This window comes from Canis lupus, chromosome 35, assembly GCF_048164855.1.
Source record: "Canis lupus baileyi chromosome 35, mCanLup2.hap1, whole genome shotgun sequence".
NCBI classification, from domain to species: domain Eukaryota; kingdom Metazoa; phylum Chordata; class Mammalia; order Carnivora; family Canidae; genus Canis; species Canis lupus.
The window spans coordinates 23,090,162-23,335,461 of NC_132872.1; the positions used below are offsets into that span (position 1 = coordinate 23,090,162).

At 39.9% G+C, this 245,300-nt stretch overlaps 2 protein-coding genes, 2 long non-coding RNA genes and 1 other non-coding gene across 18 annotated transcripts; 2 read left to right on the forward strand and 3 right to left on the reverse strand.

Moving 5' to 3' along the window:
- Positions 1-66,520: 66,520 nt before the first annotated feature.
- Positions 66,521-135,797, reverse strand: LOC140624847 (uncharacterized). Of its 10 annotated transcripts, none has more exons than XR_012024292.1 (9): positions 135,501-135,797; positions 125,480-125,584; positions 124,302-124,503; positions 123,351-123,508; positions 118,202-118,247; positions 108,652-108,889; positions 105,615-105,723; positions 100,665-100,810; positions 82,820-83,275 (listed from the first exon to the last, which is right to left on the reverse strand). It is a non-coding gene; the product is annotated as an uncharacterized lncRNA (long non-coding RNA). The 10 variants fall into 10 exon arrangements; XR_012024286.1 differs by having other exon boundaries at positions 118,202-118,250; positions 135,501-135,794; XR_012024288.1 differs by lacking the exons at positions 82,820-83,275; positions 100,665-100,810 and adding an exon at positions 66,521-67,357 and having other exon boundaries at positions 118,202-118,250; positions 135,501-135,786.
- LOC140624848 (uncharacterized) lies at positions 135,605-143,101 on the forward strand. The gene is made up of 3 exons (XR_012024295.1): positions 135,605-135,799; positions 141,803-141,971; positions 142,057-143,101. It is a non-coding gene; the product is annotated as an uncharacterized lncRNA (long non-coding RNA).
- A 4,700-nt stretch (positions 143,102-147,801) lies between these two features.
- Positions 147,802-147,909, forward strand: LOC140625265 (U6 spliceosomal RNA). The gene has a single exon (XR_012024622.1). It is a non-coding gene; the product is annotated as a U6 spliceosomal RNA (small nuclear RNA).
- A 7,530-nt stretch (positions 147,910-155,439) lies between these two features.
- NFKBIZ (NFKB inhibitor zeta) lies at positions 155,440-185,955 on the reverse strand. Of its 3 annotated transcripts, XM_072812484.1 has the most exons (13): positions 185,825-185,955; positions 184,318-184,459; positions 163,890-164,032; positions 163,344-163,374; positions 163,122-163,225; positions 162,244-163,025; positions 161,452-161,557; positions 160,935-161,081; positions 160,678-160,741; positions 160,209-160,378; positions 159,221-159,331; positions 158,923-159,090; positions 155,440-156,845 (listed from the first exon to the last, which is right to left on the reverse strand). In XM_072812484.1, the coding sequence occupies exons 3-13, from the start codon at positions 164,019-164,021 to the stop codon at positions 156,792-156,794; spliced, it is 1,869 nt and encodes a 622-aa protein (XP_072668585.1). In that variant the 5' UTR covers positions 164,022-164,032; positions 184,318-184,459; positions 185,825-185,955; the 3' UTR covers positions 155,440-156,791. The 3 variants fall into 3 exon arrangements, with proteins under 3 accessions (XP_072668585.1, XP_072668586.1, XP_072668584.1); XM_072812485.1 differs by lacking the exon at positions 184,318-184,459 and having other exon boundaries at positions 185,825-185,923; XM_072812483.1 differs by lacking the exons at positions 184,318-184,459; positions 185,825-185,955 and adding an exon at positions 166,184-166,447.
- Positions 185,956-190,909: 4,954 nt separating this feature from the next.
- NXPE3 (neurexophilin and PC-esterase domain family member 3) lies at positions 190,910-237,807 on the reverse strand. Of its 3 annotated transcripts, XM_072811831.1 has the most exons (9): positions 237,647-237,807; positions 237,222-237,327; positions 234,548-234,735; positions 231,050-231,355; positions 213,891-214,026; positions 211,066-211,820; positions 203,743-203,816; positions 194,763-194,969; positions 190,910-192,465 (listed from the first exon to the last, which is right to left on the reverse strand). In XM_072811831.1, exons 6-9 carry the CDS (start codon positions 211,752-211,754, stop codon positions 191,915-191,917), a joined length of 1,521 nt encoding a protein of 506 aa, XP_072667932.1. In that variant the 5' UTR covers positions 211,755-211,820; positions 213,891-214,026; positions 231,050-231,355; positions 234,548-234,735; positions 237,222-237,327; positions 237,647-237,807; the 3' UTR covers positions 190,910-191,914. The 3 variants fall into 3 exon arrangements, with proteins under 3 accessions (XP_072667932.1, XP_072667930.1, XP_072667931.1); XM_072811829.1 differs by lacking the exon at positions 213,891-214,026; XM_072811830.1 differs by lacking the exon at positions 213,891-214,026 and having other exon boundaries at positions 237,606-237,671.
- Between the last annotated feature and the right edge of the window lie 7,493 nt (positions 237,808-245,300).

Consider the following 245,300-nt stretch of genomic DNA (forward strand, 5'->3'; position numbering starts at 1 on the left):
CACACACATACACACACCCCTATGTATTTATGGGTAGTCCCCAGCACTATATTCTAAGGTCCATGAGGGCATAGACTTTGCCTATTTTATTCACTGCCATATCCCCCATAACTTCCAAAAATGGCCAATTGCCACATGGCAGACACCAAACATGTGATTTTTTTTTTTTTTTTTTTTTTTTTTTTTTTTTTTTTTACAAATTAGTATAGGCTTTGCACAACGTTAGGCACTAAGGGGATACAAAAATCCACATGAACAACCCCGATCCTCAAGAAACTCTTGGCTTAGCTGGGGAGTCTGACAATTGCTCATACCTCATCAGTCAGATTCCCAAGGCTATCACCTCAGCAAGTGCTTAGTTCCTGCTGGATACTGAGACTCCTCCTAGGGGGAAGATGCTTTCAGGAGGAGGGTAGTTTATGGGCTGGGGTTTTTGCAGCAGAAGTACTTGGTTTCACACAAACTTCATAAGTTTGGATAAAGATTTTTAGCTTTTCTTTTTTTTTTTTTTTACTCAATTGTGCTTTTTTAACGAACATTGGTTTACTCATTAAAATAGCAGAGGATAATAATTGTCAATCTTGTATTATATGTAACCCTTGAGTCAGAGAGGCCCATAGCACAAAATATCTAATCTTCTAGAGTTTCTCTTGATTCAAAACCACACCTAGCACACCCATTAGGATGACTACTATTTCAAAAACAAACAAATACAGAAAATAACAACTGTTGGAGAGGACGTGGAGTAATTGGAACCCTCATGCACTATTGGTAAGAATGGAAGGTGGTGTGGCCACTATGGAAAATAGTATGGCAGTTCCTCAAAAAAACTGAAATGGGCTTACAATATGATTCAGGATTTCTGCTTCTGGGTATATGCCCAAAAGAACTGAAAGCAGGATCTCAAAGAGATTTGCACTCCTATCTGGATAGCAGTAGTTCTCACAGTAGCCAAAAGGTAAAAGCAAGTGTCCAAGTGTCCATGGACAGATGAGTGAATAAACTAAATGTGGCTTACATATACAATGGAGTATTATTTGGCCTTGAAAAGGAAGGAAACTCTGAAATATGCTATAATGTGAATAAGCCTTGAGGACACAAGGCTAAGTGAAATATGCCAGTCACAGAAAGACAAATACTGTATGATTCCACTTATATGACATACCTAGAGTAGTCAAACCCACAGAAACTGAAAGTAGAATAGTGGCTGTCATGCCTGGCATGGGGTGCAGGGTGGCAGTAGATGGGGGAACAGAGAGTCAATGGATAGAGTTTCGATTTTGCAAGATATAAAAGTTTTGAAGATTGATTGCACAACAATGTGAATATGATCAACACTCCTGAACTGTATGCTTAAAAAAGACAGTAAATCTTACATTATTTTCATTTTACCACAATCAATTTTTTTCATAAAAAAATAGCTAGAACATAAGAGCAATCTCTCCTTTGGATGTTTGAATACACAAGTACCAATTTCTTCTTGTGCAAGCACGTTGGTCTCAATACAGCAAAAATACTTTTTTTTTTTTTTAAAGAAGGAAAACCTTAGTTGTTTTTTTTTTTAATTTAAAAAAATAAAAAATAGGGGAACCTGGGTGGTGCAATTGATTAAGCATCTGCCTTAGGCTCAGGTTGTGATCCCTGGGATCAAGTGCCCCCCATCCCAACCTTCCACAATCAGGCTCCTTGCTCAGCAGGAAGGTTGCTTCTCCCTCGCCCTCTGCCCCTCCCCCCACTGATGGGCTCTCTCTTTCTCTCAAATAAATAAAATCTTTAAAATAAATAATATAAAAATAGATAAATTAAAGAAGGACAGCATCAGCAGGTTTCAGATGATCTATAATGGGAATACCACAGTAAGTTAAAGTTCCTCTATATTCTTCTCTTCTTCAGTTTCCTGAAACAACTGTCTTCTTATGGAATTAACAGTCCCTTGGTGAGGCATGAGGTATGGGACCCTTTTCATACCTAGGATTGACCATCTGGCCATGTGACTTGTCCACAGGGGGTTTCCAGTTCACAAGAGAGGGCATATCTAACTGTACCCCAAGAGACAAAACGGTGAAACAGAGAAAGGAACTGGTGGTCTGGATCTTGATGCTTAATTAAAGATTGATCGGGGAATGAGATTTGTCCACATTACAGGCAGTGGACCTGGCATGAGGAAGGAAAAGAGGCCTGACAGGTTATTACAATGACTACTCAGTGTTGGTCTCGGTGAAGACTGCAGTATTTGGGGTACACACAGGCGCCGAAGGAATGATGGAAGGAATTATGCTCTTCATTAACTGCAGGAAAAGTAATCTAAGCCCCACTTTTAAACATTTTAGCAAGTGGAGCTCAAACTACTAACCTCACAGAGTTGTTGTAAAGGTGAAACGATGAGTGAGAGGTCCTATCGTACTTACTGGCACATAAGACACATAATAATTGTTAACAACCAGCATCCTGCTGGAAATCATTAAAGATCCTTTGATCAGAGACCAAGAATTTGAATACCCTCTAAAAATGCAAAGCCAATACAGAATCTTTTTAAATCTTGACATTTTTAAGAGCAATAGGATCAGATATCCATTTTAGAGAAAAGAATACTTCAGTGACACTTTAGAAGTGGGCAGATCAAGGAGCAGTACAGCACAGGGGGCCACTCTGGAGGCTGGCGCCTTTGTTCCAGGTGACAAATGAGGCCCCTGCGAGCCCAGGGAGGAGTAGTCACACTGTAACTGGCCACAACATCCAAACTGATCGTGTCAGCAGGGATGGGAATACTCAAGTGAGCATGGGAAAGGCTTCTTTTTGTTTAATTCCCTCTGTGTCTCCCAAAAGGAAAAGAGATAGCAGTAAAATAATCAAGCTTTTCTGCCCAAGCCCTGTAAGCCAGCAGCCAAGGTTCCATGGGGCTGGGCGGGGAGAAGGGCGGGAGAGGAAAGGGCTACAGGCCTTTCGAATTAAACCTCTCAGAGCCTGAAACACGCAGGCACAGACATGAGGACTCAGGAGATTCCATCACTGAATTAGAAGATTCTCGTTGAATAGTTCACTCCCAGCTGAAAGCAGAAGCTGGTTCTGGTTAAGCAGTGATTGATTACGAGTGAAGCAGATGACTAACTGGAACTAGCTGTTTGAAAAACCTTTTATATAATCCTATTTAGAGACAAGAATTTTTCAAAACATGTTTGCTAACAGCACTCCTTACTTCAATCCCACATGGATCCATAACATATAAAAGACCTAAAAAGCTGAACTAATTATGGATGTGATGTCCTTAAGGCTGGCACAAGGGAAGTGTGAAGAAATTCTCTCTCAATGGCCTCCTCTGCTCCTTCCTAAAACCACTTTGAAAACCACTTATGTAAGGAGAAGGAAAACTTCTACTTTCGCACAGGAGGCAGCTTTTTCAGCTTGGAATTTGAGTGATGCTAACTGGGAGTACACATGCAGATTAGAATGAACTTCCAACATGCTGACTCGGTACTCACCAACCCCACCCCACCACCCCCCTTACCTCCTGTCTAGCCTTCATCCCCGAGTCAGAGAACATTTAAGTCCTCAGAGTCAGAACCAAAACAATCACAGCCAGACAGCAAAGAAGTCTAGTTACGAATGTTCTAATTATACATATCTCAAGCCTCAAAGTATACTTTTGTAAAGCCATGTCATATGCAATAGCCTGGTGAGTGTGACTTTTTAAATATCAAGAACTGATAAGTTTAGAAAAATTCTAGCAGAGACACGTGAAGAGGAAAATAAATGTAATTAATAGCCTTTCTGGAACCAGAGAAGACGTGGGCCTCTCAACTGTTTGCCTCCATTCCTACCCTTTAAGAGTAGGGAGGAAAGAATAACCAAAGTTATTGGCCCCACTAGGCCTGGGGCCTTATTTCGCATGCAGAGGCCAAGAAGACAACAAACTTTATGCAGATTTCAGTGCACTTACCCCACATCAATATGCTCTGGCAACCGTAGGGCTAAAACAGTGTAGACAGAGAGGGAATCAAGACCCAGGGGCCAAAGGCCACAGAGAAATATCTGAAAGCTCCAAAGGAGCACAGAAAGTGGCCAAATGCGGGCCCTGTGACAGGAGCAGGGATTTCTGGCTTATCTCCCTCAATTGACCAATTCAAACTTTAAAGGACTCAGGAATTACTAATTTAACAGAATTTACCTGATGTTTTCTGCAGGTGAAGGGGCTTGAGGTGAAAACTAAGTTTACAGAAAACAAAGATGGCACATTTTTGTGCAACTGAATTTATCATTTTTGGAAATTTGTACCTAAAAAACTAAAAAAGAATATTTTTGTTATCAAAAAACCCAGTCTATGCTAGAAGTTAGTTTTATTAAAGCACGTTCAGATAGATCATAAAATTTGAAAACCGAGATATACAGTGATTTTTCCATAAGGATAATAACAGAGCTACAATCTCTTGGCCAAAACCCCTGGAGGCAGATGAGTTTCTGAACTTTGTTCAGATTTTAGCCAGATAACACTATATATTATATAATAGCCCCAGAAGGGTCTAGGATAGCACAGCACAATCAAACAGAATATGAATATATACACTACGTGAAATTAAAACTACAGATAAATAAAGACAAGTCAGTTCAAGTTCTGTCTCCAAATTTCTTCAGATCAATCTAGGCTTTGCTGCCAAAAGAGTTATTTAAAAGCTTTCAGTTTTCAGAGTATCTTGGATTTTAGAAGATAAGGATTGTGAATCTGTAGAAAGTTTAATATGGTTCAGAGAAGGTTTCAAGACAAAGTGAAACTTTGAGTTGCGCCCTGAAGACGAGGTAGGATTTGAAAAGGAAGGAAGACATTTCGACAGAAGTAATGATATGACTAAAAGAGTCGGCAGCCATACCACCCTGAAGGTGCCCCATCTCATCCGATACGAATGAAAGATCCAGAGGAAGACAGACATGTCCAGCAAGCCCAAGTAAATCAGTTTGGAAGAGTTGGGCTAAGACCTAAGTTTTGACGGGGAAGTTGGGATCAGACCAGAAAGTCAGGCAAAAATTTGAGACTTTTTGTAGAAAGCACTCAGAGGCTCCAGGTGACTTTTCATCAAGAGACAGTTGAGGGCACCTGGGCGGCTCAGTGGTTGAGCGTCTGCCTTTGGCTCAGGTCATGATCCTGGGGTCCTGGGATTGAGTCCCACATCGGGCTCCCCGCAGGGATCCTGCTTCTCTCTCTGCCTGTGTCTCTGCCTCTCTCTCTGAGTCTCTCATGAATAAATAAATAAAATCTTTAAAAAGAGCGAGAGAGGGAGAGTTGAGATTCTTGGCACCCACAATTGAGTGCTAAGAGCCGGAAGCTTCTTCATGACAAGGGCAGAAAGGGGAGGAGCAGGAGCCTAGCACCAGTTCTGCTCGTTCGACCAGCATCGGCCAAGACTGCCATTCAGGAAAAGGTACAGTGCCAAGGGGTTTGGACATCTTCAGTCTCAGTTCAGAAAACACTCAGGACCAGGACTTCAAGATGAGATAGCAGGACGTCTCAACTGGCCGTCAACAAAAAGGCAGTTATTCTCCACAGCACAGAAAACCACTGGAGGAGGAGAAGGGAATTCATATTTTGTTTGTTCCAGTACGGTTGCCAGAGAACCTAATCTTGGTACTGACTGTTTCACCTCTGTATTGGTTAGGAGGGGCTAGGTTATATGGGGTAGCTAGTTACCCCTCAAATCATGAAAAGGTTATTTCTTGCTCAAGTTCCAGGTCCAGCACTGGTTTGTCAAATGCTCTTCTGCACACAGCATCCCAGGAACCCAGGCTGAGAGAGGTCCTGCCATTCTATACCTGCGCCATCTGGAACATGTGGCCTCCCAGTTTGCTCTAGCCTAAAAGAAACATGTGTCTCTTCTACCTATTGTCCACTGGCCAGAATTAGTCACATGTCCCCAACTTAATGGCAAAGGAGATTAGGAAATGAAAGGAAAGCGGGACACATGGTGAGCACTAGCTCTCTACATCACAACTGAATAGATTTTATAATAATTTGTTTTAAAGAAATAGTTCTCTCTTTCAGGATAACATTAAGGAATGTTTAAGAAAATACAGGTTTTAAAAAGAAAACAAAAGAAAAGAAAAGAAAATACAGGTTTACTTCGCATTAGTGGTACATATATATTCTTGTTTTGATTGAGTCCACACATCGTGGATTATACCGAAAATTCTTTCTAGGCCAAAATTCAGCACATAAGTGGAAATAAATTCAACAAATGTCCACTCAGTGAGATTTGAAATTACCTTGTGAACTGAGTACGTATTTGGATATCTCCCACCCCAAGACTTATTGTAAAGGCAACTGATTTATTTACCAAGAAATATTTATCTGTAAACCTTTCTCCAGTCAAGAAGATTTTCAATGATTATAAAGTGGGCATATGACTTTTTTTCTTCACCTTTCCAGAAAGGAAGCAAATATAATCAGGGTAAGAGTTGAGGGATGTCTCCACCTGGATAGTAAGAACCATAGTTTGGGAAGAGTCACCTGATGACAATACGCTGAATGGGTTGAAGATTGTAGGCAAAGAAAGGAGCTAAGCAGGTAATACCAAAGTTGTGAAGTAATGACTGGGCACCATTTCACAAAAGAAATATTTCACGAAACTAACACCGCACTATACGTTAACTAAAATTTAAATAAAAACTTGAAATTAAAGAAAGAAGTATTTCATGAACAGGAAACTTCTTTCAGGCTGAAGCCAGGGGGATAATCCAGCCTTTAGTTTCTAAGCTTCATTAGGACAGAGATGACCGTGCAGAGATGATGTCTCAGGGCCACTGGTTCTTCCACGTTCCCTTCCAGTCTATTGGTGTGTTCCCTTGAGTCAGAGGAGATAAAACTGCTGTGGAGCTGACTTTGTCACGACCACAAATTCTGACTCACACTATTGGTAAACAGAGCAGAAGTAATGTCACAAGTCATGGGGCTCACTTAGCAGAAAGCCTGAAATAGCAAATCCCGGGACTTAAATTAGAAGAATCCTTGTAATGTCAAGCATATGAAATAGCATTTAGCCACCATTTAAAAAAAAAAAAAAGGAACATGGTGGTATTTTCAAAAATATAAACTATGTGGCCTTTTTTGTTCATATCTCACTTAAAGAGGAAATTTTTAACTTGGGAAAAAAGCCATCTTGTTAGCTACTGAGCCTCATGACAGTCTGGGTTTTTGGCAGAGGCATCCTCAGTTGTAAAGATTTGGGTCAAAAACAATGGTTTTAAGCATTTAAGCTTTTATTTACCGTCCCTGTGGCCTGAAATAGCTGTTTGTTGTTTTTTGAGACTGCCTATTTATAGTCTAATTTGTTTCTGTTTGAATTTGTTTCGAAGTCAACAGGCTCTAGGATTTGCACTTTGAAAGGAATTCTGTAAAGGCAGCAGATTCTTTATTTTTTCCTTCTTTAAGACTCCCCCATTAAAAGTGTATATTCGACCCAGTAATTATCAGATATAGGGGAAAAGTAACAAGTAAACTCAACACAGTAAAATTCTAATTCAGTATAATCCATTGATGGAGCTTTGTTCCCCTGCCACTCTCCTAGGCCACAGACACCCAAAGGAAACTAGAGGAAAGCCACTGGCCCCCTCCCTGCCCTAATTTCCTCCCCTAACCTCTTCTCCACAGACACTAACACGTATGCACTAATTCATTCTTTTGGAAATAGCAGCTCAATCAGAAACATGCAAGCTTTTTTAAAAAAATGTTCTTTAAGCTTACTGCTAATTCACCTATGCCTTCCTTGATCTGTTTTTTATTTTGAAAGAATGGGAAGGGAAAGGACTTCACGAATTTTTAAGGGAATATAAAGGAAGGGAGAAGAAGTGTGTGGGAAATATCAGAAAGGGAGACAGAACATGAAAGACTCCTCACTCTGGGAAACAAACTAGGGGTGGTGGAAGGGGAGGAGGGCGGGGGGTGGGGGTGAATGGGTGACGGGCACTGAGGGGGGCACTTGACGGGATGAGCACTGGGTGTTATTCTGTATGTTGGCAAATTGAACACCAATAAAAAATAGTTATTATAAAAAAAAAAAAAGGAAATGCAGGGAGGGAGCTGTGCCGGACAAGTGTAGAAAAGCAACTTACAGTTCTCATTTTCAAAAAAGGAATGAAGTGAGAAGCCACAAACTTTAGATAAATAGTGAAAATATTATCAAAGACATAAATAAACACAAAGTCTGTAAACTTATGGAGGGAAGACGACGGATTACCAGAAGGCATCATGTGATCCACTATGAACAGGACATCGAGACCATGCATTTCCATTTTTGAAAATTCAACTAGTGAAAGAGCTAAAGAACTCCACAAATATTGTGCATCTAGATTTCATAAGGCATTCTGTCTCTCAAAATCTCCATGAATACTGAGGCCGAAGGTGGGCTGGACGCCATACAGCTGAACGACTTAGCTTAGAGCTGCCCGGCTGACACCCCCAGGTGCAGGAGCCATGCCCATTTGGAATGGGGACCATGATCTCACGGATATCAAATCTGCACAACTTGAAATTATAAGGCTAGTTGATAATTAGCTCCAAAAAAAATCTCAGCAATATGAAAAAATGAGCCATATCTTAAAATGTATTTATACCAGAAGAAATAAAACCTTGCTTTAGTATTTCTTTCACAAAAGTTGTGGCACCTTTAACTTTTCACCTCTCCCCCCATCATATTTGTCTCTTACATCTTCCCAATGTGTTATTTACCCTTTAATTTCCTTCCTGATTGGTTATATCTTAAACTTATGTATATCGTGAATTCTTTTTTTTTTCCTAAAGATTTTATTTATTTATTCATGAGAGACACAGAGAGAGGCAGAGACACAGGCAGAGGGAGAAGCAGGCTCCATGCAGGGCACCCGACATGGGACTCGATCCCGGGACTCCAGGATCACACCCTGGGCCAAAGAGAGACACTAAACTGCTGGGCCACTCAGGCGTCCCAAGTATATAGTGAATTCTAAATAATTTTCCTTTGCAACTTTTTCAGTGCTTTTATATTTAGAAAGACTTTTGTCAGCTAAAATACAGGTAGAAATTTACTGATACTTTCACTATCTTTTTATAGTTTTAAATTTTTACTTAATTTTTTAAGATATTTCTTATTTATTCTTGTATATAGTGCATGGTTAGGCTTCAGATACATTTTGTTTTAAATAACCAAGTCTCTCATTTATTTACCTATTCCCTACCCTTTAATTCGTCATGCTTTCTTTATCATCTATTTTGTTCTTGTTTTTCCTACGGTCTTTTTATTGTCTTGCTAAAATATTTTTTTAAGACTTTATTTATTTGATAGAGAGAGAGAGAGAATGAGTGGTGGAGACAGGCAGAGGGAGAGGGAGAAGCAGGGTCTCCGCTGAGCAGGGAGCCTGATGTGGGGCTTGATCCCAGGACCCTTGAGACCATGACCCAAGTTGGAAGCAGACGCACTAAAAGTATTTTAAAGATTTAATTTCAAAACAGGAGAAAGAGGGATGGCCTGAGGTGAGTAGTAGGAGGGAAAGTGTGACAAAAATTTACTGTCCAGTTCTACCAAATTCTAACCTCTGTGTTAAGATCAGCAAAGAAGTCCTTCCTTTCCAACTGGGGGGCCCAGCAGAATGGCTCCCACTAAGAAAGGTGGTGAGAAGAAGGGCCAGTCTGCCACCAGTGAGGTAGTGACCAGGGAACACACCATCCACATTCACCAGCTCATCCATGGAGTGGGTTCCAAGAAGCATGCCCCTTGGGCACTCAAGGAGATCATGGAAGTTGACCATGATGGAGATGGTAATTCCAGACGTGCATACTGACACCAGGCCTTACAAAGCTGTCGGGGCTGAAGGACTAAAGAATGTCCCATACCTATCTGTGTGTGGCTGCCCAGAAAACACAATGAGGGCAAAGATTCACCAAACAAACTATTCATTGGTCACTTGTGACCACTTTCAAAAATCTACAGTTCATATAGATGAGAACGAACCACTGTTTGTCAAATAAAGGTTTATAAAACCACTGAAAAGAAAAAAAAAAAATCAGCAAAGGAAACTATCCTCCCTTTTCTGCACTTCCCCTAATCGTCCTTGGGCATGAAAACCTTACTTCTAAAGCAAGTGGAGAACAGAGAGGCAGCTATCACCACGTGGCTGGAGGGATGTCCAGGGGCCAGCAGGAGCTCCTAGTCCTGCCGAGGTGTTATTCTATTTTCAGAACACACCCCTAGAGTACTCATAGGGCTACCACTGTCATCAGCGTTGCTCATAGCTGACTTAAAGCCTGGTCCTGTCACCTCCTGGCTGTGTTTTTTGGGTGTGGCTCTAAATATCTATTTCCTCACCATAAAATGAGACAATACAATACCCGTATCCCTGGACTTCTCTGAAAATTAGATGAAATAATGAACAGATGGCATTTGACTGTGCTGAAAGCACATTAGGCATTCAAGAAAAGATAGCTCCCCGCCCCTCTTCTGACTGCCTCTTTCCAGAGACAGCCCAGTGAACATGAGCAGCCACCGTTCAGGACCTTCAGCAGGTGACTAGAACAAAACAGGACTCTTGCTATAGGCATGGTGGCCTCACACGTTATCCAGTCACCTTCCCCACTGATTTTTGCCCAAAGTTAGTGTCTGTAGAAACTACTGACAATTTTCAAGAAAACAATTACTGACCCAAGACCTTCTTTCCACATAATCTTTTTCATTGATTCCTTTCCATCCATTCTTTCTCTTGAGGCCAAGCAGATGATTGGTTCAAGTGATTATAGAACACCCCACCCCACCCCCCGCCAGAGAAGGGGCAGTGGATGGTCAGAGTATATTTAGATTACAGAGCTACTGTAGTGGAGTCATCTGAACCACCTCTCATCCCCTTCCTGCTCCTAAGGATTGGGGTGAACCTAAGAACTAAAGGGAAATGACTGGAAGCAGACATCACTTATTATCAGCCGGTGTGAGATCACAGTATAATGTAACTCAGGGCCACAGAATCAGTGAACAGTATTAACCAGACTTAGTTGTTCAAAGGAATATAATGAATATGAAGTCAATGTTAAGCACTGACAATCAGTAATGCCTGAGGCTGCAAAATTTGCAATTCACAAGAAAGGACAGACTAGAAACCTGATTATTATTGTAAGGCCCTAGGGAAAAAATGTGTAGGTGGATCAAAATTACCAACAAGGAAGAGATCAAAGAAAAAGAAATGTTGGGGGACGCCTGGGTGGCTCAGTGGTTGAGCATCTGCCTTCCACTCACAGCGTGATCCCAGGGTCCTGGAATCGAGTCCTGTATGGGGCTCTTTGCGGGGAGCCTGTTTCTCCCTCTGCCTGTGTCTCTGCCTCTCTCTCTCTGTATCTCTCATGAATAAATAAATAAAATCTTTAAAATTAAAAAAAGGAAGAAAAGAAAAGAAAAAGAAATGTTGGAAATAAAAAAAAGGGACTGGCATTAAGAAAGGGGTTGTCCCTGTGGGACAGTCCTTGTCCCCAAACCTAAGCAGAGAGCCTTTGTCCTTGTGGAAGGAAAATACCAAGGGAGCTCTGGAGCTGTTTCATGGGCAAGGCACCCAACTTCCACCACCACCCCCCCACCCACAGACTTATAGAACTTTAAGAAAACTACCTAAACTCTCCAGTAAAAAAAAAACCACTTGAGGTTCAGTGTGGTTTCAGCTGAGGGAAAGTGAGTCACTAACTCCCTCCTCATGACCGTGAGAGGGTATCACTAGCCCCACCCTGTGGACTGCTGAGTGGGAAGGAAAACCCACCTGCAGATGATGTCCTGGCTGAAGACACACTAAGACAACCCCTGCTGAATAGTCAAGGAACAAAGCTGCCGCCCTGCCAAGAGTTGCTCAGGCATTTTGGTAATGGCCATTCCCTAGGGAGACCACCATTCTCCCTCTCCCCTCCCTCAGAGCTAGAATGTTCTTTTCCCCATCCTTACATATCTGGAATGCCAGCTCTCTCTGTCTGGTCCATGCTTACCTACCACTCTCGGTTTAGACCTTGTCTCGGAAACTTCTCCTCACCCTTCTCCTCACCCTGGGGTCCAGCACCTACTTCCTGACTCAAGGCCCTGAAGCAGGGTCCACCACCCCCCACCATCTTCATCAGCATCTCCTGCCCCCTCTTCCCCCTAGCTCTGACATTCCATTTCTTATTTGTCCTTATCTGGCCACAATATTTGGGCTCTTCTAGACAGCTGTTGCCCAGTTCTAATAGAATAATTCACCCTACACTGTTTTTTTTTTTTTCCTCCACAAATTAAGCGGCCAACTGATTTAAATATAAGCTCCAAGATGTTTTGGTCTGTTATGCTCACTACTATACCTTGAGCATCTGGAATAGTGCCTGGCAGCTAGTAAGCTGTTAGTAAATGTTTGTTGGGTTCCTTAATGAATCTCACTACAAAGTAACCCTTTCTTTCCACAACTTCTCCTCTACTATGAGCAGCCATCCTTCAGCCAGAAGGTTTCCATCTCCCTGCACAGCAAACCCAGAGCCACCTCAAGAACTTGAAGGTCTTATTTACATTTTAAAGAGGGGATCCCTGGGTGGTGCAGCGGTTTGGCGCCTGCCTTTGGCCCAGGGCGCGATCCTGGAGACCCGGGATTGAATCCCACATCGGGCTCCCGGTGCATGGAGCCTGCTTCTCCCTCTGCCTGTGTCTCTGCCTCTCTCTCTCTCACTGTGTGCCTATCATAAAAAAAAAAAAAAAGAGAACACTCAGAAGAGTTGTTTTGTTTTCTTACACATTTTTAAATACCTACGACCCCATATTTACATACCCTACAATCTTATATCATCAACTCTTTTAATCTTTTGAGCATTTCTCTTAGTTTCCAAATCAGGATCGAGTCCCACGTTGGGCTCCCTGCATGGGGCCTGCTTCTCCCTCTGCCTGTGTCTCTGCCTCTCTCTCTCTCTCTCTCTCTCTGTATCTTTCATGAATAAATAATAAATAAAATCTCTAAAAAAAAAATCTGGTGTATAGCAGGTGTTTGATAAATCATAGCTACTAAATTTAATATTTATATTATTACTCAAGAGGTTATTTACATCCTAAAGCACTGTGCCTGCATTTAAGGTAAGAAGCCACAAGATGAAGTTGATGTCTTTATGGGCCGAGTAATAAAAATCAGCTTATCTCATTTTTTTGTTTGTTTTACCAAACAAAAGAATGTTTTCGCTCAGTCTCCCTGTCAGGCCTCTTGGTTTTCATTCTATTAACCATACTTCAGGTATAGTTTACCTAAAATGGAAATAACTATGTTTTTCTTATTTGGTACAATAAAGCTGAGCTCTATTTTTAAATCTGTGGGTAATTAATATACAGAACACACATTTAAAGCTAACGATCTAAAAAGAAAATAAATACCATAGGGCGACACTTTGGTAGCTTTTTTATTAATACTTAACTGATAGTGTCTATTTCAACACCAAATCTTGATAACTCTCTCAATTTCCATTAATTTAGGTTCCTTCCTTAAAATTATAAACCAATCAAGGATGTAGTCCTCTTAGTATCTTTTTTTATGGCGCTTCCTCCCATCAGCATCTAGTTTCCCTCCTCTAGTTAAGAGAGTAGCCTTTAGTTGCCCTTTCTCCCCTCTCTGTTCTACAGTCTCAGAAGCATGACACCCCACATCCTTGCACTAGGCACAAATGACCAAGGTCGTAGGTGCTACTGAGGATCCCTGCAAAAGTGTTGCCTCTGCCACTAACTAGTAGAGCTATGAAGCCCCAAGTCAGTTGTGTCACCTATGGGATTTTCAGTGCCATACTCTCTAGAACTACATGGGCTCCAGAATCTATGGAAGCTCTGAGAATCTATGACTTCATCATTTCTTGCCATGCCAAGTGTCATATATAAATGAAGGTAAAGGGGATCCCTGGGTGGCACAGCGGTTTAGCGCCTGCCTTCGGCCCAGGGCGTGATCCTGGAGACCCGATCAGGATCAAGTCCCACATCGGGCTCCCTGCATGGAGCCTGCTTTTCCCTCTGCCTGTGTCTCTGCCTCTCTCTCTCTCTCTCTCTCTGTCTCTCATGAATAAATAAAATCTTTTGAAAAATAAATAAATGAAGGTAAAAATAGTCAACTCTAAAGTTAACAACAAATAATAATATGGGAAAGTAAATTCAGTAAAACTAGGCCTCCAATAGAAACGATCAAAATGATATATTTGATCTCTCAAAAACTCTATTTCTTGAACTCAGTGAGTAAACAAACCAATGTATTAGGAGTCCCTAATAAGTGTCTTTTCCTCAATTTTTGATTTGTGTGTGTCTGTGTCCCTCTTAGATTATAAATTCCTCCAGGAATGAAATGGGCCTTTTTCTAGCTCAACGTCTATCACAAAATAATCCAACAGGAATCACTTGATGGCTGATAGCTGACTTACTGATTAACAAACTCCGCCTTTTGCTGACAAAGTTATATGGATTCTATTTGACAGTATTGTAAAAAATGTATATGTGAAATGCATGGACCAGTTGACCTTTATTTGGTATATGCAGGGAGAGGCTCCATGGTTTACTCTTTTACTGGGAAAGCTATCGAATAACCTTATCTTGCTCCAGCACATATGCCAAATCATGTTTACCTGTGATTTCCACAATCTTTTTCTACTTACATATTCTTTTCATGGTTCCACATTTTAAGAAATAGTATTTGGTGACATAAAGCAGACTTTACGACCTAATAAATTTTAAATGCTCATATTTTATAATCCATTCAAACCAGCAATCTAAATTTCTTTTAAATAGAAAAAGTTACTAATTCACAACCCTTGTTAAACTCCTGCATCTAATCTCCCTATTCTTGTTCCTAGGCTGCATAGCACTGCTGGAAATTTTTATGAGGCCATGCTTGAAAGCATCCTGGCATAAAAGAATAAAGGACAAATATAAAGAGGGACGCAGCCTGCAATTCAAACATCGATAGATAATATATGTGCTTAAAGGTAAACCCAGGGTAAAAATTAACAACTGTTCAAAAATTCATTTTCCTTACCTTATTATTTCTGGCTTTTGGTTGCTATAATTAAAAGGACTAGTTTCCCATGAACATCAAAGACGGCAGACTGATGCCATAAAGTGGTTAAGAAAACCTTACTTTCAGTTTGACTATTGCCAATACTGCACCGATACTTTAATGGGAGAAACAGAGACAAAGCTTGAGAGTTCTAGACTCATCTATGTTAATCATATCTTGAGATTTGAGTTTCTTATCATCATCATGTCCCTTGCTTATGGTCTTCTCCTTTCCCAGATTCAACACTGACTTTCTTTGTCATTCTGGCCAACTCATTCAGCCTGTATGGCAGATTCTGTTAAAATTGTTCTGGACTCCTCAAGCTCACAGGAAGGCATTGAAAATTTGGGACACTGAAGACTGACGACCATGGAATGAAGAGGGAATCTAATGGTGATGTAAGGTGCTGTAAAGACAGAAATTGGAGATGGAGATAGGCTCCCAGAGCCAGCCAGCTTTGTAAACCAATGCTCAGTGTTGTATCCTGGGGAATCCAATGGATTGTGAACTAGCTCACATGCATCCTAAGTCTTCATTTGGATTGTTCCTTCCCTGACTTTGACCTGACAGCAAGTCACAAGTCTCCAGCAGTATCTTCTCCTGTCATTCCTCAGAATTACCATAATTTAGGAAGCAACACGCTCTCACTTCCTCTCAGCCACTCACATAGCGTCATTCTAACATGGTTCTCAGCAGTGCCTGGCCTTTTGAAACACCCTTCCCTGACTCCCAGCTCCCTCCTTATTGCTGTTTGATAGCAAACCTGTGAATCCTTCAACATTGCTCTTGATGGTCTAGCCTGTGGCTTCTATCTTCTCCTGATTCATTCATGGCAATGTCTTGCTAATCTCAGTATCCATATGGATGGCCCTTGCCAACTCCACCCTACACATTCTTACACTATCTCTGCACCTCCACTGAAGTACCCACACTTTCCCTGGGTCTGTTATTCTGCAGAACTGCTCCCTCACAAGATTCTTAAATCTCAATTTCCCTTCTTCACCCACAACCTTTCCTTCCTCTCCTTTCACATCTACCGGGATAGCTGCTCAGTCACCCTCTTCCCACTTTCAGCATGTTCATTCCTCTATTTCCTCCCTTACTTGCCTCTTTATTCACTGCTGGTTCTCATAATGAACAATTTTAATATTATTCCCATCAATACTCCAGAATCCCTTGTGCCTTCCTTCCTCAATGGCACTTGCCTTGGCAAGCTCTGGCTCTGAGCAGATTCTCTCATTCCCCCTCTCTGCTCATATATCAGGCTGCTGAATATTACTTGAAGAAAATCTTGAACTTAGTTTTCACTCTGAAACCATGCTGTCTGGCCTCAGTGGAACCCTCACTGATGTTCACAATTTTGGAGTTAATTTCTGAATGAGACTCTATCACTTTTGCCATATCAAATTGTTATCACTATCCTCAAAGTCTACTCTCCTCTTCATATTCTATTTTCTTAATAGTGCTCTATATGATGTGAATTTAATACCATGTCCTTCTGTGAGCTTCAGATTTTCAACATATATAGTCCATTCTCTCCTTCTGTGCTCTTTTTTCAGAGATGGGCATTCCTGCTAGCTATGTGTCTATTCCTTCCCCACCCCTCCAAGACCGTATTCATATCCATCATCATGCCCATCTCTTCCTTTCTGGCATTCTTCCTCAACCTACGATTACATACAGGTCTCCCACACTCATGCAAGGCTCCCCCAGAATCCTACCTCCATGATGTACCACCCTTCCTGTATCACTTTACAACCACCCAACTTCTTGGAAAATTATTTATGTTTCATGCCTCCACTTCAACTTTCATTTATTCTTCACTTATGTGTATCTGGCCAATATGGTCAGCCTCTTCAAGGTCATCAATGACCAACTAGTCATATAATCATTTTTTAAGAATTAAGAATTAAGAATCAAATTCTCAAAAACATTGAAGGATATGGGAAAATTCCCATAATATAATGTTAAATTTTTTAGAGTAATGAAATTACAGCATCATCCCAACTTATATTATTTAAAGTGTTGATGTTAATGTGTGTGTGTTCAGAAAGTGAATGGGAAAAAAACCCCACCAATATGTTAAGTTATCAGATTAAGGGTGACAGGTAAAGAAATAAAATTATGAATATTTTTATACATCTTTATACTTTTCCAAATATTCTTTAATGAGTGTGCTTTCAAAATCAGAGGGGTAAAAAGGATCTAAATATGTTTTCATTTCTCTTCCTTAGTCTCCCTGATGTATTTGACCCTATTGATTGCTAGTCTCCAAAACTCTTCCCAGGATTGGCCCAATAGATGTGCAATCTGTGCAACCACCTGAGATCTTACACTTAGAAAGATTTGGCTCAGCTTACGGTTCTTCTATCTTCACTTTGAAATTCTTAACAATTTGGGATGCCTGGGTGGCTCAGTGGTTGAGCGTCTGCCTTTAGCTCAGGGCATGATCTTGGAGTTCTGGGATGGAGTCCTGCATCAGGCTCCCAGTAGAGAGCCTCCTTCTCCCTCTGTGTCTCCCTCTCTCTCTGTGTCTCTCATGAAAAAATAAATAAAATCTTTAAAAAGAGAAAGAAAAAGAAAGAGAAAGAAGAAAGAAAGAAGAAAGGAAAGAAAGAAAGAAAGAAAGAAAGAAAGAAAGAAAGAAAGAAAGAAAGAAAGAAAAAAGAAAAAGAAAAAGAAAAAAAAGGAAGGAAGGAAGGAAGGAAGGAAGGAAGGAAGGAAGGAAGGAAGGAAGGAAGAAAGAAAGATTCTTCACAATTTGTTAACAGGGTCTCATATTCATTTTGCACTGAGCCCTGCAAAATATGTCACTAGTCTTGACTCTTTCCTTAATTTCTGACACTGTACTTTCTTTTTTCTACATCTCTAATCCTCTTTTCTATATCATCATTCCACTCACTGAGTTCAGTTCATCACAATAGTTAACATCACCCACATCACCTCTCTCCAATGATATTCTCACCAATGTCTTCAGCTTTCATTTCACCAAAAGTCACCCAAATGTTATCTGAATCCTGAACTTCAAATTCACATTTCTGACCATAATCTAACTATTTCCATAAGAGTGTTAGGTAAGCACTTTACATTTAACATGCCCAAAAAGGAACTCAGCCTTTAATGTATTCTAATCTTCTATAACCACCTCAATTTGGAGACTTCTGTTGCTGCATGTGGCTATAGTTCACTTACGTTCATTGCTCTATAATATTCCATTATATGAACACACTTCCATTTATTCCTCCCTTTTACTTGAGATGAGAATTTGGGTTGTTTTGGGAGTTTTGTTACTCATTAGATCAATTTTACTTGGCAATATACAGTATTTTCAAAGTGGTTGTATTACTTTACATACATTCCCACCCACAGGATACAAAAGTTCTTATGGCCTATATCCTCACTCACACTTGAGATTATCAGATTAAAATTTGCCAACATCATGGTATTTTGTTATGATTTTGATTTTCATTTCCCTGATTATTAATGGGAATGAGCATCTTTCATGTGTTAGTTATATATGAAATGTATCCTATTCTTACACAGGTTTTCTAAACAGAAAATATCTTTTTTAATTAAAATCTATAGCACAGCCAGCTGTTGTCAGTATAAGCAAAGTTTTCAGTCAACCCTGATAACACTAAAGATTTATAGTCCTATCTCACTTAGATTTGACCAGTTTCAAACAATTGTACTTTGGAATTCGATTAAGTAATATATTTCAAGACAATAATGTTCTGTAAAACTAGTTCTGTATGGAATCAGCTGTGGCTGTTAAGCCTTTCCACGCAACTAGCATGAAATTACTCAGAGCCAATGTTCAAAGAAAGATTAACTTCAGGGGCAGGCACAATGTGGAAGAAAGAATTCTCATTACATACAACAGTACCCAGCTCCTAATCCAGCAAGAATAAGAACTAAAAAGAAGACACAAACGTATATTGTTTGGTGAAGAGTCTTCTACACTCACTAAAGACCATGTGAAAATCATGGGGTATAGAAGTGCCCTGCCAACCCCAGGCCAAACCAACCTCACCTCTCCTAGGCACTTCCCCCATTACTTTCTGGAGTTCCCCAGGCATGTACTTCTCATAAGTCACTGCTTCCTGTCTATCATTACCTAAATCGTTTGCATCAGAGAAGAAAGACTAAGTATCTTGAGGCAAGGAATCCCCAAAATTGAGTTGAGCTTAATTAACTTACAAAGTATACTTGGCCATGAATTTCAGATTCCTGAAGGAGAGAAATGAAATGATTATTTCAGTTCAATCTGACAAATACTTGTTAAGCAGATTCTATGTCCAAAAAAATATGATAGAACCCAGCCACTTAGTAAGCAAGCTTATATACCAAGAACAAGAAAGGATTTCACACCTCTTACTCTAAAATAGGAAGACCACTGCCAAGCCACACCCTGATTGTATCATACCTTTGTGCAGTATATTTTAGTGTTTTATTTAATAAATCTGTTCCTCATTTTCTCACCCAGTATCTCCTGTGAAAAAATTAAATGACATTTCTTTCCAAAGATCCTTGGTATTTCACAATCCTTGCTCTAACACTGCCTCCGCTAAACTAAATAATAATAATGATAGCAGAATTGATTGGGTTCTTACTGCATGCCAGGAGTTACAGTATTATATGCAAAGCATCTCACTTAGCTTTCAAAACCATACTGCCTGAAGTATATACTCTTTTATTTATTTATTTTTTGGCTGCTCCTGTTGTTGTTTTAGGTATAATTCCCATATAACAAAGAACAAATGCTTAAGTATACAATTTGATAAATGTTAATGATGTAAATGAATAAAGGATGTAAGGAAATCATCACCATAATCAAGATAACAAACATAACCATAACCCCCAGAAGTTTCTTCATAACCTTTTACAATGCTTCCCATTCTCTCCTCCCTGTTCTCTCCCTCCTCACCATCTCAAGCAAATACTAATCTGTCCCTGTAGATGAGTTTCCATTTTCTAGAATTTTACAAAATGGAATCCTACAGTATGTACTCTCTTTTTGTGGCTTCTTTATTCAGCATAATTATTCTGAGATTCATGTTGTTGTCATCATCAATCATTATTCTTTTTTATTACTTTGTTCTAGGTTCCATTGCCTGGATATACCGTGATTTCTTTATCCATTCACCTGTCACTCTTGCCTTGTTTCTAGGTTTTGGCTATTACACATAAAGCTGCTTCAACCTCCATATACAAGTTTTCGGATGAGCATATGCTTTCATTTCTCTTGCATAAATATCTAGGAGTGGAAGGACTAGGTTACATTTGCAGATGTACGTTTAACGTTTTAAGAATCTGCCATTCCTATTGCTGCTGTAACAAATTACCAAAACTTGAGTGGCTTAAAATAACACAACTTTATCTCTTACAGTTCTAGAGGTCAAAAGTAAGTCTAAAATCAAGGTGTTGGCCAGGCTATGTTTCTTCTGGAAGGATCAGGGGAAAATCCATTTGTTTTCCTTTTCTACCCACTAGTCTGCCTGCATTCCATAGCTCACGGCCTCTTTCTCAGAACACTCTAATTTCCTGCTTCTGTGATTACACTTCCTGCTACGGACCAATCTGCCTGCCTCCCTCTCATAAGGACCTTTGTGATTATACTGTACCCATCTGGATAATCTAAAATAATCTCCTGGATCTCCAAGAACTTTCACTTAATCACATCTACAAAGCCCCTTAACCGTGAAAAGAAACATTCACAGGTTCCCAGGATTAAGATACGAACATCTTTGAGGGGCCATTATTCGATGTCTTCCATAGAGGTTACATTGGGAAGCCTGGGTGGCTCAGTGGTTGAGCAACTGCCTTTGGCTCAGAGTGTGATCCCAGAGTCCTGGGATCGAGTCCCACATCAGGCTCCCCACAGGAAGCCTGCTTCTCCCTCTGCCTAGGCCTCTGCCTCTCTCTCTCTCTCTGTCTCTCGTGAATAAATACATTCAAATCTTTAAAAAAAAATACCCAAAGAGGTTATATCATGTTACATTCTCATTAGGAGTATGATTTCTAGTTCCTCCACACCCTTACCAACACTGGGTATGGTCAGTCGTTTAACATTAGCCATTTGAATATTTGAAATATTGTCATTTTAATTAGCACTTCTTGAATAAAAAATGATGTTGAACATCTTTTCATATAGTTATTTCTATCTGTAAATCTTAGGTAAAATGCCTGTTGAATTTTTTTTCTCATTTTTATTGGAGTTTATGGGTTTTTACTGTTGGATTTTGAGAGTTCTTTACATATTCTGAATATCACTGTTATCAGATTGATTTGTAAATATTGCATGCCAATCTGGGGCTTTTGATTTGTTCTTTTAACAGCATTTTTCAAAAAACAAAAATTTTTAATTTTAAGTCCAATTTATGAATTTTTTCTTTTACAGATTGAACTTTTGATGCTATACAAAAACTAAAAAACTTCTGCCTAACCTAAGGTCAAAAAGATTTTCTCTTATGTTTTCTTCTAGACATTCTATACTTTTAACCCTTTTAGGTCTGTGGTCCACTTTGAATCAAGCTTTGCTTATGGTGTATATTGAAGCCCTTTATATTGCATATAAATATCCACTTGTTTCAGCACCACTGGGTGAAAAGCCCATCCTTTCTCCATTGAATTGTTTTGCATCTCTAGTTGTCCAGGCATGTGTGGGTCTATTTTTGGATTCTCTGATCTATTACATTCATCTATTTGTCTATCTTTTTTTTTTTGTCTATCTTTATACCATTAGCACACTGTCTTGATTAGTATAACTTATAAGACTTGAAATCAGATCATGTTCGTTCTCCAAAATTGTTCTTTTCTGAGTTGTTGGTTATTTTAGGTCTTATTCCTTTTTATTTTGAATTTTATGATCATCTTGCAATTTATATATAGAAGCCTATGGGAATTTTTATTGGGATTGTATTAAATCTTTAGATAATTCTGAAGAGAACTGACATCATAGCAACCTTGATTCTCCCAACCTATGAACATTATATATCCCTCCATTACTCAGTTGTTATCAACAGTGTTTTGTAGATTTTAGTATGTAGGACTTGCTTATATTTTGTCAAATATAACTCTAAGAATTTTCATATTTTTGATGCTATTTTTAATATTATCTTTTTCAATTTCTGAGTGTTCATTGCTAGTATATACTAATACAATTGATTTTTTGTATTGATGTTGTATAAGTCATTAGATCAAGTAGCTTTTTAGATTCCATTGGATTCTCTGCATAAAGATCATGTTGTCTATGAATAAAGACCATTTTATTCTTTTCCAAACTGAATGCCTTTTTCTTTGATTAGTGCTATAAAATTCCTTATAATTACTAATTTAGTAGCATCCTACAGATTTTCATGTTGTGTTTTCATTTTCATTCAGTTCACAGTACTTTATGATTTCTCTTTTGATTTCTTCTTTGATCCATGAGTAATTCAGAAATGTGCTTTTTGGTTTCCAAATATCTGATGACCTTCCAGAGATCCTTCTGTTATTGATTTAATCCCCCCATGGCAGAGAACATATTTTGTATGACTTCTGTCCTTTTAAAACTATTGAGACTTGTTTTATGGCCCAGAATATGATCTTTGTAAATGTTCTATACACACATGAAAACAAATGTCAGCACTTGAAAATAAACTACCATTGTTAAGTGAATTGTATAAGTGTCAATTAGGTAAGGCTGATTGATTGTTTTATTTGAGTCATTTATCTTAACTGGCTTACTGTTTACTTGTTCTATCAACTATTGAGATAATCATATTGAGAGAGAATTATTGAGAGAATTATATTGAAATATCTTATTGTAATTGTGGATTTGTCTATTTCTTCTTGCAATTCTATAAGTTTTTGATTAACGTGTTTAGGAACTTTGCTATTCAGAACATGAACATTTAGGAATGTTATTTCCTCCTGATAAAATGACACATTTATTATGAGATCAACTTCTTAATCCCATGTAATAACCTTTGCTCTGAAATTGATTTGGTCTATTATTAATATAACCACTCCAGCTTTCTTTTGACTAATGTTAGCATAATTTATCTTTTTTCAAACTTTATTTTTAATCTTTTTATGTCTTTATATTTAAAGTGCATTCTTGCAAATAGCATATAGTTAGGTCTTCCTTTCTATCCAATGTGAATTTCTACCTTCTAATTGGGGTGTTTAGTCCATTTACAATTTATATGACTATTGATATGGTTAGATCTAAACCAATCATCTTGGTGCATTTTGCCTATTTGTCTCATATCTTTCTTATCTTTTTTATTTTCTGCCTTTCTCGCATTACTTGAATATTTTTTATGATTGCATTTTATCTCCTTTGTTGAAAGTATTAACTATAACACGTTTCAACAATGCACTTTCATTTACCCCTTCTAGCCTGTTATTTTTATCATACATTTTACTGCTACAAGTGTATATTAGTTTCCTAATTCATTTTCTGCATAACAAATTACCATAAACTTAGAAGCTTAACACAAGACCCATTCATTATCTCACAGTTCTATAAGTCAGAAGTCTGGAATAATGTGGCTGGGTTTTCTGTTTGGGCTCTCACAGACTGAAATCAAAATATTAGCCAACTGTGTTCACACCTGGAACATGGGATTTTCTTCCAAACTCTTTCTTATTACTAACAAAATCTAATTGCTGTGTTTTTAACTTTGAGGTTTCCATTTCCTGGTTGATTGTCAACAAGGAATCACTCTCAACTACTTGTGGCCACTCTCCGATCTTTGCACATGAACCCCTCCATTTCCAAAGCCAGCACCAAAATATCAAATACTCCTGTGCTTTCATCTCTCTGCTTTCCCCTTCTGCTACCAGGTAGAGAAAAAGCTCTTCTTTTTAAAGGATTTGTATGATTAGTTAGGTCTAACTGGATAATCTGTCTTAAGGTCAACTGTGTAGAACATGTGTAAGATACCGTATCAATAGTGATATCACCATATTCAATGGTGCAGGAGATTAGAAAATGGAATCTGGGGTAACCATTCTTAGAATTCTGCCTATGACAAGATGTTATAAACTTCACACTACCTTGTCTTTATCTTTTTAATATTTAATTTTCTTTAAAAATATTTAAATAAGAAAAACATCTTATACTCTACCCCTGTAGTTACCAAATCCATCGTTCTTCATTTCTTTGTGTAGATTCAGATCTCCAGCTGCTTCCTTTCTCCTGATTGAACAAGTTGCTTTAACATTTCTTGTTAGGCAGCTCTGGTTATGATGGATTCTTTAAGCTTTTGCCTATCTAAAAATCTTTATTTCACCTTGTTTCTCAATGGTATTTTACTAGGTATGTACTTCTAGATAACAATTTTTATTTTTGTACTTTAAGATGTTGAGTCATGATCTTCTTGTTGCTTTGTGTTGCTGCAGTGCATTGTCTCTGATAAAGATCTGCTATGATCATTATCTTTGCTCCTCCATACATACCATGTGTACCTTTCTTTCACTACATGTAAGATTTTTCTCTTTATCAACTTTATTTATGAATTTGTTAATGAGGTACCTCGGTGTAGTTATCTGCAAATTGCTTATGTTTGAGTTTCATTGTACTTCTTGATCTGTGTGTTCGTAATTTTCACTACATTTGGAAAACTTTCAACCATTCCTTCTTCAAATACTTTTCTGTGTTTCCCTTTCTCAGAAACTCCTATTACATCTATATTACACTGCTTGAAGTTGTCCTACAGCTCATGACTCTCCAATTATTTTTTTATTCCCTTTGACTATGTGTTTCCTTTTGAACTGCTTCTATTGCTATGTTATCAAGTTCATTAGTTTTTCTACAATGTCTAACTGCCATTAATTCCATCCAGTATATTTGTTAGCTCAGACATTGAAATTTTCATCTAGAGACGCTGATCTGGGACTTTTTTATGACTTCTGTGTCTTTACTTACCATTTTGAACATATTAAAATACTTATAATAATTGCTTAAAGACTGTGGCACCTGGGTGCCTCAGTTGGTTAACTGTCTACCTTCAGCTCAGGTCATGATCCCAGTCCCACGTCAGGCTCCCTGCTCAGGAGGGAGTCTGCTTCTCCCTCTGTCCCTCCCCCCTGCTTGTGTGCACTCTCTCTCTCTCTCTCTCTAATGCTCTCTATATATAATAAATAAATGAAATATTTTTAAAAAATTGTTTAAATACCTATCTGCTAATTCTAACATCTGTGCCGGTTACAAAGTGGTTTTATTTTTCTTCTCATTATGAGTCATGTTTCCCGATTTTTTCATGCTGGGTAATTCTTGATGGCTTGCCAGACATGAATTTTATTTCATAGACTGCTGCATATTTTGCTATTTTTTAAATACTCTTAACCTTTCTTCTAGGATGCACTTAAGTTACTTGGGAATAGTTCAACCATTTTGGGTCTTGCTTTTAAAATTTGTGAGGCAGTTTACACATTATTGTAGGTCTAAGTATTTCCCACTATGGAAGCAAGAATCTTTGGGTGCTCTACCTATGAATTATGACATTTTCATATCTACTTAGTGGGAACATGCTATTCCTGGCCCTGCGTGAATACTGAACACATTTCCATCTACTCTTTTTAAATGATTTTTTTTCCCCAACCTTGAATAACTTCCTCAAGTGCAAGTGCTGGTCAGAACCCAGATCAATACTAGAGCAAGACCCTCTGCAGCTTTGTAGCATTCAAATATCTGAAAATAGCTTCTACTTTCATGCCAAGGAACCCAAGAATTTTCTTATTCCTGTCAAATGCCTCAGCCCTGTATTGTTGCTAAGCCATTAAGCTACTTACAGCAGTGTGTATATTAATTAAAATTAGAGTGTTCTGAGTAGGTGATGTTCTAAAAATTGCTGTAGAACTTAAGGATTTTAGTTTTTATCTCATATAGCACTTTCTGCAGGAAAATGCAGCCTTTGAGTGCATCATTAATTTTCTCGAAGATGATATGCATTCAGAACTTCCTAGAGTAATAAGTATCTCCTTGCCACATTCCAGCATACTCAGGTGGTTCACATGACTTTTCTGATGGGGTTTCCCACGAGGCACAAAACAATTAGCTAGACACATTCAGGGTCCCAAGAATCTTATATTGACCAGACGAGTGACTTAGCTTCCTTTTTTGTACAGTAAATAATATTAAACCAGAAATGTAACTATCCCCTTTTTATCTTTAATAAAGGTTGTTTTATCTTAATTTCTGGTGATACTTAATCAGACGTTGGTTGAAATTAGTTTCTAGTTGTTTACACTGTTGAGCATTTAATGACCTATAAAGAAACACTTGAGAAATTAGCACCTAAAATAATCCAACAATCCTTTTGTAATCTTATAAAGTGAGTGATTTCAGCTTCTAATTTGCCTTTTTTACAAATATGATGTTCAGGTACTATTATTATGTGTTCTATGTAATACTAAAAGACTTGCTATCATGATGCTTTGTTTTATTTTGGTGATGGATAGCCATAGAAATATTCTCTATGAGGCAACCTCTTGAAAAGCATTCTGTTCAATTTATCCTTTTGTTTCTTCATCTTCAGTTAAGCCTGGAATAGTCTCTTCATTCTCAAAAGAAAACTATCACCACAACAAAAAAGGTAGGGGGTACTTGTATGTCTCTGAGATGTTGCTTGTATGTCTCTCCTTCCCTTCAGCATCAAACTCTTTCAAATACTTATAACCTCCATTCTCTTCATTCTCTACTCAATCCTAATTCCTGGTAATCTGGCTTTTGCCCTCTATTACTTTATTATACACTACAGTCTGGTGTGAAACTAGACTGTCAGAGGCCATTATCTGATCATATAGTAACAAACCAAATGCTTTTTAACCTCTACAATTCTGTATAACATTAACACGACAGATCATCCTTTCTGGAAAGCCTCCTCCTGTGTTGGCATTTGTGGTAACACTCTTTCAGTATTCCTCTTACATCTGCAACCCAGTCTTCTCTGTCCACTTAATCAGGCTCCTTTTTCTACCCTTAGCCTCTAAATCAGGCTTACCCAAGGATAAACCTTTGGAGCTCTTGCCTGTTCTTGCTTATACTCCCAAAACATTCTCAATGAATATCATGGCTTCAACTGGGACTTCTAGAAATATGGCTCCTGACTATCTGCAGCCCTGCAGTCTCTGCTACATTTAGGCTCAGCATTTCCAATTGATAAGAGAGACATCGCCATCTAGATTTCTGTATAAAACACCTCACACTAATTATGTCAATGACTACACTTAAGACCCTTATTTCCAAATATATCCTGTTATATTCTACAGTTTAATTTATAATATAGTCAATTACCCAGTCACCCAGAATCAAGCCTCCTTATTCTCTTTGACTCTGATGTCACCCTCACAACCTGACAATCAATGGCCCAGTTTGTCTGATCATATCTGAGTCTTCTGTTTAAAACTGTCCTCCCCTCCTCATTCCCACTGCCACTACCATGCTCCCATTACTTCTACATAGACTAAAGCAATCCACTCATCCTTCAGTCTCTCCCTTTCTACAAAGCACAGTCCCATTAATGCTAGTCTAATTGGAAGTACAGCTCTGATCAAATGACTCCTCTTGTACATGCCTCTGATTACCAAAAAGTCTTAATTTCTTAGTATGTATGATATCACAGACTGTCTTTCTACCTTTATTTGCCAAGACACCAAGACCTAAACCCAATTGAAATACTCCATTCCCAAAAAATCAGTGCTTCCCTATCCCAGCTCCCCAGTTAGTTTACACCATTCCTTTTCTCTGATATGTCCTGCTCCATGCCTTAATCTTACCCTTTGTTCAAAACCAAGTAAAATTCACCTTTTTAAATAAATTTTCCTGTAATGTCAAAACATGGAAGTATGTTATCAACACTTTTAAACCCACAATTTTTTATGTTTTTTTTTTACATTTTACATTGTTTTGCAACTGTTTTTATATATCCTGTCTCCCTCAGTAGACTTTAAACTTCTTAACATTTAAAGTACCACTGGCATTCTTCATGATGTCTACATGGTAAATGATAAGATTAATCAATTAGTACTTTATGCTAAATAAATCTGTCAGTCAATTCACCAAATTTCAATGCTTCGTGAAGGGAAAAAAATAATGTGTAATATGGATTCTTTGTTCTCTAAAATAACTACAATGCAAAGGAGTATATAATCAATGTTATGTGGTCAAAGAGATAATAGGTGGTCTAAGGCAGTCTTACTTAGAATGAGGATAACCAGGGGATCTTCTTGAAATAGTGGTGTTTGAGATAGACTTGAAAGAATAGGTAGGATTTTGTAAACAAATACGCAGAGGAATACATTACATGTTTAATGTGAGGAAAGGCATAGAGAAGCAAGAGAGTATGAAATATTCAGAGAATAATGAGTAGAACAGTTTATCCAAAGGAGAGAGTTCATGTAGTAGATATGAAGGATACAGGTGGAAGTGCAGATTAGGGTTAGATTACATAATCTTTGCCCCACTGGTGAGTGGGGTCAGTGGCAACTGCCAGGGAACAATGAAGACTGGGTCTTGCCAACATCAAAATTATCAGGCACTCACTTGACCATGATGACTAGGGCACTTTTCCCACTTCTCTACAGAACTCTGGCAACATGCTATCACATAATAGTTAGTTCTAGATTTTCTTTGTTTCCAGTTTATTCATCTATGTGTTTAGTTAACCATTCATTAAAAAACGTAACTATATTCCAAACATTGTGTAAGACCCTAAGGATTCCAAGATGAATAGCCATGCTTCTAACCCCAGTAGCTTCACATTTCAGTAAAATGCCAGCTTTAAGTTTTTTCCTCGCTAAAATTGTTATTAAACATGAAGTCTTATTTGGGGTACAATCTGCATATGTTTTGTAAATCATCTGTTTTGTTTTGCTTTACTTTAGTTGCTTATTGGGTTTGCCAGTTAATATGCATTATTTTATAAAAGAGAAGGGAACTAGTCATTTTTATTTTTACTTTAACAGGAAGGACTACATCAGAAAAAAACTCTCCCCCACAGAAAGATATTTATGATTCAAATATTCATTTACCATCTTCTCCATGAAGGAAAATACTAGAATTGCTTTACTCATAGTTTTATTTTTCAATTTGTGGCTAGAATAATGCCCTGAAACAGTAAGACTTTATTTTAACCTAAAAATTCTCCCAGTTTTGGAGGCAGCTTCACTGTATAGAATTTTTTTCTCAACACACTTCCAGTAAATGATAACTAAGATCCCCCCTCACAACTTCCAACCTAACCCACAAACTATGAAGTAATGCTCCCAGATTATTTTTTTGTCCTGCTGGGGAAGAGGAACAAGAATGGATAAGGGATTTTCTCTCTTGGATTCTTTGTGACCTCAAAGCTTAAAACATTAATTAGACTAGTCTCACTTGAAACTGCTGACAGTACTCTTTTGATGCCCATCAGCTTCCTCTTTCCCTTCATCATTTCCTCTTTAGAAGTTGTTTCCTATTAGTGTCAATACTTTCTTTCATATAATAGTTACATTTTTAAAAGCCAGCAGATAAGCCTGCCTGAAGAGCTGACCTAGCTATCAAGTGGAAAATCAAATGTAGCAGCAATGTAGCATGGGAAGTTTCATATTCAATATCCTCTTTCCCCCTAAAAGAACAAATAAATATTTTCTCAACAGCAACCTCATTGGTTTCGATGACTGCCGAGAGGGAGGTATTTAATGGGGGAACTTTATATACAGGCCCATGTTCTGCATCCTACTGGATTTTTCAGGTGGCACAAGGTAATTCTTTGGGGAATAGAGTCAGCAAGCAGACCGGAATACTAATCATCAGAGAAATACAAATCAAAATCACAAATCAATATCATCTCACATCTGCTAGAATGGCTAGCATCAAAAAAGATAAATAGTAAGTGTAGGTGAGGATGTGGAGAAAGGGGAACCCTTGCACTGTTGGTCAGAATGTAAATGGGTGGGGCTACACGAGAAACAGTATAGTTTCCTCAGACAATTACAAATAAAAATACCATAGATCCAGTAACTTCTGCCACAGGGTATTTACCCAAGGAAAATGAAAACACTAATCCAGAATGATATATGAACCCCTATGTTTACTGCAGTACTATTTACAATAGCCAAGATATGGGAGCAACTAAAGTGTCCATTGATAGGTGAATGGATAAAGAAGATGTGATTGATTTATATACATATATACATATACAAAAAGAGTTTATTCAGCCATAAAAAAGAATGAGATCTTGCCATTTGGGACAACATGGATCAATCTAAAGGGTACTAATGCTAAGTGTAATAAGTCAGACAAAGAAACACAATAACCATATGATTTCACTGATATATAGAATCTAAAACACAAAACAAAAAATAAACAAAAAGCAGAAATAAACTCACAAATACAGAGAACAAACTGGTAACTGCCAGAAAGTAGGGAGGTGGATAAATAATCAAAATGGGTGAAGGAAAGTGGGAGATATAGGTGTCCAATTGTGAAATGAACAAGTTACAGAGATAAAAGTTACAGCATAGGAAATATAGTCAATAGTATTGTCATAGCATTGTATGGGGACAGAAGGTAACTACACTTATGACAAGCATAGCGTAATGTAAAGACTTGTTGAATCACTACATTGTACACCTGAAATTAACATAACATTGTGTGTCAATTATACTTTAATTATAAAAACACCAAAAATGATAAATATATTGGAAAATATGTAAGATCTTTCAAAAATTATTCATATGTATATTTTTAAATCTCTTTAAAAGGCTATCAATTGTTAAAAGTAAAAAAAAAGGAGGGGAGAGAGATCAGAAAATGGCAGAGTAGGAGGATCCTGGCCTCACCTCCTCCCACACACATACACCAAACAAAACTACACATAAAGCAACTCACACTAAAAACAACCTGAAAACTATCCGAACAGATATTCCACAGCTAAAGAAATAAAGAGAAGACCACATCAGAGGGCCAAATGGATAGAAACACAGTAGGGAACAAAACCCCCAGTGAGGCAACCCACAAGAGGGTAATACATGGCTGGAGAAGCAAGACGATTAAGCCCATACCAGGCATCCCAACCCTGGGGATTTACAGTAGGAAGACAAGCCTCTATAACATCTGACTTTGAAAGTTGGCAGGTCTTAACTCCAGGAGTTTTGGAGACCTACAGGAAACTGAGTCTTCATGCTTCAACAGCCAGCACACTATATAACTCAGCCCAAGACCCAACACAGAAGCAATAGTTTAAAAAGCACTTGGGTTATATGTGAAGAAGATTTATTGATTAATTTTAGAACATATGCCAGAGGGACAAGGATCTGCAGGAGCTTTCTCTAGGAATGGAAGCACAGGCAGGCACCATTAGTCTTGTCCTCCTCAGTCTTGTTCTCCAGACACTGCAAAAATCAGTTCCAACACCCTACATTTACCTTGCTAACACCACCTGCTGCACCTCAGCATTCCCCAACAGATTCACCACACCTACCCTATCAGGCACCCATCCAAAGCAGCTCCCTACCCACCACACCCAGTGAGCAGCTTCAGTAGGGACCAGTGCCCCCTGCCAACCTCCAACCTCTGGAGAGCAACTACCACCCTGACACACCCAGTGGGTAGCCCTGGTCAGGATAGTGCCCTTCCAGAAAGACTCCTGCCCCAGGGAAGGGCAAAGCTAACCCCACCCATCAGCATGTCAGCAGTAGCTCCAGTGGGGCCTCTAAGCCAGCCACTGGTATAAGCTCTGCCCACCAGTGCACCTGTAGCAGTCACAGCTAGTCATTGCAGACAGCCAGGCTGAGAGCTAGTCCCACCCACCAGCATGCCACAGTAGTCATGGCCCAGCAACAAAAGAACAGTGTAAGAGCCCACATCATTCTGGTGGCCAGGGAGGATTGTACTACTGGGAACCACAAAGTGCTCTCTATATAAGGCCACTAATTTCACAACAAGGAAGGAGGCAAGGCTAACTTACATAATACATAGAAACAAACACAGAGAGTCAGAGAAAATGAAAAGATAGAGGAATACATTTCAAATGAAAGAATAAGACAAAACCAGACAAAAAAAAAAACTAAATGAAATAGAGACAAGCAATTAACCTGATAAAGAGTTTAAAATAATGTTTGTAAAGATACTCACTGAACTTGAGTAAAAAGCAGTTAAATTCAATGAGAACTTCAACAGGAATAGAAAATGTAAAAATGCATCAGTCAGATCTGAAGAATACAATAACTGAAATGGGAATAACTAGAGGGAATCATCAATAGAGTAAAGAAAGCAGAGGAAAAGATCAGTGATCCAGAAGACAGGATAGTGGAAAGCAACCCAGATGAACCACAAAAAGTAAAAAGACTTGTTAGGGGCACCTGAGTGTCTTAGTAGTTAAGTGTCTGCCTTTGGCTCAAGTTATGATATAAGGGTCCTGGGATTGAGCTCCCACATCAGGTTCCCTGCTCAGTATGAAGTCTGCTTCTCTTTCTTTCTCTGCCCCTCTCCCAGCTTATTATCTCTCCTTCTTTCAAATAAATAAAATCTTCTTAAGAAAATAAAAGAAAAAAAATTTTTAATGAGAATAGGTTAATGGATTTCTGCAACATCATCAAGCATAATGACCTTTGCATTATAAGGGTCCCAAAAAGAAAAGAGAAAGAGAAAGGAGCAGAAAATTTATTTGAAGAAATAATAGCTGAAGACTCTCCAACCTGGGAAAGGAAACAAACAACCAGTTCCAAGAAGTACAAGAGGCCCCAATCAAGATGAATCCAAGGAGGTCCACAAAAAACACATAATAATTAAGATAACAATTAAAGATACAGGGTCTTAAAAGCAGCAAGAAAAAAAGCAAACAGTTAGATACAAAGGAAATTCCATAAGGCTATCACCTGATTTTTCAGCAAAAATTTTGGTCTTGGAAATATTTTTCTGCCAGGAGACAGTGGCATGATATAGTCAAAGTGCTTAAAGGAAAAAAAAAAAAAAACCTACAACCAAAAATACTTTACCTAGCAAGGTTATTACTCAGAATTGAAAGAGAGATAAAGGGTTTCTCAGACAAACAAAAGTTAAAGGAGCTCATCATTGCTAAAATGTCCTTGCAAGAGGTAAGGGGACTTTAAGTAGAGAAAAAAAGGCTGTAACTAAAAGAAAACTATGAAAAGAAAAAATTTCACAGGTAAAAGTGAACATACAGTAAAGGTAGTAGATGGTTTATAAAGCTAATGTAAATGTTAAAAGACAAAAATAGTAAAATCAATTTATATCTTAAAAATTAAAGGATATATAACATTAAAAAGTGTAAAATATGATATAAGAAATGCAAGATGTACAGAGTTAAGTAATGTAGTACTTTTAAGAATTTTAAACTTAAGCTACTATCAGTTTAATATAGACTACTATGTACATAAAACATTATATATGAATTTCATGGTAACCCCAAACCAAAAACCTATAATAAATACACAAAAAATAAACTGAAAGGAATCCAAGCATAACACTAAAGAAAATCATCAAATCAAAAGGGAAAAGAGCAAGAGAAGAGGAAAGGAATACATAATAACTATAAAAACGACCAGAAACAATTTATAAAATGGCAATAAGTACATATCTATCAACAATTATTTTAAATGTAAATAGACTAAATGCTCAAATCAAAAAACATAGGGTGATTGAATGAATTTTCTTTTTAATTTATTTACTCATGAGAGAAACAGAGGGAGAGACAGAGACATAGACAGAGGGAGAAGTAGGCTCCTCACAGGGAGCCCGATTCGGGACTTGATCCCAGACCCTGGGATCATGCCCTGAGCCGAAGGCAGACATTCAACCACTGAGCCACCCAGGCGTCCTTGATTGAATGGATTTTTTTAAATGACCCAAATATATGCTGCCTACAAGAGACTCACTTCGGAACCAAATACATACAGATTAAAAATGAAGGAATGAACAAAGATATTACCCATAAATAGAAGGGGGGGATAGTTAGTGTAGTCATATCAGACCAAAAAAAAAAAAAAAAAAGACTTAATGAAAAACAAAAAGGGGCATTATATAATGATAAAGGGATCAATCCAACAAAAGCACATAATAATTATAAATATTTATGTACCCAACCATAGGAACACCTAAATATATAATGCAAATATAAACAAACACAAAGGAGAAATTCACAATAATATGATAATAGTGGAGACTTTAATTCCACATTTACATAAATGAGTAGATCATCCAGATGGAAAATCAGTCAGGAAACAGCGGCTATGAATGACACATTAGACCAGATGGACTTAATATATATACACAGAACATCCCACCCAAAACAACAGAATAAAAACTCTTTTCAAGTGCACATAGAACATTCTCCAGAATAGATCACACATTAAGCTACAAAACAAGTCTAAATAAATTTAAGAAGATTGAAATAATCATGTCAGATATCTTTTCCAGCCACACCAGGATGAAACTAGAAATAAATTACAAGAAGAAAAAAAAAAGAAAAAACACAAACACATGGAGGCTAAAAAACATGCTACCAGACAACCAATGAGTCAATGAAGAAATCAAAGAGGAAATCAAATACTACAGGGAGACAAATAAAAATTGAAACTTAACAGTTCAAAATCTTTGGAATATAGCAAAAGCAGGCTAAGAGGGGTGTTTATAATGATACAGACCTACCTCAAGATTTAAGAAAAATTTGTAATAAAAATCTAACCTTACACATAAAGGAACTGAAAATAGAGGAACAAAGGAAGCCTGAAATTAGTAGAAGGAAGGAAATAATAAAGATCAGAGTGAAAATAAATGAAATAGAGACTTTTAAAAATAGAAAGAAAATCAATGAATTTAAGAGTTTGTTCTTTGAAAAAGTAAGCAAAATTGATAAACCTTTAGCAAGAATCATCAAGGGAAAAAGAGAAAGGACTCAAAAAAATAAAATTAAGGGCAGCCCAGGTGGCCCAGTGGTTTAGCACCACCTTCAGCCCCAGGTGTGATCCTGGGGGCGGGGATCCAGTCCCATGTCGGGCTCCCTGAATGGAGCCTGCTTCTCCCTCTGCCTGTGTCTCTGCCTCTCTCTCACTCTCTCTCTCTCTCTCTCTGTGTCTCTCATGAATAAATAAATAAAATATTTTTAAAAATAAAATAAAATAAAATTAGATATGAAAGAGAAGTTACAACCAACACTACAGAAATATAAAGGGTTATAAGGAACTACCATAAAAAATTACATGCCAACCAATTGGACGACCTAGGAGAAATGGATAAATACCTAAAAACATACAAACTTCCAAGACTGACTCCAGAAAAATAGAAGATCTAAACAGACTGATTACTAGCAACAAAATTGAATTGGTAATCAAAAAACTCCAAACAAAAATCCAGGACCAAATGGCTTCACAGGTGAATCCTACCAAATATGTAAAGAAGAGTTCATACCTATCCTTCTCAAACTATTGCAAACAGTCTAGGAGAAAGGAATCCTTCCAAATGCATTCTTCATTAACCTGTTACCAAAACCAAAGACACTATCAAAATTTTAAAAATTATAGACCAATATCCCTCATGAACATAAATGCAAATATCCTCAACAAATAGTAGCAAATTGAATTTAAAAAGTACATTAAAAGGTCATTCAATCATGATTAAATGAGATTTATTCCAAACAGGGATAGATCCATATATGCGAGGCAATCAATGTGGTACACCATATTAACAAAATAAATGATAAAAATCATATGATTATCTCAGTAGATGCAGAAAAAGCATTTTAAAAAACTCAACATCCATTCATAATAAAAAAAAAAACTTTCAACAATATGGATTTAGAGGGAACATACCTCAACATAACAAAGGCATATAAAAAAAAAAAAACCGGTTAACAATACTCAATGGGGAAAAGCTAAAAGCTTTTGCTCCGAAATGAGGAACATGACAAGAATGCCCACTCTCACCACTTTTATTCAATATAGTACTGGAAACTCTAGCCAAAGCAATCAGACAAGAAAAAGAACTAAAAGGCATCAAAATTAGTAAGGAAGAAGTAAAATTGTCACTATTTGCAGATGAAAAACTATATATAAAAAACCCTAAAGAAAGACTCCACCAAAATAACATTAGAAACAATAATTTAGTAAAGTAACATGATGCAAAATCAATATATAGAAATCTGTTGTGTTTTCTGTGGTAATAATGAAGGAGGAGAAAAAGAAATTAAGAAAACTATTCCATCTACAATTGCACCAAAAAAGAATAAAATACCTAGGAATAAATGTAACCGAGGAGGTGAAAGATCTGTACTCTGAAAACTATAAGACATTGATGAAAGAAATTGAAAATGACACAAATAAATGGAAAAATATACCTTGCTTATGGATTGGGAGAATTACTATTGTTAAAATATCCATACTACCCAAAGGAATCTATAGACCCAATACAATTCCTATCAATATACTAATAGTATTTTCTACAGAATTAGAACTAAAAATTTAAAAACTTGTCAGGAACCACAAAAAAACCCAAATAGTCAATCCCAATATTTAAACTATACTACAAAGCTATAGTAATCAAACCAATATGGTACTCACACAAAAATAGACATATAGATCAATAAAACAGATTAGAGATCCCAGAAATAAATGCAAGATCTGAAACCATAAAACACCTTAAAGAAGTCATAGACAATAATTCACTCAGACATTGGTCTTGAAAATATTTTTCTGAATCTTGTCTGTGAAGCGAGGAAAACAAAAGCAAAAATAAACTTTTGGGACTACATCAAACTAAAAAGCTTTTGTATAGCAAAAGTGATGATCAATGAAATGAACAGGCAACCTACTGAATAAGAAAAGATATTTGCAAATTTTACATCTGATAAGAAGTTAAACATAAAATATAACTCATATAATTTAAAACCAAAAATGCAAATAATCCAGTTAAAAAATAGGCAGAAGAATGGAGTAACCATTTTTCAAAAAAAAGACACGCAAATGGCCAAAAGACGTATGAAAAGATGTTACACATCACTCGAGAAATGCAAATCAAAACCACAATGAGATAGTAGTACCTCACATCTATCATAATGGCTAGTATCAAAAAGACAAGAAATAACAAGTGTTGGTGATGATGTAGAGAAATAGGAACCCTTGTGCACTGTTGGTGGAAATGTAAATTTTCCATTGTGGAAAACAGTATGAATATTCCTCAAAAATTAAAAAAAAGAAATACCATATAATCTAATAATTCCACTTCTGAGTATTAACCCAAAATAAAAAATAGTAATTTGGAAAGATATAAGCACCCTCATGTTTATTGCAGCATTATTTACAGTAGAGCATTATTTTCAAAGATATGGAAGCAACTCAGGTGTCCATCAATAGATGAATGGATAAAAATATGATATATACACAATGGAATACTACATATATATATCATACAAAATAAGATTTTTTAACTCAGCTATAAAATAAGAATGAGATCTTGCCATTTGTGACAACATATATGGACATAGAAGGTACAATGCTAGGTCAAATAAGTCAGACAGAGAAAGACAAGTATTGTAGGATTTCACTTATATGTGATATATAAAAAATAAAACAAATGAACAAGAACAAAGAAAAAGGACAGAAACAGACTCAGAGTTCTGTTTCCCATAATTCTTTCTTCCCACAAAGAATGGATTGGTGGTTGCCAGAGGGAGAGAGGTGGGGTAATGGGTGAAATAGGTAAAGTTGATTAAGAGGTACAAACTTACACACACACACACACACACACACACACACACAAATAAGAGGCACAAACTTCCAGTTATAAAATAAATAAATCACAGGGATGAAAATACAGTGTAATGACATTTTATGGTACCAGAGGGTAACTATACTTACCATGGCAAGCATTTCATAGCATACAAAATTTTTGAATCACTGTCTACCTAAAATTCATTTAATATTGTATGTCAACTATACTTAAATTTTTAAAAATTCAGTAAGAAGGGATCCCTGGGTGGCGCAGCGGTTTGGCGCCTGCCTTTGGCCCAGGGCGCGATCCTGGAGACACGGGATCGAATCCCACGTCAGGCTCCCGGTGCATGGAGCCTGTTTTTAAAAAAAAAAAAAAAAAAAAGAAAAGAAAAAAAAAAAATTCAGTAAGAAAACCACAAGACTGACAAATCCGAACATTAGCAAGGACATAGAGCAATTAGCACTCTCATATGTTATAGGTGCCTGTGTAAAATGGAAACTGCTTCTAAAAAAGTTAAACATACATTCACCCTATGACTCAGCAGTTCTATTCCTAGGTATGAAAACTTATGTTTACAAAAACACTTGTACAAAATTCACTATGGCTTTATTATAGCCAAAAACTAAACACAGCCCAGGTGTCCATCAACCAGAAGATCTATAAACCATGATATATTCATACGATGACATGCTTGCTACTCAGCCACAAAAGGGTATAAACTACTGACACACACAACAGCAAGAATGAATCTCAAAAACATTATGCTAAGTGAAAGGAAGCCACACACACACACACACACACACACACACACACAAACACCATACTATTTGCTTCTAATTATACAAACTTCCAGAACATGCAAAAGTAATTTATGGTGATAGAAACCAGAATAGTTGCTTCTGGGAGTAAGGATGGACTGGAAAGAAATATGATCGTCTCTCTGGGGTGACAAAAACATTCTCTATTTTGACAGGGTTGTGGGTTACATAGGTGTATGCATTTGTCAGATTTTATGGAACTGTAAATTTAATATCTGTGCATTTCATGATATGATAATCACGCCTCAAATTTGTCTTTGATGTTGGAAATCAGAGCAGTGGTTAACTTTCATGAAGAGGGAGGGACTAAAAAAAAAAAGAGGAAGGGACTGTTGCTAGAGAGGGGACATGAGGTGGGTTCATAGCTATTGGTAAAGTTACTAGATAGATTTACTTTGCCACAATCCATTTGTCTATGCACCCTTCTTGTGAGCTCTTCTGTGTGTCTTTTATTCTACCGTAATGTCTCCATGAAGGCCTCAGCCCACCCTGAGGAAGTCTTAAGCCAGGATTGTCCCACACTGGGGTGAGAGGACATTTACACTCCCAGGCCTTTACATTAGAATGTGGGCTTCCCTGGGAAGGAGGAAGAGGTGACCCATCAGCAGAGACATTTCCCACAGAGTGGGCTGACTACTGAGGGCTGCTTTCTGACTGCATTTCCAGAAGCTAATGAGAATTCACTTCTGAAAGGGTATTTAAGCAACTCAACACAATGTCCACTTTGTGGACTGGATCTCCTATTGGATCTGTCTGAGCCATTATAATCAATTATAGAATGAAAAAACAAATACTCAGAAACGGTGCATTAAGAGAAAACCTAAATAGAAATTGTGGAAATTTACTCTGTGGCTCATGAAAAAACTTCCCATCAGAAGAAAAAAGTCTGGCTGCTGAATTTTAGGATATTTATTTAAACATGAGGTTTTACCTGTTTGTTTCTATCAAAATTTACCAGTGCATCTATGACTCAAACTTCCTCTAACCCCTTTCACATTTACGCATTACTATTCTCTCAGAGTCATGTGTTCAACAGCAATAACTACAAATTTAGTTGAATCCCAACAAAAATTCCACGATGGCTTTCTTCTATGGAACATCACAGACTAACCTGAAAATGTTTTTGGAAAGGTAATTTGCAAACATTTAAAATATATATATATAAATAGTGTAGGAAAACGTGTCTTACCAGATATCAAAGCATACAATAATGTTAGCTAAACTAAGGACGTGTGGCGCTGACTCAAATAGAGACTAGATCTATAGACCAGAGATTCCCATCAGACTCAGGCCTGTATGAAGTGACATTTTTAATAAGTAGCAAAATTAAGAAATATCCCATAAATATTAGAACAATTAGTCTGGTAAATGCATTATTTTTCAATCCTACCAGAAAAGGGAATCAGAAACAGTTTGCATTCACTTAGGATGGATAACAGATACTAACCATATACATTTGCCTGGACTACCTGGGCATCTCTCAGAACATAACAGGGTGAGAGATAAATCCTATTAGTATTCAGGGGCCTGACCATTGCACCAGTTCATATATGCATGAGCACATAGCAGTTACTTTAGGCCTAGCTCACTGTGATGGTTCATTATACGTATCAACTTGACTGGGCAAACATTATCCTGGATGTCTCTGGGAGGGTATTTTTGGATAAAATTAACATTTAATTTGGTAGACCGAGTAAGGCAGATTACCTGACAATAATGTAAGTGGGCCTTATCCAATCATTGAAGGCCTTGACTAGAACAAAAGGCTGACTGTCCTCTGGATCAGAGAATTCTCTTGCCTGGAAGTTTTCAAACCCAAATATCAGCTCTTGTTGCTACTTACCTTCAAACTGGAACATCTTCTCTTCCTATATCTTTAGCAACTTCTAGCTTTCAGATCCAAAACAAAACATTGGTTGCACTGATGTTGGAGTTGCTGGCCTCCACAATCGCATGATCAAATTCCTTATAATAAATCTCTTTATACATATCCTATTGGTCCTGTTTCTCTAAAGAAAACTAACTAATTAAAAAAGAAAAAAAAAAAGAAAGAAAACTAACTAATATACTCACAAAGGGGGAAAATGCCTAAGCTTGCTCCATAGATGAGTTGGCTCAGTATGTGGGTATAAGCCAAAATAGACACCCCTACTGAAAGGGGGCCCCAAAAGAGAGTGATGAGAGAAAGTCTCCATGTTACACAGAGCTTTGGGTGGCACATATGGTCATATGCTTGAGGTGGGAAAAGGAGTGACCTATGGAGAACAGCTTAGCTCAAAGTCCCAGAAGGAAAAAGATTAAAAGATTGGGGTCAGGGGATCCCTGGGTGGCTCAGCGGTTTAGTGCCTGCCTTCAGTCCAGGGCATGACCCTGGAGTCCCGGGATCGAGTCCCACGTCGGGCTCCCTGCATGGAGCCTGCTTCTCCCTCTGCCTGTGTCTCTGCCTCTGCCTCTCTCTCTCTCTGTGTGTCTCTCATGAAAAAATAAATAAAATCTTAAAAAAAAAAAAAAAAGATTGGGGTCAAGGAAATCTGTAGGGAGCATGTTATGGATAGAAGAAAATGGATTCAAAATCTGAAGGTATTATATTACATATGATCCCCAAGCAAAATGACAGAAAACGTGCACTGGTAGACAAAATTATTTGACCAGGTGACATTGGTCAGCTTCTGCGTTGGCCACCCCTTGCAATGGGCACATGAACAAAATAGCCACAGAAGTAGAAATGGAAGCTAAACGGACTCCCACTTAGGAACTCCGAAGTTCATCCAGCTACTGCTACTGCCAGCTCTCCTACCTGCCACAACAGAGATCAACCCCAAATACCAGTTACTGCACTTTCAATAAGACTGTCTGTGGTAGTTTATCTTCAATGTGGCCACCACCGATTCCTTCCTTCCCCATATGCCATTCCCCTATCAACAGGTAAAATCTATTCCTCCTTTCCTGTAAATCCAGGTGGAGCCTTAGTGACATAATCAACCACAAGAAATATAGACATTCTGTGACCCCCCAAAGCTATGTCGTAGGAAGACTGGCAACTGTCACCCTTTGGAAAGCTCTTGGAACTCTTCTTTGAGAGGAGCCAGCCACCAAATAAGAAGGTGAACTCCCTTGAGAGCACCGTGTTGTGAGAAGGCAGTCCTCCAGAGGGGCCTTGAGGAACGGGACTTCATGTGCAGAGAGAGAGAAGCCAACGTACACAAAGACACCAGACATATGAGGAAGAAACCACATTAGAAGTGAGTCCTCTAGGGATCCCTGGGTGGCGCAGCGGTTTGGCGCCTGCCTTTGGCCCAGGGCGTGATCCTGGAGACCCGGGATCGAGTCCCACGTCGGGCTCTCGGTGCATGGAGCCTGCTTCTCCCTCTGCCTGTGTCTCTGCCTCTCTCTCTCTCTCTGTGACTATCATAAATAAATAAAAATGTTAAAAAAAAAAAGATTAAAAAAAAAGTGACAAGCTCTTTAAAAAAAAAAAAAAAAGAAGTGAGTCCTCTAGCTTCAGGCACCCCAGCTGATGCCACATGGATGAGAAACATACTTGCCAGCTGAATCCTTCCTGGATTTCTAAACTAAGAAGTCTTTAGAAAAATAGAACTGTTATTTTAAGTCACTATTAATTTTTATTTATTTTATTGTATTTATTATTGTATTATTTTAGGGCCACCTGGGTGGCTCAGTGGGTTAAGCGTCTGCCTTCCACTCAGGTCATGATCCCAGGGTCCTGGAATCCAGCCCTACATTGGGCTCCTTGCTCAGCCAGGTGTCTGCTTTTCCCTCTCCTTCTGCCCCTCCCCATCATTCATGCTTGCTCTCTCTCTCTCTCTCAAAAAATGAATAAAACAAAATAAAGAACTGTTATTTTAAGTTACGGTGAGATTTATTACACAACAATGAAAACCAACCAAGCAGTTGGTGACAAGCTGACGACACTAGATCCTTTCCACCTTAGAGAAGGCAACAATTCTTACTGAGAATATTATGCAAATATTCCAGGTAGCGGTTAACTTTGAGAGTATTTGACTTACTGTCCCATTACAACACCTCATATCAAGGGAATAACAATAGGAGGTGCAGAAACCAGTGTATGACTGTGGAATCTACCTGTCATATCACATACTGTCTCAAGCAAAATCAGCTAAAATGTCAGATCAGTGACAGTACCTTACAAGGATAGGCATCCCATCCATTAAGATGTGGTACTTTAAACTGTTGTTCTTGATATGGTTCCTAATAGGTCTCTGATAGTATGTACACAGGGGTCCAAAAACTAAGAAGTTGAAGCTCCACTTATCATCCCTCCTGGTGATCTACTTGGGGAGTTTTTGCAAGCTATTGAAGCTTCTCATTATCACTATTCAGGGCTCTTCAGGTTTAGAGGTCTCAGTTCCCAAATGGAGAACACACCCACCGGTAGACCCAGGAAAAGCCCCATTAATCTACACAGTACCTCTGACTCCTGAGTCCTTCGACCTTCTGGTCCAAGATACCAGAAGGCAATAAGAGAAGCCATTTGGCATGGGCTGCCCCAGCAGGGAGATGTGACTTTGGGTGAATTGCCTCTCTTCAGCAGTCCCAGAGAGGACTGGCAGCTAAGGGCTGAATGTTGACAGTATTCCCAGCAGCTAAAAAATAAGACTTCCTGTCTTTGTAGGAGAATCTTGGCAGTACCTCATACTAGTTTCTATCTACTTCACACTGTATTTGGAGAAGGTACGGGTGGGGGGTTTATACAGACATCGGTACTTGATCTCAGTAAAATTCCTGGTAGTTATTAAATTAGGTCCAAGAGGTCTTATTTGAACCTTCATAACAGAGTTTGAAAACCTTAATGAAAAACAAAGGTTTTCAACTGACCAATTAAACAGATTAAAGTACCCAGATATAAAGTCAACTGATGATTCACAAAGACAATACTGTGGTTTAGCAGAGAAAGGTTAATTACTTTAATAAATAATGCACAGTTCAATAGATTTCCATTCAAAAAACAATGCATTTTGTTTACTTACCTCACATCATACTAAAAAAAATAACTGCAGATAGATTATAGATCCAATTGTAAGGGATAAGCTTTTATAGAAAAACAAGTTGTTAAACATTTACCAGAACACAAATATCCCACTCTCTCACTCACTCATTTTTCATCTTTACCCCTTCCTGCTCCTTCCTCAACTGACACTTCTCCTCACTGCCCCTTCCTCAGAAAACTGACACCATTAAAGGGGAAAATTCTTATCTTCTGTAAAACAATAAACCTTCTTGAACTTATGCCTATATGCCTACTTTCCTTTGTATTAAAATAGAAACTCTATTAACAAATAGAATAGGACAAAAGCCAAATGCAGATAAAATTCAACATCCATATATTATAAAAACTCTCAACAAAATCGCTTTAAGGGGAACAAACTTCAACATAACAAAGGTCTACGTGAAAAGCCCACAGCTAACATCACACTCAGTGGGGGAAAGATCTCAAGGGTCAAGAACAAGACAAGGATATCCTTTCTTACAACTTTTATTCAACATAGCACTGGAAATCCTAGCCTCGGCAATCAGACAAGAAAATTAAATAAAAACATTTAAGTTGGTAAAGAAGAAGTAAAACTCTCACTACCTGAAGATTATATAATACTATATACAGGGGATCCCTGGGTGGCGCAGCGGTTTGGCGCCTGCCTTTGGCCCAGGGCGCGATCCTGGAGACCCGGGATCGAATCCCACATCGGGCTCCCGGTGCATGGAGCCTGCTTCTCCCTCTGCCTGTGTCTCTGCCTCTCTCTCTCTCACTGTGTGCCTATCATAAAAAAAAAAAAAAAAAAAAATACTATATACAGAAAACCCTAAGACCCCACCAAAAAACTACTAAAATTGAAAAATGAATTCAGTAAGGTCACAGGATACAAAATTAACATACAGAATTACATTTCTTTACACTAATAATGAACTAGCAGAAGAAGTTAAGAAAACAATACCATTTACAATCATACCAAAAAGAATAAAATACCTAGGAATAAATTTAACCAGAAAGGCTAAAGACTTGTACTCTAAAAACTATGAACTTTGATGAAAGAAATTGAATATGACTCAAATAAATGAGATTTACCATGTTTGTGGATTAGAAGAATTAATACTGTCAAAATGTCCATACCACCCAAAGCAATCTATAGATCCAATGGAGTTCCTATAAAAATATCAAAGTATTTTGCAGAGAACTAGAACAAATAATTCTAAAAATTTTAAGGAACCACAAAGACCCCAAGTCACCAAAGCAATCTTAAGAAAGATGAATGAAGCTGGAGGTACCACAATCCCAGATTTTAAGATATACTGTAAAGTTACATAATCAAAACAGTATAGCGCTGGGACAAAAATAGACACAGTGATCAATAAAACAAGATATAGTCCAGAAACAAACCCACAATTATATAATCAATTCATCTACGACAAAGGAGGCAAAAATACAGAATAGGAAAAAGTCTCCTCCTTTAAATGGGGTTGGGAAACTGGACATCTGCATGCCAAAGAATGAAACTGGATGGCTTTCTTATACCATCCACAAAAACAAACTCAAAATGGATTAAAGACCTAAATGTAAGACCTGAAACCATAAAATTCCTTAAAAAACCCATAGGCAGTAATTACTTGAACATCAGCCTTAGCAACATATTTATAGATATGTCTCCTCAGAAGATGAAAACAAAGGCAAAATTAAATGATTGGGACTACAACAAAATAAAAAGCTTTTGCACAATGAAGGAAACCATCAACAAAACAAAAAGGCAACCTGCTGAATGGGAGAAGATGTTTGCAAATGATATATCTGGTAAGGGGTTAACATCTAAAATATATAAAGAATTCATACAACTCAAAACAAAAAAAATCCAATTTAAAACTGGGCAGAGGATCTGAATAGACATTCCTTCAAATAAGATGGCCTCTAGGCACATGAAGAGATGCTCAATATCACTAATGACCAGGAAAATACAAATTAAAACCACAGTGAGATATGACCTCACGCCTGTTAGAATGATTAACATCAAAAAGACAAGAAATAACAAGTGTTAGCAAGGATGTAGGGAAAAGGAGACTCTCATGTCCTGTGGTACAAATAGAAATTAGTGCAACCACTGTGATAAATAGTATGGACATTCTTCAAAAAATTAAAAGTAGAAATACCATATGTTCCAGTAACTCTACTACTGGGTGTTTACTCAAAAAAAAAAAAAAAGAAAGAAAGAAAGCACTAATTCAAAAAGATACATGCATACATATGTTTATTGCAGCATTATTTATGATCAGCAAGATATGGAAGCAACCCAAGTATCCATCAACATATAAATGGGTAAAGAAGATGTGGTATATGTATAAAATGGAATATTAGTCAACCATAAAAAAGAATGATATCTTGCCATTTGTGACAACGTGGATGAACTTAGAGGGTACTATGCCAACTGAAATAAGTTAGAGAAAAATAAATACCATATGGCTTCACCTATATGTGGAATCTAAAAAATAAACAAAAAAAAAAAACAGAAACAGAACCATAAATACAGGGGTGCCTGGTGGCTCAGTTGGTTAAGAGTCTGACTTGATTTGGCTCAGATCATGATCTCAGGGTCATGGGATCAAGCCCCTTGTTGGGCTCTGTGCTCAGTGTGGAGGCTACTTGAGATTCTCTCCCTCCTGTCTGCCCCTCCTCCCCTTGTGCACTCTCTGTCTAAAATTAATTGATTAATAAATTTTTAAAAAATCTTTTAAAAGCAGGAGGGCACCAGGGTAACTCAATCAGCTAAGCAACTGCTTTCGGCTCAGTTCATGGTCCCAAGATCCTGGGATCAAGACCCACATCAGGCCTCTCACTCAGCAGGGACCATGTTTCTCCTTCTCCCTTGCTTGTGCTCTCTCTCTCTCTCTCTCAAATAAATAAATAAAAGTTTAAGAAGAAAGAAGAAAGAAAGAAAGAAAGAAAGAAGAAAGAAAGAAAGAAAGAAAGAAAGAAAGAAAGAAAGAAAGAAAGAAAGAAAGAAAGAAAAGAAAAGAAAGAAAGAAAGAAAGAAAGAAAGAAAGAAAGAAAACCGAGAGCAAAGTCACCAGACGGAGAGGGTTGTGGTGATGGGTGATGTAGGTGAAGGTGATTAAGATGTACAAACTTCTAGTTATAAAATAAGTAAGACACAGGGATGAAAAGTACAACATGGGGACTATAATCAATTATATCATAGTAACATTGTATGGTGACAAATGCTTACTATACAACATAGCTTAATGTGTAGAATTATCACAAATTACCCCTGAAACTAATTAATAATAAAGTATATTAACTATACTTCAATTAAAAATAAATAATAATAATAGTAGTATAATTAAACCTTCCAAGCCTTTTAAAAAATAATTTATGTTCAAAGACATATACCTCAATAAATGCATTAACTAAACATAAATAAATATTTTGATCAAAAAATAAATTAGAAGCTCTACCTTTATCCTACCAAAGAAAAAGACAAACACGCAAGTAAAAACAGTGTAAAAACATTTCACTTTTAGTCTAGGTCCTCTCTCTGTGCCTCAGTTCCCTCATATGCAAGAAAAGTAAGGCTAATAATAGCTTCTACATCATTAGGTTATTATAAATAATAAATTAATGATGTGCGAAAATAGTTAAAAATACTGCTGGGCTCATGGCAAGCACTAAACAAGTGTTATTTACTACCCTATCCAGTATGTATCTCAAAGAAGCTGAGTACATTTGTGGTCTCCTCACCTCTCAAATACTCTTTAAAACAAAAATCAAATAACATTACAACTCATGCAAAACCCTCTCAAAAGTCTTCCCATCACAGGTGGAAATCTTAATCCCTTTCCCTGTGGTCTGCAACACTCGTTGTGATCTGGCCCTTCATTGTCTCATATTTTCTCTTAATTTTTCCATTTTGGTCGGCCACTATGCCTCAGATGAAATGACTTCTTTTCTCTCCCTCCAACTTTCCAAAGTCATTTCTGCCTTTGTAAATTGTTATTTTCCATTTGCCCCTCCACCAAGACACCATAAAAGTCATGATCATGTCCAGTTTTTCACTAATGAATCCCAACACCCAAAATAATGTCCAGTTCATACTAAGTACTCAAAAGATTTTGCGCAGACATCAAGAATTAGTTAATGAAAATTTCATCCTAATCTGGCTTCCTTCCATATCATGCTAATAAAGTTGGTCCATGTGTGCAAATCCAGTAGCCACGTCTCCCCACACATTATTCTGTTTTCCCTATTCGCCCACAAATCAATCCATAAAACTCGCCTCCCTTGCCTTTTGTGAGGCCACTCTTTCCTGACTTTTCTCCAATCCTAATCCCATGGTGTTTTCTCATGTTAGATATTCTTTGCAGGGTCATCATCTTCAGGATATCTAAATTTTAAGTGTGCCAGGGCTGGATCCTGGGAATTGTGTCTCTCTATGTGACCCACGTAATCTATGCCAAACCTGACATGTTGCTTCAGTCTAAAAATTGCCATGCGCAAATCAGTTAGAAGGTGAAGAAGAATTCTGGTTTTGTCCATCCCAAATGGAACTCCAGGTTAGACACTAGACCCTTCAGAATAGGTGAGATGATTTCTTCATGTGCAACATGGAAGACGGAGAAATCCCATATCAGTTCATGCCCTTGCCTTTGGGGCTCTGTGGTATTCTCAGGCTCTGGTTGTCTGCCCTTCTAGCCTGAATATTGCTTCTTTTCTCTGCCCAGGCTTGTCAGCAGCTCTTCCCCTGATCTGTCACTCGTCCACTCCCAGTGCCTTTGTTCTCACACTACACACCCTCTCCATACCTCCTGTGTGTAACATCTGTCATGTGCTCTCTGCAGGCACACACAGGCTGGGTAGGCCAGCAAGGCAATCATGCGTGAGAAGAGGAAGAACAATTAACATCTGCACATTTTATCACATGGCCACAAATCACCTCCCTGAATCACCTCGACACATTTTCTCGGTCATTCGTCTGCCACTTCTGCATGCTACCCTCCAGTGGTCACTGCACCCTTCTGGCAGAAGTTAGTCAAAGATACTAGACTTGCCACAGAGCCTTACCGTGTCAAAAATCAGAAGGAAAGACCAACAGAAACGAACTACAGTACATTCATATCTCATGGTCTTTTTCTGGCCAGTTCAACCACTATTTAATCCATGTAAGTCAAGGCCATGTTTTGAAAAGGCCATCACCTCAAAACGCAGGAAGGGAATTAAAGACCAGCTCCCCAGACAAAAATATTTGACTAGATATTTATAGGCAGAGAGCTCTACAGCTTTAAATCCCCCAAATATTTTCACTTGGTAATAGATGTCTTTTTCCCTTTGACTGATATCGCCCCCTTTGTTAGCACAGCCAACAAATAAAGGGGGTTGTGGGGGCCAATCCAGTTATTCTTGGTTCCGGTACTTGCCTGAGCAGATGTATCTCTCATAATTAGGAAGCTGATCACTGAGGAGAGAAGATATGCATTCCCCACAAGAATCTAATCTGTCAACACCCTTAGAAGTTACAATTCTAGAAAATAATGGGTAGCAATTATAAAAAATTATGGCCTAAATTATTTTATTTTCTATAGTATTCCTGTGCATCATTTGTTCCGACTCATTCTGAACCACCTGAGAAGGAAACGCTAAATTATTTTGCAAGTTCTGTCTGCACCTAGCTCACATCCTGGAATCAAGGCTGTATAGCTCAAGAAGTTGACTTATTTCCTTCCTCCTTCTTCAGCACAGAGCATAGGGAAGGGCTGTTTTATGGCTTATTTTTCCAGAGGTATCATACAGGGTCAGACCTGGTTCCTAAGATAAAACCAAGATCAATAACACACAGGAGATAAGCCACATTACCCCTTTGGAACAAATAAAAAGAAAAGGGAAGTGGCAACAGACCAGAGATTTGGACACATTTATGGAAGATGTAAACTGGATGAAAGAGCGGTAACTGGCTTAGTGCCACAGAGGAAGATGAGCTCTAAATACCTGTAGTGAGGACAGCAGAGAGGCAAGCTGCTTCACTCCACACATTGAAAATGATGGCTTTTGTCAGTATTCCCCAACAAGCTTATAAGCTTCTCCTCAAGGGCAGGATGGCATCTGTCTTCATTCAGCTTTTAATCCTAGAACCTGATAAAATAATGGCTGATAAGACGGGCTCAACAAGTATTTGTGAATATAAATTAAATATATACTATATTTATTTATTTATATTATTTATATTTATAAATATAATTATTATTTATATTTATTTATACTTTATTTATTATAGTATATATAAATATATACTATATTTAATTAAATATATACTATATACTATATATACTACTTAAATATATTAAGTAGTGTGTTACTGTATCTACTGATAAACCTATTTACTTAATTCAGCATTTAAAATCATGTTCTATGTTCAAGATTTTCCTCAGGGAGCTAGCCTAACATTACAGCTTTATTATTATTTTTTATTTAGACAGAATTAATAAAATAAACAAGCGAGAGACAACATAGTACAATATTGTATTCATCTTATTTTGCTGCTAAAATAAATTACCAAGAACTTAGTGGCTTAAAATAAATGTACTATCCTCTAGTCCCGGAGGTCAGAAGTTCAAACCGTGTCACACTGATTTAAAACTGAGTGATGTATAGAATTGTTGGATCACCATGTTGTATTCCTGAAACTAATATGACATGGTATGTTAACTATATTTCAATAACAACAACGAAAAATTCTTAAAGAAAAATCAAGTTGTCAATAAGCTGTGTTCCTTCCTGGAGGCTCTAAGAGAGAATTCATTTCCTTGCCTTTTCCAGCTTCTCCAGGCCACCCAATTTTTAGCAAATAACCTCTTTCCTCTATCTTCAAAGCCAGCAACAGTGGGATGGGTCCCTCTTACAGTGCATCTATCTGACCCTTGGTCTATCACCTCTCTCTCTGACCCCAGTATGATGGTTTCTCAGCCTTTGAAAACATGTGATTAGAATGGACCTGCCTGGATAATCCGGAATAACCTGCTCATGTCAAGATCCTTACCTTACATCTGCAAAGCCCTTTTTCATATATGAACTAACATCATTTGCAGTTCCCAGATTAGGTGATGGACATCTTTGAGAAGTTATTATTTTGCCCACCACAAATGTCCTCCACTCAAATGCCATTAGACTGTCAGACAAATGCCCTCATCACCTCTTTGAAGGTCCTCCTCCCCTGCAGCAAACTCAGTAGCAGCCATGCTCAGCCCGGGAGGGGAATCCCTCCATTAACTAAATTGTAAAACATCAACTCAGGGCAAGCCCCCGAATGCCCCCTGTCCTAACAAGGCTTGACCTGGCTTTAGTCATGGCTCTCACAAAGGTCACATGACTGACTGCTTCCATCCAGGTGTGTCAAGCTGACTCGTTTTTATTTTTCAGGGAGGCAAAGATGCTAACCATGCAGAACCATGCATCTACTGAAATACGTTAAAGATTGAAAAAGAAAAAAATGTAAATCAGCCTTCAGAAGAAATCCTTTCAGTTCATGTTTCATCAGAATGGTATCTTTCCATGCTAAAGGTCATTCAGCAATCTAGTTTTTGTTAGATGAGGGTTTTCTTTTCAGTTTGGTTGTGGTTCTCTCTCTACTTTCCCAGTCTGCTTGTCTCTTCTCCTGCCATGCAGAATGGGCTCGTGGCCTTTCTTTTCTGTCTTCCATAGCTATTAGATAGTATTTCTCCCAATCCAAACATTCCTGAGAGTGAATTCATCTTCCCTCACAACCTGGTCTTCCTGTGTCTTCCTTGGCTTCTGAATTTCACAGCACCTGCTCTCATTAAATTGTGTTCAGACAAGCACTAATTGGCTGAGTTATTACCATTCCAACACCATGACACCAGCAGACAAGAGAGGGCCCCAGACATTTACCAGCATGAACCTCTGAAGAAAGGACAGCAGAGTGTTTTTCAAATGGCCACAGGCTTCACTGGAGTTTTAACTGTTTCATATAAACTAAGAGGTTATTTTTCTGACTCTCCGAGGATTTGAAGGTAGGAGGACTGAAAGAACCCACATTAGATTTCTCTAAAATATATTGTTCATCTACCAACTATGCTGGGGCCCAACCTTCTGTAAAACTGATCCTCAGTTGCCATAAACAAGTAAACCGACATGTCTGGAGGAGGAAAGCGAGATGCGTGATTCGAGAATAGGCTAAAGCGCTGTCTTCGTTGTACTAATTCCCCCAGGTAATCAGAATTATGACATGCTGCCAGTTGGAAATTTCCATTTTTCAGCACTGGGGAAACATTTGAAATATGAGATAAATCCTCCTACCAGGAAGTTTTGTTAGGGAAGTTTATTAAGTTATTTCATTAGAATTCCAAACTATCACAGAAATCTGACATTAAGTGATTTAGTCTGCACGTCGATGCTTACACTTCCTCGCTCACCTTAGTGCATAAGCCTATCCTCCTTAGCTACAGCTGGAGATTCACTCTTCCTTCCCCCCGCAGACACACAAGACCTGGGTACTCCAGCGTTCAGCCTCCCAGCTTTCCTGGGTCATCGCTGCAAATTAATCTTCAATCCCCTTCCACATCTGTGTTAGCCACATCTTCACCAGGTAGCTGACACACTCTTTCCACTAAGCATTGGAGGTGGCCAGGAATAACCCTCTCCAAGCCCCACAGCTACGACAACATCCCTCCTTTCTACTAATACTGCTTGGCTTTGATTGCTCAGGTCTCCCGCTCTTTCCTCCCCAGGAACTGGAAGGGTACAGGTCAACTTTTGTTTGCCATGCTTCCGCTCCATAGAGGCCCTCATTACCTACATTCCTTTCACCGTCACCATCAGAAAGGTAACATTCACGGTTCCTTTCCCTGAAGGTCACAATTTTGTTTCTCCTCCTCCAACATCTCACCCAATAATGTGTACTTGTCCTATGGTTTTGTCAGTGACTTTCTATATTATCTCAAGGCTTCTTTGATCCACAGTCTCCTTTTTCTATCACATTTCGTGTATTTGTGCCTGTGAGTATACAAATGGCACAGTAGCACTACACAGCAAATAATAATAGGCACGAAATCTATACCAAAAAATATAAGGGTTCAATTGCTATAAGTGCTTCTAGTTATACAAAAAGATAAGCACATAGAGGCTATTACTTTTACTTCTGAGCAACAAGTAGGGCATTTCTGGAGTAAGTCAGTATCTTCTTACATATCATTGGTGCACAATAACAAAACAATATCCCTACTAGTAAATAAGGCAATGCCTTTATAAGTCTACTGAAATACAGATCTAAAACCCTGTAAAACTTATCACAAATATCACCACCTTCTTTATTCATTCAAGGATTCCTGTCTTGAAGCCTTTAGCATAAGTCATAAAACTAAAATAAATTTTAAAGTAAAAAAAAAAAAAAAGCCAAATAGTTCCCTACTATAAAATTTCTAGGAAACAAGTGGTTGGTAACCAGCAGTGCTATATATACTGCACATAGCGAGCTCTCATTAAATGACTCAAATCGATGGATGTATTAATGAACTTGTGGTGTGGGAAAAGAATAATGAGACTTCTATACATTGCAGCTGAAAATTCATCAGTTACTTCAAAGTCAGAACATATATGCTGTTTCTTGAATAAGTGCCTAGCACTTTGAAAAAAAAAAATATGTAACTCAATGTAGATCAAGGTAAAACCCAGCAGTGATGACACATCTCCATGCTGTTTGGCTTCATTCTTCTCCTGCCTGTCATAGCTCCCAATCTTCCTGTCAGAACTCATTCTGTCTTCCTTTTTGAAACTATTGTTCGTAGTCAAGGTATCTGCAAGGATAAACAAGCAGCAGGGGAGGCTAACACAGTGTATTCATTCCTCTTGAAGACAGCTTACAGCCAGTTCTTTCACTTCTGGGAACTCTTTACCAAGTACCATCTCCCCCCCCAGCTGCCTTCAGAAAACTTCGTCTGCCTCAGGGAAAAAGAGAACCCCATAATGAATGGCACGCCAAGGAGTAATATAAGTACAACTTCATTTATTCTGGGGTAACACAGTCTGTTTTTCAACTTTATAAATTCTCTCAACCTCAGAGAAGCAGCAGAGCAAAGCTGGGATTCACAGATTTGAGATTCTATAGCTTAACTCAGAGATTGGCCCTAATCTAAAGAGGCAATTCTAAATTTGGTAAATTCTGGATCATTTTCATCCCTGGTAAAACAAAGCAATCTGTTCAGCAAGGCCGTCCATGGACTTAAACCTGCTCTTTGGAAAAAATAGCAAATATTTGAAAAATATAGCAAATATTCTGGGTCAATACAGCTTGACCCAGAATCCCGGACTTAAACTTTTAGATTCAAAAACTTTTCTGCTCATGAGAATGAGAAGGGATGGTGGGGGTAAATGACAATATAGCATTAGATGATTCTAATCTTTTTGCTCCAAACTGTGTCCAGGTCAGACCTAGATTCACATCAGACACTCAGTACATGTTACAGAGCACTAGTTTTTATAATATTGATTATAATTCTTATTAATATTTTTTGCTTCACCATGCACCTTAAGGATAAGAACACAATGGGAGAATTTGACACCAGCGTGCTTCTTCCTCAGTCAGTAAGGCTGCACTGCTATGGCTATGGCCCCATCTTGTCTCCCAGTTCAGCCACTTACTCTAATAATGCGGGAAAGATAGACATGGTCTCTAAGATGGCAGTTTGTTTCATTCTAGCTAGATAGTCACCATCAGTCCTAGATCATCCAAGAAATAAAAACTATAATGCTTCCAGAGTCTTTGAGCTTCCACAAAGACCAATGGGTCTGAAAAGACACAATTCACAGACTGCTAATTACAGTTTCACATAATCTAGTTGCACCCTTAGAGGATTACAGTAGGGAAAGATAATTGGTCCTGTGATCAAAGTGAAACGGCCAGGATTTAATTTGAAGGGGACCAAGGCTCAAGGACTCCTGCTGATCCCATAATGGGAGGTGAGACGCTCAATGTACAAAGCATCTGCTTCTCCTCCTCATCTCACCACATCACTAAAGCTCCCAGGATTGTGCGTTGGCCTCTTTGGCCATGAGCAATTCACCAGCCCAAGTTCTGCCAGTTTCTCTCCACCTGGAAAGAAAAAAACTACCCACAGAGTCTGGCACATAGTACATTTAAGATCTAAAAGGATGGAGTTTGCCCCAGAAGGCTTATCCTCATGCCAAGCCAGGAACACCCACATATAATTATGTTTCCAAACCAGCACTTTGCCCCAGTATCTCCACGTCCTCTGATTTCTATCCTTCAAATCTGGCACAGCCACATGTGAACATGAGTGATAGATTTTTCTGTCTCTGCCACAACTGGAGCCTCTCAGATCATTAGAACAAATCTGGCCTAGTGTATTATTGTTCATGGAAAGCAACCAGACATCTCTAAAGACAAAAATCATAAACTATTTCTAATAACTGAATAAAGGGAGGAAGAACATCGACCTACCCTAGATCAATGTGAGATTAATCTTCTTAATGGTTTTGGGAAATCCTCCATCTCTATGTAGAAGTCAATCCTTACTTGTCACACATTTTGTACTGGCCATGGGAAAGAAGTAAAAATAATACTACAGCTCTCTAGCTTGCAAGTGGCTCCCCAAAATTCTCTTTCACACACTACTCCCAGGTCTCTGTGGTCAACTAATAATTTTTTAACCCCACTCTTTAATGTAAGGACATAGAGCTCCCAGTAATGCTTTATATATAAATCTTTATTTGCAAATATATTTAGTTCTCCAATGGTTTTCTCCTTACAAGACCCCATCAGAGAAGTTCTACTAGAATTAAATGCATTTAGAGATGTACCATAACTCACCCAACAATCAAATTAGTGTTTACAATGGGGATATTTACTTCCAAACCCTTTCCTTAAATTGTACTTTGGAAGAAATCCTGCCCCTCTCATATATCTACTGGCACACCACCTGGAATTTCAGAGATATATGGAGTGAGAGCTCAGCCCCTGAGAATGAAGTTCCCACATCCAGAAGGGAGACTGAGAATGCAAATCAACATTACCAAGATTCTTATGGGTACTACTGTGGTGATCTCATGGTGCCCCAAAAGGGGGCAGACAGCTGTGTCCCTGAGGCTCCAATTTCTCAGTTCCTAAAGCAGCTACTAACTAAACAGAGTCAAAGAGGATGAGGCAGGAGATGGGAGCCAGTGAGGAACAGCCAGGAATAGCCAAGGTAGGGTCTCCAGAATGTTTCTAAATACCTCAAAAAATGGTCCTGGCAGTAATTGCTGGGTTACTACCAGAGGCTGCAGTGTCACACATGTGATCATAAACAAATGTCTAAAAAAAAAAAAAGAATTGTCTATTTCATGTGATATATTTTTTCCCAGATAATCCTTTATATGCTCTAACCAAAAAAAGCATTAAATATTAAATACTTTCATATTGGATATTTCATTTTATTGATATCAGCCCTCCAGAATTTCTATCAGTATTTTTAACACAATTATTTTTATATAAATCAATATTGTTTTCTCTACCATCCTCCTGACAATGATACAGTGATACAGTTTGACCTGAAAGTCAAGGATCCAGGTTTCTCTCAGCCCAGATCTGCCACTAGTTAATTATATGACATTATTGAACCACTCTTTTTGTGTCCCCATCCATAAAATGAGGTAATTGGATTAGAATAGTCTAGATTCCTGTCAGGGCTAAAGTTTTACAGTTTCATAATTTGGTTTATTGATTGAGCTCATGTAGTATCTAACATTATTTGAGGAATGATGGAGACACATACAGGAAATTTTTTTTAATGTCTTATCTTCAAGAAGTGTAAAATCTAACTAGTTTAAACTCTACTAGACTATTATTTCTTTAAAAGCTTGTACTGGGCCTAGTTCATTTCTAAACCCTATCGTGTAATACCCAACAAGTGTTAGATGACTATGTGTTGAATGAATCAATAATGCATGAGTGAGCAAAATGCACACAACTGAAGCCAATACCTTTTAACAGCTAAGGAGCATAATATGGATAGTAAAGAAGATGAAGTTCAGAAAGACAGAAACCAGGGGAAACCTGGGTGTCTCAATGGTTAAGTGTCTGCCTTTGGCTTAGGTCATGATCCCAGGGTCCTGGGATCCAGTCCAGCATCAGGCTCCCCACAAGGAGCCTGCTTCTCCCTCTACCCGTGTCTCTGCCTCTCTGTGTGTGTCTCTCATGAATAAATAAATAAAATCTTAAAAAAAAAAAAAAAAGACAGAAACCAGAATTCAAGGGAGGCATTGAACAGCAAGGCACAGCAGCATCTGAGTTTGTGATAATTTCAAAGTCGAATGATACACACAGTAAGAGCTTCTGGAAAACTAAGACACAGGGGGATCCCTGGGTGGCTCAGAGTTTAGCGCCTGCCTTTGGCCCAGGGTGCAATCCTGGAGTCCCGGGATCGAGTCCCGCATCGGGCTCCCGGCGTGGAGCCTGCTTCTCCCTCCTCCTGTGTCTCTGCCTCTCTCTCTCCTCTCTATGTCTATCGTAAATAAATAAATAAATAAATAAATAAATAAATAAATAAATAAATAAATCTTAAAAAAAAAAAAAAAAAAAAACTAAGAGAAAGGAATTACATGGCCTGGGATGCTAGAGAAAGTTTCCCTACAGTGTTGCAACTGACCAGAACCAAAATGGGGGTGGAATTTGGCTAGGTGAAGATGAAGGTAGAAAGTCCCAGTCAGGTGAATAGCATAAAGAATTATTGAAAAGAAATTAATTTAACATGCTTAAGGGCAGAAATGCTCAGACTTACCAATAAATAAGATTTTATACTAGAAAGTCTATCTAATCAATCAATATATATTCGACACATATCTTGTACCAGTTACAGTTCTAAGAACTAGAGAGACAGCAGTGAACTAAATAGGCAAAATTTCCTGCCCTCGTGGAGCTTACATTCTTGTTGGGGCAGACATATAATGATCAAATAAAATATAGAATCTGTCAGACAGGAATAACTGCTATGGATTAAATACATCAGGAAAGGAGGATGAATAATCTGTCAGGAAAGGCCTCAGTGCTGATTTAAGGAATGGGAAAAATAACTTCTATTGGCCCTATAGCCCTATATCTCCTTAAATTTCTCTTTGGTCTAACTCAAATCCAACTTGCCCTAGCATAACCCCATTTCTGTCTTCCACTCTCCCATTTTATTTGGCACCAGCTCAACAGAGACCGAGTATTTATCTGAAATTTGTACCAAGCAATTTAACTGAAGTTAAATTCCTAGATTCCTAGATTCAACTTTGGTGGAACAGTGACCCAGCCCAATATGAAATTTGAGAAACCAACACTGGTGTGGTGACAGCGGCCTTTATAATGTGCACCATCTCCTCCTTGTCCAGCCTGCTTTTGTATGGGCCACCAAGGATCCAGGTTCTTCCCAACTTGCTACAAAAAATAAGGTCAAGTTTGTAGATTATACCAGAGCAGACTGGGCTGGGAGGCTCTGCTCTGTCTGGCAGGCTATGGAGAGCAACAAAAGGTTTCATACTTGAGATGATGTTTGGAGGGGCTAGAGCTAGCAGTAGGAAGATAAGTTAGGAGGCTATTATTTAAGAACAGGAGGTTTGGGGAGTTAGCAGCGAAACTGAAAGGAAAGGAAAACAAAGTAAAGAACTATTTAAAAGAAAACTAAATAAGAGAAGGTAATGAATGTGTATTACTGAAAAGAACTATCTCAGAATTAGAAATATAAAACAGAGTAAATCAGTAAGTTTTAAAGGAAAATAAGTTTGGCCTGGGAAGTGATGATTTCTGAATGATTTCATAATGATGAAGGCATCTACATAGGCAGTTATAAATGAGTCTCAGAGCTCGGGTGAAAATCTGGGGCTGGACAAATGGAGGCATCTGTTATCTACAGGAAGTTGGAATCAAAATAAACCCATTCTCAAAAAAATAAAAAAAATAAACCCATTCTCGATGGTTGTGGGGGTTGGGGGCTTAAATAGGTGGCGGGGACTAAGGAGTGCACATGTCCTGATGAGCACTGGGTGATGAATGGAATTGTTGAAAGACTGTGTTGTACAGGGCCTGAGTGGCTCAGTTGATTAAGCGACCAACTCATGGTTTCAGCTCAGGTCATGATCCTGGGATCCTGGGTTGGAGCTCCCCTGCCAGCCCGGTGCCAGGCTCTATGCTCAGTGGGGGGGTCTGCTTCAGGATTCTCTCTCCCTCTGCCCCCTAACTCTGTCAGATAGATAGATAGATGATGATGATGATAGATGATAGATAGATAGACGATAGATGATAGATCTTTTTTTAAAAAGACCATGCTAATATAACACTGTATGTTAACTACCTGGAATTTTAAAAAAAACTTAAAAATAAATAGATAAATAAATTTATGGATTCCTATTTTCAATAAACAAACAAACTCTCCAGGAAAGAAAGAGTGTATGGAAAGATAATAGGGCTTGGTTTTAGGAAACACTAATAGATAAGAGACAAAAGATGGTGTAGAGGGCACAGATTCCCACAGAGGAGTTTAGAGGACAGTTAAACACACACCACTGGATTTGGCAAAAGGGCTACTGATTATCAGTCAGTATGGTCAAAGCCCCGTCTCTCCTCATTCTCCTATATTAAAAATAGACACAGTAGCAAATCCTTGAACCCAAAGCAAGTACCAATATTTTGTAAGGCAACCCTCAGACATCTTCTAAATGTCTATTTAGAGGCATAATCAGGTTACTTCAAAAGCTGGCCCTAGCAGGTGTCAGAGGCCAGCTCAGCATTTGTGAGGCAGCTTGCTGGCTCCACCTGCACTTTGTCACCCATAGCTGAAAGGAGGCTAGTGGCTCCAACCTGGAAACTCCTCCAATGGGTATTTGCCTTGGGAATCCAGGTGGTTTGCCCTAAAGTCACTGTAGTCACTATACTCGTAGATCTTTGGGGATTTGGGTGGGTGAACTGGTTAATTAGTTTTATTTTATTTTTATGGTTTTTTCATAGAAAATCTTCTCAATAATAGGCCCAGTGGGGCAATAAATAGATACTAGACACTAGTGTCCTGGGACACGGGCAGCTCAGATCCAGGAAACTTCTAACCCATGGATGAGATTCATGATGTCAGGAGACAGTTTTTACAGGCAGGATTGTATGAGGTTGCCAGGTAAGAACCCTAATAGGCCAAAACTTACTCCCAGTGGACCTAAGCAAGGTGAGGCAGCCGAGCAGGCCCAGGGACTTTTCAAGCAGTCCTCAAAGCTTTAGGCATAGGCATCTTAGTATGGTTAAAGATTTTTTTTTTAAAAGTATGGTTAAAGATCCCACTTCACAGCATATACTTTCTCCTGTGTGCAGTTTAAAAAATAAAAGAAAGAAAAGCCTGTGTTACTCAGTTTCCTCCATATGTTCCTCGTACTTTACATTTCCTTTCTTTTCTTGCCCATCCCCCAGCACTTCAAAATGTGATGCTCCCCCCTTCTTTTGAAGTTTGCCCCGTTTCTGAAACTTCCCCAATACTGTTCATCCTTCCACCCCTGACAGTGTTCAGACTCCTACAAGCCTTAGGTTAATGGCTAAGAGCTGTTCTTGGCTCACGTCTTCCTGTGATGAAACTGAAACCAGGCAGTTACCAATGACAAGCAGCTGACTATCAATCAATACCACCAAAAAGCGACAGAGACACTCATCACTGGGTCAGCCATGATCTTTGCAAGAGCAGATGTGAGGAAATGATACCCGGTCATAAGCATCAGGGTCACCACTTCAACAATACAGACAGACGGCGCACCCCTATTAGAATGCCAGCCCTTGAGAAAGGACCCACTTTGGTACCTATATCACCACAGCAAGACTAACTATCTGGGTCAAAAAGCAGACTCTGACCTAAGTCACTAGTCAGACAACAGCCTAAGCCCCTGGAAACCACAACATCATACACAATAAATCATCTTTTTCTTTACAGAACCCATTTCATGTTTCTGGTTTGTTTGTTTGCCAACTTAAGAAATCTTTGAATTTTCTCAACTCAGAGCCTGAGTTGTGTAGGTATATTGTTTCATCTGGTTTATGGTTTACCTCTGCCTGTCTCAGCATATGAACTATACTCAAGTAATGTTCTGGAACATTATTCCCTCCTTTAGAACATAAACAGTCTCGGACACAGGGAACGTCAACACAGACCCAAGTGTTCAATAACTGGCCAGTGTATACAGTACTCCAAAAGTACTCAAGGGGTGCGTGGGTGGCTCAGTGAATTAAGTGGCGGACTCCTGGTCTCAGCTCATGTCTTGACCTCAGCCCCAAGATTTAAGCCCCACATTGAGCCCCACACTGAGCATGGAGCCTACTTTAAAAAAAAAAAAAAAAAAAAAAGGACTCAAAAATAGTCTTAAATGATGCTGAGAATTAAAAATAAATAGCATTCACTGAGCACACGCTTTCGCATTTCAGATCCAGAATTAGAGTGCGGCTTGCTCAGCTCACTGCTGCCTTCTCATGAACAGGAAAATCTAGACAGAAGTCATGACTGCATAAGTGTTCTGTGGTTAACTGGCTTTACAAGAAAAGTCAATGGCTATACAACCACAGGCCTCATCTGTTTGCTCAGTACAGTGTGCCATAAATAAAAGTTTCTACAGTAGTTTAATTAGCAAAATTTAACTAATTTTAATTTGTTAAGTTAGTTTACAAAATTAACAAAGCTGAATTATGGGCAGCCCGGGGGGCTCAGCGGTTTAGCGCCGCCTTCAGCCCAAGGCGTGATCCTAGAGACCTGGAATCAGGTCCCACGTCGGGCTCCCCGCGGGGAGCCTGCTTCTCCCTCTGCCTGTGTCTCTGCCTTTCTCTCTCTCTCTCTCTCTCTCTCTCTGTGTGTCTCATGAATAAATAAATTAAAAAATCTTTTTAAAAAATAAAGGATGAATAGTTATTTATTTAAAAAAAAAAGCTGAATTAACATTATCCAAATAGATGGTGTAAACATCTGATCAGTCTTTGACAATCTGTTTATAATACACAAACAAATCATGAAATGAGAAACTTTGTGAGCATGAGCGCCCTTGAAGCTTATTCATAGAAACAGAAAGACCATGAGCCACATAGCCAGGCCCAGCAAAAAGCAATGTGACCCATCCTGAACTGTGGATGCTTCGGAAGATGATACATACATTCTCCTCCCCTCAACCCTCCAATTGTACCCTCCCTTTACTTATTTTTAGTGAATGACCTTACTTCTTATTATATCAAGATGGTTAGAGTCATCCTAAGATTTCTCATCTACCATTTAATTTCCACAGCTTGGTCCTACATACATCCTCACATTTAAATCATAAAGAGTCTTCCTGCCTCTACTTCTCTCCACCTCCACTATTCCAATTTTCTATTCCCACCTGCTCCACCTTTCTAAATCCCAATTTCCATCATGGCACTCCTCTGCTCAAAAGCCTTCAAAGAACCCACATGTCTCTCAGCATAGACCTTTAATATTTGACCCTGGCTATTTCCAACATAAATGGTCTCAGCCAAGGGCAGCCCTGGTGGCCCAGCAGTTTAGTGCCACCTTCAGCCCAGGGCCTGATCCTGAAGACCCAGGATCAAGTCCCACGTCGGAGTCCCTGCATGAACCCTGCTTCTCCCTCTGCCTGTGTCTCTGCCTCTCTCTGTGTGTCTCTCATGAATAAATAAATAAAATCTTAAAAAAAAAAAAGAGTACGCTATCTTCATAAAATAAAAATGGTCTCAACCTGGATCATTCCTTTGCATATTCTATACTCTACAAAGATTTTCCTCTCTTCTGTCTTACTCCAAGACTTCTAGAAGATGAAAACTGAAGAAAAGATTATTTAAGGAGGTGCAATCCCAAGGCAAGAGTGGAGGAGAGGAAAACTGAGACAGGAAAATGTGGCAAGCAATGTGAGCATCATACTGGCCTCTACTTTACAATAAGCTTAAAGAATCTTAGTCTGTCGCTTGGCAAGTCACCTGCTCAGCCACCCAGGATGTCTTCAGACAAGATGGTCAGAGAAATTATGTTTCAGATGAGTCTGTTAAAGGAAGAAACAGAAAGAATACTTTTCTGCCCAAATTCTTTCCAGCTCTTTCCAGCTCTCCCACACTTCTGGATCCTTTGGTGGCTGCTTAGGAAGCCAGAGGCGATACTCAACATGATATGAGATTTCATACAAGTCTCAAAGTGGTGAGAGAAGCCAGAGACTCCAGGGATGGAACTGGCCAGTCTCAGGTGGTGGAACCTCATGGACCACAGAATCTGTCATTAGCAGTAGCTGAAGGTCAGCAGCCAGGTGGAAGCAGTGAAGGTGCTAGGAACACATGAAACCAAGGAAATTTGCAGAGTTGTGTAAATTCAATATGCCGTCTCCCATCTAGCCAAAGCCAGTTCTTCCATAAACTCTACCCAGTACCCATTCAGCTTCTCAAATTCCTTGTTTGGATGCTTGATTACATAGTGTTAGGTTATGAAGGTTATCTAAGGTTGTCTGTGTACGTCTGTGTGTGTATGTGTGTAGTCTCTGATTAAATTTTCAGCTCACTAATTGCAGATACCAAGCCTGTATTTCCATGTGTCCCCATCTCAACTGGCACAGTGTGGGTATATAACCGGTATCCCATCAGCACTTGGTTAATGACAGAAAGAGCAGAACAGACAGGAGATCAGCAGATCTGGGGGTCACTTACAGCTACATGAACAGCCTCTTTTCTTTTGACTTCACCAACATCAAGTCCGAAGTTTGGAAGAAACCCTAACGGACACCTAAATCATTTCCTCATTGCCCCCTGGGCTCACACATCATTTCCTGCATAGTAAAAGGTGAAAATTCTATAGCTTCAAAAACTACTTAGAAGCAATTGGATCTTATTAAAAATTTTTTAAAACGGAAAATGAATTCTTTACCCCTCCAACTGGAAATCAGCTCAAAATTAGATCTTGCATTAGCTGCTCAAATATTTTTCTTTTTTTGTGACAAATACTGAAATTCAAAAACTCAACATGCTAAAATGGTTAAGACCATGAGCTCTGGAGCCAGGGTTCTTGGTTCAAATCTTAGCTCTGCCGCTTCCTAGCTACATGACTTTGGGAGAGCTACTTAACTTCTCTGCAGCAATTTCCTCATATATAAAAATGAAGGCAATAATAGCGCCTCCCCCAATGGGTCTTTATGAACATTAAAAGAATGGAAAAAAAAAAAAAAAGAATGGGCATCTGTAAGACTGGAAAAATGATGCCCAGGACAGGCCAAGCTATATTTGTGTTTGCTTAATAAGAAAGTAAGGTCATGGGACTTGGAAAGGAAAGAGAGAAACAAACTACACTGAGAGAGTATACTGGCTATTGTGTATAAAACTATATACTGCTAAGAAATGGACGGAATTTTTGGAACCAGTTATTCCAACTTTCTCTTTTCATACCTTCCTCGATAGCCCTGACCGTAAGCGTTATTACTAATTCCCTCCCGTACAATACCACAGCACTCGATTTGTATACAAATCATCTGGTTTGGTTGGTTGACTATGTGATTGTAAACTCTCTAAGGTCAGAAACTATAACAGTAATTAGCACATTGCTGATGAGGTGCAAATGTACAGTTTTTTTTAAAGATTTTATTTATTTATTCATGAGACACACAGAGAGAGGCAGAGACACAGGCAAAGGGAGAAGCAGGCTCCATGCAGGGAACCCGATGTGGGACTCGATCCCAGGACCCTGGGATCGTGACCTGCGCCGAAGGCAGACGCTCAACCGTTGAGCCACCCAGGCAGGTGCCCCTAAATATAGTTTTTAGTAAGTAAAGGAGAAGAAGTATGAGGAAGAAGGTTGAGAAAGCCTACCTTGAAGTTAAAAGGTGACTAACTAGATCACATCTAGCCTATACTCCATGGAACGCATTTGTTTAGTTGATAGAAAAATATGTGGGTCCCACCCAACATGCTGTGATTTTACTTCCTCATTCTTCTCCCACTTCAGTAGGTGTGGCTTATCATTCAGGACTCATCTCACCTGGCCTATTTGCCCTATTACCTCTGTTCTTCATTCTCCCTGTCCCTCAGACACCTAACTGGATCCTTACCACCCCTTCTTTTCTAGGTCCGAGACTGCTCTAGAGAGAGGATAAAATACCAAACCAAACACATCCCAGCTTTCACAGCAACTCTCCCACCCAAAGACCCAGAGATTTCTCTTCCAAAGGAAGGGTTATACCTTGGGGTCACGTCCTTGCCCCATTACTACTCTCTGCAGTTCCTCTTCCCATAGCCCCTCCACTGTAGCCCCGACTCAGTTAGCCATTTACAGATCCAAACATAACATTAGAAATGTAAGATGATGATGTTTTGATGTTCTACTTTTATAGAAAGAGATCATTCATTCAGCTCAGTTTGGGTTAACTTGATATTTGTAGCCACTGGACCACATCAGCCCCAGAAAAAAAGTCCCTTGACCCAAGTTTCACATAGAGGCATTTTACTTTAAGCCTCCCCAAGATTTTTTTCTGGGACTTGAACTCCATCAGATTCTGTAGCTTCCCCTCAGTGAAGAATTTCAATTGCATGGGGATTCGTAGAGTGGATTAGAAAAGGAAAGAAATTTTCTGTCTCCCAACATGATGGCTTACAAGAGGGTGTCCTCCAGAGAAAAGCTTTGATTCTCATGTACATCAAGTCCATGTATCCCACGTATGTGCATGTGTGTGTGTGTGTGTGTGTGTGTGTAGTAATACAATTATATAAATAAAAACTAACAAGCTAAGTTCTTCCCCATAGAACTCTGATTGCTATTTGTTTGGAGCAATAATGTACTTTGCCAATTGTGGTGATCTCATTCCTTCCTCCATGTAGATACTTTCCTAGTCTCCCTCACTACAAAAGTGATCATATGACTCTATTCTAGCTAATAGGATATAAGGAGAATTCTTCCTCAAGCTTTTGAAAAAGGTTTTGCTTTCTGATAAAAGAGCCACGTATTCAAAAAGAGCTTGCTGGTGACATAGTCTTTCCTTGCCACCTAGGATGATGTTTGGAGCTATAACTGCCATTCTGAAACCATGATGAGAATGTACAAATGCTAAAAACTACTTGTGAATCAGACTTGAACAGGGATGGATGGGAGCAAGTAAGAGCTCCCCAAGCTGAGAAAGCCGGAAGGAAAACAGAAAGCATCTCTATTTTATGTGTTAATCATAAAATTTGACCACACTGAATAGGTCATTCAAAATGGAACCACCAGCCAATAAGAACATATAATATCTGCAGGAACAGATGTCACAGGCACCCTTTGTAGATTTTACTCTTAAAGACTTCAAAAGGAAATACACAATCAACATGAGCCAGTGAAATATATGCATGGTAGTAATAAAGTACAAACACTTGTCTTTAGAGTCCTAAGAAAGGCTTATGATCAATATAGCTACAGGAGCACAGTTTTCAGGTAAGGTGTAATGTCTACAATTCTAAACTATGCTACATAGGAAATCCCCAAACTGCCTTATTGAAACAGTACAGCTTCTACAAGATAATAAGGCCCTCATCATGCTATTGATGCTGTTTATTAACTGAAACTCTGAAACTACTGTTTTGCTGGTGGGAAGTTGGTTTTCAAAAGTTTTCAAAAGTCCCACAAATGTATTGCCTTGTCAGCTGAAGTGAGGCAGAGCAGTAAGAAATATTTTAAGGACATGTGTTTGCGGGGGGTGCCTAGGTGGCTGAGTCAGTTAAGCATCTGCCTTCGGCTCAGCTCATTATCCCAGGACCAAGCAGCACATTGGGCTCCCTGCTCAGTGGGGAGTCTGCTTCTCCCTCTCCCTCTGCCCCTCCCCATTCTTCTTCTCCTCCTCCTCTTCCTCCTCCTTCTTCTTCTTTTCTTCTTCTTCTTCTCTTCTTCTTCTTCTTCTTCTTCTTCTTCTTCTTCTTCTTCTTCTTCTTCTTCTCCTTCTTCTTCTTCTTCTTCTCTCTCTCTCTCTAGCTCGCTCTCTCTTTCTCTCACTGTCTCAAATAAATAAAATCTTAAAAAAGAAGAAAGACATATGTTTAGGCTATTCAGATCTCTTGCAACAAAGCATGCCTTTCTTCTTGACTTGTGTTTGCCTCAAAACAGATCTAATTCCTTTCAGTATATGAATAGTATAATGAAAATCATAGTTTGGGAAAATATTAAACCATGTGTATCTTTTGCATTTTCTCAACTGTGACCCCCTGTCAAAGACTCAATGACATTCATCTAACCGGAAAGAATTTAGATAACTACAACACAGTGGGGTGATGGGGGAAGAGATTAGCAAAACTGATGGTATGTTTTCTTCTAGAGGGGGTCATACATACTGATGATGCTACATTGAATATAGATTAAGTATACATTTACATATGTTTGTTTAAATGTGAAGCATATCTGCTGGAAATATAGATAATAGTTCTCAAATGTAACTATCGGAGACAATTTATGAAATTCCCAAGTACCATCATCAGAGATTCTGACTGAGTACAGTCAAGATGGTCTTTGACTTTACAATCCTTCGTAATTGATTCCAGCAATGAATCAGGTTTGAGAACCACTGCCCTCCGGGCACAAAGCAACTATATTGTCCTATGATGTGGAATTGCCATAAATCTCTGAAAACATCTTCCACAAGGTTTTGAGGACAAAAGTCTTCTAGGGGATGGAGACAATTTAGCAGATTAACACAGATGCTATGAGGGAAAACCTCATGAGGGTCACAAATTCTGAGCTTCCAGCAAAACTTCTACTTTCTCAGAAGCAATAAGAAAGAGGTTTCTTCATATCTCATCACCTCTGAAGGGTCCTAGGAAGGCAGGAAAAAGGAAGAAAAAAGAAAAAAAGGAGACAGAGAAAACGAGAGAAACAAAAAGAATTATTTTCACTATTATCATCACTATTTCTATTCACCATTCAACCAAAGATTCAGTACAATGAAAAAAAAAAGAAAAGGAAGAGGATTGAAAAGAAACTAAACCACTGTTATTATCTCTATATATGTTATCACTTAGAAAATTCAATAGAATCACTTAATAAACAATTAGAACTCGGAAAATTCAGTAAAAATCACCCGATAAGCTAACAATACAGAAAAATTCATTCATTTCTGCCAGATGAACCATAAGTAGTTGAAAACATCCAAAAAACTATTCTCTTCACAGTAGTGATAAAACTATAAAAGGTCTAGGAGTAAAGTTAAAAAAAATGTGTAAGACCTAAACAAAGAAAAATGAAAGGCATTTTAAAAAGAAACTGAAAAGATGAAATGAATTATCACCTACCTGGATAGGAGGACACATAATACATAGATATAAATTTTCTCCAGTGAAATTAAATGAAATGGGAAAATAAAAAACTTATGGTATTAGCTATACTATGGAATTCAACATTTAAAAGAAATTTAAAGCATTAGAAGGAATTATGAAAGGACACAGCTATAATACTGGAGTATAAAGGCTTTCACAAAACCCAAAATCCACAGAAGACTAGATTGACTGTTGATGCAACCCTATAAAAATGTAAACTTTCTGTGTTATATTTTAAAAATCATGAAAACAAGCAGCAAAAAAAGGGGAAAGTATTGCCAATATGGATATCAAAAGAAAAAGTGCTTAGTAACCAGAATATGAGAGTATATATGAATCAACAAGTGACAAACCATTTCCTTTAAATTGGCAAAGGATATACATTGGTAATTCCCAGAAGAGGAAAGAAAAATGATTATATTAAGAACAATAATTAGAGCTAATATTCAGTAGGGAGTTAATATAAGCACCTTGCAGATATTTTCTCATGAAATCCTCAGAACATCCCTCTGGGGCACAGAAAGATGAAGTAACCCCCGCCTCCGTTGGTTACTTATCAAGAGTCATCAAGTGAGAGCAGTGGGAGCTGCATCCACACAATCTTACTCCAGACTTTGCTCTTAATGACTACCCTTTTCAGGCCATAAGTACATGAAATATTTTCAACATTACCAGGATCAGAGAAATATAAATGTAATCCCTGCTTTAATTTTCAGCTATCAAAGTGGGAAAATTAAATGAATTTTGGTGAGAATGTGTGGAAACCTGTTATGCATTGGTGGGGTGTGATTTGCTTCAGCCTCTTCATGGAGAAATGTGGCATCATCTGTCAGAATAGGACATGTGCATATCCTTTAAAGCAGCTATTTCTCTTTCAGGAATTTCCTACAGGGATGCTCATAAACTGGTACAAGAATGCTCAGTGCAGCCTAGTTTGTAATACTAGAAAATTGGAAGTAAAGTCCATCAATAAGGGATTACTTAAATTGTGGGGCAGCCATTCCGTGGAAGACCAAAAAGGCATGATGAAGAACATAGCAAAATTTCTACGTACAGTCTTGGGAAGGTAAGTGGCTCTCATATATTGCTAGATACAACCTCCAAGCAGGGCAATTTAGTGATATCTGTCTCGATTACCAATGCACACAGCTGACCCAGAAATGCCACTTCCAGGAATTTATTCTACAAATGTTCTAATATATGTGAAATACTCTATATACAGAGTTATGTATTGCAACAATTTTCAAATAGGGAAATATTGAAAACAAACTAAATCAGTAGGTGACAGGTTAAATAAATTATGAGAAAGCCGTGTAATGCTACACTCTCCATACAATGCAGTATTATAGAACTATACTACATACTATACTGCTGCAACCATTAAAAGAAAGGCAGATTTTGTCTGCTAATTTGGAATGATCTCCAGGAAATATTAAGTTTTTTAAAAAGTAAGGTACAAATAAACATGATGATATGCTATAATTTGGGAGGGTTTTTTTAAAGGAGGATAAAGACTTCTATGAGCAAAGAATCTCTGGTAATCACAAGAAACTGGTAAGTAATGCTGGTTGCCTCCAGGGAAAACTGCATGATTGAGATCCAGAGGTAGGTGAGAAACTTTTCGCTTCTTTTTAATCCTTGGAATTTTTTAATATGCATATATCACGCAGAAAAAAATACAAATGCTTAAAATAAAATGAAGCAAGTGGCAAGAACACATGAAATGAGAGAAACTAGGGACACCTGGGTGGCTCAGCAGTTAAGCGTCTGCCTTCAGCTCAGGGTGTGATCCTGGAGTCCCAGGATCGAGTCCCACGTCGGGCTCCCTGCATGGAGCCTGCTCTCCCTCTGCCCATGTCTATGCCTCTCTATCTCTCTGTGTCTCTCATGAATAAATAAATAAAATATTTTTAAAAATATTTTAAAAACTAGATTTCATTATTTCCTTATGTATATACCCATGTATGTATGTGCATAGAAAAGGGTCCAATGCTATTGACACAGAAGAATGGAAGAGGAGAAAAAGGATTTTAATCTTTTTAGCCTTCATGCTCTGATATTCTTTACATTTTTATGGAGAAAATGGACACATATGTATATGTATATACGCATATATATATTCATATTCTTTGCAAGAAGTAAAAAAAATGGCTTTCAGAAGAGTGGATGGGAATAAAACATTCTGATTTCTCATTCCTGTTCTCCTAATTAATATTAAGAATCATTTCACCTCTGAGGACTTCAACGCCCTCATCTATAAAGTGAAAGTAGGACTCAGTGATACCGAAGGTCATTCCTGCTTGACAGTCTAAGAATCGATAACCCAAAAAATATAGTAAATGAATGATTAGTCAATCATTGAGATTTTAAAATGGTAAATACTATTTAAAAATAGTAAATGATTCATTAGTCAATCATTGCGATTTTAAGCAACAGTAGGACATGTTCTTACTTTGAAGGGTAACTATATATTAAGACGACTCTTGAAAAAGCTCTAGGACTCAAAAGGATGAAACTGTAATGGTAAGATTTCAGGTGTAAAGTTTTCTTCGGAAACCCTTTCTGAAGCCTCTCCAATCACTGGTTGATATAAAGCTGGTCTCAGCTACACCCCAAGATATAGCTGTGTGACCAAATAAAATAAGGCACAAAACCTTCACAGCTCTGAACATATAAATCAAATAGTCTACCAGCTTTCCAGAACACTGCACAAGTCCAGTGTCCTTTTACTAGCTTCCTCCTACAGCTCTCCACTTAATTTTTATTTTTGTCATCACTGACCAATGTTTTATTGATTTTTTTCAGTAATGTCAGGGAATATGTACAATTTTAGATCTTTTAACCATGGATTTTTAAACTTTGCCCTATATAAAAATTAGCTTAGCTCATTCTGTAGGTATATTGTTATTGAAATATGGAAAGACTGTGAACCTGCGTGATTTGAAAAGTAAGCTGAGCTTTATTTAAAAAAAATATATATATACACACACACACACACACACACACACACATATCAAGTAGTTCATGGGTCAGAACTGAAGAATAGTAGAAAAGAGGGTAAGAAGTCACATCAAAAGGGACTTAGAAATCCTTCTGGCTCACAGTCTCAAAAGAGCTTTTTTCTGGCACAACCATCAGCTAACTTTAGGAGGAAGATATCCCAAGTCACAAAGAAATACAATGAAACCTTGACCCTAAAAGTTGTGTAAGATGTTTGTTTAGGTTCTAGTTCTGCAGGAGCTAACTCTTCTATGTATAAATGCCAAAATCTGTCTAGAAGGATTGTAGAAGAAAGAGCACTGGTTCCAATGTTAAAGTACTGTGTTCAGGGGGGCACCTAGCTGGCTTAGTCAGTAGAGCTTGTGACTCTTGATCTCAGGGCTGTGGGTCTGAGCCCCACAGTGGATGTAGAGATCACTTAAAAATAAAAATTTTAAAAGAAAAAAAAGTCATGCATTCAAGTTTTAGGTCTTACTTGCTAGCCATGTGACCTTGGCCAAGGCACTCTTTCCAGACCTTAGTTTTTTATCCTCCAGTTTTTATCCTCCAGGGTTTAAGCTCAGGGTCTCTTCTTTCCCCAAAAGGAACCTCACACACTGTTCAGCACTCTGCAGGAATTCAGCAAGTAACTCACTGAGCAGTCCAATCCCATGTACCTCACATGTTCTCCTGATTAGGACTTCTGTGGGGGAGACCTAAGGGATTCAGGTGAATCCAGGTTCACAGTCCAACTCTGTTCTGACTGTGACACCAACTCCTGGGTTCAAATTCTGGCTCACCACTTTCTAGTTCTCTGACATTAGGCTAGTTATTACTTAATCTCTCTGCTTGGATATAGCTTCTGTTTCTTCACTGGAATCTATAAGGTTTCTTATGTGAGATTAAGTAACAGGATATCTGTAACATACTCAAAGTGCAGGACATGATAAATGCTAAAAAAAAAAAAAGATATTAATAATATTGTTACTGCCCTTGGACTAACCTTTACAGGCATACCCATCTTTTTTTCTGGCTACAGGGACGGCAGTGCTTGCCAGTAGCCTTCTCAATAATGGTGTGTTACTTAAACAGTCTCTGAGCCAAGTCCTAAACATTCCTGGCGAGCTGTTCGACATGAAACCTAAGTTCCAACTTGTACTGCCTACTTCTTCCAGAAGCATTTGCGATACAGTTTCGTTAAGTTAACTTTATTAATTAGTACTTGAGTAGAAGCATGAAATAAACATCTTTTTTATTCCAATTGTTGTTCTTCTTCAAATCCCAACTTAGATGTCACCTCCTCTGTAGAGCCTACCCCCATCTCTTTGCCTTGATGCTTCAGGCCCTGACGTTACTCACTCCATCTTCTCTGCTCATTATCTTAGATGTACTCTGTTTATCAACTCGGAAACTGTTCTGTGTATATTTATGTTTGTGGGTTTTTTCCTCTTCTAGAGTGTAAGTGCCTCAAGGTTAGACTGTGTTCCTTCTTATCTTTTATCCACCTCCCCCAATAGCACCACAACGCTTAGAATACATTCATAAAGTGTTTGTGGAATAGATGAGAGATAAAATCAATTGAATTATGAGATTCAACCTCAGAAATATTTGGAAACATTCCCAAAACATTTAGAAAATAGCCTAGAGAGAAAGCTAGAAGAAAGAAATATAAGGGCCAGATTGGGGAGTTGCTACATAAATAACATAGCATAGCAGAAGGTTCTGAGTTCATAAATCAGTGCATGTTCTATTTCTTTTGGTTTCCACTTTTTTGGCCACATAGTTACTTGTGAGACGTCAAAGTAAAATGTAAAGAATCCTAGACTAGGAATTTAGAGACCTGGATTTAGTCCCAACTCTGCCATGAATTTCTATGTCACTTCCTGTCTCTAAGTCCTTTCAAATTCCTTTCCCACACAGGCACATCTGGATCCATTGTCATTAACCTCATCCTTCAGTTAAAATTTTGAGGCAAATACTACAACCAATTCATTCCAGAATTTTACAGCAACTGGCTGTCACAGTTAAGAGTGGAACATAGAGCCCAGCCCTGCAGAGGCATCCCACACCTACAGAGAGAGTCAAAGCTTCTCTGTCTTTTGCCAAGAACAGGACGTTCCTGCACCTATGGGAGCCAACTGAGTGTGTAGTGTTGGCGGTCAGCACAACCACAGCTCCTAGTTCCAAAGAGAAATTCAGGAATGTCTTAATCAATGTCCCTGCCAGGCACCTGGAGACAGCAATTGCTCAAACTCCACTTATGAAAACAGGAGTCTTGTCTAGGTCATCCTGTTTGCTATAATCATCAGGGCATCATCTGAGTCTGACAACTAGATCCAGAACTAAGTCCAGAGTTAAGAATTTGGCCATTTGGTTCAGATACCCACATCCAAATAGATTGCTTTGAAATCTTGAAAAAGAATACTCTAAAAGCATGGATTGTATGTACACATTTTAGACTAAGAAATCTATTGAGCTTCTCAGAAGAAATGGTAAGAATCATGAATCATAATTTAGTTTAACATTAAATATTTCTAATGTGAAAAGTTTCATCTTACTCAATTGTTTGAGTTTTTGAAGAGTCTGGGAGCATTTCTGTGCTACATATACATGTAATTGTTATTGATATAATTCACATATCATAAAAATTTGGCCTTTTGAAGTATATACACAATTCAGTGGGTTTTTAGTATATTCAAAGGGTTTGTGACTATCACTACCATCTAATTACAGAACATTTTTATTACCCAAAAAAGAAACCTCACATCCATTACCAGTTACTCCCTAAGTCCTCCTCTCAGCCCTGGCAACCATTAATCCACTTTCCATCTATGGATTTGCCTATTCTGGACATTACATATAAATAGAATCATCTAACATGAGGTCTTTTGTGTCTAGCTTCTTTGATACTTTCTTACTCCACAACTCTAGACCACAGAATCTAATAAGAAAGGAGAAATCCATCTTAAAGTCATCACTTTTCTTTCCCCTAAAGATGCCATATAAAATGCTTATAACTGATAACCCATGGACAAGATTCTGAACTAGCCTATCTCTAGCCCTTAGGAAGCGACACTGCTCAAACCTCCCAGGTTGACTAAGACCTGGCCTAAACTGAAAGATCGCCCCTAAGACTGAGCATGAGAGCAAGGGAAATCCAGGGCATCAGAGCCCCCTGAATCCAAACCCTGGCTTGGTCACTCACTAAATCTAGGGTGACCTTGAGTAATCTATTTAATCTCTCTGCTTTCATTTTCCTCATCTACAAAATTAGCATAATAACATTACCTCCTTTGTGAGGTTATTATAAGAATGAGAAAATATATACATATGGAAAGTACCGAATGTCTGGCATAAGGAGGACTTCAAACTATTATTATTGCTACTTCTACTATTTTCAGAAGTGTTTTTCTTGATCACCTATGACAGACATTCTGAAAACTAAACAAAGAATTATATTGGCCATGGTCTCTGCCCTCAAGGAAATAACATACTATGGGACATATACACCTTTTTTTAAATCTAAGATTGCATTATAAATACAATGGAACATTGCCCAGACATAAAAAATGAAATCTTGCCATTTGCAACAACATGGATGGATCTAGAGGGTAAAATGCTAAGTAAAATAAGTCAGCCAGAGAAAGACATATGATTTCACTTACATGTGGAATTTAAGAAACAAAGCAAATGAACAAAGGGAAAAAGAGACAAACCCAAAAGCAGACTCTTTACTATAGAGAACAAACTGGGGGTTACCAGAGGGGAGATGGCTAGGGAGATGGGTAAAGTAAGTGAAGGGGATGGTGAGTACACTTACCATGATGAGCACTGAGTACTGTCTAGAATTGTTATATCACTACATTGTACACCTGAAACTAATAGAACACTGTACAATAACTACACTAGAATTAAAATCTTAAAAAGTGAAATATTATATGTCCCTATAATACTTTAATCCAACCACTTAGGGTTGAAGATGAATGGAATGAAGAGTATTCTGTGTTATTTGTTTGTGTTTCCTCTGCATTACTAGACTAAGAACTTGTGTCAGCTCAACTCTTCCAAGAAACAGATGCCAAGACAAAATGAGTCATGGAGGAGTTTTCTTAGGAGAAATGCCCATGAAGAATTAAAGGGAGAAGCTACCAGCATAAATGGGGAGAGTCTTCAGACCATGATGCAGACTTGACCCTTGGGAAAGAAAAGGAGGAAAGAAAGAGTGCTGGGTGATAAGAGGGTGAGACTGAAGTGCAGCTTTGAAAAAATCCTAAGCCAGGCTGCCTGGGAGTCTCCCTAAGCAAAGATAATGTATTAGAGGAGTCCCACGTTGGGTAGAAATGACCTGGCTCTAGTGAGAAAAGAAAAGGGAGAATGAGGCTTGGCAATGTGGAAGCAGGTGCTAGTCCAAGGATGCTGCAGCTGGAGACTGCACCAACTCTACTGCTTATATAGCAGGTTCTCATGAAAGTCAGTTTGAGCAGCATGCCCTACCACCTCCACAGAACTCCTGAAGATCATAATTATTCATATCATTACTTATGTTTAGTAAGTTCTCAATGATTGTTTGGTGTAAGCTGAATCAGTGAGGGTTTTCAGCCACCATCAGGAAGAGTAAGCCATTTACTCAATGCAAGTGGATTCAATTTCATAATTCCTCAAGAAGGGAAATGTTTTCCACCATTTGAACTAAATGATGAGGCCCAGAAAATATTCCTGTGGCATAGAAGATCCCAACCCACAAATAAAAATGGGGTGGGGTGCTGAGGCAGTGAACTGACAGCAACAGGAAGAATCTGGCAAAAGTGATTCTGAGGCCTGGAATAAACCTACCATTGATTTGATTAGCCACTTAATTTCACTTGTATAGACACAGCCACAGGATGAAGCAATCTGCAGAGGGTGTGGCCTCTAAGGTACAAACAAGATGGCAGATAAAGCGTTTCTGAAACACACAACAAAGCAGAGAAAGCCTCAGGAGCTCAGGGTGGTGGGGAGATTTTAATCATGGAGGTACACTTGCTCAAAGCACCCAGCAACTGGAAAGCAGGTCACCCACAGCACCCACAGGAGTCTTGAAAAGGATAACTCCAGTTTTCAAAGAATCAAAATAGATAGGGGTGAGGCAAAAGGAAGAAATGAGTCATAAATCTGTAGGTAAAATGAGATCTCTGAGCTAATGATCACAAAAAAAGAAAGGCAGAGAGAGGAACAGTGTTCTGGGGGGTTCATTTCTCACTTTCATAAAGGGCAGAAATTTCCTTCCATTTAAAGATTATATATTGATGAATCACTACATTGTACACCTGAAAATAATATAACAGTGTGTGTTAAATAACTGGAATTAAAATAAAAACTTTAAAAAATAAGATCTCCATAAATAAATTTTAAAAATAATAAAGATTATATATTGAGCACCCTCTATGCACAGATTGAGAGAAACAACGTTTCAAGAGTGCTCACACGTCCAACAAACATTTATAAGCACCTCCCTTGTGCTAAGTATGTGTTAGACTTTGGGGAAGCACAGAAAATCATTTTCAATTACTGCCCTCAGTTCTGCCAAAGAGCCAGACCTACAAAACAATGAAAAATGAAACATCATTGTGAACCATGCAATGATAGAGCCAGGTCTGTGTGCTATGAGAACTCTAAGTAGGGCAACCATGTAACTCATCATCCAAAACCAGGATGCCTTAGCAATAATTACATTGGTACAACAGGCCTAAACCAGGATGTTCCTGGGCAGACAGGATGAATGCCATCCCAGTCACAAGGAATTAAAATTGGAAGAAAAACACTGGAAGGACAATGGGTGAGAAAAAAGAAATGCTAGATTGAAGAGGCTAAGTTGTTAAACAGGAAAGGGATGAGAGCAATGGGTAAAGCAAAAGAAACAATTTCAAAGAAGCTGTTAGAACTTTGAAGCTTAAAGGATCCTGAAGATAAACTCACTTAATTTTCTTGTGGAGAAAGTAAGAGAACAGTTAGAAGAAAACCAATATTGCTTAAGCACCTATAGTGAACTAAGCACTATGCCAAGGATTTAAAATGCATTTTCTTACTTTTCCCGACCTGAAGGATGGTATAATTATTCTCAATTAATAAATGAAGGTAAGGAGGCTTAGAAAGGTTAAGTGACAGAGCTGAGATTGAAACCCCTGTTTGTGAACTCCAAAGTCTGTCCCACAAAATTGGTAGCACAAGCAGAATGAGCATCTGTCTCTAAATGTGAGACAAGATTCCATCAAAATCCTAGAGGAGAACACAGGCAACACCCTTTTTGAACTTGGCCACAGTAACTTCTTGCAAGATACATCCATGAAGGCAAGAGAAACAAAAGCAAAAATGAACTATTGGGACTTCATCAAGATAAGAAGCTTCTGCACAGCAAAAGAAACAGTCAATAAAACTAAAAGACAACCTACAGAATGGGAGAAGATATTTGCAAATGATCTATCAGATAAAGGGCTAGTTTCCAAGATCTATAAAGAACTTCTTAAACTCAACACCAAAGAAACAAACAATCCAATCATGAAATGGTCAAAAGCCATGAAGAGAAATCTCACAGAGGAAGACATAGACATGGCCAACATGCACATGAGAAAATGCTCCGCATCACTTGCCATCAGGGAAATACAAATCAAAACCACAATGAGATACCACCTCACACCAGTGAGAATGGGGAAAATTAACAAGACAGGAAACCACAAATGTTGGAGAGGATGCGGAGAAAAGGGAACCCTCTTACACTGTTGGTGGGAATGTGAACAGGTGCAGCCACTCTGGAAAACTGTGTGGAAGTTCCTCAAAGAGTTAAAAATAGACCTGCCCTACCACCCAGCAATTGCACTGTTGGGGATTTACCCCAAAGATACAGATGCAATGAAACGCCGGGACACCTGCACCCCGATGTTTATAGCAGCAATGGCCACAGTAGCCAAACTGTGGAAGGAGACTCGGTGTCCAACGAAAGATGATGGATAAAGAAGATGTGGTTTATGTATACAATGGAATAGTCCTCAGCTATTAGAAATGACAAATACCCACCATTTGCTTCAAGGTGGATGGAACTGGAGGGTATTATGCTGAGTGAAGTAAGTCAGTCGGAGAAGGACAAACAGTGTATGTTCTCATTCATTTGGGGAATGTAAATAATAGTGAAAGGGAATATAAGGGAAGGGAGAAGAAATGTGTGGGAAATATCAGAAAGAGAGACAGAACATAAAGACTCCTAACTATGGGAAACGAACTAGGGGTGATGGAAGGGGAGGAGGGCGGGGGGTGGGGGTGAATGGGTGACGGGCACTGAGGGGGCACTTGACGGGATGAGCACTGGGTGTTATTCTGTATGTTGGCAAATTGAACACCAATAAAAAATAAATTTAGGGATCCCTGGGTGGCGCAGCGGTTTGGCGCCTGCCTTTGGCTCAGGGCGCGATCCTGGAGACCCGGGATCGAATCCCACGTCGGGCTCCCGACGCATGGAGCCTGCTTCTCCCTCTGCCTATGTCTCTGCCTCTCTCTCTCTCTCTCTGTGTGACTATCATAAATAAATAAATAATTAAAATAAATAAATAAATAAATAAATAAATAAATAAATAAATAAATTTATTATTAAAAAAAGAAGAAGAATGAGCATCTCTCACTTCTAACTCCTGGGCCAGTGCTACTTTTACTGTGCTATAACAAGGCAAGTTTTTACTGGGTTTGGATAATGTTCCCCCCAAATTCATGTCCACCTGGAACCTAAGAATGTGACCTTATTTGGCTATAGGGTCTTTGCCGATCTAATCAAATTAAGATGAGATCATACTGGATTAGGGCCTAGGGTAGGCCCTAACCAATGACTAGTGTCCTTAGAAGAAGAGGGAAATTTGAGCAGAGATACAGGAGAGTGGAATGCCATGTGAAGACACAGAGACACACAGAGAAGAGCATCATATAAACACAAAGGCAGAGATTGCAGTGATGTGTCTACAAACCAAGGAATACCAAGAATTGCTGGCAAGCATCAGACACTAGAAAGAGGGAAGGAAGTATTCTTTCCCAGAGCCCTCGGAGGAAACATGGCCTTGCCATGACACCTTGATTTTAGACTTCTGGCCTCCAGAACTGTGAGACACCAAATTTATTTTAAGCCACCAAGTTTGTGGTACACTTTATGACAGGAGACCCAGTAAACTAATACAGTTAGAAAGAGACACAGCAGAAGACAGAAGAGGAAGGGTGGAGATGGAAAAAAGCTTATAGAAGGTCAGAGGCAAAGAACCAGAGACTGATAAATTCCAGAAGAAATATAACTGGAGCAAAGGAGAAGGTGATGTCACCAAAACCTCAAAAACCAAAAATAACTTATTTGGTTCCATGATGATACCCCTTGATCTCCAACCTCACTATTCTGACCATTACTCCCTCCTGCCTTTAAAGTCTTAAAAGATCATTGGCAGCTCTGCCCAAGTAAAAAGAAAAGAGTAATAAAAGCTAAGAATGAATTGATACGAGCTGCTGATAGGAATGAAACCCGCACCACTGTGAATGCCAGCTATAAACACAGGTTCAATTAGTAAAGTTGATTTATGATAAGTTGAAGATGGACAGGGTAATCTCTAACCACCAAAATAATAAGAGTGTGCAAATATCAAGCTAATAGAGGGGGAAATGAAATAACGAAAAACATTAAACAACCTAAAACAAAAAAGTGAAGAAGGAAAAGGAAAATGCAGTACGAAACAAAAAGGGAAACAGAAGGCAAAGGATGATATTTATACCCAAATATACCAGTAATTACATGGAAGTGAACTAAATAACCCAATTAAAAACAAATATTATTTATTTATTAATACTTACAAATATTTATTATTAAATAAAGGAAGAAAAAAACGCTATAACCTACCTCCTAGAAATAAACCTGAAATAAAAGGGTACAGAAAAGCTGGAAGTTAAAAGAAAAGAAAAATGCCATGCAAACACTAAAATATATAAAACTCTTGGGGGTTGGGTTCCCTCTGAAACAGACCTAAAACAAATATTTAAGAACACATAGAGTTTCCTGGGATCACTTCCCAAATAAACTAACAGGAGCATTGGGAAGGATGAAGAGTAATTTTTTTAAAAAAAGAAGGAAAGCAATACTGGATGCATTAATTATCAGGTTACTACTGTAGGTACCTGAGACACAATCCCACTGAGTACCTCTAACAATTGTACAAAATCCTTCAGAGCTGTTCCATCCATGAGGGGATAAAGCTGAGGTACTTATTCTCCAGTTCCCATTTGCCACTACGCACATGCGCCAAGCTTACCAGAGAAAGCCCTCAGGTGGAGAATCATAGGTGACTGCAATAGGAAACAATCACACAATTCTGTGTGTGCACAGAAATGATGAGAGCCAAGGAAATATGAGCAGGATATTAACAGGATATGATACATAGTTAAAATAAACTTTAAGGCAAAAGGCCCTTCCAGAGGCAAAGAAAAACACTCTATAAAGATAAAAACTTCAATTCACAAGAAATATAACAAATTGATACACCACTAATAATATAGCATCAAAATACAATTTAAGGCAAAAAATGGACAATATTAAAAAGGAAAGTAGGCAATTCCACAAACTTGACAGGTTTTAATCTACTTTTCTCAGTAACAGATAGAAATACAAATAAAAATATTAATAACAGGGCGGCCTGGGTGGCTCAGCGGTTTAGCGCCTGCCTTGGCCCAGGGCAGGATCTTGGAGACCCAGGATCGAGACCCGCATCAGACTCCCTGCCTGCAGCCTGCTTCTCTCTCTGCCTGCGTCTCTGCCTCATTCTCTTTCTCTCTCTCTCTCTCTCTCTCATGAATAAATAAAATCTTTTAAAAATATATTAATAACAATATTGAAGATCTAAACAACACAAATAATTTAATTAACACAGAGGAAGTCAAACAACTTCAGAATGCACTCTTTTTAAGTATAAACAGACATTTGTATAAAGTGACCAATAAGTAAATCTTTTTTTTTTTTACAATATGAAAATCTTAACACATTTCAAAATTTAACTTTATATAGAACTGTTCTCCAACCACAGTCCTAGTAAGCGAGAGTTAATACCTAACAGATAACTGAAAGTCCCACATGTTTGGAAATTAAAAGTAGAGCTCTAAATAGCATATGTACCAATGAAAAAAAGTTATAAGAGAAATTAGAAAATAATGATAATGAAAATATGGCACATTAAAATTTATCATATATATTTAAAACTATATTTAAATGAAAATTTATAACCTTAAATTTATATGAGGAAAAAAGAAAGTATGAAAATCAATGACCATCCCAAGAATGTAAAAAGCAGAAAAATAAAGCCAAGGAAAATAGAAGAAAGGAAATAAGAACAGAAACAACAAGGATAAGAGCAAAAATTGATAAAATAAAAGACACACCTTTAATTAAAAGGCTTGGTGTTATAAAATGATTAGTAATTAGTGAAATCTTTGAAAGACTTTTCAAGAAATAAAGAGAGAACACCTAATAAAAATTAGCAAATAAATAGGGTGCACAATGCAGATCATTGTTACTAAGAATATCACTAGGCAATATTAGAAATTAACTCATACATTTTTTAATTTACACAAAATATGCAAATTCCTAGCAACCTACATTTGCCAAAACTGATAAATTAAGAACTAGAAAATCTGAAGAGTCCTATAATTATTAAAAGAATTGAATATGTCATTATTGAGACAGTGTGATATTGGCATAAAGATGGGAAATGAAACAATGAAATAGAATGCCAAGTCTAAAAGCAGACCCAGACATAAAAGAACACTTGATTTGGGACAAAAATGCCCTGCAGAGCAGTTAGGAAAGGATATTCTTTTTAAATAATGCTTGAACAATGGATATTCAAACAGAAAAAAACTTACACATAACCCCTAATTCACACCATACAGAAAAATCAACTCCTGGGAGATTGTAGATCTAAATGCGAAAAGCAGAATAAAGTTTCTAGATATCTAAAAGATATTCTCTTTTAGGAAGTGGGAAGTTGGAAAGATTTCTTAAATCAGACACAAAAAGTTAAAAAAAAATCAGACACAAAAAGCTGTAATTAAAAGGAGATAAAATTAAATTATAACTTTAAAATCAAGAACTTTTATTCCATGATGAATATTAAGAGAGTGAAAAAGAAAACCACAGAGTAAGAAATATTATTTGTAACCCATAACCAACAAAGAAATCATATACAGAATATTATATAAAGAATTTTACATGATCAACAAAGATCTGTTTCTTGATATGATGCAGTGAGAAGGACGGAAAAACACTTCTGTGGTATTCCTACCAAAAATGTATAACCTGAATTGAATCATAAAGAGACAAAATTGAATAAACCCAAATTGAGGACAATTCTACAAAACAAATAGCTTCTAATTTAAAAAAAAAAAATCAAGGCCATGAAAGACAAAGGAAAACTGAAAACCAATTCCAGATTAAAGGAAACAAAAAACCTTAGCCACTAAATGCTACATTCTTAATTGGATCCTAGACAAGAAAATAACAATTTTTCTTCTTTTACTGTAAATGACATTAACTAGCAAGACAATTTGAGAAATTTGAATAAGATAGTTCATTTTTATACCATATTGGTGATCATATAAATGATTATATATAAGATTATTGATTATTGATTTCTATTGATTATTGGTTGCCTTGCCGCACTTCCCTCCTCTCTATCTTCCCCATAGACCTTTCAGCTGCAAGGCCTATTATAGGACTATGGTGTCCCCTGTTGCTTTCCTCGGCCCTTATTGTTCTATTGCCATGTCCATCTTACTTGATTTCATTTGATGGAATAGGGAAGGGAGATTAAAATCCCCTTAAGTACAATTAATCCTATCCATATATAGGATAGGATTAATTGTACTTAAGGGGATTTATGAATTGAATCTCAGAAAAGCCAACCGACTTGGCCCTGCCTTTGGCAGAATGGGGTCTAGAATCCAGTTCCTACGTCATTACTCTTCCCTATAGTACATACTGCCTCTCTAGGACCTCTGGCCTCTGAATTATTTCATCTTCTACAGAGAATCGAATTCCTTCTTAATAAATGTCTTTGAACCATGGTGTGTTTGATTTCTATGGTTGCTGTAACAAATTACTGTCAACTTAGTGCCTTAAAACAACACAAATTTATTCTCTTACAGTTCTGGAGGCCAGAGGCCTGAAATCAATTTCTCTACAAAAGAATCAAGGCATCAGCAGAGCTATAGTTCCTCTAAAGGCTCTAGAGGAGAATGCTTTCCCTTGCCTTTTCTGGTTTCTGGTAAACGTCTACATTACTTGGCTTGTAGTCCCTTCCTTCATCTCCAAAGCCAAAGATGTAGCATCTTCTCTCTGCGATTCTGCTTCCTTCTGCTTTCATCACATGGCCTTCTCATCTGTGTCAAATTTCCTTCTGTCAAAAAAAAAAAAAAAAAAAATTCCTTCTGTCTTGTTATAATGACACTTTGGACAGAATTTAGTGCCCACCTGATAATCCAGGATACTCGCCTTATTGAGAGATTCCTAACTTAATCACATTAGCAAAGTATCTTTTGCCACAGAAGGTAACACGCACAGGTCCCAAAGATTGAGACCTGATGACCACTGGGGCCATTATTCAGCCTGCCACATGTGGTAACAAATTTAGTGACATGGATATAAACAGCTTCCAAAACTGTGACCTACATGAAAACATTCAAATGCAAACTGAAAAAGGTAGGGATAAGGACACTGTCAGAAAAAAAAAAAAAACCTAACATCTAGAGTACAATGAAATGTTTATAAAATATCTTTGCTTTTACTTGACTCTTAGTACAATAATCTGACTATAAAAAGACATTTTAAAGACAATAGGGGAGGGGATCCCTGGGTGGCTCAGCGGTTTGGTGCCTGCCTTTGGCCCAGGGCGCGATCCTGGAGTCCCGGGATTGAGTCCCACATCAGGCTCCCGGCATGGAGCCTGCTTCTCCCTCCTCCTGTGTCTCTGCCTCTCTCTCTCTCTCTCTCTCTCTCTCACTATGTCTATCATAAATAAATAAATAAATCTTTAAAAAATAAATAAATAAAAATAAAGACAATAGGGGACATTTGAATGTAAACTGGGTATTAAAGGATTCCAAGGAATTCTTGTTAATATCATTAAATGTGAAAAATGGAATTGAGTTATGTAAGAAAATATTCATATTTTTAAGAGGTGCCTAATGAATTATGTAGGGGTAAAGTGACATAAGAACTAGAATTATCTTTAAGATGTTCACCAAAGGATAAGTTTAGTAATAAAGTAAAGATGGCATAAGAGTCCTAATTATTGAATATGGGTGACAGGAATGTGGGTGGGGAGTCATGACACTATTATCTCTGTTGTTGTGTATATTTGAAATTTTCCAAGAGGAAATAAGAAATGTATAGCCTCCACTTCAGAATACAAATTGCCTCTCCCAATCCCCAGGCTCAGCCTCTGACCAGTTGCTCTAGAGGGCAGAGAAGCAAATGGAAGCAAAGAAACCTGCCTGATAGAAATAAAGAGTGAAGCGGTAATGATGGTGAGCGTATGTGTTTAGCATTTGAGAGGCTGTCTGCTTGGTAACTATTACCAAAAAAATCTCAAGGTTTTAATGATAGAAACTCATAGGAACTTTTTGTGTTTGGGTGTTGGTTGTGTTTTTCCTTTGCAAACCATTTTCTCCCTATTTGTGGGATTGTGATAACCAATATAAGGTTCTTTCCCCAATGAGGTTGGAATATGAAAGGAGTAAAACCATCAACCCCATCCCACCTGCTTCCAGGCTCTTTTCCATAATACTCCCAGAGTCAGCCTTCTAACAAACCAAAATGACCCTGTCTTCTCGGTGGTTTCCCTGTCTATGCCAGATAAAGTCCACAGATCTTGACAAGACCCTTCATGATCTGGCCTCTCCCAAAGCTGAGGATCCAAAAGTTATAAGAAGAAAAAAAATAAGTTCCCAAAAAATAAAAGATAAAGATAAAGGGATTCAGTTCTAATAGTGGTCCAACAAAAAAATTATAAAACAAACAAAAAGTGAAAATCAAGCTTCAGATATTAGGGCAGCATTAATATTCAGTTTGTAGTTCTTTTTTTTTAAGATTTTATTTATTTATTCATGATAATCATACAGAGAGAGAGAGAGAGAGAGAGAGGCAGAGACACAGGCAGAGAGGGAGAAGCAGGCTCCATGCACCGGGAGCTCGACGTGGGATTCGATCCCAGGCCTCCAGGATCGCACCCCAGGCCAAAGGCAGGCGCCAAACCGCTGCACCACCCAGGGATCCCTTCTTTTTTTTTTTAATTTAAATTTGATTAGCCCACATATGGTATCATTAGTTTCAGATGTAGAGTTCAATAATCCGTAACACCTGGTGCTCATCACATCACATGCCCTCCTTAATGCCCATCACCCAATTACCCCATCCCCCACTAGCAATCCTCAGTTTGTTTCCTATAGTTAAGATCTCTCATGGTTTGTCTCCCTCTCTGATTTCTTTCTATACTGTTTTCCCTCCCTTCTCCCCTGATCCTCTGTGCTATTTCTTATATTCCACATATGAGTGAAACCATATAACTGTCTTTCTCCAATTGACTTCTTTTGCTCGCCATAATACCCTCCAGTTCCATCCGTGTTGATGTAAATGGGAAGTATTCATCCTTTCTGATGGCTGAGTAATATTCCATTGCATACATATACCACATCTTCCTTATCCATTTGCAGCTGACATGATCCTTTATGTGGAAAATCCAAAGACTCCACCCCAAAATTGCTAGAACTCATACAGGAATTCAGCAACACGGCAGGATATAAAAATCAATGCACAGAAATCAGTTGCATTTCTAAGCACTAACAATGAGACAGAAGAAAGAGAAATTAGAGAGTCGATCGCATTTGCAATCGCACCAAAAACCATAAGGTACCCAGGAATAAACCTAACCAAAGAGGTAAAGGATCTATACTCTAAAAACTACAGAACACATGGGAAAGAAATTCAGGAAGACACAAAGAAATGGAAAAACATTCCATGCTCCTGGATTGGAAGAATAAATATTGTGAAAATTTCTATGCTACCCAGAGCAATCTACACATTCAGTGCAATCCCTATCAAAATACCATTAACATTTTTCACAGATCTGGAATAAATATTCCTAAAGTTTGTATGGAACAAGGAAAGACCCTAAATGGCAGAATATTGAAAAAGAAAACAACACTGGGGCATCACAATCCTGGACTTCAAGCCCTATTACAAAGCTGTAATCGTCAAGACAGTATGATACTGGCACAAAAACAGACACATAGATCAATGGAACAGAATAGAGAACTCAGAAATAGAATAGAGAACCCCACTAATTTCCAACAAAGCAGGAAGAATATCCAATGGAAAAAGGACAGTTTCTTGAACAAATGGTGCTGGGAAAATTGGACAGCAACGTGCAAAAGAATGAAACTGGACTATTTCCTTACACCACACACAAAAATAGACTCTAAATGAATGAAAGATCTTCATGTGGGACAGGAATCCATAATATCCTAGAGGAGAACACAGGCAGCAAGCTCTTTGACCTCAGCCATGGCAACTTCTTGCTAAAAATGTCTCCAAAGACAAGGGAAACAAAAGCAAAAATGAACTATTGGGACTTCATCAAGATAAAAAGCTTCTGCACAGTAAAGGAAACAGTCAACCAAACTAAAAGGCAACCTATGCAATGGGAGAAGATATTTACAAATGACATATCATAAAGGACTAGTATCCAAGATCTATAAAGAATTTACTGAACTCAAGACCCAAAGAACAAATAATCCAGTCAATAAATAGGCAGAAGACATGAATAGACATTTCTCCAAAGAAGACATACAAATGGCCAATAGAGTGGGCACCTGGATGCCTCAGTAGCTGAGCGTCTGCCTTTGGCTCAGGGCGTGATTCAGGGTCCTGAGATCAAGTCCCACATCAAGCTCCCTGCATGGAGCCTGCTTCTCCCTCTGCCTGTATCTCTGCCTCTCTCTGTGTGTCTCTCAGGAATAAATAAATAAAATCTTAAAAAAAAAAAAAAAAAAAAGGCCAACAGACACATGAAAAAATGTTCCACATCACTGGTATCAGGGAAATACAAATCATAACCACAGTTCAGAGTTCTTAACAGACCTAGACCATTCCAAGGGAGTACTTAGTATTTAATTTCAAATTCACATTCTGACTTGAAAGTAATTGCTAAGGTAATTAACATGGCATTGTAAAAATATTATCTAGATATGTTGGAAATCCTTCCTTTCTAAACCAAAAATCAAGTTGTCTAGTCTTAACAGGACAAAATGAACTGAAGTTGAAAGTGCCCTGGAAACTTCAGGATACAGGAATGCCATAACAATTTCTTTTCATCAATGAAATAAAACGATACAAACATATTTTCAGTGAAAAGTGAAAAGTCTCCTGGATTGCAAAATCAGATCTCCTTGCTTGCAAAAATTGCTTAACTGCTCATGCCTATCTGCCATCAATCCACTGCCTCACAACGAGATTTCTCCTTTTCTTAAAAGCCTAATTGGATTTGGGAGATAAAACATATGCAATAGATAAATATATACAAAGTTCTATGTTAATGCAAATTATTTCTTTGAAACGATTACCCAATAGTGACTTATCCCAAGTATTTAGCGTACTTACTCTTCTTTGCTTGGGCAACACTGTGTCTTCTGTGTTTCTAGTTAGTCTCTCTTTGCAGAAAGTAAATTGATAAGAAGTTGGATTTCATTCAGGTACTTGAATTTTCTCTCTCTTCTCTGAACAACTGTATATTTCTTATATGTCTTCTTTGTTTAGAAATGATTATACATTGACCTCAATTATTCTCTATTTCCCTTAAGGCTTTTCTTTATCAAAAACTGTATGTTTTCTCATGAGAGAAAACCTTCATGACATTGGATTTGCAATGATCTCTTGGATATGGCACTAAAAGCACAAGTAACAAAAGAAAATATATATAATATGGACTTCATAAATGTAAAACTTTTATACATCAAAGAACACTGTCAAGAAAGTGAAAAGAAAACCCACAAAATGGGAGAAACTATTTGCAAGTCATTTATCTGATTAGAAATCAATATCCAGAACAATGGAATAATTCCTACAACTCAACAATGAAAATACAAACAACCCAATTCAAAACTGGGCAAAAGATCTGATTAGACATTCCTCCAAAGAAGATATACAAATGGTCCGTAAGCACATGAAAAGATGTCACCATCACTAGTTATTAGGGAAATACAAATCACAATCACAGTGAGACACCTCTTTAACCAATGTGGACGGCTATTTTTTTCTTAATGGAAAATAACAAGTGTTGGCAAAGATATGCAGAAACTGGAACTCTTGTGCATTTCTGGTGGGAATGTAACATGGTATAGCCACTGTAGAAATGAGTGTGGCAATACCTCAAAAAGTTAAAAATAGAATTATCATATGATCCAACAATTCCATTCCACGTATATACCAAAAAAAATTGAAAATCAGGGATTTGGGTACTTATAGACCTACGTTCATAGCATCATTACTCAAAATAGTCAAAAGGTGAAAACAACACAAATCCATCAAGAGATGATTGGCTAAACAAAGTGAGATATATACATACAACCGAATATTATTCAGCCTCTCAGTGTTCTTCAGACTGAATGACTCCATTTTCTTTGAGTATTACCCATGGGTCAACTTAAAATAAAAACAAAAGCATTGCAAAGAGACCCAAGGTACTTGAGGTCAAACCCCAACTCTACAGCTTAAAAGGATATGATCTCAGCAAGTAATTTCATCTCTTTAGGACTCAATTTCATCATCTATAAAATGGCAGCTTGCTAGAGCCAGTGAAGCCATAGTTCTAGAAGCAGCCCGCCCAGAAACAAGTACTGGCTTTTCAACCTGTTAGCTGTGGGTCCTCAGGCAACCTCTTTACTTTCTCTGTGCCTTGGTTTCCTAAGCTAGGAGATAAGGATAATATCAAACTAATGTGTTTAATGATGATTAAATGAGTTAATGCTTATAAAGCCTGTGGAACTGTATCTAGTACATAGTACAAGCTGAATTAAAAATTAACTTTTACTATTATTATATATGCTCAACTTTCTCTTTTAAAAAACAGCTGCAGATATTTTAAAATATTTCCTTCTATAAAAGAACTAATTTCCTTCCATAAAACTTGTTACCAGAGGGGACTGAATCTTTTAAACACAAACAATGCACCACAGTTTTGATTTTGATGGCTGGATCTATTTAGTTGTAAAATGTAAATATTTGATGTAAATTCTCTTAACAGGAGCTTTAAATAAATTTAAAATATAAAGGATTTTCCATGGAGTTGATTGTCCAGAATTTCTTAGAACATTCTCACTGCCAAGTTGAAAAATAATAATAGTAATAAAAGCTTTTCAAACATTCAACTTAAATGCCTTAATTCTTTGGAACTGTTCTTTTTCATTTCCGAGCTCCAAATAATGAAGAGCTATTGCTTCAGGAAAGAACAGAGAAGCCACACGGTTATTATCTGTTGATATGTTTGTCAAAGTAGGATACAACGTCTGAGATAAAGTGCTGCAGGCCTGACTGGTTCTATTGTCTAGAATAAAATCATGAGGAATGGGATCCAATGCCACAAGGAGGCCAAGGACTGAGCAAAGAAGGGGAGCTTTATTTTCAATCAGAAGTTTTTCTTCTTTCTACTCTGCAACCCTTACCTGTCCCTACCCCTGCCATGTTTTCCAAAACTACAATCTCAATAAAAGCTTAGGTAAAATAAAAGAAAGAACTAAAATAACATGTGAATTAGGTAAGTTGGCTATTCATTCCTCGTGTGTTCCTTCAGCTAGCAAACCACCACTGACTTGCATTCACCGATAGATTCAAGGATTTCTATTTGTGGCCACAAAGCAAAATAAATGGCAAATCCACGGATCTGGTGAGGCTCCTAAGGCTGTTTTGCATGCAGATAAACCCTAAAAAATATATGAGAAGTCCAGAAACAATCTTGGGGGAAAATCTCAAAGATTACTTTTTGGTTGAGGGGTTGCTTGTTGAACCCTCCTGTTCTGCTCAGGAATGGGACATCTCTCAATAAGCATTAATGCAGAACTGATTCCAACTTAGATTACTAAATCACTGTCTTGAAATGGGAAGTTCAAGTTCAAATTTAAAGGAACAGAAGTTAAATGTCTATATTCACCCACTTGGATTCTCACTTCATTGACATTTCCTTTAACCCATGACACCCATTTCCTTTAACCACCCTCACCGGATCTTTTGCTTCCAGCATAAACTCAGACAAAACCATTTATTGGGATCCCTGGGTGGCGCGGTGGTTTGGCGCCTGCCTTTGGCCCAGGGCGCGATCCTGGAGACCCGGGATCGAGTCCCACGTCGGGCTCCTGGTGCATGGGGCCTGCTTCTCCATCTGCCTATGTCTCTGCCTCTCTCTCTCTCTGTGACTATCATAAATAAATAAATTTTTTTTTAAAAAAAGTAAAAAAAAAAAAAATTTATTAACAGAGTAAAAACAGTTAGAATCCCTAAGGCAGGAAGAAGTGGGGAGTCCAGGGCTAAGAGTGGATGGTTGATCAACACAAGTGAACATACTTAAGTCCTTGCTAAATTTTCTCATGATTTATCCCATACAGAGTTCCAAGGAATCTTTGAATTTTAAATTATTGAGATGGTCACTTGAACTTGCAGAGCATAAAAGGAATAAAATGGGAATGGGAAGCCACATAAATGTTAAATGACTAGTTCATTGGCGAAATCAATTAACTTCAAACTGACTCGTACTGCACCAACAATATTTAACAAAATATCAGAGAATCAGGTGCTTTTTAAAAGTCAGTTAGCTGATTTAAAATGCTGAGTTGACTCAGGTCTTGTCCTCGGCTATACTAAGCCCTTCTCCAATATCCTCTAAATATCACACTTTTCAGATATCGCTCTATTACTCTACCTAAAACTGTTCCTTTCTAATCAGAATTCCTAGCACTTTAGGGAGGCCTGGGTCACTCAGTGGTTGAGCGTCTACCTTCAGCCCCAGGGCATGATCCTGGAGACCCAGGATCGAGTCCCACATCGGGGGGTCTCTCTGCAGGGAGCCTGCTTCTCCCTCTGCCTATGTCTCTGCCTCTCTCTGTGTGTGTCTCTCATGAATAGATAGATAAAATCTTTAAAAGAGAGAGAACTCCTAACACTTTATTAGAAACACTAATGTTGCCCTCTTCTTACTTTGTTTTAGAGTTATTTGTTTCTTTTCCTGCAGGCAGGAGTAATGTGTTTTTAATTTTTCACAATGCCTTATGTAAAGTACCCAAAATATTAATTGAATGAATGTCTTCAATTTTCCTGTCAGGTACCATTATGCGGAAAGATCTCTAACCATTCTAATGCAGATGAAGGACTGACAAGAATCCAAGTTTCTCTTAAATTTTACTTTTCATGAACTTGCCTTCCTGCTTGTATCATACTTACACTGATTATCAAAAAGCTTGATTTCCTAGAGTGCACAACTGTCAGGAGGAGGGAGACAGACCAGAATGCTGAATGAGTGACAAGAAGAAATCAGTTTAAAATTAAAACTCTATCTTAGCTATGATAAGTCATGTTCCCTGAGGAAAAGACTGTAGGGGAGATTTGCATTCAGACTTTCTTCCTCCCCCCAATTGCAGATTGAACATCTGTAATAGGGTAAAGAATGAAGGATTAGGAGGAAGGCGAGATTGAACTGTGATATAGAAACAACAGATGTTTCACCAAATGCCATTGGGAGGGCAGAGATGGGATAACACCTCAGAGTTGTTCCAAATTGAGGTAAGAGAGCCTGGGACATTTTGCATATCCCCTAGTCATTGGACGCAGGCAGCTTCCAAACACAGCATAGTCTTGGGAAAGGACAATTTCCAGAGAGGGACTTGGGTGAAAGCTGTCAGCAGCCAATATTTTAGGGAACTGAAGGAAGGAGCATCCCAGTCTTGAAGCAGGGACTCTGAGTAGTAGACCACAGTATCCCCTACAAAGTTAATTTACAAAGCAATCTACATATATGGCCAATGAAGTGAATACATATATACAAACAAATCAGCACTGCTATTTAACCAAGAAAATCAAGTCACTAAGTCACAAGGTATTTTTTTATATTATTTTAAGAGGTTATTGAGAAAATGAGGCATCTAAAATAATTTCTGTCATTGCCTTGGCCAGACATCTAGTGATAGCACAAGTATCACCTGCAAAGTATATTTACTTAAATGAAATCAGGAAAATAATGCTTGGGTCCATTGCTTTCCCAAAAGACACTGATGGGAACAGATTCTCTCTCTACTCAGTTTTATGACATTATTGCTAATACTGCATTGAGGTGAAATAGTATTATAGTTAAGAATATAGATCCTAGCTGTGCCTGGCATACTGTTAATTCCCTTTAATGGTAGTATGAACATTTAATATCATAAAAGATCCAGTAATATTTAGAACATTTATCAGTTTATCACCATTCTTGAGTACAAATCCTCACTCCCCACTCCAAAAAGAAATGCTGCTGTCTGGGTTTGGTGTGGAATTATTACTTACACAAAACAGTTTACATGAGTAAATGAGTTTGGATAGATTGATGAGAAATCAACAGGGCTTCCCCAATATTAGACACCCATATGTCCTTGAATAGACTCAAATTGACACAGTAACCATTATTCTAAAAGTCAGAGTGGCCTACCATAAGAACTCAGCCTAAGACTCAAGACACTAAAAATAATAATCCTATATTCAGAGGAATATTATACAAATGGAAATAATCAGTTGGAAGGTAGGCAGGAATAATATCATGGATATGTTATAAAAAAAGTAGTTGAGAGGGACGTCTGGGTGGCTCAGCAGTTGAGCATCTGCCTTCAGCTCAGGGAGTGATCCTGGGGTCCCAGATGGAGTCCCACATTGGACTCCCTGCAGGGAGCCTGCTTCTCCCTCTGCCTGTGTCTCTGCCTCTCTCTGTGTCTCTCGTGAATAAATAAATAAAATCTTTTTTAAAAAAAGAAAAGAAAAGTAGTTAAGAATAGGAGCCCTAAGTCAAACTGAAAAAAAAAAATTCTCATATTGCTTTTCTGCTATGTACATTCTTAGGACAAGTTAATAACTTTTCTGAGCCTTACTTTTCTCAACGCAATTAGTAATAATTCCAGTCTCATTAAGATTACGGTGCTATCAAGGGTGACATCAGCAAGATGGGAGGCTAGAAGGACCTAGTACTCATCCCCTAAAAAAAACCAGCAATTTTAAAACTACCCACAAAAAAAAAAAAAAAAAAAAAAAGGCCAGCTCTGGGTGAGCTCCAGAGTATAACAAGAAAGCTGCAACAACCCAGTGGAACACAAAAACTGATGATAGCTACATAGAAAAGCAAAGAAAGCATTTTACCTACATCACCCTATCCCCCAGCCTGGTGTGTTTGGGCAAGAAGAAGGCCCCAAATTCGCCCATGGGTATATGGGGAGCAGGAGAACCCCAGAAGCTCTAACTACCCAGGCCTACAGCAGCCCTCACTGCTGCCATGGATACACACAGCTTGTCCCACCAAGGACCCCCACAGTCTTTGCTGACTAGTAGAGCTGCCCGGAGTCCACACTGCTTCACTGCTTCACCTCCCACCTCCAGCTGCAGCACCCTAGCCCAATGGCACTCACAAGTGAAGCTAGTCCACAAAGTCTAGAATAAAGGACTGCTCCTTCAAATGCACAAGTGTTCTTAACACAAGTGTTCATTAATTAGATGGGAGGAATCTTTTCACAATGTAAACATATGTCAAATCATCATGACGTACACTCTAAGTATCTTATAATTATGTCAGTTATACCTCAATAAAGCTAAAAAAGGAAGACTCAAATACATAAAGTCAGAAAATAAAGGAGATATTACAATGGGTATCTCAAATATTAAAAGAATCATAAGAGACTCTTATGAACCATTATACTCCAACAAAGGAGACAACCTACAAGAAATGGTTACATTCTTGGAAACATACAACCTATCAAAACTAAATTAAGAGGAAATAGAAATCCTAAATAGACTGATAACAAATAAGGAGATTGGATCAGTAATCAAAAATCTTCCAGGGTGCCTGGCTGGCTCAGCTGGTTAAGTGTCTGCCTTGCCTTTGGCTCAGATCATGATCCCAGTGTCCTGGGATCAAGCCCCGCATCGGGCTCCCTGCTCTGCAGGAAGTCTGCTGCTCCATCTCCCTCTGCCTGATGCTCCCCCTGCTTGTGCACTCTCTCTCTCTCTCTCTCTCTCTCTCTCTCTGTCAAATATATAAATAAAAACCTTTAAAAAAATCTTCCAACAAATAAAAGCCCAGGATCAGATGATTTCATAGGTAAGTTCTACCAAACATTCAAAAAAGAATTATTACTAATCTTTCTTAAACTCATCCCCAAAAAAAGAAGAGGGAACATTTCCTAACTCATTATATGAAGCCAGCATCACCCTAAAACCAAAACCAACGATACTAAAAGAAGAGAAAATTAATGCCAATATCTCTGATGAACATAGATGCAAAAATCCTCAGTAAAATACTAGCAAACTAAATGCAACAGCACATTAAAAGCATCATAAATCAGGACTATGTGGGATTTAATCCTGGGAAGCAAAAATGGCTCAACAAATGCTAATCAATCAGTGTAATACACCACAGTAACCAAATGAAAGGGGAAAAAAATACATGATCATTTTAATAGACACAGAAAAAGCATTTGACAAAATTCAATACATATTCATGATTAAAACTTTGAAAAAAATAGTAATAAAAGGAACTTACCTCAACACAATAAATACCATCTATGAAAAGCCCACAGCTAATATTATAATCAATAGGAAAACACTGAAAGCTTTTCCTCTAAGATCTGTTACCAGCATGGATGCCCACTCTCATAATTTCTTTTTAACATAATAGTAGATAGTAGAAGTCCTAGCCAGAGCAATTAGACAAGAAAAAGAAATAAGCCATCCAACTCAGAAAGGAAAAAGTAAAAGTATCTTTTATCTGCAGATGACAAGATCACATGTGTAAAAACTCTAAAAGCTTAACCAAAAAAAATGGTTAGAACTAATAAACAATTCAGTAAAATTATAGGATACAAAACCAATAGACGAAGATCAGTTATATTTCTGTATACAAACATCAATCCAAAAAGTAAATTGAAAAAGCAATCTCTTTCACAGTGCAACAAAAAGAACAAAATACTTAGGGATAAACTTAACCAAAGAGGTAAAAGTCTTATACATTTGAAAGTATAAAACATCAGTGAAGTAAATTTTAAAAGACACAAATGGAAAGACATTTCGTGCATATGGTAAGAAATAGTATTGTTCGTATGTTAATATGTCCATCCTATTCAGAGTGATCTACAGATTCAATGCAATCACCATCAAAATACTACTTCTTGGGCAGCCCGGGTGGCGCAGCAGTTTAGCCCTGCCTTCAGCCCAAGACGTGATCCTGGACACCCGGGATCAAGTCCCACGTCGGGCTCCCTGCATGGAGCCTGCTTCTCCCTCTGCCTGTGTCTCTGCCTCTCTGTCTCTCTGTTTCTCTCATGAATAAATAAATAAAATCTTTTAAAATAAATAAATAAATAAATAAATAAATAAATAAATAAATAAATAAAATAGAAGTAGAAAAACAATCTAAAATTCATGTAGAATTACAAAAGATCCTGAATAGTCAAAACCATCTTGAGTAAGAAGAACAAGCTCAAGACATCACACTCACTGATTTCCAAACATATTACAAAGCTATAGTAACCAAAATAGTATGGTACTGACATAAAAACAGATATATACACCAATGGAACAGAACAGAATGCCCAGAAATAAGTCCACTTATCTATGATCAACGGATCCTCAACAAAGGTATCAAGAGAACACAGTGAGGGAAGGATAGTCTCTTCAGTAAACCATGGTGGGAAAACTAAATATCCAAATGCAGAAGACAGAAAATGGACTCTTATCTCATCCTATCTACAAATATCAACTTAAATGGATTATTAGACTTAAGCATAAGACTTGAAACTTTTAAAATATTAGAAGAAAGCATAAGGAAAAAACTCCTTAACATTGTTATAGGCAATAATATTTTAAACGTGACACAAGAAGCAGGCAACAAAAGCAAAAGACATGTGGGATTACATCAAGCTGAAAGCTTCTGCATGGCAAAGGAACCCATGAACAAAATGAAAGGCAATCTACGGAGGCAATCTACGGAGAAAATATTTACAAACCACATATCTGACAAGGAGTTAAAATTCAAAATATATAAGTAATTCATATACCTCAATAGAAAAAAAGGTTTAAAAATGGGCAAAGGACGTCAATAGACCTTTCTCAAAAATAAAAATAAAAGACACATAAAGGGCCAGAGGTATATGATAAAACTTCTCAATATCACTAATCACCAAGGAAATGCAAATCAAAACCACAATGTTTTTATTTATTTATAATGAAAACAGGTGAGAATTTTCACACCGGCTAGAATGACTATCAGACAGGAGATAACAAATGTTGGTGAAAATGTGCAGAAAAGGAAACCATTGCACAATTTGGTGAGAATGTAAATTAGCATAGCCATTATGAAAAACAGTAAGGATATTCTTCAAAAAATTAAAAACAGGCTATCCCTGGGTGGCCCAGTGGTTTAGCACCTGCCTACGGCCCAGAGCATGATCCTGGAGACCCGGGATCAAGTCCCACATCAGGCTTCCGGCATGGAGCCTGCTTGTCCCTCTGCCTGTGTCTCTGCCTCTCTCTCTCTCTCTCTCTCACTCTGTGTCTCTCACGAATAAATAAAATCTTAAAAAAAAAATTAAAAATAGAACTGCCTCATGATCCAGCAATCCCACTGCTGCATATATTTATCCAAGGGAAATGAAATCAATATCTCAGAGATATCTATTCTCCTACGTACATTGTAGCATTATTCACAACAGCCAAGATATACAAACAAACTAAATGTCCGTTGATGGATGAATAGATAAAGCAAAAGTGGTGAGTGTATATACAATGGAATATTTGTTCAGCCTTGAAAAAGAAGGAAATCCTAACATTTATGACAACATAAGTGAGCCTGGAGGACATTTATACTAAGTGAAATAAGCCAGACACAGAGAAACAAATAATTCATGATCTCACATATATGTGGAATCTAAAATAGCCACATTTGAATGTGAACTGGTGCCGCCACTCTGGAAAACTGGGTGGAGGTTCCTCAAAGAGTGAAAAATAGAGCTGCCCTATGACCCAGCAATTGCCCTGCTGGGGATTTACCCCAAAGATACAGATGCAGTGAAACGCAGGGACACCTGCACCCCGATGTTTCTAGCAGCAGTGTCCACAATAGCCACACTGTGGAAGGAGCCTCGGTGTCCATCGAAAGATGAATGGATAAAGAAGCTGTGGTCTATGTATACAATGGAATATTCCTCAGCCATTAGAAACGACAAATACCCACCATTTGCTTCGACGTGGATGGAACTGGAGGGTATTATGCTGAGTGAAATAAGTCAATCGGAGAAGGACAAACATTATATGGTCTCATTCATTTGGGGAACATAAAAAATAGTGAAAGGGAATAAAGGGGAAAGGAGAAAAAATGAGTGGGAAATATCAGAAAGGGAGACAGAACATGAGAGACTCCTAACTCTGGGAAATGAACAAGGGGTGGTGGAAAGGGAGGTGGGCACGGGGTGGGGGTGAATGGGTGACGGGCACTGAGGGGGGCACCTGATGGGATGAGCACTGGGTGTTATTCTGTATGTTGGCAACTTGAACACCAATAAAAAATAAATTTATAAAAAAATAAAATAAATAAAATAGCCACATTTGTTAAAATAGAGAGTATAATGGTGGTTTCCAGGGACTCAGGGGAGGGGGAAATGGGAAGATGTTGTTCCAAAGGTACATTTCAATTAGACAAGATGAATGAGTTCTGAAGATCTAATGTACGGTAGTGTCAATGTGGTTAACAGCACTGTATTGTATACTTGAAATTTGCTAAGAGGGTAGATCTTAAGTATTCTCACCACAAGAAAGAAAGGAAGGAAAGGAGGGGGCACCTGGCTGGCTTAGTCAGTGGAGCATGCAACTCTTGATCTCCAGGATTGCGAGTTCAAGCCCCAGTTGAGTGTAGAGATTACTTAAAAATAAAACCAAAAAAAAAAAGAAGGAAGGAAATGGTGACTACATGAAATGATAGATATGTTCATTAGCTTGACTGTTGCAATTATTTCTATATATGCATATGTCTCGAAAGAGGTTGTACAACTTAGACATACACCGTTTTTGCCAATTCCTTCCCTCAGTGAAGACAGGAGGGAGATCATGGTGCCGTTACATAGGATTTTATGTGAAAAGTGCTTAGCAGAATGTTTAATATATTCATACATTCAAGTAAATAGTAAATACCAAATAGTAACAGTATGTTTGAAGATATTACAGATTTGAAGAACTATATTCAACCTTCATTGAAATATGTTCTATGGAACAGCTATGAGAAAATCATCTTTTGAAAATTTAAGTTATAAAATATTCCAAAGCCCCATGATATTGTGAAACAATGGTCAGCCCCAATTGTGTTAGTGCCACATATTCTTGCATCATGGTTTCAGACTTTTTTAGTTCACAATCCCTCTAAAAGATTTTTGAAAAACTATGTACTTCTTCAGATATTTAACTTTACTTTTCTTTAAAAAAAAAAAAAGATTTTATTTACTTATTTGAGAGAGAGAGAGAGCAAAAGTGAGCATGAGCAGGGGGAGGGGCACAGGGGGAGGGAGAGGCAGGCTCCTCACGGAGTGGGGAGCCCAACGCAGGGCTCAATCCCAGGACCCAGAGATCATGACCTGAGCCCAAGTCAGACACTTAACTGACTGAGCCACCCAGGTGCCCCTAACTTTACTTTTTTCATGAGTTTTTACATTTTATTTTTTATTATCAGGAAAGAGAAATATGTACATTTCGTGAAATAAAATAAATGAGGTCTGACTAATCAGAATAAACCCTTCATAATATACTTTGATGAAATAGGTATTATCTCTCTTATGGAATTAAGCACTAGCTGACCTGCAGACACATCTTAGAAACAGCCTCTGTAAGAAGCACCTCTGTAGAAACTAAAGTTAGTTTCCTGGCTCTACAAGACTGGGTTGGAAATTTAGTATGGTACATTTGACTAGTTCTTCATACTTTTCAAAGAAATTTCGTACTCTTCTTTCTCGTTATGGGCTGTATCTCTGAACTATCACTTGGTCGGAGAACCACTTCTCTTGACTCTCTGTGGCCTTTATAGAGACAGCAAAAGGAAAATGGCTAAAAATAAGCTGTCCTAAAATTGACTCTCTCATTTCTCAACATATTCCCATATATTTTGACTTTCTATGCTTAATTCAGCCCACCACTTTAGTTCCAGCCCTCTTCTTTCTGAGAAATATATTTTCAATTCTTGGGAAAATGGAAGGATGATCATTTCCCACAAGGTCAATGAAGAGAGAGCAATGCCAATACATCTATAGCCTGTTTCAAAAGAAGAGAGGAAAAAAAGGCAAAGAGTTGGCAATATTTTTTTTTTTTAAGTGCTGCAACTGCTCTATAAGATCACTGGCTCTTGAGTTGTAAAGGAAATATTGACAGAATCTGAAACTTAATTTATTGTTATCTAAAGATCATGCAGATAACTTAAAAACTGTTAGGCATCATTTACAACCACCAAGTCTCCTAAACCAATATCCCAGAAAGAGGTGAAGTTTACCAGCTTTGCATTATCAGTGAGGGAAAGGTCATGGAATTCCTGAGCTGGAAGCATTTTGAAAATATCTAGTTCACTAGCTTCATTTTCAGGTGCCAAGAAAATGTGAAAATATTAGAAGTATGTTTTAACATATCCTTTAAAATCCATTATCATTTTTTTTTTTAAAGAAAACAAATGACACAGTGAAGAACAGTCGTCCTCTGTCAGAGAAGGTTATCCTCTTCAACCAAGTACACAGCTTCAGGAGGGATTCAGTAGAGCAGGGAAAAAAAAAGAGAGAGAAAGGAAAAAAGCCAGGCAGATTAACCTGGCCATCAATAGGGTGACAAACGTTGCAGCCAGAAACCCTGACATCTGGTGAATGCACTATTTCTAAGTTATCCAGACATTGCAATGAAATGTCATGCAGTCCTATCCAAGAAGGAGCATGGGTTCTTGTAAAAAGAATCTGGGTTTAAGTCCTAGTTTAACCATTTATTGGATAAGTTGGGCAAATACCTTCACATCTCTGACCCTGACCTTCATCTTTAAGAAAGGAAAAATAATGAACTACTCCGCCCACCTTACATAGCTATAAGGACCAAATGAGATAGATGATGATACGTGGTAAAGGTCAGAGTAAACTATAAAGGGCTAGGACAGCAAAACCCAAATATAATTCATGTTCCATGTGCCCCCGTTTATGTAAAGTAACAGAAACAGTCCAGCAAAAAAATGCAAACATACATGCACTCACACATATGCACATGTACAAGCTTGTTATTGTCTGGGTTTTTTTAATTCGATTTTAGCCATCCTCCTGGATGAGAAGTGGTATCTCATTGTGGGTTTGATTTGCATATTCCTAATGACTAATAATATTGAGCATCTTTTCTATGCTTATATCTTTCACACATGTCCTCCCGTTCCATTGGCTGTCCTTTTATTTTCCTGGTAGTGTCATTTGAAGCACAAGAGTTTTTAACTTTGATGAAATCCCATTTACCTGTTTTTTCTTCTTCCATAGTTTGTGCTTTTAGCATCTTCTTTTCTTTAATTTCACCCTCATTCAAACATATAGACTACTTTAAAACTAGTCCAGGAACCGGGGGCTACCTGCGCCAAAGCTGTCCTAGCCACAGTGGATCTTGGCTGGAAATAAGAGACACATTAGAACTCTGTACCACATGAATTCGTTGATTTCTACTCTTTCATCATCCCACCCTTCCACACCCACCATACCCCACCCTTAGTTTCTGCCGAAGTTCCTTTTGGAAAACTCCAACGTCATCACAGGTGAACAAAAGGAAAAAGGTTACATCTCTGCCAGGGTATGTTGGAAAATAGGTATGTTCTCAATGATCAGATGTCTCTGTGCTACACTTTCAACTAAAAAGTTCAGAAGGACCAGTATAGAAAGTATGGACCCAGAAGGCACAGAACTGGATAGAATCATGATTATCCTCACCAAATTTGCAAGAAGAATTGACAAACAAAAGCCTGAAAGAAGAGTCAGAAGAGTATAAAATAAAAACAAACCATGAAAATACATAATGGCCTGTATTCGCTTTTCAAGGAGGAGAATGTTCTCCATACCTCAGGGGGTATTAATGGGTATCGTTGGCCAGTACTTCTTTTCTAAAGTAACTGCAGGTTAGTACTATGTCCACCTAAGGGGAGATTGGCGTTCTCGTAGAAATTTGACTATAAGAAAATGGATCCGGCTTAAACCAGAAAGTTTCAATCCCAATTCCCTAATTATGGAAAAGAGTATTTGGTTGGTCTAAGCTGATCGAGTTACCATCACTTCTCCAATCAAAGTGGCCAACATCATGTAGTACAAACAGGACTCCTTCAGGAAGGAAAGCTGAAAACATATCTAATGTGAAAATGGCTTAAGGTAGTGTCATTATCTGGTAGAAAGAACAGCAATAGTCTAGGCAAGTCCATAGTCTTTACACTCGATGCATTCTTTAAATGAGTCTGTCCCATTAAGAATCAGTGGAGTTTTTCTAACTTTCGTATACACACACACACACACACACACACACACACACAATTCCCATGAGCACTGCAATTATAAGATTAAAATATCTTTTACAAATACATATCTATGTTTAGTTCTTTCTCTAAACAGCAAATTCTCCCATAACACAAAATAACCCCAAATTCTGAGGTCTTTTTGTGTTGTAAAGTTATACTACATTTAACTTTCTCAAGTGAATAGTTTCAAACTGTATATTCAACTGGGAGCATGGATCAGTGGTTAAAAACAGGAAATTTGATGAGCAAACTTGAAACCAGTGAAAATGCAGACGATAATAAGGGAAATTCAGAAAAACCTGAAATTGTCCACAGATGTGACATCTATGGAGCGGTTCCTAAGTTTTCCCACACGAAGCTAATAGTAGAAAGCCTGATTGCAATATCCTGTCAAATGAGCAGTAAATCAACAGAAAGCAATCATCGTCTGTTCTCACATTCTAACTTAAAGTATTTTCCTTAGTATTTTGGAGATTTAGTTAAGTTTTGTGACCTCTGTTCATGAAATCCTGGAATAATAATTGTCAGAGACCATGATGCTGGCAGAAGTATTTAAAACCCAATCATGCAAAGTTTAAAGAAGAGCACCAAATTCAATGAAAAGCACAGCCAAAAAGGCTAAATAGAAATTGCTTCAAGTTTTCCTCAAAGGCAATCTTAGACTCCCCCTCAGAGAATGAAGCCTCTATACTACCAGACAAGAGTGAAACAGAAAAGCAAGTGAAAAGCATCTCAAATAACTCATTTGTGTGGCTCTGAAAGTGTGAAGAACCATTAGGGAGAATTAAGTTAATCATTTGAATTAAAACATCAGTATTAATAATTTGGCCATTTCCTTGGTCTTTGCTTGCTGTATTTATGATAGTATGTTTGATGGTAAATGATGGGTATATTTCTCCTGAGTTATTAGCAGGTTTCCAAATCTAAGACACACAAATCTGTAGGAGGGGTGACAGTCACGGCCAGAGCCCTCACTAACCCTGAACGCCCAAGCAATTTCTGCGGAATTCTCCAAAAGCACACTCTGTCAACGATTTCTTCTGATTTTCCAAATGTGCTCAATGAAACTATTGACATTCCATATTATGCCTTAAAATATGTATTAAGTATTCCTTTTCCAACAAATTCATGATGACATGGAACTTTTCAAACACATAGATGTAAGGTGTCTGAACTAGAAGAAAGGCCTCGTCAGGGATAAACTGCTACTTCTGATCTTAAAGAACTTCCTAATTACTTTTTCAAAGATTTCTATTTATTTATTTTAGAGGGAGCAGGAGGAAACAGAGGGAGAGGGAAAAGCACACTCCACGCTGGGCTCAGAACCTGACCTGGGGCTCGATCTCACGACCCTGAGATCATGACCTGAGCTGAAACCAAGAGCCAAACACCTCACTGACTGAGCCACCCAGGCGCCCCTCAGAGAATTCCTTAAATTCATACTTAATTTGTCTGCTTAAAGATCTTCCTGGAAGACATCAAGTTCTCATTTATGATTTAAAGTTATGAAACAAACAGCCCCTGGAAGCATAAAATATGCCTCTGGTCATATCTTAGCCAAGGCAGGCCTATTTGTCCCGATGTTACTGAGCAATCTGGCACACCTAAGCAGCTTTTGAAGTGCTTCCCCTACTTACTCTTGGATCTCACCCTAGAGAAGCCCTGTCACAAACTGCAGCCCATCAATAACAGGCTTTTATTGAGCACCACCATGTACTCAGCACTTAGACCCTTCCAAGTATTTAGACTGATTTATCATTGCTTGTGTCAAAGTGACAAGTGGCTCTTCCCCAGTGACATGAATGGTATCAGGATCACATCAGCCTGCCTGACACATGCTGGGATTTAGGGTCCCCCTGTGATGACTTATAGCTAGCCTTTCCAGTACGTTGTCACTTCCTCTCTTTACCGCATCTCATTCTTTCCAGGGCGTTTCCTCTGTTTTTAAATACAGGGCAGTTTGCCACCATATCTTCTGTCTTGGAATGTTAATCATTATTGTAAGCCAAGATTACAATGAGATTAGAACAGAGACTGCTTTCAAAGCCCCCTCACCCTGTTCGCATAATCCTAGTTCTTGCTACTTTTCCTGGGACTCATACTTCTCTGCATTCCCTACTTTTCTGACCCAAAGAAAAAAGAAATACCTCATTCCCTAAATGAACTCCATTTCTTTTTTTCTTCTTCTTATTCCTCTTCAATCTTTCTTCTCTCACAAATAGTGGTTCTGTTGTCTATAAGACATTCACTTTCACAAATGGCTCTGTACGTCAGTTTTACTATTTTAATTAAGCCAAACGGATTGAGGGTCGGCTAGACTAGGTATTTCAAAAACAGATATATTAAATAGACACAGTCTCGAAAAGCTCTAGTCTTATGCATCATGTTAGAAATGGATTTGGCAGATGGAGACTGTTTAGATATCATTCCAGACCCAGGAGGAAAGGCAAGAGAACAAAAACATCAGGACATGTTGAAAGAAAGAGTGGTACCACTTGGCCAAAACAGACGCCATGTGTAGGAAAATCATGACACATATGTCTCTGAATGTGACTTAAACTATAGGTTTTGCTACTTCATTTTCTGGGAAATAATGAAGCAGTGGAGATTTCTGAGTAGGAAAGTGGTCTACCCAGAGCATGCCTCAGGAAGGTGAATCAGCCAGCAGTGTGCAAGGTAAATCCCAATGTCCAGGGCAGGAGCCACATCAATTGTCCAGACAAGAAGCAATGTGAGTCTGAACTGAGGAGACAATATAACAAAAGGAAGGAAGGAGAAAAAACATGTGAATAACAACTATGTGTGGGGAACTACGTGAAGTACCTTGATAAGAATTAGTCCATTAATAGAAAAAAGGTGAGTATGAACCCCCTTATAACTAGGATCAGGGAAAAGAATAGGATTACTATTTATTGAGTAGTAAGTATAAAATGTGCAGCTTTTATCTAATCCTCTCAACTAGCTATCTAGGGAGATGTTATGATCCACATTTTATAGATAAGGATGCCATGAACTTAAATAATTTTCTCAAGGCCAAAAGGGTAGTAAGTAGCAAAACCATGATCTGAACCCAGATTTACCTGACTCCAAAATAGAAAGAATATAGAATCGAATGTATTATGCATGGAGCATGAGAAGTAAGAATAAAAATTTTCTTGAGTTGTGAAGAATGACTCATTAGTACTATTGTCACTAATAAAAACAAAATGAAGACAGAGGTTGGAGTTTTTTCAAGTGCTAAGTTAATGAGCTTAGTTTTAAATATGCTGAGTTTGAAATTCTGACTGATTGTTTAAGAAAACCCTAACTAACAACAGTTGGAAATTGTTAGGTTTGGGAATCATCAGGAAAGAGATTTTGAGATGAAGGGCAAAGAGATCGAGGAAATTCTTGTGCAAAGCAATGTGAGTGGATGAGCAGAAGGAGCAGAGGAAAGCAACTAGTGAAGGAGGTAGAAGTTCTCAGAAAGATTAAAGAACCAGCAGACCATGGTATCAAGGAGGCCATAGCAGGAGAAAGTTCCAAGAAGTGAAATTTCCACAAATTACCTGGTGACCTTGTAGTTTCATAGAGGGGTGCAAGGTAGAGGTGGAAGTCATAGTACAAGAGGTTAAGAAATGAATGCACGAGCAAGAAGTGAAAGCAGAATTTGTACTCTGAGAAGTTTGGTGGTAACAGAAGATAAGTACTAGCTGCTCGAGTAGCAGGGTCAGAGGAGGATATTTCAGGATAGGAAGGGCCCTCACCATATTTGTGGGCAGAGGAGGAAAGATTAAAGTTGGAGGAAAGGTAGGACCTAGAGAATGGAGCAAAACCAAGAGGAAATGAGCAGTAACAGAATCTAGAACAATGTTCTTGACAAGGAAAAAAAAAAAAGGCTACCTTATAAAGTAGAAAAAAAGGCCAGACTTACCCTTCAGGAGACACTCAGAATTCACATGGAACTCAATAATCCTAAGGCAAATGGCTAACCAAGACAGAGAAAAAGAGGCTCTCCCCAACAAAGGTTTGGAGTTCATAGTCTAAAAGAAAGGGAAATGTTCATGTAGGTCAGAAAATGGAAATTCAGTTTTGAAAAGTTACCAAACTTCAACAATTTCTCCAGGTCCTCTCTATAGCACTTATTCCAATTCTTCCAGAATCCCAAACTTATTCTCTAATAAGTACAGATGGAAAGTACATATATCTCTCTTGGACTGTGTGGTTATAATTTGGACAATAGTCTTTTTTGGTCATCAGAAATGAAGCAGCTCTCTGTACTCTGATGTGTATTCTTTTAAGAGCAAGGTTCAAGATATTTACTTCAGTAAAGTTTTCAGCATGAAGTTCTGATTTCCATGTTTATTTTCAGTGACTATCAATTACATAGTGATTTGGATTGGTCTAGAGCACAAATGCCAACCCACAAGAAAACATTATATTTTACATGAATTTGCAACAGAAACTTTAAAATGAACTCAGTTACTCGAACTATTTTCTAGCCCTTTCCATTCTCACATTTAATCATTATTGATCTGCTGCTCAGTGTTGGGTGCACAACATATATGAATGATATTATTTAATTCTCATAAAAACCGTCTAGTGCATTGTTATTATCATTCCCATTTTGCACATAAGTAATTGTAGTCTCAGAGCTCAACGGTGGTGGTAGAACCAGTCTCAGTCCTGGACTGACTTAAAAGTTTATGTCTCTAAAGACTAAATAGTACCACTTCAAAATTCAGTTACATATTTTATCACATAGAGTGTTTTCTTCCTCTCTAGTTTCTTTGTTACTCAAAACACCTTTTTCCTCCCTCCTCATCACAAGAATATAAATTCCTTGAAATCAGACACCAAGACTAGTATCCTTAGAACAGAGTCTGAGACATCATACATCTTCCAAGAATTTGGAGGTAAATTGAAATAATTTAAAATTAACCTTAAAATAATCTCCCCTCAACTAAAAAATAATGTAAAATAATTAATCTTACTCCATTTTTCATTCTCTTTGTTTCTACTATCCTTTCTCCATTCCCCACACCTCCTTCCCCATGGGTTTCAAGAGAATATCCAGGTTTGGGAATGTGAGTATTACTGTGAAAATAATACTGTAAAATAGCTTCTATAAACAAGATTGTGCTTAAGTCCAGTGTGTAAATGCACTGAAGATGAAAAGAGTCTCTTCATCGACAATTACGCAGTAAGATTTGAGCTAAGGATTTCACTCCCATAAAACTCATGTTGACTTGTTCATTGAGCACCTTCTATTTGCTTGACCCAGTTCCTGCTCTTTGTGAGTTCTCAGACAAGTTGGAGGGACAGACAGATGATTACAGAACAACCTGGTAATGCCAGAACAGAGGTGAGAAGAATGGCCAGACAACAGCTTGACACTTTTTCATCATTAATTATATGTATTTCAACCTAACTTCCCAATATGGGCTCATTTCCTTTTTGCATCAACACAAAGCCTCAAATGAAACCACACAGTGTATTTCATTTCAAAATGAAACTCATGACACAGCTAAGCAGTGAGTCATCCGCAGAGGCCATGAAATTTCAATCCCAGTGGTTTCAAGACTGAGTCTTCAATCATTAAGCTGCATTGTGTATTTCTTGATCTGAACTTTTTGTATCACCCATTTTAATTTAGATGATGATTGCCAAAATGGTTAATCTTTGTGTCACAATGAGAAAACCTGCAACTCTACAAATCTCTAGAAACTGAGTTTGGAACAAAGAGGAAACAAAGTGGGGAAACTATTTTCCTTACTGACCTAGATAATGGAGAAAATTAGAAACTTGATCATAGTTTTTCCACGGTGACTATCCTCGCAGCCTAAACCTGTATTATTATTTTACTTTATTGTGTGCCCTACAGAATTTTTGTTAACAAAAGGATGTATCTTTTGGCTTTGGAAAGTTATTAAATGCAAAGAAAAAAAAAAAAACAGAGCTAAGAAATCCTACAGTGAAAAGTGGACCCGGGTCAAGAACACATTTCGATATTCATGAGGATGCCCTGTATGTAATAGCTTCCTACACCATGAGTAATTTCATAGCTATTTATCTATTTCCTATTGGGAAAAAAAAAAAAAAAAAAACCTTCAGGAATTTCTCAAGGTTAGAACACAGGTCAGTGTGAACCAATGACCCAATTAAGTCCATTGGATCTCATTGTTCTTACTCTTACACACCAAAACAAATCCATATAACACAAAAGGAAAGGAAGATTAAACATGTATCTCACTAATTAAAAAGAAAAAATTACCTTTACCTTAGCTTTTAGCATAAGCATTCCCACTTCAGGCCTGCCATGCTAAGGTTATGTGAAGAATGCATAGACAAATGAGTCAGACATATTAAAACCTTCTCAGAGGGCAACCTCAATGCTGCAGGTCACATGAAGACTTCCCATAGCACTGACATGCATGAAAACAAGAAGTTAATTTATGTAATTCTCTCTGGAAAATCCTAATGAATCACCAGCTATATGACAAGAAAAAAACTGACAGCTCACAGCCAACCTCTTTATTCCAACTAATGGAGAGGTACAACTGGAAAGAGGTGCTTGGATTTCACAACTCCTGATAGCTTGGTTTTGGTCAAAATCAAGATTCTTCCTAAATACTCACAGTTAGAAGGATGGGTAAGACACAGAACTACTTCCATTGTGGAACATCTTCCTCTATCAACACTGCCAATTTTAGTGTGCACCCAGAACAAATCCTAGTCTTTTCTTCTTTCTTTACAATAGAGCCACATCTTACTCCAGGGGTAGGTGAGTCACCCCACGAAGTAAAAATTTCATGTGATTTCAAATTACCTCTGAAAACTCCTGGGATGCCCCCATGGAGTTCAGTGTCTTCTTGTGATCTTATCAGTTCTCCTCTGTTTCTCCAGGACCTTTGATTATTTTTTTCAATTCCTGCCTTGAGCATGTCAACAAAATCTCCTTACCCACTTACCAAGTTCCTTGAAAATCCGCTTCACATCTTTATTGCTGGTCAGGGAAACCCTTAAAATTAATCATGCGGGATCCCTGGGTGGCTCAGAGGTTTAGCGCCTGCCTTTGGCCCAGGGCGTGATCCTGGAGACCCAGGATCGAATCCCACGTCGGGCTCCCGCTCCCGGTGCATGGAGCCTGCTTCTCCCTCTGCCTGTGTCTCTGCCTCTCTCTCTCTCCCTCTCTCTCTCTGTGTGTGACTATCATAAATAAATAAAAAATTTAAAAAAAAATAAAATTAATCATGCAATCTTTCCATGGATTTCCACCAAAGACACTGACTGTTTCAGGCTTAACTGAATCTTCTGTCTCAGGACAGTTGACAAATAACTATACTACTTTTCATCTTGATCTTTACTCCATTTTTTGTCTCCCCACCTCTATACCATCTCTGCTCCCCATTCTTTCCTTCCCTCCATCTTTTTATTCCTGCCAAGTCCAATTCAGATAAATCAATCACTCATATCATGAAAATCTGTATTGGGGATATATTCTCAAGAAACACCTATAAACTCATTTGCCCAACTTTCTTTGACCGTAACTATTATTTTGTATTGCTCTCATTTGTTCATTCATTCATCCATCTCACAAATACTTATTATACACCAAATATATATCAGACACCATTCCAGACACTAGGAATACATCCATCCGTGTTCACAACAGGCAAAATCTCTAATGTCACGTAACTCATTTTCCAGCGGGGTAGACAGTAGATAGATGTTCCCATAACAGATTGCCAAGCAGGCATGAATGCTAGAAAAAAGGGAATAGAATAGTCACACAAGGTCCCTGAAAAAAAATATATTTGAGCAAAGATCTAAGTAAGCAAGGAGACAAGCCATGGATATATAAGAGGGTATGTATGGATATGTAGTTAAAGATAGAGGAAACAATGAGTATAAAGACCTTAAAAAGAGTATGGGATTGGAGTTTTCCAGAAACAACAAGGAAATTTCCACCATGAATAAACCTGAAAGTTCATGGGAAAGAGTGGTATGAGATGAGTTTGTGAGTTGGCCAGAATCCAGAGGACTTTTAGCTCTTATTCATGAATGTTATGCAAAGCCCTGAGCCATGGATCATTTTAAGTGGGGAGGTCATATGATCTGACTGACTTGTTTTTAAAAGGATTTCTCCAGCTATTTTGTGAGAGTGGTGGGGGAAGTTGCACATGGAGTATAGAGGAGGCTTCTCCAATCTCCTATCACTGCTTAGGGTCTCAAATCAGTGTTTGCCAATACAGATGGTTCCTGACTTAAGATGGTTCAACTTAAAATTTTCAGCTTCACAATGGTACAAAAGCAACATGCATTCAGTGGAAATTGTACTCTGAATTGTGATTGTAGATCTTTTCCCTGGGCTGGCAATATTCAATGAGATACTCTCTTACGATGCCAGCCAGAGGCAGCCAGCCTCAGCTCCCAATCAGCCACGTGATCATGAAAGTGAACAACCAATACACTTGCAACCATTCTGTACCCCTATAACCATTCTGTTTCTCACCTTCAGTATAGTCTTCAATAAATCACATGAGATATTCAACACTTCATCATGAAACAGGCTTTGTGTTAGAAGATTTTGTCCAACTATAGGCTACAGTTCTGAGCATGTTTGAGATAAACGAGGCTAAGATAGGATGTTCAACAGGTTGGGCATATTAAATGGATTTTTCAATTATGGTATCTTAAACTTACTATGGGTTTATCAGGATATAACCCTAAGTCCAGGAAGATCAGTATTTGACTTTTCTGTGAGAGAATAATTGAGAAGATATTTCCAGTTAAGTGGTTTATTACCAAACTATGCAATTTTCATGCACTGCTTCCCTCCCTCACCTCTCTAGGTCTGATGCACTATCATGAAATCGTTTTTGATCCTGGCCCTGACAGTAAGGCTCCCTGGTGCATAGGTTCCTTCAGGCCCTGGAAGCCACTTGGATTCACTGACTGTTGGTCTTCTACTAATTTTAGGATTCCACCTCTTTACTTCCATTTACATGCAAAGATTTGGCAGCTTTATCTTAAAACACACACACACACACACACACACACACACACACACACATAATGGCTTGAAATCTAAAAACTCAATATTAGTTTCTTGAAAAAAAAAATAAATGTTTCTAATAATATGCATTTCCTATGGACAGTAAATTTACCTCTAAAGCACTGAATATGTATATAACCGTTCTCAAATACCTGGAGGAAAAAATTACCTTTGAAAATTCACCTTCTTGAGCTTGAAAAGTCTTCAGAAAAACTGTAAGCAATCTCTCTTATTTTTCTTAAATCTGCTTGTTTTTACCATTCATAGGAAATAAATCCTTCCCTTCATATTCTCATTATATATTTGTACATCAGCTATGCACCAGGCACTATGCTAGGCAACGGAGACACAACAACAAGGAAGACAAAGCCTGTGGCCCCACAGATGGACATGACTGCCACATGGAAGGGGGCTGGTGGGGAGCCGAGTCTGAGGGCAAAAGGCAGCAGCCACCTTTTGTAATGATCTAACTCTGGGAAATGAACAAGGGGTGGTGGAAAAGGAGGTGGGAGGGGGGTTGGGGTGACTGGGTGACGGGCACTGAGGGGGGGGCACTTGATGGGATGAGCACTGGGTGTTATGCTATATGTTGGCAAATTGAATCCCAATAAAAAAATATATACAAAAAAAGGCAAAAAATTGGAAACAAAAATAGAAGTCTTATATCATGTTCTTAGGCAAAAGAAGAAAGAAAAGAAGAAAGAAAAAGAGGAAAGAAGAAAGAAAGAAAGAAAGAAAGAAAGAAAGAAAGAAAGAAAGAAAGAAAGAAAGAAAGAAAGAAAGAAAAAGAAATGAAGCTAAAGGAAACCCAAGAGACATGGCAGATAGAATTAACCAGACAAAGCCCAGTTCCTTTCCTTGCCAACTCTTGGTTAATTTTCTCCAGGACTTTCCCTATGGATGTTTACAACAGTTCAGAACTCTGTAAGTGATCCAAGGTTAGAGAGTGACAGCAGAGTACTCTGCTTTATTTGCCTAGAAAAAAGAATAATACTCTGGTTTCTCTTCAGGTCGATACATCTTTCACCTTTTACTAAAAAAAAAAAAAAAAAAAAAAAAAAAAAAAATTAAATTAAATTTTAAAAAATTAGTAGAATAAATGTTGCCAATAAGTTTAGTCAAGGATTTGAGCACCTGGTCTTATGATAATAAAGAAGAGGAAACACATTTGGAAAGGTTTGGAAAATAAAGCCCTGTTTTATAAAGCAATGAGGATAAAATAGAAGTGCTAAAGTTCTTATTAAATAGATATCATTCATCACCCTCAATAAAGTACTACAATGCTTTCCAGTACTTCAATGGAAAAAGAAAAGGCTAAAGTTTTGGCACAGTCTGAAACCTGGCAAGTGTGACATTTAGCCAGCCTGTAAGGCCGCCTTTCTCCTAGGATCTCCTCAAAAGAAAATGCAGACTGCCTCAGAGAAACATTTTAAAATTAACAGTCCATGTCAAGAGGAATAAACCTGGAAGTGCTATTTTGTTTGCTTTTCAGAAGCAAATGAATAGAGCAGGATTAAACTAAAGACACCAAATTTCCCCAGATTATCATCTGATATGTTTAGCCACACAAAGAGGAAAGCTAGTTGTGATGGATGAGCCCATCCATGGGGAGCAATCATCTTCCAAGTGAAAAGCCTGGACACATTTCATGCTTTAAAATGAATGATTCTGCTCAGCCTGACAGCTAGTTTACAAAGGTCCCGAGCCAAGCTCAAGTCAAAGCGAAAGCAGCGGTTACTGTGTACACATTTCTAGATCCAGCCAAATAATCCTGATTTCCTGACCTTTGCAGATTAATGGCTCTGAATAGAGAGAGAAATGGTGATAGACTGGGGAAAGCGAGCTCCCAACTGCCTGGGTGTAGGCATTATTGGTTCAGTCATCTGTCTGCATTGCAAACCACCCCAAAATACAGTGAGGGGCATAAAACAACAAACATGCTATTACATTCCTCCGTCTGGTGGCCGGGAATTTTAACAGAAAACATAGAGATGACTTGTCTGTGCTCACTGTTGTCCAGGCCCTCAGCTATCATGACTCCAAAGGCTATGAGGTGACTCAGGAGGAGGAGTTGAAATAGCAGGGACAAGAGGGTGCACTTTCAGGATGGATTCTTTTTTTTTTTTTTTTTTTTTAAGATTTTATTTATTTATTCATGAGAGACCCGGGGGTGGGGAGGGGTGGAGGCAGAGACATAGGCAGAAGGAGAAGCAGGCTCCATGCAGGGAGCCTGACGTGGGACTCGATCCCGGGACTCCAGGATCAGGCCCTGGGCTGAAGGTGGTGCTAAACCGCTGAGCCACCCAGGCTGCCCCAGTATGGATTCTAATCACATACCTAGTACTTGGCCTGGGATGCGTGAAGGGCAAGTTCAGCTGGGGCTCAGCTGCGCTCAGCTCAGCCTGGAGTTTGCTTCAGGTTCTCTCTCCCTCTCTCTCCCCGTCTGCCCCTCCTCCCACTTGCATGCTCTCTCTCCCTCTCTCCCTCTCTCCCTCTCTCTCTCTCTAATAAAAACAAGAAAATCTTTTTTTAAAAGGTGTCACTTCATAATAACAAAAGGTACATTTTATATGAAAGAAATAATTTTAAATTTTTGTGCAAATTTTGACACTTCAAAATATTTAAAGCAAAAGCTAGCAGAAGAAATAGATAAATGCAATATCATATTGGGATAGTTTAACAAATCTCTCTGTATTTGATAGATTAAGAATATTAAAAAAAATCAGGGACGCCTCAATGGCTCAGCAGTTGAGCGTCTGCCTTCTGCTCAGGTTGTGATCCAGGGATCCCGCATCAAGTCCCACATCAGGCTCCTTGCAGAGATCCTGCTTCTCCCTCAGCCTATATCTCTGCCTCTCTCTTTCTGTGTCTTTCGTGAATAAATAAATAAAATCTTTTTTAAAAAAAGAATATTAAAAAATCAGCAAAAACACAAGATATTTAATTACATATAACTAACAAACATAATTAAGATTAAGATAAATATGTATTTGAAAGAGAAAGAACAATGCAGTCTGAACTGCAGAACTTTCTTTTCAAACGCACTTTTCAAGCACATCACCCTCATCCTTACAGCAAGTTTCAAAAAACCCCAGAATATTGTTTTCATTCAAAACATTGTTTCTTAACAACACCACAATGTTGTTAAACTTGACACCACTAACAGAAAAATAACTAGAAAATCCCGTATGTTTCCAAATCAAAAAACTAAGTAGTTCATAGGTCAAAGAAGAAATTAAATTGCAAACCAGGAAAAATACAAAACTGAATAATAAGAGTACCACAAACAAAATTGGGTAAATCCAGCTATAGCAGAACTTAGAGGGAAATTGGTAGCCCTAAAAGCCTATATTAGAAAAGAAGAAAGCCTGAAAATTAAAGTGCTAAACATCAACCTCGAGAAGCTAAAAAAAAAAAGTGAGGGGGGGGGGGCAAGGGAAGGACAGGTTAATGAAGCCAAAAAACATATTTAGAAAAAAAATAAAAATAAGTTGGCAGGTTAATCAACAAATAATAGAGACAATTAACAAAGCTGAAAATTGTTGAATTAAAAATTAACACAATTTACCCACCTCTAGTTGGTTTAAGAAAATAAAAGCACAAGTAATACCAGAAATTTAAAAAGGAAATGGCCAGAGGAACTGAATAGACATTTTTCCAAAGACATCCAAATGGCCAATAGGTACATGAAAAGGTGCTCAACTTCACTCATCATCAAGGAAATGCACATCAAAATATAACGAGATACTACATCCTACCTGTGAGGATGACTATTATCAAAAAGACACGAAATAACAAGTGTTGGAGATGATGTGCAGAAACTGGCCCTGGCACACAGAAGGTAAGGGGAGGCCGAAGAAAGAAGAGCAGGCCACTGCCAGTTGGCAGGTGGCAGGTTTAATAAACAAGACAATTTATGTAGAGCCTTGTTTCCAGTGGCCATAAGACAAGTAGAGGGCTACACCGCCCACCAGAATCTTAAACGTGTGCCTAGAGATCTTAACTGGGTTTAGTCACTAACGTGGAGTGGATGGTCTTGGCAACACGTTGCTCTCCCAAGGCTGCATCCTTGAAAACAGCTCTGGCTGTGGGGACAGAGGGCAGAAATACATTCCAAGAACAGGGCAGGGGTGAGGAACCTCCAATTGCCCGAACCCAGCTCCATGGTCACCCAGAAGTCATGTCCTCTCTATGACCTCCTCCAACAACCGGTTAGAACATCTATCATCAAGAAGATAAGAAATAACAAGTGTTGGCTAAGATGTAGAGAAAAGGGAGCCCTCATGTGCTGTTGGAAGGAATGGAAATTGAAACAGCATGGTAGTTCCTCAAAAAAACTAAAAATACAACTACCATATAATCCAGCAATCCTACTTCTGGACATTGATCCCAAGGAAACGAAAACAGGATATCAAAGGGATCTCAGCACTCCCATGTTTGTCACAGCATTGGTCACAATGGCCAGGATACGGAAACAACCTAAGTGTCTGTCAGTGGATGAATAAAGAAGTTGTAAGATACACACAGACGAATATTATTCAGCCATTAAAAAAAAAGAAAGAAAGAAAGAAATCCTACTATTTGCAACAACATGAATGGAACTTGAGGGCATTGTATTTAGTGAGATAACCAGACAGGCAATGAAGGAAATACTGTATGATATCACTTATATGTGGAATCTAAGAAGACAAAAGCATAGAAAGAGTTGAATGGTGGTTATCAGGGCTGCCATGGGGCAGGGGTGGGGGGCAGTGGCGGTGGGAGGTGGGGGTAGTAATGTTATTAAAGGGTAAAAACTCACCACTGGAAACTGAATAATTTCTGGAGTTTTTTTTTTAAAGATTTATCTATTTTAGAGAAAGCATGAGCAGGGGGAGGGACAGAGGGAGAGAGAGAAGCAGACTCTCTGCTAAGTGGGGAGCACAACAGGGGCTCAATCCCATGATCTGAAGACCATGACCCCAGCTGAAATCTACACCACTTGGGTACCTCATCTCTGGAGATTTAATTCACAGCATAATGATTGTATGATAATAACAATTATTATACACTTCAAAACTGCTACAAGACTAGATCTTAAATATTCTCAACTCAACTCAACTCAAAAACTCAAAAGAGAAGTGGTCATTTATGTGACATGATGGAGGTGTTAGCTAAAGCTACAGAGGTAATCATATTGCAATACATAAACGTATCAAATCAATATATTTTATGCCTTAAACTTACACAAAGCTGTATGTCCCTTATAGCTCAATTTCTAAAAGAAAATTGAAGGGGCAGCATTAACTCTTGGCTTCTATTCAGGTCGTGATCTCAGGGTGGTGAAATGGATCCCTGTGGTCAGGCTCCTGAGCTCAGGCTCTCTCCTCTCTCTAAAACAAATAAATAAATCTTGAAAAAGAAAACAACAAAGAAATGTAAAAAAGCAAAAACAGATTTGAAAACTTTGGGGGAAATAGAAAAATATTAGAAATACATCCCTTACAAAACCAGATTCAAAAAGGAACTTTAAAAGTTTTGTAATTATGAAAGATACGGAATCAGCAGTCAGGTCACTTGTGTTGGCCTCCATGACATATCTCGCTTCATATGGTGTGAGGATATTTGGCTATTGAATGCATATAAATTGATTTTTAAGTATAATAGAATTGCACTTAAACTATTCCAGAGTACAGAAAAGAGAAAAAAACTACTCCTCAACTCTGATTGTGAGCTCTGCACAACGTTGATTCCAAAAACTGACAAAAGCAATTCAAAAGAGGAAAATTACTAGCCGACCTCAATCACGAATTATTTTTTAGCTACTAAAAAAATAAACAAAATATTAGCTAACCACATCACCCCAAGGGTACTCTAATGTCCTGGAATGTTCCAAGTCCTGATCTGGTTGGTGGGTATATTGGGCTTTTTAAAACATTATCCCTTAAACTGGGCAGATATATATTTGTTGAAATACATCCTGTACACTCCTCTGTTCATAGGATATATTTAATTTTTAAAGCAAAAACAGTCCCTGTGAGCTGCTGACACACTCATTCTTTCAAACTCAAGTCTTCTGCTGTTCATCTGAACCTCTCAAAATTCACCACTTGGGGGGCGCCTGGGTGGCTCAGGCGGGCTCCCTGCTCAACCGGAAGTCTGTTTCTCCCTCTCCCTCTGCCTCTCCCCATGTTGGTCTGTTTCTCCCTCTCTCAAATAAATAAATAAAATCTTTTTTAAAAATTCACCACTTGGTGCTTCACAAAGTGTGGGCCTCACACTCAGCAGCAGCAGCATCACCTAGGAACTGGTTAAAAAGGAAAATTCTGAGCCCTTTGCCACACCTACTAAATCAGAATCTTTAGAGGAGGGATTCGGGGATCTCCAGGTTATTTGGAGGCCCCCTGAAGTCCTTGAGGCACTGCTCACTAGCATTAGAGGGGTTATAAGCAAGAGGTGGGACTGCAGTCCAAGGGAACTCAAGCCAAAGGCAACTTTATGTCCCCAGTGACACCTGCCATCTTACCTGCAATACCTATTGCACCATGTTGGGTTTTCCTTCTTTGAAGGACCAGCCTCACCTGGACCAGGCTCATGTCACAGGAAGAATGATCATTTGTCAATGACTCACACCTGAACATCTGCATCAATGACAGGGCCATGATTCTCTCATTCTGTTACAAGAGTCCTTCTCCACACTGGGCACTGTGCTGCGTAAGCCACCCAGAGTCAACTTGCTGCTCTAGCTCTGAGTGGAGGGGAAGTGTGTTCATTCTGAATTATCCAGGGCCAAGGATTCACCCTATTCATTAGCAGATCATCCAATTGTAGGAACTTCTGAAAGTCCTCCTTCTTTTCCTGTTCCCTCTCTTTGGTCCTCTTTGCTATTGCCCAGAACCCGAGCGTGGAGAAACAGTGGAAATCACTTACAAATAAGATCCTTGGGATGCCTACAAAGGATTCCCCAAGAACAGAGAACAGAACAACTGGCAAAAATAGGATGTATTTTAATTATGGATTGAAATGCTCGTTTTCATAGATAAATAAACCTTAAGAAAGTTAAGGAGCCATCGGTTGGTTGGTATAATTATAATAAAATTCATTCTAATTTTTTATTTTGATCAGTTATATACTTTCACATAGTTTGAAGATACATGTAGTTATTTTACAAGACCTAACTTAAAAAATAGCTACCCCCTCCCCCCCAGAGGCAGCCTCTTTCATCTCCTTCAGAGGTTTCTTTTGGAATTTATCACTAAATAAGACACATATTTTGTAATTTTGTTGGCTCTTCAGTTATTGTCCTTGTCTATTGATTTTCTACCAGGGAATATTAGGCTTAGCTTTTTTTAACACTCATCCAAACACACACTTTTCCCATAACCACCTCCACCCCTGCATTCATTCAATAGAGTTGTAATTTAAATTTGGGTTAGATCAACAGTCATTGTTCGCACTATGGTGACTATGCACAGGCCACTCACCTCTGAGACATGCGGTCTACTTGATTCCTTTCCTGGACAAGTTTTTCTTCTTTTTGGAGTGGGGGGTGACCCAGGGCAGGGGGAGGAGATAGGAGAACAGTTAATAACTGCTGCTTTTTTCCCTATTTACTCATATACTCAGTTTTCTATTTACTCATCACAATTCAATCCCGAACTGTCCGCCAGATGTCTGAAATTCCCATCAACTTATTGTGAACACAGTGTCAGCCTATAATTTCATCTTCTTGATAAAATCCCCTTCTGATTTACTTACTTCTGGACATTAGTGCCTAGCTGTTGTCTACCACCAATGCCTGGCTATTAGGACCTCCCTTCATTCGTTCTGAAGCATCCTTTCTATTAACAATTTGAGTACTGAATTCCTCCTTTCTATTTTCCCTCTTTCTCTCTTTTTGGAACTCCTATTTATAAAGGATTAGACCCCATGATCTGGTCCTCCAATTTTGTTATATTTTCTCTTCTCTTTTCCAACTCTTTTCTGTTTAGCTCAACTTGTAGATTTCTTCAGTTTTATCTTCACGCTGTTCTGTTGAGGTTTTGGGGTGGGGGTTGCTTTGAGAGAGAGAGAGCGTACAAGTGTGCCCACACACATGAGTGAGGATGGGGTGGGGAAAGGGATAGAGAGAATCTTAAGAAGGCTCTACACCCAGCGCAGAGCCTGATTCAGGGTTCCATCTCACGACCCTGAGATTACAACCTGAGCTGAAATCAAGAGTCAGACGCTTAACTGACTGAGCCACCCTGGTGTCCCTGTTGAGCTTGTTAGGTCTGTAATCATATTTTTAATTTCTAAGTGTCCCTAATTGTTCTTTTTTAAAGCAACCTGTTCTTATTTCATGAGTGAAATACCAACTTATCTCTCTCTGAGAACATTAATAACGACTTTTTTGAATACTCTTTCCCCTGAAAAGTCTTTTCTTCCAGGTTGCTTTTTTCCTGTGTGTTTGTTTTGGTCTCTATGTTTTATGCTGAAATCTTAATCTAGCTATATGGTGACCTTGCTTGCCTACTCATATATGAGTTGGGTCCTAAAAGAGCTGGTAGGAAGTTCTGAGCTCATGGTTGGTATTTGACTACCGTGGGTTCACTGTACTTATTGATCTAGCTGGACAATTTCCTTGGAGATCCTCGTCCCCAAATATCAGTACTATTACTTCTTTTTGGTCTAGTAGAGCTCCTAGAGAAGGACCTTCCAGTCTCCTACCTAGAATATAGTTGCCTTCCTATCAACATTTGGAAGCTGAGTGTAAAAGAGGCCAGGGAGGGGGGGGTCCCAGTATTCAGGATATAATTTGCTTAATCCCTAAGTTTTCACCATCATACTCCTACCCTCAACTGTGTCTGACGAATCCTAGTGCAGGGACCCTCTGTTTTATACTCTCCAGGGATCATTTTCCTCAGACTTCCTCCATGTAGATTGGAATAGAAAACAATTCTGAATCTGTGGGTTGGAGGAGAGGATCTAACTGCTTTTTAAATAGACTAAATCAGTAATGTCCCTTTTAACACTACCTCCCCTCTTCCAGAAGCACTTGTGTGCCAATTCCTCAAGCTTTTAGGGATTATATTCTATAAATCAGGTTACCAACTATCTGCTGGTGTAGGATTCAGCTTTCTTAAATATCCCAAATTGTGTTATTATTTCCTCTCTCATTTTCTTTATCCTTTTAGGTTTATACCTTTCTCAAAAAAAAAATCTACTTATTGTCATTTTATGAGGTTCTGAAGGAAGGAAAATAAATGTGTGTGCTCAATCCACCATCCTGATCCAAAAGTCACAGCAATAAAATTCATCATAGCTCTTCATGCAGTAAAGGTAAAATAGAATTTTAATGATTACCTAGGAAAATTAATCAACATTAAAAATGTTTTAAAAGATGAAGGAATTAATTAATACAACTGTTTTGAAAGAATGTTTGGCTAGCAGTATCTACAATAACTGAATATATCAAAAATCAGAAGTACTCTATTTCTAATACATATCCCAAAGAAATATGTACATATGTTTACCAAAAACAATATACAAGAAGTCCATAGTGGCACTATTTCATAGTGGCCAAAAACTGGAATCAACTCTCATGCTAATCAGCAGTGAAATGTATGATAAATTGTGGTATGTTCATGGAATACACACAATAAACACAATGAAATACTATAAAGTGAAAATGAGCAAGTTACTACTATATTCAGGAACACAAAATTAATACAGAGTAAGAAAAGGCATACACTAGAGAAGATATATTATAAAATTCTACTTCTATCAAGGTCAAAACTGACCCTGAAGAAGAGAGTAATGACTAGGAGTGGGTATGAGATAGGTATCTACAGAGCTAGTTCCATGAGTATGTTCCCACCGTAAAGAATAGTCAGTTATATGCTTACATTTGGGCCATTCTTCTGTTATACTTTAATTTTTAAAAGTTCCTTCAAAAAAATTTACCAAAGAAGGAGAAGAAGGGGGAGAAGGAAAAAGGGAAAGAAAGTCAAACCATCAAAGTAGATTCATTTGGTACCAAATTTTGACATAAGTGGTTTCTTGGGTTCAAATGCCAGCTTTCCCCCTTATTAGACTGTGACTTTGGTTTAAGCATTATTCAAATTCCTCTGTAAAATTAAAATGCAATCATTCATTCATCCAACAAAAATTTATTGAGCGCCTACTATTATAGGTACTTGGGATATAGTGATGAGCAAATTTTTACCATCTTAAAGCCAATATTCTCATGGGGAAAGAGAAAAAAAATGCCAGCTATATCTACCTCACAGAATTTCTGTGAATCGCAAGAGAAGTCATGGTAAGAGCCTTCTCCACGAAATAAGGTTTGTGGACCTGCAATAGGAGCACCACCTGTGAATTTGTTAAAAACAGCAAGTCATGCCCCATTGCAGACCTACTCCATTAGTATCCTCGTCTTAGCGAGATCCCCAGGTAATTTATACACACATTAAAGTTTGAGAAGCACTGTTATAGTACTTTGTGAATCATAAAATGTTGTCAAATGTAGGCTATTATTACTAGTCATGCTCACCAGGAAATTGCCACAATCCTGCTCTGTAGATACATCCCTATTCCAGAAAATGAAGGTTATAAGGGTGACAAAAGCAAGTTTACTCCCATCTAAAAAGCTGTTTCCGGATATGTTGTTTTGGAGTGTTTCTTTCCTGTTAGGTCTTTAGGTCAGCCTCAGTTCTCTAGGTCAATAGCCCCCTACTAATGAAGATGTTATTGATGAATTTTATTGCCGGGTTTTTCAATTAGTTGAACACCATTTTCTGGTCATTCAACAGTGAGGCCAGGAAAAGTGCTTTGATACAGTAATAAAATGCTGAACAATGCAGACTTCAGATTTATGGAGTTTTATTGGCGTGTTGGTATGTCCCAGATTCATTTTGTGTCTTTCATCTCCTGGCTGGGGAAACGAGCAAAACTTTTTCCTGCTGGCTGTTTGGAGGATCTTTAATCAGACTTGTCCTGACAGTGCTTTTGTGAAGAGAGAGCCTGGGAAGCAACTGATTGTTTGGTAGGAGAGGATATTCTGGGAATAGAGACTAATCAATGCTTCAACAACTATCTTATAAGAGAAAAAATACTTTGTCCAGTTGTCCCTATAGTAGTGTTACTCAATATTTTTTTTTAGAGAGAGGAAGTGGGGAAAGGAGCAGAGGGAGAGAGGAGAGTGGGATTATCTTAAGCAGGCTCCATACTCATCACGAAGCCCAATGCAGGCCTTAATCTCACAACCCTGAGGTCATGACCTGAGCTGAAATCTAGAGTTGGATATTTAACCCATTGGGACTTGCAAGCCCCTCAAAACATGATGTTCATACAAATCACCCAGAAATCATATTAAAATGCCGTTGGGATTAACTAGATCTGAAGTGGAACCAAAAACTATTCATTTCTATTATGCTTCCAGATAATATTGATGCTACTGGTTCCCAGACTATACTCTGGGTAGTAAGATCCTATCCCACAATAATTCAAGAGGAACCAACAGTAATTTTGAACCACTAGGCTCCTCCCACATTCATAGCAAGGTCTTCTGAAGAAAGAACAATGCCCAGGAAACCCAAGTATGTTGACTAGGTAAATACTGGGTAAAAAGTTCGTGACTTTTCCATAAATGTCACAGAGTGTAACATCAATTCAGTTTCTCTCTGCTTCTTTTCTCCAACTTCCTACCATAGGGAGAGCTCTGAGGGCTGCAAAAGTTGTAATGGACTCCAAACTTACCCAACATTACATTTTCTAAGGGAAAGAACTGCTTTTTTGGTTTTGCCATCTTAGTGGTGAAAATGTATATGGCTTCATTAATAGTAAATAACTGCTACTCTCTAAGAGCCTTTTATGATGAAAAGGTCTTCTTTAGAAAACTCTGGACTTCCCAGAAGCACTTCATGAATGCCTACTTTGATAAATTCATGATTATTTTAAAGCAATTCAAAGACAAAAAACGTTTATTTTCAAACTCTTGAGACAAAAAGTGTATTTAAATAGAGGTTGTTGTTGATGATCTGTTCCTACAAGCAAGTAGAAAAAAGCCACAAGAGTGGCAAGGCAGTCTGACCAGGGCTTGTTTCCTTAACCACGGCCTTACACTACTTCTAATAATGCCTAACATTTCTTGAGTGTCTATTATGCACCAGGGACTGTGTTAAATCCATCCGATGGGTTTCCTCATTTAATACAACAACCTTCTTTCCCTATTTTATAGATGCAAAAGTAACAGTAAAGAGGTTAAGTAACTTGCCTGAGGGCACACAGTGGGGAGGGGGGGGCTGACAAAGCAGGAAGTGACTGGGTCCAGGCACTATGGGTCTCACAGATACTTTGGAGAAATCAACGAGCCTACCAAAACCAGAATATGTATCAAATCATCTCAGATTTGTTTTCTGACTTCCTCAGCTCATAATTAAACCCCAATTTATTCATTAGCTGCTTTGACTATGCTCATCCATTTACTATTTGGTAGCCACTAATTAACTGTAACTTGTGCAACCAGGAACTTCAGAGAAAGACTTTAATTTTCCTAAATTGACTTTCTATGTGAATTCTTAGGATTTTCTTATTTTAAAATAAAAATTGAGTAGATATGTTCATAGCATGATTGTAGCTGCTCCTCCTTACCATCATCATCATCATCCTCATTATCATCATTATCATCATTCCATGTGTTATCTGGTTTTTTATCTTATTTTGTTTTAATTTTTCTCATTGGTGTTGCCCTTAAAGTTGTAAGTTCCTTCTGGGCGGCAACCATGTCTTTTCACTTGAGAACATCAGTGCTACAGAATAAAAGACCAAAAGGAAAAAAACAAAAACAAAAAACCTGTTAGCGATGGTTGCTTCTGGGTTGATGGGATTATAATTTTCTTTTCTTTTCTGTGCTTTCCAAACATCCCACAAAGTGCTTACACTTAGGGAAAATTATTATTTTAAATCACTTAAAGCTTTCCTTGTCTAGGACACTATATGTTGATTTCTACAAAACATCTCATCAATACTAAAAAATATCTAGAGGTGACACCAGCAATAAACAGAAGTAAAATGTTCATGTTACCTCCAAGATAAGAGCTGTATATGTGATAGGACTAGTGAGAGGGAGCCTCTCCGATGGGGAGAAAGTAGAAGAGTTGGAGGCATTTTAGTGACTTCACCATTGTCCCCCCGAATCCACGCAGCTCAGGTATGTAACCTACAGAGTGCTTTCCACAGGTTCACAAAATAAAACCTCGCTGCATTCCACATGAGAGAAGGGCAGGCTCTAGGGTAAAAACAAGACTTGTCACCTGCCTCAGAACAAGTCCCAGAACTACATTTTCTAGGCAGTGCTTCTAAAATTTTGTCTGTGATGCTTTAAAGCATGCTGATCCAAAAGCTACTGAAAGGTCTGGCAAGGTCTTTTTCCTTCCATGTCAAGGAAGGAAAGGGAGCTAGAAAGGCTTAGGTTTTTTTTAACATGTGTTTATGTGGCATCGCTGATATTTTGGAATAAGTAGAAGCCATTGCTGTCTGCTTTCTAATGCTCTACTTATTGTTGTGCCCCTGACGTCATCAGTTGTGAGTGAGTAACATCACCTCAGCGTGCACTGTTTGAGTTGTCCTGTATTCATCACCCAAGTGCTGCTAATAGGTGGATGGTTGACTGAACGACAGACAAAATGTTGGAATCTCCTCCTATGCATGAGTCAGAGAGGAAGTTGCTACCATCTTCATGGTCCACTGAAGGCATTGCTGGAAGTACCAGGGGAGATCCCCAACTGTCCTTGTCAGAGCAACCCTGAAATGAAGATCAGCGTGGCTGTTTCAAGGGATTGGGCCAGGCCCCAAAGCAGAAATTACAGGTGACAGGTACGAAAGAGAAGGAGAGTTGGGGCATACGAATGAGGTTCCCTAAGGAATACTAAATGCTCCTGGGAGGTGGGATGGAGACACAATTTGACAGAAGTTCTTCCTTAATTCCTTCCGGAGATACAGGTTTCCCTCTGGGCCAGTATCCAAACAAGGTAGCTCAGTGAAACCTTGAAAGACAATCATTTAAAATCTGATATCAGGGGATCCCTGGGTGGCTCAGCGGTTTGGCACCTGCCTTCGGCCCGGGCTGTCATCCTGGAGTGCTGGGATCAAGTCCCACATCAGGCTCCCTGCATGGAGCCTGCTTCTCCCTCTGCCTGTGTCTCTACCTGTCTCTTTCTCTCTCTCTCTCTTTGTGTCTCTCATGAATGAATAAATAAAATCTTTAAAAAAAAACTGATATCATGATTCACAGACTAATTGACTGGGTTCAAATCCCACTTTTTTTCAAGATTTTGTTTATTCATGAGAGACACAGAGAGAGGCAGAGACATAGGAAGCATCCTGGTTTGGGTTCTGGATTTTTTGGAGGTGATTAATAGTATGTGAAATGTTTTAGGTTGTCAGACCTTCAACAATGAGTCCAAACAGTAGTGTACCGTGATAAAGCTATCCTGTCTTCTTAGTTAATGGCTTTCCAAACACATGGAGAGTCAGTTTAGGTAAAATACTGTGCAAGTTTCTATACATCAAGGAAAAGTTACATGGAACAGAATTTAACAGGCAAATAAGAAGACATAATTCCGGTCTATCACAAAAGGGGACAGTGAATTTAACTTCCCTAGAACAAAAAAGCAGGAGGGTTTTTAAGGGCTGAGGGGGGCTAGTAGAAACAGTGCTGGAGGATGTTAGGGGAGTCTGGTCCATGACTGGGCCATCTGTGTTTGCTAATTGACACTTACCAGTTCAGGCTCCTTCCCTCCTACAGAAACTGGGAGACCTTGATGTTCTCTTTCTTGATGATAGCATTTCAAAGATGGCTTCTTAGATCCTTAAAACAGATGGTTCTGGGTCATAAAAGAGGCAAGAGTCAGGAAAAGATTTACATCTCAAATGGCCAAATGGAAAATTTACAATTATAAGTTTTCTGAAGTAAATATTTGCTCTAAGACAAGGGAGGTGAGTGACCCCTTGTCAGTAGGAACCCAGTTTAAAGTTTAGTCAAGCGGAGGGGGAAAAGGCCATCTTGGTCATGTTCCTCACTTAGCAGGATCAGTCGATGTATCTGTGAAAGACAGAGCCATCTAAGGCATATTTTGTCTGATACCACCAGGATCCACCTGTCCCATACTAGTTCCCCACCCCCATCTGTAATAACCTGTCTCCTTTCTTACATGTCTGGACATTCCCACCATTTGAGTCATTCCTCTGAGTCAGAGAACAAAGGCGAGAGCACAGCTTGTAGAGGCCATTGTTACAGTGCTGGTGAGATTTGGGGGCCAGTAGTGAAAGACCTATCTGCACCTTGCTGTCAGGGCAAGGCCCTCAGCAAAATTTTGAGGTACACAAAGGCTCTCCCGACTGTTCCCCCCTACTGTGGCCCCTCCTTGCTGTTTCTGACAACTTGTGCTCCCAGAATCTCTCCTCCCCCCTTTTCTTTTTTCCTCCCAAGAAACTTGTTCTCGAGTCTCACACTAAAATGTCAAAAACTGGCTAAAAGCTGAGAGAAAGCCAGAGTGTTTGTAACCTAACTAAATCTTAAAGGGGAATTCCTGGTTCTGATCAATAGTGGGTCAGAATTGTAAAAGATCTCCCCCTTGATGCTGAAACTGCCCCTTTCCAGCAAATGGCTGCTGCACCGATGGGGACCCAGCCTGCCATGGACAAACCCCGGGTGGCCCTCGAGTGGCCCAGAGCCAGGCTCCTGAAGTGGGTGCCTGGAAATGGAAGTAGATGGGGATTCTGGAGGTGCTGGAGAAAGAATATGTCTAACCAAAGCAAGGTGAGGAAAACCAGTGCTTCCTACCTGCTGCTTTTACTAAAATGAGTGTTAGAGCGGAAAAATTTATGGAGCCCAAAAAAGGACCATGCTCTTCCACTTTATCCCTCAAGCAGTGTCTTGAGCCTTCCCTTCTATTTTATGAGAGGAAGTTTATCATACTCCAAACTAACTAAATGGCTTCCATACCTACTTCCTCCAACAATGCCTGCTTTGATATATGCCTCCAGGGCACAGCTAAGAGTTAATACATATAAGGCAAGAAAAGAGTGTCTGGTGTATAATGAATGCTGTATCCCTATCAGCTATTGCATTATTATTATTGTTGATGATGATAGGCCACGGTCTTGATTGTGAGTGATCTCCGGCAAAGCCAGAGTAGAAAAGTACCCCCGGTTATAGCTGCTAAGTCAGCACCATGAAACAGAGGAACTCAGTAAATTTCCACAAAAGAAGATATAATCATCCTGCTCTTTGCAAAGACTTAAGATAGTGAAATGGATGGTATTTTTTTAGGAATAGACTTCCCCAAGAATGCTGGTTTTGCAACGCTGTATTAGTGAAGCCAGAAGTCAACTGAACCTGTCTTTATTTGGGGTTACCTCTAGCCATACATGTGGGATCTGGATGGGGAAGGCTCCCAACTCTAGCGATATCTCCAAAGGTACCTCTTGTGCAAAATTCATCAATATAGCAAATATAAAGAAAAGCTCTGTGATATTTGAAGGATGGTGTGTCTTGACTCCTGTTAGCATCCCTGAAAGTGACCCCCTAGATTTATTACATAACACCAAGAATTAGCAACAGCAGTTCTGCTTCCTGGAGAAAGCCAGCTTCCAAAAATTGCAGTAGATCTGTTGGTATAGGGTAATTCAGAGCTAAACTGACCCAGCAGGGTGGATTTTTTTTTCTTTTTTTTTTTTTTTACTTAAAAGGGAACAATACAGTAAAGATAGTTTGTGTTTATGCCTGACCTAAATCTTTCACTTCCTCTCACAGAAGAGAAGCAGATGTTCAGTAGAGAGTTGGGGAGGGAATGGGGGAGATGAAGGAAACGAAATAACATTATGGTTCAAGTTATTCTTTTAAACATCAACCAGCTGTTCATTATCTAATGTAAGTGCTTAAAATTTCAACACAGAAGAATCTCTTCATCTTCATTCATACATTAATTCTTTATGCCCTACTTACTTCACCTTTCTTTTAAAGGCAGAAATGCAATAAAAGCAGAGTTAACAATTACACAAGCAACTTTTCAACATATGCTGCTGAGGCAACTAGATACCCACAAGGAAAAGGACTAATTTAGACACTTACTTCATGCCATACAAAAAATTAACTCCAAATGAATCATAGACCTAACATTCCTTACTAAAAGTAAAACTACACAACTTTTAGAGTGCCTGGGTGGATAGGCAGTTAAGTGTCTGATTCTTGAGCTCAGCTCAGCTCTTGATCGCAGTCATGAGTTTGAGCCCTGCATTGGACTCCAGCCTAGGCATGGAGCTTACTTAAAAAATAAAATAAAATAATAAAAATAAAAGTATACAATTCTTAGAAGAAAACATTGGAGAAAATCTTTGTGACCTGAGTTAGACAAAGATTTCCTAGAGATGATATCAAAAGCACTTCCCATAAAACAAAATATTGATTAATTAGACTTCATAAAAACTTAAGAGTTTTGCAGTTCACAAGACACCATTAAGAAAATAAAAAGACAAGCCACAAACTGGAAGACAATATTTGCAAATTATATATCTCATAAAAGACTTATGGCCAGAATATACAAAGAATGCTTATAATTCAATGATAAGAAAATGAACGACCCAATTTAAAAATAGAAAAAAGATTTGAATAAACGTTTCACTAAAAAAGATACGTGAATAGTCAATAAACACATGAAAAGATACATGTCATTTGTCACTAGGGAAATTCAAATTAAAGTTGTAATAACATAGCACCTCCCATCCACTAAAAGGACTGTGATTCAAAAGGCAGACAATAGCAAGTATTGGTGAGGACATGGAGAAACTAGAATGTTCACACATTGTTGGTGGAAATGTAAAATGGCATCCCTACCTTGGAAACAGTTGGGCAATTTCTTAAAAAGTTAACATTAATTAACCGTAAGGCTCGGCAATTCTACTCTTAGTTATCTACTCAAGAGAAGTAAAGACGTATATCTACAACAAAGACTAGTTCACGAACATTCGTGGCAGCATTAATCATAATAGTCAAAATCTGAAAACAATCCAAATGCCCATCAACTGGTGAATGAATAAACAAAACGTGGTATATCCATACAATGGAATGTTATTTAATAATAAAAAGAAATGAAAAACTGATGAATGCTACCAAATGGATGAACCTTGAAAACACTATGCTCAGTGAAAGAAGCAACTCACAAAGGCCAATAATATATGATTCCATTTATATGTAATGTCCAGAATAGACAAATCTACAGGGGCAGAAAGTAGGTTAATGGTTGTCTGGTGCTAGGGGAGGGGATCCTTTGGGATGAGAAAATATTCTGAAATTGAGTTATGACGATAGCTGCACAACTCTATCAATTTACTAAAATCCATTGAATTGTACAGTTTAAATGGCTGATTTATATGGTAAATGATACCTCAATGGAGCTGTTAAAAAAGAATACACAAACCATAAAAACCAAAGTCTGCAAATATTGACACAGAAAATCAGATTAAAAGGAATAATTGAGGGGGTCCCTGGGTAGCACAGTCGGTTAAGCATTGGACTCTTGGTTTTGGCTCAGGTGGAGATTTCAGGGTCGCAAGATCGAGCCCCGTGTCAGGCTCCAAGCTCAGCACAGAGTCTGCCTACGACTGTCTCCCTCTCCCTCTCCCTGTGGCCCCCCCCCCACTCATGCTCTTGCTCTCTCTCTCAAATAAATAAATAAATCTTAAAAAAGAATTGAGTTTTAAACTGATCTTCCTGACAGCAAAGGTAAAAGCAAAGAAAACCATAGAATATATAACTTTAATAAAATACATAACCTTATTCTCATTTTTTTTTAAGTAAGCAAGTAAATCTACTTTTGGAAAAGTCTTTTTTCCTCCAAAAATGATTTACAAGGTATAACTTTATATATATGGTAACAGTGTAATGCTTATTGAAGTGTCATCAGTTTTGTTAAAGATTTTATTTATTTATTCATGAGAGACACAAAGAGAGGGGCAGAGACACAGGCAGAGGAAGAAGCAGGCTCCATGCGGGGGAGCCCAATGTGGGACTTGATCCCAGGACCTGGGAATCATGCCCTGAGCCGAAGGCAGATGCTCAACCACTGAGTCACCCAGGTGCCCCCTCATCAATTTTTTTTTTAAGAAAAAAGAAAAACTCAAAGTGTTCCATACATGCCATTGCTTATAGAGAGCCTCAATAAGAGTTGAGGAATGTTATTAGGCCTTAGTTTGGGCACAGGACTTTCCATGTGGATCCAGAACATATACCACAGAACCAAGTTCAGGGAACTGCAACTCAACACAAACTGGTTGCTGAGAGAAGCTAAACGAATGAATGCTTAGCCTCCCTGTTTGGGTGTATTTCTCACACATCATTTTACTCGTTGGGGCTTTCACAGGTTTCTACCTAAGACAATCCAAATTTGAGTTTACTGGTGAGCTCATAATTTTCCTACCTGTTTTCTGTGGCTGATTGAAAGGAGAGTCTCATGCTCAGACTACAGATGTGTAGACACTGAGGAAATGAGAGTCTGATTTATGCTCTTGCTCAGTAGTGTGACCTTAACAGAGTGGGCAAAGGACAGCAATAGGTAAATAAGACTTTTCTCAAGAAGAGCAGCTTTGGATCTGTTCCCAAGGCACTAAAAAGTAGAGGAAAGCCCTGAACTTCTGTACCTACAGTACTTAAGAGATATCCTTGACCTGAAAGATTTTTAGGGGAGAAGCTGGGGAGGACCTGCCACTTATGAACTCCAATGCAGCTCCTCTGGAGTCATTAATTTGCACCAGCATTGAGTCCCCATGACTCCAATGGGTGCTGTTGGCCCCAACAACACACCACCACCCTAGAACACCTGAAGCATGACTACACTTAGCTATTCAATAGACCCGTGTAGCTCTACTTCATAGGAACACATTGTAAAACTGGCATACTTGACACCGAGCTTTTTCTCCCGATAAAATCCAAACATTCCTGCAGGATCATGTCATCAGCACAGAGAATAAAGAATACCTTTGGGGCAGCCCGGGTGGCTCAGCAGTTTAGCGCTGCCCTCAGCCCAGGGTGTGATCCTGGAGACCTGGGATCGAGTCCCACGTCGGCCTCCCTGCATGGAGCCTGCTTCTCCCTCTGCCTGTGTCTCTGCCTGCCTCTCTCTTTAATGAATAAATAAATTAAATCTTTTTTTAAAAAAAAGTATACCTTTGTATTGGATATGTCAAGAGACATAGCATCTGGTTTATCTAAAAAAAGTGGATTCAAATTATCATAAATTAAAATTAAAACTGGGCACAGTCACATTTAATGCTACCTAAAATTGGGATTCATCTCAAGGAGCTCACTGTGTTTCACAACAGGAACTGTGATAGAGTCACTGGAGAAAAATAAAAGGCCTTGGAGTTCAATAGATCATACTATGTCATTCTAGATATATGTCATAAAAATCTCAAAATATTCTTAATCTCAACAACAACAACAAAACCCTGATTAAATAATGGACACAGGACTCAAAGAGGTAATTTTCCAAAGAAGATATACAAATGACCAATAAACACATGAAAAAATATTCAACATCATTAATCATTAGGGAAATGCATATCAGAACCACCTCACATGTAAGCTACTAATGAAAACACAAAAGGGGCGCCTGGGTGGCTCAGTCAATTAAGCATCTGCCTTTGGCTCAAGTCATGATCTCAAGGTCCTGGGATCAAGCCCTACATTCAGCTCCCTGCTCACTCAGGGGGAAGTCTCTCTCTCTCTCTCTCTCTCTCTCTCTCTCTCTCTCTCTCCCCCAGATAAATAAATAAATAAATAAAATCTTTAAAAAAAAAAAAACAAATGTTTGTGTAGATGCAGAGAAATTGAAATCCATGTTCACTCTTATGTAGGAATGTAATGCTGCAGTCTCTATGGAAAGTAGTATAGCAGGTCCTTAAAAATTAAAATTAGAGTTACCATATGATTCAACAATTCCACTTCTAGGTATATACCCAAATTCAAATTGAATTGAGAGTAGAAACTCCAACAGGTATTTGTACGTTCATGTTCACAGCAACATTAGTCACAGTAGGCAAAGACAGAAGCAATCCAAGTGTCCATCAGTAGATGAATAAAGTGTGGCAAAAAATAATAAAATAAAATAAAATAAAATAAAATAAAATAAAATAAAATAAAATAAAATAAAATAAAATAAAATAATAAAATAAATAAAATAAAATAAAAATAAAGTGTGGCACACACGTGCAATGAAATATCAGTCAACCTTACATAGGAAGGGAATTGCAACACATGCTACAACATGGATGAACCTTGAGGACATTATGCTAAGTGAAATAAGGCAGCCACAAAAAGACAAACATTGCATGATTTCACTCATATGAGGTACCTAGGATAGTTAAAATTCATAAAGACAAAAAATAGAACCGTGGTGGCCAGGGGCCAGCCAGTAGGGAGAATGGGGAGTTGTTATTTAATGAGCATAGAGTTTCACTTTTGCAAGATGAAAAGGTTCTGGAGATTGGTTACACAACACTGTGAATATACCTAACACCACTGCACATTTCTCTTAAAAGTGGTTAAGATGGCAAATTTTATGTTATGTGTACCTTACCACAATTTAAAAATTCCTTTAATGTTCTTAATCAATTTCTCCAGTAGGTGAGTCATCTTGCCAGTTGTGGAACAGAGTCCAAAGGCTCCCTGATTCAAGCAGGATGTTAGACGTACTGAACCAAACCTGTGGTTTCATTAAGAAGAAAGCTGAATTTGAGCTGCCTTTTGGCAGCTGTTGCAGACCATATTTTGAGCCCTTCTTTCAGGGCCTTCACCACATCTTTCCCAGGCTTCCTAGTTGAGAAGTGAAGACAGAAACAGTAAGATGAAGATGAAAGCTCACCATTTCCAAAAATCTGGCTCTGTTTCCACTTGCCATATAATCTGGGCCTCCGTTTTTGAGAAGGCCAGAACCACGTCCGACAGTTATCACAGCCTCCCACACGCTGTATCGACCAGCTCGCCTCGTAGAAGGAAAAGTACCAGAGATATCGATGAACTGTCAGACTTTCAGCATTCATAACTAAATTAGGAACAGAAACTTAATGAGAGTGGTGGTGGCGGCCAAGGGAAGGCTGATATTCTGACAAAGGAAAGAAAGAAAGAACCTGAGAAAATGGAAGACAGAATGGGCCTGGAGAAAGCAGGTGAGGTGGAGGTGAGGGGTGAGGAGGCATGGGAAGAGACAGCCCCAGACAGAGACTAGGGGCTCCCACACCGCCTCCAGCTCAGGGCTCTCCAGACACAGTGTGCATGTGCACGCACACACACACACACACACACACACGCTCTTCCATGTGTCTGGAGAAAGTGAGGGGGGTAAGAAATGAGGATGTGCTCACATCCAACTGTCTCTATGTCAACAGTTCCAGAGGCCTCAGAGGGGAATAGCTGACTTTCTTCCATGTCACAGTGAATGAGACACCACAGGGAAACATCCCGCATTCCCACTCGTGCCTGTGCCCTTTTATCTGCACCCACTGCAGTGAGTCCATCCTCTCCTCCACCACAGTGACAGCAGAGTCTCTTCTCTCTTCTCCAATCACTCTGACCCACACTCTGGATCCCACCCCTTCTGCTTTCTGAAAGAACCATGTGTCCTCCATTATTCCTTCTCACCCCTATATCTTCATCCACTCCCCTCCCCTTAACATGCACATGCACTCTGATGTCACCTATTTAATTAAAAAAAAAACTCAAAATGCAAGAGAGAGAGAGAGAGAGAGAGAGAGAGATACACAAAGGAATATTATTCAGCCATAAAAAAAGAAGAAAATCCTAAAGAAGGAGGAGGAGCCAGGGGTTGGGGGGGCGGGGAGGAGGAGAAAATCCTGCCATTTACTACCACATGGGTGAATCCCGAGGGCACTATGCCAAGTGAAATAAGTCACAGAGAGAAAAACAAATGCTGTATGATCTCATATACGTGTGGAATAAAAAATAAAAAATAAAAAAATAAAAAAAAAAAAACACCAAACTCCTAGAAAAAGAGACAGGGTTGGGTTTTGTCAAGGGTAAGGGGTAGAGGTAGGGGAAATGGGTGAAAGAGGTCAAAAAGACACAAACTTCCAGATCCAAGATAAATAAGCTGCGGGGAGATAATGTACAGTACGGTGCCTACGGTTAACGATACTGTATTATGTACTGGAAAGTGGCCGAGAGACTAGATCCTCCAAGTCCCCTTCACAAGAAAAACAAAACAAGACAGCAAGGTGAGGGATGTTGAGCCTACGGCAGTGATCGTCGGCAATACACACACTATCAGATCACTACACTGCGCATCGCAAGCCAATATGAGGCCATGTGTCGGTCGTATCACAATAAAACTGGAAGGAAAAGAAAACAAAACTCCTAGACCCTGCATCCCCTTTTCAGCCTGTCACTTCACAGCCAAGATTCATAGGATTTCAGTCCACACTGGTTTTCCTTCTCTCCTGGGCCAGGTGAGCTGGCCCTGCAGCTGGCCCCTTCAGTCCTCCTGCCCCCCCAGCAGGAGACACATTTGAAATCATGGCCTTATGGGGCCACTGGGCAGCACCCGACCCTGTGGGCCAGATGAAACTCCTTAAAGCATCATCCTCCTGGATGTTCCTGGACGTCGTTCTGTCCTCCTTTTCCTGGTCCTCAGACTGAGCCCCCCCTCCAGCTAACAGCCCCCACGCCACCTCTTCATGTCTAATCCCACATTGTAGGACAGCGCTAACATCGAATAAACCTCTGGAAATACTTGATAGCGGGGTTCAAATAATGCAGTGGTTTTCCGCCCTGGCTCCCCCTTAAATTCAGCGGGAACCTTTACAGAGGTATCGATACCTGCCCCCCAACAACTCGTGATTCTGATTGAACGGGCCTTGGATGAGCCCCAATTAACCGTATCTTCTAAGAGCTTCTCAGGTGCTCACCACTAACCCTGTCACCCCCAGGGGGGACTCTAAGGACAGGAAATTTGCAAAATGCATAACTATCATTTTAGAACTTAACCCTTTAGTTAGAGTTCAGGTGGAGCTTTAGAATTCTGAGGCAGTGAGTCTTAAGGGTCTCGTTGCAAGTTTACACTGAAGGTTGCTCACAAGTCGGCTCATCCATCGTCGCGCAGTCCCAGATTTCTCCTACCCTTGCTCAACCTGAAGCCCAAGAAACCCACGAAGTCACACATTTTGTCAGACGCACAAGTGGCCTGATGGCTGCAAACCTGGGAGGTTTTTCTCTCTCTCTCCCTTTTGAGTCTGCCAGGATTCTTGGGAGTGCCTTTGCCCCACCTTCCCCCGGGGTTTCCAAGTACCAACAGGCCCAGACCTTTCCAGAAGCTCTGGCCCTTCCTCTCCCTCCTGCCTTAAGGGTGCAGAGTCTGCTGTGTGCCTGTTAACTGTTTACCAGGGAAGCGTCTCTCACAGGGTTGGCGTGACCAGAGAGGCATATTCACACAGAGGCAGTTTTATTTGTTTCGTGTACTTTATTATTTGACTATAGTTGTGGTTTCTGGGGGTTCAGGGTGAAGAGGTGGGGAAGGAGTTGGTCAAAAGAGGACTGGAAGTGTAGAAACAAAACAACCAGAAAGAGCTGTGAGACCCAACCACACTGAGAAACAATTCCATCCACCTGGTCCCCCCAACCCCCCACCGGTTTCCTTCCAGATTTTGCTACAGCCATCCACCCACCCACTTCTTTATGTCAGACAGGGAGAGAGGTAATGATTCAAAACTGCGTCTTGAATTGGGACCAACCTGCTGTGTCCAGGTGGCTTGGACAGTCATCTTAGGAGCAAGAGGACAGTGTCATAAAGGTCTGAAAAGTGACTGTAAAAGATTCTGGGAATGGCATGTTGCCAGGAAATTCAGGAGGTCTGGATGTTGCCCCCCACCCCCGATCCTTCTCAGCCAAAATACAAACAAACAAAAAAAAGCCTCCAAAATTCAATTCATGGAAGTTCAGTCCTGAACGCAAAACTCGAGGTCAGATTGTGTAGGGGGCTTCATACCGGGAAGGGCTTAAGGACCTACCATTTCTGCCACTGTTGATAAAGGTCAGACCCTACCTATTGACCATATTGGGCAGACGAGCCAAAGGAGGGTAAAGGGGGGGCAGGGAGGCAGCACAACCCCATTTGCCAAGGGCAGCAAAGCACACCAGGGTGTGATGACGGCGCCACAGAAGGCACTGGTCCAGCATTTGCCAGAGGCAAGGGTTGCTGCGCTTGGATTCCAGCCCTAGTTTGTCCCCGTTCTCCCCCGTGAGAAAAGGGTAAAGTTGTCCACAGACTCAGGCTGCCTGAGGGGGGGGCACCTGGGGGGGCCCAGCTACAGCCACGGAGGCCCTAAGATGCCTTTTGGGCCAGAGTCAGGGACAGCAGCCACATAGATTGTTTTCCTACCTCCAGAGATCAATCGATCTATTCCATCTACATCTTACTTGTTCATTCCGATTCAACCTTTTAAGATAAAAATACACTTAAATACTAAAATATGAAGTTCACTGGCAAATTTTGAGGCTCTGTTAAGTATGCAGCTCAGGGATAGGTTTTCTGAAGGGCGATATTTACTATGAGGGGGAACTAAATTTGAGAGAAAGCTAAAGAGTGGAGTCATCTAGATAGGAAATATAAATTGGGAAAAAAATAGAAAAATCAGAACATTCTGGGACCCTCTGGAGGTCTTCCTTTCTCCCCAGTGATGACCATGGAGCCTCCTTCTTTGTATAGAACCAGACCTTCCCAGCACTGTCTGGGTACTCCCTGGCTTGACTCATTTTCACCCAAGGGTAGGGAGGGCAAAAGGAGAGTGAGGTATTTGTGGAGGTTCAGCCACACTTTTAAATGTGCCCAGCTCACATTCGGACCAGTGTGGGGTGTGGGTTTTATAGCCGGCTGCCTCTCCTCGGTGATTAATGGAGCTCCCCTGAGACCTCCTGCTCCCGGCTCCTCCTCCATCTGGGCTAAGAACCAATGGTTCTCAGGCTCCAGCTGAGAAGCTGGTACAAAGAAAGTTCCTATGTAGTCAAAGATGACAGGGTGATGAAGACCTGACACCCTGCTAACCGTGGACCCCCTGAGTTGTTTTCCGGGACCCAGACAGCCGTATGATGCCAACACCCTTACCAGATCCCTATGCTCTTGCTGGGCAAACAGGAAATTCAAATCTTACCCTCCCTGGGCTTGCTGTGGACCATGACCCACCCTCCGCAGCCTTCAAAGCTTTCTAAGTTACAACCTGACCCTGATTCTTCCCTGACTGACTTATGTCTGGGGTCCCTCTCTCCCACATAGCAGCTTTTTTGAACAGAATTCAAGACCCTCCGAGATCCAGCTCTTGCCTCTTTCCCCCATCTCATTTCCCACCACTCCCGGTCTCAAACTCTGCCTTTTGTTGGTATCTTTCTCTCTTTCCAATGTTTGACACCCCCACCTCCACCCCCCGCCCGGTGAACCCGTACTATCCAAAGGTGTGGTCAGTCCTGGAGTTTTCCTAAGCTAGAGCAAGGAGGGGCCAATTTTCCAATATGTGCATTGAAGCCATGAGGAAATGGCAGGTTCTCACTTACTATGTTGCCAGATGCAAGCAACTCACTCTAGGCCCCTCCAGATCGCACTTTTTTGTGGGAAATTAGCCATGCAACACCTATTTTGAAGCCATTGTGATTGGCCCTCTTCGGCCTAAAAGGAACATTATGGAGGAAGACTTCAGGCAGTGCTTTTCCTGAATGACCCCCACCCCAGGAGGGGAGGAAAGGCTGCCCTCCTCCCCCGGTTCCAGGGAGCAAAGGCGCACTCTCAGTGGAAGACAACTGCAGAGCATAGCGCATGGATCTGTGAAAGTCCTACACTAATAGTACCCCCTTTTTCTCAGGCTTTCCTCACCTCTTCTCCATCTCGCTGACACCATGTCTGCCAAGTTTAGTATTTCATGGTCACTGGGCCTGGATATAAGATTTAACAGAAAATAATCAAATTTGTTTGAATTTCCATTTCTTTAAATCTTTCTATTAAAATCACATATTTTTTTTCTTGATCCACTGGAGAAAATAGAGGTCTTTCTCTGGCAGACATTGCTGATGCATTTTCTATTAGGTAATATGTAAGCTTTATATTACAGATCCCATCACCAGTCACTTGGAAATTCCTCATCTTTGTCAAGTGCATCATATTTTATTCTAGAGTATGTATTATTACATTTGGCCTTTCCATCAGTCCCCACTACTCCAGATGTTTCTAAATTACAACCCAATCCTGTTACCTCTGTGATTTAGTTACTTTCCCTTTCAACCACACAAAGTCCAGGCTCCTTTGCATAGCACACATGGCTCTCCAAAATCTGCCTTTTGCTTCTCATTTCTTACCCTCCAGATTTCATACTGTTGCGGTTGACTGAAGATATAATACTTTCTTATACATTGATGCCTTCATATATTTTTCCCTCTCTGGGATTGCCCTTTTGATCTTTGTCTACTTGGTGACACTATTTGTCCCTTGAGAACCAGATCTAGTGTCTTCTGTTCCATGGAACTGTCCCTGGCCACCCAATGGCAGAATTGATTACTCTCTCCTCTGAGTCACAACTTCAATCCCCATACTTATTTCTACTATGGCACTTGTTGCACTGATTTGCAATAACTTCAGTAGGTCACCGGCTCCTCTAGTAAGCTGTGAATGCCACAGGAACAAGATACTCATCGTATTAATTTCTATATGCTCATTGCTTGCACAACAGCATTGCCGTCGATCTGTAAATTATTTTTTAGACTATTTTTTTTAAGATTTTATTTATTTATTCATGAGAGACAGAGAGAGAGGCAGAGACACAGGCAGAGGGAGAAGCAGGCTCCATGAAGGAGGCCGACATGGGACTCAATCCTGGGTCTCCAGGATCAGGCCCTGGGCCGAAGGCAGGCACTAAACCGCTGAGCCACCCAGGCTGCCCTGTAAATTATTTTTAAATAAATGAGTAAGAATGAATTGCACAGGGCCAGTAAGAAGAAAGAAGACTATTGGTCTGTTATTATAATTCCCATTTAACAGAAGAAGAAACTGGGCTAGAGGCTAGACCTACAAAACTGAAGGGACTTAAACCAAAAGCTTAGAATCTAATAGCTATACTACAAAACAGAGGCAACACAATACTAGGGAAGCTCAGAGAGATTAGTTTCCAATTGGGAGGATATGGGAACTGCCATTCTATAGATCCTTAAAGAGGAATAAGAATTAAACAGTAATGATGAGGGCCATATTCAAACTTTTCTGAGGGGCACCCGGCTGGCTGAGTCGGTAAGTGTCCGCCTTCAGCGGACACTCAGGTCATGATCCCAGCGTCCTGGGATGGAGCCCAGCGTCCAGCTCCCCACTCAGCAAGGAGTCTGCCTCTCTCTATGCTGCCCTCACCCCGCTGCTTATACTCTCCGTCTCTTTCTCTCTCTCTCTCTCTCAAGTGAATAAACAAATAAAATCTTGAGAACAATGGACCTTGAAAAAATTTTAAATAAAACTTTTCTGAAATGCAGGAGTAACAAATACAAATCAATGAAAATAAAGAGGAAAGCCTACTTCATAAGAAACAACATGAGCAAAGGCACAGAGCTGGGAGTCTTGAGGGAAGGTCATTGAGTTCACATGACTACAGTTAGTGGCAGTGTCGTGGGAAACGAGTCTGGAAGGTCAGGTCAAGTTCCATCAGGCAGATCCTTGACATTTTGACTCTGCAAAAGGGAGGCTTTGAGATCAGAAAATCATTTTCCTTTATAAAAAGCTCTTGATAAAAAATATATATATATTATAACAACCAGAAATTGGAACTCCTCAGGCAGGATTGCCCATGTTTTACCACAATTTATGTTATTCAGCATGATCATCTACCTCACCTAGCTTCAAATGACATTCCACTCCTTCCAAAATCAACTCTACTCTAAGGAGCAAAAATTAACTCCCTTGAAGGCATTAAAAAAAAAAAAAATCAAAAGGCTCCAAAATAATGAAATTCCAAAAGCTTAACAAATGGCAATAATGTAGAAATACGCTTTCATTTTGAAGGAGATGGGCTGCATGTGGATATACAAATCCAGGTGTGTTTGTCAAAAAAGAAAATCAAAAAAAAAAAAAAAAAGCAAGAAAATCACATTACTCTAGAGTCAGTAATGGGGATGTTTAAAGCATGTACAGATCTGTGTGGGTAGGGAAGGTATATAGATGTCAGAGATGTGAAAACAAAGAGTAGAAAAATAACACATTGAGTGCCAGAGTTTTCATATCTCTCCATTGGCAACCACAGCCTCTTACTCTTCAGATAAAAGGGTGTCCCATTCAGTCACCAGCCAAAGCCAGAGTAATGATTTAACTTGCAGCATAATCATGAAGCACAACAGGGCCTGCCTCTTCCTTCACTACCTCCCCAGGCCAATTCTATTAAACTAAAAATAAAAAAATAAAAAAAAGAATTTCAATTATAATAAATACTATGGGGAAGAAGTAAACAACTTTCTAAAGTACCATATTTATTACTCTTACTATCCATATATGAGCTTCTCCCATGACAGAAAAAAGAAAAATATTTACTAATCTTTCAAGAATGGGGTGAAATTTAAATAATTGATGTGACTAAAAGCTACAGCTCCATAAGGGTCAACCCATGTTCAATGTTCTTTTGTTACAATTAATGAAATCAGCTGCAGAAAACTACAGCTCATACTTTAAATAGCACTTTATTACCAAATCTGTCTCATAACCACAACAGGGAACCAGCAAAATGGTCTTTGTTTTTTTAAACAATTTTGTTGCAGTGGTTGCTCAGCAAGGTTTTAGAATAGCCTTCAGGGAATCTCACTGGCAAGACCATCAACTCATGTGGATGATAGAGTCATAATTATTCAAATCGGGTTTTGTTTTAGTATCTCAAATGTTCTCTCTTTTTTGTGTGTGTGTGTAATAAATAATGTATTTCCTTCTCCTTTTTTTTGATACTCAGCAGTTTCTCCAGTTTCTTACCAAGATGATTTCCCTTTTCTGACCATCCTAACATAGACCTACATAGAACGATCCCAGAGACTTCGTAAAATGACTGTCCTTGTTTAAACAATGCCCAGACTCAGGACTTCTGAAATGCAAATTACAGGGCTGGCTGGTCAAGAAAAGAGGAGTTGGAGTGGGTGAGGAAGGCCTTGGCCACTACTTTCATCCCAATGAAAGTTCAGGAGCCAAAGTGTCTCGATTAGAGTCAAGACCAATGCTCAGGACCAATTTCTCAGATCAATAATAGCCCCCCATGCGACAGTGTGAAGGAAACAAAGCAAATGAGACAATACATACTAAAACTTAATTTGCAGAAAACACACAAATTTATGTCTGCATATTTTAAAGGACGTTGCCCTTTAGAGAGCGTTTGCCAGACACGCAAGCATGGTCACAGGAGCTCGGCCTTTTTAGGACAATGTCAAATAAGATATTTGCCCACACATGTTTTTGCCAAAGTACAGACAAGCAGGACAGGAATCCATCTACCAAGAGAAATGCCTCAGGTTGTTTGCTCTTGACAGGCTCAACTTTACCTACTCTTCCAAATGAGATTTGTTTTCCTTCTCAGTGTCACCCGGTAGATCTACCCTCCTGTCTGCCCTACTCTGGGAGAGCGCAGTCAGTCACCAAGAGTAACTCTAAGGCCCTTCTGAAAGGGTTTTCTCTCCAAGGAAAGTATACAATATATTGGGTCTGTTGTCCACCTGCTGCTTTACATATGTATTACTCAACCCGTGCAAGTTATGGGTGATAACATTTTAAGGGGAGAACACGAAGGCTTGGTAGACCAGATGGCATGCTCCAAGTCAGACATCCAGAAAGGTCTCACCCTGCTGTGAATGGCTCCAATGCCACTGCCATTTAGCAGACAAGAGAGACTGTAAGACTATGTCTTACCCAAGTGATCCCTTAGCAAAATCCTTGAGTAATATTGTCTGGGCTTGGCAATAGCAGGTATTGGGGTACTGTACTCTAGAGGGACGAGGGGCAGGTCAGAGGTCTTCACCCACCCCATTTACATTTGAAATTCAGGGATGCTTGTGGGGAAAAGTAGCCCTGGATTATCCTGGGCTGGCAACACATAACCAGAGAAGCTCTTGAAAGAGTGGGACAAACGTGATTTCCAGGGATCGAACGCAATACCTCGAAGTTACCTTCCTTCTTGTATTGGGCACACTGTTCGAATTTTCCAAACCTCGAGGTAATTATGCCTTATTATTTAAAAAACAGTGCAATTTCTACTAATTGTCTCAGCCCCAGAAATGATGCAAAATTGCTCTTTTCAGTTTCAGGAAATCTTTTCTTCAAAAACAAACCACGGCGATCCACCACTCCTGGGACAGCTAACCCTCAGGTTTCTAAAATGTGCTGAGGCATTTCTGCAGTCTGCCACCGGGCCTGGGTGTGTAGCTCTCACCCTCAAAAGTCCCAAGATCAAAATAGTACCTGGAAAATGGATGCCTTAAAGGTCTCTCTGAAAATTCCATGTGTCTCAGCCATCTGGTGTAAGTTATTTATTATTCAATGAAAGTTCAGTGAAAGCCCTCAGCTACCACCATTCTCCACCCTACCACTAGACACCCCTAATTCCAGAGCTCATCCAGCAGAAAAGGCTACGGACATGGAAACCAAGCCTACCTTCTGGAGACCCGAACCAAACCTGGAGAACTGAACCAACCTTCGGAATTCAACTCACAGCAGAAAGCAGGTTAAGAGACAGCATTCCACATATCTGTCCACCCCTTCAGCCCCTGTGCATCTTTTATCTCTGCTCAGCCTCCATCCTATTTGTACAACCACACATCAAATATGTCCAAACTTTAGGTTGGCTGGGGTGAAAGTCTATAAAGCCAGGACATAAGTCATAGCAGGAGGGTGCAATGATGCAAGCTCAATGTTCTCCCCAGTGCGTCTGTGGTACTCCACAAACTCAGTTCAGTGGAATCTTCACCCCAGCAGAATTTAATAGTACATCTTCCAGCACACTCCTCATGCTTTTCTTCAGCCTGACTCCTTCTTGGGTGCCACCTATGCTTTCTGCTCGTGAGTGATTCCCACAAGATCAAACGGACATCCAGACATCAAAAATAGATAAGGTTTGGGACAGATGGTCCCAGTGTTTTGAACCCATTTTTATGGAACTGTTTTGGTCCATCAACAACCTCGGAATGCCAAGGACGTCTTCCAGAATGATCCCATTGTCCTTTCCTGCTCCAACAATCCAAGGAAAAAGAGTTTTCCTTCTTTGTGTATCAGAATCACCCCAAGAGATGGTTATGCATTCATCTTCCCAGGGTCCATCCCAAACCTACTGAACCAGAGTATCCAGGAGTAGAAATCAGGGCTGTCTGTTTTAACAAGCTTCCTTATTGATCCTAGTGAAAATGAAAATTTGAGAGAAATATCACTGCAACCTAAATTAGTAATATGAAAATTTGAAATCAGGGTGCCAAACACTTTCTTTACAACTTAGATCTTTCCTAGAATATATAACTGTCCTAAGAGAGGACAGTTTCCTTTCCAGAGAGCTCCAAGATTATACTTGGAGGCATTCAACGGGGAGTCCTACCCAGCCCCAAATCCTGGTCATAAGGAGATGAAGACACAAACTATTACCTCCCATCTCCCACCTTCCCTCATTCCTGACCAAGAGCTGACTGATCACAAATATGATTACTTTGTTAGTAAGAATCCTTTCCTACACTAGTGTTTGCTTTTTTATGATGAAAAGATGTGATGAGTTGGACAGAATATTTTTAGAGGATTTGTTGTCTTTGTTTTCCCATAGAAGGACTGTATCTCCACTTTAATGGTAAATACGTTGCACCCAAACACCTTTCACCTCAAGGACTAAGATCCTTGAGGTGAAAGTCCATAAAGTTAATAGGGCACTGAATACAACTAATAAATAGCTGACTAACAGCATGACCTGAGCACATAATGAGAGCTTTGACTTTACTCTGAGCCTCAATGGAGAGGAAGCTCAAAGTCAGTTAGCCACGAATGGGAAACTCATGTTCACTTTCGACATCTCCTATTTTCCCCTTTTTCACTTCCATAGTTGCAAGTTGAGTTTCTATACGCAAACAGCCCTGGGTAAGCCCAGCTGAAATAATGCCAACTAACCAGGTCACACAGATATAGAAGCATAGCGACTAATAGAAGGTTAGAACTTCAAGTGACCACACAAAATAGGATCATTAGCTTCTCATGAAAATGGGAGAGTAGTTGATAGAAATTTTCCAAAATATCAAGAGAAGATAAATGTAAAACAGGTCTGTATAAACCATTAAAATGCTCAGGTTTATATACAATATAAACCTTTCCATTGATGCATTCAGCAAATGTTTGTTGAGCACCTACTGTATGGCAGGCACTGTGCTAGGCACTGAGGATTCAAAGATGAGTAAGAAACAGATTGGGCCTCAAAGAGCTGTGTTTCTAGTGAGTGGAGACAAATATGTGAATGCAGGTGTGCATAAGGAACTATGGGTGTTAGGCAGATGGTTGGACAGGTTACTACCAGGACAAAAGAGGGAATAGTCAACAGGTCTTTGGGAAGGCAGGAGATAGCCTGTATAGTCTTCAATCATTAGTAGGCATTCACTGAACAGATAAAGCCACAAAAGGCTTTCAAGGCAGCATGAACAGAAGCTTTTAAAAAGCCATAAAATGCATGGCACATTTATAAAATATCAAATAATCTGGAACATCTGGAACACCACAGAGTGCAAGAAACAAGACCCTTAAAAATGATGACCCTGAAGAAGTAAGCAGGGGCCTCATGAAGAGCTCTGAGTAGCATGCCTGGGTACTGAGGCTCCAGAGGTTACTACCAAAGAGCTCTCAGTCTTCAAGTCTGAGTTCACCCTGGGTGAAATGTAGAGATGAAGTGTAAGCAAGGAAGTATCAGAGGCAAGGAATCAGGGCGGAGGCCATGGCAATGACCTAGACAAGATCATGAAACTGAATTAAAGCAGGGGTAATAGAGGTGCATACAGATGTTAAGAGCTACTAAGAGAGTAAAAACAATAGGCCAGGGATCCCTGGGTGGCGCAGCGGTTTGGCGCCTGCCTTTGGCCCAGGGCATGATCCTGGAGACCCGGGATCGAATCCCACATCAGGCTCCCGGTGCATGGAGCCTGCTTCTCCCTCTGCCTGTGTCTTTGCCTCTCTCTCTCTCTCTGTGACTACCATAAATAAATAAAAATTAAAAAAAAAAAAAAAAAACAATAGGCCATAAACAAAAACCCAGGTGACCTAGTGTCTCTCTTCTTATTCCTAAAGTAGTCAAGTACAGTTTATTTACTGAAATGATTCCGTGTGGAGCATAAATTTGGTGTGAGGCAACTATCTGCATTAATTTCATTTCTCTGATAAAATGTACAAGAGTACTATTGAGTGGTAAGACAGCTGAAATACACACAAGGCAGGATGGAAAGAAAAGAAGAGCTCAGGGTAATATAAAATAAGCAATTCTCAGGAGTTGCCAGAGGTCAAAAGTTGAGGGTAAAATTTGGTCACAAAGGGTTACTAAAAGGGAATTTGGGGGGGTGCCCACAGGGAACAGATAAAATTACTCTATATCTGGACTCTTATGGTAGCTACATGACTTTTTGTTTAAGTAAAAACTCATAGACCTATACACCAAAAAGAATGAATTTCTCAGAATAGGACTCTGAGAAAGGAAACCTACTTACTCTTGGATATTCATTCATTCATTCAACAAATACACATATTCAACAAATAGTACATACTCCATGCCAGAAACTGGGAAATGGGCCCCATGGAGCCTGCAGTACATTTGAAAAGATATTCACTAAAGATATATCTCTGTAAATTCAATTACAATTGTGATAGAAAAAACTAAAGAGCAACAAAATATGAAAGCATGCAACAAGCTTCCCTGAAGTAGTGATGTCAAAGCTGAACCATGGGGGGGACTGGGTGGCTCAGTCGGTTGAGCACCTGACTTGATTTCGGCTCAGGTCACAATCTCAGGGTCATGAGATGGAGCCCGGTGTTGGGCTCCACTCTCATCATGGATTCTGCTTGAAAGTCTCTCTCTCCCTCTGCCTCTCTCTCTCTCTCTCTCTCTCTCTGTGTCTCTCATGAATAAATAAATAAAATATTTTTTTAAAAAACCTATTAAAAAAAAAAAAGATTCTCACTCTCCCTCTGCCCCTCCTCCCACCAAAAAAGCTAAACCCTAAGGATAAGTCAGGTTGACTAAAAGTGAAGAGGATGGTCAAGGGAGAGTGCCACATCTGGGAAGATCCTGAGGTGTGAGCTCTCGCATATTCTGCACTCTTGCATACACATATACACACTCACAAATACCCTCACAAACTTCCCTTCTCATGTACACAGTAATAAATTTTCTGTTTCTTTCTAAGACCCTTTCTGCTGTGTACATTTCCATAATGGAAATTCTTAAGGACTTCCTATAGACCTCCTAGAACTGCCACTTAGCAGATATGACACCCCAATAACATTATTTTACCTATATGTTCCCCAATTTGGGGCCCCCTACTCAGCAGGGAGTCTTCTTGAGATTCTCTCCCTTTCTTTCTGTCCTTCCCCCACCGAAATAAATAAATAAATCTAAAAAAAAAAAAAAAGACTAGCACTTTAAGAAAAAACCAACAATACCAAGTATTAAGGAAGGTGGACAGTAGCTGGGTCTCCTCCACATTGCCAATGAAATTGAAAAATCACACAACCGCTTTGGAAAACAGTTTGACAGTTTCTTTTAAAGTTAAACAGACACTCATCATCTGCACCAGCTACTCCATGCCTCGGCATTTACCGAAATGAAACAAAAATCATAGCTCCACACAAAGACTGTCCTTGCAACTTTATTCCTAATAGCCAAAAACTGGAATAATCCAAATGTCCACCAAGAGGTGAATGGCTGAAAAAAAAAAAAATAGGTGAATGGCTAACAAATTGTGTTATTGATACTACCCAGCAATAAAAATATCCTACTATTAAATGCAACCACGTAGACGAATCAAAACGTCATGCTGAGTGAAAGAGACTGAACACCAGAGTACATTCTGTATGGTTCCATTTCTATGCTGTGCCAGAGAGGCAAAACTAATCTATAATCTAATCTATAGAAATCAGATCAATGGTTACCTGGAGCAGTGAATGGAGAGAGGGATCGAGTGCAAGGGGTGTGTACAAGGGAACTGCCTGGTTGATGAAAATGTGCTGTCTCTTGACTGTGGTGATGGTTGTGTGGGTGTATGCAGTTGATGAACTATACATTTAAAAATACCTCTTACTGTATGCAAACTATACCTCACAAAGTCAATTTTTAAAAGGATAGTTGCCTAACTCTTTAAATTAGAAGCTGTAGCTTCATCATCATCCTGCAAGGAGTCATTCAGCAGTATACTCTATAAGGAACAAGTTCTTTATGAACCATACGCAGGCACCCCAAATAAATGTCTAACCGTGTGTTTGTGTAATATGTGCAGGGCTGCAGACACAGCTGCCCATTAAACGGTCTCCTGCCCATCGTCTCGGATTCTGAGCCGCAGAAGAAACTGTAATTTCAGTTCCCATCTACCTACATATCCTCATTAACTATTTGTTGACCAATTCCCGAAGCAAGTGAGTCTCTGTGTTTATTTTTTAAGCAAGTTCTATCATCAGAAATCTTGGCTGCCTGCCGAGCTTAGGGGTACATACCCTACAAAACCTGCCCAGTCTCAGATCAGAGGTAATGATTAGTCCGACCATATAACAAACCAACACTAATACCGGCCACATAAGCTGCTCTAATTACCTCCCGCTCCTCAAGGACCCTCCTAAAGACTTAAAAAAAAAAAAAAAAAAAAAAAAAGGAAAGCTAGACCTTATTCTCCTTCAAGTTTTCCTATCTATAGTCAGAAATTGATGGACCAAAGCAAAGCATCATAAACTAAGGGCACCACTAGCCTGCGCAATGACCACACATGTTGAGTGCCTCCATCTGTTGGAAAACCTCCCTTATGGATTTGGAGCCCTAATAAGGTAGCAGGATGCTCACTTCAGCGGCACATGTACTAAAACTGGAGTGATACAGAGGACATTAGCATGACCTCTGCACAAGGATGACACACAAAATCCTAAAAAAAAAAAAAAAATAGAAAAAGAGAAGAGACTTGTGGTTACCAGAGGAAGGGAGTGGGGGTGGGGAAATTGGGTGCAGGTGGTCAAAAGGTACAAACTTGCACTTACAAGATAAGTAAGCACTGACGATGCATTGTACCTGATGACTGTAGTTAACATTGCTGTGTGGTACATCTGAAAGTTACTAAGAGAGCAGATCTTAAGAGTTCTCATCATGAGGAAAAACAAAAAATGTTAACTATATGAGGTGACAGATGGTAACTCAATTTCCTGTGGCAGTCACTTCAGATGCATGGATGTCAAGTCATTATGCAGCATATCTTAAACTTACCTACAGTGCTGTATGTCAGTTATAGCTCAGTAAAACTGAGGGGAAGACAAACAGCAGAAAATGCATAAAACTTACCATGAGTTCAAATCCTGTGTTATCTACTTTATTCGTTTTCCATGGCTGCATAGCAAATTACCACTAACGCAGCAGCTTAAAACACCAGCCATTTATTATCTGGCAGTTCGGCAGGACCGAAAACTGAATGGTCCTGGTGGTACTCCCCTCTCTGCGTGGAGTATCACAAGGCCAAACCACAGGAGTCAGCTGGGCAGGGCTCTTATCTGAAGGTTCTAGAGAAGAGTCTACTTCCAAGCTTATTCAGCCTGTTGGTAGGATTCAGTTCCTTGGGCATGTAGGACGGAGATCCCATTTTCCTTCTGGCTATCTGGGAACTACCTGCATTCCTTGGCTCATGGCCCCCCCTTCCTTCACCTTCAAAGCCAATAATTGTAGGTGTAATCCTTCTCAGGCTTAGAATCTCTCTTCCTCTTCTGTGACCAGCCAGAGTCCTTTAAAGGACTCCCTTCCTTTAAAGGGCTCGTGTGATTAGACCAGGTGCACCTGGATAGTCTCCCTACCTTAAGGTCGACTGATTACTAACCTTAATCACATCTGGAAAATCACTTTGGTCATGTAATATAGCGTAATCACAGGAGTAACACCGGGGGTAGACACTACGAATCCAATCCTAGAATTCCACGTATCATACTGATGCTAGATTTTGTGCAGCACCACTGACCTTTCTTGTAACCCTAGAGATACCATTCACCCAAACATCTTAAAGTTGTCTTTAAAAACAAATACTGCCAGTCAGTGACTCAGAACCTACTTCCCAGATTACAGTAATTAAGACTAGAATATATATATATATTCTAGATATATATACTATATATATATATATACACTAGAATATATATATATATATATATATATATATATATACACACACACACACACACACACACACACACCAGACTTTAAGGAACTATGCTTAAATTCCAAGTGTTCAGGGCAGAAAGAAGTCAGTATGAGCTGGGAAAATCTTCATAGAAGTGACACCACCCAAGCAGAGCTTTCTAGGATGCAGAGAATTTGGGTAGGCAAGAGCAAGACCAGAGACGGGAAAAATCAAGGCAACAGCTGAGTAGTGAGGAGACCCACCTGACAGCCTATTTGGGAATAATGGATAACCAAACAGATGGGGGAAACTAAAGAAAAGATGGCTTTGTAAATCAGGACGAGAGTTTGCATTTGATTCAATAAGCAATCCTGAGCCTTTGAAACCTTCTTAGGTTTCATAAAAGTATGCCAAATAGTTAGAAATTGTTGGATTGGTGAGAAAAATAAGATTAGAGAAAGAATAATTCGAAAGCTATGGGAGACACAAATTGCTTATCAACTAGAAATACACACTGACATTCTGTGATGAGTGGGGCGGGCTTTCACATCTTTAAGAGAAAACGAAGGGGGAAGAAACAAAAATAATAAAATGATTATAACTGATGAAGCTTCCTGATAGGCACATGGGGTGCCAAACACTATTCTGTCTACTTCTGCATGTTTGAATGTTTCCATAATAAAATGGGTTTTTTTAAGCCTATTGTGGTAATCAAGGAATGAAGTCCTAAAAACCTAGACATAAGTGGTGGCAAGGAAAATAGAAAAAAAAAGATTAATTCAACAAATATTTTTACCTTGATAACAGATTTGATATAACAATGACACCCGAGGGAAGAAAAGAAAAAACTGATTCATTTGGAAATAAAATGTCTTAAAATGGAACCTGTCAACTTTCAATGAAGTTCCTCATTAGTCTGTATGATTGAGATGTGTATAGAAATTAATAATCTGTAGAAGTTAAGTTTCTGTCTATAGATCTTTGTCTACTGCACCACATGAAAAAAATGGACAGATTTTTGTTAAGTTTAGAAGGTCTGTTTGGGAAGAGCAGCCTATTAAAATTATAGCTTTGTCCGGCCTATAGAAAAAATAATTTTGTAAGCCCCTGGAAGTGTCTCATTCATTTATTTTTCTTTTAGACACAGCAATGTGGTTTGTTAATTTTAAAGTTTCCTACCATTGAGTCCAGAGTTTGATCTCTTTGAAAAATTATCCAGGAATTTCCTGGGAACAAGAATCCAAAAGGCCAAATGCTTTCCTTTTTTCCCAAGTAATATATTTTTAGTTTTCTACAAAACTGCCATCCTGAGGATGAACAAATCTTTTTTTTTTTTTTTTTTTTTTTTTGAGGATGAACAATTCTTATTTCCATGTCTGCGAGAGCCTACAGAGGAGAATTTTTTGAAAATGTTAATGTAATTTTAGAAGGAATACATCCTAGGGCAAAAAGGGAGAGAAAGGTTTTTAAAAGATGAATGAAAGTGATATCCTGGGCAAAACAAACATTTGGAGCCATTTCAGAAAGACAGGCCCTCAATGAGCAGACTCCCACTGAGACAAATAAGTGCTCACACTCAAACCCCAAGTCCCCAAAAGACAGGGGCAGTTCACCCCCAGAGCAGCCGACACCTGAGCTTCCACGAGAGACGCCTGAGTGAAGTAGCCCACACTCTTCCACAGGGGCTTGACGCTGAGGGTCTGCTGGAGAGACGTTTGGCTGCAAACACAGAGAAAAGGCCAAGGCATTAAGACACCATGAGGTTGAGAAAATAAACAATGATTTCAAACGTATGCTCCAAATCACTTCAGCTAAGGCGTCTAATATTGTTTCATAATCTTACAATGTGTCCCTATTATCAGAACCCAAAGGTACTAAGCCGTTCCTACAGGAAACATACTGGATTCAGGTACCAAGTACCCAGAACTATTTAAATCTCTACTTTTGAATAAATAGCCAGAATCCTGTCACTTGAAAAAAGAAAAATTAACATCTAGACCTAAAGTGTGATATTTCAATGGATTTTGGCAAAGTGGTTCAGTATTTATTGTCTGAAACCACAGATTTCCTGGAGTTGATCTTTCACTTTCAAATGTCTCTGGTTTCCAGGAAGTGCCTACCCTGCTTTTATCATTACAAGGTCAGATGGTCAAAAATGAAAGCATGTCATTTATGATTATGGTGCTTTTTAGGTAGTGTGGTCAAGGTGAAGAGAAGCAAGTTCATTCACATGCATACCAGAGAATGAAATGGTTGATGATGATCAAAGACGCTTTCCTGTAAGTTTCGAATAATTAAAGTTTGTTTGACCATTATAATAATTTCTAAATTATTATACAGCCCAATAATTATTTTATTGTTTCTACTAAAGTTTGTCAACGTGAAATGAGTCTCCTGGTCAATGCCAGTTATTACATCTAAAAAAATGAAATGGAAAAAAAAATAAATAAATAAAAAATGAAATGGAGACGACAGATCACACCTTAAACCAAATATGTACAAAAAATGCTCATAGATTCTGAAGACAGGACTACAGTGTTGCTCAAAAAGAAGTATTTATTCATCTTAACCATTTTGTAAAAGGAATAACAGTAGAAGAAAAGATTGTAAGGCCCCTTTCCCTGGTGTAGTGGTTTAAATGGTGGCCCCCAAGAAGGCAGGTCCATATCCTCAGAACCTGTGAACCTTACCCCATTTGGAAAAAGGGTCTTTGCACACGTAGTTAAGAATCTCAAGCTGAAGTCCTCCCTGGATTATTCGGTGGGGCCTCCATGCCATGACAAGGTGCTGTTAGAGGCCCACAGAGGAGAGACCCGGGCGTGGAGGGGAAAGCTACGTGAGGTGGAGGCCGAGACCTGAGCGACAGGGCCACGGGCCCAGGAACACCTGCCTGCAGCTGCCGGAAACTGAAACAGGTGAGGAGGGATCCTCCTCTAGGGCCTTTGGAGGAAGCATGGTTCTGCTGACCCCTTCGTGTCAGGGCTCTGGCCTCCACAACTGTAAGAGGGCACATTTCTCTTGCTGTCAGCCCCCGGCTTTGTGGTAACTTGTTACATAGTCCTAGGAAACTGATACACCTGAGGATTAAAAACCAAAATGACCTCAGAAAAAGAAAAACAAAAAACAGATTTGGTGACTCCTGATCTGTCAACGCTGCTTCCTCTAACATGCACGCCTGGCACGTAGCAGGCATTCCTCAGTTCGCTACCTTAGCCCCCCGGGTGTTCCAGAAACTCATTCTGTTCCCACCACGTGGCCACTGTCCAGCCACACGTACTCTCTCCAAAGTCTGCATTTCCTAAATAATTTAGATTAAAGCTGCACTAAAATCATCTTCATATATACCTGCCCGGAGCTCTGAAAACCCTGGGAAATTCTGACTCAGGAAGTCTGAGGTGGGGCCGAGGCGCTTGCACGTTTCAGAAGCTTCCGGAAAGGTGCTGATGTCTACCAGATGCCGAGACCTTGGCCCTAGCGCATTCAGCCGCTGGACTAGCTGTCTGACTCCCCCTCGATCCCAAACCCAGTTGGGCTGGGAGGCCAAGGGAATGGGGAGCCTGGACTAGAGGACACAGCCTATACCTAAGAAAGCTGGACATGCTTCCAGAACAATTTCCGGTCGCACTGCGCCTGCAGGTAAGGATTCGGGATCTAGCAGCGTCCGGAGGGGACCAGAAAACAGATGAAAACCAGGGCTGGTGTAACCCTGGAGTATGAATGTATTTCTGCACTAAAAATTGTAATCCCACGTGGGGGATAAAATAGTGACACATCAAAGTATGAAATATGCTGCGAAAAGAGAAAAATAAAAAATAATAATAAAAAAATAAAAGAAATAAAAAATTTAAAAAAAGAAAGAAAAAATAAAAGGGCTGTAAAGGTAAACTCAAGTGTTTACTGACTCCTATGCGTCAGATACTGTGCTATTCTGACAATACTAAGTAAGATGGTCCTTCCCTCCTCTCAGGAGCAGGGCCAGGGCACCACCAGGACAGACAGAAACCTAGCAGTCGGGCCGTAGCCCCTGCGGACCCCCGTACCCCCGCCTGATCTCAGAGGAACCAGGAAGGCCGGGGCCGGGGTGACGGCTCCCCGAGGTCACACTCACCACACAACTGATGCTATCAGGACGTGCATGTCAGTGGTGCTGAGTTTAAGAAGTTGACATTTATTAAAGGTTAGAGGAGTCGGCGGAAATTCTCCTCTCCTCATTATGTAAAAACGTAGAAAGGATATTAAATGTTACTGATTTGATTAACAAATAGAACTAGAAGCTTTGGTCTCTGGCCTTTGAGGGGATTCCTTACTGAAATACCAAACTATGGTCCTCGGGTTAGTCCTTTGCCAAAGGAACCACCTGATTTTAAAAAGAGCACAGCCAGGGACACCCGGGGTGGGGGTGGGGGGCTCAGTCGGTTAAGGATCCAGCTCTTGATTTCGGTTCAGGTTGTGGCCTGGGGGTCGTGGGGCTCAGCGTGAAGTCTGCTTGAAATTCTCTCTCCCTCTCCCTCTGCCCCTTCCCCGGTCCTTCCCTCCTGCTCAAATAAATACATTTTTAAAAATAAATAAACAGGGGTGCCTGGGTGGCTCAGTTGGTTGGGCAGCTGGCACTTGGCTGTGGATGGCTCAGGTCATGGTCTCGGGGTCCCAGGGCCCCACTCCACGCTCAGTGGGGAGTCTGCTTCAGGATTCTCTCTTCCCCTCTGCCCCTCTCCCTGCTTGCTCACTCTCTAAAATAAACAAATAAATCTTTTAAATAAATAAGGAGTACAACTACGCCCATTTTCATTAACGTACCATTGATTTCACGATTAGATTACATGGCTGAGTCAAGTTCAAAACTCTGCTATTAGCTCATTATTGCTTAATAATAGAACTTTGGCTCAAACCTGACTCCTGCCCAGAATCGGTGATCCCAACCGGCATCGGCACACACTCATACCTTCATACACTCATTTACCCCATTGTTTTATGAGCTCCTTGTACGTGCCAGGCGCTGTAGCAGGCACTAGGTTGCGGTCGAGCACGTGGTCTTGCTTTCGCGGGGCTCATTCCTTAAAGCAATACCAAGAGCCACTCCGCATACCTCGGCAGCAGATCCTGCTCATCAATCACAGCGCCCTCTCCGGCCAAGCCCCGGGCTGCTTGAGCATGTTCCTCAACATGCCTCTCATGAGAATGCTACCGTCAGGGCAGGAACCCAAGATGAAACTAATTGGCCATCCACATGCTAACGAAACTACACTGAATCACTGGTGGTTCCCCCAAAATACTATGGTCTTGGTTCACATCATTTTCTGTTTCTGTCCCTTTCGCCAGCCCCTCCTCCCCCTCTAGGAATGTCCAAATCAACTAGGAATGTCCAAATCAACTCTTCTGTAGCTCACACGCTCTACCTTGAAGTCTCCCTACTTACTTCTCTCTCAAAGATATTCTCCTTCTGAATCTCTAGATTTCTCCCCACCTTTTATGCTACCTAGCAGAGTGCATGCCTTGTTTCCCACATACACATCTTAAGAAATAGGCCTTTTGTCTTTGAACGCCTCATATTATCCATTATACAGCTTTGCACACCCACACCCACACAAATCCTATGCCTGCCAAGCACTGGTTCGATTAATTATGACAGACCTTGAGAGGCAAGCTCGCTTGAAAAAAGCTCACTGTGTAGCTATGTTCCACAGGGGCCTCTGCTTTCTACTGTTCTGGTTATCAGGTTGCAGTGCAACGCAATGGGAGATACTGTATACAGAATTTGCATATATATATGCATAGGTACACTTTTCCAGAGAAAAGATTCATGACTTTTACCAGATTCTCAAGAGCTTTTAAGAATACAATGTATGTGCAGTAACTGATGCTAACAGATGTCGGGATGTTAGTTCTCACACGTCAAAATGGCATGTCGGGAAGGAGAAGGACCCCGTTTACTGCCCTTCCCAGGTTGACATCTCTCGGGATGATCCCGGTCATCTCCTAACTGTTTTTCCTGTGCTCACTGCTCCCACAGAATAAAGAATGAAAAATAAAGTCACAAACATAAAGGCTTTTCTGGCACATAAACTTCTAAATGATCAACAGTACCTATTAAGGCTTCATGATATTCTCAGAACCTAATAAACCTCTATGAACTTGGCAAAGAATTTTTTTATGTTAAACTTTATATACCTTTAGGAATCATGTCGTTAAAAAAAACCCAAATTAAAATATATTAACTAATTTAAAGGTATTCAGATTAGTAATTAATAGCACTTTTTCAACCTAGGGAAATATAAATAAGGGACTGGGAAAAGAAATGCACATCCTTAAAATGAAGAGTATTATTGAATTAATGTTTATTTAAATCCATGCATGAGTTTTTCCATGAGTTCTCATCACAGCCGTATTTACAGATACCAAATAACTATAACTTTTGTCCACAAGACATACTGGGTCAAACAATGTGATCGATCCAAAGGTAAACTTTTTTAGTAGGATTTAGCTACGAAGACAATAAATCAGCCAAGCTGCTTGTGGGACTTCTCATTTAAGAAAAAAAAAAAAAAAAAGCTTTTTAATGAATCAAATTTATTACAGTGAATTAGTGTGCAATCAAAACCAAATACATTCCTTGGGGTATGCCAGAGGTAAGCAAAATAATATTAATAGAATCAAGGTTACTAAAAAATAAGGCATTTTTTTCTGAATGGTAATATAAAACATCATGCTGTGTTATCACTACTTGACAATAAAAAAAAACCAGTAAGACATGTTTCAGTATTGACTTTTTGATGTTCCCATAAAGGTAAAACAAAATTCCACCAAGTAAATTATAAATTCTAGAAAGAGAGCACAAAGAGGTATTCTCTTTAAGAGCATGCAATTCCTTACAAATACCATGCCTCACCTCCATGCATGAGTAAAAGCATATGTACAATTCAAACAGAGCTCGATCAGCCACTAGGGGAACGATTCTCCATCTGTTTCTTCTACAGAGATGGTAGATGGGTGATTACACAGCTCTTCTGAATGTGCAGAATTTTTTTTTTAAATAGTGACAGTTCACTTGTTCTTCTCTGTTTTACTGATTTGCATTTCAAATGTGGCCATGTTAATGACCAAATATGTACAAACAAAAGACAAAAACAATTACATACAATTTGTGAAAATCGAATTTTAACCATGGTACACTTCATCTAGTCCAACGCCTAGACGCTTTCCAACACCAGTAACGACTATCAGGTACTTCACCAGGCCAAATGAAGCCTCACGACTACATCCAGATTGATTTTTTTCCCTTTCAAATGCATTCCTTTTTCATAAAAACAATGTTTACAGTTTACTTGCTTTTCAACTGGCAATAGCTACACGAGCAATGCCCTTTGCTACAAATCAAAGCCTTGTCCTACCCAAAAGCTACTGTTAATTGAAGTCGATTTTACCATTCAAGATTAAATTCAGATGTGTAGATCCCAGATACCTGGGTATGAAATATTAAAATCTGCCAAGAGGAATTAGGTATTTTTCTCCTTTTCCTTTAATATAACCCACTATATAATAGTGAACTAAATATGTTTGTTTCATAGAAACAACTTACATTTGCCAATACAGGGCAAATGGTCTATGTACAGATACATTAGGACTGCCTAACTGACAGTGAGTGTTGCCGACCAGGCTCCAAGCCAGTGGAGCTAATACGGTGGAGCTCTCTGCTGAATGGACTTTCCCTTCAGGATACGTCGGATCTGGAAGAGAAATACATAGATTTGTGAGGTTTCTTTCTTATGCTCAAGGTACCGTATTTCCTTCAGAGTTTGATCCCTTTTTTATACACTCTACACCACTCCTATCAACTTGGAAGTAAACAGATGAAGAAGTACGCAACAATACCTGTCCAGATTTTAGGGTGACTTTAAAAACTACTACTGTTACTCCTTTCAAGCTTATTAGAGCTCTTCTATAATGATCTCAGAGTACAAGAAAGTACAGCATCTCCATTAAGAATTATCTAAAGTTGAAAATCTCCAATGATGTCATCCTCTCCTAATCTCTACTCGTACTATTTGTGAGAACATTTCACGTAAGGCCGTGATTATGGCATATTGTGGTATCTCACCCATATCAATGTCTGCTTCAACTAACAAGAACCCAGAATCCACTTCATAAATATACAGGTTAATCTTCAATATACTTTAAAAGTGAGAACAGCTGTCATGAGATCCAATTAAAGCATCTGCACAAAGGGACGCCTGGGTGGCTCAGTCAGCTAAGTGCCTGACTCTTGATTTCAGCTCAGGTCATGATCTCAGGGTCGTGACAGCGAGCCCCGCAGTGGGCTTGGGATTCTCTCTCTCCCTCTCCTTATCCCTCTACCCCCACCCCTGCTCACTCACAGGCACTGTCTCTAAAGTAAATTTTAAAAGCTTTAAAAAATAAATAAATAAAGCATCTGTGCATAAATGTTCGAATCACAGGAGAGCCCCTCGGTTCACTCAGAATCTAGTGACTGATTTTATACCCCAGTCTGACAAATGTCATTAGCTATCTCCTGGCCCACAGCAGATTAAAAGCAACCAACTGGAGGAAAGAAGATTAGGGCAGGGGACGCCACTGATAGCTGCTGGGATGGGAAACACGATGACCAGAGCCTGACCACAGAAGCAAAGGAGAAAACCCTCCCCCCAACACACAAGACACAAAAACACAAAAGCAGAAAGGAAGAGTAACAGAAAAACAGGGAAGAGCCAAGCGGCTGCCCAACTCTCATCCCTGAGAACACCGCTGGATGGCTGCACACCACAGTGAAGCAGGAGCAAACACTGGGGGCAGGGTGGGGGGGCTGCCATTTACTATTATTCGATGATGATTCCTATCTGTGCAACCTCTCCAGTTCCATTTTCTCAGCTGAACCTTCACACTGTGATGTTTTTGGTACTATTAAATGGTGTAACAAACAGGAGAACTCTAGAAATTATCAAGAGATTCACTTGAAGTTATAAAGAGCCCCACAAATAGGGTAACAGCCTGGTCACAGTGAGGGCTGTGACTCAAAGAAAAGGCTAAACTGTGTTCTGTGTAATTTTGTGATTATCAAAGTTTGTAACGGCCTGCCCACAGCCGCAGTCAACCTCATTTACCTCAAGGAAAGATTTCCATCAAAAAATCTTACGTTCTGAAAAGACTCAGTTCTCGTTATCAGTTAAAGTTGAGTCATGTGAAGCTTCAATCCCCAAAAGCAATATATCACCGTATGATGAGTAAAGCCTAACTTTGTTTCAAATATCTGTAGGTTCTAAATTATATAACCAACCTTCCATTTTCGGTTTAGTATCAGTTAATAGACAGAAACAACTAGAACAGGGAATGTTTACTGAGCACTCACTACATCCTCAGGACTATCCAGGACTATCCTGAACGCTCTACGGAGACGGAATGATAGAACTTCACCCACGATCTGAAGACCCATCACTTGTAGACCTAAGAATCTCTTTTCTTGATGTCTGCAGGAACCTTGGTGCCTCCTCTTTCATCGGCTTCCAAAACTCAAACTATTCTGACTTCACTCTAAACCCAACTTTGTGTTAGGAAAGACTGACCTTTGACCATTCTGGGTCCCTAGATAACACTCAAATTTCTTACTGTTTCTTTAGAATCAGAGCAATTGACTCCACAGTTGCTACAAAGACACTGTGAGACGCAGACGCTGAGAGGGCCCGCCTCCAGAGCACCCGCTGGCCTCTGCCCTACACAACCTCGTCTGTCTCCCTTTATGTTTCAGGCCAAGTGCCTGAAACAATTTCCTCTCCCTTCTGTCATCCTCACCTGTTCTCCCACGGGACCATCAGGAACCAAATGCACTGGCTGTTCATTCTCCAAGTTCCGAGTACTTGGGTCTGCTCCCTTCCTCATCAACAGCCTAACCGCATCCAACTGTGTCACCCGATACTGAAGGCTGGCAGCAACATGGAGGGCAGTGTTTCCATTGTAAGCCTGAGGACAAAGAGATAAAACGACACCTCTCAGAGAGGGAGATTGCCAGGCAAGCAGCTCAAAAGCTCGAAGACGGTATAAAAGAGGTCATTCCAAGTCTAATGCAGTCACCAAAGCTTTCTAGACGTACCTTTGCATTCACAAAAGACAGGCAACTGGGCAGCTCCAAAAACAGGCGAATGAGTTCCAGATTTGCTTCTTCTGCTGCCAAATGCAAGGCTGTGCGACCACTTTTACGATCCTTAAAAGAGGCAAGAGGAGAGAACAATGAACATCCAGACACCACATCTGGATACGCTTTCTACCCAGGCTCACAAGTGTCTGACTCACTCTTGGAGACGCACCACGAATGCTCCCAACCCCACAAAGCCTTTCTTCATCCCAGACTAAACAAAATCTCTTATCCCTCCTAAATTCCCCATCAATGTCCTATAAATCACCTATCATCATCTGCTTTTATATACAGGGTGGCCACAAAACGTAGAAGCACAGCCGATACTATTTTACCAAGTACTATAATGCAATACAATAAAACATTTATTATGTATTCGCCTGTGTTTCCAGACTTGATGGCTACCCTGTATACACATATAATTAGCTGCATCTCTCACCTCTTTTGCTTCCCAAGGTCTAAAGTAGCTTCTGATTCAAGCATTCTTCCCCCAGAGCTCCCAACTCAGTGCCTTGTACATAAGAGACACTGAGTAAATAAACCTCAAATTTGAGAATAAAATATTTTCCAGTTTAAAAACCAGAAGTAAGTCCAGATGGAACAATGATGATGGAACAACTCTTACAAGAAATCACTACTCTTGTGCTTAGTATGTGAAAATGGAAGCCAAAATAACAGTGTCAATTTCAGGCATTTTCTTTTCCTTTTCTAAACAAAGACAAATTTATTTCACAGCTCAATGATCTTTTGAATAACCATCCACAAATTAAAAGCAAATTCAGAAAGCTGATGATTTTAAAATCTAAGCTTAATTATCCATGCATTGCTACTCACTCCATTAATTTAAAAAGAGGGAAAATAGTTTTATTTTATACTCGGGAACAAGGTCTTTGGCTACAACCTCCTTTCTTCCCTATCCTATCTCCAACCTCTTCTGAGAACGTACCTTAGCTTCCACTGCTGCTCCCATCTGAATCAGACATTTGATGGTGTCAACCAGACTCTTGTTCTTCAGTAAAAGCTCCTGAACTTCAGGTGAATGGGGCTGTTGGTTTCTCTGAAGCTCATGCACCACAGCATTGTGTGCCACAACCGCACAATGTAGAGGAGTCAGGCCTTAAAAAAAAAAGTGTAATAAAGCAATAAAGCAGTGGTCAAGTACCCGCCAGGTCTTTCTGTTGTTCCACAATTACACACCCTGAGGACGGTCTCTACCATGACCTACAAATGGGCTCTCCGAGAACTGGTAAGGCAATCTGAATATTCCCTCCGTGGCGTCTCAGTGCTAATTTTATCTGTAGACTATTTCAGCTTTAATGGCCTCCCTTCCTTCTTGGTATGAAACTTAATACCCTTAGAACTGATGGGTCCCACTCTCTAAATGGTTTTTCATCCAATAAAATTTCTGTTCTTACCATCATAGTTAGTTGCCTCAAGATCCAAAAACTGATTGCTCTTCACTGCTCCCTTCTGAATTGCCTGCGAAATTTTAAAAAATAGACACATGTTAGCAAAAGACAAGTTACACAAATACGTACTTATTGGTATTGCCAAGAAATGAGTAAGCCGACTCAAAACAGGTTACTGCAACAGGCTACCTACATCTGGCTTCTCCTATCCGAGCCCTATCTCTTCAGCCCTGTGATAGCAGAAGCTGGCTCGAGGCTCTTACCTGAAGCACCTGGGAGTGACCTTTCTCGGCACAGACGTGCAGGGGGGTTCTTCCCCAGCAGTCAGTGGTGTTCACCTGGGCCCCAAGGTTCACCAGATCCTGCACGATGAGATGCTGATTGGCAGCCACTGCCACCTGAAAGGCACTCTGTGGACATTCAGATGGAAAAAAAAAGATTTTGTTTAAATATGTAACACTACCCTCATGAGCAATATGAACCAAAACTAAGAACGGAAAATAAATCCTATTAATAAGCTCAAAGATACTGTAACACAAGGAAACTAACATAAGCCTAGGGTGTGGCTTTATTACACCCAGTTAGTCTTTGGTCAAATAACTACAAAGTTAACATTAATAACTTCAAGCTTGATGATGGCAAAGAATCAACATCTCAAAGTTAATATTAACTCAACTCCCTCGGTTGGGAGCTCTAAAATGACCCGTACATAAATATGAAACTTCTCAGTGTCCTCTTCCCCATGACATTTCTGCCATTTCACTCGGATGAGATCCTCACCTGTCCGTTGTGCTCTTTAATATCCAACATGTGAAGCGCATTCATTTTTCTTGCAAGGACGTAGGAAAGTGCCCTTCTCCCCTGGGCAACAGCAATATGGAGGAACCTGGGAAACAAGGAAAGAAAGAGGTGATTACTTCTGACTTCACAACGTTCATCTTTAAAAAAAAAAAAAAAAAATCTACTTTAGCCCCTTTCTTGATACGTTGGTGCATTCAAAAGAAACAGTACAGACAGTAATTTATCTTTTCTGTTGGGTTAATAATACATCTGAGTTGCAACAGATGTGTTAAGTTACCAGAAATAGTAAGAAGAATGCCAAGCACCACACCGATGGCCTTAAGTCTATTATATCTAATATTCCTAAAAACCCTATGAGGGAGGTCTTTCCACTTTACGTGTCAAGAAATTGAGACCTAGAAAGGTTAAATAACTTGCCCACGACCACAAAGATGTCATGACAGATTAAGATTTAGTCTACAAGTCACCTCACAGGTGATGGCTGACCAACTAATGACGATCTGTTTTTGCTCTATAGACACAATCCACGCTGGTCTTTCAAAACCAGCTATTCAAAGACACGTATGTTTTCATTAATTGAGAAGAGATCATCGGTTCAGACAGAAAAGAAGAAGAAAACTCCTGAAATATTAGCAACAGCAATTTCTACCTACGCTCGTCATCCCGATTAGCCACTTACTAAGGTCAGCCTGGTAGACCCTAGAGAAATTCTGTGCCCACTGTATCCAGGGATTATGGTTTATCAAATTAGGTTCAGAAAGGGATACTCACGTGTCACCATCTGCATCCTTTGAAAGAAACTGGTCTTGGGAGATATTTGCCAACTTGCTTTCTTCTTGCTCTACTTGCCACTGAAAAAAGGACTTCCCTAACTGTGTGGTGTTCACTGGATTTCCGATGATGTTCTGGAACGGCGCTGAAGTGCTTAGCGTGGTAGCGCCCGCATCATGCCCCACCATGGCCTCACAGGCACCGTGTGGCATCATGTTGAAGTTCTGCAGGGGGGACTCATTTTGTTGCTGAACACTGGGGGGATTCTGAATGGGAACAGCGATATTCTCCGATTCCCGACTATTTAGAAGGGATGCAAAACATTGATCTGGGCAGAACTGTGGTTCTTGACCCTCAAAGAGGTTCGATTCATAGCTGGGGGACTGGGAAGTTCTGGAATAAGGACCGTACTCCAGAGCTGGGCTGGGGGTGTAGTGCTGTGGTGGCAGCGGCTGCTGCAAGTGCTGGCTCTGTGGAGAATACTGGTACAGGGAGGCCTGATCCATCATGTGTGGAGAGCTGCTGACTTGGAATGGTTGGTATTTCTGAGGCGGAGAGAAGATCTGCCCTCCGTGGAAGTCCTGACACTGTTCCCGGGGGGAGCCCTGAGGGACCACCACTGGGCTCATCCAGCTAACTTGGACAGTATTTAAGGACACCGGGCTGCATTCATTCTTAATGTTGATTATGTTCTGAAGCAGATCGGCGCTGCTGTCCTGTTTGGATTCACTGTGATGAACATCTTCCATGCTCTCTGCAGGTGTTGGCGTTTGAGGTGGTGTCTGGAAAAGGAGAAAAAGTAGGTTGCGTGCTCTCTTTCAAAATCATTCCAGGAAAAATTTCCAAGCACATTCAGGGGAAAATAGTGAGATACTTACCAAAAACTGGGTATGTAACACAGCTGGCCTTTTGCAAGCTGGTCCATCAGACAACGAATCGGGTCCTTTCCTTTTCCCACTATATGGTACTGTGTTCTTCAATTCTATACCGGAAAAAGGAATGTGGAATCTGTGATCACCTTATTTTCTAAATTTTCCCCATAATCCCACTACGCTATTTAACCCTAAAGCCCCCATACTATGAATAGAAGGAATGCTTACCTGTGAATTGCTCTCTGTTCACGCTTTGTGTCTATAAGGGAAAAAAGTTTCCAACTTAGTGCACATCAAAATGGTTTCCTACTTAATAAACATCAATAAAACAGACTTATCTCTATCACTCTTCACAGCTCATCAAACATCTTTGATAGTTATCCCAGCAATATTCATTTTCTATCTTAATTTTCATTCTATCTTGCAACTTTCCCCGTTTTCACTTTCATCTTGTTCAAGTCAAGACCAAATCGATAAGCCATTTGAGTTTTCCCTTTCTAGTCAAGGTTTCCCATCTCAATCGAACCCCCATGAATCTGCTGCCTCCAATTTGCCTTCGTTTATTCCTTCATTCATTCATTAAAATTTCTCTTGTGTGCCTAGTACCGGGGGCTAAGTGATAGGAATACAGCAGACAGAGACCAATACGCCCGCCATCCTATGATGCTGTGGTGTTGTCTACAAAGACCTACTGGATGGCGGTCAGCCGAGAACAATAAATAGCCCAACAGAATAACCTCCCTGCCCTGACCCAGAACAAACAATAGGTGGCACCTTAAAATCATCCAAAGCTTGGCCAGAAGCCTTCTGTTTATGACTTCGGATATGCAGCAGGAGTTCCTTCACCGAGTTCTTCACACGAACGCCTTGAAAGGGTCCTCTCTGTTGCCTTCCAATAACCCCCATATGGGGTTCAACTGTTCAAAAGAAAACGAAACACATCCCGATTTAATCTCATCACAAGCACAAATCTTGATAATCTCAAAAGCACAGCCATCTAACGTCTGAAGTCCCCAACCCACAAGACTGCAAAGCCCTTCCGACTCTCTCCGGTCAAAGGCCTTGCAGGTCAGTCCCCAGCCCTGCTTAAGGATTCTTCATTTGCTAACACCTTTCTCCACCAGGCACCTAAGAAAATAAAGCTCATAAAGCTGTGGTTTCGGGGGGGGGGGGGGGGCCCAGAGCCAACAGATAAACCCAAATTAAACCTCTTTGTCTTTGAGTCCTAGCCATCCAAAAGACACAGTCGCAGGTTTTGCCACCCTCTCACAAATCTTGACTGTTTTAAAAACCTTAAGGGAGCAAGCAATAAGTGATGGATTTTTAGCTTTTTCAAAACAAAGGCTTTATGTCCACACAGAAATTTAAAGTCTATTCATTCCACTCACCTAGGAAAGCACAAAACTTCTTCCAAAGACCTCAAGGTGCCAAAGCCTAACAATTAACAATGTCTTAGATTTATTATTTCCCTCAGTTCAGCTCCGCCAAGAAAGCTGCTTAAATTCACTAAGCTTAAACATACACACACAGGATTTCCCCTCACCAGTGGTTTTTGGAATTGCTCACCTAGGCCTTCTAAGTAGAAAGCAAACAATCTCATCTCAGTTTAACTTCTAAAAGACACTTGAAAATGCAGCCTAGGAGTACAGCATTCCACTCCTGATGGCTACTATGTCACAACCTCTTGGGATGAGCTGAGCACAAGGTAAACATGCAGAAAGTCAGGAAATGAATAATTGAGCCACTCTGCGGAGAGTGGGAAAAAGAAGATGAGGCAGGAAACGCCTAATTTGAATATGCAGAGATACAGATATATCATGAGCAGATGAGAGGAAACATCTCTAGGATGGAGCAAATTAAACGATCAGTTGATCTGATGTTTAAGTTTAGGAAAATCCTGCCAGCATCTAACACAGCATTTCTCTGGAATGACAGCAGTTAATTCGACGTCACGGGGAGAAAAATTCGGTTTCAGAAATCCCCTGCGTCTATGTGGTAAACCAAGGAACCAGCATTAACAGTTTCAGCCGGAGGAAGAGCAAACGTGAGAGAAAAGGTTCCAATACACATGTACACACGCACGCACACAGTTTTCACATCTGCTATACATTTAACACGCGGGGAGCACCTTGTAAAACTGAGTGGCTTGAATTACTTTTTAGGTGACGATGAAGAATCACTTTTTAAAATGAAAGAAAGCCGAAACCCAAGTGGCTAGCAGGAGGGAACACCTGAGCAAGAACGTTCTTTAAAATCACGCTGAGCACTTTCCAAGACTTGCCATGACCTAGGCGTCCCCGGACCTACCCACAGCGCCTGCCTGTTTTCCTTCAAGTTATGCAACTACGTTTGATAAGAAAAGAAACTAACCGATTCACAACAGAAGAAAGGAACCCTTATGGTTTGCTTTAAGATTTGCTCTAACCATTCTAAAGCTCAAAGAAGAGAAACAAGACCACAGAAATTCGGGGCCGACTTCTGAAATCCGAAAACGTCAGAAACAAAAGGCCTAAGCCGAGCTGGCTTTCCGTCCAGGGTCATCTAACAGCTTGTTAACAGCAGTTTCTTTTCTTTATTAGCATAAAGTCTTAGCATTTTCATAAATACTTTAAAAAAAAAAAAAGTTGAACTTAAAGTCCTCAAACCTCACTGGTGACCACAAGAAAAGTTATGCCTACATCAGATGCAAAAACTCGCCACAAGTATACGATCTATGGCTTAATAAAGCTTTTTTTTTTTTTTCTTTAAAAAAAAAAAAAGAAAAAAGAGGAACGGGGAGAGGAATCCACTGTGATTCACCCCCAGCCCTAGACGTCGGCGCTCTGCTCTCGGGCCGTCGGCGCTGCCAGGCCGGGCAAAGGGCATCGGTTCCAGCAAACGCCCTGCCCAGGGCAAGTCCAACTCCCCGGTGCGGGCCGGGCCGGTGCGGGGCCTGCGCGGGGGGCGCGGGGGGGGCGCCGAGGCTCTGGGCCCGGGACTTGGCACCTGGACCGGGGGGGACCGGGATGCGGGGGTGCCCCAGGGGTGTCGGGGGGTGCGGGGGGTGCCGGGGAGGGTGCGGGGGGTACCTGGCGGCCGGTCCGCGCGCGCGCAGCCCCTGGGCCGGGCGTCGACGGCGCCGCAGGAGGAGGCGGAGGCGGAGGAGAGGTCGGAGGAGTCGGAGGCGGGCGAGCCTGGCGCGGAGGCCCCGGGCGGCGAGGCGCCGTAGAAGCAGGCCAGGCTGAGCGGGCTGCTCATGAGGCCGCCGTCCCCGCCGCGCCGCTCGTCCAGCGCCTTGTCCACGATCATGCTCCCGGGCCTCGGGCTCGCACGGGCGGCGGCGGCGGCGGCGGCGAGAGGCGCGGGCTGGGGCGGGCTGGGGCGCGGGCACCGGGCGGCGCGGCTTTTCTAGGGGCGCGCGGGGGCGGGGACTGGGCCGCCGCCTCCCGCCGCCCGCCGCCCGCCTCCCGCCGCCCTCCCGGGCCCGCCTCCGGATGCGTCCCGTTTCCAGTAAAATGTACAGGATGAGGCAACGTCCCCCGCCCGCCCCGCCCCGCCCGCCGCTCCCTCCCGCAGCCCCGACCCCGCCCCGCCCTGGTCCCCGACGGAGGCCGGCCCCGGGGGGGGGGGGGGAGAGGGGGAGGGGGTGGGAGCGCGAGGAGGGGGGAGGGGAGGGGGAGGGCTGGCGAGGGGGAGGGCAGGGGGCCCGCGGGGAGGGGGGAGGGGAGGGGGGAGGGCAGGGGGCCCGCGGGGAGGGGGAGGGGCGGGGGCGGCCGTCCGGGTTCCCGGGGCTGGGCAGCCCGCCCCCCTGCAGCCCCTGCAGCCCCTGCAGCCCCTCCAGCCGGGCTCGGGCTCCGGGTCCGGGTCAGGGTCCGGGCGTCGCGGGAAGGCCCCGAGGGCCCGGCACCCCAGCGCCCCCCGGGGCTGCCCGTTGCCCACGCGCCCGCCGGCAGCGCCCACCAGGTGCCGAGCCGCGCTCCCGTCCCCAGCTACGACCTGACACCTCGGTACTTTGGGGGCACGGCCTGGGAATAAAAAACCGTGCCCTACCTCATTCCGTAGCGAACTGAAACACACACGTGCGTGTATTTCAATACACCCGATTTGTCTGTGTTTCTACATTTTATCCGGCAAACAGAAATTTCCAGCTTTCCTATCTTAAGTCCGCTTGACCGATGGAGTGACCCAATTCTTTATTGATGTCCTAAATCTTGTTAAACCCGTGGCCAGGAGTTTGCAGCAGGAGAAAATGATGAATGATTATGTCCCTCAAGTACACTCTAATCTCGTGGAAATGATAAGGGAAGCACGTACACGCTACATTAGAAGAAACCAGCTATGATCAAACATCATGAGGGATACAAAGTCCAAAGAGTGTCCTAAAAAGAAAGACAAGAAGTGGTGGAGGAAAAGAGGACACGAGGAAAAAAAATCTTTGCAAAGGAGGCGGCATTCCCTACAGGCTGGGTGGGATTTAAACCAAAAGCACTTACAGGAAGAAGGATCAGCTTGGGCAAAAAAAAAAAAAAAAAAAGACTTGGAAGAGTCAGATAAAAGCTTACAGTCCCTTCCAGGGTAGTCAAAGCAAAGATGGTAACACAAACGGTATAGGCAACCTTTGGGTGGAGCACCTCCAGTGGCCGACTGACACACTGGGTCTTTAATTAACACTGAGCGAACCTGCAAGAATTTGGGGCAGGCAAAATTAACCTGGAAGCTGCTTAGATGGGGTAAGACTGAGGGGCCAGAGGCCATTAGGAATCACTGCAATGGTCCAGGCGGGGAGAACGGACTCGACCCTGGTACAGAGGCAAAGAGGAAAGGAAATGGAAAGAAAGGGCTGGACAGCATTGCTAAGACCGAATCTACAGGGTGGGACCAGGCGGATGTGGGCAGCAATGGAAGGGGGGGGGGGGGCCCAGCCAGGATGGGGTGGGGGGCCCGCCTGATGACCAGGTGAACAGGGATGCCAGCTTCAGCTCAGAAGTAAATCAACAGAAGCAAAATGCCAGGGTTCCAGAAGGGAAGGAGGGGGACAGGAAGATGAGGAGCTTGAAATTGTTACTCAGCATTAATAGGTGATAGAGGACCCTGCTGGGCAGGCCAAAGGAAATATTTACTTGTTCCCCACAAGTACTGTACTGCCTGCCCCCAAAAACTTCTTGCTGCCTTTCCCTTCCCCCAGTTTTTGGATCTGGGTAACTTCAAAAAAAAATAAAAATAAAAAGGAAACAACTCCTTTGTATCTGCAGGAAATACAAGACGCCAGTAATTGCAGTTCTTCGGAAACCAAAATCACTTAAAGGACACTCCAAATGAGATGTTGGGCTTTCTCAGTAAAATTTATTCAGATCTTTTTTTTCCTCCCCACTAACATTTTATGTATAAAAAGGCCTTAAATGTCTATCCAAACAAGTTCATGCACAAATATTTTTTACAAAATTAATTCCCCCCCCCCCCAAATTGTTTCTGGTTTCACCTGATATATAAAAACCCAAGCTCAAAAGCATAGCTTCTGGAGAACTCATCCATCTACAAATACTACATAAATAAATATGGTCAGCAAAAGACTGATGTTTCAGAATAAACATTCAAAGTTTTCCATAAAATCACAGATTCAAAGCAATCATACTGTTTGAGGAGACCACAAGCCCCAATGCCCAGAAGCCCTCCCACCGCAGTCAAGAATCCTCGTTTGATAACATTACTGCAAAAAGATCTAAATATACTTTGCCTTATTTTACATGTTGAAACATAAACTCAATTTGGTCTATTAGGCTGAATGATATGACACTACCATTGTCCTAATCAAATATGATAGAACATTCACTCTGTGAGAGACAGCTACCATGGTTATGAGGTCTCTCTGGAAAAGTACACTGAGGCCAACTGTCAGCACCAACCAGACAGCCATATAAGAAAGCCATTCTGCAAGCTGATCCTCCAGCATGTCAGGCCTTCAGGTGACTGCACTGACCAACATCTTGATTATAGTCTTAGGAGCAACCTTGAGCCAGGATTCCCCCAAAGCCACTTCTAGGTTCCTGACCCCAGGAGCTATATTTAAAAAATGAAGCCTTGAGGGATCCCTGGGTGGCGCAGCGGTTGGGCGCCTGCCTTTGGCCCAGGGTGTGATCCTGGAGACCCAGGATCAAATCCCACATCAGGCTCCCGGTGCATGGAGCCTGCTTCTCCCTCTGCCTATGTCTCTGCCTCTCTCTCTCTCTCTCTCTCTCTCTGTGACTATCTTAAATAAATTAAAAAAAAAAAAAATGAAGCCTTGAGCATTTGTGCAAGGTCACACTGTTCATCACTGGGGGAAGAGATTAAAATCCTCATGTGTCTGACTCTAGAGCCTGATCTTTTACTTTAAAAGGAAAATCAGAAGACTCATTTCCTCAAGGCTCAGATACTCCATCTACATATAAAGATAAGAAAAAATATGAAAATGACATATCAGAGAGGTTCCCTGACTCATAGAAGGAGAAATCTGCCCCAAAGCAACTGGAAGACACTGTAAATAAGAAATAAAAAATATGATGATGGCTACCTTTCCCTTAATTCTATAGATGTTAACAATTTATTGTCTATAAAAAAATTACCTTATTGTATCTTACAGGATAGAACATTTCTGAATAGTATGGTGCCAATTAAGTTGTAACACCATTTTGAGGTCAATCACTCAAAGTTTTTAAAAAGGTACTGAATTTCTGAACATAGATGTAATAAAATTTTCAAAAGCCAAAACTTATTTGGTGCAACTTTCCAGATTGGAGATGAAAAAGCCAGTGAAGTATCTCATGGGGCAAGTAATTAGAGTGCATTGGCTGAAGCAGTAGAAGAATTTATTTTGCTAAATGCCTTTTAGACTTTGAAAAAACCGCAAAAGAAATAATGGCCCTGCCCTTTCCAATGATACAGCAACTCATCAAATTAAGATTCGACTGCAAACATGAAAGCTGATCTTGTCTGCAGTACTGCACTTTTTTGCCTTAGAAATGGATAGATCTACAGACTGTCTGGACTTGCTATTTTGGTTGTATTAATCAGGTATTAGCACTGGCTAATCACCAAAGATCTTGGGATCCCTGGGTGGCGCAGCGGTTTGGCGCCTGCCTTTGGCCCAGGGCGCGATCCTGGAGACCCGGGATCGAATCCCACGTCGGGCTCCCGGTGCATGGAGCCTGCTTCTCCCTCTGCCTGTGTCTCTGCCTCTCTCTCTCTCTCTGTGACTATCATAAATAAATAAAAATTAAAAAATAAAAATAAAAAAATCACCAAAGATCTTTTTTTTAATTTTATTTAAATTCAATTAATTAACATGTGATGTAGTATTGGTTTCAGAGCTAGGGGTCAGTGATTTATCAGTCATATAACACCCAGTGCTCATTACAAAGATCTTTTATATGAACACTTGAAAACAAACAGAAGAGATGCTGAAACATTCAAAGTGTACAATAATCTTTTTGAATCTCATCTTTTATCCCGCAATAATTGTATTGACATTTGCACTGATGGTACAAAAGCAATGGGGGGGTGGTAAACTCCTGGTGCCTTAACAACAAATCAAGGCAGTGGCAACAAAATGAAATAGTAGTCATTGTATTCATCACCACTGGCAGAAAGGGAAAAAATTTAAAAAGCTAGTTTTACTTAAAGTCCCACACAAAATAGTTACAGTAATTAATTGTATTAAGTATTGAGCCTTGAAATACACATATTTTTAATATTCTATGATGATTGGAAAAGCACTTGGTCCATTAGACTGAAAGAATTAAATGAGAATATACTGCATTTGTTCTACTCCAATCCCATTTGAGTTGTGAGTTGAACTAGTCACGATTTTTCATGGAACACCAATTTACTTGACTGACAAATTGTGGTTATTCTGACTTGGATGTTTATAAGTTTTTTTGTTTTCTTTTTTCTAATGAACAAAGTAAGCCTGTCATGTTAAGAAATAACTGACAGTATTTATTGCCAATGATAAAAGCCAATCCTTCAAATGAAAATTCTAATTAGGGAACTTTCTGACATCCTGAGCTTGGTATCTTCCCAGTATTTATTTTTTAGTTTTTTGGTGTGTGTGTGTGTGTGTGTGTGTGTGTGTGTTTCAAGATTTTATTTGAGAGAAAGGGAGAGAGAGTGCACACAAACAGGGGGAGGGGCAGAGGGAGAGGGAAAAGCAGACTTCCTGCTGAGGACTTGGGGCTCCCCGGCCTGGACTTGGGGCTCCTCTGGGTCCCAGGACTCTGAGATCATGACCTGAGCCAAAGGCAGACACTTATTTTAGTATATGTGCTGCCGAAGCGAGCACCAAAGGCAGACACTTAACCAACTGAGCCACCCAGGCGCCCCTTTAAGGTTCTATTTTTTTAAGTAATCTTTGCACCCAACGTGGAGCTTGAACTCACAATCCAGAGATGGAGTTGCATGCTCCACCACCTGAGCCAGCCAGGCTCCCAGATACCTTCCCAGTATTTTTTTCTTAAGATTTTATTAATTTATTCATGAGAGACACACAGAGAGAGAAAGAGGCAGAGACACAGGCAGAGGGAGAAGCAGGCTCCATGCAGGGAGCCTGACGTGGGACTCGATCCCGGGACTCCAGGATCACGTCCTGGGCTGAAGGTTGCCCTAAACTGCTTAGCCACCGGGGCTGCCCACCTTCCCAGTATTTGAAGATGTTTTTGTTGAGGTCAAAGGTATTATGTTATTAACAAATGTGATTTTTTAATATTATATAGCAAAATGTGGTAATATTTGGAAAATTTGCATAACTCAATATTTTCCAACTGAAGAATGTAAGACATTACAAAACCACACATGGTTAAAAGATTCATTCAAGGTGAGACAGAAATCAGTAGATATTAATGTACTAAGAGTATAAAAACATTCACTGATACGGTTTCAGGCTCCATATCTCATTTATCCTTTGATGAACTACCAATTATCTGGTATAATATTAAAGAATAAGGAGGCCTGGGTGGCTCAGTGGTTGAGCATCTGCCTTCAACTCAGAGCGTGATCCCGGGGTCCTGGGATCGAGTCCCACATCAGGCTCCCTGAGAGGGGCCTGCCTCTCCCTCTGCCTATGTCTCTGCCTCTCTCGCTGTGTCCCTCATGAATACGTAAATAAAACCTTTAAAAAAAAAAAAAGAATAACCACAATTATCTGAAAAAGACTACTAATAGATTTCAACCAAAACAATATATTGCAACAACTTAAATGCAGAAACATATAAGAATCTATCTTCTTTGAAGTCAGACATTAAGAGACTTGCAAAAATGTAAAATAATACTGTTCTTCTCACTAATTTTTTTACTTTTTTACATTTGCTTTTGAAGTCTAATTGATATACAACATTACATTAGTTTCAGATGTACAACATATTGAGCCAACAATTCTATACGTTACTCAATGCGATCCATAAGTACAGTCACTGTCACAATACATTGTTACTTAATATTATTGACTGTATTCCCTATGCTGTACTTTTCATCCCTTATTTTATAACTGGAAGCTTGTATCTCTTAATTCCTTTCATATATTTTGCCCATCCCCCTACTCACCTCCCCTCTGGCAGCCACCAATTTGTTCTCTGTAGTTAAGAGTCTGGTTATTTGTCTGGTTTGTTCATTTCTCCTATTTTTTAGATTCCAGACCTAAATGAAGTCATATGGTATTTGTCTTTCTCTGTCTGATTTATTCCATTTAGCATAATGTCCTCTAGCTCTATCCATGTTGTTGCAAATGACAAGATTTCATTCACTTTTGTGGCTGAGTAGTAGTCCATCACACACACACGTACACGCACACACTAGATCTTCTTTATCCATTCATCCTAGGTGGACACTTGGTCTGCTTCCAAATGTTGGCTATTGCAAATAATGCTGCAATAAATACAGAGGTGCGTGTATCTTTTTGAATTAGTGTTTTCATATTCTTTAGGTCAATACCCAATAGTTGAATGACTGAATCATATGGTATGCTTATAATACTTTCAGGAAACCTCCAAACTGTTCTCCACAGCAGCTGCCCTAATTTACATTCCTACTAACAGTGCAGGAGGGTTCCCTTTTCTCCACGTCCTCCCCAACATTTGTTATTTCTTGTCTTTTTGATTCTAGCCATTCTGACTGGGATAAGATGATACCTCATTGTGGTTTTGAGGTGCATGTTCCTGATGATGAGTGATGTGAGCATCTTTTCATATGTCTCCTAGTCATCTGTATGTCTGCTTTGGAAACATGTCTACTCAGGTCCTCTATCCATTTTTTGTCATTGATTGTATTTTCAGTGTTGAGTTGTGTAAGCTTCTTTATATTTTTTCATATTAACCCCTTATGGGATATATGATTTGCAAATATCTTCTCCCATTCACTTGGTTGCTTTTTTGTTTTGTTGATGGTTTTCTTTTTGCTGTGTGAAAACTTTTTATTTTGGTGTAGTCCCAATCATTTATTTTTGCTTCTGTTTCCCTTGCCAGAGGAGACATATCCATAAATATGTTGCTAAGGCCAATGTCTAAGAGATTATGACCTATGTTTTCTTTTTTTTTTTTTCTACCTATGTTTTCTTTTAGGAGTTTTATGGTTTTAGGTCTTACCTTAAGGTCTTTAATTCATTTTGAGGGTTTTTTGTATGGTATAAGAAAGTGGTCCAATTTCATTCTTTTGCATGTAGTTGTCCAGCTTTCCCAACACGCACCATTTATTGAAAAGACTGTATTTTCCCTATTGCATACTCTGGCTTCCTTTATCCTAGATTAACTGACCACATAAGCCTGGGCTGTATTTCTGGGCTCTCTATTCTTTTTTGTTGATCTTTGCATCTGTTTTTGTGCCAGTATCCTACTGTTTTGATCACTAGAGCTTTGTAGTGTATCTTAAAATCTAGGATTGTGATAACCCCCAGTTCTGTTCTTCTTTCTCAAGATTGCTTTAGTTATTCGAGCCATCAATTTTTTTCTGGTTTAGAAAATACAGTTTTTCAAATAGGTAAGTAAGCATCTTTTTAAAATTTTATTGAAAGACATATTGTTTCACTCAAAAGTGGAATATAAGAAATAGTGAAAGGGATTATAAGGGAAAGGAGGGGAACTGAGTGGGAAAAACTGGAGAGGAAGACAAACAATGAGAGACTCCTAACTCTGGGAAACAAACAGAAAGTTGCAGGAGGGGAGGAGGGTGGAGGGATAGGGTAATTGGGTGATGGACAATGAGGAGGGCACTTGATGCGATGAGTACTGTGTGTTATACTACATGTTGGCAAAATGACTTTAAATTAAAATAAGCATTATTTTTTAAAAAATTTATTGAAAGAATGCAGGTAGTATCATGATTCAAACTAAAATTCCAGATTGTATTCATAATTGTTGAACACCTGGTTCTGGAACTTTCCTCTCCTCTCCATTTCTATTTAAACTCTCCAAGACAGGCCTTTATCTCTCACCTGAGCCAAATAACTACCCATCAACCTTCCCCACTTAAAACCTATCCCCCAGACTGCCATGAGCATGTCATACCTATGACCAAATCTATTAATTGCCCTACCTTATTTATGGATCCTTCGATGGCTCCCTGTCATCTTCAGTAGCAGGTTCAGTCTTCTTGGAATGGCAAGTGTCCAAGCCCTGCCTTCCTCACAAGCCTCAATTTCCTCATTAGCTGCAGTCATACAAAACTGAATAGAGTTTTTGCCATAGATCTGACTGTTGTTCCCTCTATGTGAAATAATTACCCTTCCTCACCTGGCCAATTCATGCTCATCTTTCCCAAGACTCAAGATTAACATCCACCACCCCTGGAGCCTTCCCTGACCCTCCACCTCCCCACGCTCACTCTCACCCTCAGTCTGGCTTAAAGCTCCTTTTCTGTGTTTCCACAAAGACTCCCATCAGAACTCTCAAGTTGTGTTGAAATTACCCATTTAGGAGTCCATCTACTCTACTCTATCATAAACTCCCTTTAAGTAGCCAACCACCTGTTACTTAGTACATATTTAATTGAATAGTGCATTTTTAAATAGTTACACTTTCAATAGTTATAGAAGTGCCTACAAAATATCTTCTATCTTGTCTCTTAGTACACAAAATCTAAAACATTCTTCGAGGTGGATGGAACTGGAGGGTATTATGCTGAGAGAAAGGTAAGTCAGTCGGAGAAGAACAAACATTATATGATTTCACTCATACAGGAATATAAAAAATAGTGAAAGAGATTATAGGGGAAAGGAGGGGAAATGAGTGAGAAAAATTAGAGAGGGTGACAAAGCATGAGAGACTCCCAACTCTGGGAAACGAACAAGGGTGGTGGAAGGGGAGGTGGGCGGGGAGATGGGGTGACTGGGTGACAGGCACTGAGGGGGGCACTTGATGGGATGAGCAGTGGGTTTTACATGTTAGCAAATCGAACTTCAATTAAAAAATAGAGAGAGATAAAATAAATAAAAATGAGGTATTTAATATGCAAAAAAATAAAAAATAAAATATTTACTATCGGGTGCATTACAGAAAAGTTTGCCAACCCCTGCTTTAAGCAACGGTGCTCAGAGGCACAAGAGTGTCATGGCTTTGAAACCTGCAGATCCGGCTCTAGCACTGACCAGCTGTGCGACCTGTTCCTTAATTTCTGAGCCTCAAGTCACTGACTGGGTGGCCTAAACAATGAAGATTTATTTTCTCACAGTTCTGGAGGCTTAGAATCCAAGATTAAAGTGTCAGCATGGTTGGTTTCTCCTAAAGCCTTTCTCACCAAGTTCATGGGTGACCTTTTCTATGGCACTCATCCCTGGTGTCTCTTCCTCTTCTAATAGGGACACCAGTCAGATTGGATTAGGGCATGTCTTAATGGCCTCACTTTATTACTTCTTTAAAAGCCCTGCACCAAACACAGTCACATTCTGAGGTACCAGGGGTTAGAGTTTCAACATATGAATTTGGGGTGGGGGGTGGGGACACAATTCAGTCCATAACACATAGGTTTGATGTAGCTGGATTTTAGAGGTGAAAACCAAGCACAGGACTTTAGTTATGATATGGGCAGTCATGGGGTCCAACTGTGGTCGAGCAGGGAAAAATATGGGTGTCGTGGTGTTCCTAAACAAACTTCAAGCTGCTCTTGGTTTTGTTTTGTTTTTTTGTGTGTGTGGTTTTTTAAGATTTATTTACTTATTTGAGAGAGCATAAGCAGAGAAGCAGAGGGAGAGAGAGAGAGAATCTCAAGCAGACTCCACGCTGAGTGTGGAGCCCCACACAGGGCTCGATCTCACAACCCCGAGATCACAACCTGAGCCAGTGAGCAGAAACCAAGAGTTGGATGCTAAACTAACTGCACCACCCAGGCACCCCTCCAGCTGCCCTTAAATGTGATGGTACTGAGAAGGAGGACCTGCGGGGTAGGTGGGAAGCATTTTGGACAAGGAACTATTAGGACTTTTCTACAGTGGAATAAAGGTGCTGAAAGAGTTCAATCTTTAAGTCCTCTAGAGATTTCTAGAAAAATGAAGATAATGTTTTAGGTGGGGGTGGAGAAGAAAAGGGGGAATATGGCAAGTTTGGTTTTGGATCCCTTGATTATACACATGGCAACATGGAATTAGGACTCAGAGAAACGGTCAGAGCTGGAGATAGGAATCTAGAGTCTTCAGACAGGTCAGAGTTCAATCTGTGGGAGTTGGGGAGCTTGCTCAGAGTTCAAAAACATCGGAGACAAAAACTCTCAGTTCTCAAACTGCTTTGCTGTCTCATAGGTTTGGGAAATAGTTTCACATGACCTCTCCGGCTAATGTAGCCTATCTGGTTCTCTCCCTTTGCCTTCTTTGTCTTCATAGCCCATTATTATCCCCCTGGCATTATATTTATATAGCTATTTGGGTGTTGTCTGTCTCTTCCAGGTGAGCGTAAGCTCCGTGAGGACACAGACCTGTCTTTCTGTTCAGTACTCTGGAAGAAAGCCCAGAACCATGTACGTGCTCAATAAATATTTACTGAGTTAAACTATAAATAGATTAATTTTCATAATCAATAGAATTAAATTTAATAATAGATTGCTGAATACTGTCTTTTTATCTTTTCTTAAAATAAAATCTTGCTCTTTAACAAATACCTTTGGATAAATGAACACATAGACGCATATATTTGAGAATCTTGAAACATACAACCTAAAAACTTAGTTTTGTTTGTGTTTTCCCTTAAGTCGTGCTTTCCCCAAATCAAGAGCACCTAACCCCTGCTCTGCAACAGTATTTATTTATGAGAAAGTAAATGTGACTTTCTTTAAAACTCCAGGCATTTTGCAATCTGGTTGCTCTTATCAGACAATCTGCTTGCATCTACTTTTCTTCCTTTTTAAATTTTCATAGCAGGTTATTCGTGGTGTTATTGGTTTCTATCAAGTCTCTGTTCCTTTTACTCACTGGACCTGTACTTTAAGATTCCTGGATCATTGTACTTATGTGGGTGCCAACAGTCCATATAAACATACTTTATCACTTTTCTTTATAATTTTCTCCAGGGGGCTGCTGGCTGTGGTACGGCGTCTCATGACATACAGCTATAGGTAAAATAGGCATTTAAACCAAGTCCGCCCTCCTCCTTTTTTCTAAGGAATCATAATGAAAGAAAAATCTCAATCAGTCTGTATTTCATACAGGTGAAGATTTTTGTAAAATTCCAGCCTCTTTTTCAGGTAGTATGAGTGGCATAATTGGCACTAGAATTGTAGGATAAAGTAATTTAAAGCAGTTCTCCGACAAATGGGGAATCCCTCCTTACAGGATTAGCAGAAACACTGAGGAAGGGACGCCTGGGTGGGTCAGCGGTTGAGCGTCTGCCTTTGGCTCAGGATCGGGCGTGATCCCGGGGTCCTGGAATCGAGTTCTGCATCAGGCTCCCTGCATGGAGCCTGCTTATCCCTCTGCCTATGTCTCTGCCTCTCTCTGTGTGTCTCTCATGAATAAAATCTTTAAATAAAAAAAAAAAAAAAGATAAACACTGAGGAAGTGTGTTTTCAAGGGCCACATGACCCCATTTTGATGACAGTGGTAGCCAGAGAGAACCTTACTGATGGGAGTATACCATTATCTCTCAGGTGTGCTGGGGGAAATAAAGGGCTGAGAATCACTGGTCAGGCCTGCATTCGGAGAGTTAAAGTAAACGGAACACATGAGAAACATGACTGGTTTCTATCTATCCTCTACTCTTTAGAGGATTGGGATTTTTGGGGGGGTTTTGGGTTTTTTTTTTTTTTTTTTTTTAGTTTTTTGGGTTTTGGTTTGGTTTTGTTTGTTTTTGTTCCTCCAGACCGTGCTTGCTAGAATTTTATGGAACTTTTAAACTGTAAAGGAAAATATAGGCTGATGGGAACGGGACAAGTCCGTAAAACCCAGAATGAGGTCAAGAGATGAAATTTGAGCACGCTTGTTAGAAACAGAGAAAAATGAAGAGACGTTAACAGGAGAACCTGTTTACTAAATCTCATGGCCAATTTAGTGAATCTTTATCATTGTTTATTATAGTATAGTCAGTTTTCTGACTTCCAAATTCTATCATGATTTTTAAAGCTCATTTATTTTTAAGTAATCTCTACACCCAACGTGGGGTTCGAACTCACAATCCCGATATTGAGTCTCCTGCTCTCCCAACTGAGCCAGATAAGCACCCCACACAGTTGTGATTTTATTTTAATACGTTGGGCTCCTTCCTAACCAGTCCGCATAAATGTGAAAGTGCTCTGGGGGGGGCATGCTGTGGAGATACACATTATAACTAGACAGGTTTTTGTCCAATATGTAATCTATCCCTCCCTGGTCCTCCCAACCACATACACACAAATAGGTGGTATATGACCACTCAAAGGTCATAATAATTACAGGAGCAAGAAAGGAACTAAAACGTATTACATGTCGAGGATGTGTCCAATACTTTACCTATATGGTACATTATCTTGTGTGATTTTAGCAATTTGATTTAGATACTAATATGCCAGTTTATGTGTGTCTGTGACATCGTGTTATGGCAGCCCTAGCAAACCAATGCGCTCTCCCATCATACTTCCATTTACTACTTCATATGCAGTCTTTATGAGTGATCCTGGAAAACAGCACACTAATTCTTGTTCCTACCTCTTTTTTTGAGGGCAGGGGAGGGACAGAGGGGGAGGGAGAGACAATCTTAAGCAGGCTCCACACTGGCTCCACCCAGTGGGGCTCCATCTCACAACCCTGAGATCATGACCTGAGCCGAAATCAAGAGCTGGATGCTTAACTGAGTGAGCCACCGAGGTGCCCCTCTTGTCCCCAACTTTTATCCAAGCTAGAATTACTGCCTGATTTTCTTCATCCCTTGCTTAAAAGCATAGGGTTTTGAAGTCCAACAAACCTGGATTCAAATCCCAGCTGCATTCACTTAACTAACAGCTTTAATTAACTTCTCTGAGACTGTTTTCTCATCCATAAATGGAAATATTAACTATATCCAATCAGTATGTACGTTATAATATGCGTAGCACAACTCCCAGCACACAGTGTACAGTACACATTCAACGATGATAGTTGCAATTACTATCCATTTTTCAAAGCCCCATTTAGTACTTGATTGTTAAGCATTTTGGCTTCTCTGGACCACCAGCCAAACTTGAAGAGAATATAGAAGGAGGGAATCATGGAGCCAAGTTTGGACTGGACTACAGTCTTGATGCCACTGAAAATGTTGGAGTTCATGTGATAAGCCATGGGGAACCATTCAGGATTTCTAAACTGGGAAAAACATGACCAAAGCCGTGCTTTAGGAAAGACAAAGCAGCAGGTGAGACAGGTGATCAGGAGAGACAGTCCACAGCGGGGACAGGTACTAAAGGATGGAAGGAGCGTAGTGCCTATGGGAATAGGAAGTGAGGAATTGTTTAAAAAAACATTTCAGACAAATAATCTATAGGGCTGGCAACAGACTGAACACAGAAAGATAGGAGAGAGTCAGGAGTACCCAACACCTTAAGACTGATACAGTGGTAGCACCATGAACAAAAATACGAGCCAGGTGACGGAGAGTTGTGGGAGTTTGATTTTAACCTCCACACGGCACTTCCCGTGCTGCTCCTACTACCGCATCTCGCCCCATATCTGCAGTCCTATCAGGGCAGTCTGCATGCCCTTCCCTTCCAGTAAAACTTCAAGAAGGCATTTCAAAATTAAATCACACTGAGACATAAACAGTCATCTGACTATTTGCATTTTAAAAGAGACCTCCCCAAACGAACCACCATGAAATGTGGATAACTGACAAACACAAGAGAGGTACGAGATGCAGAGGGCATGTCCTTTCAACATTACTATCACCAGACAGTTCCCTTCCAACTTGCTACAAACACTTCGGTTGGCTGCAACCTATCTAGCACCATCTCTGGATTTACACATTAGTGTTGTATCTAAGACTCCTTTTCTCGTCTTAATGCCGGATGATGTTCAGGACCACAGATAAACAGAACTGTTTTCATTGCCTGTTTAAAAGATATGAAACATCAGCACAGAGCAGCAGGCCTGGGAAGGTCCGTGATGCATCAGTGTCTGCCCCGTTCAGATAGTTTCAGTTCATGTTACTAGAGATGCTAAGGGGACACTCAGCAGCCTTGCCCAGGGATCATTTTCCATTTCCTCCAACCCTTGACTTCCCTATTTAAACCCACCTCCTTTACCCTCAACAAAGGTATGAAATAGAAACTTCTTACAATCTTCAAAATACTTTTTCACAGATTAAAAAATGATTTAAAATTCACTATTTTTTTTTCATTCTGGGTTATTCCGATTTTTTTTCCACATTCTGTGTCCAACTAAAACTCATGGAGTGACCACTGCTTACACTGTGGAGGAGAGAGAAGGAGGCGGATGAGAGGAAAGTGAAAATCTGAAGTCACACAATTCCCTTCCTCAAGGTGTTCTTGGTTTAGTTCATCTTCATCCACATCTGTGGATCACCTCTGTAGCTCTCATCCTTGAGCCTCCCACCAGCCTCTTGAAGTTTCTTTTAAATGTGGGAATCCATAGCAAGGGGCACACATTTTCAAGAGGATCTGACCCAGATGGAATCTAAGTGCCTTCCCTCCATGATTCTCATGGGAGTTATTCACAGCCACGCATTTGTTTGTGTGTTCACTGTAGTATGTGGACAGGTGAGGGTGAGGCTGATTTGTTTTAATAGCCGTAGTGCTGAGTCATTCAGATTATTTATTCTCAATTTCCTATCATTTTCTGTCATATATTCATCGTACAAACACTTTGTCACTGCACTCCACCAAACACGGCACAAAATGAGTTAAAAAGCAAGCACCACGGTGCTATAGAAAACAGTACAGCAGTTCCTCAAAATATTAAACATAGAATTACCATATGATCTAGCAATTCCACTTCTAGGCATCACCCAAAAGAATTGAAAGCAGGAACTCACAGATTCTTATACACCCATGTTCATCGCAACATTATTCACAATGACCAAAAGGTAGAAGCAAGCCAACTACCTGGCTATTGAGGGATGGGTGGATAAACAAAATGGGGAATGTATAATGGGATATTATTCAGCCTTATAAAAGAAGGAATTTGCAACACTTGCCGTAACACGGATGTACCTTGAAGACATGATGCTAAGTGAAACAAGCCAGTCACAAAAGGACAAACACCCTACGATTCCATGTCCATGAAGCACCTAGAATGGTCAACTTCATAGAGACAGAAAGGAGAATGGTGGTTGCCAAGGGTTGGAGGAGGGGGAAACGGGGAGATATTGTTCAGTAGATGTGGATCTTCAGTTTAAGACAACGAAAAATTTCTGAAGATGAATAGTAGTGATGGTGGCACAACAATGTGAATGTACTTAATGCCCCCTACTATACACTGACAAATAGTTAAGATGGTAAATTTTATGTCACATTTCTCACAATTTATTAAAGTATTAAAAACACTTAAGGATATAATAGAAGAAAATATTCCTGAAGTAAAGAAATATGGGGGAAAAATCAGAAATCATCCCTCTTCTGGAGGCAGATACTTTAAACAATTGTGGCAAGGATGCAGACACAAAGCAAGACACAAAGAGAGAACAAGCTAGGGAAAAATCTTTTTGACTTCAACTGAATAAGTATATGTAGTGCATTTACAGTTGTTTGTTCAACCTTGTTCTCCTTAGCACACCCCCTAAGGAGATTGTTCAGACATTTCTTCCCTAGCCGTCCCCTGATGAAAGTTTAAAACCAGAGATATACTCTGTATCTGTTTACGTGCTATTAGGGTCCTTTACAAGGGCACAGACTACTGTAATATAGAAGATATTTCCTTCCCCCAGAACCAATTTTCCCCACTTGGAGACAATAGAACCCTCTGGGAGAAGGCATGGTTTACTGCATTTGCCACTCTAAAAAATAAGTGCTATGACAAATAGCAAATTTGACTGAAATAATCACAGGACTGGGGATGCACACATACTAACCAACGCTAAGATGCGTCGAAAAGTCTTACGCCAATATTAAAAGTTTATGCACACTACTAAACTTCTGAACGAAAAGCGAGAAATTCATTTTTAGTGTCTTCCTACATCTGGAAGTTGCAATTATATAGGTGCAACATTTAGGTGGTTGACAACATTTTGAAAAGCTTAATACAGATATTCGGTATCATGTGAATAATACAGCATCACCAGTGCTGTTTAACATAATCAAGCAGAATTTACTTCTCTACGTGGTACAATGACATACACAGATTTTAAAGAAAAGCTCCATAATTGTTCTTATTAACTAGAACTGCGGGAGCCTTAAAATTCTGCTACTCAAAGTGTGGACGTTGGGCAAGCCTATGATCACATGGGAACTTATTAAATATGCAGAATGATAAGCTCCGCCTTAGACCTACTGACACAGAATCTGTAGTTCAACCAGATCTCCAGATAACTCTCATGCATATTAAGGTTTGAGACGAACCGCCTGTAAAAGACAACAATTGAAATGCTTTCCTAACTCATCAGAGCATTTTGTTTTTTAACCAAGTAGATTAATTACTCCACTCATAGTACCATAGGGCCTACAGGAAAGGTAAACTAGAAAATAAGCATATGAAATTGTTAAAAAATATAAATATATCGATAGGCACCCACAGTTCCTCTTCAGAAGCAGTAGCAGTGGGCCCTTCACCAGAGCTTTGACTAGTGATGCTCTTCCAAGCCTTAGCTTTCTAGCACAGAAGGAAACATCCTTCGAGGAGCAAGGGTGACGAAGGGTGGGATTCCCCTTTCTTTGTAACCCCAAGTGTGGTGTCCAAAAATGGCTTCTCCCATCCACTAGCCCAACCATCCTCACCGTTCCACCAGATGGCTTCACTCTTGGAGGTATGAAAGATTTTCCTATGGTCTTCTTAAAACACCAAGGCTTATATGGTTATCAACTAAAACTTTACCAGTTAAATCTGAACCGGAAGCAGTGGGACCCAGCGGGGAGCCAGAGAAAGGGAGGGACCCTGGAAAGAGGTTGATCTCTCCCCTTAGTACTGAGCTAATAGCCCAGTGGCGCGGAGGCAAGGGTACTTACTAGCTACAGAGATCAAATCCAACCTCTGCCACTCACCACCTAGGCGATCTTGAACCGATTGCTCAATATCTCTGAGCCTCAATTTCCTCACCTATAAAATTAGCCTTATTACGTCTACCTCAGATGCCATTATGAAGGCTAAATGAGATCTTGCTGGTCAACTCCCAAAACAAGCGTTTAATACATTTCATTCCCTCCTGCTAACCAACCCCTCCGCCCAGGGAGCAATAACTTATTTTCATCTACCAAATTTGAAAGGAAAGTGTTTTACCTCACAGTCCCAAATTAAAGGAACAGGAAGTGCTTTAATCAGAAACCACATATGCTAGCTTTAATGAGCGGCTTCACCAAAACCAGAGGGGGCCACGATGCTCTCTGGGCCTGTGAAAGATTACATAACTCTGAAACCGCCCGTCAGCAGAGAGCTGAATTCCCCTCTTAGACATATTCATGTGTCCTCCTCTCACAGAAAGAGTGGAAATTCAAGTTAGTGAAAAGCAAACTAAGCCACCAAAATATCTTAGTTCACAAGAAATCGCAGTACAATGCCTATGCGTAAAATTCACAGTAACTCTGAGGCAACTTCAAAAATTGATTTAAGAGATCCAAGAGTCTTAGAATTAAAAAAAAAAAAAAAAAAAGAAAATCCCCCTACCGATTTTGCCTCCATCAGCCAAGGCCGAAGTAACATCTACCTCCCACTTGGGTATCCGGGCCTTTCTCACCGCCAGGTTGCCTCTGGCACCCTCGGGCAGTGCATCAAACGTGAAATTCAGCCTCCAGGTCTTCCTGTTAACCTGGGGGGGGGGGGGGGGGGATGGAGAAGCCACCAGATCAGTCAGGTATAAGCCAAAGGGAAATGGTTTGCTCAGGAGCCATTCATTGTAGGTCAGTCAGAAAATCTTCCCCCTCATTAGTGCTCTCCAGGGCTCCCTAACTTCAGAGTTTCTTTTGTTTTCTGAGAGCAGGACTTCCTTCAGGCCAAAGTAGAATGAGAACGGTTTGCCTCCTTTCCTCAAGAAGGAAAAGTCTGCGTCTGGGCAACTAAATTATGCTGACCCTGGTCGTCACCTCCATGGGGGGGGGGGGGGGGGGGGGGAGAAGGGCCACTGATTTCTTATGCTCCTCATCCCAGACTGACACTCCTGTGGTCCCCGGGCTCTTCCCCTGTACCCTGCCCCACTGTGACTCGAGCGTAAGCCAACTGGAGATCGCACGTTGTATTCTGACTCCAAATAAAAAGACTTCAGGATGATGTTCATGTGTAGATGCTCTGTTTGGTTGATGGATGCACTCCTCAGAGATTCCTGAGGGCAGCGGATAAACCTTGTGGGTGTTTGGGGCGTGGGGGTGACTGGGTGACGGGCACTGAGGGGGGCACTTGACGGGATGAGCACTGGGTGTTATGCTCTATGTTGGCAAATTGAACTCCAAGAAAAATAAATAAATTTCAAAGAAAACCTTGCAAATGCTCCTCTCCTTTTACCGTCCAAACCACCTACTGTCCAAGGAAAACATATCTCACCTACCCAGACAATGTATTTCTTTAGATGGCAGATTTCTAGTGGGGAAATCCACAGGCACCAAGGGCTTAAAGCGTACGTGCGTAGGGAATGTCCTCCTCTCTGGGACACCCCCACCCCTTGACAGCCGGCCTCCAAATCCCTGCGGAGCGGGGGTCGAATCCACCCTACCTACAAGTCACGAAGCTCCTCCAAATACTTTATGCAGACTGCCATGAACCTGGGGGTCCGGCCAAGCCATCCCATTTTAGGGCTTCCCGCGTTCGAGAAATCGTCTCGCAGCACTTGTCTTTACCTTCACTGGGGCGCCGTAGGGCTCGGAGAGGGCGCTGCGGGAGTGGGGAAGGCACCGTGCCTCGGCTCCCCCCGCACGCCCGGCCCGCGAGCGCCGCGAGCGCCGGGTCTGGGGTGTCCGCGCTGTCCCGGCCCCGCAGCCCCTCGGGCCCCGACCCTCCGCGGCCAGCCCGAGCCAAGCCCCCCAGACTGGCTTTCCCCCGGGGGAGCCCCGCTCCGCAACGCTCTGCCCAACAGGTCTGGCGACCCACGTATCAGGAAGGGGCTTCCAAGGAAAGAATCCCGGGGGGGGGGGGGGCGCTGGAGGGACTGTTTCGTACTAAACATCGAAGAGCGACAATATACCTGTGGGTGCGAGGAGCGCGCGGCGGCCGCTCCGTGGTTTCCAGCGGTCCCGGCGGCGGGAAGCCCAGGCGCGCGGGGGCCTCGGGCGGCTCCGTCCCGCGCTGCTCGGGGCCCGCGGCCCGCCTCGGCCCTTTATAGCGCGGCGCGCGGGTGGGCACCGGGGCCCGGGCCGGGGGTGCAGGGAGAAGGGCGGAGGGAGGGGAGGGGAGGGGAGGGGAGGGGAGGGGAGGGGAGGGGAGGGGGGGCGGGGCGGGGCGGGGGGCGCGGGCCCGGCGGCCGGCCCTAGGTCTGCGGATTTTTCTCTGTTCGCTGGAAATTCCCGAGCCCGAAAGGTAGCGAGCCGCGTCCCGGACATTCCCCTGGGGGGCGGGGGGCGGCTCCAAGACCCGGCCTGGAATCCCGCCGAGGACCGGAACTTGCCCCTTGGGGATGCCCCTGCGCGAATCCCAAGGAATCCACCCCGGGCGTTAGCGCCGCCCCCTGCTCCCTGGATTCACCTCCTCTGCTAATTGAGCGCTTTCTGCAGGGGCAGGGGCGGGGGCGGGGGCGGGGGCGGGGGGGCTTCCAGAAAGGGGGAGGTGCGGGGTGGGGGGCAGACACCTCGGGCAGCACAGCTTTTCTGAACGAGCGGCCCTCGCTAAGCAGCGTCGCTGCCGTGGCAGATAACGGGCCACCCATCGAGATGCCAAGGAAGCTGGGGTGCTTCGCGGTTCCGGGGGGCAGGAGGTACAGCCGGGTCAGTTGAAAGAGTGAACTATTGCACAACATTTAAAGGATTTTGCCTGTGATATTTGGTTTCACTGTGACTCCTTTTCCTTTCGGGACGCTTGTAATCCCTGTCCTGCTTCCTGCCCCGCCCCCCCCCCCCCCCCAGGACCCCGGGTGCCACAATCCAGCTTGATGATGAGATCGGAAATGTCTGATCCTCCAATAGCACCAGGCATCTAGAGCTCAACACCAGAAGGTCCTTAAACCTTTAACAGTGTAACAGTAGGATCTTCGTCCTGACTTCCTCTCGTTGGCTGGAGACTATTATTAAAGCAAAATATGAGGGCGCCTGGGCGGCTGGGGTGGAGATCCTGGTGAGTGTGGGGAGATGGGCCCTGCCTGGGGCTCCCTGCAAGGTGCGGGAATGCTTGACAGATCCTCTCCCTCCCCTTCCTTTCCCTCCACTCCCACTTGGCATGCCCACCTGGCTCGCTCAATCTCTCTCTCTCACAAACGAATGGAAAAGATCTTTTAAAAGAAGTGAGATATACTTAAATTCACACTTTTCACAAAAGTTAAGATGCAAATGCACTTAAGAGACTGGTTAGAAGGTATGTGGTGGAGTGCGTGCACTGTGGCCTTCTGCCTTCTGTATCTATCAACTTCTGCCTTCAGCCACCCTCTTCTCTTCCACCACTCCCCAGGCACCCGATTTCCTAGGTGCTCCCAGTACTCAGGAACAGTGGTCTCACTCTTAGAAAAAGAACACCTTCGGAATCCTTTTTTATTGCACACTGGGCAGTCATGCATTCTAAGGGCACTGAGACCACACTGCAGACATAAAGCCTGAAGAGAATAATGCTTACTACAAGAGAATGGATACACTTAAAGTGGAATTTTCTAGCATAAGCAACTAGCTAATGCTAATAAACTGAATTTACCCCAAAGATAACGCTGAGCATCCTTGGAGGTGGGAGTATTAATGTCCCCATACCACTCTCAGTAACTGCTATTTCCTTTAATAGGTAGGGCCCAGAAAAACACCCACCTCTGGCATGTAATATGGGTATGTAACCGTTTGCTATATATATTCTTGTTACACCCCCAGTGTATCAATCTGAAACTCAATACCTGAAGCCAGGAAGTGTCAGTCAATTGGTATTTAATAAAATGATGGTGCTGAGTGAAATAAGTCAATCAGAGAAGGACAAACATTATATGATCTCATTCATTTGGGGAATATAAAAATTAGTGAAAGGGAATAAAGCGAAAGGAGAGAAAATGAGTGAAAGTATCAGTGAGGGTGACAAAACATGAGAGACACCTAACTCTGGGAAATGAACAAGGGGTAGTGGAAGGGGAAGTTGGTGGGGGGTTGGGTGACTGGGTGATGGACACTGAGGGGGGGCACTTGGTGGGATGAGTACTGGGTGTTATGCTATATGTTGGCAAATTGAACTCCAACAAAAATTTTTTTAAATAAATAAAATGATGGTTGTTCAGAATGGTAAAGTGGATCATATTGAAACACCAAAGGTCTGTTTTATATGGCTAATGAAAGGTTACCCTTAATAACACTTTCAGAAAACATAATTTGCATAGAAGGGCCTTATTATGGATTCTCCCTTTCATAAGTAGCATCAAGTCAATCATCAGAGCTCTAGAATATGAGATCCACTAAGTGAAAGTAATGCTGTCATTCCCAAATAAAAATCCATGGTTTAACCCAATGAAATTGTGTATAAACCACTGTTTCAATATTTTATTATAAACCTAAATGTCCAACTGTAATGACCAACTTAGTTAAGTAATAATAATAGCATTAACTGAACTGCTAGTGGGCAAACTTTTCTAATTCAGTTATGAAGACTAACTTGAAAAATGTATGTTAAATAAAGAACCACAGAACAAATTATATATTATCTGTGATTATAGCTATTCAGTTTTTAAAACATCCTGGAAGAAAACATATCAAGATGCTAATGCTTACCACATTCAGATGATAGAATTATGGATTCTATCCATAGATTTTCTCTGTCTAGATTTTACAGTTTTTAAAAATAATGATGCCCTTGGGCACCTGAGTGGCTCAGTGGGTTAAGTATCTGCCTTCAGCTCATGTTATGAGGGAATCTAACCCCAGGCTCCAAGCTCAGTAGGAACTCTGTTTCTCTCTCCCTCTGTCCCTCCCTCTGCTTGTGCTTTCTCTCTCTCGCTCTCTCTCAAATAAAAAAATAAGTAAATAAAATCTTAAAAAATAATAATAATGCTCTTTATAATGGAAAATATATACAACAAAGTATATTATTTGGCTGGCACACTAATATTCAAAACTATGTGATACTGGCCTAACATAACCTTTTCAGAAGAAATTAAAACACTGTATCTTATTATTCTGAGAAAGATTTAGGTAATATTCCAAATTCTACACTTAAAGGCATTTTGGGGGGATGCCTGGGTGACTCAGCTGGTTAAACATGGGACTCTTGATTTCCACTCAAGTCATGATCTCACGGTTGTGAGATCAAGCCCTGTGCTGGGCTCCACACTCAGCACAGTCTGCTTGAGATTCTCTTTCTCCCTCTCCCCTATTCATGCTCTCTAAATAAATCTTTAAAAAATAATAATAAAGGCATTTTTTTTTAAAGTTCCACACCAGAGAATAGAAAGACAAGTTAGAGGGATGCCTAGGTGGCAGAGTCAGTTAAAGTATCTGACTCCTTTTTTCTTTTAAGATATGTTTATTAAGTTTAGAGAGAGAGTGCACGAGTGGGGAGATGGGCAGAGGGAGAGGACAGAGAATCTCAAGCAGACTCCTCTCTGAGTGTGGAACTTGAGGCTGGGCTCTATCCCACAAAGAGTCAGACAGTTAAGCAACTGAGACACCTAAGCACTGCATAAGTATTTGACTTTTGATTTTGGCTCAGGTCATGATCTCAGAGTCATGAGATTGAGCCCCACATCAGGGTCTGCACTTGGCATGGAGCCTGGTTAAGAGTCTCTCTTCCTTTCTCTGCTCCTCCCCCGATTCACACGCTTCTCTCTCTCAGAAAGAAAAGAAAGAAAGAAAGAAAGAAAGAAAGAAAGAAAGAAAGAAAGAAAGAAAGAAAGAAAGAAAGAAAGAAAGAAAGAAAAAGAAAAAGAAAAAAAGGCAAATTAGAAAAGGGACAAAGTGAAATAGAGTACTTCAAGAAACTATGTCATCAAATCTTTAGGGCCTTATGTAACTGCATCAAAAAGTAACAGCAACTGGATACGATCACAAAAAATCATCTGTGCAAACAAGAAGCATCAGTCCAAAGCCCTGGAAAGGTAGTGGAAACTGAAATTCTCCTGAGAAGATGATGCCCCAGCCTCCTCTAGCAATCTTTGAGAAAATGCTCAGAAAGTCCTTTCATGAAAAAGAAAATCTCTCTTTACAAAAGTCTAACAAGTTGTAGTTATAAAGGGCTATGTACTCTCACATACCTAGGTTCAAATTCAAACTTGATTTCTTCATCTATAAAATGTAGCTAATATTACCTACATTAGATCGTGATCAGAATTAAATATTAGGGATTAAGCCCCGGAAATAAAAGACAAGCATTACTATTTTCTTAGTTCTATCCTCCTTCTTCCCTTAGTTGTATTTCTCAAAGTATAGAACACTACCATTGCATCAGAATCACTGGATACTTGTAATGAAGGTTGATTTCACAATTCGTGGAGGCATGACCCCTAATTCTGTATTTTTATCAAGTATTCTAGGTGATTCTCAGACACTAAAGCTTAAAGACCATTAAAATGAGGCTATCTTAATATTTTAACTACTTGTTCCTCTTTAAACTCAGAAAATAATAAAAAATCTTGTACCCCTTATATGTATTTTATACATTTGAAGATGGCCCAAAGCTAAGAAAGGAAGATCTTACACTCTGTTCTAAGTTAAAACTCCAAATTCTTTGGCCCACTCTCCTAAGACTGTATGTTTTCATGCTCTAAGTATCCCATCTTCATCTCTAAAACCTTCCCAGTCTCTTTATTTGTCCATTTAGGGGAAACTAAAACTAGACTGTTAACCTTGTGGCTCAAAAAGAGAAGAGTACTTATACTTCTAAATGGCCCCAAGTTAACCTAAACTCATTTAAAATTAGTAAGGTAGGGATCCCTGGGTGGCGCAGCGGTTTGGTGCCTGCCTTTGGCCCAGGGCACGATCCTGGAGACCCGGGATCAGATCCCACGTCAGGCTCCCGGTGCATGGAGCCTGCTTCTCCCTCTGCCTATGTCTCTGCCTCTCTCTCTCTTTGTGTGACTATCATAAATAAATAAATAATTTTAAAAAAATAAAATAAAATAAAATTAGTAAGGTAAAGATAGTCAAGTAAAATTGATCATTCATTTTAAGATAGCCAGTAGGAATAGTTTTTTTATTTCCAAGCATGAGAGAATGTGTGTATCTTAATAAATACCTGTTCTAGATCTCAATATATAACTTTAATTTCTAATTAGATTTAGATTTCAATTTCTAATGTTGGTATGCAATTCAAAATAACAACCAAAAAAGAAACACTTGAAACTGATGTACGTAAATATCAGTATTGTTTACATAACAGTCAGTTCTTAAAACCCTCAAACTTCAAAACACAAAAATAAATTTCCATTTATAGATTCCCCCTTCCAGCTCCAAAAGTGGTTATTCTAAAGTATTCATCATGTAAAATGTAGGTGAAATAAGTAACAATCACCCAGGGCAGGTATCAATTCAACACACAGATTTTATGTACTGCTTTCATATTTTCCTTTTGCTTCTCTTCTAGATAAAAGCAGGATGTCGTAAATATATTCTTACAAGAAAATTCTAATCAAGGATACTGGCCTTTTTGAGCACTTCAGAAAAGGTGAATCTCAAGAGAAACTCCTGAGACACAGCAATTTTCAGCGTGCTACAGGAGCCACCAACCATAAGCCTCAGGAGTTCATCCCACTCAAGATGGACCTACTGTGCTCTTCATACAGATAAGCTCAATCTCCTTGACCAGATAAGCTGCAAACACTCCACTACCCACCATTTAGTTCAAACATTTTTCAGTTTTTAGCATAGTAATCTCCCCTCTCAGGAGAGGCTAATTCAAACCCACTCATTAGCATCTTTGGTTACCAGGGCAATACAGTGAGTAGATGTTGTTCATAATGGTTCTCCCATGGCTATGTAAAGATTGGAAGAAATCCTATAGGTAGATATAAGTGCAACCTGCATTTTCCAAGCTCTTTGTAAGTCTTACATAAAGTCCAGTTCTTTTTGAAATTTTGTACATGTCCATAGCAGCCATCTCTCCATGGAACCAGCCATTAACTTCCTGTAATGCAGGTCATATGATTCCTCCAGTCCCCCTCCAGGGCAGGCTAGGTCTCCAAGGGGCACACAAAGGACAAGAACATGTCCAGCTGGTTCTTCACAATAACTTCATCTGGATGTAGCTTGTGGGGTAAATAATGAGCCAAGGTCATCTCCCAGGCATCAACAAGATACACTCCAACCCCTGAGAACATCTTCCGAAGGATAGTGTCCAGCTGAAAGTTGTACCAGTCACTATTGAAAAGGCTCACCTCAGGCCCCAGCTCTTGGGGATTAGCTGTTCGGATGACTACCACGGTCTTAGGGCTTCGATCCAGGAGCTGGACCACTGCTCGACGGATATTCCTAAGCCGCCGGATATACACTTCCAAGGGGAAGGTGCTGAAATGAGACCATATAGCTATGGCAACCACCGTGTTCTTCCCTCCCACGATGCCATTCAGCTCATTTGCCACGTAACGGAGCTCACTGCTAAAGACAGTTGTAAAACGGATGGGTGGACCATGGCAGCGATATTTGAGCAGGATGTTGTGCTTCTGGTCCACCGCAAGGAAAGGACCCACATTCTTGGGACTACCCAAGTTAAACTCCACTAAATCTGAAACAAGGAAAACGCAAATGCATAAAAATGTTCAAACCAAACACATGTATTATGATCATTCTTAGTAGCTTAAAAGAACTTTTTTTAAAAATAAAAGTATAACAAAAAGGTACAAGTATAAAGGAAATACCTATTTCACTGGCCTCAATGGACCTTTATTCTAACATATTATTTAAACCATCAATGATAGATTCTATACCTATGTCCATATACCTCAGAAGTAAAATAACCTGTTGACCTCTACCATTAGGCCAAGAAATCTTCCTATTTGCACTGACTGCTGAATATTTAAAAAAAAAAAAAATTCAATGTGGCATTTACACACGATTGTTCTAATAGGCAAATACTATTTCTTCCAAGACCAGGGCTATAACGTCTGCTTTTTTAAGAATACGTAATAGTAACCAAATACTTCTTTTTGCAATAGATGAAAGAGCAACTCTGTATCTTTTGGCTTTTGATTTCACCCTAGGGATGGAAAATCATATTAATGTTTTAGAGAATGCCGCTCTGTCACAAGAATAACAAAGCGGCAGAAGTTAGAACTCCCTTCTTCCTCCTCATTATCTAGTTGGTGTTTCAAAGTCTAGTCCCCCTGAGATCTTCTGAAGGTCCCAGGAATCAGTGATTATTTCTCTTCTGTTAACCTCTAAAAAACTCTTATCTATACAATTCATCACTTAACATATGCCCCATAAGAAAAGAGGGCCTGTCTCATATCCTTTAAAGTTCCTACAAGTACTTTACAGAGCAGGGACTAAATAACTTCTGGCAACCCAAGTCAATTAACACTTCCTAAGCACCTATTCAGCACCAGCTGCGTATTGCCATGAGCCAACAATGCTCAGACTGGTAAGTCACAGTTCTTGCTCTCAAGAGGTTTCCAGTCCATTCTGAAGAAGTCACATCACACTATAATTGGCCTACAGTCTTCTTAAGGGTTAAAGTTTCACTCTTCTCTTCATGCAGTCCCAGGTTCCTCTTCTAGATTTTCCCACCTAATTCATAACTATTTAGCATTTGGCCCCACTTAAACTGAATAAACTCAAGTTATCATTTTTTTTCTTTTGATTAAGATCAAGCACTGACACAAGGCTTTATCAGGTGAAAATCTGTCTGGAAAGGATACGGTGGAAAGCAATCAAGACACTCAATGTGATCACCGCTGTGAAAGGAAATAATGAGCCACATCATTAGAACTTAAGAAACAAACAACTACAGACTCATGGAGGGCCCTGCCTTGTCAGCACCAAACATCAAAACATGTTTAGCATTAGGCCATACAAATTATATCTCTTTTGCTAGTTCTTAACTTATGCTTTATCAACTACACTCAGCTATGTCTGTTTCAGAAAATCAAGCAAAACAGAAGCAGGAATTAACTTTCTACTTTTGGGGATATCTACTTCTTCCTTTCCTTCTAAAAATTAAATCTGAAACTACACTGGTGTAAAAAAATAAAAGAGGAAAATAAAAACAACTCACAATAAACTATGGGAATGTGCTTTATGGAAAGTCCTGCCAATACACAGCCCTCAAAAATAGTTCCCACAGAATTATTTTTCAGCTCTCTACACTATAAGCTGGGTCTTTAGGAAGGTTACCTGAGATTCATCCCTCCTCTCCTTGTCCATACATCTTCCACAAAGAGGAAAAGGCCTTGAATAAAGGATGGCCCTCCAGTGAGTGGGGCTTTATTCCAAGTCTGGATAGTACCCCCAGAGCTCAGGAGTGAAATCAGGAAGCTAAGAATGCTGGGACTTACCAAGACTCCCTCCATAGGAGCCAGCTCATCTCAGAATCATACCAATGGAATGCCCAACAGATGACACTGGGAAGGCTTTGGTGAATAGATGAATTAAAATGGACCACAGTTTGGCTGCTTCCTTCCAGTTAAATCTATTACAAACTTGGAGTCTGACCAAACAGAACTAGGAGAGAATTGATTTCCAATATGTCCACCTCTATTTTAGAGCCCAGATAGCAGAAGTAAAAGACTGCTGTAAGGTGATACTGTCCAGCTGCCTCATTGCACACATGGAGAAATGAAGACCCAAGAAGTAAATAGCTAATCAGTGGTAGGAAACTTCAACAAGAACCCAGCACGTCCATCCAATACATCAACCCCACCGTGGATCGGAAACCATCACACATCTCTCCAGGGTTAGGATACCTCTTTAGTCCCACAGAGATATAACTACTTCCTCACCTGATGCCCTTCTTCAGGAACTGGAGTGAAGAAAGCTGATTTTGTGCATGTGGAAAAGTTATAAAATAAAATGCAAAGTACCAACCTGGAACAAAGGCAGTAAGGTATTCAAACCACTGCCTGATTGTTGAGTCACCAAATAAATACACCACTTTTCTTTGTAAGCATTCTGTAATGTTGTCAGGGTCATTAAACTGGCGCATCTTAAACTTTCTGGGCCTCCATTGATCTTTATAATAATACCCAGAAGGAAAAATTCCTGAGCCTTGAGATAGTTCTGAATTCTTCATTTCTGAAAAGAAAGGGGAAAAAGTAAGACATTCTGAAAGTGTCCTCCAACAAACCATAAATGGAAAATGCTCCATGAAACAAAATTATGCTCCTATATTTATTAGTTTGCTGGTATATGGGTCACATTTCCTTCCATCACACTTCAAAGAAATCCCAAATTTTCCCCTTGCTACAAATGGTTCTCCTTTGCACAAAAATAGGAAGATGGGACACGTGTGTGAGGGTACTGGTGGACAGAGGGGGAAAAGAGGACTTTGACCATTCTCCTCTGATTATACGTGATTTTATCAAAGCCAAAAATAAAAGCAAGCAAATACCACGGAAATGTGTAGATAAAAGAATTGTCCAGTTTTATCCCAGAGTAAGTTTTCATACAAAGGCTTATGAGGTAAGTAATATCTTAGTTCATATTTTACATATGTATAATAAAATCAGTCCACTGCTGCTCAGCCTATTAAAAGGGAAGTTTTAACCTACAGGTTCTGATAATCAAATATGAATTCAGAAGACCACCGCTTAACACAGAGAACAAACCAAATATACTCACTCTCAAGAATTATTCCCCACAATGCAAAAGACTTAGAAGGTCTTTCTGCACAATGAACAGGATTTAAAATGCAGCCTAGCTACAACCATGAGTACACAAGCACCAGGACACGTTTCAGAGGGAGAGTCAACATCCTTCTGCCCTAACACCTCCCTTGGAAAATGCTTCTGTAGAAACAACACACTTTACATGCTTCAAAATAAACAGACAGGGATGACTAATATTTCTTGTGAGTTTACTTTGCAATTAAACGTATTATCTCATTTGATGCTCATGATAACCCTTTAAGGTAGATCCTATTGTTACCTCTACCTTTCAGAACAGTTAAGCAACTTGACCTAGACCTAGAGCTAGTAAGTAGCAAAGCCAAGACCTGACCTAAGCAGGTGATCCCCAAAGCCCATGCCCTAACCACTGTGCTACTTCACCTCAAAAACAGATGGTTGTAAATGTAGATTTTCTTTTCGGCTTTTTTCCTGAAGGGGTACACTTACTCATTTCCAACACTTATTCAAATCTACATTCTTCAAAAACCACCAATTATTTTACATCACTCCTTATATGCCCCAAGGGTCAAACTTTGATCATAATCCAGTAATTCTATAGTCTCCTCGGTTAATCCACAATTCGAAATCCAAATGTTTACATGACTCAGCAATTTAAGAGTCCTGTATTTGTGACTATTTTCAGCTTATCATCTTGATATTATTCATATTACTCAAAATTACTTTGATTTTATTCTCTACAAAGAAGATGCTCTATTTGACAGTGCATGTTTCATTTCTTAACTTAGCCATCTGCTAATTCTTTGAAGGCTCAGGGCCTAAGTAGAAAAGTAAATAGCATTTTTTAAAAACTTTACTTGGAAAAAAGAAAGAAAACTAACAACTTTACTTGGAAAACGTGATTATCAAAGAAAAAATTAGGGTGGAGGGGTAAATATTTATCTGGCCTATTCAAAAACAATTTCTCCACATGTTACCAAGTGTGGCTTTACTATGTTGCCACATCTTACCCAAAGCTCCCTCATTACATCAGCATCTCAAGGTTACACAGGCTGAGAGCTCTAGAGCAGATATCTGGGACCCAAAGAAAACATTTACTAGATTGGGAATTAAAAGTGATTTTGAAGTTACAGTTTTTACCATGGTTAATTCAGGAGACTTTGCTATTCTGTGTCAAATACATGTTATAAAGAAAAATATGTATCACACAGGAAACAATTACCACTTCTATTCAAATGTTAATTATATTTACTACCAGAGTTAAGTCAAGCAAAGCAAATCAATTACTGAACCTGACAGTAATTCTGTACACGTGCAGCACTAGATATGAGTAGTTTTAAAGTGAAATGCATGTACCTACATTGCCCTCTTATGGTCAGCTAAGACAAATACATTTCCTATTTTAATAAGACTAATAATAAGCAGGCTGAGGTTGTTTCAAAAGTCAGCATTTCTTTTAATTCCCAACCTAGTAAATGCATTTTATGGAGAAAAACTAAGTATAAGTATAGATAGAAATACCTATAGATTCAAAGAATGTTGAAAGGAACCTCAGGCAATGGCTACTCCAAATCTCTTTTTAAAAAGGTGAAGAATGTCACAGAGTGACTTGCCAAAGTTTCTCAGAGAGTTGTAGAGACACTTAGTGGTAAAGGGAGTACTGTTTACAAAGGCATACATTATTTCATTACTGGTAAGAGATCTGGGAGTGGTCTTCGTACCCCCAAATGATATCAGTTAGTTGGACTTTATATGTAGGATATGAGCCCTTTGATTTTCTAAGTTAACCAAGTAAAATGTATTATGTACTCCGTATTTTTTCCAACAATGGGAAAGTAGTTGTCTTTAAAACAGCTTTGTCTAATTTGTTATGCTATCACATCAACATCAGAACGACGTCTCATCCAAAAAGGCACTACTAGTTTGGTTTTCACCAAGCAGCATCAAACACTATTTTATCATTCACACCATCGTTTGGATGCACTAGGTAGTAGAGAGTTGATAAATTAGACAAACTTAAACATCAAGGTGTCTTTCACACCTCCCAAGCATGTAAAGAGGTAGCAGAAAATGGGGTGAACTTGAGTGAGAGGCTCTGGTTAATGTCTGACTCCACCTCTCCAACATGAAACCTCAGGATCACTTAAACTCATATCTTATACATCCCCTGCATTCTCAGAGTCTGGTCTAACATCAGGCACAGAGCAGATATCAAAACGATGACTGAGTCTCTGGAACTTGGTTTCATTATCTACAAAACAGGTAAATGACTAGTTATTTTGAAGGTTTGTTGTGAAAGTTCAATGCTAGAGTAGTAGTAATAGTTTTTAATATAAACGGCAACACTGGAATGCTGGAAATATTCTATATGTTCTAAACATTCTATATCTTTATGTGGGTGGTAGTTACCCGTTTAGTTTTAGTTGCTGTGTGACCACTGACCACAAACTTAGTAGTTTAAAAACAAGGGACATTTATTATCACAGAGCTCCGTCTGTCAAGAGTCCAGGGCATGGCACAGCAAGGTTCTCTGCTCAGAGTCTCACAGGTTGAAATCAGGTTGTCAGCAGGGCTGTATTCCTTTCTGAAGACAAGGAAAGTCTGCTTCCAAGCTTATTCAAGTGGTTGGCCAAATTCACTTCCTTGTGGTTATAAGATCATGTTTCCTTGGTGGGTGGTTGTTTGTTTTTGTTGTTTTTTGGTCTATAAACAACACAGATTTATTTCCTACAGTTCTAGAGGCTGGAAGGCTGAGATCAAGATGCCAGAATTATAAGACATTCAAATCAAGACATGTCAAGTGAAGACATCAAGCATGGCTGTGTTCTGATGAGAGTTCTCTTCCTGTTCAGAATGGCACCTTCTTGTTTGGTAGAAGGACAAGGGATTTTTCTGGAAGTTCTTTTATAAGGATACTAATCACACCCATGAGAGCTCCAACCACAAGACCTAACTAATCACCTCCCAAAAGCTCTACTTCCTTTTATTTTTCTTTTAAAAGTTTATTTATTTGAGAGAGAGAGAGAGAGAAAGTGAGTGAGAGAGAAAGAAAGCACAAGTTGGCGGAGAGGGACAGAGGGAGAAGCAGACTCCTTCCTCGATGTGGGGCTCCGGTCCCAGGAGGATTGTCAGCCTTCAGTTCCTGGAACCTGTCTATATTTTTTTGCCAAATGGCTTCCTCCACCTTTAAAGCCAGCAACAAAGAATCTCCTTTACTTGGAAGCCTTCACATGCTTTGAAGCTCTTCAAGAAGAACCTGGTCCCTGTTGAGGGCTTATCCAATTAGGTCAGGTCTACCCAGGATAGTATCTTTTTTAAACATCAACTTTGTTACATAATCAAAACATGAGAGTGATCCCATCATATCTTAGGTCCTTCTCACACTCAAGAGGGAAAAAAAAATTATATAAGGGCATGGGTCACTGGGAGTCATCTTAGAATTCACCTACCACACCTACAAAGACAGAAATGTAAAATTCCATTGTACTATACATTTACCACCCATGTGTTCTATTGTGTATAAGATACACCTCAAAAAGTAAAGAATATAGCAAAGGGCTACAAAGATGTTACTGTTTATTCTACTTGCTATTAAATCTAGTTTCATCCCAGACTCTCAGTAAACTCGCCCAAAAATATGAGCTCTAGTTTAGTTGTTAATGAGGTCAGAACCCATCAAGGCTTTGTTAGGCTATGATGATCTAGGGACCACAGTTACATGTACTAAGAAAAAGTCAACAGCAATTCTGACACTGAGAAAGCCTATCAGAAACCAGATGCTTGTCCCGATGATTCTTTGCTTCCAACTGCAATTATACCCATGCGTGGGGATTCAAACAATTCAGCAGATTAAACATGCATCTTAGAATAATTTTAACTTATAGGAAAATCAGTTAAAACTAACACAAAAAAAAAAAAAGAGAGAAGGGGGAGGAAACCCTTCAAAATAAAGGATTCATAAGCAAAATAACACAAGTCAAAAGAACCTTCCAAGGCCAGGGCAAAGAAAACATAAGATGGGCCTGAAACATCTTTTGGTGCCAGAAAGTAAGGAAATACTTATGGGGGGGATGACAGGATGTCAAAGGGTATAGGAGCCAAACTGAAAAAGTTCCCAATTGCCAAAACTGGAGCAATTAGAGCAACAAAATAAATAACAATTGAATTAGGTAATAACTGAAATGATCACAAGTCTATACTGACATAAACAAATGGGAAAGAAGGGACAACACTTTCTTACAGAAAAATTCCAATTAATAAGTGTGTTAGGAATGAGTGATTAAAAAATCAGAATTACAAGACGCCTGGGTGGCTCAGTGATTCAGAATCTGCCTTGGGCTCAGGGCATGATTCCAGGATCGGGGATTGAGTCCCACATCAGGCTCCCCATGCAGAGCCTGCTTCTTCCTCTGCCTGTGTCTCTGCCTCTCTCTCTGTGTGTCTCTCATGAAAATGAAAGAAAGAAAAGAAAAAAGAAAAGAAAAGAAAAGAAAAGAAAAGAAAGAAAAGAAGAGAAGAGAGGAGAGGAGAGGAGAGGAGAGGAGAGGAGAGGAGAGGAGAGGAGAGGAGAGGAGAGAAGAGAAAAAGGAAAAAAGAAAAAAGAAAAAAGAAAAGAGAAAAAAGAAAAGACAGAGAAAGAAAGAAAAAGAAAAAAGAAAAAAGAAAGAAAATAAATAAATAAATAATAAATAATAAATAAATAAGAATTACATACCAGAGAAATAATTGCTGCTGGCAAGATCTCCTAATGAATGCAAAGATTAGTGGGTGAAAGTATAAGCAGGAACAGGATATTTACATCCTGATGTAAGACAGAGACATCTGGAGAGTAGCTTCCTGTGGCTACTGTAACAAATTGCCACATATCTGGTGGCTTAAAACAATACAAATTTATTCTCTTAACCATTTTGGAAGACAGAAGTCCAAATTTAGTATCACTGGGCCAAAACCTAGGTATCAGCAAGGCCATGCATGCTCTCTCTGGAGGAGCTAGGGAACAATGTGTCTCCTTGCCTCTCCTAGAGCAGTATTCTCTGGCTCATGGTCCCTCTCTCCATCTGTTAAGCCAGCGGCATGACATCTTCAAGTCTCTCTCTGCTTCCACTGTGACACTGCCTTCTGCTTCTATACGAAATCTCCTTCTGCCTCCCTCTTAAGAGGACACTAGTGGTTGTGTTTAGGGCCCACTCAGTATATCCAGATAATCTCTCCCCATCTCTAGAACTATTAATTTAACATACATGCAAAGTTTCCTCTGCCATCCGTACACAGCAACATTCATAAATTTGAGGGATTAAGATCTGGGTATCTTGGGTGGGGGGGGGACGGGGGGGGGGAATTATTCAGCCCGCCACAGTCTCAAAGTATCTCCCCAGAATACAGAGTCAACATAAAGAGAAGAGGCTAGCCCCAGTGGCCCAGCGGTTTAGCGCCACCTTCGGCCCGGGGTGTGATCCTGGAGACCTGGGATCGAGTCCCACATCGGGCTCCCTGTATGGAGACTGCTTCTCCCTCTGCCTGTGTCTCTGCCTCTCTCTCTCTCTCTCTCTCTCTGTGTCTGTCATGAATAAATAAATAAAATCTTTAAAAAAAAAAAACATAAAGAGAAGAGAGCCCTGATGGACACCACGTGAACCAAGTGATCTAAGTTAACATCATTAACAATACTACTAACATCACGTACTCCCTTAAAAGGATACGGCATCATTTCTGTGCTATTCTTCCAAAAATGTGTAATCTCATGCTAATCATTAGAAAACATTAGACAAATCCAAAGGTAGAAACATTCTAAAAATATCTGACCAGTGCTCTTCAAAGTGCAAAGGTCATGGAAGATAATGTCATAGAGGGAAGACTAAGGAAACACAGTGATTAAATGCAGTGTGGGATCCTACACTGGATTCTGGAACAGAGAAAGGACATTAGTGGAAAAACTGATGAAATCCAAATAAACTCTACAGTGTCGTGATGTTAAAACCATAGTTTTGAAAGTATTAGGTGGTTATGTAAGGGGAAGGGTGTAGGCTATGCAGGAACCTTGTACTATTTCTGTAACTCATATTTAGGTTTAAATTATCTGAAAACAAGTTAAAAAGGAGGAAGAAAGGAAGGAAGAGAGGAAGACAGGGAGGGAGAGAGGGAGGGATGTAAGCCCATGGTTTAGGGTCTTTGATTCCAGCCTGCTGGTCACAAGAGTTCTCCTAAACTGTGTGTCTTTGATATTATGTAAGCAATTGCTCTTCTCTTTTCTTTCCAACTATATACCTGCTCTGAGACAGTCTTCTCAAACCAGGCTATTCTGCTCCTATTGATTCACGGTTCCTTTCTACCTCTAAAAATCCATCAAGGGAAGCCTGGGTGGCTCAATCAGTTAAGCATCTGACTTTGGCTTGGGTAATAATCTCAAGGTCCTGGAATCGAGTCTAGCAAAAAGGCTCCTCGCTCAATAGAGAGTCCGCTTGTCTCTCTCCCTCTGCCCCTCCCATACTAATTCATTCTTTCTCTCTCTCTCAAATAAATAAAATCTTTATGATAAATAAAAAATAAAAGTCCATCAAAAGTCTCACTGGTTACTAAATCTGTCTTCTCTCTAACCAGAACAGTATATCACAAACCTACAACCACTTCTTGGCTGAACACCAAGACCTGTCATGTACAGGTCAACCATCCAAAGTTCCACCCACTGGCTATTGCACTAGACACGTAGGGACAGGGCAGGCAAGCCAGAAGGCTGGGACTGTAGCAAAGAAGAGTAGCTGTGATATACCAGAATAGGGCCTCCTGAGGGGTCAGACATTAAAGAGTATGAGGAGTGAGGACTATGGAGGATAGATATGGAAGGTGAGGCCCAGGCAAATAAAAGATTTCCATTAATGATGTTTCATATATAAATTTTTTCAAATTAGTAACTCCCTGGCTTTAAGTAAATCAAATACAGTCTTTCGCTAGGAAAAGATTGGGATTTCTTGTGGTACATGATGGTGGAGACCAGAGATATAGACTGGCAGCGTCCTGGCTGCATCTGGGCCACAGACAAATGTTACTTAGCCCACAAAGTATTTTAAAGTTTTCAGCCGGATGCTGATGTTTAAAGATTGAAGATTAAGACTTCTGATGTTTCTCGTAGGAAAAAAAACCCTATAGATCTGGCCACACTGTGTCTACATTTCTGCACAGCAGCAAAGCAGATGGAACTGCAGAGAAGCTGTCCTTGCTCTTTGGGTACTTCACCACTCACACAAGGCATGTATATGACTAGTACCCACCGTTACTAGATTCATATATTATATACACAGGCTCTATGGTATCTGTGTTTGCAGTATCTGTGTGGGAGACTACACATAGATGCTTTCAACAACTATAAGGACCTTGCCTGCCATCTGCATAAGCTTTCTAAATAATATTCATCTGTTCTTTCTAAAAATCACCATGGCTATTTATTTCTGTTCTGCAAAAACAGAACACATACATTTACTCTTCTGAATTCTGTTGTCTTCCTTTTAATAATATCCTATACCAATGGATCAAAATCATGAAGAAGGTTTGTTAAAACACAAACTGCTGGGCCCTACACCCCAGTTTCTGATTCAGTAGCCTAAGACCTGAGAATCTGCAATTCTAGCAAGTCTCCGCTAAGGCCGATGTTGCTAATGCAGACATCACACTTTGAGAAAATGGACATTCAATAACCCAATGCTTTTGATTTCAAAAAATTCCCTGACAATTTTACACACATTTCTTGAATATCTCTAGAACACCACTATTCTCCCACAGAACCTCTGCAATAATGGATACATTCTATATAAAATGCTGTCCAACATGGCAGTCACTAGCTACACGTGGCTCTGAAAGATGTGTGACTTAAGAACTAAATTTTAGACTTTACTTAATTTTAATCAACTTAAATTTGAAGAGCCACATGAGGCTAGTAGCTACCATATTGAACAGTATAGCACTAACAGCTCCTAAGAAGCCAACCAGAGAGGAAAGAGGGCGAAGAAGATAAATTTTACATGCATATACATAGCAGAGCCCAAGATTATGCACATGAGGTCTGATTTATTTTAATCAAAAGGTTCTTTTAGTATTTTCAATTGTGCCCAGAGGTATGGCCATGGCATATTAAAAGGAGGAAAAAAGTTTTCATGACATAAGTGAAACCACAAAGCCTCAATCCATTTAGCAAGAAAAACAATAAATCATCAAAGTTCACTCCTTTTTACCTTTGATGCTTGTGGGAATCACAGTCACCCAATCAGGTCCACTGGAGTTGATTGGCATTTTGATATTGACACCACTTTAAAGGGAATAGAAAGAGTACAAGCTTAGATTAAAGAACACTTATTTTCTAATATGTATCTTCATTTGTAAATTAAAACACTGGTGTGATTTGATAGAACCTTAAGATGAAATATTCTTATAAATGTTAACACAATTAATAAACTATGTCTCATAATAAGCAGTTTATATAGACATATAAAGTAAATACAAATTAAATAGGTTTTTAATTTTTCACTGCTTAGCAGTGAGAGTCTAAGCTCCAAAATGACAAATTCCGGTCTGAATTATTTATTCCCCTTGGGACTCAGGAAATGGCTCACACTGATGAGAATGTCCCTTCTGTTGCTAATTTTCAGGCTACAAATTGAGGCAGCATTAAGTCACATGTTGGATTACTCAGACCTTGGCCAGAACAAAGAGAAGTCTTACTGGAGACACTCATCACCAGATACACGCTCTTGCAGTACTTTGCTCACTTCTGCTACGGCTCTATTGTGCCTCTTTCTAAAACATACACTCCTCAAAGGCACAGTTTGTGTTTCACTACCCTTTTGTCTTCAGTACTTAGCATAAGCCCTGAACTAGAGTCCACGTTGGGAAAATAACTGATGGAGAGCTGTGTGGAAAAGTGGGGGCGAGTGAAGTCCAGGGGAAAAGTACTGAAAACTTGGTATAACTATGCCAGAAACTGATCACAATAACTAACCTCCTACACTTAGATAGAAAACAAATAACATAAAATGATAACTTTCCAAATTCCTGATACAGGAACTGAGTCATATTTTGTTTCATCAAAAGACAATTCAAAAGAGAGGGGCGCCTAGGTGGCTCCATCAGTTAAGTGTCCGACTCTTGACTTCAGCAAGGCATGGAGTCTGCTGATGAGTGTCTCTCTCCCTCTCCCTTTGCCCTTCCCATGCCACTCACCTTCTATTTCTCTCTCTCAAGAGAAAAAAAAAATTGTCCTTCAGTAATTCTTACACTTCAAATGAACAACGGGGGAAAAAAGAGACAAACCAAAAAACAGACTCTTACCTATACAGAACAAACAGATGGTCTCCAGATGGGAGGTGGGTTGAGGGATGGGTGAAATAGGAAATGAGGATTTAAGAGTACATTTATCTTGGTTAGCACTGAATAATATATGGAATTGCTGAATCACAATCAATATTGTACCCCTAAAACAAATATAACACTGAATGCCACTCACACTGGAATTACAATTTTTAAAAATATAATAAAAAAATAATTCGTGGGCACCTGGGTAGAACAGTCAGTTCAGTGTCTGACTCTTGGTTTCAGCTAGGTCATGATCTCAGGGTCATGAGATCAAACCCCACAATGGGCTCCCTGCTCAGTGTGGGGTCTGCTTACGATTCTCTCTCTCCCTCTGCCCCTCCTATCCTACATGCTCGCTCTCTTCCTCTCCTACTCCCTTCAATAAATAAATAAATCTTTAAAAATAACAACAATAATAATTTTGAAGCTTCTACTATGTGCCTGGCATTGACCTAGATGTCAGGGATCTAACAGTACACAAAACACACATCTCCTTCTTCACTAGAATGGACATTCTAGTGGGGGAGAGAAACAACAAAGAGGAAGGCAGTACAGCTGACCCTTGCACAACGTGGGTATGGACATCTATTTATGCGTGGATTTTTTTCAATAAATACAGTACAGTACTGTAAATGTATTTTCTGTTCCTTGTGATTTTCTTTTCTTATTATAAGAATACAGTATATAATATATATAGCATACAAAATATGTGTTAATCAGCTATAAGAGTTCTGGCCAACAGAAGGATATTAGTAGTTCATTTTGGGGGGATTCAGAAGTTAGAGGTTTCAGATGGACTCTGCGGGTGGCTGGCATCCCCCCCATGACAGTGGTTTTCAAGGCTCAACTATATCAGGAAAAAACAGATTAAGTGACATTTAAGAGAAGATACAACTTCTAAAACAACACAAATAAACTACTTTCATGAGAGAACTTTGAGGTAAGGAAAAGAAGAAAATTTCCCTTTTGTAATTTTCCTGTAAAAATGTTTTAACCCCAATTTGGTCATTGAGAAACAATAAAGCAGCAAATCCAAACTAAGGGACATCCTACAAAACGGTGACTTCAAAATTCTTTTTTAAAACACTTAAAGATTCTATTTATTTATGAGAGAGATTGAGAGAGAGAGAACGTGAGCAGGGTGGAGGCAGAGGGGGAAGGAGAGGGAGAAACACTCTCCTGAGCGCAGAGCCCAAAACAGGGCTCAATCTCAGGACCCTGAGATCATGACCTGAGCCAAAATCAAGAGTCGGATGCTTAACGGACTGAGCAGCCCAGGTGCCCCCAAATTCTTAATATTGTAAAAAAAACAAACTATAGGAGTGATAAGTCCACTGTGGCCACCAAGTTCTCGCTGGGCTTCCTGACCCTGCTTCCGCTGCTGCTGGACTGGCCACTGGCAGCACGCAGTAGAGAGTTTGTGGGCACCACGCACACTGGGTGAGAGACTGATGCTTCCTCTCTTCACTATAATTTCTTCATGACACCCAAGCCCAGTTCTGGACAACCACAGTATGAGACTCAAGGAAATATCAATGAAGACATGTTTCTTTCCTATGCCTGGTGGTGAAAAGGTCAAACTCTTTGGTCCTCTGGGGATGAAAGTGAAGAACATAGAGTTCTTGGAGAGACAGATGGAAACTCTGAAAGACCTGCCGGAAGAGCTCAAAAACAAACTTCTTGACATCAAAGCAGAGACTTTCACTAACAGCAATTCTCTCACCAAGGAGGATAGGATGATGTGTGAGTTTGGGGCCATCAGACACACCAGTGGATCCTGGCAGTTTGGCTTCAATGGGTGGATAACCTACCTCTTTGATTCAGAGAACAGAAAGTGGACAGTGGTTCATCCTGGAGACAGATCATGAAAGGCTACTGTTGGACAGTGACAGAGATGTGACCAACTTCCTCATGAAGATCTCAAAGAGAGGTTCTAAAAGCTGGCTCAAGCCAAGTACTGGTGCACTGGGATGAAACGCCAGGGACAGTAGTACCACTAACCGCGCCTCAAGGCATGGCCCAGTCCAGGGCCTCAGCCATCAGACCTGGCACCCGGGTCTTCCCCCTCTTCCTCAGCTGTGCAATCATAATTGGCATCCAGGTCAGAGTCCTTTAGGGGGACAGACTGGAGAAGCTATCAAGCAGCCCCTGAGAGTGGGGGCCAGCTCAGCAACTCCACCTTTTAGTAGGCTGCCTTTGGATGAGCTGTTTATTTTTTAGACCACCAGAACTTTTGACCTTGCAAAGTCAGAAACATCAGTCAGGTGTTCCTGTGCTACACCACACAGTACAGCACAGGAAACATCCCATGTCCCTTCTTACATATGGTGGCTCTCCTGTTTAGCATTTTTCCTTGGCTTATTATATGCTTTTTTCTGTTGGTGCTAAGTGATGGGATTCTTGCACTGAAATGTTTAAATGCTTGATCAAGAAATCTCAACAAAGGGCAGCCCAGGTGACTTAGTGGTTTAGCACTGTCTTCAGCCCAGAGCCTGATCCTAGTGTCCCGGGATCGAGTCCCACTTCAGACTCCCTGCGTGGACCTGACTGTGTCTCTGCCTTTCTCTGTGTGTCTCTCGTGAATGGATAAATAAATTTTTTAAAGATTAAAAAAAAAGAAATCTCAACAAAGAGAACATTTTTTATCTTCTCCTTTTGTTGTGGAATATCAGGTTCTTCTCTGTAGATGACCTTGTCCTTACAGACAATATTGCCAAAAAGATATTGTTTGAAGCTACAGAACCTCGGGTTTTTTCTCTGTCCTGAGAAGCAACTCACTTTTTTTTTCTTTTTTAACTTTATTGGGCTATATCTTACATATCATAAAATCAATCCATTACCTCATTGACTTTTAAACAGAATATTTTATAATGTGATTGCTTTCTTCAGTAATTTATTTCCATCTACATATATTTAAATAAACATATCTCTTATAAAAAGTTTTTAAAAAACAAGCTAGAGACCTCTTCCAAATTAAAAGAGGTTAGAGATAACTAAACACAATGTGATCATAGTTAGATTAAAATCAACTAAAATAAATAATTAAATCTTCTTAAAAATAAAAAGAGGTGGGGATCCCTGGGTGGCGCAGCAGTTTGGCGCCTGCCTTTGGCCCAGGGCTCGATCCTGGAGACCCGGGATCGAATCCCACGTCGGGCTCTCGGTGCATGGAGCCTGCTTCTCCCTCTGCCTGTGTCTCTGTCTCTCTCTCTCTCTGTTGTGTGACTATCATAAATAAATAAAAATTTAAAAAAAATAAAAATAAAAATAAAAATAAATAATAATAATAAAATAAAAAGAGGTGCCTGGGTGTCACAGTTAACTGAGCATCCACCTCTTGGTTCTCACTCAGGTTGTGATCTCAGGGTCGTGGGATTGAGCCCCTCCATGAGTGTGGAGTCTGCTTAAGATTCTCTCTCCCTCAGGGCAGCCCAGGTGGTTCAGCAGTTTAGTGCTGCCTTCAGCCCAGGGTGTGATCCTGGAGACCCGGGATCGAGTCCCACGTTGGGCTCCCTGCATAGAGCTTGCTTCTCCCTCCGCCTGTGTCTCTGCCTCTCAAGCTCTCTCTCTCTCTCTTTCTTGTGAATAAATAAAATCTTTAAAAAAAAAAAAAAGATTCTTTCTCCCTCTCCATCTGCCTCATGTTTGCCCTCTCTAAAATAAATAAATACATCTTTATAAAACTTTAAAAAAAGACAGCTCTAATGGACATTACAGGGACAACTAGAGAGAATTGTATCAAAGATAAATGTCTCAAGTGCAGTAACTATGCTCTGGTTACATACTGAAGAGTGTCCATGTCCTAGGAGTTACATACTCACTGCAACATCATGATGTCTGCAACTTACTCTCAGATGCCCAGGGTAAAAGAATTATACATAGGTATACACATATATAAACACACAGAGAGAAAGCGAGAGAAAAAAATGTAGCAGAACAATAACAATGGTGAATCTAAGTAAAAGACATATGGATGTTCACTTTTATTATTCTTGCGGTGTTTCTAATGATCTGAAAAGTTTTTTTAGACAGAGTTAGAAAGAAAAAAAGAAATTATGCTACAAATATATGGAATGGAATACTACTCAAAAGGTCAATTTCAATCTTTTTCTTTCTAGTTAGGAGGCACAAAACTTCAGAATTTTAACAGAGAAAACAATACAAAAAAAATCAGTATCAGGACTATCAAATGTTTGGTTTCTAAAGTTCACCTCAAACTCTATTTTCCCAGCAAACTTCCAGGTAAGGAAAAATTCTTATGATTCTACTACAAAGTCTGTTTCTACTACAAAGTGCCATCAGCCAGCCTTATCCAGGACATACAAGTAAGGACAGGGACATACATTATTTCATCCTTCACAATTCATAGGTGTCTTCTAGTTTTTTGTTTGTTTGTTTTTTGTCTTCTAGTTTTAATGGTAGGATTTGATGTCAGGAATATTCTTAAATTTTACAAATCCTCTAGCCTTTTTCCCATTTTTTCCCACATGGAATTGCCATAAATTACAAGCCATGATGGGCAGCCCGGGTGGCTCAGTGGTTTAGTGTAGCCTTCAGCCCAGGGCCCGATCCTGGAGATCGAGTCCCATGTCAGGCTCCCTGCATGGAGCCTGATCTTCCCTCTGCCCGTGTCTCTGCCTCTCTCTCTCTTTGTGTCTCTCTCGTGAAATAAATAAATAAAATCTCAAAAAAAAAAAAATTACAAGCCATGCTTCCTCTTTTTTGCTAAGCCACAAATGCACTGACAAGACAGCTCCAAAAGGGGGAGTAACTGAGCAGTCTTCACACATTAGCAGAAAGTACACAGAACTGAAATAATTTGCTCACCGTCACTGATAAACAGCTTGTCTGAGATCAAACCCGGGATAAAATTAAAGCTGAAGTCCTGGTGTACTTACTGAGCCACACAAAAAACTAGTCTTCTGAACAGTACAGTAAACACATTGAGTAGTGCTCCCCCTGCTGGCCTTCCAACAGCATGGCAGGAGTCCACCAAATGTGTGTTTAAAACTGGTAGGACCAAAAGCTGACTCCAGGAAAAGTGGAAAAATCAGAGGGCTTTATTTTAGAATCTCCCATAGACTGCAGACCTTATGATAAGTACTTCTCCCCCACTAAGGAATGAATGTATGTAAAACACGAAATTTTTTAGGGTTGCCCAGATGTACTTAACAAAAACTACCTCTCTACCAGAGAATATTTTTTTAAGTACTTATTTCACTAAAAAAAAAAAAAAAAAAAAAAAAAACATTTTTACATTCTTTCAAATAACTGGACTTTGTGATAATATGGCTTTCTAACTTTTTTTTTCCCCCTGAGGCATTGCTATTTTACTTCACAACTATATGGAATGTTGAAGAAATCATTTTTAGTCATACTGATCCCATACATTCTATTATTTTTTTTCCATACATTCTATTATTATTCCATATATTGATCACCATGCTGAAAAAGTTTTACACTTAGGTTCAAAAACAGAAATTTGTGCACAATAATGCAGAAATTTCAATGATTATTAATTCAAAAAATATAGTTTGCTGTGGTATTCCTCTGCCCATGTTTATCATTAAATCAACCCAGCAATGTTGTCACATTCATAGTTCTTTTCCTATCAATACATGTTTAATACATCACTTAAAATTTTTTCATTTTATTAGACATGAAGCTAAGACACTGGCCTGACTACAATACCTCTAGTTCTTGGGTGATTTTTTGATCCGTTCTGTGAATAAGCAATTTTTCTTATATAACTATAGATATGCTATGTGGTTCTGAAGTAAAACATAGATATAAGGGTAAAAAAACAAAACCTCAAGGGTAAAAAGTCTTTAATTTAAACTGGAATAAGATCTAAGCTTCACTTTCTAAGAACTATTCACAAGAAGGCATCTGGCTTAGTCAGCGGAGTATGCAGCTTGATCTCAGGGTTGTGGGTCTGAGCCTGACACTGGGTGTAGAGATTACTTAAAAATGAAAAGAATCTTTAAAAAAATTTTTTAATAAATAAATAAAAATAAAAACTATTCAAAAAATATAAATATTTATTTTCTTTTCACTACCTCTCCCAAATTAGGCCAACTTCAGAGAGATATATGAAGCAAATAACGAAAACAAGAGTGTCTCCTAAATGGGATAGTGTCTCCTAACTGGGACAAAAACAATGGAAAAGGACCCTTAAATCACCTCCCAGAACAAGAAGCCCATACCTCTGGAAGAAAGCATTCTCTGCAGTAGTCAGAAGGCCCTTCAGGTATCCTCCTTTGAAATGGTTAATTCTGCTGCTGCAAGGGAGCTTCTTTGGTTTGAAGCAGAACCAGGGTTCTCCAGTGTAGAGATCTGTAAAGTTACACAAGGGCAGACTCCCAGGAAGACACACATTGCACTCCGTGGTTTCAGAAATTCTTCCTGAACGGAAGAGACTCTTGAAATATACCCTGTGTGGCTTCTCTTCCTGTAGGTGCTGAAGAACTCTGATCCCTTCAGTCGGGTGGACCAGAGATATGGACACTTTAACTTTGCCTGGCCAGAGCAAAGTAAAAAAGACCTTGTAAAACCCATTCTGGTAGTCTACCACTCTGCCCACAGCCCCTGCCTGCAGCTTAGGGGAGTGGATTCTGGCCTGCAGGTAGTCTCCACCATATTTCTTGGGCTTTCTTTGAAAATCCTGTACATGAACCAGCACTTCTAGTTGGCTTCCCACCTTGAAGAAGGCTGCAGAGTTCAAGATAACAAAGTAGCTGGAAGAAGGGTCAGTGCTCTTCAAAAAGGGGACTGGACCCACATCAGGCACCTGCCACTGTAAGGCGGCCAGCAAGGAGTCCTCCTCCATGCGCTCCCGGCTGGACAGAGTCTGATGCTCGTAGCCACAGTAAGGATTCCGGCTAATTCCTGTCATCTGGGAGGAAACAAACTGTCCACTACTATCGATGAATGTGGCTGCAACAGTCTCATGGTCCAAGTACTGAAGAGAAAAACACAAAAACAGAAACCACAGCTACAATAAATGTCCTTCTATCAGCCAAATATATCTCTGCTATAGCTTAATTTTAATAAAACTACTTGGAATGATATTGTTTCAAAAACCAAAGCTCACTAGTTTTACAGGGCTATCTTACTGTAACACAGAGAAATCAATATGAGAAATAACACAGAGAGATCTCCAACCTTCTGTGAATTTTACCTCCAGGAGCTCAATCAGGTTCCCAAAATCAGTATCAGAAGAAAAACAAAACAAAACAAAACAAAAAACAAAAAAAAAAAAAAAGAAAAAAAGAAAAAAGAAGAAAAAAAAAAAACCTTCAAAGCTTCCAGCAGAGTAAGAAAAAGAACCATCTGGAAATATAACAAAGCATTCTGTTCTTCTTAACAAGGCCTGATTTCAAGAGAAACTATTTTACCAGAGCCTAACCTATTGGGATTTTATCAGAACTGAACCAAACTGGGGTAAGAGGCATACCCAGCTCCAGCCCATTCTAATCATCTATCCAACTTGAGTATGGGGAGAGGACTGAAAAGCAATTCTGAAGTTCACAGCCCAGTAGCAAAAGCTCACTAAAGGACTGAGACTTACTCATGGGACTATAAAACGCTTCACCTCACCACCTTACAACTAATCAGTTCCTTTTACCCAGTACATAACATTCAGCTTTCAAAAAAAAAAAAAAAAAAACTACAAGACTACTAATAGGCAAAAAACATAGTTTGAAAGCACAAATCAAACATCAGAACTAGAATTAGGTATGGCAGGGTTGTTGGAACAATCAGACCAGTAATTTAAAGCAACTATGATTAACATGCCCCTAATAGAAAAAGCAGACAACATGAAAGAACAGATGGGCACTGTAAGGGGAGAGATGGAAATTCAAAGAAAGTATGAAAAGAAAAAAAATGCCAAGAATAGAGAACCTAGAAATGGACTCTCAACTCTATGGTCAACTAATCCTCGAAAAAGCAGGAAAGAATATCCAAAGGAAAAAAGATGGTCTCTTCAACAGATGGTGTTGAGAAAACTGGACAGCCATTTGCAGAAGAATGAAACTGAACCATTTTCTTACACCATACACTAAAATAAACTCAAAATGGATAAAAGACCTAAATGTGAGACAGGAATCCATCAAAATTCTACAGAAGAACACAGGTAGCAACCTCTTTGACCTCATCCATACCAACTTCCTGCTAGACACCTCTTCAAAGACAAGGGAAATAAAACCAAAAATGAACTACTGGGACTTCATTAAGGTAACAGGCTTTTGCAAAGCAAAGGAAATAGTCAACAAAACCAAAAGATAGGGATCCCTGGGTGGCGCAGCGGTTTGGCGCCTGCCTTTGGCCCAGGGCGCGATCCTGGAGACCCAGGATCGAATCCCACATCAGGCTCCCGGTGCATGGAGCCTGCTTCTCCCTCTGCCTATGTCTCTGCCTCTCTCTCTCTCTCTGTGACTATCATAAATAAAAAAAAAAAAAAAAAAAACCAAAAGATAACCTACTGAATGGGAGAAGATATCTGCAAATGTCTTATCAGATAAAGGTCTAGTACCCAAAATCTACAGAGTACCAAACTCGGGGCACCTGGGTGGCTCAGTCGGTTAAGTGTCTGCCTTCAGCTCAGGTCATGATCTCAGGGTCCTAGGACGGAGCCCTGATTTAGGATCCCCACTCACCGGGAAGTCTGCTTCTCCCTCTGGCCCTCTCCCTGCTCATGCTCACACACTCTCTCTTTCCCTCAAATAAATAAATAAAATCTTTAAAAAGATAAAAATAAAAAAAGAACTTATCAAACTCAACACCCCAAAAACAAATAATCTTTAGGTCAAAAAATGGTAGAAGACAAGAACAGACATTTCTCCACAGAAGACATACAAATGGCCAAAAGACACATGAAAAAATGCTCAACATTACTCAGCATGAGGGAAATACAAATCAAAACCACAATGAGATATCACCTCACACCAGTCAGAATGGGTAAAATTATCAAGTTAGGAAACAACAGATGTTGGAGAGGATGCAGAGAAAGGGGAACCCTCTTTCTTACACTGCTTGTGGGAATGCAAGCTGGTGCAGCCACTCCGGAAAACAATATGGAGGTTCCTCAAGAAGTTAAAAATAGAGCTACCATGACCCAGCAACTGTACTACCAGGTATTTATCCAAAGGATCTGACACAGAGATCTGAAGGGGAAGGAAAAAAAAAAAGAGGGAGGCAAATCATAAGAGACCCTTAACTATGGAGAACAAACTGAGGCTTGATGGAGGGGAGGTTGGCAGGGGGAGGGGTTAAACAGGTGATGGGTATTAAGGTGGGCACTTGTAATGAGCACTGGGTGTTATATGCAACTGATGAAACATTAAACTCTACCTGTGAAACTAATAATACACCGTATATTTATTGAATTTAAGTTAAATTAAATTTTAAAAGCCTACCAGAAAAAAAGAAAGAAAGAAAGAAAGAAAGAAAGAAAGAAAGAAAGAAAGAAAGAAAGAAAGAAAGAAAGAAAGGAGAAAAGAAAGAAAAGAAAAAAAAGAAGAAAAGAAAAGAAAAGAAAGAAAAGAAAAGAAAAGAAAGAAAGAAAAGAAAAAAAGAAAAAAGAAAAGAAAAGAAAAGAAAAGAAAAGAAAAGAAAAGAAAAGAAAAGAAAAGAAAAGAAAAAAGAAAGCCAGACAAAGCAGAGAGGACTTTTAGGGCTGGGAAATGGGAAATCTCCATAATCTTCCTATAGTGTAAACTCTGACAGTTGTTTTGGAGTTGTTTTGGTAATTAAAGTGCCTGACCTCAATTTTGATTGCCAAGGCATGAATTTTCAAAGAGGTATCCACTTAAAAGACTGCTATCTCGGAAAAACACAATGCCAGCCACAAGACTAGATAAAGAGCCAGGCCACCACCTGCCTCAATAAGCTCCTTTGCTTTAGAGATCTTGGTAGATTTAGATAAATGACCATTTCCTGTGCTTTAAATTTCCACTCTTATGTTTCAAATTCACTAATAAAAACTGAACCTGTGAAACCCCAGGCCCCTATTCTTAGATTCCCCCCTTAGTAACCCTAGACCTGTACTCTTTCTTTCTCTACCCATGATTTCACTGTGTGGCCTCCAGTGTGCTGTATACCCTCCAGGACCCATGAATAATAAAACTTGTTATTGTTTTTCAAAGATCCCTGCTTGCAGTCATAGTAAGAACCACAAGAACCAGTCCAGCAACAACAGTGGTGATCAAGAGGCTGAGACCAGCGCAAAACATTTCCTGTCAATTTTGCTTTAAGCCTACAAGAGACTCATTTTATTTTTTTTTTTAATTTTTTTTTTTAAATTTATTTATGATAGTCACAGAGAGAGAGAGAGAGAGAGAGAGAGGCAGAGACACAGGCAGAGGGAGAAGCAGGCTCCATGCACCGGGAGCCTGATGTGGGATTCGATCCCGGGTCTCCAGGATCGCGCCCTGGGCCAAAGGCAGGCGCCAAACCGCTGCGCCACCCAGGGATCCCAAGAGACTCATTTTAGACCTAAAGACACGTGCAGATTGAAAGTAAGGGAGTAGAGAAACATTTATCATGCAAATAGGTCCGAGTAGCAAAACTTATATTGGACAAATTAAACTCATATTGGACAAATTAGATTTTTTTGTTCTTGTATTGTTTGTTGTCGTCACTATTTTGTAAGAAGGCTCCACACCCAGCATAGAGTTCAATACGGTGCTTGAACTCACGATCTTGCGATCGAGACCTGAGCTGAAACCAAGAGTCAGACACCAAACCAACTGAGCCACCCAACAGCATCCCTGTTCTTGTATCGTTTTTATCTGCTTTGGTATCAGAGTAGTACTGGCCTCATGGAATGATTTTGAATGTGTTCCCTCTATTCCATTATTTGTAAGATTGTGACAAAGATTGTCATTAATTTTTTTTTTAATGTTTGGTAGAATTCACCAATGAAACCATGAGGTCTTGGCCTTTTCTGTGCTGGGAGATTTCTGATTCCTAATTCAACTTTCATTCTTGTTATTGGTCTAAGAAGATTTTCTACCTCTTGAATTCAAGATTCATGATTCAATCTTAGTGAATTGTGTGTTTTAGGAATTTTTTCCTCTAAGTTATCTGAATTTTTAGTATATAATTGTTTACAGTAATCTGTTATCACACTATGTATTTCTGTGCTTCTCTGTTGTGTTGTTTTCTCTTCCATTTCTCCTTTTGGTTTTTGAGTCTTTTTTTTTTCTTTTTAAAGATTTTTTTTTTTAATTTTATTTGAAAGAAAGAAACAAAGACAGAGAGAGCACAAGCACAGAGAGACACAGAGAGAGAGGGAGAAGTAGACTCCCTGCTGAGCTGGGAGCCCAATGTGGGGCTCGATCCCAGGACCTGAAGATCATGACCTGAGCCAAAGGCAGACAGTTACCATCTGAGCCACCCAAGTGCCCCTTTTTTTTCTTACTGTAGTTAAACTGTTGCTAATTAAAAAAAAAAAAAAAAAATTGGTCATTACTTTCAATGTAAAGTTATTATTTATTCTGGTCTCTATTTGTTTCTGATTTTTCTTTGTTATTGCCTTCTCTACTAAATTTCAGCTAAGTTTCTTCTTTTTCTAGTTCCTTGTGGTGTAAAGTTGCTTATTTCAACTTTTTTTCTTAATACAAGCACTCATAACATAAATTTCACGCTAACATCTGCTTTTTTTTTTAAATATTTTATTCATTTATTCATGAGAGACACAGAGAGAGAGCAAGGCAGAGACACAGTCAGAGGGAGAAGCAGGCTCCACGCAGGGAGCCCGATGTGGGACTCGATCCCAGGACTCCAGGATCATGCCCTGTGCCGAAGGCAGACGCTAAACCACTGAGCCACCCGGGCTGCCCCCTAACATCTGCTTTTACTGCATTCTATAGGTTTTGGAATATTATTTTTTCCTTTTCTTTTGTTTGTGACACATTTTGATTTGCCATTTGCTTTCTTATTGGGCCAATTGCTTATACAGTAGTGTGCTGCTTAATATTTACATATTAAATATTTAACATTTACATAGATTTTCCAGCTTTGTTTTATTCTTGATCTTTAGTTTTGTACCACTGTGGTTGGAAAATATATTTGGTATGATTTCAGTCTTCTTAAATTTTAATATTTGTTATGTCTCTTTTTATGTGATTTAACCAGGGGATTCTTCTGGGTGTACTTGAAGAAAATGTATATTCTATTTATCTGAGATGCAATGTTCTGTATATACCTTTTAGAACCATGTATTCTGAAGTATGCTTCAAGTTCTTGCTGAAAAAAAAAAAACCATAACTTTAACAGAAGGTATGCATTTAAAATAAAGCATATCAGGGATGCCTGAGTGGCTCAGGGAGCCCGACGTGGGACTCGATCCCGGGTCTCTAGGATCAGGTCCTGGACTGAAGGCGGCGCTAAACCACTGAGCCACCTGGGCTGCCCAAAGATCTTTTTAAAAAATAGTCATCAAAAAATAAAAATCAAAAATCAAAAATAAATGACCAAAAGCAATGTAACAGAAATGGAGAGTGCTTTTGAAAGTCTCATTAGTAGACCAGACACAACTGAGCAAATAATCTCTGAGCTTGAAGATATGTCAATGGAAACTTCCAAAACTAAAAATCAAAGAGAAAAAAGGATGAAAAAAATGAGAACAGAGTATTTAAGAGCTGTGAAAATACTTTAAAAAGGTGTAACATGCCCCAACAGGAAAACCAAAAGGATGAGAAAGATAGAAAGGAACAGAAAAAATATTAAGACAACAATGACCAGAAATATCCCTAAATTAATGTCAGATTCCAAATTACCAATCCAGAAAGCCAAGAGAATACCAAGTAGAATAAACACCAAAGAAAACACACAAAAAAACTACATCCAGATATACCATATTCAAACTGCAGAAAGTCAAAATAAAATATCTTGAAAGAAATCAAAGCAGATTTTAAAAACACTTATTTTGGGAGAAGCAAATATAAGAATTATATCTAACTGCCGAGAAATTATGAGAAGTGGAGAGAAGTGGAGTGCAATGCTAAAGGTAATGAGAAAAAAAAACCCTACAATTCTGTACATTGCAAAATTATCCTTCAAAAGTGAAAAACTAAAGACTTTATCCAAAGAAATTGAGAGAATCTGTTGTCAGCAGACCTGTGTAACAAAAAATGTTAAAAGTTCTTCACAGAAAAGCAAAAGATATAGATCAGAAACACTGATTTGCATAAAAAAGGGAGAGCATCAGAGAATAAATAAGGTGAAATAAAAGCTTTTACTTTTCAGATTTTTTTTGCCTCAACTAACAATTTATTCTTCAAGAGTAATTACTGATCCATTTTTGTGAATATTTTCCTATTCATAATTTATCTAACAGATAACAATTTGCCCAAAATAATAATAGCAACAATGTATTCAATTGCATATGCATGTGTACATATATGTTTATGTATAAGTGAAATAAATGACAATGATTACTGTCATTATACAAAAAACAAGAGGAAGAAATTAGGAACACGTTGTCATTACAAGGTATCTGTACTACCAAAGCAGCAGTATGGTGTTGATAGCAGATCTGGATTGGTTGTAAGTGCACACTGCAAACTCTTAGGAAATCACTTAAAGAAGTAAAATAACAAATATAATTGATATAGTAATAAAAGAGAGTAAATGGAATATGTAAAATGCCCAATTAAAACCACAAAAGGCAAAAAAAAAGAGAAGATAATAAAAACAAGGACACTGAATAGAAAACAATAACAAATATGATAGGCATTAATCTAACTGCATCAATAATCACTCTAAACGTTAATGAGCTAAATGCATCAATTAAAAGAGAAATCATCAGAGTGGATCAAAAAACAAGAGTCAATTATATGTTGCCTACAAGACACTTGCTTTACCTTTTTTATTATTAAAGTATAACTGACATACAGTGTTGTATTAGTTTCAGATATACAACATATTGATTCAACAATTCTATATATTACTCAATGCTCACCATGGTTAAGTGTACCTACCATCTGCCATCCTACATTATTACAATATTATTGACTACATTCCCTATGTTATATTTTTTGTCTCTGTGACATACATATTTTATAACTGGAAACTTGTACCTCTTAATCCCCTTAATTCATTTTGCCCATTCTCATCCTCCCACTCCCCTCTGGCAACTACCAGTTTGTTCTCTGTTAAATCTTTTTGTTTGCTCACTTCTTTTGATTATAAATTCCACATATAAGTGAAGTCATATGGTATCCATCTTTCTCTGACTTTCTTCACCAAAATAATACCTTCTAGCTCTATCCATGTTGTGGCAAATGGCAAGACTTCATTCTTTTTTATGGCTAAGAAATAGTCCATTGTGTGTGTGTGTGTGTATACACAAACACTACATCTTCTTTATCCGTTCATCCATCACCAGACATGTGGGTTGCTTCCATATCTTGGGTATTGTAAATAATGCTGCAATAAACATAGAGGTGCATGTATCTTTTTGATTTACTGTGTTCATTTTCTTTGGGCAAATACCCAGTAGTGGAATTACTGGATCGTATGGTATTTCTATTTTTTTAATTTTTTGAGGAAGCTTCCATACTGTTTTCTACAGTAGCTGCACCAATTTATATTCCCACCAACAGTGCACAAGAATTCCCTTTTCTCTGCATCTTTGCCAATACTTGTTATTTCTTATCTTTTTGATACTAGCCATTCCAAATGGTGTAAGGTTATATCTTAGTGTGGTTTTGATGTGCATTTCCCTGATGAATAGCAATGCTGAGTATCTCCAATGTGTCTGTTGGCCATCTGTATGTCTCTTTTGGAAAATGTCTATTCAGGTCTTCTGCAAAATTTTTAATTGGATTTGTTTTTGTTTTTGTTTTTAATATTTTGGATATGAACCCATTATCAGATATATCATTTGCAAATATCTTCCCTCACTTAGTAGATTCCCTTTTTGTTTTGATGGTTCCTTTGTTGTGCAAAAAATTATTCTGGTGTAGTCCCAAAAGTTTACTTTGCTTTGGCTTCCCTTGCTTTAGAATATCTATGCATAAATATGTGGCTAAGGTTGATGTCCAAGAGATTATTGTGTGTTTTCTTTTGGGAATGTTATGATTTCAGGTCTCACATTTAGGTCTTTAATACATTTTGAGTTTAGTATGGTTTAAGATAGTGGTCTAGTTGCACTCTTTCGCATGTAGCCATCCAGGTTTCCCAAGAACATTTATTGAAGAGACTTTTTTCCATTGTATACTCCTGCCTCTTTCATCATAGATTAATTGACCCTAAAGACATGGGCGTATTTCTGGGATCTCTATGCTGTTTCACTGATTTATGTGGGGTTTTACGGTTATGAAATTTGGCTTCTTGTCATCAGTTCCTGAAAACACGTCAGAGCCATAAAGGTGAAATAGGTGTCTTATTCAAAACAAGCCTCTTTTGGAAAGCATTAAGAATGGCAGCTGGCTGCCAGGGGAACCAACCATGATTAGAGGATTGGACCTTTCGGTCCCACCACCTAACCATCTGGGAAGGGAAGAGTGGCTAGAAGTAGAATCAATTGCCAATGGCTAACAACTTACTCAATCATACCTATGGAAGGAAACCTCCATAAAAACCCAATAGGATGAGGTCTAGAAAGCTTCCAGGTTGCTGAACACATGGAGATTCAGGGAGAGTGGCACACACAAAGAATATGGAAGTTCCATGCTCTTGCCACATACATTGCCCTATGTATCTCTTCCATCTGGTTGTTCTTAAGTTATATCCTTTTATAATAAACCAGTAATCTAGTAAGTAAAATGTATCTCTGAATTCTGTTGAACCACTCTAACAAATTAAACCCAAGATGGGGGGTCTTTGGAACCTCTAAACTATACCCAATTGGTAAGAAGCATAGGTGACAACCCAAACTTACAAATTGCATCTAAAGTTGGGGGGTAAGGAAAGAGTCTTGTAGAACTGAGCCTTAATATGTGGGACACAATGCAATTTCCAGGTTGATAGTGTCAGAATTAGGTTGAGTTGTAGACTACCCAGATGTCTAAGAATTACATTGTGGTGTGGAAAAATCCCCCACATACACACTGGAAATTGTATGCAGAATCTTTTTAGTACTTAACACAGAAAACTGCATCTAATATTATACAGTGAGGCAAACTGCAAGGGGGAAAAAAGAAGCAATAACAACAACAAAGCAAAACCAAAAATTATTCTCAATAGCTAGTATTACCTGTTACAAACCACTTAAACAAATGCCTCAGGCTCCCCACCTATGCCAAAACACTTCAAAATCCTATATAAAGTAAATATAAACCCCACACAAAATAAAAAATAACCCCACAATATATAAAGGATTTGTAATGATCTTCTTGGAATTTATATTATTTTCCCTTTCATTTTACACTTACAGACATTTTCAATTAAAAGGATCTCATTAGGAGCCTTCATTTTAAAGGAGAACATGGTATTATTTGTTAATTTTAAAAAGTAATAGAGTAGGGCAGCCCGAGGGTGTGATCCTGGAGACCCGGGATCAAGTCTCATGTCGGGCTCCCTATAAGGAGCCTGCTTCTCCCTCTGCCTGTGTCTCTGACTCTCTCTCTCTCTCTCTGTGACTCTCATGAATAAATAAATAAAATCTTTAAAAAAATAAAATAAAACGTAATAGAGGAAAACAAAAATGACTGAAAATGTCCTATTAGCAGAATTGACGTCAGCATAACAGCCTAAGATATTCCTCCTTTTCGTCCCCCTTTCAACAATTACTTAGGCATCTGTCCACAAACAAAAGTGCCTTTATGGGAGTTATGAGAAACAGAACCATATGCTAAGGGACCCAGGAGTCTCACCCACATGTGCATCTGGTAATAGGCAGACAGACCTCAGCACAGGCTGCAGAAGAGCCAGTGGACCTGCCCCAACTCCTCACGACCACAGTTGGGGAAAACCTGATAAGTACTGACCTGGGCAGATCCCAGTGAATGAAAACGAATCTGTGGAAATCCAGTCTTCCTCACAGGGAGAGGTTCTGGCCCGCCACTGGTGACGCAGTGCAGCCCCTCCCTCAACACAACACAGTATGGCTGAACTATCTGGGGGCATCCTCTCCCAAAAGGGAAACGGGAGAATAGTTGAGTTCATGCTCAGTCCCCCATGCTGTGGAGGGTGCTGCTGGAGAAACCCTATCTCTCCAGCAGCACCCAGAGTACTGAGGCTGGGCCTTCATGACTGACGGGAGGGAGGAGATCAGGAAAAAGACAAATGAGAATATCAAAAGGCACTGAAGGGACTCAGTTCCTGCTAACTGCACTCAAAACTTTAGCAGGAAGTCGATCCACAAGCCTATAGGATCATCACCTGACAATCTCCCCACTGGGCCCAAGAGCTAAGTGATAAACTCACACCTCCCCCACTCTGCAACCAGCTCCTCTCATAGGTTTCCAACTGAGGTGGCAACTCTAAGTCTGATAGGTGAGTGCTATCAGAAAAACAGATTGTTATCTATTGGCAAAGAAGAAACCAGAAACTTGAGTTACAGTGCCACTTTCTGGAAAACAAAAAAAGTTAACAGCAGCTAGCCTGGTGGTTCGTAAGAATCAGAGAAAAGATAAAAGCTTAAGAATTGTGCCACATGAAGAAGCAAAAAGGTGAAGAAGATGCTATCCATATAAGGAGACAACCCAGATACAAAAGGACTAAGAAACAGTTTACCCCGTCTAGAGACAACTAGTATAGATTTGAGGAAGTGTTTGCTACCTTAAATGCAAAAGCAGCAGTTCAAATCTACATGAAAAACCAAGGAAATACATCGTCACCAAAAGATAACAATAATGGCACAATAACCTAACTCAATGGCACAGAATTTAACAAGCAATCTGATAAAGAATTCAAAATAGCTGCTTAAGAAAATTCAACAAAGAAAACACAATCAACAAAGTACATCAATAAATTGAGAAATCTACAAAGACAGAGAAATCATAAAAAAGAAAACAAATGTAACGAATGCAATGAAAAATGCCATACAGAGCATCTACAATAGAGTAGATCAAATGGAAGACATAATAAGTGAGGTGGAAAAAAGAAATTTTGAAATAACCCAATCAGAAATGAATAAAGATCGCTTCTCGGCCTTTTGGCTAAGATCAAGTGTAGAAATGAATAAAGAGAAAAGAATGAAAAAGAATACAGCAAGTCTACATGACCTATAGGATGACAGTAAATGTACAAATATTAAAATAATCAGGATTTGAGAAAGAGCAGAGAATGAAAAGGGGTCAGAAAGTTTATTTAAAAAGATAATAGCGGGGATCCCTGGGTGGCTCAGCAGTTTAGCGCCTGCCTTTGGCCCAGGGCGTGATCCTGGAGACCCAGGATCGAGTCCCACATCAGGCTCCCTGCATGGAGCCTGCTTCTACCTCTGCCTGTGTCTCTGCCTCCCCCCCCACCCTCTGTGTGTGTGTATGTCTTTCATGAATAAATAAATAAAATCTTAAAAAAATAAAAATAAAAATAAAAAATAAAAAGATAATAGCTGCCAACTTTCCAAATCTGGAGATATAATTGGATGACCAAGTCCAGGAATCTAATAGATCACCCAATTATCTAAATGCAAAAAAACTCTGACTAAGACATAATATGACACTGTCAAAAACAAACACAAAGAATGCTAAAAGTAGCCAGAAAAAAAGACTGTAATTTCAAAGGGACACCCATTTGGCTATCAGCAACTTTCTCAGCAGAAACTCTTAGGGCCAGGACAGAGTGGAATGACATATTCAAAGTGTTGAAAGAAAATAAGTGTTGGCCAAAAATACTGCATCCAGCAAAGTTAGCTTTCAGGTATGAAGGAGAAATAAAGACTGTCTCAGACAAACAAAAGCTGAGAGAGTGCATCATCACTAGATCTGCCTTGCAAAAATGCTGAAAAGAGTCCTTTAAGCTGAAATGAAGATACTAATTGGTGACACGAGAACATATGAAGGTATGTAACACACACACCAAAAGTATATAACACAATAGTAAAGAGAAATATATGGTCAGATTTAGAAAACTAATTCTATAATAGATTCTACAAAACTCTAATTCTATAATAGTGTGTTAACCACTTAACTACAGCATAAAAGTTAAACAGAAAAGCATCAAAAGTAACTATAGCTACTACAGTTTAATGAATACACAATATAAAAAGAAGTAAATTGTGACATCAAATATATAAATATAAAAGAGAGAGAGTAAAAGAGTGGAACTTTGTATGCTACCGAGGTTAAGTTGCCATAGGGTTAAAATGGACTGCTTTATCTAAGAGATATTTTATATAAGTCCCATAGTAACTACAACACAACACAAAAACAGAATAGATTCACAAGAGAAAGGAAAAAACAGAGCATACCACCATGGAAAAACACCAATTTACAAAAGAAGGCAGAAACAGAGGGGAAAAGAAACTATGAAAATACAAAACAATCAGAAAGCAATTAATAAGATGGCATAAGTAAGTCCCTATATACCAATAAATACACTAAATATATGTGGATTGAATTCACCAAGCAAAAGGCAAATAGTGGCTGAATGGGAAAAAAAAAAAAAAAAAAAAAAAAAAAACACCAGACCCAACTATAGGCAGCCTCCAAAATACTTCAGATTTAAGGATACACATAGGCTGAAAGCAAAGAGATGACAAATGATATTCTATACAAGTAGAAACCAAAAGAAAGAGGGGTGGCTACTATATTTACATGAGACAAAATAAACTTTAAGCCACGAACAGTAACAAGAGACAAAAAAGGTCATTATATAATGATAAAGAGATCAATTCATCAAGAGGATATAATAATTGTAAACATATACCAACCCAACATCAGAACACCTAAATATATTTTATTTATACACACATGTAAATAAAACATTAACAGAACCGAAAGGAGAAATAGACAACAATAAAAGAATAGCAAGGGACTTCAATACTCCACTGTCAGCAGTGAACATCATCCAGACAATATCGACAAGGAAACACTGGATTTGAACCACACATATATTAGATCAAATGGACCTAACAGACATTTATAAGGCAATCCCTATCAAAATTCCAATGGCATTTCTAATAAAAAAAAATAGAAAAAACAAAATTTGTATGGAACCATAAAAGACCCCAAATAGCAAGAGCAATCCTAAGAAACAAGGATAAAGTTAAAGGTATCATACTTTCTGATTTCAAACTTCACTACAAAGCTATACTACTCAAAACAGTGTAGTACTGGCATAAATACAGGAGAGAATTAAGACCCCAGAAATAAAGCTCCACATATATGATCAACTAATTTTTTTAAGTAATCTATATGCCCAATGTGGGGCTCAAACACATGACCCCAAGATCAAGAGTCATATAACTGAGCCAGCCAGGGACCCCTAGGATCAACTAATATTTGACAAGGGAGCCACAAATATTCAATGGGGAAAGCATAGTCTCCTCAATAAATGGTGTTGGAAAAACTGGACAACAAGTAGATAAATGAGTATACCTATTTCTTAAACCATTCAAAATGGATTAAAGAGTATGTTACAAGGTCTGATATTGTAAAATCCTATGGTGATAATCAAATTGCAATATATAAATATAAAATCAACACTGCTGCACAACTTAAACCTACATGTTATATGTCAATTGTATCTCAATGAAAAGAAAGAAAAGAAAATTTTTCCTTATCTACTGATTACCTATTAGGAAATATTCCAGCCTCCCTCTCTTCTTTAATTGTTGTAAGGATATGACAAACTATTAAGGAACAAACCATGCATGCTCACAACATACCCCCTTCCTACCTATTTCCTCTCTTCCTCTCCTACTCTTAATCTTGTTCCTTGGGTAGCCATCCCAGCTACTCAAGATCAACCAATTTCAGGATACAAAATCCATATGCAGAAATTCTTTGCACTTCTATACACTAACAATGAAACGGCAGAAAGAGAAAATAAGAAAACAATCCTATTCACAGTTGCACCAAAAATAATACAATACTTAGGAATAGGCCTAACCAAGGCGGTGAGAGACCAGTATTCTGAAAACTACAAAACACAATGAAAGAAACTAAAAGATATTCCATGCTCATGGATTAGGAGAATAAATACTGTTAAAATGTCCACATTATCCAAAGCAATCCACAAATTTGATCTAATCTCTATCAAAATACCAACAGCATTTTTCACAGAACTAGAACAAACAATCCTAAAATTTGTATGGAACCAGAAAAGACCCCAAACAGCCAAAGCAATCTTGAAGAACAAAACTGGAGGTATCACAGGGTCCTGGGTGGCTCAGTCATTTAGGTGTCTGCCTTTGGCTCAGGTCATGGTCTCAGGGTCCCAGGCTCAAGCTCTGCATCAATGGGCTCCCTGCTCAGTGGGAAGTCTGTCTCTCCCTCTCCCTCTGCCCCCACCCCCACTCATGCTCTCTCGCCTCTCTCTCTAATAAATGAATTAAAAAAAAAAAAAAACTGGAGGTATCACAATCCCAGATTTCAAGATATACTACAAACTGTAGTAATCAAAACAGTATGGTAATGGCACAAAAACAGACATATTGATTAACAGAACAGAGAGCCAGAAATAAACCCATGATTATTTGGTCAATTAATCTTTGACAGAGGAGGCAAGAATATGCAATAAGAAAAAGTTTCTTCAACAAATGGTGTTGGGAAAACTAGACAGCTACCTGCAAGAGAATTAAAACAGACCACTTCCTTATATCATACACAAAAATAAATTCAAAATGGATTAAAGACCTAAATAGGATACCTGACCATAAAAAATCCTAGAAGAGAGCACAGGCAGTAATTTCTCTGATTCGAAAAAATATATACCTCCTTCTGTTTACTGCAACATTATTTATAATAGCCAAGATATAGAAGCAACCCAAGTATCCATCCATAGATGAATAGATAAAAAAGATGTGGTACATATATACAATGGAATATTACTCACCCATAAATAGAATGAAATCTTGCCATTTGCAATAACATGGATAGATGTAGAACACATAATGCTAAGTGAAATATGTCAGAGAAAGACAAATACCATATGATTTCACTTATATGTGAAATTTTTTTTTCATATGTGAAATTTAAGAAACAAAACAAAGAAAAGGAAAAAAAGACATCTCCGCCCCCCCAAAAAAAGACTCTTCAATAGAGAGGACAAACTAGTGGTTACCAGAAGGGAGCTGTTGGGGGGTTGGATGAAATAGGTGAGGGGAATTAAGAGTACACATATTGGGATGAGCAGTGAATAATAAACAGAATTGGTGAATCACTATATTGTTCACCTGAAGCTGATAAAACACTGTATGTTAATTATACTAGAATCTAAAAATTAAAAAAAAGACCAGCTGAATGACCCATGTAGCCCAAACCAAGAATCAGGAGATACATGGTGCTAAGCCACATGAATTTTATTCACAAATGAAAAAGAAGGCAAAAAATTCAATTTGCTTAAATTTTCCTAAATGACAACTCTATTCTAGGCCAGTGACAAGGACAACCTCAGGGCCTGCCACTTTTTTAGATTCAAAGCCAAGAGGAAACACCACCAATGGTCACTCTGGAGCCACTACCGGTGGTAAACCGGAGTGAACATTACATCCCACATGTTTCACTCTCTGCCTACTGAAAAACAGCACTGTGGTGTGCTGACCTGTCAGCTCGGGGGCAGACCTGACTGATCAAGGCATAATCCCAAATGACTGATCCAGGAATGGGCATGGGACCCAATTCTGGCCTATGAAAATTCAGAAGAGGTTGCTGGAGGTTTCTGGTGGATGCATGCAGCCAAATCCAGACCTGCCAGTGCTCTGGTAACAGCTATCTGAATTTTACTTGCAAATGGAAAAATGCAAGAAATCTCTTCAGAAAGTGAAGAGAACAAACTCTCAAACTGGACATGAACAAGGATGCAACCACCTATTGCTACGACATCCTACAATCCAGCCATGAAAGAGGATGCCATGGACAAAAGCTTACACAAAGGAAGGAGGGCAGAGAGAAGACACAGAAACAGCCTCAAGTGTACCCAACTTATCTCCTGACTCTACTGTAAATGACTAATATTCCTTAATAGGAAAGCCAGCCAGAATTAGGTTTCTTCATTTACAGCCAAAGGCCCCAGAGACTGGTGTTTTTTTATAATGAGAGAAATATATATATTTAAAATATCAATGAATAACGGGGAAGAAAACAGGCCATGCTCAGTGAGGGCTTATCAGAGCAAGAGTATTGATCCCCTGTACAACTTTTGCTGGATATTGCTTCATATATCTCCCTTTCATATTATGTGGTATTTTTAATGAAAACTGAGTCTGTGTGTTTTAGAAAATGCTCACTCTCATCACAAGAAAAGCATACTCAGGATCAGAAGCATAGGATGGAAAGAGGATTAAGGGATGGCAGACTGCCAACCCTCAGAGCCTTTCCTGCTCCCCATCCCTCACCCGAAACTTATCAATTATCATCACAGTAATAAACTGAACAGTTTAAAAGTCATGGCAATATTCTCATTTTGGACAAGATGATCTCCTTAGGCAGGGGAAATGTTTTACCGTGCTCTACTGAAAGACCTATTTATTATTTTCAATGTCAGAATTGTCTTAATCGTTTACTACTGCCATCTCCCTTCTCCCTTACGCTTAAGTTTGTGTTGGTGAATAATGAGAGCTATTAGTTGGCATTCAGTCCAGAAGTTTTTGAGAACTAAAGTAGGAATGTTAGGGGAATTTTCTCAAATTCCTTCCTGACTGTAATAACATGAATGATGTGGGACTCTGACCTACCCTCTCAAGTCTTTCTCCCTTTCCCTGCCTCCTCACCGAACACAGACCCACACAAGTTTCTATTTTCTCTCTTTGTATAACCAGGCTATTGAATGTGGTAAAACACACACACACACACACACACACACACACACTCACAAAACCAATGAAGATGAGTGCCAAGCACACCTATGGTCCTGAAAGTTACTGCCCCTCTGTCAACCTGCAGGGTCAGCTCCATCTCCCAACCCTGTTCTTCAAAGCTCCTACAAACAAACCTTCTGCATAGCACCCCCTTCCACCTTCCATTTCCTCTACAGGCAAGAACTGCTTCAATGTCCTACCCTCCAGCAGCAAACATATCTACATTGCCAATCATCACGATAGTTTTCCTTCTTAGGTCAGAGGAAAGAGCATAGCCCCTCCTACAGAATTGATATTAAAATGGTAACAAGAATACTCACAATGTACCATGTTTCTCATCCTACATAAAGTTATAAGTGCCAGGGCACCTGGGTGGCTCAGTGGTTGAGCATCTGCCTTTGGCTCAGGTTGTGATCTTGGGGTCCTGGGATCGAGTCGTGCATTGGGCTCCCAGCAAGGAGACTGTCTCTCCCTCTATGTCTCTACCTCTCTGTGTGTCTCTCATGAAAAAATAAAATAAAGTATCTTTAAAAAACAAAAAGTTAAAAACAAACAAACAAACAAAAAGTTAGGGGGACGCCCGGGTGGCTTGGCGGTTGAGCGTCTGCCTTGGGCCCAGGGTGTGATCCTGGAGACCTGGAATCGAGCCCCACACTGGGCTCCCTGCATGGAGCCTGCTTCTCCCTCTGCCTGTGTCTCTGCCTCTCTCTCTCTCTTTCTCTGTGTCTTTCATGAATAAATAAAATATTTTTTTAAAAAAGTTATAAGCTCCATTTGTGCTCTAGATCCTATTATCTCCTCTCCTTGGTCCATTAATCCTTTTCTTCTCTGGCTTCTCAATTATCACTATCCCCTCAAATTCAAATTCCTCAGACTTCCACTTCTAGCCAGGACAAAGAAACAGTGAAATTTACCCTTCCACCTGAAACAACTTTTTTTTTTAAAAAAAAAGGCCTGAATATATGAAAAAATGATTTTCCAGACCCTGGACGTTAGACCACAAAGGATAGTGATGCCTGAAAGATGGGAAATACAGGAAGTGATCCTTTGCTTACAGCCTTGAAAGCATTTCCAGGCTGAAGCATAGAGAGAAGATCCCAGGTGGAACCTAGTCAACTACTCAAGCTGAAGAGATGTGGCTGAGTCTTAATAAACCAAGGTGAATCCACAGGACAGAGTAGCAGGAGGAGAGAAGTCAGGAGATGTACAGAGGGTCCCACTCGAATACTGAACGGAGTACTGGAGGGCCCAAGTGCCTGATGAAACTACTGGAGGCTGAAGGAAGAACCACCTGAGAGCATGAAAGACAACGGTAATCTGAGCTCCCTTGGGACTGGAATGTTTGTGGACACAAACATTCCATGGATAGCAAAGCCTGACAGGCAGAGAAACACTGTAATTAAGCTGGAGGGGGATCCCTGGGTGGCGCAGCGGTTTGGCGCCTGCCTTTGGCCCAGGGCGCGATCCTGGAGACCCGGGATCGAATCCCACGTCAGGCTCCCGGTGCATGGAGCCTGCTTCTCCCTCTGCCTGTGTCTCTGCCCCTCTCTCTCTCTCTCTCTCTTTCTCTCTCTGTGACTAACATAAATAAATAAAAATTAAAAAAGGAAAAAAAATAAACTCTAAGCTGGAGCTGCAACCTAAGAAATATCAAAGACCCACAAAAGTAAAAGAACAGCATAATTTTTTATAGAATTACTCCATAAATTTTGGTGACGTATGAGAGGCAAGAGCAAGGGAGAGGGGAATACCACTAAATTCCTTCCTGATGCCAAGCACTGGAAACGGTTCAATAAGACACAGTCCCGGCCCCAGTGGGCCATTCCATAGTCTTCAGAACAGATTCATCAACTTCCTCCTCTGAGTACTCCTTCAGCTTTTGGCCAGGAGTCAGCTAAAAGGTCCCCTCCTTGAAAAAGCTTTCCTTCACCTCTCTAACTACTACAGAGTAGCCTGCTTTCCTTTCTTTACAGTACTTTTCACAATTTCTAATTATCATTTATTATTACTGTATGATTATGATTACTTACTGTTTTCTCCCATGCACAATTAGAATATGAGCTCCATATATGAAGAAATCATGTTTGTCATCTTCACCACCGTACCCTTTGTGACCACCATGGTCTATAACCACTGAAGGTACTCTACTTACTGAATGAAAACAAGAGCTATGACCAGGATAAGTTTTCCGATGGTAACATTTCCCAGGCTAGTTTGCTCCAAATCCTTAGATTTGGTTCCCTTAGTTACAAAGGAGTATACAAAGTACTCACCTCAACCTGAGTAACATTGATGACCAGCACCACCACCATCAACACTGCAAGCAGACAGCAGAAAAGCCGTAGTTTGAAGAAACTGATCCACATTGTCTGGCTGTGTCTTGATCACCCATGGCCGACACCATGCTACCTTCACTCCTCAAAACTCCATTTCTTTGTTCTTCTGATGTGCAGGTGAGCTTTTAGTTTTGCAGGTGAGCTTTTAGTTTAATTTGCTTCTTTTCTGCTAGTATCAGTAAGAGTTCTTTGTATGGAGGAGAAGCTGGGGTTGATTTAAGAAGTACACTCTTCAAAGGACTCCTTCAAAAAGGGAAGATGAGAATACGCGTCATCAGCTGCAACAGCCTAGTGTGTGCTAAGAGGAAAGACACTACATTTCCTCTTCAACCCTCTCAAAGGCCCAAAGTCATGACAAGAAAGCAAAGAGCAGGAGCACAGTAAAATCTGTTCCATATCCAATTTGCTCAAACCCAACCCCAGGCTTCCACGTAAATAGAGTGATATTTGTCCTACAACCTATTTAGGTTTTAACTTTTAAGAATACAGAGAAGAACATCTTCAAACTCTTAGAAATAGAAAATTAGAGTCACTGTTAAATTTCTAGAGGTCTAAGTAAATAAAATCATTTCCCTTCCCGTATGGTTATATAATACCTCTAAAGTAATTATATTTTATCAGCATTAAGAGGAAACCTCATGATTTTATGAGAAGTTCTGGGATACTGTGCAAACCATCCTGACCTCCTCTAGAAAACAAGGAGCAGTGTCCCCCTGCACAGCAGAAAACATGAAATACTCTTTGGATTTTCAGCTCCCCACCACATATATAGAACTGATAATGCTCCCTCAGCTGGGTAACAGGGCACAGGAGGGAAGACACTTGCCCTGGAGATATAGGAAAGAAAAGCTAAGCCTGAGGATTAAGAGGAGATCCAAATCTTTCATCATCTCTGCCAGAGGGAGAGGACTTCAGAGCCTGCCACTCCTAACTGTTCTCCCATATGATTTCAAAATGCTGCCCCCAGTTGTTATTTTGGTAATTGTAAGCAGAGAATGTACTATTTTTTTTTTAGGATTTTTTAATTTATTCATTTGAGAGAGAGAGAGCACAAGCGGTGGGGGAGGGGGGAAAAGAGGCAGAAGGAGGGGGAGAAGCAAGCTCTCCGCTGAGCAGGGAGCCCCACGTGGGGCTCGATCCCAGGATCTGGAGATCATGACGTGAGCCAAAGGCAGATGCATAACCAGCTGAGTCACCCAGGTACCCCAAAAGTACTAATATTTTGTTCCTAGCTTGGCTTTCCATAGGGGGCAGTGTGGAGAAGATGAAAGGGTGCATAACTATGGTGTATAGGGGACCACTGAATACCTCAGCCGCACCAGCACTCCCTGACGCTGTGTACTGGACCTGGCAAGCCATCCTATTCCCTCACTCTTCCACACTGTCTAATCCATTCCCATGCCACAAGGACCACAACTCCCCCTCACCTCCACTTTATAAAGGAGACAGGGCTAGGCTATTCTAACATGCTCTCCATCCTCAGAATTGCCACAGAAATTTCTTCTCATTTCTCTTCTCAGTGTTTTCACTCCTCTGTATTTGTATGTATTTCCTGTCCCCAACTAGACTATACCAAAAATGACTATTTAAAACACGCGCGCGCGCACGCGCGCACACACACACACACCCACACACACAGAAACTAGGGGCACCTGGGTGGCTCAGTCAATTAAGCATCCAACTCTTGGTTTTGATTCAGGTGGTGATCTCAGGGTCATGAGACCAAGCCCATGTGGGGCTATGTGCTCAGCATGAAGTCTGAAGCTTGTCCCACTCTCTCCCTTTGCTCCTCCCTCTGCACTCAAGCTCTTTCTCAAATAAATAAAATTAAAAAAAAAAAAAACAGAAACCATGTATCAGAGAAAAAGCAACTTAATAACAATATATCATTCTTTGATTCCCTCATAGTACCTCCCCCTTATATGATATATGTTGATTCAACAATCTACACAACAAATAATTATGGAGGCCTACTCTATACCACACACTGCACTAAATGACAAAAATTCCCATGGAAAAGCTTACACTCATATTAGGCAAGAGGTAGCTCCTCTCCTAAATTAAATAGGAATAAATCCACCACTCCTGGCCACCTCTATAGGGATACTAAGTACTGTGAAAGGATGCACTTAACCATTTGATCACTCCTCAACACTGGCCCTCTCCAACACCCAAGCACACACTCACCCCAAAGTGCCTGTAAATTCTGGAAAGAATGGCTGTGAACTAGAAGAAATAACTCTGTCATCAGGGCCCAACTGCTCCTCTGCAGAAACCCTTCTCAAGGAGCTGGCCATAAAAATCATAGGTTTCCCTCATGCCCAGAGAAGGAAAAGACCAAAGGTGATACTCCACAGAGATTCAGCAGCACCATAGTAAGCACGGTCTGTGTACCATGGAAACGCCAACAGCTGAGAGAAGCTCAGTGTTACTCAGAGCCACGTAGCAGCAGCAGTCAGGAGTGCAGAAGGATGCCAAGGGCAGCAGACTCTAGAGCTATAGGAACTATAGGGAAATAGCAATGCAAATATGCAAGAAGACCCCCACAGCCAAAGACTTCTACTGAAAATCATCATTGGAGAGTCATGCCAAGGAAGACCTAACTTCCTGCTGGGAGCAAAGAGAGCACTGAGTTTTGAGAGACCCATTTGTACACATCTAAGTAGATGTGGCTGGAGGCGCACTTAGACCTCTTGAAAAGACATATATTAAAATGTTGATAGTTGTCACCTCTGTGCGGTTTTCTTTCTCCTTAGTCTTTATCTTTCTGTCTTAACTTTTCACCAGGAAATAAAAATTACAAATATAAAGACAAGCAAAATGTAAAACGCATGGTGTGTTGGGTCTTTCACCAAAGCTTATTAAGACAACTTACCAGGGGCGCCTGGGTGGCTCAGTCAGCTGAGCGCCTACCTTGGGCTCAGATCATGATCCCAGGGTCCTGGAATCAAGCCCCATGTAAGGCTCCCGCTCAGTGGGGAGCCTGCTTCTCCCTCTCCTCCCTGCTCATGCTCTCTCTCACTATCTCTCTCGCTATCTCTGTCTCTCAAATAAATAAATAAATAAAATCTTAAAAAAAGAAGACTACTTACCAGCCAATCTAACTTCCTTATGACCTATCCTAAAAGCAAGTTTCTGAAAGTAATAATTAAAGATAAGCCATAAGGAGAAACAGAGCATTAAACCAAATATAGGAAAACAATTCAAAATGAAAAATTTCAAAGTTGAAGGAAGAAATCTCTAACCATTCTCTACTATTTTTCTACAAATATAAAACCTAGGCATTTTAAGTTTATTTGCAAAGACAGCAGGACAATATCATTTGAGATCTCAAATTACCTTAGAATTGAGTAAAAACAAAAGGGTTAAATAGGAATGACTCTAACAAAAAATTTCCTAAATCAACCAAAAATAAAAATATATAATGTGATTTACCTTTTTTTATAAATGTCCGGTTCCCAAGGAGAGATGCTTATTAGAACTAAGAAATTAGAGCTTACATCTAACTTTCCTTCCAGTGTAAAGTCCTGAATTCAAGCAATCGTGAAAGCAGCACTTATTCTTGTCTTGCCATATTCAAATCATAGGTTGATACTTTTTTCATTTGTATACCATTCTTCCTTCTACAACAGGGATAAACACATGACACACAGGTTAAAGATACTGAAATTAAGGAAAACATATTTGAAATCAAGAGTATAATTTTATACCAAGATGTACATAGATTTTGGTATAACATAGTAGGAAAAACATTTCCTTTACTATCAATAAAAAAACAATAACTGGCTATTTATATATGTGAACTTAAATATGGCAAGTCATGCTCAGACCTAAGCTGAAGGTCAAAACCTTATAAGTAACATTATAACTGGAAAAAATAAATAAATAAAATAAGTAAATAAATAAATAAATCAAAGATAGAAGCACCCTATGTTACTTTTTCTTAAAGACTAGAATAATCATGTACTTAACAACCCATCCTACCACAATAGAAAACAAGATAGATCCAAAAGTTATGATTACTCCAGGAGAAATTTAAATTTGAGCAGTCTGATTTTCAAATCTTTCTAATCTGCCAGTCCACCACTTAGTCATGCTTCATATTTAGGTTTGAAGGACAAGCAAAATGTAAAACGCATGGTGTGTTGGGTCTTTCACCAAAGCTTATTAAGACAACTTACCAAGGGCGCCTGGGTGGCTCAGTCAGCTGAGCGCCTACCTTGGGCTCAGATCATGATCCCAGGGTCCTGGAATCAAGCCCCATGTAAGGCTCCCGCTCAGTGGGGAGCCTGCTTCTCCCTCTCCTCCCTGCTCATGCTCTCTCTCACTATCTCTCTCACTATCTCTGTCTCTCAAATAAATAAATAAATAAAATCTTAAAAAAAGAAGACTACTTACCAGCCAATCTAACTTCCTTATGACCTATCCTAAGAACCCCAGACTACCTCTCTGCACCTGTCTTCCTATCCCATCTTGCGAGAGAATCACAGTGATTGCTTACATCACTTGGAATTAAAATTGTCAATAACATCAATGAGACAGTTGAGTTCAGTACTAAAAAGAAAATTAGGCAGCAAACCCATGCCCTAGGGAACTAAAGTTCTTGGACAACCATTTAACAAAGACAATAATGTACTAGAGGATAACCACACATCCAGTTTCTGGGACAGTTCCCGTCCTAAATACCCTGAACTGCTATCTACATAAATGTAATTGTACTTATCAGACCAAGTGTCTAGAATTTTAATTCAGAGTACAAAGACTACTTCACAAAAGACAATCAGATTTACATGGACAATACCCAAATTTAAATATTTATATATCAGGGGAGCCTGTGTGACTCAGTCAGTTAAGCATCTGACTCTTAATTTCAGCCCAGGTCATGACCTGAGGGTTGTGAGATTGAGCCCCACATTCAGGCTCCATGCCTCCCCCAAATTTATATATTAAACTTTCCAAATTGCAGCTATAGAACTCATAAATACAGAGAACAAACTGCTGGTTGCCAGAGGGGAGGGGAATCAGGGGGATGGGCAAAATAGGTGAGGAAGATTAAGAGATACAAACTTCCAGTTACCAAATAAGTAAGTTATGGGGATGCAAGTATAGCATAGGGAATATAGTGAATAATATTGTAATATCTTTGTGCGGTGGCAGGTGGTAATTACACTGATCATGGTGATCATTTTGTAATGTATATAAATGTCAAATCACTCTGGTATACACCTGATACGAACAGAACACTGTATGTCAACTGTACTTCAATAAATAAATAACAAAGAGCAGGTATATTTCATAAGGTGCTGGGTAAGATCTTGAAACTTAACGAGCCAGGATCTAGAGAAAGAACTGGAGACCTATCCAAGAACATGACAGTGATGGGTCACCAAGTAAGGTCCATCCTTGGATGAAGAAGAAACACAGCAGAAGTCTGCAGGACTTGTTTCCCCTGATTCCATTTCTCTGTCATTTATCCCCACTTCACACACCCAAAGTGCTGACTCACCACCCCGGCCTTCCCTCGCCCTTCTTCCAAAGCAGCACCCCATGCTTTCACGGGAGGAGGGAATGAGAAGGAAACAACAAATCAGTTGAATAAGTCAGAGGGCGGTGAATGCTGTAAGAAAAAAGTAGGGCACAGTGATAGCCTATGTTCTTTAACCTGGCATGCACATTAATATCACATTAATATCATCCTGTGAGCTTTTAACAATGCCAATGCTTAGACTAGACCCAACTAGCTGAATCAGAAGCTGTGGGATCAGGACCCAAAAAAGAGCTTTTTAAAAAGGGTCTCCAGGAAATCCCTGGGTGGCTCAGCGGTTGAGCGCCTGCCTTTTGTCCAGGGCGTGATCCTGGAGACCCGGGATCAGGTCCCGCGTCGGGCTCCCTGCATGGAGCCTGCTTCTCCCTCTGCCTGAGTCTCTGCCTCTGTGTGTGTGTCTTTCGTGAATAAATAAATAAAATCTTTAAAAAAAAATTAAAAAGGTCTCCACACGACCACAATATGCAGCCAAGTGGGGGAGCCACTAGTCTGGGGTGGCCAGCGGTGTTGGTAAGAGCGGGTCAGCGACGGCCTTTCCAAAAGGATGTCTGAATCGTAACTTACGCCGTGTCCTCGGGACAATCTGACGCCAGGGTGACGGGGAGAGCCACCTCACTTCGGTCGTCGGTCGGTTCCTTCATCCCCTTTCTCAGCATGCGTCAGGCCGAGGCTGTGGAGAGAAGAGGCCCAGCGCGGTCAAGGGGGCGCCGAACCCACACGCCCCACACGCCCCACACGCCGCGGAGCCGGAGCGTGCGGCCGCCTCCTCGGCGTTGTCAGGCGCTGGCGGCGCCGCCCGCCTCAAGCACACCCCGAGGCGCCCGGCGATACGCGCCCGGAGGAGGGGGAAGGCCCCGGAGCCGTGCGCTTCTTCATCTTTGGGAAACGGGCAGCCATCCTCCTGCAGGGCAAATCGGGGCAAGGGAGGAAAATTTCACAGACCATTACCCACGACGCTCGGGTAAGTGCTGACAGCGAGCGCCGCTTACCACCGCGCCGGCGGCCTGGGATCCCGCGGCGGGGGCCACCGGCCAGGGCGCCCACATCACACCGGCAAGGTCGCTCGCTCCGCCCCGCCCCGCCCCGCACGACCTGAGCCCGGGGGCCCGGGGCGTCAGCGCAGGGACGCCGGGGGAGGTCGGCGCGCGACGCCGTCGCCGGGCAAGCGGCCGCGGGCCGGAGGAGGGGGCCGCGGACCTCGGCAGCAGCCCCCGCGCCTCAGGGGTCGGCGCGTGCGGAGCGGGGCTTCTCGGGCCCCCGCCCGGCGCCTGCGCACAGCCGCGCCCCCCACGCTCCCCGCCGCGCGCAGCCGTCCGCGGGGCTCCTCCGGCCGCCGGGCATCCGCACGCGCGAGCCCGGCTTCCTGGCCCCGCGGCGCCTCCTCACCCCCGACCCCCGGCTCCGATTGGTCGAACGCCGGGAGGGGCGGGGCGAGGGCGCTGAGTGACGGCGGCGGGCGCCGGCCGCGGGGGCGGGGCCGCGGGGGGCTCCGGGGAGCTCCGGGGGGCTCGGCCCCGCCGCTCCCGCCCCCGAACTCCGGGCTTTCCCGGGGACCGTCTGTTCCAAGGCTTTGTTGTCGCCGCCGAGAGCGGTGGAGCCGGAGAAGCAGCTGCCCGCGCCGTCTCGGCCGTCGGGGCGGGTGTACGGTCTCCTCTGCTGGAAACAGGCGGCCTCGCGTGAGCGCCGAGCCGGCCGCCCGCCTCCGGCCTGCCTGACACCGCCCTCTAAACCGCCCGCCTTTTACTCTCCCTGCACGTCGTACAGGTCTCCCGGCAAAATGCCTGCAGACGCCCCCGCCGACCCCGACCCCGACCCCCACCCGGCCCCGCCCCCACCCCCACCCGCCGCTCCGGGGTGTCCTGGCTCGGACCTTCGTCTACGCAGAGAAACGTCCCCAGGTACGTGAATTCGGGAGCCCACAGGAGTCCTTAGGAGACAGAGGACCTGCCCCCGGAGCTGGGGGGTAATGGGGTGCATGGGACTTACCCGAGCCAAACGCAGACTCTAAAAACAGACCTACCCCCAGACCATCATCCCAAGGTTGAAGAAGAAAACAATACAAACCGCAACTAACCTTAATTAGTTTTGCGTTGACTGACCACGGTGGACTCTGCGTGCTCACTCGGAGGCTTTCACGGCGGGACTGCACGCTTGGGTGACTAGACCCGGGGATGCAATAGAGAGTTCGTGCCTAGGGCGCTCTTCTGGAGAAGCCACTTTTCTCCTTCCTTGGGAAATTCAGCCTCCCAGGGCCCTGGCTTCGGTTCCCTCTGTGCCAGATGAGGAGCCCCACTGGATAACCGTGTGCGCTAAGTCCCATCTCCCAGACGCCCCATCGCTTATCATTCACAGTCCCGCTGCCTGGCAAGTGGCAAATGCTAAAACAGGGCCCACCGACTTGCAGGTCGTGGTTTTGGCGCACGGGAGGGACCCCCGATAACCCCATTCTCACACAGGCACTCATAACCGAGGCATTTGGGTCATCTTACATATATACAGTCATTACAGCCACAAGCAAGAATCACCAGGACCAGAGAAACCTGCCTGTCACTACCAGATACTTTATTTTTTAATTTACTTTTTTTTTTTTTTGATACTCTAAAATAAGTGCAAAGTCACCACACTCCCAACAAAAAAATGCCATCATTCAGAAAATATGCAATTTGGGTCTTAGCCTGAACTGGGCCCGACACACAGCTTTGCTTCTTCCTAGCAGTGTCATCCTAGGCAAAGTACTTACCTTCTCCGGGCTCAGTTCCTCAACTGTAAATTAGGGGCAACACTACCTGCACTTAGGAATAAATAAAGTGGCAAATGAGAAATTCCTTAGCACATTGTCCCTAATCTCTCCCTCTTAAATTCCCTATCTCAGGTTATGACACAGCATAAGGAATTTCTGAATACTACATTTATGATAATCTAACTTTGAAAGCTGGGGAAAAAATGAGGATGTGAGATTTGGTATGTCATAATACAAAACCAAAGGAACTGTTCATTGCTGACCTATCTGCAAAAAAGTTTAGATGCTAATGGTTCAAAACTCGATTTCTCTAAGCAAACAAAGCATGGGGGCACCTGGGTGGCTCAGTCAGTCAAGCATCTACCTTGGGCTCAGGTCATGATCCCAGGGTCCTGGGCCATGTCTGGCTGTCTGCTCAGCAGATAGCCTGCTTCTCCGTCTCTGCCTACTGTTCCTCCTCCTCTCTCTCTCTCTCTCTCGCTCTCACTCTCTCTGTCAAATAAATAAATAAAATTTAAAAAAAAGAAGAAAAGAAAGCATGGATCTTAAAGTTAGATAAGCAAAAAAACAAATTAAGCCTATTTCTGATGTAGCTACCTTGGGGAATGTTTACCAGCAATCTGGCTTCATCTCTGATGAAGCTTGGGGCACAAGAACTTCTGAGCCCATGTCAATTCTTGATTCAGTTCCTTTGCTTCTGAACCCTTTGAAAAAGTGTCTAAAAGCCCCTCAAATGCATTCTTCAAAATAAGTGACTACAGTCACATTAGGTACCAACCCCCCTAATCCCAAAACACCATAGACTATGAGAAGATGCTGCCAAGGGTAGGAGATAGAAAGGAGATATTTGGTGCCTGTATTAGTCTGTTCAGGCTGCCATAATAAAATGCCGTAGACTAGGTGGTCTAAACAACAGAAATTTATTTTCTCACAGTCTGGAAGCTTAAAGTTCCAGATCAAGGTGTCTGGTGATTCAGTTCCTGGTGAGAGCTCTCTTATTGGCTTATAGATGAACACCTTCTCACTTGTTTCCTTTTTTTTTTTTTTTTTTTTTTAGGAACTGTGTGAGATGCCTGGGTGGCTCAGTTGGTTATGTGTCTGCCTTTGGCTTTGGTCATGTCAAGACCCAGAATTGGGCTTGCCACTCAGTGGGGAGTCTAATTCTCCCTTTCCATCTGCCTCTCCCCCCCCCCCCCACTTATGCTCTCTTACTCTTTCTCTCAAATAAGTAAAATATTTAAAACTAAATAAATAAAAATAAAAATAACTCTGTGCCATTTCATGGGTGGAGGGGCTAGGATTCAGGCACTTGGAGGCCTCAGGAGCTCTGCTGGGCAGTGCAAAGGAGTTCTCCTCCTGCTACTTCCATATCTGGTCTTTGAATTCTTCTCGCTGTGTTGATCCTCCTTCTCAGGTGGCCATAGCTCCCTCTTCTGCTGTATAGCATAGTCCTTAAACCACCTGGCCTGTTTGGCAATCTAGAACATAGCCCCAGGGAAGGTGAAGTAGCATGTTTTCTGAAATACATCCAGCTTCACCCCCATCTTGTTTTTCCATCCTCTTCCTCTTATAAGGATATCAGTCTCATTGGATTAGTGCTCTACCCTTATGACCCCTTTTAACCTTAATTGCCTCTTGCTGAGAAAGGCAGTCTCATGCATGCAGTCTTTCATAATATGACCTTGGCTTGGAACACTTCTTTACCAAGAGATGAAAGAGTCCTCCCAGCTTGTGCCAGATATTTTGCTCTATATGGGACTTTGTGTATTCCTTTATTTTGTTTAAGACACCTAAGAGTTCTTTTACCCTTCCACCATGTGAGGATACACTAAGATGGCCATCTGTGAACCAGAAAGCTACCTTCACCAGCCACTGAATCTGCTGGTACCTTGATCTTGGACTTGTCAGCCTCCAGAACTGTGAGAAACATATTTATGTTGCTTATAAGCCACTCAGTCCATAGTATTGTTCGGGCAGCCCAAATGGACTAAGACACTTATACTATACACTCAAAACAGTTTTCCAAGGTTACTTAGGTCATTTTCCTTTTTCTTAGACCATTCAGTGAATTTATGTCATACACCTAATGCTTAGATTCAGTTGTCATAGTCTATACTCCATCATAAGATCCCCTGACATCCTACTTGAAATTTCGGGGGTAAAATGTACATGTAAAAAACTTCAGTCTTTGTGTACTATTCTATTAGTTTTAAAGGTCAGTATGTGATGATAAAGAGGTCAATTCATCAAAAATATCTAACAATTGTAAATATTTAGGTATCCAACATCAGATATAATACCTAAATATATAAGCCAAATACTACCAGAACTAAGAGGAGAAATACAAACCAATATAATAATAGTTGAAGACTTTAATATTCCATTCTCAACAATGAATAAATTATCCAGAGAATCAATAAGGAAACAGGCTTAACACTAAGACCAAATGGATCCAATAGACACAAACAGAACATTCCATCCCAGAGCAGCACAACACGTTCTTCTCAAGGGCACATGGAATATTTTTAGGATAGATCATGTGAGGTCACAAAACAAGTCTCAACAAATTAAGGAAAATAAAATTACATTGAGTACCTTCCAACCACAGTGAAATGAAATTAGAATTCAATAACAGGAGGAAAACTGGAAAATTCACAAATACATGAAAATTAAACACATTCCTGAACTACCAATGAATCAAAGAAGAAAATAAAGGGATATAAAAAACATTTTGACAGATGAAAATAAAAAGGCAAAATATCAAAATTTATGGGATGCAGCATAGTTCTCAGAATTGTCAACTATATTTAAATTTTAGAACTTTAACTTAAAAATAAAAAGCATCAGAGCAGAAGGATCTATAGTCTAAGGGGCAGAATAAAGGGGTAAAAAGGTATGCAGGGAGGGACTGATAACTGATAGATGATCAGACTTGTGAAACTACCTGGGGAAAGCTTCTTAAATGTGTACAGCAAACCTAGTGAAATATCTGGAAAATAAAGAGTGGGTATATAGCAGATCACAGGACTGAAAAAAATAGGGCAGTTTTCAATTCCAAGAATTTTTTTTTAGATGCAAGATGGGGCACCCGAGTAGCTCAGTCAGTGGAGTGTCTGACTCTTGATTTTGGCTCCAGTCATGATCTTAGTATTGTGACTGTTGTGAGCTAGAGCGCCACTACTGGCGCCATGCTCAGCAGGGAGTCTGCTTGAGATTCTCTCTCCCTCTCCCTCTGCCCCTCCTCCCATTCACATGGGCAAGCACTTTCTCTAAAATAAATAAATCTTTTTTTTTAAAGATTTTATTTATTTATTCATAGAGACCCAGAGAGAGAGAGAGGCAGAGACACAGGCAGAGGGAGAAGCAGGCTCCATGCATCGGGAGCCCGACGTGGGATTCGATCCTGGGTCTCCAGGATTGCCCCTGGGCCAAAGGCAGGCGCCAAACCGCTGTGCCACCCAGGGATCCCTAAAATAAATAAATCTTTAAAAATATATATGTAAGAATAGAAATGTAACCATGGTATAATAGTACCCTACACAGTAAAATATATTTCCTTACATAATAATGATAATGTAAAGACTGAATGTTGACTTCACTAAGATTATGGCCATTATTCATATAGAAAAAGGAAAGGAAGAAATTTGGAGGGTGGCACAGAGCCACATCCTAGGTTAAAATAAGAGGAAGTCCGCTGAAAATGTCTGTCTTAGGGATCAATTGAAAACAGTATACTGGAGTTAATACCAGAAGAGATAGCTCAGGAGTAAGGAGGGACAGGACAGGAGACTGTCATTTTCATTATTTTATTTTTTTTCATTATTTTATTAAAATGTTCATGAATTATATTGAATTAATATCTTTTAAAGAGTAAACACTTTTTAAGTTGATGAAACAAAAAAATTAAATTTTATGATTTTTAAAAATTAAAAAAAGTTCTCAGAAGGAAGTTTATAGTGATAAATGTATATATCAGGAAAAAAGATCTCAAATAAACGGCCTAACTTTGTACCTCAAGGAATTAGAAACTCCCCCAATTTTTTTTTTAGATTTTATTTATTGATTTATTTATTCATGAGAGACACACAGAGACGGATAGAGACATAGGCAGAGGGAGAAGAAGCAGGCTCCCTGTAAGGAGCCTGATGTGGAACTCAGTCCCAGGTCCCCGGGGATCACAACTTGAGCCAAAGACTCAAAGCTCAACCACTGAGCCACCCAGGTGCCCCAAACTAAACCTAAAGTTAACCAAAGAAGGAAATAATAAAAATTAGAACATAAATGAAATAGAGAAAAGGAAAAGAAAAGATTAATGAACTGTGAGTTGGCTCTTTGGGGAAAAAACAAAACTGACAAACCCTTAGCTAGACCAACCAAGAAAAAAAGAGAAAGCCCAAATAAATAGAATTAGAAATGAAAGAAGAGATGTTACAACTGATACCAAACAAATACAAAAGATCATAAAACTACTATGAACGATTACACACCAACAAATTAGGGAACCTAGAAGAAATGGAGAAATTCCTAGAAACATATAATCTACCAAGAGTGTATCAGAAAGAAATCTGAACAGACCAGTGAGTAAGTAAAGAGATTAAATCAGTAATCAGAAACTTCCCAACAAAGAAAAGCCCAGGACCAGATGGCTTCACTGATGAATTCTACCAAATATTTAAAGAATTAATGCCAATCTTTTCAAACTCTTCCCACAAATTGAAGAGGAGGGAACACTCCCAAACTGATTTTATAAAATCAGCATCACTGATATCAAAGCCAGACACTACAAGAAAACTACAAGCCAATATTCTTAATAAATATATCGATTCACATTTCTTCAACAGAATTCTAACAAACCAATTCAAAAATATATTAAAGGGATCATCTACCACACAAAGACGGTTCAACACATACAAATCAATAAACGTGATGCATTGCATTAATAGAAAGATAAAAATAGTAAGATCTCAAAAGATACAGAAAAAGCATTTGACAAAATAGTCATCCATTTATGACAAAAATTCTCAATAGATTGACGTCAGAAAACAAAGGCCACATATGACAAGACCACAGCCAACACCATACTCAATGGTGAAAAGCTGAAAACATTTCTAGTAAGATCAGAAACAAGGGTCCCCACTCTCACCACTCCTACTCAACATAATACTGGAAATCCTAGCCAGAACAATCAGGCAGGAAAAAGAAATAAAAAGCCTCCAAATTGGAAAGAAAGAAAATTGTCTTCGTTTGCAGATGACATGATCTCGTATATAGCAAATCCTAGACTCCACCAAAAAACGGTTAGAACTAATCAGTGAATTCAGTCCTGCTGCAGGATACAAAATCAGTGTACAAAAATAAGTTGCTTTTCTAGAACTAAGAACGATCTTAAAAAGAATTAAAACAATACTATTCACATAGCATCAAAAACAATAAATACTTAAGAATGAACTTAACCAAGGAGGTAAAAAGATCTTTACGCTGAAAACTAAGTCATTGATGAAAGAAATTGAGGAAGACATAAGTAAATATAAAGAAATCCTGTGTTCATGGATTGTAAGGATTAATATTATTAAAATATCTATACTACCCAGAGCCATCTATAGATTCAGTGCAATCCCTATGGATTCCAATGGTATTTATTTTTTTACAGAAATAGAAAAAACATTCCTAAGATTTATAGAGAACCACAGGACCCAAATAGCCAAAGCTGAAAAAGAACAACAAAGTGGGAGGCATAACATTTTTTTGATTTCAAACGGTTACAAAGCTATAGTGACCAAAACAGTATAGTGCCATCAAAACAAACACATAGACCAATAGAACAGTCAAGAGTTCAGACATAAACCCTTGCATATATGGTCAACTAATATTTGACAAGAAGCAAAGAATATACAATAGGGAAA

What these genes read in the sequence shown, in the direction of transcription:
- NXPE3 (XM_072811829.1), bottom strand. Translation starts at nt 231,142, where the DNA reads ATGTGGATCAGTTTCTTCAAACTACGGCTTTTCTGCTGTCTGCTTGCA. An exon ending in GATTCCCACAAGCATCAAAG is followed by an intron (nt 194,970 to 203,742) that starts GTAAAAAGGAGT and finishes CTTTCTTTTCAG; the next exon opens with AAATGAAGAATTCAGAACTA. An exon ending in CCTTACTGCCTTTGTTCCAG is followed by an intron (nt 192,466 to 194,762) that starts GTTGGTACTTTG and finishes TCCTTGTTTCAG; the next exon opens with ATTTAGTGGAGTTTAACTTG.
- NFKBIZ (XM_072812483.1), bottom strand. Translation starts at nt 166,403, where the DNA reads ATGATCGTGGACAAGGCGCTGGACGAGCGGCGCGGCGGGGACGGCGGC. An exon ending in GCGCGCGGACCGGCCGCCAG is followed by an intron (nt 164,033 to 166,183) that starts GTACCCCCCGCA and finishes TCTTTTGAACAG; the next exon opens with TTGAACCCCATATGGGGGTT. An exon ending in GAGCAGCAGTGGAAGCTAAG is followed by an intron (nt 159,332 to 160,208) that starts GTACGTTCTCAG and finishes GCCTCTTTTAAG; the next exon opens with GATCGTAAAAGTGGTCGCAC.